The 232,500-nt window shown below is 44.9% G+C and overlaps 3 protein-coding genes across 5 annotated transcripts in view; all 3 read left to right on the forward strand.

Annotated features, from left to right (window-relative positions):
* SPPL2B (signal peptide peptidase like 2B) overlaps positions 1 to 10,531 on the forward strand; it is a 118,267-nt gene extending 107,736 nt beyond the window's left edge. The window contains exons 13-14 of the mRNA XM_068233692.1: positions 1,671 to 1,831; positions 9,671 to 10,531. Coding sequence (XP_068089793.1) covers positions 1,671 to 1,831; positions 9,671 to 9,982 — 473 coding nt within the window. The 3' untranslated portion in view covers positions 9,983 to 10,531. The remainder of the gene's footprint in view (positions 1 to 1,670; positions 1,832 to 9,670) is intronic.
* Positions 10,532 to 64,874: 54,343 nt separating this feature from the next.
* Positions 64,875 to 169,432, forward strand: LONP1 (lon peptidase 1, mitochondrial). 3 transcript variants are annotated; one of them, XM_068233733.1, is made up of 18 exons: positions 64,875 to 64,965; positions 74,999 to 75,087; positions 77,194 to 77,313; positions 78,359 to 78,578; positions 90,488 to 90,549; positions 95,784 to 95,913; positions 114,721 to 114,804; positions 117,214 to 117,434; positions 133,650 to 133,788; positions 134,543 to 134,721; positions 135,006 to 135,093; positions 136,860 to 136,982; positions 141,376 to 141,492; positions 149,749 to 149,889; positions 149,984 to 150,149; positions 151,357 to 151,565; positions 158,777 to 158,941; positions 169,126 to 169,432. In XM_068233733.1, the coding sequence occupies exons 1-18, from the start codon at positions 64,954 to 64,956 to the stop codon at positions 169,273 to 169,275; spliced, it is 2,415 nt and encodes an 804-aa protein (XP_068089834.1). In that variant the 5' UTR covers positions 64,875 to 64,953; the 3' UTR covers positions 169,276 to 169,432. The 3 variants fall into 3 exon arrangements, with proteins under 3 accessions (XP_068089834.1, XP_068089833.1, XP_068089835.1); XM_068233732.1 differs by lacking the exon at positions 64,875 to 64,965 and adding an exon at positions 65,765 to 66,325; XM_068233734.1 differs by lacking the exon at positions 64,875 to 64,965 and adding an exon at positions 65,796 to 65,817.
* A 15,834-nt stretch (positions 169,433 to 185,266) lies between these two features.
* Positions 185,267 to 232,500, forward strand: part of LMNB2 (lamin B2) — an 83,628-nt gene continuing 36,394 nt past the window's right edge. Inside the window, exons 1-3 of the mRNA XM_068233735.1 lie at positions 185,267 to 185,741; positions 201,913 to 202,049; positions 223,876 to 224,032. Of these exons, the coding sequence (XP_068089836.1) occupies positions 185,511 to 185,741; positions 201,913 to 202,049; positions 223,876 to 224,032 (525 nt within the window). The 5' untranslated portion in view covers positions 185,267 to 185,510. The remainder of the gene's footprint in view (positions 185,742 to 201,912; positions 202,050 to 223,875; positions 224,033 to 232,500) is intronic.

Raw genomic sequence — 232,500 nt, forward strand, 5'->3', positions numbered from 1 at the left:
CCTTCTTCCTTCTTTCTTCTTTCTTCTTTCTTCTTCTTCTTCTTTCTTCTTCTTCTTCTTCCTTCTTCTTCTTCTTCCTTCTTCTTCTTCTTCCTTCTTCTTCTTCTTCCTTCTTCTTCTTCCTTCTTCTTCCTTCTTCTTCTTCTTCCTTCTTCTTCTTCTTCTTCTTCCTCCTTCTTCTTCTTCTTCTTCCTTCTTCTTTCTTCTTCTTTCTTCTTTCTTCTTTCTTCTTCTTCTTTCTTCTTCTTCCTTCTTCTTCTTCTTCCTTCTTCTTCTTCCTCCTTCTTCTTCTTCCTCCTTCTTCTTCTTCCTCCTTCTTCTTCTTCCTCCTTCTTCTTCCTTCTTCTTTCTAATACACTGTGCAGGAGGCATCTGTGGCCATGTATGAGTACTGAATTATACATGCCCAGTAAAAGGAAACACCCTAGCATGAGACAAATAAGAAGTGCACAAGCACTTTCTTTCACTGGCATGTGCAAATTGAAATGCACTTATGCCCAGTTCAGATGCGTTTGATTCACAGCCTGGTGACCTTCTGGGGCTCTGTACACAGAAAGATTCCTGGAACAGGGGGCAGAAGGTACCCTGAAGACAACAAGCAGTAGAAGGAGGGTGAGGAGTTACTACTGTGGACACAAAGGTTTATATTTTACTGTTTCTGTACTGTAAAAGGGGGGGGGGGGATAGAGTTGAACTTACCTGGGGCTTCTAACGTACACAGAAAGCTCCCTGGAACAGGGAGCGGAAGGGAACCTGAAGACAACAAGCAGCAGAAGGAGGGTGAGGAGTTAGTGCTGTGGACACAAAGGTTTCTTTTTTACTGTTTCATGTGTTCTTTAAAGGAGTACTGTAAAGGGGGGGGGAGGTGAATTTACCTGTGGCTTCTAACGCCGCCCCGCAGATGTTAGCGAAGACGCACGCAGCCAGGGTCTCACAGGCGCAATGGCCTGCAACATTAAAGTCGCAAAAACCAGGAAGTGAGCCGCGGCAGGGACCGGAGGATCGTTTTGTCCCGGTGTGGACACAGGATGTCTGCGGGGCTAAAGTTAGAACCCCCAGGTAAGTTCAACTCTTCCCCCTCACCCCTTCACAGTACTCCTTTAAGACTTTGTCATTCAGGTGAGACAATAAAAACATTAACCCTACTTCTTTAGTCTTTAAAGAGAACCAGAGATAAAATAAATATTTTATACATACCTGGGGCTTCCTCCAGCCCCATACGCACGGATCGCTCCCACGCCGCCGTCCTCCGCTGCCCGCAGCTATGAGATCCAGCTCCCCGCTCTTCCGTCAGTCGGAGCCAGTCTAGCGTAGGAGAAGTGCGCTCTTTGCGTATCTCTCCAGCAGCCGTTGGAGAGATACGTAGAGGGCGCACTTCTCCTGCGTAGCTTGCTCCGATGACGTCAGTGACAGGAGCCGGTTCTCGTAGTTGCAGGCAGCGGTGGATGGCGGCGTGGGAGCGATCCGTGCGTATGGGGCTAGAGGAAGCCCCAGGTATATATAAAATATTTTCTTTATTTAGTCTCTGGTTCCCTTTAGGCACATAATGAAAAAAGGAGCAAGAGGATAGATACAATTGTTTAGCTCATCCGTTTTATTTTTAGCTCGGGTTTGCTTTACGATCTTTATTGTCTTACCTTTTAATTTTCTTTATTTTTATCTCTTCACAGCCTATGGGATTGGTCTTCTTGTGACTTTCGTGGCACTCTCTTTGATGCAGAAGGGTCAGCCAGCTCTTCTATACCTAGTGCCATGCACACTCTTTACCAGTCTGACAGTGGCCCTTTGTCGCAAAGAGTTTCCTATGTTCTGGACTGGCAGCGGTTTTGTGGTGAATACCTGTTTGATATGAATCTTCAAGAAATACTAATGTTTTAAGCACTCAGTCTGATAAAGTTGAGTAATCCCTTGCACAATTGACAAATGGGATATTTACATTCTGAAATGTCCCTGTTTGTAAATGTTTGTGTCTCATATCGTGATAGTAAACTTGTTTACCAGGAGTGTGTGTCTTTGAGAAAACATGCATGCAAAAAAATGCAGTATGTAGTTAGCAAGGACACACATAAAAGAAAGGGGCCATGCCTATGTTTTCAGATGGGGAAACAGGGTCTCTAAGATAGTCCCCACAGCCTGAATGATCAGCTATGCAGACAGCGTGTGAGTGGTGTGTAGAGGAGTAGGGATGGCTTGGGACTGGCTCACAAGGTGAGTGCTTGGTTTAAATTTAGAGGCACTATTGAGGAAGGTATTCATTGAATCAGTAGGGAATTCCCACATTTCACTGAAACATATCTATTCATTTTACATATGTACTGAAATACTGAAGTAGCCGTCAGCGCCATAAAAACTCCATATCACCCTAACTGCTGCTAGTTTGTGGCAAGGGCGAGAGTGAGGATATAGGTTTATACATAAAATATAGCAAAAGTAGGGTTGTGGAGTAATGGGTGACACCTGAGGGGTGTATACTGTTAGGTTTGAGCCACATCAGTTGTGAATTGGGTACTGCAATCAGAGGTTTGCTGTAGAGACCCATGACATATTATGTCTCTGGTATTGAACGTTAGTAGAAGGAGGATATTGGTGATAGATCCTTTCACCTGGTCAAAAACAGCAGTAATGATTTCTGCTGTGGCTTCACAACACATACGGTAATCACAATTTTTGAGGTTCCTTGAATCACTTAATGATTATATTCTGACTGTTCCTGCGTTTGTTTATAGAACAGAGATTGTACCTTAGTAATTTTATTTCTTGTAACAGCATAGTCTTTTATTGGGTAAGCACTGTACCATCTTATGGACAAAATCTTATCAGATCAGGGCTGGAATCCATACGTCACTGTAGCAAAAATATCACCTAGAATTCCTTCTAGGCTGTCTGATTTAAGAATCCTTCCGTTGCAAGAGAAGTCCAGTCAGACCAAGCTGTATGCGGAATTGTGTTATTTTTAGCAAACTCATATTTTTGATAATATCATTCAGATTAAAAGAAAATATTGTATTTAGTCGATCCACAGCTTTAAAGAGACACTGAAGCGAAAAAAAAATGATATTATGATTTGTATGTGTAGTACAGCTAAGAAAAAAACATTAAGATCAGATGCATCAGTCTAATTGTTTCCAGTACAGGAAGAGTTGAGAAACTCCAGTTGTTATCTCTATGCAAAAAAGCTATTAAGCTCTCCGACTAACTTAGTCGTGGAGAGGGCTGTTATCTGACTTTTATTATCTCAACTGTAAGTGAACAGTTTTCTTTTTCTCTGCCAGAGGAGAGGTCATTAGTTTACAGACTGCTCTGAAAGACTCATTTTGAATGCTGAGTGTTGTGTAATCTGCACATATTATAGAGTGATGCAATGTTAGAAAAAACACTATATACCTGAAAATAAAAATATGAGAATATTTTCTTTGCTGCTAATCTTCTAGTAATTATTCATAGTACACAACCAATTCATTATCATATATTTTTTTTCGCTTCAGTGTCTCTTTAAAGTAAACCTGAGATGGTGGTGGTGGGGGGGGGGGGGAGGATATACATACCTGGGGCTTTCTCCAGCCCCCTCCAGGCGGATCACTTTCTCTTGCTGTCCTTCTGTGCTAAGTGGATTGTCCGCAATTGGCCCCGGTAAGTCCAGTGGATAGTACGCAATTGGCCCTGGTAAGTCCTTAGGTGTGGGACTGAGCATGCGCAGCCCAGCCACGCATGCGCTGAATTATTATTTTTTTTTATCCTGATGCATTATGACTGTAGCCACCATTAAAGAGCAGCTGTCTCACCACAGTGCAAGCAGAATGATGATTGGCCTCCACTGTACCAGCTGAGATAGCAACCACTAATTAGCAGCTGCCACTATGCCAGGAGCAGTAACAACAACTCAGTAGCAGCCGCCACTATGCCAGCATTAGTAGTAGCAGACACTGAATAGCAACTACCACCATGCCAGCAGCAATAACAGCCACTTATTAACAGCCGCCACTAAGCAAGCAGCAACAGCCACTTATTAGCAGCAGCGACTAAAACCCTATCTGCACGATACGATTCTTTGTACGATTCGATTACGATTCTATTTACGATTCGATTAAATCCGACATGTCCGATCGGAGTTCGATTCAATTCGATTTGCCATTGTTTTGCAATGGCAAATCGAATTGAATCGAATCGAACTCCGATCGGACATGTCGGATTTAATCGAATCGTAAATAGAATCGTAATCGAATCGTACAATAATCGTATCGTGTAGATTGGGCTTTAAGGTGCATACACACATCAGACTATAGTCTTTGGAAAATGAAAGATCACAGACCAATCTTAACCCCTTCCATGTAGTATGAGAGCCATGCCTACACAGTCTATTCTATGGAGCTGAACTCCCCTTAAGAAAAAAGTCTTTGCAAGATGCTGCACACACTCAAAAGATCTGTAGCTGCCAAAGATCTGTTCCTGCCAAAAATACATTCCTGCAAATTGCAATGATAGTCTATGAGATCTGCAGATCATCATACACACATGATTTAACTGACATTCATCTGCAGATCAGATCCACCAGGATGGATTTTCAGATCTGCAGATGATTGCTTGATCTGCACATGAATGTCAGTTAAATCATGTGTGTATGATGATCTGCAGATCTCATAGACTATCATTGCAATTTGCAGGAATGGATTTTTGGCAGGAACAGATCTTTTGCAGATACTGATCTTTTGTGTCTGTACAGCATCTGTGTGTGCAGCATCTTGCAAAGATTTTTTTCTGATGTGGAGTTCAGCTCCATAGAAAAGACTGTGTAGAGTATGGCTCTCATACTACATGAAGGGTGGTAAGATTGGTCTGTGATCTTTCATTTTCCAAAGACTATAGTCTGATGTGTGTATGCACCTTAAGCCAGCAACGGCGTGTCATGGAGATGTGAATGTTTTGGCGTGATGATTAATGACTTGAAAAAGATTGGGAACCACTGGGCTATAGTTATTGGATGGGTGCCTGACCAACACATGCAGCTAAGAGCTATAGAAAATTAAGGTTGCTCAGTAGAAAACTTACAACACTTAGCTTTTCTTTTACAGTCTTTTTATTAGATTATGTATAAAGTACAATACAAATTGGAATAAATGATAGTCATCTGCGATATCACAGGTTAGCATCATATGGTATTAATCATATAAAAATGTAACATACAGTAGTATGCTGTAGAATAAACAGTCTATGAATTATGTAAAGTACATAATATACTGTATTTTTTGGACTATAAGACGCTCCTGACCGTAAGACGCACCCAGGTTTAGAGGACAAAAACCAGGAAAAAAAATACACTAAACCTGGTGCATCCATGGTGAAGGGGCATCTTGTGCATTATGCCCCCTTGTACCTCTTGTGTCTCCCTCTGTCCTCCTTGTGTCGTCCTCTATGTCCCTTTGTATCCCCCTGTGTCCTTTTCTGCATGGGCACAGTACAGGGAGTCCACGACATTGCGGTGGGTTGGAGGGTCGTATTGGCAGGCGTTCATAAGTCAGGAGCATTTGGACTATAAGACGCAGTGACTTTTTTTTTTTTTTAAAGATTTATTTGACACAGTGACTTTTTTTTCACCACTTTTGGGGGAGAAAAAGTGAGTCTTATAGTCCAAAAAATACCTTATTTTTCGCCGTATAAGACGCTCTGGAATATAAGACGCACCCAGGTTTTGAGGGAAAAAATCAGTGGAAAAAAAAATCTATACTAAACCTGGTGCGTCTATATTCCAGGAGCGTCTTGTAGGTGTTCTACCCCAATTAATGCCCTCAGGAGTCTCCCATGTGCCCTCAGGTGTCCACCATGTGCCCCCAGTGTCCCCCCCCCCTTAGGTGTCCCGCATGTGTCCTCAGTGTCTCCCATGTGCCCTTAGGTGTCCTCAGTGTAGTCCTCAGGTGTCCCCCATGTGCCCTTGGGTGTTCCCACTGTGGCCCCCATGAGCCCTTAGGTGTTCCCAGTGTTGCCCCCAGGTGTCCCACATGTGCCCTCAGTGTCCCCCATATGCCCTCGGTGTCCCCCATGTGCCCTTGGGTGTTCCCAGTGGGCCCCAAGGTGTCCCCCATGTGCCCTTAGGTAGTCCCAGTGTGGCCCCCATGAGCCCTTAGGTGTTCCCAGTGTGCCCCCCAGTGTCCCTCATGTGCCCTTAGGCATTCCCAGTGTGCCCCCCCTCCCAGTGTCCCCATGTGCCCTTAGGTGTTTCTAGTATGGCCCCCAGTGTCCCCCATGTGCCCTTAGGTGTTCCTATTGTTGACCCCAGGTGTCCCCATGTGCCTTTAGATAACCCCAGCTCCATGTGTGGTCCGCTCCCCCTTCCCTGTGTAAATAGTGTGGCGGGTATGTACCAGAGTGGCCGCCGAGATCACTGCCTGGCTCCCCGCGCGGTCAGCTTGCCCAATATGCGTGCTCACCCCCCGCTGATGTCTGCGCTCACCCCCCGCTGATGTGTCCACTCCCCCCCCCCCCCCCCCCCTCCGGGTGTAAGGCTTAGCATAGCGGCAGTCTTACTTACTCCCTTACTTACAGCTGCTCTCTGGGAATGCAGACCTGGTCTCCTCTCTCGTCGCTCCTCCAATGATGGCTTCATCAATGACGCGTATTACAGAAGCCATCACTAGAGGAGCGACGAGAGAGGAGACCAGGTCTGCATTCCCGGAGAGCGGCTGGAGTAAGTAAGACTGCCGCTATGCTAAGCCTGACTCCCGGGGGGGAGCGCACATATGTGGGGAGGGGAGATTGGGCAAGCTGACCGCCCGTGGAGCCAGGCAGTGATCTCGGCGGCCACTCTGACACATACATGCCTCCTGCCACACTATTTACACAGGGAAGGGGGAGTGGACCACACAGGGAGCTAGTGCAGGGAATCCCCGACGTGGTGGCGGGTCGCGGTTCGTATTGGCGGGCGTTTGTAAGTCGGGGATTCCCTGCATTTGCAGTATAAGACGCAGGGACTCTTTCTCCCCATTTTGGGGGGAGAAAAAGTGTGTCTTATACGGCGGAAAATTCGGAATATTAGATTTGGAAGGTTGTTGATTAAACCTGACAGCTTAGTTGATTAAATCAGCTGGCAGGTCATCGGTAAGGCATGGTTCACACTGCAAGAGTTCTTGAAATGCTTGTGATTTGAAAAGCTCTTGCTAATGCAATGCTATGGGGGATTTTTATAAAATTACATCCCTCAACTGGGATCACACCCATAGCATTACATTAGCAAGAGCTTTTCAAACCACAAATGCTTGGATAAAGCTTTTACAGTGTTAACCAGACCTAAGCTTTCCTAATCTTATCAGCCCTCTTCAAACTTCCAGTTGAGCAACATAAATTCCACTTGCTGTTGAGCAAAACATTTACCTAAAGTCCAAATTCATATTCATCTCTAGTGTTTATTATCAAATAGTCCATGTGTTGCAGTACCAGTTCCTAGCAGAATGTTAAAATGTACTGTATGTGTGCCAGTGGTATGCAAAACATTTTATAGTTACATTTCTCTAATTTGGCTTTAATTCACTAAACACTACTGTATTGCTAAAGCAAAAAACTGCTGATTTTATGGAACATTCTGTGAAATGTCAATTTACAAAGGCTATTACCGAATAGAAAACGAAATTGCTGACTAGTGAGGCAAATTACCGACTTGAGTTAAATCCCTCATTAAATGTCAATTCATAAAGATTAGAGCATGCAGTAAGCATGTGAGATGTTCGGTATTTATCTCCAGCCTGGAGCCGTCTCTTAAGCTCCATCTACACCATACAATATTTTATTTGATTCATCGATTCAATTCAATCTGACATGTCCGATCGAGATTCAATAGTGTGGTCGAATGTCATTGCAAAAAAATGGCAAATCGATCACACTACCGATCAAATTGAATCGAATCCCGATCGGACATGTCGGATTGGATTGAATCGATGAATCGAATAAAAGTGCACAAAAAATTGTATGGTGTAGATGGGGCTTTAGGGCTGGTTCACGCTGCAAGAGCTTTTTCTAAGTTCTTGTGATTTTAAAACCTCTTGCTAATGTAATGCTATGTGCGTGTTCTCACTTGAGCAATGTGAGCAAGAGCTTTTCAAATCACTAGCACTAAAGTTATTGCAGTGTGAACCAGCGCTCATTAACAAACAGCCATTCATTAAGGTTATAGAAGGGAGGAAAATGAGCACAGAAAAGGTAAAAACTAAAATATTTAGGAAAATAGGAAAGTTAATCATAAAAAAACATTTCAATAATTCCAACGATATTATTTGGTAGTAATTAGAAATGGTTAATACAATACTAATGGTTCTAAGCTGATTCAAATGTTATGTTAATTTAATGCAGCTTGGTCTTGGACTTTACGGAATAAATTCATCTTGTGTAGAGCTTTTAAAGTGTACCTGAGACGAAAGGGGAGAAAATTTTTTATAAATAACTGGGGCTTCCTCCAGCCCTCTCCGGGCTTATCGCTCCCTTGCTGATCTCCTCCGCCTCCTGGGTGGTCCCATAGAAGCCCCGTTATCTTCAGCCAGTGGGCTCAGTACGCCCGACTGCCCGAAGATAATGGGGCATCTACGGGACCACCCAGGAGGCGGAGGAGATTGGCGAGGGAGCGATAAGGCCGGAGAGGGCTGGAGGGATGCTATCTCTCTGGTGTAAATCTGGGATAATATTCCTTTTCTGGGTTCCTGTATTGTGGCACAGCCCCTCCAATGCAGCGAACGTATTAGAGAAATCTAGTTTAGATCCTTGTGATCCTCGGAAGTATCTACATTGTAAAAGGCTCCAATTATCTTGGTTGGCTATTGTAAGTTTATTTTTATAAATTGTAGTGTAATTTTGGCCCATGGCCCCATTGTAACCACCATTGTAAGACAGACCCTCAGTGCAAGCACTGTTAAAACAGCGCAGGGCATTTAGGCACAGCCGGCGCCACCATAGGCCGTATAGGAATTACGGCTATAACCGCGCTCAGTGAGTAATTTAGGCGCCATCAAAAGACAGAGCTCAAATTACTTGTAAAACACTTTAATTCGGCCTGCAGCAATAGCTGGAAGCTGAATTACATCTTTCTCCACTATCCACGGCTTCCTGGAGGGGGAATAGTAATTAGCGCCGCCAGGACTTGTAACAAAGTCTTTCTGCCGGAAACACTATGGACTTAGGAAAGCCTGTATTTTTTTATTATTTTTAATTAAAAGGTCTTTTAGGTACCTTTTTAGTCTACTTTACTAGGTAATATGTAAGACCTCTATTCCCCTATTCCTGAAGTCCTACAATTCGGCCAATTAATCCATACCTGGCACTGATGAGAGCCAATGAGCCCGAAACAGCTGTATGCTATGGATTTGTATTGCTCTGTAAAATTGAGTTGTTATAGTCACACTGTAAAACAGTGTCTGTCGAAGTATCTTTGGCCTTTAAGAAACATAAAATAATTTCATGGGAGATCCCTCTTGCTCGCATAGAGAAGAAATAGGCAAATTTATATTTAGTAAATATGCATTTTGCTCTAACCCATTTCTTTTAAGATTTTAGTGTTTTTACTTGTCTTTAACTTTTCTGTTTTACTTTGTATTTTTCTTTCACTTTACTTTTGAAGGCTGTATGAAAGCATATTATGTTGTTTTCTATTCTTTTGGACTATGCGATATTCATGTGCTCTGTTTCTCTTTCACAGCAAAAAGATATTCCAAATCCCCCTTTGGTTCTAGCTCCTTGTCAGTCAGAACAGGGCCTGGAACAAAACCGTGAACAAAAAGAACATGATGTGGACCAGTCTACAGAGGAACATCCTCAAACTGGCACAGATCAGAACAGCACACCAGAAACAACTGAGGAACAGGAGGGCCTGAATACAGATAGGACAGCAGAAGAGTCTGCAGATCCTGAGTGCTCTGAAACTGCAAATTTGGCTGAAGGAAAGTCATCCAAAGAGATGGACAGCCCGGATACATACGGCATGGAACTTACTGAAAAACCAAGTGCTTAGTAAATCAACAAGATACTCTTCTAAACCACATGTTTATCTGAATGCAAACTGGACCTCGTGAAAATGTCAGGCTACAGCTGGCTATATGGCAGGCCTGTTAGCAAATGAATGACAGCTTTATCTTCCAGCTACCTCCACATCGCTCAGTAAGGCATCATCCAGCCAGCCACAGAGTGACCAGCAGTGAGGACATATGAGCAGAGCTCTAGTTTGGCTATGACTAGTTCACATACCAGTTTTACGGTACACATCTCCAGTATTTTTTTTTTAAGATTTTTATTCTATTATACTGCAACTATAACAGATATGCTCCTTGTTGCAAAGATACAGGGGAACAAGTGATTACAAATATTTAGAGAACATGGTACTTTTTTTTTTTTTCTAGTAAACTAGAACATTATATTAAAAACTTTTTTTTTCCATACATATACAGTGTGTATGTGTTTTATACACACTATTAACACTACAGCAATTCTTTTGCATTTATTTTATCTGCTTAGTAGTTAATGTGGAAATGATTGTGAATAAAAAGGTTTGTTTTTTTTTGTTTTTAATGTCCTCTCCCTTTTCTTTGAAAAATATTATGTTTTAAAGAAAGAAAAATGTAGCTGTCACGGCAACTGTTGCCCTGGGACATGAATGTCCTAATTCAGTCCTGGAGGAAATTTCAATGGAATTTGTTCTTAACTATAAAAAACTTTGATACTAATCAAATGATATAAAACATTAAAGGACATCCGAGGTGAAAATAAACTGATGAGAAAAACAATTGTATCTATCACTGGGAGGGAGAAGGCACCCCAAAAAATAACCATGGATGTAATAAATATAAAATGGCTTGCCTCTAAGAAGAAGAAGCAACGCAAATATAAGAAAGACTTTTTAATAACCAGGCACAAAAACAATAACTCATTTTGCGGAGCACAGTCTGCTTCCTCAGATCAAATAAAGCAGTATCTGGGTAGCCAAGGTGCAGCGCTTGGAGCGCCTAAAAGGAGCCTAAAAGCTTTTACATGCTCCAATTATATATTGGTGTTGCCCCTTCTTCTTAGTGGGTAAGCCATTTTATATTTATTACATCTATGGTTATTTTTTGGGGCGCCTTCTCCCTCCGAGTGATATTGTTTACAGCCCCATAGCTACCGTGTTTCCCCGAAAATAAGACCCTGTCTTATATTAATTTTTCCTTAAAAATATGTGCTAGGGCTTATTTTCGGGGGGGGGCCTTATATTTTGTGGTGCTAGCCAGATCCCCCTTCAGTATTTAGCTAGATCTCCCCTAGTATATAGCCAGAAACCCCTAGTGTATACCCACACACCCTCCCCCCCCCCCCCCCCCCCCCCCAGTATATAGCCAAAATCCCCCTATTATGTAGCCAGCGTATATAGGCATATTCCCCCCTCTCCCCGCCCCTGCCGCAGACACTAACACCTCTCCGTGCGAATGCATGGAATGAAACTGACTCCATCAGGACAAAACAGTAAGCTTATGCCTTCTGACAGAGTTGTGCTGCTGCCGCCATCAATTTACCTCCCTGCTGCTGGCCCCCCTCCTCCAGAAAGTCGGATCCCCCTCCGTTGTCGCTGTGCATAATTCAAATATCAGATCAGCGGGGAAAAGCATATAAACTTGTACAGTATCAATGCCGCAGGATACGGGAAATGATCTCTGTTTACTTCCTGTATACGTCAGCGCTGTTACTATACAACTTTAGATGCCTTTCCTCGCTGATCTGAGATCTGCATTATGCACAGCGCACGCCGGAGGGAGATCCGATTTGCTGGAGGAGGGGGGCCAGCAGCAGGGAGGTAAATCGGCAGCACAGCGGCAGAAGGGGGGGTTGGCTCGGCGGCATGGAGGATCGCAGGGGGGGGGGGGGGTGTCTTATTTTCGGGGAATGTCTTATATTTCAAGCATGCTTGAAATATAAGGGATGTCTTATTTTCGGGGGATGTCTTAATTTAGGGGAAAGAGGGTATTAGAGGTTGCTGTCAATTGTTTTGTGTACCCAAACAATCATTTTTTTCTGGAGTGCGACCCAATACATTTGAAGACAAAGAACCCAAGTGGGGACGGGATTTCCTCACAGTTTTTTATACTGTGGTTGCTGGTCTTGCAACCCACCTTTGTGAGTACCTCATCACTTTCTATTTATCCAGAATTTGACATTAATATACAACACCATAAGGGGATCCTGGTCTCTCGCTCTGTTTTCCTGTATCTGTAAGAACTCCTGGGACTCCTCTGGACTACACATCTCCCCAAATTGTATCTATCTTCCTTTTCCTAAAAATTTTTAGACATTTTACAGTTTTATTTTATATTTAAATGTAGTTTTTAAGTTGTTACTGTTTCATTGTCTCTGCTGAATGACACCTTCATTGAAGTATGCTAGAGCTTAAATCTATGAATTATTGACCCTTCTTATCTCTTTCCTGCTCCGGGAAGCCATTTACTGACAGACAAGTATTTTATTATTATTATTTAGTATTTATATAGCGCCGACATATTACGCAGCGCTGTACAGTGTATATATATCTTGTCACTAACTGTCCCTCAAAGGAGCTCACAATCGAATCCCTATCATTGCCATATGTCTATATTATGTAGTGTAAGTACTGTAGTCTAGGGCCAATTTTTTTAGGGGGAGCCAATTAACTTATCCGTATGTTTTTGGAATGCGGGAGGAAACCGGAGTGCCCGGAGGAAACCCACGCAGACACGGAGAGAACATACAAACTCTTTGCAGATAGTGCCCTGGCTGGGATTCGAACCAGGGACCCAGCGCTGCAAGGCGAGAGACCTAACCACTACACCACCGTGCTGCCCATTTTATGGCTGTAATTACTTATCAGTCAGGGTTATTCTATAGTCTGATCCGGTTTCGACCTGGGCAGAAACTGTCACTTGCATATTTGATTTAACTCTTTCAGGCAGGGAAAGAAAAAAAGTAACACAGCCTAGTTATTTGTGTGCTTGGCACATACACATGTCTATCTCATTATGTCACCTTGGTTGTCCTTTAAAGGGAGTTTCGAGTATTTTATTTTTTTTTGTATTTGCTTCAGAGGAAAATCTCTGGGTCCTATAGAGACTTTCCATTCCTCCTACAGTCCCCGTGTTCCACTGCTGGCTCCCGTCGGCAGTCTCCGACCTATGGATGAGCACGGCACATTGTCACGCTCAATGCGCAGTTCGGAGCAACCCGTCTTCGGGATCACTCAAGCTCCTGAAGACTGCCAAAGCCTTGTGCAGTGGAAGAGAAAGCAGTCTCAAACCCATCGGTCGGAGACTGATAACTGGGTAGCCAGTGGTGGTTTTTTTTTTTTTGGGGGGGGGGGGGGTTGTATTCGCTTCCCGCTCATTTTAAGTTCTCACTTTGCTGAAGGTGTCAATCTAAAAAAATGTATGGTTTGCAGCTATCCTTAACCTTTTGGGGACTGCTGCTGGTAAATCCTACGCCGCAGTTGTGGCTGTCTAAGCCTTATGCAGCGTAGGATTTACACCACCTGCCATTTTCGCTCCCAACGTGATCATGCGCACCCGAAAGGGAAGATTAAGCTGTCATAAGCCATCGCGATTGGCTTCTGATCACGTGATCACTAGGATCGCCGGCGGCTCATAGTGATCACTATTAGAGCAGCGGCGGTAGGAGGGGAAGAAGAGGATCCACTCACCTTCCTGATGTTCCCCCGGTGATCTTCGCTCCCCTCCACTCTGGCCGGCATCTTTGCTTGCTCTGACGTAAGTGTCGGGTCACAGGACTAGAGCTGCTCGTCGCTGGAGCCTGGGAGGGTGAGTAAAGGCTGCTGGCAATACGTGGGACACCTGGCCACACCGGGGACACCAGCCAGCTCTACTAGGGATTCAGCTGCCTGACCCCTCCCCCCCCCAAATGGCCCCCCGCATGTAAAATGGCCTGGTCCTTAAGGGGGGTTAGGCAGCCGGTCATCAAAGGGTTAAAGAATCATTATAGCAAGAATGTTGACATTCTGTTACCCCTGTTGTCAGTCATGCAATGACAGCAGATTAACACTGTATTTATCAAGAAATTGCTTACCAATCGTAATTTTCAATTTCTGTCACTGCCTCATGCTAGCTGGGGTGCTGATGGAGACATGGGCCCATATGCAATTCACTTTTTATCCTAAGTTTAATCCTAGGTGATATTTTCATACCTTATTAATAAACCGCCTTTTAAGCCACCAGGAAGCAAGAAAACACTCAGAATAATTTTGACAGTACCTTTTAACCTACCTTTTAGTACTTTTTCAATTGCAGATTGCTGAAAAGTTAGTTAAAACATGATGAAAGATGAAAAAGTATCTACTAGGAGAAAACTCAGGAGAAAAAGTGAATTGCATATGGGCCATGGACATGTATCTTTCCCTTTCGGGTGATGATCATTGTGCTATGGGGAGAAGGGCTGACTTGTACTAAGGGTCACATCTGGCTACTGGAGAGGGGGCTTATACATGAGTCAATCACTGTTTCCTGGTTTCTGAGGGAAAAGTGGGTACTTCGGGCAGCTTGGTGGCGGAGTGGTTAGCGCTCTCGCCTTGCAGCGCTGGGTCCCTGGTTTAAATCCCAGCCAGGTCAACATCTGCAAGGAGTTTGTATGTTCTGTTTCCTCCCACATCCCAAAAACATACAGATAAGTTAATTGGCTTCCCCCTAAATTGGACCTACACAATACATGCTTAGACATATGACTATGCTAGGGACTAGATTGTGAGCCCCTCTGAGGGACAGTTAGTGACAAGACAATATACTCTGTACAGCGCTGCGTAATATGTCGGTGCTATATGAATGCCTAAATAAATAAATTAAGAAAAATGTGAGTATATACAGTATTTTCTTTCTTTAACAAAACAAACGAATTCATCAGACATCTCTAGCAAACTAAAACTCTCCTTACATCTCTTTCTGAAGTATTAGTGCATCTCAATAAATTAGAATATCATCAGTATTTCAATTCAGAAAATTAAGTTCATACACCATATGGATTCATTACACGAGGAGTGATATATTTCAAGCCTTTATTTTAACTGTGATGATTATCGCCTACAGGTAATGAAAACCCAATATTCAGTATTTCAGATAATTAGAATACTGTACTGTGAAAAAGTTCATTGTTATTGTAGAATCGTGGTATTTCATTCCTCTCAGCTACTTAGCCCAAATTATCTGCAGAAGTGTCTTGAGCCTTTAAATGATCTGGTTCAGTAGACCACACAATTATGGGGAAGACTGTTGGCTCAACAGTTGTCCAAAATGAGGTAAGCCACAAAAGGTCATTGCTAAAGAAGTTGGCTGTTTAGAGTGTTGTATACAAGCACATTAAGGCCTGGAACCTACTAGCAGCGCTTTTCTAAGTGCTTGTGATTTGTAAAGCTCTTGCTAATGTAATGCTATGGGGGATTTTTTTAAAAATCACATCCCTCAATTGGGATCACACACATAGCATTACATTAGCAAAAGCTTTTCAAATCACAAGTGCTTAAAAAAGCGCTGCAAGTGGGTCCCAGGCCTAATGGAAAGTTGAGTTGAAGGGAAAAAGCAGCAGAAAAAGATGCTAAAGAACAAGGTTAACTGCAGCCTTGAGAGGCATTGTGAAGCACAGCTCATTCCAGAATTTAGGGGAGTGGGACAGGCTGGTATCCTTAAAATTCCTCCACAGAAGCTATATCACGCCTGTTCGGCTATGGAAGATCGACCCCATGGCATCTGGACAGTGCGGTAGATGTTCTCAGGCTGATGCAGACTTCATACATATTGTATGACTTTGCCTGGGGATCCAAAGGTACTGGTCACTGGTACATGAATAGATACAGGGGTGTGCTGCATAAGTATCCCATTACTGCCAGAGACACTATTATTGGGAACTTGAGCGATGACATACTCTCTACACAAAATTATAGCATTTCAATTGATGATTACGTATGCGCAGAAAATAATTCTAAAATGGAACCCTGCTTAAAAAAGCATGGGCGCAGTATTTTCATATACAGTTGGTTTTGAGTATGTACTAAAAAGAAACGTCAGAAAAAGTTCAAAAACGTCTGGGGATTGGGGGCGCATGCGTGGCGCTGAGCAAGATGGCCGCTTAGACCGGGAGCTCCGCTGAATACCTCACCCATTCTAGTGGCAAACTGGCACTCAGCTCTTCCAAAAGACATCTGTGAGGTGGATTTACATCCCGAAGAGCCAGGGGCAGCCGTGTATGGGACCTAAAAGAAGGAAAAGAGCGGAGAAATCCAAAAATTTGGACACTTACTTCCTGAGGCCTAAGCAACAACCCGACCCGCCCAAGATGGCGTCTCCTAAGTCTCCACGCGGCGAGGACACTACCCAAGCAGCCGAATACATCACAAGGCAAGTGCTGGAGTCATGCCTCGCAGATCTTCATGAGAAGCTCTCTATAACGGTAAAAGAGGCGGTCTCCTCGGCTGTGGCGGACCTACGTTCGGACATAGAAGTAGTCCTGACGCGTACCACATCACTCGAGCAATCGGTCGAGGCCTTAGAAGAACGCTGTTCATACTTGGAGGAGGAGAACTACAGGCTAACGGACACTGTGACTGAACTTCAACGCTCCATTGAAGACCACGAGAATCGAGATCGAAGATCCAATCTCCGGGTAAGAGGGGTGCCCGATACTGTTAAACCTCCAGATATTAAAGCTTACTTAATAGACTTGTGCACGAACATTTCTCCAGACACCCCGCAAGATATGTGGCGCTTTGATAGAGCACACAGAGACATAGGCCCACGTCCAGAAGGGGCCCCTTAACTACGCGACATTATAGCGAAATTCCATTACTATGAGGCCAGGGAGATAATCTCCCTTGCAACGAGAAATACGCCGTCATATACGTTCCGAGATCATGAACTGCAGATCTTTAACGATATATCTCCTATGACTCTGGCAAAAAGAAGAAAACTGCGCCCTGTCACATCATTACTGAGGGAAAAGGGATTTCAATATAGGTGGGGCTATCCCTTTAAGTTGATAGTGGTAAAAGATGGGATATACCATGCGATCTCCTCCCCAGAAGATGCACCAGACCTGCTGAAAGGCCTAGGCCTCCGCATGCCAAAACTTCCACCACCAAGTTCTCCGGCAAAGAAACATCTCAAGAGAGTCCCCACCACCACGACTCTCACCTAAAAGCCCAACATCTTGATTTATTTTATTTTATTTGAAATATTCCTCTACATTCTAATGCCAGTTTCAGTTAACAAATAATAAGCTATGGGTGAGGTTGACGGGGCCCGTGCACTGAGTGGCCGCAAGGTGCCAGTATGTTTCCCCCATATGGATGTGCAGTGGGGCACATCCTAACAAGGATAAAATATGTCCTTGTTCTACTGTTTTATAGTTTTTTTTCTGCTCCCATCCTGGCTTGAAAATATAGGTATGGTATTATTGTTTAAATTGTCCAGGAATGGCTCTTTATTGATACAAGCCGCAGGGGTTCATATCTTTTTCTTTATTCCTTTCTCTTCTTCTTCCTTTCTGCTTGTCCTTCGTAGAGTTGGGCCGAACGGTTCGCCTGCGAACGGTTCCATGCGAACTTCAGTGGTTCGCGTTCGCGTCCCGCAGGCGAACCTTTGCGGAAGTTCGGTTCGCCCCATAATGCACATGGAGGGTCAACTTTGACCCTCTACATCACAGTCAGCAGGCCCAGTGTAGCCAATTAGGCTACACTAGCCCCTGGAGCCCCACCCCCCCTTATATAAGGCAGGCAGCGGCGGCCATTACGGCCACTCGTGTGCCTGCATTAGTCAGAGTAGGGCGAGCTGCTGCAGACTGTCTCTCAGGGAAAGATTAGTTAGGCTTAGCTTGTTCCTGTCTGGCTGCATACCTGTTCTGTGAACCCACCACTGCATACCTGTGCTGTGAACCCACCACTGCATACCTGTGCTGTGAACCCACCACTGCATACCTGTTCTGTTCAGTGGACCCGCCACTGTATACCTGTTCATTGAACCCACCACTGCATACCTGTGCTGTGAACCCACCACTGCATACCTGTGCTGTGAACCCACCACTGCATACCTGTGCTGTGAACCCACCACTGCATACCTGTTCTGTTCAGTGGACCCGCCACTGCATACCTGTTCTGTTTAGTGAACCGCCACTGTATACCTGTTCTGTTTAGTGAACCCGCCACTGCATACCTGTTCTGTTCAGTGGACCCACCGCATCAGTGCGCATACCTGTGCAGTTAAGTGAACCCGCCACTGCATACCTGTTCTGTTCAGTGGACCCGCCACTGCATACCTGTTCTGTTTAGTGAACCCGCCACTGCATACCTGTTCTGTTCAGTGAACCCACCGCATCAGTGCGCATACCTGTGCAGTTAAGTGAACCCGCCACTGCATACCTGTTCTGTTCAGTGGACCCGCCACTGCATACCTGTTCTGTTTAGTGAACCGCCACTGTATACCTGTTCTGTTTAGTGAACCCGCCACTGCATACCTGTTCTGTTCAGTGAACCCACCGCATCAGTGCGCATACCTGTGCAGTTAAGTGAACCCGCCACTGCATACCTGTTCTGTTCAGTGGACCCGCCACTGCATACCTGTTCTGTTTAGTGAACCGCCACTGTATACCTGTTCTGTTTAGTGAACCCGCCACTGCATACCTGTTCTGTTCAGTGAACCCACCGCATCAGTGCGCATACCTGTGCAGTTAAGTGAACCCGCCACTGCATACCTGTTCTGTTCAGTGGACCCGCCACTGCATACCTGTTCTGTTTAGTGAACCGCCACTGTATACCTGTTCTGTTTAGTGAACCCGCCACTGCATACCTGTTCTGTTCAGTAGACCCGCCACTGCATACCTGTTCTGTGAACCCGCCACTGTATACCTGTTCTGTTCAGTGAACCCACCGCATCAGTGCGCATACCTGTGCAGTTAAGTGAACCCACCTACCTACGTGAGTGCACGCAGTGTGATATACCACTCCGTGCATACCCGATATGGACAAAACAGGTAGAGGAAGAGGTAGTGGCAGAGCCAGAGGAAGGCCACCCGGCAGGTCTGCGCGAGGTCGTGTAAATGTAATTTCGTGTGGACCTGGCCCACAGTACAGTGCTCGGAAGAAGGCACGTCCCATCACCTCCCAAGATTGTCAGGACGTGGTTGAGTATTTAGCGACACAGAACACCTCATCTTGCTCAGCCACCAGTGCTACTACTAGCACCACTTCCGCTGCATTTGACACTTCGCAAGAATTATTTAGTGGTGAAATCACTGATGCACAGCCATTGTTGTTACAGCCAGATGAATTTTCACCAGCTCATATGTCTGAGTTACGCGGCAACATTATGGATGTAACGTGTAAGGAGGATGAAGGACCTACTGATGTTGGTGCATGTTTGGATTTGTCTGAGGCAAGCGAAGCTGGGCAGGATGATTACGATGATGACGATGATAGGGATCCTCTGTATGTACCCAATAGAGGAGATGAAGAGGGGGACAGTTCAGAGGGGGAGTCAGAGAGTAGGAGGAGGAGAGAAGTTGCTGAAAGAAGCTGGGGCAGCTCTTCGTCAGAAACAGCTGGTGGCAGTGTCCGGCACCATGTATTGCCACCTATGTACAGCCAGCCAACTTGCCCTTCAGCATCAGCTGCTGAGGTCCCCATAGTGCCCACATCCCAGGGTGGCTCAGCGGTGTGGAAATTTTTTAATGTGTGTGCCTCAGATCGGACCAAAGCCATCTGTTCGCTCTGCCAACAAAAATTGAGCCGTGGAAAGGCCAACACTCACGTAGGGACAAGTGCCTTACGAAGGCACCTGGAGAAAAGGCACAAACAGCAATGGGATGGCCACCTGAGCAAAAGCAGCAGCAGCACACAAAAGAAAAGCCACCCTCCTCCTCCTCTTCCTCCTCCATCAGGTGCATTATCTGCTTCTGCCGCTTTCTCCCTTCCACCTTCCCAGGCACCCTCCTCCACTCCGCCTCTGCCCTTGAGCGGTTCCTGCTCCTCTGCCCACAGCAGCAGTCAGGTGTCCGTGAAGGAAATGTTTGAGCGGAAGAAGCCAATTTCGGCCAGTCACCCCCTTGCCCGGCGTCTGACAGCTGGCGTGGCGGAACTGTTAGCTCGGCAGCTGTTACCATACCGGCTGGTGGACTCTGAGGCCTTCCGTAAATTTGTGGCCATCGGAACACCGCAGTGGAAGATGCCAGGCCGCACTTATTTTTCGAGAAAGGCCATACCCCAACTGCACCGTGAAGTTGAGAGGCAAGTGGTGTCATCTCTTGCGAAGAGCGTTGGGTCAAGGGTACACCTGACCACGGATGCCTGGTCTGCCAAGCACGGGCAGGGCCGCTACATTACCTACACAGCCCATTGGGTGAACCTGGTGGTGAACGATGGCAAGCAGGGCGCAGCGGACCAAATTATGACACCTCCACGGCTTGCAGGCAGGCCTCCTGCCACCTCCTCTCCTCCTGCTACATGCTCTTCGCTGTCCTCCTCCTCCTTGGCTGAGTGGCAGTTCTCCTCTCCAGCTACACAGCCCCAGCTCCGCAGGGCCTATGCTGCATGCCAGGTACGACGGTGTCACGCCATCTTAGACATGGCTTGTCTCAAAGCGGAGAGTCACACTGGAGCAGCTCTCCTGGCTGCTCTTAAGAAACAGGTGGATGAGTGGCTGACCCCGCACCACCTGGAGATAGGCAACGTGGTGTGCGACAACGGCAGCAATCTGCTTGCCGCTTTGCATATGGGGAAGCTGACACACATACCCTGCATGGCACATGTCATGAATCTAGTGGTTCAAAGATTTGTGGCAAAGTACCCTGGCTTAGCGAATGTCCTGAAGCAGGCCAGGAAGTTCTGTGGGCATTTGAGGCGGTCTTACACAGCCATGGCACGCTTTGCGGAAATTCAGCGCAAAAACAACATGCCGGTGAGACGCCTCATTTGCGATAGCCCGACTTGCTGGAACTCGACCCTGCTCATGTTCTCCCGCCTGCTAGAACAGAAGAAAGCCGTGACCCACTACCTCTACAACTACAGTAGAATGAAACAGTCTGGGAAGATGGGGATGTTCTGGCCCGACAACTGGACACTGATGGAGAATGCATGCAGGCTCATGCGGCCGTTTGAGGAGGTGACCAACCTGGTGAGCCGCAGTGAGGGCACCATCAGCGACTTAATTCCCTACGCTTACTTCTTGGAGCGTGCTGTGCGTAGAGTGGCGGATGAAGCTGTGAATGAGCGTGACCAGGAACCGTTACGGCAGGAACAGGCATGGGACCAATTTTCATCAGACCCAGCTGTTTCCTCAACACCTGCGGCAGCACAGAGGGGGGAGGAGGAGGAAGAAGAGAAGTCGTGTGCAGAAGACGAATCAGACTCAGAGGATGAGCAAGGTGTTTCTTTGGGGGAGGAGGAGGAGGAGGAGGAGGGGAGGACAGCGGCAGGAGAACAACCTCAGCAGGCATCGCAAGGGGCTTGTGCTGCTCAACCTTCCCGTGGTATTGTTCGCGGCTGGGGGGAGGAGGTTGACTTACCTGACGTCACTGAGGAAGAGCAAGAGGAGATGGAGGGTACTGGATCCGACTTTGTGCAGATGTCGTCTTTTATGCTGTCCTGCCTGTTGAGGGACCCCCGTATAAAAAACCTCAAGGGGAATGAGCTGTACTGGGTGGCCACACTACTAGACCCTCGGTACAGGCACAAAGTGGCGGACCTGTTACCAACTCACCGGAAGGTGGAAAGGATGCAGCACATGCAGAACCAGCTGTCAACTATGCTTTACAATGCCTTTAAGGGTGATGTGACGGCACAACGCCAGCAAGGTACCACTGCCACTAATCCTCCTCCCGTGTCCACGCAGTCAAAGACAGGACGCTCCAGCGATCTCATGGTGATGTCGGACATGCGGACGTTCTTTAGTCCAACGCCTCGCCGTAGCCCTTCCGGATCCACCCTCCACCAACGCCTGGAACGGCAGGTAGCCGACTACCTGGCCTTAAGTGTGGATGTAGACACTGCTGTGAACAGCGATGAGGAACCCTTGAACTACTGCGTGCGCAGGCTTGACCTGTGGCCAGAGCTGTCCCAATTTGCCATCCAACTTCTCTCCTGCCCTGCCGCAAGCGTCCTCTCAGAAAGGACCTTCAGCGCAGCTGGAGGCATTGTCACAGAGAAGAGAAGTCGCCTAAGTCACAAAAGTGTTAAGTACCTCACCTTTATCAAAATGAATGAGGCATGGATCCCGGAGGGCTGCTGCCCGCCCCAAGACTAAGTCAGTCCCCGCACATACAGCATCTCTGCCTGCACGCCGTGTGACTGGCTGCCTGGCCTGCCCCAAGAAGACTAAGTCGCTCCCAGTCCCTCCACACAGCATGTCTGCCTGCAGGCCGCTTGACTACCTTCTCCGCCACCACCAACAGGGTCCGGGACTCCAGGCGGATTGCTGAATTTTTTAGGCCGCTGCTAGCAGCGGCCGCTGTAATAATCTTTCGGGTGCGTGTACATGACTGCCTAATTTTTCTGGCTGCACTGCGGGCAGCTGCAACAACAAAAGAAAAGGCATGTACATGCGCCCATTCCCCTTCGTGATCATTACCTTGCCGTGGTGAAGGGGCTTGCGTATCACAATGGAGCAATGACCGGCGCCTAGATGAGTGTCTCGGGGGGCACACCCACGATAATAAGGTCGTTGCCTCATTGTGGTCAGACCAAATTTGATCAGCTGGACAGTCACTGTTCTGTCATTCAGCTACATCAGCCAGGTGACCATATGGGCTGTAAAGCCACCAAAACCTGCACTCTCGCCATGGTGCGCACCAGTAAAGCACGGCCGTCACTACACAAACAGCTGTTTGCGGTGCGTTACACGATGAGTTTGGTGTGTCAGTGTGAAGCAGTACCTTAATTACACTACCTGATTGATGTATACACATGCAAGATGTTTGAAAGCACTTTAGGCCTGTCATTTAGCATTCAATGTGATTTCTGCCCTTAAAACGCTGCTTTGCGTCAAATCCAGATTTTTCCCGGGGACTTTTGGCATGTATCCCACTCCGCCATCCCCCCCTCCAGGTGTTAGACCCCTTGAAACATCTTTTCCATCACTTTTGTGGCCAGCATAATTATTTTTTTTTTTTCAAAGTTCGCATCCCCATTGAAGTCTATTGCGGTTCGCGAACTTTAACGCGAACCGAAAATCGGAGGTTCGGCCCAACTCTAGTCCTTAGTTCTTCATTCCTTATTCCTTCTCTTCTCTCTCTCTCTGTACCATCTAAGGTTGCCAGCCCACCCAGTCTTTTCATGTGTTTGTGGGGGAGTCCTTGGGGATTACTGCAGACGGTAAGCTTACTTACACTGAGACCAAAGGATTAAATTAGTCTCTTTAAACACCAAAGGCCTGAACTCAATTCGTAAACGTTATCTTGCATTAAAAGACTTAAACAGATTAATGCTGACATAGTGTTTCTACAGGAGACAAGATTCTCCACTAAAAGTCCTGGCTATCTCAGGAATAAACATTATTCCACCTCCTATACGGCTAATGCACAGGTGAAAAAGGCGGGAGTAGCAATTTTAATTCACAACAGATGTCCTATTGTAATAAAAACAGTCTGCAGTGATCCAGGAGGACTTTATCTCATTCTACAGGGTTCAATTTATGGACTAGATATTATTTTAGCTACTGTGTATGCCCCTAATGACCACCAGTTAAAATTTTTGGAAAAGGTTTTCAAGAAGATTGAAAACCTAGCTTGCCCAAATGTCATATTGGGGGGAGATTTCAACTTGATCTGCTTCCCGACAAGAGATCGCAGATCTGAAGTAACTCCTTCAAATTTTCCCACTATATGCAGAGTATCAAAAGAATTTAGATCCCTTTTAAAAAGTTTTGGGTTATGTGACGCCTGGAGAGCTTTACATGCAGACGAATATGATTTTACTTTTTATTCTCATACATCCTCAACCTATACTAGAATCGATCACTTTTTTCTCTCCCCAGCCTTACTAAATTCAGTCACTTCTTCCGAGATAGGTCCAATATCTTGGTTGGACCATGCTCCTTTGGATATTGTCCTAAATCTAGCTAATAACCCCAGATTACCTTCAGTATGGAAACTAAACGATAGTTTATTAATTAATGAGGAAGTCGCTCAGGATGTACTAGTAAGTATTCAAAATTATTTCGATTGCAATATAGGCTCAGTCCCACGCTTCTCGACTATATGGGAGGCGCATAAGGCCACAATCAGAGGGAAATTTATTGCAATAGCCGCCCATAAGAAAAGGGAATCTTTGAAACAAGTAAATGAGCTTCTTCAACAAATAACCTTACTGGAAGAAACACATAAGATTTCCCCCTCAAAGAAGGGAATAGAACAATTAAATTTATTACGCAAAAATTTATCTGACATCCAATATACTAATGTTGAAAAAGCTATATTCTTTACCAAGCAACTCTTCTACGAAAAAGGCAACAACGCCCATACTATATTGGCTAAAAAATTAAGAGAAACAAAAACACATAATGCAGTTTTCTCGTTGAAAGATAAAAAAGGAATAGTCCAGCATGATCTGACCAAGATATCTACAATATTTAGGGATTATTTCTCGGGGGTTTATAATTCAAACGACACTGCCCCTTCCTCTAGGTTAGAACTAAGAGACTATTTACGTTCCTGCAATCTCCCAACTATTTCCCCAGATCAGTTAAACATTTAAAATGCTCACATACAAGCAGAGGAAATATTTGAGGTTTTGAAACAGGCAAAGCCACATAAAGCACCAGGCCCTGACGGCTTTACTATGGCCTATTATAAAAAATTTAGGGACCTGCTGACACCTAAACTAGTCACTTTATTCAATGGTTTTATGGGTCTTGACCCAATTCCCGATTCAATGCTTAAATCCCATATGGTAGTCACCCCAAAGCCAGAAAAGGATCCCCTAGACGTAAAAAATTATAGGCCTATTTCTTTCTTGAATGTTGACCTAAAAATTTTTACTAAAGTTTTAGCCAATAGATTATCCCCAATTCTCCCCTCACTAATAAATATAGATCAAGTGGGATTTGTGAAAGGGCGTTACGCAGGTGACAACATTCGTCGCACTATAGATTTAGTGGACCATATTAATTACCATAAGATACCCTCAATCCTACTGAGCCTAGACGCGGAAAAGGCCTTTGACAGGCTGAGCTGGCCTTTCCTGTTTCAAACCTTGAGGACGATGGGTTTTGGGGGAATATTTATAGATGTACTTCAGAAACTATATTCAAACCTCAAAGTAGCGCTTAAGATTCCATTTACTGACCCCAACTAATTTTTCACAATATCTAATGGCACACGTCAGGGCTGCCCCTTGTCCCCATTACTGTTTGCGCTCTCTATTGAACCATTGGCAGCTAGGATAAGGGGCAGCCCTGATATACAGGGGGTAAAGGTGGGAAATTCAGAATACAAGCTTTCTCTTTTTGCGGATGACGTGCTATTGTCCATCACTAACCCCCACGTTTCTTTAGCCAATCTGCATGTGGAGCTCTCTAGCTATGGGAGGTTTTCTAATTATAAAATTAACGGAAAAAAAAAATCAGAGGCCCTCCCATTTTATTTAACAGCTCAAACATTGGAGGGGTTGCGATCTAGGTTTCCATATAGGTGGCAAGAGGAGAAACTAAAGTACCTGGGAATATTTATATGTAAAAATTCAGCTAAACTCATACAACACAATATCTCCCCACTAGTTTCCAAAATTATAAAAGACCTAGAGAAATGGAAAGATTACAACATCTCATGGATGGGCCGTATGGCAGCTTTTAAAATGAACTCCTTACCAAAACTAGTATACATTTTCTCCTCCATTCCCCTATGGTTGCCCCGATCGCATCTCCTTCCCTTACAAAAAGCATTGATGCGTTTTATATGGCATAAAAAAGCCTCAAGAATATCTAAATCGGTTCTCACTCTTCAGAGACAGTTCGGTGGTATGTCAGTACCGAATATCTACACTTATTATATAGCTAGCCAAGTCAGACAAATGGTAGCGTGGTACGAAAGAGGTCCTCATGCCCGCTGGACCCAGATTGAATTTTCTATTATACACCCAATCCACCCTAGCGCACTTCTGTGGGGGCCGGGCCTGATCCCTAGGGAAACAACATTGGTGTACTCCTCAATAAGATCTAATTTAAAACTTTGGACTGCTTTAAGCAGATGCTACACATTGTTTCCGGTGGGCTCGGGCCTTGTCCCCATTTTTGGTAACCCTAAATTTATTCCAGGCCTTAACTACCCATCATCCTCAATCTGGGCCCAAAAAAACACAAGATATATCTCTGATCTATTAGACCCTTTTTCAGGGAAAATATATACGTTTGAAGTCTTAAAAGAGAGGGTCTCACTTACAGATTCATATTATCTGCAATACTTGCAAATACGGCATTTTATCCTCACTATATCCCCCTCCCTGGAGTTCCCCAGGAAAACAGAGTTTGAGGCTATTTGGGAGTCAGGCCCCTTGCAACCAGGTTTAATCTCATCTTTATATACTTGGTTCAACTCACCTGAACGAACAGACTCTAACTTTCAGCACAAATACATGAAACATTGGGACATGGCCCTAAATACAACCACAGATTTAAAAACCTGGACAAAAATCTGGCTTAATGCTGCAAAAACGTCAATATGTGTTACCACAAAGGAAAATATATACAAAATTCTTTTCTTATGGTACAACACTCCAGCCAGGCTCCACAAATGGAATCAAGCAATCCCATCAACATGTTGGAGAAACTGTGGCCAAGTCGGTACAATTCAACATCTATTCTGGCTCTGTCCAATTGCTCAACAATTTTGGCTGGAAGTTATCCAATTGATACAACAAATTACGGATATAATCGTTCCTATGGATCCATGGATTTGCATCCTGGCCAAACCCCTACCACATCTGAAGGGACATAAACAAAAGCTCATAAATTATTTTTGACAGCTGCCAGATGTACCATAACTAAACATTGGAAAGACCCACTTGGGCCCTCTATCTTGGAAGTCCGTAACAGAGTGAAATACATCTATAAAATGGAGCATTTAACAGCAATATTGCAAGATAAGATGCATATATTTGATAAGATATGGAATTCTATTGTATTCTATTGTATTGTAATCAATCGCTTTGTCTATAATGATGGAATCAGATGTTATTCAGGGCTGGCAACCACCTTTTCCCTAATCTTTTACCTCTTTTCCTTTTTTTTCCACTCTCTTCTTTCTTCCTTTCTGCTCTTTCTAGTTTCTCTTTATACTCTACTATGATGTGGATGGTTGGGGAAATTCCCCCACCAAAAGTGAGATGCAATATCCAACTCTCTTGAGATCAGTCATTCTCCATATCATCATACAAATAACCGTTAGATCATGGGACACCATTCCAACGGCTTAATTGTAGCAATTTAGATCCCAATTCATGTAACATTATATGCTTCCCCTATAAGGGGTATGTAATTTTATGCAAGTTGTTTTTCTTGTGAAATGTTGGAATTGCTTGTATTGACACTTATTTTGAAAAATAAAAATTTTAAATACAAAAAAAAACGTCTGGGGATTACATTTTACAAACTTGATCTGGAAGACTAACTACTGATTGCAAAATTGATTAAATCATGGGAGCGACTCAGGAGGGATGCAGACAAACCACGGACAGACCAGATTTGGTTTGGGAGGGTTGTTAAAGGGGCACTACAGTGAAAAACTGTAAGGCCCCGTTCACACTTGCGTTTCTCTACCAAACTGACCGGATGACCGGATCGGAACCGTACGGTTCTGATCCGATCCGGTCAGGTTGCATCAGGTGTACATCAGGATGCGATCCGGATCAGTTTGGCAAAAGAGAGTAGAAATAAAAATTTTGGGGTCTGGGAGGTCAGCAGAAGGTGCACCTGTGGAATCAGGTCCTCTGCTGTATAGGCCTCACCTCCACCTCCGACATACTGCCAACAGCTCCAGCACGTTAAGTCACTGCTGCTCCACTCTAAAATGCTTGCCCATGTGTCCCCATCCAAAATCGCCGCTAGAATACGCATAGGAAGTGGGGTAGAACGTCAGGTGTTTGTAGCCAGTGTGTTCTGTGCTTCTGTTTCCCATTGGTTTCTGTGTTCCGGATGGTGCTGTCAGGCTCAGGTCCGGGTGCGTGGGCCCGGATGAGCCGGACCAAAAAATAGCGCATGTTGGAAAAGTGCCCGGAGTCCGGATCCGGTCTGGCTCCGTACTGTACGGAACGGACGCGTGTGAATGTCCGCATAGCCTTAGCATTGCTTTGCGGAACGTACGTTCCGTTTGTACAGTATACGGTCCGGATCCGATCAGGCGGATCCGGACAGGGAACGCTAATGTGAACCGGGCCTAAAATTTAAATATGTGCAAACATATATAAATAAGTACATTTTTTTACATAGTAAAATGAGCCATAAATTGCTTTTCTCCTATAATGCTGTCACTTACAGTAGGCAGTAGAAATCTGACAGAAGTGACAGGTTTTGGACTAGTCCATCTCTTAATAGGGGATTTTCAGCAAGGCTTTTATTCTTTATAAAGATATTCCCTAAAAAGAATTTAAACAATGATGCTGGCCAGCTTCCCTGCTCGCTACACCGGTTTTTTGGCAGTTGGACAGAGCAAATTGCAACTGCCATTCACTAAGTGCTTTTAAAAATATATCCCTGAGAATACCCTATAAAGAGATGGACTAGTCTAAAACCTGTCACTTCTGTCAGATTTCTACTACCTACTGTCGCAAAATAGGAGAAAAGTAATTTATGGCTCATTTTACTGTGAAAAAAATGTACTTTGTATATGTTTGCACATATTTTAAATTTTACAATTTTTCACTGTAGTGCCCCTTTAACTACTGCTGATGCATACTATCACAGTTGGTGTAATCTTATACAATGATATACTGTATGACTGTATGTATGGTAAGCTAATTGCTTGTTGGTACATGGCTAGTGTCAATAGTGTTTTTCAACAAAATAATTTAACCTGCCTGGCGTTCTATTAAGATCGCCAGGCAGGCTGCGGGAGGGTTTTTTTTGAATAAAAAAAAAACTATTTCATGCAGCCAACTGAAAGTTGGCTGCATGAAAGCCCACTAGAGGGCGCTCCGGAGGCGTTCTTCCGATCGCCTCCGGCGCCCAGAATAAACAAGGAAGGCCGCAATGAGCGGCCTTCCTTGTTTTGCTTATATCGTCGCCATAGCGACGAGCGGAGTGACGTCATCGACGTCAGCCGACGTCCTGACGTCAGCCGCCTCCGATCCAGCCCTTAGCGCTGCCCGGAACTTTTTGTTCCGGCTACGCTGGGCTCAGGCGGCTGGGGGGACCCTCTTTCGCCGCTGCTCGCGGCGGATCGCCGCAGAGCGGCGGCGATCAGGCAGCACACGCGGCTGGCAAAGTGCCGGCTGCGTGTGCTGCACTTTATTTGAGCCAAATCGGCCCAGCAGGGCCTGAGCGGCAGGCTCCGGCGGTACTGGACGAGCTGAGCTCGTCCAGACCGCCCAGCAGGTTAAGGGAGATACACAAGGTGTGGACTGCAGCTGGAGTCAGAGCTAGGAATGAGTGATAACGCCTCTGGCAGTCTTGCAACAATGTCCTCGAACTTCGAGTGAACCACTAATTTTTGGCAAATTCCATTAAAGTCAATTAGCCAACTTTAAAGGTTAATAACCGAGCCTCTATACATATTAGAACCCAACAAATTTGCTAGTAAGTACATATTTTTCACCATGTACTCTGGTGATGTTCTTTTCAGTGAGAGGAATGATCCCGTGTCAATCTCTGTGCTGATAACCCAGTGGCCTGCCCAGAGCCGGATTAAGGCTAAATGGGGCCCTAAGCAAAGTAACTGATTTGGGCCCCCCATCATGTTGTAATGGAATCAGAAGATGCAGCTGCACAGCAACATGCCGCACACACCGGGGCAGCCGAACTACTGGTTGCTATGGGCAACAGCCCGCTTTCCTCTGTGGGTGCACAATGCAGGGAATAGCAGCAGCAAAATGCAGAGTGAGAGATGAATGGCTGGGACATTTGCACTCAGGGGCTGGGGCACCCCTGTGAAGAGGGCGCCAGATATCACAGCAGCAGCACTTTCCCCTGCATCTCCAGCCTGGCAATAGCAGAAAGCTCTGGACACCGCCAAACCGGAAGCCATTCCCAAGACAGAATTACATAACCACCTCCACCACCGAACAACCGATTTCATCCCAAACTAGACAGCCACCATGCAGCCTCCATCCCAGTGAATACGATAGTCCAGCAGAGAAGGCAGCCGCAGCGGGGGAGAATGACAGCACCAGATGACTCACATTCATCTATTGCGATCCAAGCAATAGAGGTCCCGTCATCCGGAGCCCATCTGTCTCCTCTAGAGTGCTGCCGCTCTGTTACTACTACTATTACTACTTCCTACTTCCTGTCTGATCTGAGAATCAGGAAGTTCAGAGGGAGCGGCTGCACTGTAGAAGAGACAGATGGGTTTCATATGACTGGATCTCTATCGCTTGGATCATGGATAGGTGAGTGAGCGTTTGCCATCTGCTGCTATCATTCTTGCTGCAGCTGTGGTGCTCTGTTGGAAGGGAGGGAGGAGTGGGCAGCAGCAGAACACACAGTAGCAGGAGGGGGACCTAGGAGGAGAGCCTGGCTCTGAAGACAATCAGCAGCACACGGCATCATTTGACAAGACAAGACAAATAACATTTATATTGCGCTTTTCTCCTGGCGGACTCAAAGCGCCAGAGCTGCAGCCACTAGGACGCGCCCTATAGGCAGTAGCAGTGTTAGAGAGACTTGCCTAAGGTCTCCTACTGAATAGGTGCTGGCTTACTGAACAGGCAGAGCAGAGATTCGAACCCTGGGCTCCTGTGTCAGAGGCAGAGCCCTTAAAGTGACTCCGAGCAGTGCCTGTGGGTATGCCTTTAAGCATACCCACAACTAATTAATTACATCCTCACACCTACCAGCATGATGTTTGTAATTATATCCCCCTGGGTTCCTTATATTTCATTGCATTGTGCTGAATCGAGCTGCCGACTTTGGAGAAAAGTCATCCAGTGTAATACAATGTAACTATGGAAAGATGCATATCATTTTGAAGCTCTCTTTCTCCTCTTTCCAATGATAGATAAACTGCCACCCTATGCCTTTTAGTTTTCTCTATTTTCGCGATCAAAATTGCCATGGCCGAAATTTCGATCGCGAAAATAGCGAAAACTAAAAGGCATAGGGTGACTGTTTATATATCATTGGAAAGAGGAGAAAGAGAGCTTTAAAATGATATGCATCTTTCCATAGTTACTGCACTGCTCAGAGTCCCTTTAACCATTATACCATCCAGCCACCGCTGACAGGATGGCGAGGGCTGGTTTATGTGCTGATGGGGCCCCTTTGACTCTAAATGGGGCCCCAAGCGACTGCTTTTGTTGCCTGGTCGGTAATCCGGCCCTGGGCCTGCCCTTGCAAAATCCTTCTCAGAGGTGTATGTGGTGTCTACATCAATTTGCAAAAAGCCTTCAATGTGTTCAGTAGCAATTATCGCCTAATGTAGAGCTACAACTTGCTTTACACATTCTGGCATCTCCTTTTCCACAGGTGACAAGATTCTGGAAAAATCGCCTAAAATTTGAGGCCCATGTGGATTTTTTGCAACAGCACAGCTGAGATGGCCTGTGTTGAAGCAAAAACCTGCATGGCAAATGGCAGGTCTCTGGGTACAGTGCACAGAGCTGGTGTCATGATCGCTGCTGCAGCAGGTATTGCTGGAAATAGTAGTGCTGCAGCTCAGGCAGTTCTGATCTCTTTCCATGCAAGCTGCATAGCTTTGTCTGCCTTTCCCTGCTGTCAGCTTGTGACTGATTATCATTCACCTGTGTGGGAATCTGCATGTCTGCTCCCATTGGATGACCTCAGTATAAAGATCTGCTTCCTGCAGGACTCCTCGGGTTTTCATAGCTTCAGTTTAAGCCTGTCTTGCTGTTGCTTCAGCCCCAGACCGTGTTTCTTGTTCTAAAGAGACTTTGCTGGTTTTGCATCATATATTGGTTCATTGCCCATATATATGCATACCAGCACGTTTATTATTTTCCTTGTATTCGTGTTACGTTGATACATCAGTGACGCTGATATATACGTACACGAACTGTTTATATCCTGTGTTCAGTTAGTCAGTTCCAGCACGTTTTGGTGGTTGCGCGTATCGTGATCACCCGTGCTGAGCTAGTTATCCTGTTCCTGGTCCTGTTTGTGGATTGCGTTCATCTCTGCGAGGAGATAACGAAACCTTCTGAATCCTGTCCTGTTACCGTTTGTGGATTGCGTTCATCTCTGCGAAGAGATAACGAATCTTTCTGAATCCTGTCCTGTTACCGTTTGTGGATTGCGTTCATCTCTGCGAAGAGATAGCGAATCCTTCTGAGTCCTGTTCCCTGTATCGTTCCAGTCCTAAGTCAGTGTTCCTGCTTATGTCATATATCGGTTCATTGCCGATATATACATATGTTAGTCAGACGTTACAAATAGTTTCATTGATAGCTGTAATCGTAATACGCTAGGAAATCATGCTTATTGTATATTTATCTGTGTTACGTTCATCTATCTTGATCCTGCTATTTCCTGACTATCCTGTCCTGTCTTTGTGAGGCACGCCATCGCCGCAACGCATTGGCTGCCTCATTCCAGTCTGTTTTATTGTGGACGCTTGCTGTCACTAAGTAGTGGCTAGTTAAGCAAACGTTCATTCTGTCTACCTGTCCTGATCTCCTCAGTTCTGGTTTATGCGCTCAGCGCTACTTTGCGCTGAGACGTTATAGCGAAAGTATTGTTTGTGGCTGTCGGATCTGCACTGGCTCTGTGCGCCACAATCTCCTATTGGAGTCAGTCCTCCCCTCCACTATACTAGGGATAGCCTGTTTCCTTGTGCTAGTGTGTGTACCTCCTTCACGTCAGCTCATGCGTTGCATGCTGACTGTGGAGAATACACCACCAAGCCTTACAGCTGGTGCTTGTGCCCATGCTCTCTTCCACCCCTCCCATGCTGTGGAAACTTTTTCTGCAAACCCCTCTATGAATTTCCTGCTGAAATGTCCCCACCCCAGAAATTTCCTTAGTCCTGTCACTGTTGTGGGTCTTGGGAGTGCCAGAATTAATGCTACTCTTTTGTTCTTGGGTTTCTGCCTGTCAAGATTGGCCAAACCGGGCTATTTGATATTGAATTACATGGCCTGATCATCTGCTTGTCTAGGGACTCTTGAATGATTTTACTTACTGGTTCCGCAGTGTCTGGGGGAAGGCAGTATTGTCTAACGGATGGGGGGTCAGGACCAGAGATCTTGACCACCACATTAATTTTCGCAATGTCTGACCAGCCCTCCTCCAGATCCTCTTTAGATACCTTGAAAACATTTTTCAAACTCCTCAAAACCTCCAAAACCATTAAAGTTTAACTGTCATGCATAAAATAAAAAATCAATTCTTTATTTTTATCTGGTAAACAAGTAATAAGGATGCTAACTAGTCAATCCAAAAGTTAAAATCACTATTACTTTTCTTGTTGATAAATGATCATTCCCCAGTTTACCTGACTCTTATTTGGTACACACAAAATTTGGTACACAAAAAGGAAGTTGCAGGGCATGCTGGGTTGATCTTTTTTGCTTCTTTACTTCCCCTCAGACTTAACTAATGCAGCCTGATTGGCCGAAGCCTCTTTCCCTCCTGGTTTCCCCTCCCACACCTCTGATTGGCCAATATTTCTCATGCTGACACACATATGTTATGTAAGTAGAGCAAGTATTTATCTACTTATATATGTGTTCTGAGATATTATGGCTGACACCTCCTCTTTAACTCGTCCTCCATTTCTGTCATCGGCCTATTGTCCTTACAAGTAACCATACAGCATCAAGCTTTCTCAATACATGCTGCAGCTTCCTCCAGGTTTTCCTCTTTCAAGAACTTGAAGGATTCCAGATCACTTGGACCTACAAGTGGAACCCAAAGAGACATTGCAAGATATGCCTTTTCATACACTTAAAAATATGTGAGTTCTGAAATGCACTCAAGTTGGGTTTATGTGGCGTCATTGTTTTAACCAATTTCCCAAGATGCTCTACACATATTGGGGTATACAGAGGTGCTATTGGATGCACTTGGGGTGTCAGAGGTACATTTGGGAACCCTGGCACTTGCAATGGAGGTGTTGTAGGTCCTGCAGGGATCTCAGGAGCTGTAAGAACCTAGGGTGCCTGCAGGAGTGTTGGGATACTGGGTGCAGTAAAATCAGAGAAGTCAGTTGAGTTTTGTACACTAAGGTCCAGAATCAAGAGTGAAACCACCCCCGGGGATGGAGTTCTAGGATATATATCCACAGTTTCCCTGTCTTGCTGCCCTCCATAACTTCCCCCAGTCGTGTCTCCAGGGATTGCCTTGGATTTATGCAGCAGCTGGTTCCTGTCCTTGCCGTCCTCTCCAGAACTCCCTGAACTCGTCCCCTCTTGTGCACCGTTCTCATCTACTCCCCCTCCCCCCCCCCCCCCCCACAACACAATGAACTGATCCTCTTGCGATTCCTGTCCTTCCCAGGGTGGTGCCCCATAGTCCATTGTTCTAGTGGAAACACCTGCTATGTTGTGATCTCCCCTCACTATGGGACCCAAAGCGTTTCTAAGCTGCCGATTCTGTTCTCTAAAATCCAGACAACGCATGTATGGAGCTGACTGCGCCATTCAACAAATTCCCTAAAGTGTCAAGTGTCCTAACTACATTAGCTAATAGCCTGTGTCTTTATACTTCGCTCCCAGGTTAATACATCCTCTTGTTTCGTCCAACGTTTCCCATTCTGCATTAAAGGGGCAGTATGGTGAACTGACTTATTATACGATCATTCAATATAACCTTTTTCTAAGTGGAGCAATGTATTGAGCTTGTATTGTTGTAGAATAAAAGTCAATTACAATAGTGCATTAGCCACAATCGGTGAAGAAGTCGCGTCGGGAGATAAACCTTACTGACTCACAGTTAGCATATACCATTGTGGAGTAGGAGGCAGCCCTGTCAGCTGTTTGTATTTTCGTTATTCTTCCCCCCTTTGATGATCCTGGAGAGGATTGCTCCTACTTGTGCAGTATTACAGCTCATCAGAGCCTCCTCAGGATAGTGATTTACGGCTCTTACCACCTTCCTCCGAAAGCAAAGAATTCACAAAGGAAAAAAAAAACTGTGTGCCTCCGTTTAAAAGGAATGTAAAGAATGCAGGACACCGCTATAGTACTTATGCCTGCTAAAATTAGCCGCTGGGAATCTGCGCAATAGCAGAGAGCTGGTCTCCACAGCGTGGTTTTGCCAGCTTCTCTGAAGGGGGTTTCAGCGGGCAGCATTTTTTTTCATCAGAGCCGTAAATAATTGTCCTGGGACATACAGCGGCTCTGATGAGCTGTAAAACTGCACGAGTGTGCCGTTACAAGCAGGAGCAATCCTCTCTGGGATCATCAAAGGGGGGAAGAATAAGTCAATTCGCCTTACTGCCCCTTTAAGCTGTTCGCACAGTCTTATCACATGCTCTTGCAATAGCCTCCCTCCTCAGAAGGGCAAATGACACTGCACTCTTGATTCTATATCAATATACTGTCTCCATTTCCTTAACAAGCAGACAGAAGGAGAAACACAAGCTTTTCCTGTAACCAAGACACTTTAACCTATGAACAGTGCTACTTCAACAGTTTAAAAACCTAGTCTAATGGTGCCCATACATAGTACATTTTTTTTCATCCTATCTTATCCTTTTTATGTAGTATAAGGGTAAATTAAGTGAATATACTGAAAGGATAATTTAGGCTGTTCCCTTTTTAAAATCACAAACACTGGTCTGCACGACAGCCGGGGGCCCCAGGTCTCTCTCACTAGCTGGGGCCCCCAAACCACCATGCAATACCTAGAGGGAAGTGTGGGCAAGCCCTGGACCTCTCACCTCCAGGGAACTCACCCCACCACCTCTAAACTGAATGCCAACTGCAACAAACACAATTGATAACTTCCAGCTAGAGCAATCTCTTGCCTTTATCTGGTCAGCAGACGCCAGTCAGACAATCAGGTGTACTGTTATACACCCTTTGCCTGCTGTACCAAATCTAGCAGGAATTGCATAAATTAGCATTCAGGTGGGAGGGTTCGGTTGGATGCAATTGGAGATTGCATCGTTTTACAGGGACGCCCCGTGTAGGCACATCTCCCACACGGTCCCCTCCCTAACCACTCACCTGTCAACTGCATCCTGGAAGCTGCAAAAAAGAAATTTAAAATCACAAACTGGTTCGCATGACCCTTATGTTAAAAAGAAATGGTAAGATTGGATGAAAGAAATGGTACCATGTATCGGCACCATAAGACTATATATTATTTACTTGCAACTTTATTGTCATATACTCACACCAAGCGGTTGACTCCTTCGGCTTCTCCCAGACTCTGTCATGACTCTAAGTTTCTCATGTCTGGTCTGTCACTGTATCTCTGGAACTTCTCTTCTCTTCCTCGGGTTCCTTCTCTTCCGCCGGACAGAACTCTCAGAGACAGTTCCTCCCTCTTGCAGGGAGTCTGCCAGCCTAGTGTACATGCAGCGTCAGACATGCAGCTTTGCAGTGTAACAGAACAGCTTAACCATTTCAGCCCGCTGGGATTTTTCACCTTATGTATCAGAGCAATTTTCGCCTCCCATTCATTCGCCAATAACTTTATCACTAATTATCACAATGAATTAATCTATATCTTGTTTTTTCTGCCACCAATTAGGCTTTCTTTGGGTGGTACATTTTGCTAAGAATTCTTTTTTTATAAATGCATTTTAACAGGAATATTAAAGAGAACCCGAGGTGGGTTTGAAGAATATTATCTGCATACAGAGGCTGGATCTGCCTATACAGCCCAGCCTCGGTTGCTATCCCAAACCCCCTAAGGTCCCCCTGCACTCTGCAATCCCTCATAAATCACAGCCACGCTGCTGACAAACAGCTTGTCAGAGCTGGCTGTGTTTATCTCTATAGTGTCAGTCTGCTGCTCTCCCTACCTCCTGCAGAACTCCAGTCCCCACCTGCATCCCTTCCCTCCCTGCTGATTGGAGGGAAGGGACGGGGGCAGGGACCGGAGCTGTGCAGGAGGCGGGGGAGCAGCTGAGACTGACACTACAGATGTAAACACAGCCTCACAGCACGGCTGTGATTTATGAGGGATTGCAGAGTGCAGGGGGACCTTAGTGGGGTTTTGGATAGCAACAGAGGCTGGGCTGTATAGGCAGATCCAGCCTCTGTATGCAGATAACATTCTTTAAACACACCTCGGGTTCTCTTTAAGAAAATAATGGGGGAAAAAAAATCATGATTTATCAGTTTTCAGCTGTTATAGCTTTAAAATAATACATGCTACCATAATTAAAACCTATGTATTTTATTTGCCCATTTGTCCCTTGTTATTACACCATTTAAATTATGTCCCTATCACACAATGTATGGCGCCAATATTTTATTTGGAAAAAAAAGGTGCATTTTTTCAGATTTGCGTCCATCACTATTTACAAGCTTATAATTAAAAAAATGCTTGTAAAATACCCTCTTCACATGCATATATAAAAAGTTCAGACCCTTAGGTAACTATTTGTTTTTTTTTTTTTTTTTTAATTGAAAATGTTATTTGGGTAATTTTTGGTGTGGGAGATAAACAGTTAATTTTCAATTAAAAATTGTATGTAGATGTAGTATTACCACGGTGAGCTTTTTTTTTCGCTTCCAGGATGTACTAGGAGAGAAAGACGGCGGTTTGTGAAAAGAAGCCGTCGGTCTTTCTAGCAGGGACTTAGATCAATGAATGGGAATTCTATTCCCATTCATTGATCTCTGGACTAACGAGGAGCACCACGTGCATGCGCAGGAGCGCGCACCTGCACAGCAGCAGCTGCATCACGTCCAGGCGGCATAATTGGTTAAAGGAGTTCTTTTGCATTTTAAAAATCAAACAAGCTGACACTTACCTGGGACTTCTATCGGCCCCCTGCAGCAGTAATGTCCCACGCCGTCCTCCTACGATGCTCCATTTCCCGCCGCTAGTCCCGATGTAATCACGCGCGTTGCCGTGCGCAGAAGCGAGCAGCGAGGATGCAAAATAACTCCTTTAACCACTTCCCGACTGCCTAACGCACAGGGGCAGCCGGGAAGTGGAGCCCGCAAGGACCAGCTCACCCACAGAGGCGGCGGTCCTTTTAGGGGCATGGGCGGAGCGATCGCGTCATCTGTGACGCGATCCTCCGCCGGCGCCTGTCTCCACTCACCCGCCGGCCATACGGAAGCGCCGGCGGGATGTTAACCCCGCGATCGCCGCATACAAAGTGTATAATACACTTTGTAATGTTTACAAAGTGTATTATACAGGCTGCCTCCTGCCCTGGTGGTCCCAATGTCCGAGGGACCACCAGGGCAGGCTGCAGCCACCCTATGTCGCACCCAAGCACACTGATTTCTCCCCCCCTGCCCCAGATCGCCCACAGCACCCCTCAGACCCCCCCCCTGCCCACCCCCCAGACCCCTGTTTGCAGGGCCGGCCTTAGGTTTCACAGCGCCCTGAGCGTAACCAGATTTTGGTGCCCCCCCCCCCCCCAATTAGTGTATCTAGCAGCATAAGCATATTCCCCCTTTAGCGTAGGGAGGTTGGGGATGGGGAGCCTTACTTTTTGCTGGTCAGTCTTCTCTTCTTACTGTCTGCAGAGCAGTCTGCAGACTTAGTGCCAGTGTAGGTGCCAGGATTCTGGGAGCAGGAGAGGAGAAGGTCTCGTCACTCAGGACATTGTCACAGGGCTGGTGGCACACGTGCTGCGCGCTTCTCTGCAGCAGCGTGGGGCTCAGCGCGCCTCCGTCCATCCTGATTCCTGACATATAGCTATAAGTCCCCCCAGTATAGGTAGCCAGGCATAGGTGACCCAGTAAAGGTAGCCAGCTATTGATCCCCCCAGTATAGGTTAGCCAAGTAGGTGCCCCCAGTATAGGTAGCCAGTGCAGTTGCCCCAGTATAGGTTAGATAGGCATGTGTACCAGATATAGGTTAGATAGGTAGGTGCCCCCAGTACAGGTTAGATAGGTAGCTGCCCCCAGTGTATAGGTTAGATAGGTAGGTACCTGCAATATAGGTTAGATAGGTAGGTACCTGCAATATAGGTTAGATAGGTAGATACCTGCAATATAGGTAAGATAGGTAGGTACCCGCTATATAGGTTAGATAGGTAACTGACCCAGTATAGGTTAGATAGGTAGCTGCCCCCAGTATAGGTTAGATAGGTAGGTACCGCCAGTATAGGCTAGATAGGCAGGATAGGTAGCTGCCCCCAGTATAGGTTAGATAGGTAGGTACCGCCAGTATAGGCTAGATAGGCAGGTACCCCCAGTATAGGCTAAATAGGTAGGTATCCCCAGTATAGGCTAGATAGGTGGGTGTCCCCAGTATAGGTTAGATAGGTAGCTGCCCCCAGTATAGGCTAGATAGGTAGGTACCCCCAGTATAGGTTAGATAGGTAGCTGCCCCCAGTATAGGCTAGATAGGTAGCTGCCCCCAATATAGGTTAGATAGGTAGGTACCCCCAGTATAGGTTAGATAGGTAGCTGCCCCCAGTATAGGTTAGATAGGTAGGTACCCCCAGTATAGGCTAGATAGGTAGGTACCCCCAGTTTGGGTTAGATAGGTAGGTGCCCCCAGTATAGTTTAGATAGGTAGCTGCCCCCAGTATAGGTTAGATAGGTAGCTGCCCCCAGTATAGGTTAGATAGGTAGTTGCCCCCAGTATAGGCTAGATAGGTAGTTGCCCCCAGTATAGGCTAGATAGGTAGGTACCCCCAGTATAGGTTAGATAGGTAGGTACCCCCAGTATAGGCTAGATAGGTAGGTACCCCCAGTATAGGCTAGATAGGTAGGTTCCCTCAGTATAGGCTACTTAGGTAGGTACCCTCCCTCCCCTCATACTAGAGCCGCAGCTGCAGGGAGGGCGGCCCGACCTCTCCCTCCCTTCCTCTCCTGGGCCGCCCTCCGTGCGCCCCCTCCGATACACAGTGCAGAGTGCAGCAGGAAGCATTAAGTAGAGCAACTCACCTCCCTGGATCCGAGCGCCGTTCTCTTGCCGCTGGTCTTCTCCTCTACATAGCCGCTGATACACACTAAACTTCCTGTAAACAGGAAGTTTAGTGTGTATCAGCAGCTATGTACAGGAGGAGACCAGCGGCAAGAGAACGGCGCTCGGATCCAGGAGGTGAGTTGCTCTACTTAATGCTTCCTGCTGCACTCTGCATCGGAGGGGGCGCACGGAGGGCGGCCCAGGAGAGGAAGGGAGGGAGAGGTCGGGCCGCCCTCCCCGCAGCTCCCTCTCCATCACGGAAGCCGCATGGACCTGTTCGCCCCCATCTCCCCCAGCAGCGGCACCAGGGGGCGGAGCGCGACGGACCAGGCCGGGCAGCAGCGAGACAGGCGGCAGGAGCGCCCCCCTAGAAGCCGGCGCCCTGAGCGATCGCTCAGGTCAAAGGCCGGCCCTGCCTGTTTGCACCCAATCACTCCCCTAATCTCCCATCAATCACTCCCTGTCACTATCTGTAAACGCTATTTTTTTTATTCCCCCCCCCCTGCCCCCTCCTGATCACCCCCCCCCCCCACCCCTCAGATTCTCCCCAGACCCCCCCCCCCACCAGACCTCCCCCCCCCCCGTGTACTGTATGCATCTATCCCCCTGATCACCTGTCAATCACCCATCAATCACCCCCTGTCACTGCCACCCATCAATCAGCCCCTAACCTGCCCCTTGCGGGCAATCTGATCACCCACCCACACCAATAGATCGCCCGCAGATCCGACGTCAGATCATCTCCCAAGTGCAGTGTTTACATCTGTTATCTACTCTAAACACCCACTAATTACCCATCAATCACCCCCTATCACCACCTGTCACTGTTACCCATCAGATCAGACCCTAATCTGCCCCTTGCAGGCACCCAATCAACCACCTACACGCTCAGATTGCCCTCAGACCCCCCTCCCCCCTTATCAATTCGCCAGCGCATTAGTTACATCTGCTCTTCCCTGTAATAACCCACTGATCACCTGTCAATCACCCATCAATCACCCCCTGTCACTGTCACCCATCAATCACCCCCTGTCACTGCCACCCATCAATCTGCCCCTAACCTGCCCCTTGCGGGCAATCTGATCACCCACCCACACGAATAGATCGCCCGCAGATCCGACGTCAGATCACCTCCCAAGTGCAGTGTTTACATCTGTTCTCTACCCTAAACACCCACTAATTACCCATCAATCACCCATCAATCACCCCCTATCACTGCCACCCATCAATCAGCCCCTAACCTGCCCCTTGCAGGCAATCTGATCACCCACCCACACCAATAGATCGCCCGCAGATCCGACGTCAGATCATCTCCCAAGTGCAGTGTTTACATCTGTTATCTACTCTAAACACCCACTAATTACCCATCAATCACCCCCTATCACCACCTGTCACTGTTACCCATCAGATCAGACCCTAATCTGCCCCTTGCGGGCACCCAATCAACCGCCTACACGCTCAGATTGCCCTCAGACCCCCCTCCCCCCTTATCAATTCACCAGCGCATTAGTTACATCTGCTCTTCCCTGTAATAACCCACTGATCACCTGTCAATCACCCATCAATCACCCCCTGTCACTGTCACCCATCAATCACCCCCTGGCACTGCCACCCATCAATCTGCCCCTAACCTGCCCCTTGCGGGCAATCTGATCACCCACCCACACCAATAGATCGCCCGCAGATCCGACGTCAGATCACCTCCCAAGTGCAGTGTTTATATCTGTTCTCTACCCTAAACACCCACTAATTACCCATCAATCACCCCCTGTCACTGCTACCTATCAGATTAGACCCCTAGGGCACTCAATCACCCGCCCACACCCTCAGAATGCCCTCAGGCCCCAGCCCTGATCACCTCGCCAGTGCATTGCCTGCATCTATTTCCCCCCTCTAATCACACCTTGAGACACCCATCAATCACCTCCTGTCACCCCCTAGCACACCTACCCATCAGATCAGGCCCTAATTTGCCCCGTGTGGGCTCCTGATCACTCGGCCAAACCCTCAGATCCCCCTCAGACCCCCTTCCAATCACCTCCCCAGTGCATTGATTGCATCTATTTTCCCCTCTAACCACCCCCTGAGACACCCAAAAATCACCTCCTGTCACCCCCCTAGCACTCCTATCCATCAGATCAGGCCCAATACAACCTGTCATCTAAAAGGCCACTCTGCATATGACCGGTTCCACAAAATTCGCCCCCTCATAGACCACCTGTCATCAAAATTTGCAGATGCTTATACCCCTGAACAGTCATTTTGAGACATTTGGTTTCCAGACTACTCACGGTTTTGGGCCCGTAAAATGCCAGGGCGGTATAGGAACCCCACAAACTGACCCCATTTTAGAAAAAAGACACCCCAATGTATTCTGTTAGGTGTATGACGAGTTCATAGAAGATTTTATTTTTGTCAAAAGTTAGCGGAAATTGATTTTTGTTTTTTTTTCACAAAGTGTCATTTTTCACTAACTTGTGACAAAAAATAAAATCTTTTATGAACTCGCCATACACCTAACGGAATACCTTGGGGTGTCATTCTTCTAAAATGGGGTCACTTGTGGGGTTCCTATACTGCCCTGGCATTTTAGGGGCCCTAAACCATTAGGAGTAGTCTAGAAAACAAATGCCTCAAAATAACCTGTGATTAGGACGTTGGGCCCCTTAGCGCACCTAGGCTGCAAAAAAGTGTCACACATGTGGTATCGCCGTACTCAGGAGAAGTAGTATAATGTGTTTTGGGGTGTATTTTTACACATACCCATGCTGGGTGGGAGAAATCTCTCTGTAAATGGACAATTGTGTGTAAAAAAAAAATCAAACAATTTTTTTGTCACAAGTTAGAAGAAATGGAAACTGTGACAAAAAAAAAAAAAAAGTTTCCATTTCTTCTAACTTGTGACAAAAAAAATGAAATCTGCCACGGACTCACCATGCCCCTCACACCTTGAAGTGTCTACTTTCCAAAATGGGGTCATTTGTGGGGTGTGTTTACTGTCCTCACATTTTGGGGGTGCTAATTTGTAAGCACCCCTGTAAAGCCTAAAGGTGCTCATTGGACTTTGGGCCCCTTAGCGCAGTTAGGCTGCAAAAAAGTGCCACACATGTGGTATTGCCGTACTCAGTAGAAGTAGTATAATGTGTTTTGGGGTGTATTTTTACACATACCGATGCTGGGTGGGAGAAATATCTCTGTAAATGACAATTTTTTAATTTTTTTTACACACAATTGTCCATTTACAGAGATCTTTCTCCCACTCAGCATGGGTATGTGTAAAAATACACCCCAAAACACATTATACTACTTCTACTGAGTACGGCAATACCACATGTGTGGCACTTTTTTGCAGCCTAACTGCGCTAAGGGGCCCAAAGTCCAATGAGCACCTTTAGGCTTTACAGGGGTGCTTACAAATTAGCACCCCCCAAAATGTGAGGACAGTAAACACACCCCACAAATGACCCCATTTTGGAAAGTAGACACTTTAAGGTATTCAGAGAGGGGCATGGTGAGTCCGTGGCAGATTTCATTTTTTTTTTGTCACAAGTTAGAAGAAATGGAAACTTTTTTTTATTTTTTTTTTTTTTTTTTGTCACAAAGTGTCATTTTCCGCTTACTTGTGACAAAAATTAATATCTTCTATGAACTCACTATGCCTCTCAGTGAATACTTTGGGATGTCTTCTTTCTAAAATGGGGTCATTTGGGGGGTATTTATACTATCCTGGAATTCTAGCCCCTCATGAAACATGTCAGGTGGTCAGAAAAGTCATAGATGCTTGAAAATGGGAAAATTCACTTTTTGCACCATAGTTTGTAAACGCTATAACTTTTACCCAAACCAATAAATATACACTGAATGGTTTTTTTTTAATCAAAAACATGTTTGTCCACATTTTTCGCGCTGCATGTATACAGAAATTTTACTTTATTTGAAAAATGTCAGCACAGAAAGTAAAAAAAATCATTTTTTGCCAAAATTCATGTCTTTTTTGATGAATATAATAAAAAGTAAAAATCGCAAGAGCAATCAAATAGCACCAAAAGAAAGCTTTATTAGTGACAAGAAAAGGAGCCAAAATTCATTTAGGTGGTAGGTTGTATGAGCGAGCAATAAACTGTGAAAGCTGCAGTGGTCTGAATGGAAAAAAAGTGGCCGGTCCTTAAGGGGGGGGGGGATAAGCCCACGGTCCTCGAGTGGTTAAAGGGAACCTTAACTGAATGGGGGGTAAAGAGTTTCACTTACCTGGGGCTATTACCAGCCCCCTGCAGCAGTCCTGTGCCCTTGGCACCGCTCTGCAATCCTCTGGTCCCCCGCGGTCACTTAGTTTTGTTTTTGACGACTCACCAGTCGCCGGCCGCCATGCGTATTATTGGACGCATTCACCAATGCAATTAGCGCTATTGCGAACCGCAACGCGTACAAAAATACGCGTTGCCGCATTCCACACGCGTAGGTATGCGGCAACGCGTATTTTTGTACGCGTTGCGGTCCGCAATAGCGCTAATTGCATTGGTGAATGCGTCCAATAATACGCATGGCGGCCGGCGACTGGTGAGTCGTCAAAAACGAAACTAAGTGATAGCAGGGGACCAGAGGATTCCAGAGTGGCGCCGAGGGCACAGGACTGCTGCAGGGGGCTGGTAATAGCCCCAGGTAAGTAAAACTCTTTACCCCCGTTCAGTTAAGGTTCCCTTTAAGCTGTTCTGTTACACTGCAAAGCTGCATGTCTGCCGTGGCTGCGCGTATCATCGGAAGCTTACTGCGAAGGTGCAGTACAAGAAAACTTCGTGCTGCACCTGCGCAGTAAGCGCCCGATGACGTGAGCAGGAGCGAGCATTATTCGTCTGTTTAGAAGAATATTAAACCAGGACCGGTAGTGGGAAACAGGGGATCGGAGGAGGACGGCGTGGGACATTACAGCTGCAGGGGGCCAATAGAAGCCCCAGGTAAGTGTCAGCTTGTTTGATTTTTAGAATCCCACAGAACCCCTTTAATGGGTTTTGTCACGGAAGAGCCGTGAGACAAGAAAACGCAATCGGTTTCCTGCACAGATTGTCGTTACCAACCCAGATCCCGATTGTATGTTTAGGGATAGCAGGCTGCGAGCCTGGGGTCTCTGTTTTTCTTTGTAGCTGACAGATCTCTTTTCATGAAGTATGTTTGTTGACCAGTGAAGTTAATGTTTGTGTAGTTAACTTGATCAAAAGAAGGTTCTTCATGGGCCAGTGACACCCAAGTGTGAACATGCCCTTTGAAAGGATACCATTTGGTGATCCCAACCAAAAGCGAGCTTCCCACACAGCAGGGCTCCAGACACGGCAGAGTCTTCCAATCAGCTTTAAACATAAATGTAGTATTTGATTTTAGCTTGTTTAAGGAATACCGTTTATATGAGAGGTATGAAAGTTATATCATTCTGCTGGTCCGGATCTGGTGAACATTTTAATATTAAATTGACATACCCAGAACCCGAGGTATTTCGCTATTTCGTGACAGAACCTGCGACAACAACCATGTTTAACCTCCCTGGCGGTAAGCCCGTGCTGAGCACGGGCTATGCCGCCGGGAGGCACCGCTCAGGCCCCGCTGGGCCGATTTGCATAATTTTTTTTTTGCTGCACGCAGCTAGCACTTTTCTAGCTGCGTGCAGTGCCCGATCGCCGCCGCTACCCGCCGATCCGCCGCTATACGCGTCGCCGCAGCCGCCCCCCCCCAGACCCCGTGTGCTGCCTGGCCAATCAGTGCCAGGCAGCGCTGTGGGGTGGATCGGAGTCCCCTTTGACGTCATGACGTCATCCCGCCCCTTCTTTGAACGGGATCTCCTGATCTCCGATCGCCGCCGGCGATCGGAGGGGCTGGGGGGATGCCACTGAGCAGCGGCTATCATGTAGCGAGACCTCGTCTCGCTACATGAAATTTTTTTTTTTTTTTTTTAAACGTATTTGCTGCCCCCTGGCGGATTTTGACAAACTGCCAGGAGGGTTAATGTCATATTTACTGTCATATTCTGAATCTGTGACTGTTATGTGAGTGTGGGAAGCGTGAGCTGAGATATGGAAAATGTCATATTTGGTGGGCACAAGAAACTCACCCAGAAGGTTAACCGCACCCTGTCCATCCCCTGGGCTGAACCTGAGACCCCACCCAAATATGTGGGTCATTCAAAAGAACTTGACAGGGACTCCTCCCTTGAGTCCTCCAAATTCCATCTCACAAAGGCATGCTGTTGCTCTGAGGACTGAGCAGCGGCCATTTTTGTTTGAACTTTGCGCCGGAAACAAAAGAACTTCACGTGGTTTCCCAGAAAGGACATATTTTCTCCTGGAACTAAGTATTAATGTTTTCTTCCCTTTTTATTTTTATACTGCGCTACTATGGTCTCCATAATTGTTGATTTTAATTATTTTCTGTATCTATTAATTATTTATGTTGCATTTAAAATAAAAGACTTCTATAAATAATTTATTTTTTGGTTAAGCCAACTATTCAGCAATACAAAACGAATCCTAGCCTTCCAAAAAAAGTCGCTACTACTGCTGATAGCTAGATAAAAGAGTGTGTTTTAACAGTTTTATTTGCAGGTATTAGTATCAGTGAGGTTAGGTCTCCTGCCCTTCTGCAGGAGTGGTGGCAGTTCTATACCCTGAAATAGTGTGTAATTTGTGGTACTGTAACTCACAAGCTCCCTTCTAGCCTGTCTCCTGCCAAAATTCCAGTGGTTTCTGTGCACCGATTGCGACCACAGATTGGGTAATCTGTGTGCTGAAACCGATTGGAAGGCATTGTGCGGTCTGGCCACTAGGGGGCTTGTGACAGGTTTAAGGTCTTTTTGCTCCTTTGGTCTGTTATTTATACAGGATCAGATAGGGTTTCGGCACCACTGAGAAAATCTTATTAAGTGGTTGCCCTTGGTAACCACTGGTTGGCACCAGCATTCCAATGACTGCAATTTGTTTCTCACCAATCAAAGTTCAGACAGTATTCCATAGCTTAATACGCATATCACAGATGCTCCAAGTCAACAAGATTTATTGCATGAGCCCGCCTTACATACGCTGCTCAGCCTTGGTTACAGAAGCGAGATACAGGAAACACAAATAAGAATGTACATGGGCTCTAAACAGCTGAGTCAAGCGAATACTATCTCCACTCTAAATTATGGCTACATGTTATATACAGAAAACTCTCCAACTTAACAAGTGTTAAGTAGGCCCACCCTACTACAGGTGGGCTGTGGGCCAGCTGTCCATCACATTAGGAGATTTCTATTGGCTTCTATGAGCATGTGATGGACAGCATACCTACTACGCAGGTCCGAGAACTCCAAGCCATATTTTGGTTTTCTTCTGTATTTCAGGAAAACTTGTGTTGATTCTCCTGCTGTGATTGTTTAACCTTCTAGTCCCTGACAGTACCTAGCTGTCTGTACATTTAAACAGATAAAACGCAATGACCTTCCACAACGCATGATGTACCACTAAAATTATCAGAATTATGTTTCTTAAGGGAGAACTCTGGATATAGTCTAAGCATAGCCTCACGGCTATCTGTGCAGGCCAGACACAGATAGCTTTAAAGGCTATGCTGCAGATTTGCAACTCTGTTTTTTATTTTTCTTGATGTTTCACTTTATGTATTGACACTGGTAGCACCTTGCACTTTTATATTTGCCCCTGATCAAGCCTGATCAAGCCCCTGATCAGTGCCACTTTACCACCAACACTACATGCTGAAGCCATCCTAGCATGTACCATTTATGCTCAATCCATTTATGCTCAAAAATACAATTCCGCGGAAAGCGGCGACCATCCCTACTAGAGAGAGAGAGAGAGAGATTAATCTACCTGGCTATCTGGGGTTTTCTTTGGACAACTGTTGAACACAAAATGCAAGGCCATGCCTGGCTACAAATCCTTAAGCAGTGGCTGGATGGTGTAATGATTAAGGGCTCTGCCTCTGACACAGGAGACCAGGGTTCGAATCTCGGCTCTGTCCAGTAAGCCAGCACCTAGTAGGAGACCTTAGGCAAGTCTTCCTAACACTGCTACTGCCTATAGAGCGTGCCCTAGTGGCTGCAGCTCTGGTGCTTTGAGTCTGCCAGGAGAAAAGCATGATATAAATGTTATTTGTCTTGTCTAATTTTTCTTTTGGATTGAGCATAAATGGTACATGCTAGGCTAGCTTCAGCTAGTAGTTTTGGTGGTATAATGGATATGTTAGTTACCTACCATACACTGAGACCTGGGTTCAATTCCCAGCCACGGTATGTAAGCTGGCTTTTGAAATACTGTAATTCCCTGGCAGATGAGACCCTCCTCCCTCCGGTAGGAGGAAATGGGTAGAAGGGTAGGAGGGTGGAGGGAGGAGTAAGCCTAGAAGAGGCTAATTAAACTCTCCCTAGCAGAGTGTGTGTAGCAGCTGTTTCTTAACTAATTAGTGTAGGCAGATGAGTGAGTCAAATGGCACAAGGACCTTGCCTTTTATAAGGAGGGGGGGGGGGGGGCTCCAGCAGTGAGTGCAGTCTGATTCTGACTGTGATGTAGAGGGTCAAAGTTCTGCTCAATAGAGCATTATGGGGCGAATCGAACTTCCGGGAAAGTTCGCCTTTGGCAGGCGAACGCGAACCACCGAAGTTCGCCGGGGAACCGTTCGGGACATCTCTAATCCCAGGGGATTGAGAGGGTGACAAGTCCTTTAAGGGGAGGGGATTTATAAAGAACCCTGTTGAAACGGGAGGCTTTCTGGATCTGGAAGTTGGGGACACGTTCACCTTCAGGATTACATTTTAAGTTAGACTTAAACATGTTTTACTATACGTGAGTTGGTGATCCATGGCCTGCAGCCATTTCTCTGTGTCTTTTGCTGGACTCTTTGTGCCTCATGGTGGTTGTAGGGTGGCTAACCGGTAGGTTTATATACATTGGGCCTGATTCACAAAGCGGTGCAAACTTTTTTGCGGACTTTTGCGCGCGCAATTTGCAGCGATTCGCGCGATCGCGGACTTTTGTGCGCGCAATTTGCGGCAAATTGCGCGCGCAAAAGTCCGCGATTGTGTGAATCGCGGTAAATTGCGCGTGCAAAAGTCTGCGATCGCGTGAATCGCACGCGCAAAAGTCCGCGATCGCGCGAATCGCAGCAAATTGCGCCCATTGTATGATATAATGATATCCCTTACTAATTGATGATATATGTTTAAAATAACCTCATATATTATTGGATGTAATTGGATACATTTTATATCTCGTGCAGTTTTTCTATGTGTTTTTACAGCTATATTTGATGTTTCATTTTTGTATGCAATACATTGTAGTGGTTCACACTATTTTAATATATGTGTATATCTCTTTAAGATCTAGGGTAAAACCCATGGGTGTGTTCACCTACCTATATAATCTATGCAATACATGTAGTTGGAAGCTATGATTAACCACTTCACCACTGAGGGGTTTTACCCCCTGACCACCAGAGCAATTTTCATCTTTCAGCGCTCCTTCCATTCATTCGTCTATAACTTTATTATTACTTATCCCAATGAAATGAACTATATCTTGTTTTTTTCGCCACCAATTAGGCTTTCTTTAGGTGGGACATTATGCCAAGAATTATTTTATTCTAAATGTGTTTTAATGGGGAAATAGGAAAAAATGTGGGAAAAAATTATTATTTTTCAGTTTTCGGCCATTATAGTTTTTAAATAAAGCATGCTACTGTAATTAAAACCCATGAAATGTATTAACCCATTTGTCCCGGTTATAAAACCATTTAAATTATGTCGCTATCACAATGTTTGGCGACAATATTTTATTTGGAAATAAAGGTGCATTTTTTTCAGTTTTGCATCCATCCCTAATTACAAGCCCGCAGTTTATAAAGTAACAATGTTATACCCTCTTGACATAAATATTTAAAAAGTTCAGTCCCTAAGGTAACTATTTATGTTTTTTTTTTTTTATTGTATTTTTTTTTTTTTTTTAATTACAAAAATAAAAATAAAAATTGGGGAGTGAGGGAGGTAATGAGTTAATTTATTGTGTAAATGTAATGTTTGTATATGTAAAATGCTTTTAGGGTGTAGTTTACTATTTGGCCACAAGATGGCCACAGAGTGTTTGTTTACATGCGACCTGTAAGCATCCAGAAGGACGCTTACAGGAAGCAGTAGGAGGCTGGGAGACTCACAATGATCTCGCTGTTTCTGAAAGAAGCAGCAGATCATTGCGGGGGCTTAGATCAACGAACGGGAATGGATTTTCCCGTTCATTGATCTCCGGGTGAGCGGGCGGCGGCGTGCATGAGCGGCGGGTGCGCGCGCACGAGCGGCGGGTGCACGCGCACGAGCGGCGGGAGCGCGGACAGCGGCGGTAGCGCGGAAGGTACGGATTTCTCCATCCCTGGTTTTTTAGGAGGGAAAAAAGGGGTGGAGAAATCCGTACGCGTGGGGGTAAAGTGGTTAAAGCGGACCTAAACCAAACATTTTTTTTATTCAAAATATTTAGTTGCACCACTCTGACACATACAAAGATAAATAAACACTCCTTCAAGCCTATGAGCATTTCAGTGCATGCTTTTCACCCTTCTCTTTTCATAACTAGGGCTATACAGGTGGCAGCCATTAGCAATTCCTCCTTTGCCAGACACCTCCTTCTCCACCAGTCTGCCAGATTCTGTCCCGGCAATATGAAAGGAAGGGAGAGGTTCCTCCAATAAATGTAAAATATTTTATATTTGTTATCCTGCAGCTGAAAAAAGGCTGCTATTTATTATTATAATTTAGAAAATAGATTATATTTCTGAAATCTTGTATTTTTAATTTGGGTCCACTTTAAGGAGCTATCTCCGCTCCGATACGCGTGAGCTTTTATTTGTATGCTGTGATGTTGGATTAAAGAAAAAAGATTTTCCTATTTTCACCTTATCTGGTGCAGCGGCATTTTCCTTTGTTTACTACTACTGAAGTTTGGCCATGACTTTACTGCTCCCATTTGCCTGGTGAGTGTGAGTGTAGCAGCCTTTTCCTAAATCTTCCCTTACTCAAAATCCAGGCAGACGTCGGTGCAGGCGGCAGGCAGAGAGTAGTCAAAATCCAGGCAGAAGTCAGTGGAGGTGGCAGGCAGAGAGTAGTCAAAATCCAGGCAAAAATCGGTAACAGTAAGGCAGAAGCACTTAGCTCAGAAACAGTTGGGAACCAAATGGCTATATCGTCATCCTGTGCTTTGAAATGAGCTTATCTGCCATGGCAGTCAGGTGACACGGGAGAAATTAAATCACCACTTGTGATTAGAGACAAATGAGTATGAATTAGACAAGGTAAAATATATATATATATATATATATATATATATATATATATATATATATATATATATAGTATGTGTGTGTATATGTATATACAGTGGGTTGCAAAAGTATTCGGCCCCCTTGACGTTTTCCACATTTTGTCACATTACTGCCACAAACATGCATCAATTTTATTGGAATTCCACGTGAAAGACCAATACAAAGTGGTGTACATGTGAGAAGTGGATCGAAAATCATACATCATTCCAAACATTTTTTACAAATAAATAACTGCAAAGTGGGGTATGCGTAATTATTCGGCCCCCTGAGTCAATACTTTGTAGAACCACCTTTTGCTGCAATTACAGCTGCCAGTCTTTTAGGGTATGTCTCTACCAGCTTTGCACATCTAGAGACTAAAATCCTTGCCCATTCTTCTTTTCAAAACAGCTCCAGCTCAGTCAGATTAGATGGACAGCGTTTGTGAACAGCAGTTTTCAGATCTTGCCACAGATTCTCAATTGGATTTAGATCTGGACATTGACTGGGCCATTCTAACACATAGATATGTTTTGTTTTTAACCATCTCATTGTTGCCCTGGCTTTATGTTTAGGGTCATTGTCCTGCTGGAAGGTGAACCTCCACCCCAGTCTCAAGTCTTTTGCAGTCTCCAAGAGGTTTTCTTCCAAGTTTGCCCTGTATTTGGTTCCATCCATCTTCTTATCAACTCTGACCAGCTTCCCTGTCCCTGCTGAAGAGATGCACCCTCCGAGCATCATGCTGCCACCACCATATTTGACAGTGGGGATGGTGTGTTCTGAGTGATGTGCAGTGTTAGTTTTCTGCCACACATAGCGTTTTGCATTTTGGCCAAAAAGTTCAATTTTGGTCTCATCTGACCAGAGCACCTTCTTCCACATGGTTGCTGTGTCCCCCACATGGCTTGTGGCAAACTGCAAACGGGACTTCTTATGCTTTCTGTTAACAATGGATTTCTTCTTGCCACTCTTCCATAAAAGGCCAACTTTGTACAGTGCATGACTAATAGTTGTCCTATGGACAGAGTCTCCCACCTGAGCTGTAGATCTCTGCAGTCACCATGGGTCTCTTGACTGTATTTCTGATCAGCGCTCTCCTTGTTCGGCCTGTGAGGTTAGGTGGACGGCCTTGTCTTAGTAGGTTTACAGTTGTGCCATACTCCTTCCATTTCTGAATGATCACTTGAACAGTTCGCCGTGGGATGTTCAAGGCTTTGGAAATCTTTTTGTAGCCTAAGCCTGCTTTAAATTTCTCAATAACTTGATCCCTGACCTGTCTTGGACCTGTCTTGTGTGTTCTTTGGACTTCACGGTGTTGTTGCTCCCAATATTCTCTTAGACAACCTCTGAGGCCATCACAGAGCAGCTGTATTTGTACTGACATTAGATTACACACAGGTGCACTCTATTTAGTCATTAGCACTCATCAGGCAATGTCTATAGGCAACTGACTGCACTCAGATCAAAGGGGGCTGAATAATTATGCACACACCACTTTGCAGTTATTTATTTGTAAAAAAATGTTTGGAATCATATATGATTTTCGTTCCACTTCTCATGTGCACACCACTTTGTGTTGGTCTTTCATGTGGAATTCCAATACAATTGATTCATGTTTGTGGCAGTAATATGACAAAATGTGTAAAACTTCAAGGGGGCCGAATACTTTTGCAACCCACTATATATACATATATACATACAGTGCTTCCCATGGTTATTCATAACCCTGGCAAATTTTGATTTAAAGTTACTTTTATTCAACCAGCAAGTAATTTGTTGACTGGAAATGACGTAGGTGTCTCCCAATAGATAAGACTATGTACAAGAGGCATTGTGGAAAAAAAATTCTCAGCTTTTATTTACATTTGAGCAAAAAGTGTCCATTTGAGCAAAAAGTTCTATACCATTCCAAATAGTCCAAGCTGTTCTAAAGCATCCTAATTACGCTGATTAATTAGGAACAACTGTTTTAATCAGCACAACAGGTGAAAAACAGCAGCGGCTGCGCACTGTGGCTGCTCACAAGTCAGGAAAGGGCTAAAAGGCTATTTCTAAATGTTTCCAAGTTCCAGTGGCTATAGTGCAAAGTATTATTGAAAAATACAAGATGTTTCACACTGTGGAAAATCTCGGAGGATGTGGTCGGAAGCCAAAAGTGACACCTGTGCTGGCCAGGAGGAAAGTGAGAGAGGTGAAAAAGAATTCAAGGATCACCACCAAGGCCATCCTGGGGAATCTGGGCTCTGCTGGTGGCAATGTCTCAAGGCAGACAATCCAACGGACACTGCACACTGCTGGGTTCCATGGATGCAGACCAAGGAGGATGCCACTTCTCTAGATAAGGTACACAAAAGCTCACTTGGCCTTTGCAAATGCTCATCTGGACAAAGCAGAAGACTTCTGGTCTTCTGTGTTATGGTCAGATAACAAACAAAAATTGAATTGTTTGGTCACAATGATGTTTCCTTCATTTTGGAGTAAAAAAGGAGAAGCCTTTAACCCAAAGAACACCATCCCCACTGTCAAACATGGTGGTAAGAACCTAATGCTTTGGGGGTGTTTTTCAGCCAATGGACCAGGGAACCTAATCACAGTAAGCAGCACCATGAAAAAAGAGCAATACATAAGGATTCTCAACGACAGCATCAGGCAGTCTGCACCAGTGGACATTTCAGCATGACAATGACCCAAAACACACAGCAAAAGTGGTGAAGAAATGGTTAGCAGACAACAACATTAACGTTTTGGAGTGGCCCAGCCAGAGTCCTAACTTCAATCCAATTGAGAATCTGAGGAGGGAGCTAAAGATCAGGGTGATGGCAAGAAGACTCTCCAACCTGAAAGATTTGGAGATTAATGCTAAAGATGAATTGGCAAAAATACCTGTGGAGACATGCAAAAAGCTGGTCTGCAATTATAGGAAGCGTTTGATTGCTGTAATAGCCAATAAAGGCTTTTCTATTGATTATTGAGAAGGATATGAATAATTTTGGACTGGACACTTTTTTGCTCAAATGTAAATAAAAGCTGAGAATTTCTTTCTCCACAATAATGCCTCTTGTACATAGTCTTATTATCTTTTGAGAGACACCTGTGTCATTTCCGTCAAAAAAAGTCGGCTGCAAGGGGCTGGAGAAAGCTCCAGGTGAGTAACGGTGATTTTTTAATTTTTCCCTGATTCCTTTAAAGCAAAATTTGCCATGGATATGAATATTTATGGGCAGATATATATATATATATATATATATATATATATATATATATATATATATATATATATATACACAGTATATACATATACATCGTATTTCTCTGTTTTCCTTCTGTCCTGTGCTGCACTATAGTTCCACTTTAAAAATTGTTACTGCCCCTGATGATGTCACGCCAAACCGCCGACACCGCCACACTGATTGGCCGCCGGGTCCACGGAAGAAGAGCCGGGATATGGGGATCCCGGAGGCCAGAGAAAGCAGAGGACAGCTGGGGTGAGTGGCCAGAGTCCCGCAGCACAGCGCCGACCGTGCTCGAGACTCCATAACATCCATTAAAGCAGGAAATTCACTACCCCGAGCTGAGCTCGGGATTACTGCTCTGGGTCATTTTTTCCTACCCCGAGCTCAGCTCGGGGTTACCGACAGGGAGGTTAAAGGACCACTACCATGAAAAAAGTAGGCAGTTAAAATCTGCCAGAACCGAATGGTTTTGTTCCAGTCCATCTCCTCATGGGGGATTCTCAGGGTTTTCTTTGTTTTCAACAGCATTTCCTGAACAGCAGTTGCAAAGTCTAACTGACAAAATAGTGTGCAAGTGATTAGGGAGGCCGGCTGGTATCTTACTATTTTGGCAGTTAAACTGCTGTTCAGGAAATGCTGTTGAAAACAAAGAAAACCCTGAGAATCCCCCATGAGGAGATGGACTGGAACAAAACCAGTCGGTTCTATCAGATTTTAACTGCCTACTTTTTTCCGCGATAGTGGTCCTTTAAAGAACAACTGTTAGCCATCATATGCCCCCTCACAAAAAAATACATATGTAAGTAGATAAATGCTTGCTCTACTTACACATCAGATGTAATGCACTGTCCATGTTTTGGTTTCTTTTAATTTTCAATTTATATTATTTTCCTGGCAGGAGCCATCTTGTACCCTCCAGGTTAAAGAATCCCCCTCTCCGCATCCCCCTCCTCCCCGCACGGATTCAGAGCACAGCGGGGAGGATAAAGGCAGCAGGCACAGACTCACCTAATAATGTATCCAACTGCTGGCGTTCCCATCTGTTGTATGCACTACCACAAGAGGCAGTGCAGAGAGTATTACGGAAAATTGTTACTTACCTATCGGTAATTTTCCTTTCCTGATGCATCCATGGCAGCACATTGGGTAATGGCCCCGCCCACTTACCCCATAGGACCAGTCAATATTTAAATAAGGCTTTGAGGAGGTGCTCGCTGTCTTTGTAGCTAGGATCCTCACCGAATAGATGGGTGGGATCCATGTGCTGCCATGGATGCATCAGGAAAGGAAAATTACCGATAGGTAAGTAACAATTTTCCGTATTCCTTATGCCTCCATGGCAGCACATTGGGATCTAACTAGTAGAAATAAGGGAGGGAGACAGAATATGCTGCCAAAAAATAACAGAAAATTTTATTCATGAGAACATGCCGCGGAGATTACAGCTCTCCCAAATTCCAAAGAAGTATCAGTAGACACATCAACTTTATAGTGTGAAATAAAAGTATTAATGCTTGACCAATTAGCGGCCTGGCAAATTTTAGAGGCGGAGACGTTGGAGTATGCTGCCCACGAGGAGGAAATCCCTCTGGTAGAGTGCGCCCTGATCGACTCCGGGGGTTGCAAACTGATAGCCCGATATGCCCCCTGTATCGTTTTAATTAACCACGATGCAATTGTTCTTGCGGACGCCATCTGTCCCTTTCTGTACCCCGAAGGAACGACAAATAACCGGTCCGATTTCCTGATAGACTCCGTTGCTTTTAGATAGGCCTTCAATGTTCTAGAGACATCTAAAGTGTGTAGTGCTGAATCTGCTTCATTTTGGAAAGTTGGGAGCGACCAATCCTGATTAATATGAAAGGACCTTACAACTTTTGGCAAGAAGGAATCCACGGGTTTGAGTTGAACTCTGTCGTGGAAAAAGGTCAGATATGGCTCCCTGCATCCTAGAGCACTGAGTTCCGACACCCTGCGGGCGGACGTTATCGCTACCAGAAACACAGACTTGAGTGTTAGATTCCATAATGAACAATTAAGGAGCGGCTCAAACGGACTCCCCGACAGGAATTCCAGTACCAAGGGAAGGTCCCATTGGGAATAGGATATTTTCTTTGGAGGTCTTATCTTCATCACTGCTAACATGAATTGTTTTATTAACGGGTGCAGTGCCCACCTAAAGTCCGATAAGGCCGAAATAGCTGATATTTGGACCCTTATGGCATGATAACTTAGCCCCTTTTCTACTCCCGTCTGCAGAAAGGCCAAGACTTGCTGAGGTAGAGGTTGTAGCGGATTGAAAGATGTCGCCGTAGCGAAGGCTGAGAACCTTTCCCAGATTCTGTGGTATGTTCTATTGGTTGAGGGTTTCCTGGCTTGGAGTAGCGTGTCAATTACTCCAGCTGAGCAACCTAACTGCTCCAGTTTCCCCCTCTCAACCTCCATGCCCATAAATTCAACCGACCCGGATTCGGGTGGAGTAATGGTCCCTGCGACAGTAACATCCTCTTCACTGGGAGCATAAGAGGCTCCTCTGCTTGTAGACTCAATAGTAGGGGGTACCACGGACGTCGAGGCCAGTTGGGTATGACTGCTGTCACTGTTACTGGCTCCTGTTGTAATCTCATTAGCAGGTTGTATATCATTGGAACTGGAGGAAATACATATCCGTTCGTAAAGTTCCAAGGGGCCGTCAAGACGTCGATCGCTTCTGCACCCTTGAACGAGTACCTCGCCATGAATCTTTTGCACTTCGCGTTCAGTCGAGTTGCCATCATGTCTATCTGTGGAGGGCCCCATCTCTTGCAGATTAGTGAAAACGATTCCTGGTCTAATGACCACTCGTTGTTGTCCATCTCTTTGCGGCTCAGAAAATCCGCCTCCGTATTCAGTACTCCTGGTATATATACTGCATGGAGAGATAGTAGGTTGTCCTCCGCCAGTCGGAAGATGCGACTGGCTATCTCTGACAGCGAATGGCTCCGAGTTCCCCCCTGTCTTTCGATGTATGCCACCGCTGTCTTGTTGTCTATTCGAATCAAACAGTTCTTTTTGACTATCCTGGATAGAAATGACTGCAGGGCTTGCAGGACTGCTCTCAGTTCTCGTGCGTTTGATGATTCTAAAGATATTCCTTGACTCCAGAATCCCTGAGCTGCTACCTGGCTGCACGTTGCTCCCCATCCCCTCTTGCTGGCATCTGTTGTTATTACTATTGGGGGGTCCGGCACCAACTGCAAGTGTTGAGTGATTTTGTGGTTCAGTAACCACCAGAGAAGACTGTCCTTCATCACTTTGGACAATAAGATACGTTGGTTGAAATTCACCCTGTTCCATTGATGCAGAAACCCTGCCTGAAAGTCCCGAATGTGCCAATGGGCCCATGGAAGCATAGGGATGGTCGAGGATAAGGTGCCTAATAGGCTGAGGCACACCCTCGCAGATGCCACTGAGTAGGATAACATCTCCCTCACCTTGTTCTGTATGACAGGGATCTTCTCTGGGGGTATTGATATCGAGTTTTGTCGAGTCTGGAACCTGGCCCCCAAAAACACTAGATCCTGTGTTGGAGTTAGCTGGCTCTTCTCCAAGTTCAACAACCATCCAAACTTCATCAAGCTGTTTATTAGGGTATCCCTTTCCTGAAGGATTTCCTCTTGACTGTCGCCTAGCAGTAGGATGTCGTCCAGGTAGTGGTACACACGCAGCTTTTGAACTCTGAGGTTGGCTATGACCGAGACTAAGACCTTCGTGAAGGTACGAGGGGCGGTGGAAATGCCAAAGGGCAGGCACATGAATTGATAATGGTCTTCTCCTACTGCGAATCTCAGGAACTCTTGCAGATCTTCGCGAATGGGGATGTGGAGGTAAGCATCTTGGAGATCTACAGATAACATCCAATCGTTTTTCTTTATCGCTTTCTTTATCGATTGCAGTGACTCCATCTTGAAACTTTCTAAATTTATATGATGATTCAGTCTCTTCAAGTCCAATACTGGACGGAGTTTTCCTGACTTTTTCTGTACAAAAAATAGTGGGGAATAAAATCCCTTCCCTCTTTGTAGTAAAGGAACCGGTGATATTGCCTGTTTGTCCATCAATTCCTGGATGTATGAGTATAAGATGTCCCTCTTTTGTCTCGACTTTGGGATCTTCGTTGGAACAAATGTTTGTTCTGGAACTTGTTTGAACGTCCAGGAGTGGCCTACGGATATCGTCGTGTTTACCCATGTGGAAATTATCTCCTCCTCCCAAACTCTGCTGAAATGTTTTAGTCTGGATCCCACCGGCAACTCCTGGACAGATGAACTGTCAAAAGGACTTCTTTTGTGTGGAAGGATTTGGTGTTGACTTTTGCTTTGTCAGTCTCTGAAGTGCTCCCTGGGAACTTTGCCAATCCTTCCTGAAACTTCTTCCTGGTCTATAAGCTTTAGCGTTCTTATATCTATTTTGCTGTTGTGATGGAGTATAATTTTGTCTGGGAGGTCTCTTGTCCTGGGGTAGTAATCCGGACTTCCCTCCCGTTACTCTGGTGATAGCTGAGTCCATTCTCTCGCCAAACAAGGCTTTCCCATCGAACGGAATCTTGCACCATGCTTGCCTTGAATTAATGTCAGCCGAACAGGATCTGAGCCAAAGAGCCCTCTTTGCTGTTACCGAGTATAGCATAGCGCGGGATGCGCATCTCACCACGTCAAAGGATGCCTCACCAATGAAGTCAGCGGAGAGCTTCAAATCCTTCAAGGCTGTAATGAGTCTTTATCAACTTCCGATTTGATTGCGGCCTCAATATTTTCCGTCCAAGCTCTGATGGCTTTCCCGACCACAGCTAATGTGATAGCCGGTTTGCATGCTCCGCCTGCGGTGGTGTATATTTTCTTAAGGTCCTGGTCGGCCTTCCTTAAAAGTACATCTTTGAAAGAGATACAATCTTCCAGCGGTAGGGTCATGTGTTTTGCTAACCTCATTACTGACGCATCCACTGTGGGCGCATTGTCCAGCGCCTTTACATCATCTTCCGGTAAGGGATAGAGTTTTGCCAAACGGTTCGCCATTGGCGGTTTCTTTTCTATTCTGTGCCATTCATCTTTAATAACTTCCTCTATTTCCGCTAGGTAAGGAAAGGTGTCTTTGGATTTCTGGAGATGTTTATAGTACCTCTTCTTCTCCTTCAGTTTAGTGGATGAATCCCCTATTTCATCCTCAGATTCCCACTCGATAGCTTCCCTTACTGCCCGGATATATGGCGGGACTAGGGCGAAATCGAATCCGCATTCAGCAGAGCTTTCTGTTGTGGGTTCGCTAGATGTAGCGTGAGGGTCAGCAGCCTGGGCGGGAAGGCTCGCAATGTAAGTTTCCATCGATTCCTGTACTGCTTTTTTAATTAATCCAGACACATCAACTGATGACTGTTCAGGTGCTTCAGACCTCTGGGAAAAGCAGTCGGCACAGACTAACTTTCCTGGTATCACGGAGTTTCCGCATGCCCAGCATGCACGCTTGTCCGGACGGTGATGCCGGTAGTCGTGTGAGTGATGTCTCCTAGGTGACTCATAATAGTCTTGATAAGAATAATAATCATCCTGGTAGCGGTCCCTGTAGTCGGTTCTTGGTGGAGAACGGCTCCTAGAGTCGTATCTTCTAGAGCTTGAATAGTAGCGTGGAGGGGACGACTTCTGGGGTGCTTTTCCTCCAGGTCTAGAGTCCCGACTTCTTCTTGGGCTGAAAAACATAGTCATAATTATGACTATTTTGAACTTATGCACTCCCAGGGAAGATAACCTACCTGATAAAACACCTACCTATCATTAGTTTGCTGATCTGTTAGGGGTGCAACCGTGTCCTGAAGTAAGGCTGACAACTGACAGCTGAAAGTGAGAAAGACAGTAGAAACCAAAGTAACTAACGTGTAGCAAGGAACACAGGCAAAATCATTAGTCACAACAATAATCATTCTAACAACTCCACCAACTCCCCCCACACACCACCCCCCACCCCTGACATTAGCCCACAGGCATGCACAGTAGAGGTGAAGCATAATCCATGCCTACCTTTCCACCTCCACCTCCTCCATGTCGCTTTCCTGCTCCTGGAAGGTCGCATCCATGCTGCCCGAATCAGCATCAGCGGCGACCGCTGCCGCCGCTGGTTTAAATCTCTTCCCCCCTTCTGACCAGGGGGCGGACAGCCGGAGCGTGCACGGAGCCGCCGCCCAATCAGAGCGCGGCTCCGACGTCAGAGGCCCACTGGGCGGGGAAGCGCTAGCCGCACAGCCACCCGAGCCGCCAGCCAATCAGAGCGCCGCGGGGAGGAGCCGGCCAGTCCAAGCGTATGCCGGAGAGAGAACCCCCGGCCATTACAGCGCGGCGGCAAATGAGAAAGGCCGACTGCGAGCACGGGGACGGAAGCCACGCCCCCCAAACATCTCCTCCATGCGTTCCAGCTCCGAGGAAAGCTGGAACGCACGCCAAAGAAAGAACAACAGGATAGAAGAACTGCAGGTAGGACACTGGCCCGTAAGGCACATTTAGTACCAATATACCAAAAAGAAATTCCAGCCTATGCTCTGCCAGCACTTTTAGTGCCCATATTTAGCATGCTGTACTTCAACCCCCAAGACCAGCAGAACGGGGTGCCCACCATAGCCCTAATTTATAGGGTTTAACAGGGGGACCTTTACACAGGGAGGCAGATGTGTGGCGACTGCAAGAGACAGTCAGGTAGGTGTAAAAGAAAAATTTTCTGCAGAACGACTGCAGCATCTGATCCTATGAGGTGAGGACAGAGAAAAAAGACAGCGAGCACCTCCTCAAAGCCTTATTTAAATATTGACTGGTCCTATGGGGTAAGTGGGCGGGGCCATTACCCAATGTGCTGCCATGGAGGCATAAGGAAAGAAGGGAACTGCAGCACCTAGAACCATTATTCAGGGAGTCTGTGTGCAGCTCCTTTATCCTTCCCCAATATTCAGCACGCGGAAGAGGGAGAATTCTGCAGGCGGCAGATGCAGCAGAGAAGGAGCCCACATGCCTCTGGAGGAGTGGGGCCGAGGACAGTGACAAGAGACAGCCTCTGGCCCACCTCCCTGCGCACTAATGCGGCTGAAACGTAGAGAGTGAAGCGGAGAGCAGGCATCCAATCACAGCGCAGAGAGGTGAGTGACAGAGGCTTCAGCAATCAGGCTGATACAGCATAGCATGTCACTTCTCTTTTGCGTCTGTGCTAGTCTGCGAACCATCTTAGAGCCTGGGGGCATGGGGAGAGAAGGAGCACAGTAAGATTGATTTTAAAGAGGAGCTGTTAGGTATAAGGTCTCAGAGAAAATAAACACATATATCAGTAGCTAAATATTGGCTGTACTTACATTACATATGCATTTCACTGTCCACGTTTGTACTTCACAGAATTTTTATATAGTATTTGCAGAGAATGATGCTCCTGACAGCTCATGGCAGGTTCCATGTTTGTCTGTCTCCTATGAAGCCAATTGTGATGTCATATCCTCCCTGCTTCCTGATGATTCCACTCACAAAAAAGCTGGTAATGAATAGCACTACTGTGCAGTGAATATTAACTAGCCATGTGGCTAGGAACAATAGCGGACTCCTGCAGTGTACTCTGCCGCAGATTTATCAGTGCTGTGAGCTGGGCTGCATTACATGCTGTTGTAACTTGAGCCTGTAACTTCTCACTAGCAGCCAAGGGGAGGGCCCCAGAATGCTTTGCTGTATGGTATGTGGCCTCTCGTCCTTTTTAAAGAGAACCCGAGGTGTGTTTAAAGAATGTTATCTGCATACAGAGGCTGGATCTTCCTATACAGCCCAGCCTCTGTTGCTATCCCAAACCCCACTAAGGTCCCCCTGCACTCTGCAATCCCTCATAAATCAGAGCCGTGCTGTGAGGCTGTGTTTACATCTGTAGTGTCAGTCTCAGCTGCTCCCCCGCCTCCTGCATAGCTCCGGTCCTTGCCCCCGTCCCTTCCCTCCAATCAGCAGGGAGGGAAGGGATGCAGGCGGGGACTGGAGTTCTGCAGGAGGCGGGGAGAGCAGCAGACTGACACTATAGAGATAAACACAGCCAGCTCTGACAAGCCGTTTGTCAACAGCGTGGCTGTGATTTATGAGGGATTGCAGAGTGCAGGGGGACCTTAGGGGGGTTTGGGATAGCAACAGAGGCTGGGCTGTATAGGCAGATCCAGCCTCTGTATGCGGATAATATTCTTCAAACCCACCTCGGGTTCTCTTTAAGGGCTTGGGAATACAGAGCCTTGCTGTCAGCACACATCAAAAGTAAGGCCTGGGGCACACCAGAAGAGTTTTTCTGAGCGTTTTGAGTTTTTAAATCTGCTGCTAATGTTATCCTATGTGTCTGTGCACACTGGAGCAATGAGGTTTTGTAAAAAACCCCATAGCATTACATTGGGAAGAGCTTTTAGAGGTTTCAAAAGCTCTTCCCAATGTAATGCTATGTTTTTTTTTTACAAAACCTCATTGCTCCAGTGTGCACAGACACATAGGATAACATCAGCAGCAGATTTAAAAACTCAAAACGCTCAGAAAAACTCCTCTGGTGTGCCCCAGGCCTAAGAGAGATTTTTAACTTCAGTATTGCCTTTTTGGCTTCCTTCTAAACTGTTTAACACAGGAGAATAGAGGTTTAAATTAGCTTTTGCAGCCTGACAGTTACTCTTTAAAGTTTGGATTTGCCTGGTTAGCATCCTCCTAACTATTATAACAGCCTGCACTAGAAAATTAATTTTGTATTTAATGCCTAACAGTTACTCTTTAAAGGAAAGGTTCAGGGAAACCTGTAAAAAAATAAAAATCCCTATCCACTTACCTGGGGCTTCCTCCAGCCCGTGGCAGGCAGGAGGTGCCCTCGCCGCCGCTCCAGAGGCTTCCGGTCGTCTTCGGTGGCCGACCCGACCTGGCTCTTCTGCGCTCCAAGGACGGGCTCTTCTGCGTCCCACGCGGGTGCGCTGACATCTTCGGACGTCCTCCGGGCTGTACTGCGCAGGCGCAGTAGTTCTGCGCATGCGCAGTACAGCCCGGAGGACGCCCGATGACGTCAGCGCGCCCGCGTGGGATGCAGAAGAGCCCGTCCTTGGAGCGCAGAAGAGCCCGACCTGGCAGCCGGCCTGGCCAGGTCGGGTCGGCCACCGAAGACGACCGGAAGCCTCTGGAGCGGCGGCGAGGGCACCTCCTGCCTGCCACGGGCTGGAGGAAGCCCCAGGTAAGTGGATAGGGATTTTTATTTTTTTTACAGGTTTCCCTGAACCTTCCCTTTAAGTACAAACTGAAAAGCCACCTGTTGAGTCTGGCATTTATAAACACCTATTTTCTCTGTAGCACAGTCCAGCCTGCAACCCTGTATTGATCTGAGACATATCTACGTGCTTTGGATCCTATGGGTGAAAAGCGCTTTACAAATGTTATTGTATTGTATATTAATGTATGGTCACCTTAAAGCGAACCAGAGGCAAAGCTTGGATTCAAAATCTGCTACTTACTTTTTGAAGAGGGAAGCCTCAGAATCCTACTGAGGCATCCCTCGGTTATAACATGCCCCTGTTGCTGAGCATGCCCCCCTTCACATCAGAGCCCCACATCTCATCCTCCTGCTTTAAGTACGTGCAATGGCCGTGCGAGCCCACCCGTGCACAGTAGCATGGACCCCACGACTCCGTGTCACTGTGCATGCACGGGAGGGCTCAGTCGGCTATTGCGTGCACTTAAACCAGGAAGAGGAGCTGTGCGGCCCCGATGTGATTAGCAATCATGTATTGTTGATATTCTTCCATGGGGCCGCACTCAGCTACAGGGGACCAAGGAAGAGCGAAGGAAGCCTCAATAGGATCCTGCAGCTTCCCTCTCTTAAAGCAATACTGAAGATAGATGAAAAAAAAAGGATTTACTGACCTGGGGCTTTTCCCAGCCCCCTGGAGTCGTCCTGTGCCCACGCCATACTGGAATGATCCTCCGTTCCCCCGCCGTAGCTCACTTTTGCTTCTGCCAGTTGATAGCCACTGCACCTGCGCAGCCCTGGCCGCGTGTGTCCTGATTTGTGCTCCCGTTGCTGAGAGTTACAGTAGAGATTTTCTCGTATTGCGCCTGCGCAGGATGCTCCTGGCTACGGGAGCGCAAAAGAGGATGTGTGCGGCCCTGGACTTTTAAGTTGGTAATGAAGAAACGGAGCCGTGGGGGGGGACGCCGGATCTTTGAAGACCTGCGCACAACAGGATGGCTGCAGGGGTGACTTTTTTTTTCTTTTTGGTATGGTTTCAAAGTGTGTTCCACCATTGTTTCGGTCTGAGTATTCAACCTAATATGGCTTGTGAATGGCTTGCTGCACTCATGAAGGTCACAGAGGACAGCAACCACTGAAACCACAGAGAGACTGCTGCTGACTATAATTTGTGTTGCAGCCAGCCAGTCACCCTTTAAAGAGGAGCTGTTAGGTATAAGGTCTCAGAGAAAATAAACACATATATCAGTAGCTAAAGATTGGCTGTACTTACATTACATATGCATTTCACTGTCCACGTTTGGATTTCACAGAATTTGTATATAGTATATGCAGAGAATGATGCTCCTGACAGCCCATGGCAGGTTCCATGTTTGTGAAGCCAAATGTGTCGTCATGTCCTGCCTGCTTCTGATCACAGAACAGCTCGTACAGAATAACACAGTGTGCAGTGAATATTAATGAGCCATGTGGCTAGGAACAATAGCGGACTCCTGCAGAGTAATCTTCCCGGAGATTTATCTGTGCTGTGAGTTTAGAAGCTGCTGAAACTTGACCCCGTCTTCTCCTTAGCAGCCGAGGGGAGGGCCCCAGAATGCTTTGCAGTATGGAATGCGGCTTGCGTCCTCCTTAGGAGCTTAGCTTTGGTGATAAGCACACATTAAATGTAAGAGAGATTTTTATCTTTAGTAATGTCTTTTGGCTTCTGTCTAAACTGTTTAACACAGGAGAATAGAGGTTTAAATTAGCTTCTGCAGCCTGACAGTTACTCTTTAACTAGCTGTCGAGCAGTATTATTGACGTCATCACTGTGCGTCGGAAGCAGCGTGCTTCTCAGCTGGAAAAAAAGGCTGGCGAAGGTACAGCGGAGAGAATATGACAGCTTATCTGAGGAGGCTATGGAGTCGCAGCTGGCGGCTTGGACAGTGCGGCTTCTCGGGTACAATGCCTGAGCTGATCCCGTGGAGCTCAGTGCTGAGGGGCAGACTGTGCTCAGTAGCCGGGCAGGGTGCTGGCCGCTCTTCTTACACAGCAATTGCATCACCCAGGACTCCAATCACTCGCTGTCTCAGCGCTGCCCCCTCGTTCAGCGCCCATCAGCAGGGCTCCCTACTGCACTGTCGCTTCTTGCATGATTCTGGAAATCGGAGTAGCGGCGGGGCTTTTTCTGATGATGATGGTGCGCCGGCTGGGGAAGGGGGAGAGGAAGGCAGCAGTGGGGACGACGGTGGAAGCGGCGGGGGAGCCTACAGTGCACCAATCGTAACTGCCCTCGCCCCACTCATTGTGCCCGAAGTCTTCCCCAATGTCCCTGTCATAGCAGTGTCCAGAAACCCCGTGTTTCCCAGGTTCGTCAAGATAATTGAGGTAAGCATTCATCTCTACTAACGTCGAACTGTCCCTTTTTGATTGAATGCTTTACCATACCACTGCCAGAAAAATGGAATGCCAAAGTTCTCAGTAAAGTATTTGTACACTTGTTTTGCAGATAAGTTTGTTTCCTTTAGTTTTTTTTTTTTTTTTGAACACCTGTATTTATGCAATGTGTTTTCACACAGATATAATTTGTCAGTGAAAAGCACAGAAAAGGGAATGTGCAGGAAAAGTTGGGGATCAGTGTATTTTTCCATTGGGGGGTGGGGGGGGGGGGAGGAGGGGGAGTAAAAAACAAACAAAAACAAAACAATATGTTGCCAGCCCCCTTGCCCCTATTTTTCATATAGGTTAGTATTGCCCAGAATGTATGAGCCTTTGATTGTGGGTCTTCAACAATACAGAAATCCTTCCCTTGCTTAAGAAGCACCATTGTAAATGATAATGGGGTCATTTCTGATGCTCAGGAGGAGGTGTGGCTGATATTATGGCTATGCTTATGGTGGAATGTAGAACCACCCAAGTAATAAGGGGGTCATAGAACCCCCCCCCCCCTTTCCTGTGGAATGTGTGTTTCGTCACTGTCATCCAGCATCTTTACAGTAAATTCCATAGTCCACGCAGCTGAGGTGGTTTGCCAGAAGCTTTGTTGGGACTATGGGCTGAGTTCCATAGAACTGGTACAGCATTTGAGGAGACCCATGCACCATATGATCAAGTTGTGCCTTCAGCATGCTAGCCTACAAACTCTGCCCCAAACTGTTGCTTGAGGGAGTGAGTCCTGATCACTGCCAGTAGTGATGGGAATTCCGGCTCTTCTTGGAGAATCGGCTCTTCTGAATCGGCTCCCATTAAAGAGCCGGCTCTTACGTCTTTGAATCGGCTCTTCATTAAATATCACTAGACACCACTCAGAATCGGAGTAAAAGCCCCGCCCCCATCTCCGTGACAACTCCAGACTGTTTCTGACTGGGGCAATCCCTCCTGCTACTGCTCTGCTCCGCCCCATACACGCCTACAAGCTGCAAGAGGAGGACTACATCTCCCAGCATGCTTCAGCGCCCTTTATTACACAGCAAATCAGAGCTGTGTGGGGCGGCTGAGGCATCGGCTCTTTCAAAACCGAGAACCGGCTCTTGTCTTTCGCAGCAACGTTTGCGAACGACCCATCACTAACTGCCAGGCGACAACCTTTATATGTGTGAACAAGACTTTGGATTTGTTTGTAGAGCAGTGGAGTTTTTGTAGGGTTGTATGGTTCTGGCAGTTTTCCCTGGTTTCAAGGACCCAGCAAACTTTTACTTAGAGGCAGAAGATGTGCAGGAATGCATCAAAATGGACGCTGATAAATCTTGATGGCGGTTTGAGCCAAAATTATCAAAGCCATTATTTTTTTTAAATAAGTAGCATACACAAAGGTTGCAAGCCACTATCTAAAATAAGAGTGTATACTGAGGTTCAGCATACATATCCACACACAATTGCCAGCCACCCGGAATTGTGGGGAAGACAGATGCAATTGCCCTGAAATTGTTAGCGATTGCATCCCAGTGAGTAACCAACAGGGAAGGGGATTAATAAAGTAGGGAGAATAATCCCAAATGCCTCACTCCACAAGCTGGAAAAAGAGTAAAGGGGTAAAGAGGAGAGAAAGCAGGTGTATAAAGATAAAAGTAAAGCAAAGGAGAATGGCTTGTTCTCTCAATGTTTGCAGGACTGCAATTCTGTTATTGCCAGGTTATCAATGGTGGGAAGTTCAAGTCCTGTCCAGTGCTTCCTTACTTTTCTAAACTTCTTATGAAGTCTGTAATTATGCTACTTAATATTGATTTAAAAATGGTTCATCCAGAATGTGACGTCTGCTTATTCAAATGTTATGCTCTAGTCCTTTTTTTCTAAGAAAAGGCCATTTATTTGGGTGGGGGGTTTACTGGGGCCTTTTATTTTCCCACGGATTAAAGCTTCCCAGGAGTCCCTCTGTATCATCATATGTAACAGGGCATGAAGACTTCCGTAAACCCTGCTCCTTAAATATACTAACTTTGGGCATGTCCACCACATGTTAAGCATATTGCCTGCTGCCTAGCAACCTTGGAAATGCCCCACACTGCAGTCATGTCTGAAACATGCCAGTCTTTACGGAACCAATTATCAATCCACTTGATTGTGTGCAGGTTGATTGAGCGCTTGACTGTTAACTGGCAGACTTCCACTCAGTTTTCTCAGATCCTGTTAACTCCCGAGTCTGTTTTTCATGCTCTGACATATTTATGGGGAGCTTGTGGGTAAGGCCTGGTGAATATGAAGTACAGAAAAGAGATTTGGACCTGAAGAATAATATAGGTAAATGCCCTCAAACTGTTTTGAGTCCAAAGGAGAATCTCTATCTTTGACCCAAGACTTAAGCTAGTATCCAATTTGGGTAGAATGAAAGTGCAGCAGGGATTCAATTTACTTTCTCTTGCCATATGTATATCCCTCTGCTGTGGAGGAATTGCTTAAAGAGAATCTGTATTGTTAAAATCGCACAAAAGTAAACATACCAGTGCGTTAGGGGACATCTCCTATTACCCTCTGTCACAATTTCGCCGATCCTCGCCGCATTAAAAGTGGTTAAAAAACAGTTTTAAAAAGTTTGTTTATAAACAAACAAAATGGCCACCAAAACAGGAAGTAGGTTGATGTACAGTATGTCCACACATAGAAAATACATCCATACACAAGCAGGCTGTATACACCCTTCCTTTTGAATCTCAAGAGAACATTTGTGTGTTTCTTTCCCCCTGCAGCTATCACCCACTGAAGTGTCAGGCTGATTCTTCCAGCAAACAGCTCTGCCTGTGTTTGTAATTCCTCAGTATGTGAAAGCCCAGCCAGCTCAGAGGACGATTTATCCAGCTTGTAAAAGATAAGAGAGAAGCTGCCCTAATCTAAATAATACACAGGCAGTGTGCATAGAGGGGCCTGGAAGGTGGAGTTCATAGCAGAACCACAACACTGAAGAACTTGGCAGCCTTTCAGACACAGCCGACAAGTCTGACAGGGGAAAGATACATTGATTTATTACAGAGACTGTGATAGTAGAAAGTTCTGCAGTAAGCCAGAACACATTAGAATAGCTTTTGGAACTTGTAGGATGATAAACAGGATGCAATTTTTGTTACGGAGTCTCTTTAACAATTTCAACCCGCGGGTATTTTTCACCTTATGCATCAGAGCAATTTTCACCTCCCATTCATTCGCCAATAACTTAATCATTACTTATCACAATGAATTGATCTATATCTTGTTTTTTCAGCCACCAATTAGGCTTTCTTTTGGGTGGTACATTTAGCTAAGAATTATTTTTTTCTAAATGCATTTTCACAGGAATATAAAGAAAAAATGTATTTCTCAGTTTTCGGCCATTATAGCTTTAACCACTTAAGGACCGCCCCCAACCGATGGGCGGCGGCAAAGTCCGGGCTTAAATGACCGCAATACGCCCATCGGCGGGAGCGGCTGCGGGCGTGGTTATGCGACGATCGCGTAATTTGTGACGCGATCAGCCGCCGGCGACTGGCTCCGCCCCCCTCGCGCTGTAACCCGCCGGCCGTTCGGAAGCGCCGGCGGGTTACTAGCACCCGGATCGCCGCATGGATTAGGTATAATAGGCTTTGTAATGTATACAAAGCCTATTATACTGGCTGCCTCCTGCCCTGGTGGTCCCAGTGTCCACCAGGGACCACCAGGGCAGGCTGCAGCCACCCTAGTCTGCACCAAGCACACTGATCCTGCCCCCCCCTTCCCTCTGATCGCCCATCCCACCCCCCAGACCCCTGTTTGCACCCAATCACCCCCCTAATCACCCATCAATCACTCCCTGTCACGATCTATAAACGCTATTTTTTTTTTTTTAAACCCTAATCTGCCCCCTGCTCCCTCCTGATCACCGACCCCCCCCCCCCCCCCCCCTGTGTACTATATGCATCTATCCACCTTGATCACCTGTCAATCACACCCTAATCACCCCCTGTCACTGCCACCCATCAATCAGCCCCTAAACTGCCCCTTGCGGGCAATCTGATCACCCACCCACACCAATAGATCGCCCGCAGATCCGACATCAGATCACCACCCAAGTGCAGTGTTTACATCTGTTCTCTCCTCTAAACGCCCACTAATTACCCATCAATCACCCCCTATCACCACCTGTCACTGTTACCCATCAGAATAGACCCTAATCTGCCCCTTGCGGGCACCCAATCACCCGCCCCACACGCTCAGATTGCCCTCAGACCCCCCTTTATCAATTCGCCAGTGCAATATTTACATCTGTTCTCCTCTGTAATAACCCACTGATCACCTGTCAATCACCCATCAATCACCCCCTGTCACTGCCACCCATTAATCAGCCCCTAACCTGCCCCTTGCGGGCAATCTGATCACCCACCCACACCATCAGATTGCCCCAGACCTACCCTCAGATCACCTCCAAAGTGCATTGTTTACATCTGTTCTGCCATCTAATCACCCACTTATCACCCATCAATCAGCCCCTGTCACTGATACCCATCAGATTAGACCCCTATCTGCCCCTAGGGCACCCAAACACCCGCCCACACCCTCAGAACGCCCTCAGACCCCAGCCAGTGCATTGCTTGCATCTATTTCCCCCCTCTAATCACACCTTGAGACACCCATCAATCACCTCCTGTCACCCCCTAGCACACCTACCCATCAGATCAGGCCCTAATTTGCCCCGTGTGGGCTCTTGATCACTTGGCCAAACCCTCAGACCCCCTTCCGATCACCTCCCCAGTGCATTGATTGCATCTATTTTCCCCTCAAACCACCCCCTGAGACAGCCATCAATCACCTCCTGTCACCCCCCCCCTAGCACTCCTATCGATCAGATCAGGCCCAATACAACCTGTCATCTAAGAGGCCACCCTGCTTATGACCGGTTCCACAAAATTTGCCCCCTCATAGACCACCTGTCATCAAAATTTGCAGATGCTTATACCCCTGAACAGTCATTTTGAGAAATTTGTTTTCCCGACTACTCACGGTTTTGGGCCTGTAAAATGCCAGGGCAGTATAGGAACCCCACAAGTGACCCCATTTTAGAAAAGACACCCCAAGGTATTCTGTTAGGTGTATGACGAGTTCATAGATTTTTATTTTTTGTCAATAGTTAGCGGAAATTGATTTTTATTGTTTTTTTCACAAAGTGTCATTTTTCACTAACTTGTGACAAAAAATAAAATCTTCTATGAACTCACCATACACCTAACGGAATACCTTGGGGTGTCTTCTTTCTAAAATGGGGTCACTTGTGAGGTTCCTATATTGCCCTGGCGTTCTAGGGGCCCTAAACCGTGAGGAGTAGTCTAGAAAACAAATGCCTCAAAATCACCTGTGAATAGGACGTTGGGCCCCTTAGCGCACCTAGGCTGCAAAAAAGGTGTCACATGTGGTATCGCCGTACTCAGAAGTAGTAAAATGTGGTTTGTGGTGTATTTTTACACATACCCATGCTGGGTGGGAGAAATCTCTCTGTAAATGGACAATTGTGTTTAAAAAAAATCAAACAATTGTCATTTACAGAGATATTTCTCGCACCCAGCATGGTTATATGTAAAAATACACCACAAAACACATTATACTACTTCTCCTGAGTACGGCGGTACCACATGTGTGACACTTTTTTGCACCCTAACTGCGCTAAGGGGCCCAAAGTCCAATGAGTACCTTTAGGATTTCAAGGGTCATTTTGCGGCATTTGGTTTCCAGACTACTCCTCACGGTTTAGGGCCCCTAAAATGCCAGGGCAGTATAGGAACTCCACAAATGACCCCATTTTAGAAAGAAGACACCTCAAGGTATTCCGTAAGGAGTATGGTGAGTTCATAGAAGATTTTATTTTTTTGTCACAAATTAGCGGAAAATGACACTTTGTGAAAAACACAATTAAAATCAATTTCCGCTAACTTGTGACAAAAAAAAAAAAATCTTCTATGAACTCACCATACTCCTAACGGAATACCTTGAGGTGTCTTCTTTCTAAAATGGCGTCATTTGTGGAGTTCCTATACTGCCCTGGCATTTTAGGGGCCCTAAACCGTGAGGAGTAGTCTGGAAACCAAATGCCGCAAAATGACCCTTGAAATCCTAAAGGTACTCATTGGACTTTGGGCCCCTTAGCGCAGTTAGGGTGCAAAAAAGTGTCACACATGTGGTACCGCCGTACTCAGGAGAAGTAGTATAATGTGTTTTGTGGTGTATTTTTACATATAACCATGCTGGGTGGGAGAAATATCTCTGTAAATGACAATTGTTTGATTTTTTTTTTAAACACAATTGTCCATTTACAGAGAGATTTCTCCCACCCAGCATGGGTATGTGTAAAATACACCCCAAAACACATACTACTTCTCCTGAGTACAGCAATACCACATGTGGCACTTTTTTGCAGCCTAACTGCGCTAAGGGGCCCAAAGTCCAATGAGCATCTTTAGGCTTTACAGGGGTGCTTACAATTAGGCGCCCCCCAAAATGCCAGGACAGTGAACACACCCCACAAATGACCCCATTTTGCAAAGTAGACACTTCAAGGTATTCAGAGAGGAGCATAGTGAGTCCGTGGCAGATTTCATTTTTTTTTTTGTCGCAAGTTAGAAGAAATGGAAACTTTTTTTTTTTTTTTTTTTGTCACAAAGTGTCATTTTCCGCTAGCTTGTGACAAAAAATAAAATCTTCTATGAACTCACCATGCCTCTCACTGAATACTTTGGGATGTCTTCTTTCCAAAATGGGGTCATTTGGGGGGTATTTATACTATCCTGGAATTCTAGCCCCTCATGAAACATGACAGGGGGTCAGAAAAGTCAGAGATGCTTGAAAATGGGAAAATTCACTTTTGGCACCATAGTTTGTAAACGCTATAACTTTTACCCAATCCAATAAATATACACTGAGGCTACTTGCACACCAAGACGTTGCGTTAGGTGCCACGTTAAGGTCGCATAACGTGCACCTAACACAACGTATGGTGCTGCAAGAGCCGACGGTAGAGTGAGCCGCGTTAGGCCAATCAGCGGCCGCCAGTGCAGTGAATATTAATTAGCCATGTGCGCGGCTACTGTAGCTGGCTCTCCCCGCCTCCTCTCCTCCCCCTACTGCACATGTGTAAACAGTCTAACGCGGCTATAGCCGCTCTAACGCCGTAGCATGCTGTACTTTCCGGGCAACGTGCAGCGTTGCATGTAACGCAACGTGGGCTGTGTGAACAGCCCACTTGAGTTACATTGCTGTGCGTTGGGGGAGCGTTACAGGCGCACTAACTAGTGCGCCTGTAACGTCCCTGTGTGTAAGCAGCCTTAATGTTTGTTTGTTTTTATCAAAGACATGTAGCAGAATAACTTTCGCGCTCAAATGTATAGGAAATTTTACTTTATTTGAAAAATGTCAGCACAGAAAGTTAAAAAAGTCATTTTTTTTTTGACAAAATTCATGTCTTTTTTGATGAATATAATAAAAACTAAAACTCGCAGCAGCAATCAAATAGCACCAAAAGAAAGCTGTATTAGTGACAAGAAAAGGAGGTAAAATTAATTTAGGTGGTAGGTTGTATGACCGAGCAATAAACCGTGAAAGCTGCAGTGGTCTGAATGGAAAAAAAGGCTCTGGTCCTTAAGGGGCAAAAAGACTGTGGTCCTCAAGTGGTTAAAATAATACACTGTACCATGATTAAAATCTATGTGCTGTATTTGTCCAGTTATTACACCATTTAAATTATGTCCCTATCACAATGTAAGGAGCCAATATTTTATTTGGAAATAAAGGTGCATTTTTTCAGTTTTGCGTCCATCACTATTATTTACAAGCTTATAATGTAAAAAAAAAAATCCGTAATATACCGGTACCCTCTTCACATGCCCATAGACCCTTAGGTAACTATTTGTTTGTAAATTTTTCTTTTTCTGAATTTTTTTTTTTTTTCTGTAATTTTTTTTTTTCATTAAAAAATGTATTTGGGTAATTTTTGGTGTGGGAGGTAAACAGTCTTTCTACCAGGAACTTAGATCAATGAATGGGAACTATGTTCCCCATTAATTGATCTCTGGGCTATCGGGGGACAACACGTGCGGAACAGCAGCCGCCTAGACATGACAATCACGTCCAGGCGGCTTAAATAGTTAAATGACAGGTCCTCTACTTGGGGCTTCCTCCAGCCTCTGGCAGCTTATCTATCCCTCACCGCAGCCCCGCTCCCAGCCATTCCCCTCCGTTGCAGATGCTGACCTCGCTAAGTTGGTAGACATTGCACGTGCGTGTGGCTGCCCTGCTCCTGATCAGTGGCTGGAGGAAGCCCCAGGTAAGTAGGTATCATATTTTTTCTTTTTTTTAACATCCTGGATGTGTGTTGTCTATCCACCATTTAAAGACGTTGGTATTAAGCCATCCACCTGGGTTGAATTCAGGGCTGTGGAGTTGGAGTCGGGGCAATTTTGGGCACCCGCAGTCAGAGTCGTGGTTTCATAAACTGAGGAGTTGGAGTCTGAAGATTTTTGTAATTTCAAATATTGAATTAAAAAAGTTTTTTTTTTTTGTTTGGTTTTTTTTTTTTTCATATTCTAAATCTTACATTTAAGAACACATATTAAAAATTTCTGTTTGCTCAAGGTCAAGAACCCACAACTAATGGCGCTGCTGAGACGTAAAATACGACTTGCCCAGCCATATGCTGGAGTCTTTCTCAAGAAAGATGACAGGTATGTATGACATAGCTAAGCTACGTACAGTGGTAGGGGACAGTGAAATGCAAATAATTCCAAGTTGATGCAGGATTATGCAAATTTATGCAACTTCAAAATGTACCAGTCAAATTCCACTTTATAAGGGAGTCCATTGAACCATTTTCAAAGTGCATACATATGCATAATCCTGCTTCAAGTCAGAATTACTGTATGTGTCGCATTGGCCATCGCTAAACGGTAGTGACCACCAGTATAGAGTTTGGAATCCAGTCAATCAAATCTAAGAGTCGTCGTCGTCAACATATTATGTATTTTTTAAGGATCCAGAAAATGTATTAATTTGACTGAAAAAAAGAAAAAAAAGTTTTTAGATATATGGAACACTAACAATGGTTTTGGGATGCCTCAGATTTTTTTTTATTTCTATAGAGAGAATACTACTTTATTTTTAGTTGACCTTTAATGACCCGTTTACTTTCACTGTTCGCAAACATTGACTAATATATCACTAGCATTACTTTTTTCTTTGTCTGAGTAAAGTATCGGTGCATTGTATAGGTAGTCCCTGGTTAATGAACAAGATAGGGGCTGTAGGTTCATTCTTAACCTGAATCCATTCTTAAGTCGTAACACTTCCACTGTCCCCCTCGGTGTAATTTCTATCCTCCCTGCGCTTCTTGTGTTCCCCCAGCCCAGTTCCATTAGCTAAGTATTGCACAGTGAAAGCAACAGTCCTTGTCTCTGCTGCTAAGGTATGCAGCGATGAATAATCTCTGTATGAGTAACTTCTCTCCCTAAGAGTAGTTTCACACTTGTTCTAAAAACGTATCCATGGCTCCATTTTTTTGGCCTGGATCAAAATCGGAGCCACGGATAGCAATATTAAAAATGGCGTCCATCTTCACTAAAAAATAAAAGGGATCCGTGGCCGTTAAGGGGGATCAGTTTTGAAAACCTGAACAGACAGTCTGGATTTGCAGGTTTTTCACAGGCCCCGGGTACATGCAGGGGTAGTGAAAATCAATCCAAAAAGAGATCCCCCTCTACACAGGCATCTTTGGGCACAGAAATGGATCAGTTTTCTGTGTCCCAGCCCTGCCTGTGGGTGGATAGGAGGCCGCCATGCTGGAGGGGGTAGCAGGCAGGAAGGGGGCAGCGGTGGGGAGGGGGGTTGCCCTCCCTCACCTGGGTCCCACTTCCCCTCCAGCTAGTTTTATTGATGAATCATTTAAAATCATTGTATCAATGGCACGCGGGGAACTGACTACTTACTTCCTCTGTACTTCATTGGGCGGCATTGCAGAAAGCGATGGCGAACAGTGGAACGCAAGGAAGTAAGTTCCCCGCTCGCCGCTTACCTTTTCATTGATTCAATGATTTGAATTAATGAAACTAGCTGGAGGGGGACGAGCAGGGATGTGGGGGACCCAGGTGAGGGGGGCGGGGGCGACGTCCCTCTTCCTGCCTGCTACCCCTCCAGCATGGCTGCAAAAAGGCCATTTTCTCTCTCAAATGGAGAGATTTCTTCTTTTTGTAAAAAAAAAAAACAAAAAACAAAAAAAAAAACTGATCCGTTTGAAACGGAGCCGATCTGCAATGAACAAGTGTGGACCTAGCCTCACTGCTTCCTTTAGTGCTGGATTCCCCTGATCGCATCATTATGCTTTACTTCTTTGCAGTAGTGTACATTATGTCTGTTTTTATGTCAATAGTGACCTTTTATCCTATCTTACTTGCATCTTCAGCATGGTCAGTACGGTGGCGTAGTGGTTAGCGCTCTCGCCTTGCAGCGTTGGGGCCCTTGTTGAAATCCCAGCCAGGTCAACATCTGCAAGGAGTTTGTATGTTCTCCCTGTGTCTGTGTGGGTTTCTTTTGGGCACTCCGGTTTCCTCCCCATCCTAAAAACATACGGATAGGTTAATTGGCTTACCCCTAAATTGGCCCTAGACTGCAACACATACACTACACAATACATACATAGACATAGGACTATGTTTGGGAATTAGATTGTGAGCTCCTCTGAGGGATAGTTAGTGACAAGATGATATACTCTGTACAGCGCTGCGGAAGATGGCGCTATATAAATACTAAATAATAATAATCATTTTCTCATCATTTAGTAACGAGTCAGATATGGTAGGAAGCCTGGATGACATTTACCACACTGGGACATTTGTGCAGATCCATGAGATGCAAGACATGGAGGACAAACTTCGCATGATTGTCATGGGTCACAGGAGGTAGGTTGTTTTTGTTCTTTCCAGACTTTAGAGCCTGAAAAAATTATTTTGAGAAGCATAGCTGGAACCTTCATTGAATGGCTTTCAGAATAAACATTGCGTTGGGTAGTATTCTTGTGATTGTATATGACAAAAAGAGCTGTTACAAAATCGGAAGAGGATGAAGCCTTTCTTAGGTGAAGTGTACTCAGGCATCAGTGGCAGAAGCAAGGAAAGTACAGCTTTATATTCCAATGTTTGGAAAAATAGAGTGCATTTGACCTGCACATGCTTTGCATTTATGCACAGTGGCTTTACCACAGTCACAAAAACAGCTCACAATAGGATATAGACAGTGTATAATGTATTCTACAAGCAAATATGCCCAAAATTACACTGCTTCACAAGATCCCATTAAAATGTCCCAATTTCAAAGTTGGATTGAGCGACAACTGGGTGAAAAATCAGTGAATGCTAATCGAGGCTTTTTTCCCCCCCCCAGGTAATTCCTCCTATATTGATTTAGGTCACTCAGCTCACATCTTTAAATTCTGGTATTTCAGAGGGCAATCTCTCAGTAAACTATTGCTTTTAAAGCCTCTGATTCTTGCTTTGCCAAACTAGAGTTTGGTCAGTACAGTTAAATCCCTACTTACAAATACTAAAGTTACAAACCTCTCATACACCGTGGATAGTTTTTAGTGCAGTATTTGATATAGTTGCTGTAAGTTCTTTTAAAGCACATTGAAACAACTCAAAAAAAATGTTCATTCTGTATTCAAATACGGAGTTTTCTGAAATATAAACCTTTATCATCATGCACTGAATTGCAATCTCCCAGAACAGACTTGTTTGCAGGTAGGGAGCCACCTGTCTGTGACAAAGGGTCAGATCAAGCTTCCTTCATATTCTTACTAAACAAGATTTACCTTGCATGTGCAGGGTGGTGATCTGTCTGTTACGCTCTATGGGAACAGGTATTCATGGAACATTTATTTGAAAGAATCGGTCTTCGCAAAGTCTTTTTCTGCAAATGCAACTGATTAATTGTAAGCTTAATATGTAGAATTCGCATCAACAAGCAACTTGATATTGAAGCCGATGAACCAAAACCTGATGAAAAAATTGAAGGGAAGAAAAGACGAAGAAGTCCAGTTAACCGTCACGTAAATGAGGTTGAGAAACGAGAGCAAATAATAGTCGATCCGAGCAGCCCCCCTGGAGTCCTCATGGTTGAAGTGGATAATGTGACTCATGAAGAATTCCAAATTAACGAGGAAGTCAAAGTAAGATAGTCTAGTCTTTTAATAACTAGGTTAGTTGTAGCATAAAGAACTCAGCTTTGCTATACTTAGTTAAAAATCAGATGGTTTTTGTGGGCTTTACGTCCATAATGCTTTCAATTTTTGTTTAATGAGTTGTTCTGCACTTTACTTTCAGTTGATATGCTATTTCATGTGCTTTTGTATGTATTGGGTTTGCATCGGCTGGTAAAAAGCCGTAAATTGGGAATAAGTTTTCAGTTAAAATCAGGGCTGTGGAGTCGCAGTTGGGCAATTTTGGGTGCCTGGAGTCGGAGTCAGGAAGAAATGCTCCGACTCCTAATGAATTTGTAACTGTAATTAAAATAGAAAATATGATAAAATGTTCTATTTCTCAGATAATAGTCATTAAAAATAATGTGTATATATACAGTAATAGCTGTGCTTAGTCCACAAAAATGAAATAAACCAATCAAAATCAGTTACTTGTGCTGCTTCAATAAAGCAGTCCCCGTATATTTAAGGTCAGATATACATATCTGATAGTGACTGTATATATGATGTGTACACAGGAATCTCTTATATATACTAAATAACATCTATGCTGTAAGAATAAAGCCTGATGTGTAGTTGTGTCACTAATAGAGATGGTCAATGAGTTGGAAATAATTCTGCACTGATGCTGATTTATGCAAATGTATGCACTCCCTTTGCTGATGAAATCAAATAATTTGATATGTTGTTAAAATTTGGTTTGGTGACTACAAATTAAAGGGCACCTGAGACGGATGAAAAGTAAAGTTTTATGCATACCTGGGGCTTCCTCCAGCCCCCTTCAGGCTAATCAGTCCCTCGCTGTCCTCCACCACCCGGATCTTCTGCTATGAGTCCTGGTAATTCAGCCAGTCAGCGCTCTCCGGCCGCATGCCGCTCCCACAGCCAATAGTGCTGCACAGGTGTAGTACGCTTGCGGCGGCGGAGTGTGTGCATGCGCACTACGCCTGACTGGCTCAAGTACCTGGACTCGTAGCAGAAGATCCAGGTGGTGGAGGAGGACAACGAGGGACTGATTATCCTGAAGGCGGCTGGAGGAAGCCCCAGGTATGTATAAAACTTTAATTTCATCTGTCTCAGGTTTACTTTGTTACACAGTAGTACTATACTCTACATATGTACTCCCCACAGAGCTGCAGGGAATCCACTGAGAATGCTGTGCACATTGAACACAGAGGTGTTGTCTGTCACCCATAAACCTTGTTCAGATTGTGCATGAAGAATGTGTAATAGAGGAAGAATATCATCATTCCCCTGCAGAGTACCTGCACATCATTCTTACGTGTACCCACACTTACATTTCCTAGGGCCTGATAGATGTTCTTTGTTCCGGTTTGTACCTTTTTACAAGTACTCTTACCAAGGACTAGTTTTAGTCTAAAGGGAATAAATATAGTAGTCTACATATCCTTCTCACTTCAGTTGTCTTGTAAAATTCCTAAGCGTTGGCAGTTAAGAGACGAATTTCATGTTACATACTTTTAATCAACAAAATTGTAATATGCAAATTAGAGGAGTCGGAGTCGAGGAGTCTGAGTCGGTGGAATCCTAAACTGAGGAGTCGGAGTCGGTGGATTTTTGGACCGACTCCACAGCCCTGGTTAAAATGCGTAGATGTAAACATAGAGAAACTCCTTCACCTTTGCTGTGGATCAGTTGTGCATTGCATTAAAGAGAAACCGTGACCAAGAATTGAACTACATCCCAATCAGTAGCTGATACCCCCTTTCCCATGAGAAATCTTTTCCTTTTCACAAACGGATCATCGGGAGCGCTGTATGGCTGATATTGTGGTGAAAACCCTCCCACAGGAAACTGAGGACCATGGTCCTGGCAGTTTCCTGTCTGTGAATCTCTTTGCGTTCTGAGAAATAGCTGTTTACAGCCATTTCCAACTGCCAAAAAAAGCAGGCAGCAGCTACTTCCAGTGACATCACCTGCCAGCAGTAAAAATGTCACCATGTGATGTTAGAATGTAAATCAGGGAGAGGAAAGCTTTTACAATGGGCAAACACTGACTAAATCAATTATACATAATTATTGTAAAAATATAGCACTTTTTTTAAAACATTTTCACTAGAGTTCCTCTTTAAAGCTCACTAGGATGCATTTACTGTAAAGCAGCCCTAAATCCACCAGGGAATTAATCAGTTAAAAAAAAAAAAAAAATAGAACCCCTGAGAAATTCCTGTATCAATAGTAACAAATAATAAGTTGCAGATAAAAGAAACCATCATTACATGGTTTAAAGGGATTGGTAATGATGGCTCCTACAGAACCTTTGTAAGTGTTTTTTAGGTGTTATCATTCATTAGTAGTATACAACACAAGTTCCTCCTTTAAATACCTATAATTATTAGAAATAGGCCTGAACGATTTATCATTTTTCAGATTGAAATTGTGTTGACGGAAACGATGATTCTGTGACCTTCAAAGCAGCAATTTCTGACGATATTCCTCCCTCTGTGCAGCAGTGTAACAGTTCAGCCAGACAGTCCATCTCCCGTTTGCTGCTCTTTGTAAGTAGCGGCGGCTTAGCTCCAGGCTAAGATTCATCACTGCTCCTCCCCCACTTCCTTTACAAGTCTACAAATCACATCAGATCACGCTGACTCGCTGTGTGTGCCTCATCCACTCGCTGTGTGTGCCTCAAACATTCTGTGTGTGCAAGGTAATGTGTGCTCGGCAGTGTGGGCACTGTGCATTGGAGCTGAGATGACTGTGATATTATTCATAAGCCAAATTGTGGTTCCACTCCAGCCAGGCTTGATAACTGGCCAAAGCCTTCCTTGCGAACTCTCACTGAGCTAAGGGAAGGACTCTAAATTGCTGGTGCTGCTCACACAAACCGATCCTTGTGGCCGGGCCTGGGACAGTGCACAGTGGGAGGACTGTCACTGGATTTTTACTGTATGCACACAACGGGAAAGTCCTGTGATATCTTTTTATTATAGCATTTTAAATTAATAGCAATTTGTTTTGATAAATTCACAATACATAATGTAGTAACATTTAGAAACATGACAGAAAATGACATCATACTATCAATTTCATAGTATGTCATTTTCCGTCAGTGCATGTTTGTAAATGTTACTGTGTATATTGAAAATCTAGTGCTAAAGCTTGATTTGAAAAAAAATCGTTAATCAAAATCGCAATTTCTGACAGAAATCATGCAATTCAATCTTTTCCTAAAATCGTTCAGGCCCGATTTGAAAGATGAACCATTCTCCAATGATCAGTCTGCTGCCTGTCTGTAAATTCTTTTCATAGTGCCTATGGAAACATGAGTTTGCAGTAGTCTCTTTAAACATATTGATCAACATCCGCTTAAAAAATAAGTTTGATGGCTAAAGCCAAGTAAATGACTTGAGCCAAATGTCATGCATCTTTAATATTTGCCTATTTTGCTAAGCAAAACTAAAAGACAATTTTTCACTGTTGCACACCTTGTTTTTCTGTTGCCTTGGACAACAATAAGTGCTTAAAGGGAACCCGAGGTGAAATGGAGGCTGACATGTTTGTTTTCTTTTAAATAATGCTCATTGCCTTGCTGTCCTGCTTGATTCTCTGCCTTTTAATACTTTAATCAATAGACGCTCAAGAAGCATGCAGATCAGATGTCTGACAAATTTGACAAATTAGCTGCATGCTTGTTTCGTGTGATTTAGACCCTACTGACCATAAAGATCAGCAGGAGTGCCAACTAGTATTGTTTAAAAGGAAATGCATATTGCAGCTTCCATAGGTCTTACACATCTGGTTCCTTTCAAAGGACACCTGAAGTAAGCAGTGTATGTAGCAGGGCTGTGGAGTCGGAGTCGTGGAGTTGGGCAATTTTGGGTGCCTGGAGTCGGAGTCGGGAAAAAATGCTCCGACTCCTAATGAATTTGTAACTGTAATTAAAATAGAAAATATGATAAAACGTTCTATTTCTCAGATAATAGTCATTAAAAATAATGTGTATATATACAGTAATAGCTGTGCTTAGTCCACAAAAATGAAATAAACCAATCAAAATTAGTTACTTGTGCTGCTTCAATAAAGCAGTCCCCGTATTTTTAAGGTCAGATATACATATCTGATTGAGACTGTATATATGATGTGTACACAGGAATCTCTTATACTAAATAACATCTATGCTGTAAGAATAAAGCCTGAAGTGTAGCTGTGTCACTAATAGAGATGGTCAACGAGATGGAAATAATTCTGCATTGATGCTGATTTATGCAAATGTATGCACTCCCTTTGCTGATGAAATCAAATAATTTGATATGTTGTTAAAATTTGGTTTGGTGACTACAAATTAAAGGGTGACTGAGATGGATGAAAAGTCAAGTTTTATACATACCTTGGGCTTCCTCCAGCCCCCTTCAGGTTAATCAGTCCCTCGCTGTCCTCCACCACCCGGATCTTCTGCTATGAGTCCTGGTAATTCAGCCAGTCAGCGCTGTCCGGCCACGTGCCGCTCCCACAGCCAGGAACATTCTGCACCTGCGCAATAGTGCTGCACAGGTGTAGTATGCTCCTGGCGGCGGAGTGTGTGCATGCGCACTACGCCCGACTTGCTCAAGTACCTGGACTCATAGCAGAAGATCCAGGTGGTGGAGGAGGACAACGAGGGACTGATTATCCTGAAGGCGGCTGGAGGAAGCCCCAGGTATGTATAAAACTTTAATTTCATCTGTCTCAGGTTTACTTTGTTACACAGTAGTACTATACTCTACATATGTACTCCCCACAGAGCTGCAGGTAATCCACTGAGAATGCTGTGCACATTGAACACAGAGGTGTTGTCTGTTTACAATCTCCTTATTCCCCTGCAGAGTACCTGCACATCACTCTTACATGTACCCACAGTTACATTGCCTAGGGCCTGATAGATGTTCTTTGTTCCGGTTTGTACCTTTTTACAAGTACTCTTACCAAGGACTAGTTTTAGTCTAAAGGGAATAAATATAGTAGTCTACATATCCTTCTCACTTCAGTTGTCTTGTAAAATTCCTAAGCGTTGGCAGTTAAGAGACGAATTTCATGTTACATACTTTTAATCAACAAAATTGTAATATGCAAATTAGAGGAGTCGGAGTCGGTGGAATCCTAAACTGAGGAGTCGGAGTCGGTGGATTTTTGGACCGACTCCACAGCCCTGGTATGTAGGCTGCAATATTTATTCCGTTTTTAAACAATACCAGTTGCCTGGCTGTCCTGCTGATCCTCTGCCTCCAATACTGTTACCCATATACACTGAACATGCATGCAGATCAGATTTTTCTGACTTGAAGTCGGACTAGATACGCTACATACTTTTGTTAGGTGTTTTAATCCAGATAATACTGCAGCTAAAGATATCAGCAATATTCCCTACAACTGGTATTGTTTAAAAGGAAATAAATATGCCAGCCTCCATATTCCTCCCACTTGAGGTCTTGTTTAGCAAAAGCCCTTATAGGGAACTCAAGCCAAAAGTCTGGTTCAAAAAGATATCTACCTAAAGAGAGGGATGCCTCAGGATTTTACTGAGGCCTCCCTCCGTGCTCCAATGTCCTCTTTACCCAGCGTTGCCTCTTTCCACATCGGGGCCACGATTCTCTCCTGTTGTGGCTGCGGCCGTACATGTGCAGTACCACTGAGCCGCTCGTACATGAGATGCTCCGGCTTACTGTGTGGGTGTGCTCGCGCAGCTACTGTGTGGCCACACTGATGGAAAAGGAGGTGCGTGGCCCTAATATCTAGGGGGCCCACTCAGTGAGGGGGGACATCAAAGCACCGAGGGATGCCTCAATAGGATCCTGGGGCTTCCCTTTCTTTAGGTAAGTATCTCAATTTGCACTGAGTTTTGGCTTGGGTACATTTTAATTAAGAAAAGAGCTCCAATTAAAATAAGCACAGGTACATAATCATTTGTGTAGAAATGACCATTCATTTGACAAGTCTATTTCTGGAATAAAAACAGAACCCCCCCCCCCCCCCCAACAATTTTAAGAAAACTATAACTGACCTGAGCCCCAGTATCTTTAAGATGTTGAGACCTGCCTGCTCCCACAGTGTAATCTGGGGTGGAAGTTGAACTTTGTGCTACTCTGTCCTCCCAGTTTCCATGGCAGTCATTGTGGCTCTGCCACTCTTCTGTAGTGGCCAACGAAAGAGGCTATTCCTACTACAGGACAGGTAGAGAAAGGTGGTGCTTGAATAGCCTTGTATTAACAGAAGTCAAAGATAGATAAGAATGGTAGTTCAGGAGGGGCAGTCATATAACTACTGGATTTTAATGCGGGGTTGCAGTAAGTAACAATGGACCTGATGCACAAACTGTAAATTTGTGCGATGGTAATGTGAGTTGCGCTCATTGCAGAATGCGCACTATTCCCCTGATGTCAGCACCAATAAAATTGTAATGTGCTGCCTTCGCATGCCAAATTTCCCAACAGTTTGTGCATTAGGCCCAATAGATTTTATCCACTGGGGTTAAAAAATTTGTGAATTTATTTTCCTGGAAATTGATTTTTTTTTTGTTCCCTTAACTACCAACACCAGGTGCAGTATAATTATGGCCTGTAAAACTTCAGCGGCAGGTGGCGGCCGCGCGTTTCCGTCGCTGCCTGTTAGCGGGGAGATGAATGAATGGGAACGCAGTACCCATTCATTCATCTAAGTCCCTGTGTCAATGAACGCTGGCATCTATTAGATGCCTGCATCATTGGAATCCAAGAATTATGGTTGGGACAGCACCCATGTATAAGAGATAGTGTGCCCAGGCAGTCGGCTTTCCACACCACTGGAGCCGTAAGATGCACGAACACAGGTTTCGCAGGCACCACTGTAGTGAATTAAAGCTTCTTTATTGGTCACATCAGACAAGGCAGAGGGTACAACCAGGTTGTACCCTCTGCCTTGTCTGATGTGACCAATAAAGAAGCTTTAATTCACTACAGTGGTGCCTGCGAAACCTGTCTTCATACCTGCATCATTGTATGTTCCTGGAGTTACATTGCCACGCATTACTTCCGATTCGTGTACTTATTTTTGGTTTACTGAGAGGTTTCTGCAGTGCACCCAAGCAGCATTTAACTGGGTGCACAACAGTGCATAGTGTGAATGAGTCGATGTACTCACAGTGTGTAGTGCACAGCATATCATCTCGGATTTGTTGGGAATGCACCTGTTGTGCATTGGCATAGTGGGAACCCAGTTTAAAGCAGGGGATCAATAGAACAAAGGGTACAGTATGTATGTATTTTTTAATAAGCAAGTCAACAATGCATGCCTGCACATCTCTTTAAGAACAGATTTTCTCTCCAGACTGTATAAAATGTTAGTTTATATCTAGTAATCTAAGCTGTTTCCTAATTCTAAACAATATACAGTACCAAGAAAAAGTATGTGAACCCGTTGGAATAATATGGATTTTTGCACAAATTGGTCATAAAGTGTGATCTGATCTTCATCTAAGTCACAACAATAGACAATCACAGACTGCTTAAACTAATACCACACAAATAATTAAATTTCCATATCTTTATTGAACACGCCATGTAAACATTTGCAGTGCATTGAGATTAGAGGTGTTGCTTGCAGCTGCACACACCACTTTTGGGTTTGCTTTTTCCCAAAGCAGCATTGCCTGATGATGTGAATGATGCCTTGCACAAAAGAGCTCTCAGTAGACCTACGATTCAGAATTGTTGACTTGCATAATGCTGGAAAGGGTTATAAAAGTATCTCCAAATGCCTTGCAGTTAATCAGTCCAGGGTAAGCTAACTTGTCTATAAATGGATAGTTCAACACTGCTGCTATTCTCCCTAGGAGTAGCCGTCCTGTAAAGATGACTGCAAGAGCACAGCGCAGAATGCTCAGTGAGATGAAGAAGAATCCAGTGTCAGCTAAAGACCTACAAAAGTATCTGGCATATGCCAACATCCATATTAGCGAATCTATGATATGTAAAACACTAAACAATGGATTTCATGGAAGAATACCACAAAGCAAACCACTGCTGTAAAAAAAAAAAAAACCTAACATTGCTGCACGTTTAAAGTGTGCAAAAGAGCATCTGGATGTTCCACAGCAGTACTGGCAAAATATTCTGTGGACAGATAAAACCAAAGTTAAAGAGAACCTGAGGTGGGGATCATAGAGTTAAATCTATACACAGAGGCTGGGTCTGGCTATAGTGCCCAGCCTCTGTTGCTAGTTGAATATTCCCTAAATCCCCCCTGCGCTCTGCACTAGCCCATAAATTACAGCCGCGCTGGCGACACTGAGCGTGTCGCAGCGGGCTCTGTTTACCATTCTAGTGCCACTCACACCACTCCCCCGCCTCCTGCAGAGCGCCGATCCCCGCCCACGTCCCTTCCCTCGCCGCTGATTAGAGAGAAGGGACTCAGGCAGGGACCAGCGCTCTGCAGGAGGCGGGGGGAGCGGCATGAGTGACACTAGAAAGGTAAACAGAGCCCGACAGCGCGGCTGTAATTTATGGGCTCGTGCAGAGCGCAGGGGGGATTTAGGGAATATTCAACTAGGAACAGAGGCTGGGCACTATAGCCAGACCCAGCCTCTGTGTATAGATTTAACTCTATGATCCCCACCTCGGGTTCTCTTTAAGTTGTTTGGAAGAAGCATAGAACACTGTGTGTGGAGAAAAAGAGGCACAGCACACAAACATCAAAACCTCATCCCAACTGTGAAGTATGGTGGTGGGGGCATCATGGCTTGGGGCTGCTTTGCTGCGTCAGGGTCTGGATGGATTGGTATCATCAAAGGAAAAATGTATTCCAAAGTTTATCAAGACATTTTGCTGGAAAACTTAAGGCCATCTGTCCACCACCTGAAGCACAGCAGAACATGGGTGTTGCAACAGGACAATGACCCAAAGCATAGAAGTAAATCAACAGATTGGCTTAAACAGAAGAAAATACGCCTTTTGGAGTGGCCCAGTCAGAGTTCTGACCTCAACCCTATTGAGATCCTGTGGGATGATCTCAAGAAAGCGATTTATACCAGACATTCCAAGAATAATGCAGAACTGAAACTGTTCCGTAAAGAGAAATGGTCAAACATTTCTGCTGACTAATGTGCACGTCTGATCTGCAACTAAAAGAAACGTTTGGTTAATCACTTCCCCTTTGCCGGGACGAGTAACAACGCCCCTGCAAAATGCCACAACTCTGGGCAGGGGCGTAGCTACTACGTCCCTCCCACTGCCCGCCCTCCCTTTAATTAAAAAAAAAAAAAAATTACAAATAAAAAAAATACATAAAAAGTTACCTTAGGGACTGAACTTTTTTTTTTAAATATGTATCGTATTTTTCGGACTATAAGACGCACTTTTTCTCCCCCGTAAAGTGGGGAAAAAAAGTCCCTGCGTCTTATAGTCCAAATGCAGGGAATCCCAGACTTAAAATCACTGACAAACAGCTGACCCGCCGCATGTCGGGATTCCCTGCACTCCTGTGGTCTTGGATCCTCCTCGATGTCACCCTCAATGTTTGCCAGCATGTCCTTTGTGTCTGCCTGTGTGCCCCTCGCTGCGCCATTGTCATGTACTTAGCGGCAGAAGCCGCTCGTATCAAACAGCAGACTGTCCCCATTGTATACATAATCAGTCCGCCTGTTTGCCCCTCGCTGCGCTGTTATGTAAATCAGAGGCAGAAACCGCTTGTATTAAAGGGCAGACTGTCCCCTGTATACATATTCAGTACACCTGTTTGCCCCTCGCTGCGCTATGTGTTATGTAAATCAGTGGCAGAAGCCGCTAGTATCACTCACCGGACATAGCGTGCCTGTGACGAACAGGGACTCCTCTCTCACTCCTTCCCCCAAGTGCCGGTACTTCATAGTCGCGTCATTATACACGTGTGTAATGGCGCGACTATGAAGTACCGGCACTTGGGGGAAGGAGTGAGCGAGAGAGGAGTCCCTGTTCGTCACAGGCTTGCTATGTCCGGTGAGTGATACTAGCGGCTTCTGCCGCTGATTTACGTTACACATAGTGCAGCGAGGGGCAAACAGGTGTACGGAATATGTATACAGGGGACAGTCTGCCCTTTAACCCTCCTGGCGGTTTGCTTAAAAATTGCCAGGGGGCAGCAAATCTTTTTTTAATTTTTTTTTTTTTTTTTCATGTAGCGAGACAAAGCCATGGCGACGGGGCGGGATGACGTCACCGACGTCAATGACGTCGTGACGTCATAGGGGATTCCGATCCACCCCATAGAGCTGCCTGGCACTGATTGGCCAGGCAGCGCACGGGGTCTGGGGGGGGGCGGCTGCGGCGCGACGGATAGCGGCGGATCGGCGGGTAGGGGCGGCGATCGGGCACTGCACGCAGCTAGCAAAGTGCTAGCTGCGTGCAGCAAAAAAAAAATTATGCAAAACGGCCCAGCGGGGCCTGAGCGGTGCCCAGCGGGGCCTAAGCTCGGGCTTACCGCCAGGAAGGTTAATACGAGCGGCTTCTGCCGCTGATCTACATAACACAGCTGATTATGTATACAATGGGGACAGTCTGCTGTTTGATACGAGCGGCTTCTGCCACTAAGTACATGACAATGGCGCAGCGAGGGGCACACAGGCAGACAATATATGTATACAATGGGGACAGTCTGCTGTTTAATATGATCGGCTTCTGCCGCTGATTTACATGACAATGGCGCAGTGAGGGGCAAACAAGCGGACACAATAAAATGTATACACTGGGGCCAATCTGCAGTTTAATACTTGGGACAGCATGAGGATACTGGGGAACAAAAGGAGGTCACTGGGGGGCAGAAGAAGGAAACTGGGGGGCAGCATGAGGACACTGGAGTAACAGGAGGACACTGGGGGACAGGAGGAGGACATTGGGGCCAAGAGGAAAACACAAGGATGACAGGAACAGGACAGTAATTGGGAGAACATCTACAAGATGCTCCTGGACCATAGACGTACCAGGTTTCGTATATATATATTTTTTTCCTGGTTTTTACCCTCTAAACCTAGGTGCGCCTTATAGTCCGTAGCGTCTTATAGTCTGAAAAATACGGTGTATAAAAACTGTATACTACAATTACTTTATAATTATAGGCTTGTAATTGGGGATAGATGCAAAACTGAAAAAATGCACCTTTATTTCCAAATAAAATATTGGCGCCATACATTGTGCTAGGGAAAAATTTTAAACCTTGCAATAACCGATACGAATGGGCAAATAAAATGTATGGGTTTTAATTACGGTAGCATGTTTTATTTTGAAACTATAATGGCCGAAATCTGAGAAAGCCTAATCGGTGGCGAAAAAAACAAGATATAGATTGTTTCGTTGTGATAAGCAGTAATAAAGTTATAGGTGAATAAATGGAAGGAGCGCTGATGGGTGAAAATTGCTCGTGATAAGCAGTAATAAAGTTATAGGTGAATAAATGGAAGGAGCGCTGATGGGTGAAAATTGCTCTGGTTTTTAAGGGGAAAAACCCTTCAAGTGAAGTGGTTAAAGTTTATTGCTGTCAAGGAGGTTCAACCAGTTATTAAATCCAAGGGTTCACATACTTTATCCACCTGCACTGTGAATGTTTACATGGTGTGTTCAATAAAAACATGGAAACATTTAATTATTTGTGTGGTATTAGTTTAAGCAGACTGTGATTATCTATTGTTGTGATCTGATCTTCATCTAAGTCACATTTTATGACCAATTTGTGCAGAAATCCATATTATTGCAAAGGGTTCACAAACTTTTTGTTGCTACTGTATAAACGATATATTTTTAATTATGCCAGAGTTCGCTAGTTAATGTATGTGGTTATACGAAAAATATGCACTGTATTCTGACAAACAGGTTAAGGTAGTGTTAAATATTATACTACGAATTCATTTCATTTGCCTATTGTCTTTTCCTTACCAGGCCCTAACTGCTGAGATTGTGAAGACCATCCGTGACATTATTGCTTTAAATCCCCTGTACAGGTTAGTCATATGATAATCCTTAGTGTATGTGTGTTTTCAGGCTTTCTTGTGCTTTTTATTAAAGGACCACTATCTCAAAAAAATGTAAACTAAACCTGTATGCATCTTTAAAAAAAAGTATATTTGTCCTATAAATTACAGTTCTCCTATGTTGCTTCCACTTACAGTAAGCAGTAAAAATTTGACATAACTGACATGTTTGTGGCTGTCATCTCCTCATAGGGATTCTTGGGATTATCTTTATTTTCAAAGCGTTTAGTATACAGCAGTTGCTCAGTCCAACTGTCAAAATAGTATGCAAATTGGTAGGCAGGCTCGCCAACATCTCTGTGCAGATCGTTTCCAGGGAATTCTTTTGCAAAGAATGAAAGGAAACCCTGAGAATCCCCTATGAGAAGGTGGACTAGTGCAAAACCTGTCAGATTCAATATAAACTGAAAGATTGCTGTCCTCTGGCTCTTAAAATTGAATGTCAATACAAGTGTGTGTAAAAAAAAAGTGTGAGGGCCTGTTTCCACTACACGCAGATTCTGCATGCAGAAAACTGACTCCAATGAATGCCTATGGGAAATCTGCATCAGAAAAATCGAGTTCAGTGGAAACAGGCCCATAGACTTACATTGAAGTCAGTTTTCTGCATGCAGAATGTGCGTGTAGTGGAAACAGGCCCTGAAAGTTGAGGTTTACGTGGATCACTTATTTATTGTAAATGGTGTAGAAAGTGATAGCTCCAACCTATTTAACCTGCTGAGCGGTCTGGACGAGCTCAGCTCGTCCAGTACCGCCGGAGCCTGCCGCTTAGGCCCTGCTGGGCCGATTTGGCTCAAATAAAAAGCAGCACACGCAGCCGGCACTTTGCCAGCCGTGTGTGCTACCTGATCGCCGCATGCAGCGGCGAAAGAGAGTCCCCCCAGCCGCCTGAGCCCAGTGTAGCCGGAACAAAAAGTTCCGGCCAGCGCTAAGGGCTGGATCGGAGGCGGCTGACGTCAGCGAAACACGGAAATGGCCAATGTGTGTTAAAAACATCAAACAATTGTCATTTACAGAGATATTTCTCCCACTTAGCATGGGTATGTGTAAAAATACACCCCAAAACACATAATACTACTTCTCCTGAGTACGGCGGTACCACATGTGTGGCACTTTTTTACACCCAAAGTACGCTAAAGGCCCAAAGTCCAATGAGTACCTTTAGGATTTCACAGGTCATTTTGCAACATTTGATTTCAAGACTACTCCTCACCGTTTAGGGCCCCTAAAATGCCAGGGCAGTATAGGAACCCCACAAATGACCCCATTTTAGAAAGAAGACACCCCAAGGTATTCCGTTAGTAATATGGCGAGTTCATAGAAGATTTTATTTTTTGTCACAAGTTTGTGAAAAAACACAATTAAAATCAATTTCCGCTAACTTGTGACAAAAAATAAAATCTTCTATGAACTCGCCATACTCCTAACGGAATACCTTGGGGTGTCTTCTTTCTAAAATGGGGTCATTTGTGGGGTTCCTATACTGCCCTGGCATTTTAGGGGCCCTAAACCGTGAGGAGTAGTCTTGAAACGAAATTTCTCAAAATTACCTGTGAAATCCTAAAGGTACTCATTGGACTTTGGGCCCTTTAGCGCAGTTAGGGTGCAAAAAAGTGCCACACATGTGGTATCGCCGTACTCAGGAGAAGTAGTATAATGTGTTTTGGGGTGTATTTTTACACATACCCATGCTGAGTGGGAGAAAGATCTCTGTAAATGGACAATTGTGTGTAAAAAAAAAAAAAATTTACAAATTGTCATTTACAGAGATATTTCTCCCACCCAGCATGGGTATGTGTAAAAATACACCCCAAAACACATTATACTACTTCTCCTGAGTACAGCAATACCACTTGTGTGGAACCTTTTTGCAGCCTAACTGCGCTAAGGGGTCCAAAGTCCAATGAGCACCTTTAGGCTTTACAGGGGTGCTTACAATTTAGCACCCCCCAAAATGTCAGGACAGTAAACACACCCCACAAATGACCCCATTTTGGAAAGTAGACCCTTCAAGGTATTCAGAGAGGGGCATGGTGAGTCCGTGGCAGATTTCATTTTTTTTTGTCGCAAGTTAGAAGAAATGGAAACTTTTTTTTTTTCTCACAAAGTGTCATTTTCCGCTTACTTGTGACAAAAAATAATATCTTCTATGAACTCACTATGCCTCTCAGTGAATACTTTGGGATGTCTTCTTTCCAAAATGGGGTCATTTAGGGGGTATTTATACTATCCTGGAATTCTAGCCCCTCATGAAACATGACAGGGGGTCAGAAAAGTCATAGATGCTTGAAAATGAGAAAATTCACTTTTTGCACCATAGTTTGTAAACGCTATAACTTTTACCCAAACCAATAAATATACACTGAATGGGTTTTTTTTTATCCAAAACATGTTTGTCCACATTTTTCGCGCTGCATGTATACAGAAATTTTACTTTATTTGAAAAATGTCAGCACAAAAAGTAAAAAAAAATCATTTTTTTGCCAAAATTCATGTCTTTTTTGATGAATATAATAAAAAGTAAAAATCGCAGGAGCAATCAAATAGCACCAAAAGAAAGCTTTATTATTGACAAGAAAAGGAGCCAAAATTCATTTAGGTGGTAGGTTGTATGAGCGAGCAATAAACCGTGAAAGCTGCAGTGGTCTGAATGGAAAAAAAGTGGTCGGTCCTTAAGGGGTAGAAAGCCCTAGGTCCTCAAGTGGTTAATACACAAGGCCATTCCTACCCACAACTACTGATAAACAAGAGTCTGATACACTAGGTGGTGAATGCTTATGTAGAGCTGTTATGGAGGAGCAGATTTGGCAGAGATCTTCACATTATAAGTAATTTATACTGTTTCCAGTGAATATGATGTGTATAGTGATTGGCAGATAAATTCAGCTGCCTGCTTTTTCCCTGCAATCTATCAAAGTTCTTAAAGAGAGTCTGAAGCCAGATTAAAAATGGCTTTTTAGCTTCTATTCAGCAGGGGCATGTTTGCCCCTGCTAAAACGCCGCTATCCCGCGGCATAATGAGGGGTCTTTATCCCCCAAATCCCCCCTGCTACCTCCGGGGAGCGCTTCCTTGTGAGGCAGGGCTATGAGCTGCAGCCCTACCTCACACGTGTCTATCAGCGGCGGATCTCCGCCTCTCCCCCGCCCCTCTGTCTTCCTTCACTGAGAGGGGCGGGGGAGAGGCGGAGATCCGCCGCTGACAGACGCGTGTGAGGCAGGGCTGCAGCTCATAGCCCTGCCTCACACGGAAGCGCACAGGGGCAGCAAAATCCACAACCAAGAAAGTTGTGGACTTTGCAGGGGGGATTTGGGGGCTAAAGACCCCTCGTTATGCTGTGGGATAGCAGCGTTTTAGCAGGGGCAAACATGCCCCTGCTGAATATAAGCTACGGTAAAAAGCCATTTTTAATCTGGCTTCAGACTCACTTTAAGGGATGTTTTATATATATGTTACGGCCAAAACCAGAAATCGGCCAATTCTAGAATTGGCCGGCCGTTTCTAGAAGTGGCCGATTTGACGTCGGCCAAAGTCCAAAATGCTGGGAATTTCTGACATTGGCCGGCCAGTTCTAGAAGCGGCCAAAGTCAGTTGGCCAAAGTCCAAAACGCACAGATCCCAGAACATCCTGGGTCCTGTCCAGCACCATGAATGGCACTCGGAACCTCCTCTCTGCTCTGAAAGATACACAACAGCATAATACCCTTCACAGGAAAAAAAAACGTTCTTTGTCACAGCGAATACACAATCCTGCAACAAATCAGCAGCGTGTCTACTTCTTGACGAAAGCAGACAAATTTATCATCCTGCGCTTTAAAATTAGCTGCTCTGCCGCGGCAGTCGAGTGACACGGGAGAGCTCAAATTACAGTGGTGATTAGTGATGGCTGGGTGCGCTTCTCTGGGCGCTTTGCATGGCTGGGGGCTTTTCTGGGTGCTTTGCATGGCTGGGGGGGGGCTTCGCTGGGCGCGTTGCATGGCGGGGGCTTCACTGGGCACTTTGCATTGCTGGGGGTGCTTTGCATGGCTGGGGGGGCTTCGCTGGGTGCGTTGCATGGCGGGGGGGGGCTTCACTGGGCACTTTGCCTTGCTGGGGGTGCTTTGCATGGCTGGGAGGGCTTCAATGCACACTTTGCATGGCTGGGGTGCTTCACTGAGCACTTTACTGCTGCATTGCTGGGGGTGATTTGCATGTAGGGGGGGGGGGGGCTGCGCACTTTGCATGGCTGGGGTGCTTCACTAGGTGCTTTGCATGGCTGGGGGGGCTTCACTGCGCACTTTGTATGGCTGCGGGTGCTTTGTATGGGGGGGGGGGGGGGGCTGCGCACTTTGCATGGCTGGGGGGGGGCTTCACTGCGCACTTTGCATGGCGGCGGGTGCTTTGTATGGGGGGGGGGCTGCGCACTTTGCATGGCTGCGGGTGCTTTGTATGGGGGGGGGGGGCTGCGCACTTTGCATGGCTGCGGGTGCTTTGTATGGGGGGGGGGGGGGGGGCTGCGCACTTTGCATGGCTGCGGGTGCTTTGTATGGGGGGGGGGGGGGCTGCACACTTTTCATGGCTGGGGGTGCTTTGCATGGCTGGAGGTAGGGCGCTTTTTGGCTGAGAGGGGGGGGGCTTTCGTGTGCGCCGGGAGAGTTGCCTGCACTACTCACAGACCTCAGATTACGGCGACCGAAGAGGCGGGGAGAAGCGGAGAGGGGCAGAGCAGCGCGCACGCAACCCGCCCAGACCTGTACACTTCACATGCGGAAGTGCCAAATGACTGGCGCTTCCGCACTGAAGTGTTCACGTCCTGCGGGTAACTTGTGTGCTTTGCCTCCCTCCGCCTCTTCGGTCCGGTCGCCCTGATCTGAGGTTTGATCAGTGCAGGCAGCGGGGGAGAGCCGAGGGAGCAGGACTTCGGGACTTGGCCGGCCACATACAGCCACAACGAGTTCTGGCCGGCCAAAGTCCGAAATGAGGGGACATTTCTCACATTGGCCGCATAAGCCGGCCACTTCTCGTTTTGACCGGCCAGAACCCGAAGTGGCCAGACTTCGGGTTCTGGCCGTAACATATACAGTGAACATTTAGCCCAATCTGGTGACTGATGTCTGTATTCAGCTTAGAACTTTGTGCAACTTATGTAACGTAGGTAAGTAAACCATATATATCGGTACTTTTAATAAAATACTTTTAGTCATCTAGCTTCTTTGTTCTTTAAAAGGGAATCTGTAATGCAGATGATGCAAGCTGGACAAAGGGTGGTTGACAATCCTATTTATCTGAGTGACATGGGTGCAGCACTGACTGGAGCGGATTCCAGTGAACTGCAAGATGTGTTAGAAGAGACAAATGTAAGTAACCTTGATAATAATAGTCATATTAGTGCATTGTAAATAAGGTAGTATGCACAAATAACTGGAAGAGTGTCCTTCCTGGTATCTCTTCACAATGGTGCATTTTTTTTATTTTTTTAATTTTTTTTGGTGTTAAACCCATCAAGTGTGGGGAAGTGGAACTTAGCCAGTCTGACCATACCTCTGCATTGAAAGACAGCCTTCCAGTAGGGAAGCATGGTATTTACTGCTCTAACCTAGTCACTACAAGATGGTACAGTGGCTGTTATCTAGTTCGTAATAAGTAACTTAGATGCAACACCTCCGTAACAAATATTTACCAGAGAAATCTGTCCGGAATTACATTTAAGGAACCAGTTTTAAAGCATACCTGAACTCAGAACTTCATCTCTGCTCTAAAAGATATGCAGCAGCATAATAACCTTTAAAGAAAAGCCGATACAACTCCTGCAATAAATCTGCACTGTTAATGTCCTGTGCTTTCAAATTAGCTTATCTGCTGTGGTAGTCAGATGACATGGGAGAGATCAAATTACAACTTGAATATCTGCACACAAAGGTGTTTATCAAGGGGCAGGACCACATTATATGTAGGACGATGCCCTTATTCAGCCTGTATTTTGGGCAGACCTCATTGTATCCAGGTCTGAAATGCAAGTCTCACCAGGTTAAGAAAAGTCCTATGTATCCCATAAAAATCAGCTGGTCAGGCATTGGAGGCAACATTTTAGTAATCCTGGACAGGACATTATCCCACTCAGCTGTTGTGATCTTGCCAGTGTCCCTTTCTCATACCTCCTTTTTAAGGTTTGCTGAGCAGCAGAGGGGTTGGATCAATGCACCATAAAATGCAGATATGAATTTCTTGGAGTAAGAATCCTTAATTAAATCCAGAATATCAGAATCTGCAAAGTTTGTGGTGAAATTGTTATATTGGCTATATACCACATGCAAGAGCTGGAGAAACTTGTACAATGCTGTATGCGGTAATGACAAATCAGAAGATATCCACCAGGCATCATCCTGCATTTTATTCAGCTCAAGCAAATTGCAGTTCTCCCAAAGGAGTATTATTTCGGGAAATATTTAGGGGGAGCCTCTAATTGAAGCAATTTATGAGAATAGTCCCTATCCTTAAGCATCTGTCTCAGTGTAAGAGCTAATGCCCTATTGTTAGCAGTTCCACTCTGACCTTTCAAAAGGTCTATGTACTGAGCAGACAATTCAGAAAATGAGCATTGCAAAGCATTATGACAATCACTAAGCTCATCATATAAGGCTAGGTCCACACTAGGCACGGTTGCAGGACGGACGCTGCAGTCCGGGATCAGGGGAAGTACCACCAGACCTCAAACTGATCCGTTTTCATAAAAAGTGCATGAGTTTTGCATCAGTTTCTGTTCAATTTTAATCCCCCCCAAAAAAGGAACGGAAAACGTCTCTATCATTAGGAAGTTAGTGGGAGAATTTTTTGGGCCAATAATAAAGCTCAGGCTATCCGTTTTTTTTCGTCCGTTTTTGGTGCTATTTTGCCTGTGGAGATGCAGTTGCGGTTTCCCATTGCCTTTCACTACCCATCCATGTATCCGTGGTCCGTAAAAATGCAGCAATTCCGGACCTTCCGTTCAGGTTTTGAAAACTGGTCCCTGCAAACGCAGACTGATCCATTTTTTTCTTGGGTGAGGACGGCTGCTATTTTTAACATTAGTATCCGGGACTCAGTTTTTTCATCAGGGCTGAAAAACGCAGCCACGAATACGTTTCCGGACCTAGTGTGGACTAGCCCTAAGTGTGAGAGCTGTGCTGCTAAGTGGTAACAGTTGCGAACAGATATCCCTTCTAGATCCTCTGTATTTTGCAGAACCGCTAAAAAAAGTCTGTCTTGTTTTAGCTCATAAAGTGAGTAAGGTGCGCATTAAGGTGTACCTAAGACGAGAAGTGTCTCAGGTTCTATACTTACCTGAGGCTTCCTTAAGCCCCTTTAAGGCCTCTCAATACTTGCTGTCTCCCTGGGTGGCTTCTGTCACTTGCAATTCAGCCTGAAAGCCGGGCCGAGTCACGATTTGTCGCGTATGTGTGTCCAGGCACGCTCCCATGTCTTACTCTCACGGCTGAGAGTGTCCTGTGCTTGCGCAGTACGCTTCCAGTGACGGGAGCACGCCTGGCCGCACATGTGCTATGAAGCGTGACTCAGCCAGGCTTTCGGGCTGAATCGCAAGTGACAGGAGCCACCCGGGGAGATGGTGAGGGACAAGCAGCCTCAAGGGGGCTTAAAGAGACAGAAAAAAATTATATGATATGATATGATATGATTTGATTTGTATGTGTAGTACAGCTAAGAAATAAAGCATTAGGAGCAGAGACATAAGTCTAATATTGTTTCTAGTACAGGAAGAGTTAAGAAACTCCAGTTATCTATGCAAATTGCCATTGAGCTCCACGACTTTCAAAGTTGCAGAGCGCTGTGTATTCTGAAGGTTCTTATCTTAACTGCAATATTTCTTTTGCAGAGAACAGTTCAGGACAGGTCAAAAGTTCACTGTCTGTTCTGTAAAAAAACCATTTAGAATGCTGAGTAGTGTATAAACTGTAAATATTAGAGGATGATGCAATGTTATAAAAAACACTATTACTGAAAATAAAAATGAGAATTTTTTTTGTGCTACTTATGTTCTAGTAATTATCCGTACTACACAACCAATTCATATTATAATTTTTTTTCGCTTGTGTCTCTTTAAAGAGGAGCTGTCAGCTATACTATCACAAAAAACCCACATAAGTACTGTATATACTTGAGTATGAGTCTATAAATTTAGGTCTGACTCGCATAATAAAAGTATAGGGGTTGACTTGTACACGAGTCACTGGCAACACTGCGCACACGGAGTAATGTGTGTACTATTAGTGACATTGCCATTTGCAGCAATTTACCCAGTGGAAAGTGACACTTTCTTGATAAAGGAAATGCCAAGAAAACGCAGGTATGAAAATCCTGGCCACAACAGTTAACAAGGAGAGGAGGGGGGGGGGGCTTCTACTGGGCTGCATAAAGGGGTGTGAATACTTGCTGTACTGGTGGGGTGGCCTGGAGGAGTTATTAATTGGACTGAAGGGACAGGAGGCTGCAATACTTTATGCAGTGCAATCATTAATCCCTCCTGGTCCCCAAGCTCAGCTGTTAATTCTTCCTGGTCCCCAAGTGCAGCCATTAACTTTGCTGGGTAGACTTATTCTTGAGTCATTAAATTCCAACTTGAGGGTCAAATATTGAGTCGACTTATACACGAGGTTGACTTGTATTCGAGTATATACAGTAGATAACGTATGTATTGCATTGTCCACATTTTTATTTCAGTGAGTTTTACATAGGAAATAAAGAAAACTGTTTCAGGCATTTGCCATTTTGGAATCCCTGTGTCTGAAGCCAATCCTGATGTAATTTCCTCCCTTATTCTGGGAGGAGGGTGGCCAGTGCAAACACAGTCAGTCTTCAGACGCTCTCTCCCAGCTCGGCAATAGAAAGTGCATTGTCATTGTGTGACTCTGCAGCTTAAAGGGACTCCGAGCTCAGAAAAAAAAAAGGAAAGTTGTACTCACCAGGGGCTTTTTCCAGCCCAGTGCTGGTCGGGAGGTCCCACGCCGGCGTCCTGGCTCCTCTCCTTCTCCCCGCTCCGGAATGGCTGGCAGGCCGCAGCCCGGGCGACACTCTCCCGAGTGTCGGGCTGCTTCTTCCGCATATGACGCGGATTACGTCACACGCCGGCCGCCTCGCGTTATCACGGCGGCCGGCGTGAAAGTACTGCGCATGCGCGCTTTGTTCGCGCATGCGCAGTACTTTCACGTCGGCCGCCGTGATGACGCGAGGCGGCCGGCGTGTGACGTAATCCGCGTCATATGCGGAAGAAGCAGCCCGACACGCGGGAGAGTGTCGCCCGGGCTGCGGCCTGCCAGCCATTCCGGAGCGGGGAGAAGGAGAGGAGCCAGGACGCCGGCGTGGGACCTCCCGACCAGCACTGGGCTGGAAAAAGCCCCTGGTGAGTACAACGTTCCTTTTTTTTCTGAGCTCGGAGTCCCTTTAAAGTGTACCAGAGCTGAAAATTCTAAAGATTTTATACATTCCTGGGGCTCCCACGCCGCCATCCTCCGCAGCTATGAGAACCAGGTCCCTGCACTTCCGTCAGTCGGAGTCAGTCTATCGGAAGAGAAGTGCGCTGTTTGCTCATCTCCCCAGCAGCCGCTGGAGAGATACATAGAGGGCGCACTTCTTCTCCTGCGTAGGCTGGCTCCGATGACGTCCGTGACGAGACCCGGTTCTCGTAGCTGAGGACGGCGGCATGGGAGCGATCCAGGCGGATGGGGCTGGAGAAAGCCCCAGGTATGTATAAAATCTTTTTTTAATAATAATGTCAGCTCTGAGTCCCTTTTTAAGAAGCATGAGAAATATTGACCAATCAGAGAGAAACAAAGGTGTGGGATGGGAAAACAGGAGGGAAAGAGGTTTCAGCCAATCAGGCTGCATTAGTTAAAGGACAACTGTAGTGAGAGGTATATGGAGGCTGTCATATTTGTTTCCTTTTAAACAATACCTGGCATTCCAGCTGATCTGTTTGGCTTCAGTGGTGTCTGAATCACACCAGGAACAAGCATGCATCTAATCTTGTCAGATGTGATGATCATGTCAGAAACACCTGATCTGCTGCATGATTGTTCAGGGTCTATGGCTATAAGGGATCAGCAAGGTAGCCAGGAAACTGGAATTTAAAGGCAATAAATATGGCAGCCTCCATATTCCTCTCACTACAGTTGTCCTTTAAGTTTAGCATCAACATGGGACAGCAAAGGCCCTAAATTCAGCTTAACAAATTCTGAAAGTGACCTAAAAATTAGAATTCCATAATATTTAAAAATGCTTACTCGTAGTGGGGATAAGTGCTACTGTGCAGCGAGAAATACATCTACTGGTAGAATGAGGTTTCTGCCAATTCACTTTGAGACCAGAGTAGGTGCCATACCCATCAATGACTTGCAGTGCAGCCTCCAAAGAATCTTCCAGATCCGCCAGGTAGGAGTGCATCATATGCAGACTTTTCACAGAAATTACCTTTAACACACCCCGGTATGCGAATGTCTGCCCGGAGCATAGCAACAAGGGGCCCCATAGCCAAATCAAAGAGCAAATAAGACGAGTACCCTTACCGCATAGCTATGAAACTGCTGCTGGGAGATTTGGGCGCAGGGTAAATCGTTTAACGTCTTACCCTGCTCCTGCGCAAGTTACGGTGGCGCTAATTACTAGTATTTCCCCTCCAGGTCGCCATAGGTGGGGGAGGGGGGTAAGACATAATTCAGCTTCCAGCTATTGCTGGCGGCCACATTAGCGTTTTTAGAGTAATTTGTCCTCCGTCTTTTGAGGGCGCCCAAATCACTCACTGAGCGCCGCTATAGCCATAATTCCTATTATGGCCAATTATGGCGCTGGCTGCACCCAAATCTCCTGCAATGTTTTTACAGCGCTCACCCTTACCTAGTAGAACGTTGTAGGGCAAAAGACTGAGATAACCACCCATTTACTTTTTACTTGTGCCACAGGATTAGTATGCAGTAGACATACACAACTTATAAAATAATTCCCAAAGCCGAATTTATGCAAGACTGAAGACAAAAAAAAAAGCCCACTCGACAGTGTCGCATGCTTTTTGGCATCTTTAGAGACGATGGTCTATATGCAATTAACTTTTTATCTTCAGTTTTCTCCTTGGAGATTATTTTTCAACTTCTTTTTTTAAAATGGCTTTACCAGCAGTATTTTCTTGCTTGCTGATGGTTTAAAAGGCCTTTTATGGACATTACAATCAATTCACAAAACATCTCATAAATTACTTATTTTTCTCCTGATTAATCACTTCGCATCCAGATCTCGTTTCCCACTTATGGACCAGAGCAGTTTTGACATTTTAGCTATGTCCCTTTTTAATCAGCAATAATGTTATCCCTACTTATGACACCTAAATTTGTTTTTTCTTCAAGACTGACTAAGCTTTCATTGTGTGGCATTTTTTCCCCTCAAACTATTTTTTGTATTTTATTTTTTTTTTAAAACAAATTTTTATTTTTCTCCCAACAATTGGAAATACAGGGAAAACACAGTGTTTGGAACAGACAGGTCAATTACAAGTTATGCGTTGCTTTAAGCCATTCATTGCAAACAGTTGTATGTTCCTTGAGTTATTCAAAAGCCAAGGTTTTTATCTCCCGTATCTCCCCCCTCCCCTTCCCCTTTATCGCTCCCCTCCCTTCCCTCCCCTCTGTCATCTCAGAGAACCTTCTTTTGATTATACAGTCGCCATGGTTATGTCCAGTCGCCCCAAGGACCCCTGCAAGTGCTCCGTGAGATACCATTTTGTGTACTTGAAGTGTTCCATTAAGTCTCTGATCTCGTTGTCATTAAAGGATGCAAGGATAAAGCTTTTCCATTTTTTGAAAAAACTGGCTGTTTTCTTGTCTTTGTGTATGATTGATTCCAGCTTGTCTTGGTTATAGAGATGTTGGAGTTCTTCCTGTACGTCCCACACAGTGGGAGTACTTGGATAGATCCACTTATTAAAGATGACCTTACGTGCTGCAATAATAGTCAAATGCGCCAGCTTACTCAAGACCGGATTAATTGCTGAGGTAGGATCAGATCCTTTTTTTTCTACATAATTGAACAGGAGCAGAAGCGGGCATAAATTAAGTTGGATGTTGCACACTCGTCTAATGTAAAACAAGACATTTTCCCAAAATATCACTATTGACGGGCAGGACCACAGGCAATGAAACAAATCAGCGTTCTGCAGGGAACACTTGGGACACCTTGGTGAGTAGTGCGCAGGGGGTGACTGATATTTTATGTTAAAGGCATATTTTGCCCTATGGATCAGTTTGAGCTGTGATTCCCTCCAGTTTTCCCCTGGAACCAGTTTATGTACTACCCTGTAACCCTCTATAATTTTCGCTTCTATGTTCTCAACTGGGAGGTCTTTCTTCCACTTGGAGAAGTTGTGATGAGCTTTGTTCTCTATATCTATCTCCTGTAATTTGGCATGTATTTCGGATAGTGACAGTCGAGATCGATGGGGGGATATAAAATTATCGAAAGGGTCCAAGGTTGCTATAGCCTGAATGTCCTTGATTTTACTATGGACATATGACTGTAGTTGGCCGTAGTATAAGAAATGGCCTCTTGGCATTCCATATTTTGCTCTAATCTCTAAAAACGTCAAGAGTCTCCCCCTGCGCAAATCACACATCTGTCCAAGATTTTCAATCCCCTTATCCAACCAGGACAGAAATCCCCCATGAGCAAGACTGGCTGCGAAGCCTGGAAGGCCCCACAGTGGCATGTATTTAGAAATTTGTTGAGGTGCTGCGTAAATTTTCCTGAGAGCTCTCCAGGTCATAACCGTGTCTTTTATAACCCTGCTGTTTTTGAGCTTAGGGGGCATGTCTTTTTGGGGGGTGTGTAGTAAACCAATCAAGGACCATGGCTCAGAAAAGGATGCCTCGAGGGAGTAGTTTGAGTACAGACTAGATTTATTTATCCAGTCTCTCACATGTCTGGTCAAACAGGCCAGGTTATATCGGCGGATATCTGGTATCGCCAAACCTCCCCACATTTTAGGAAGTGTCAGCTTGGTGAGGGCTATTCTTGATTTTTTACCCCTCCACAGAAATCTAGTAAAGGCCCTGTTTAACCACCCTGGCGTTCTGATTAAATCGCCAGGGTGGCTGCGGGAGGGTTTTTTTTAAATAAAAAAAAAACTATTTCATGCAGCCAACTGAAAGTTGGCTGCATGAAAGCCCACTAGAGGGCGCTCCGGAGGCGATCTTCCGATCGCCTCCGGCGCCCAGAATAAACAAGGAAGGCCGCAATGAGCGGCCTTCCTTATTTTGCTTACATCGTCGCCATAGCGACGAGCGGAGTGACGTCATCGACGTCAGCCGACGTCCTGACGTCAGCCGCCTCCGATCCAGCCCTTAGCGCTGGCCGGAACTTTTTGTTCCGGCTACGCTGGGCTCAGGCGGCTGGGGGGACCCTCTTTCGCCGCTGCTCGCGGCGAATCGCCGCAGAGCGGCGGCGATCAGGCAGCACACGCGGCTGGCAAAGTGCCGGCTGCGTGTGCTGCTTTTTATTTCATCAGAATCGGCCCAGCAGGGCCTGAGCGGCAGCCTCTGGCGGTGTTGGACGAGCTGAGCTCGTCCAGACCGCTCAGCAGGTTAATTCTTGTATATCTTTGTGCCTCAATAGCAAGGGGATGGTCTGCAAAGGGTAGAGCAGTCTACCAAACGAGACTGACTTAATTAGAGCCGCCCTTCCTGATAGATTAATTGGCAAGTTTTCCCAGCTAGCTAATTGGCGTATTAGGTCCTTGATTAGTGGACCATAATTAAGAGAGTAAAGCATATTTGAGTCTTTGTGTATTTTTATACCCAGGTAAGTGACCACCGAGCTGACTTTGACTGGAATGTGCGTCTTAGTATGTCTATGAGCGCACGGGGATAGATATAATAGTTCAGACTTAGCTACATTTACCTTAAAGCCACTGAATGACCCAACCTCATTGATCACTTCAAATACTTTATCCAGCTGGGTTTCTGGATCGTCTAAAAATAGCAAAATGTCATCAGCGAACATGGCTTGAGATATCGTTTCTTCCCCTATTTTTATCCCCTTTATCTTTCCATCCAGCATCTGAGTTAAAGGTTCTAGTGCCAGATTGAATAACAAGGGGGACAAAGGGCAACCTTGCCTAGTGCCTTTTTGTAGTAAAAACTCCTCTGAGAGGAATCCCGGGGTATAAACTCTGGCTTTAGGATTAATATGCATCGCTCCGATCAGTTGTCTAAGTCCCCCCTGTATATTCATTTTGTCTAGTATTTTCTCCATCCAGCTCCAGCTGACATTATCGAAGGCCTTTTCGGCATCGATTAACAGAAGAGCATAAGCTTTGCACGACTTTGGGTAGGCTCTGACATGATCTTGGGCTATTAGTACCTTTCGGATATTGGCTATAGCGGAGCGGTTGCGGACAAAGCCTACCTGATTGGGACTCACAAGCTTGGGGAGTAGATCTGCCAGTCTATCGGCCATTATTTTCGAGAGGATCTTGAGATCCTGGTTAATTAGGGAAATAGGGCGATACGAACCTGGCTCCAAGGGATCTTTGCCTTGTTTTGGAATCAGTTTAATGTAAGCCATGTTCGCTGATGATGGGTATTGCCCTCCCCTAAGGATCTTATTAAACAAGGAAACGAGATATGGGGCTAGTTCCTGTTTCAAAATCTTGTAAAATTCAGGGGTGAGCCCATCTGGTCCCGGGGCTTTCCTATTTGACAAAGCTTTAATTGTGGCACATACGTCTTCCGAAGTTATGGGTGCATTTAAGGCCATTAATTCCTCCTCCGATAGAGAAGGGAGAGAAATGCTATCCAACCAGGGTGGGGTTGAAGATTGATGGGATTGCGTACTGGATTGTTCATATAATTTTTTATAGAATTTACCAAACAGAGAGTTTATAGATTTGGGGTCATTTAGGATCTGGCCAGACGGAGATCTGAGACCGGTAATCACCGTGCTCAAATGCGGAGGTTTCGACATTCTTGACAAGAGGTTTCCCATTTTATTCCCATATTTATAAAAGTATAAGTCTCTATATGATTTTAAATATCTCTCTCTAATTTTGTAATCGGTGTCTGATTTCTTTTTTGCTGCCATCCACTTCAGGCGTAATTCTGGGGTAGGATTGCTCAGAAAAGCTTTGTGGGCCGAGCGCAATTCCTCCATAGATGCTATATATGCTTCATGTGATTTTTTTTCTTTTTCCCTGCTACATAACTTATTATTCTCCCCCTGAGTGTCGGCTTGGCCGCTTCCCAAAATAAAAATATGTCTTTTATGTGTGAGGAGTTGTCCTCTTTATACTCCCACCACCACTGTAGCAATAATTGGGCAAAACTTTCATCTTCATATAAGTATGAAGGGAACCGCCAAATGATGTCTGTACCCTTGGGGATCAGTGTAGAGAATGTCAATTGTATGGGAGCGTGGTCAGGGATCACCAGGTCCAGAATCTCCGCCTGGAGTATCTGAGACATCACTGAAGGGGTGACAAGGAAATAATCCAGACGGGACCATACATCATGAGGTATAGAAAAGAAAGAGTATTCCTCGCTGTCTGGGTGCAACGCTCTCCAGCTATCACACAACCTTGTGGATGATATATAATCAGCTAGCATCTGGGATTTAGAAATGATGGACTTACTAGCAGGTGTTTTCCTAGATCTATCTTCTAATATATTTGCCATGGCGTTAAAGTCTCCCCCCTGAATTATTTTGATATCTCCCAGCAGTAGAATCTCCTGTCTGATCTCATCATAAAATCGCTTATCTTCCTCATTAGGTGCATATACATTAAACAATACTAAATCTTCACCAGCCAGGCCTAGCCTGATCCATAGCCACCGACCCTCCCCATCGCATTTGTGGTCAATGACCTGTCCCTGCAAGGATTTATGGAGTAAAGTTATCACCCCAGCTTTGCGTCCCTGAGCTGGAGAACCAAACACTTGTCCCGCCCAGGATTTAGACATAAATTTAAATTGATCTTGTGATAAATGGCACTCTTGAAGCATAGCTATATCAGATTTGAGCTTCTTAAGGTGGCGAAGCACTATAGAGCGCTTACCCGGGGATCTCAGCCCTTTAACATTCCATGAAGTTATCTTCAGTGACATAGGTATAGCGTGTCACGGATCAGGTTAGCTGGCTGGTTACATTTCACACTTACTATATGACATGGCAACTTATATTCACTTCCGAGATGACAGAGCCCTCCCAAACCCCCCCCCCCTTATCCCCCCCCACCCCTCCCCCCAAATGACTTGGAGCGTAACCGGGGAGCTAAACTGCTCCTAGAAACCCCCATAAATATCAACGGCTGAGTCAGTTGGGGATAGAAAAGGTAACTAAAAGTTAAAACGAAACAAAGGTAAACAAAAGCATAGCTACTTGACTCCACTTCTTCCCTGGACGTCTTCCTCCTTCGAGTGGCTCCAAGTCGGTGACCCATCCAGTGTTAAATCCTTAGCTGTGAGTAATAATAAGAAGCTTCATCTCTCATCAGATGCCGTAAAACCATAAAAGCGAGGCTCTGAAAACAAGGATTATCAAACTATAACTGTTAACACTGAGAGATGAGCTAATTTCAATGTGGCAGCGCCCCCTGCCGGCCGATTATATGCAGTGTAAAGAGGGAAACTTTGATTTTCAATCTGGCTCAGTGCTGTTTCTTCGTAGAAATGTGAGGGCCTCAGCTACTGAGTGGAAAACATGTGTTTCATCTGCATCATCTGTGATTCTCATTATTGCAGGATATTGCAGCACAAATTTCCACTTTTTTTCAATGCATAATGCACAAGCTGGGTTGAATGCCTGACGCTTCTTAGATACTTCAGCTGAGTAGTCATTAAAGATTCGAATCTGCGTATTTTGATGCTCCAGCGGGTGATCTAAGTCTCTATATGCCCGCAGTAGCTCATTTTTCTCTGCGAAATCTAAATATCTGGCTAGGACCAGGCGCGGGGGGCGTTTATCAGAAGGGGGTCGCGGGGGACCCACTCTGTGGGCTCGTTCCACCTTGCAGCCTCTCTTGAACCCCAGCATCTTGGGGAGTGTGGACGCACTGAAGTCCCGCAAGGCTTGAGTAGTCATAGTTTCAGGAAGGCCCACCACCCTTAGGTTATTGCGCCGTGATCTGTTTTCTAGGTCTTGCAGCTTTTCTTGCATTAATTTATGCTCAGCTCTCATTTTTTTATCCTCTTTTGCTTCTTTGACCCTTTCGTCTTCTATCTTTTGTATGCGTTCCTCTGCCTGATCTAGGCGTTGGTCATGAGCCTGGACTTTAAATTTTATTTCCTTAAGTGAATGATCTATGGCGGCCTGAATTGCTGATTGTAACTCGGGTGCCAGCTTCTCTACTACTGCCGCGGCCAGGATCTGGTAATCTATGCCCCCACTCCCTCCTTCACCTGGATTTGAAGTGTAGGTGTCCTGGGAGAGGGCTCCCGCTGGTGAGCAGGGATGATCTGGCTCTCGCGCCGCGGCTTGTGGCTGTGGAGAAGAAGGTGCGGCGGCCATATTGGGCACGGCTTCCTCCGCGCTGGATGATTGTTTCGCCGTGGACCGCGTCAGATACCGGTCCATGAGGCAGGCGATTGGCGTCCGCGGGGTCTGGCCGTCTCGATCGGCAAGTGGCAGCGAGCGGGGGCGCTTTTGGTGGTCTGCGGATCACTGGAGGGAGACACGGCTAGCGGAGCTCTGCCTTCAACCTCCTTCCATCCAGGCGCCGGAACCGGAAGTTCATTTTTTGTATTTTAATAGGAAAAAGAGGGGAAGAAAATAGAAAAAATGAATTTCTCAGATTTACCAGTTCCAGTTTAAAAATAAAAAGTGCTGTTTATCACAAAACTTAAATTACGTTCCTGTCATAATTTATGGGGAAGTTAGTTCATTCTGAAACAATGCTACAGTATGTATTTTTCACTATGAACTGAAAAAATAAAAGTATTTTTAATGGTAAAAATCAATCTTAATGGCTCATGGGAACATGTATTCGCTTTCACCAATTAGTGCTGCAGCTGATAGTGCCAGAGGTTTTGCACAAGAGCATACCCAATCATGCACAGCTGTGCTTCAGCTACACGACTTATATCTACGTCCTCGTGGCTTAGATGAAGTCAGAGGATGTAGATATACTGTAGTGGTGGAAAACGTGTTTAATAAAATAACCTTTAAAGCCAATGGGTACTGGTAAAAAAAAGAAAAAATCATATACTCACCTAAGGAGAGGGAAGGCTCGGTCCTAATGAGCCTTCCCTCTCCTCTCCCGGTGCCCTCGGTGCTGCACTGGCTCACCCATTCGTGTCCGCCGCAGGGACTTCAGAGGTCTTCGGGAGCACTCGGGCTTCCGAAGACGGGCCGCTCCATACGCGCGAGCGCGTCATAGAGGGCGCTCGGGCATGCGTAGTATGGAGCGGCCGCGTCATCGGGAGCCCGAATGCTCCCGAAGGCTTCCGAAAGCTCCCTTCGGCATGTGGAAGTGGCAGTATTTGACCGAACTGGTCGAATACTGCCATGGGGGATCCTGCGCGGGACCGGGCACCGGGAGAGGAGAGGGAAGGCTCATTAGGACCGAGCCTTCCCTCTCCTTAGGTGAGTATCTGACTTTTTCTTTTTTTTACCGGTAAACATTCACTTTAAGCACATTTTACAACCAAAATAATCACTCAAAGTAAGTTGTTTCTGATTACCGCATTTTTTTGGACTATATGATGCTCCTGACCATAAGATGCACAATACTAAACCTGGTGCATCCATGGTACAGGGGCGTCTTGTGGGGGTCGGTCTCTCCCTCTCTCTCTCTCTCTCTCTCCCTCTCTCTCTCTCTCTCTCTCTCTCTCTCTCTCTCTCTCGTCGGAAGATTTTTGTACCGACTCCACAGCCCTGCATGACGGCAGCAGATCTAGGCTGTGTATGTTGGCTGGTATGTGGTGGTGGAACTGGTGAGCTTGCTGCAGGATGCCAACAAGGTCCACACTGTACATGTGGAATGGTGGTTACAGTAAATGGACTTGAACAGGACAGAAGGAAAACATAAAGAAATGCACCCTGTATGTATTTAGAGTTTAGCCTGCCTAATTCCCCCTAATCACAAGTTGTAATATGATCTCTCCCTGGGTCAGCTGACTGCCATGGCAGATACGCTCATTAGAAAGCACAGGATGTTAACAATATGTCTGCTTCCATGAAATCAGGAAGTAGAAACACTGCAGAGTTTTGTATCGGCTACAACAAAGAAATGTCGGCTACAACAAAGTGCAAATATTTGAATCAGCTACAACAAAGAAATGTATTTTCTTATAGGTTATTATGCTGTGGTGTATCTTTTAGAGCAGAGTGGTAATTCTGAGTTAAAGTCCGCTTGAGACAACTGAGCTTGTTTTCAACTGTTCAGCGCTGAGCTCAGATGTAGTGGGGATGCACAAGGAGCCAAGGAGAGAGGAAGCAAGGAAATGACACTGCCCAAAGGCTGCAGGCATAGAGCAATAGGATTTATGGCAACAAGCTGAGTGACCCAGAGCCGTCTCAGCTGAAGTGTCTGCTTTTCAGACATTGGAGGAAAAGGAGGTGAAGCATGACCAGACATAAAGCAAAGACCAGCAGTGCGACAGCGGTGAGTGACATGCAGCCCTCGCTGCTTCAAACAGCCCTCTGATACTTGTGTCCAACCACAGAGAGAGAGAGAGAGAGAGAGGCTGAGACGGCTCTGGATCAGCCCCTGTTGCCACGAGTCCTGTGCTCTCTGCCCACAGCCTTTGGACAATTCCCTGCCTCGTCTCTCACAGTGGAAGTGGGGGGTTAGTGACATGCAGCGATTCAGCACATCTGTGAGGTGCGCACTTTGAGGAAGAGCTTGTAATTTTAAAATGCTTTTATTTGACTGGACCCGATGGTCTCGGAGGCGGGACCATAGCTCTGTCATTGGGCCAATCACATGTAACATAGATAAGGCGAAAAAGCTTTGTGAATCATGCCCAATGTGGGATGTCACCCAGGAGAAACACAGAACAAGTGAATTTCATGTGGGCCAAGCACTCGAGTAGCGGTGTTGTCATTTTTAGTCTACAGATTTACAAAAAGGCTTCTCAGGTTTAAAGCCATGGAAGATCAGGCACAAAGCCAGATTCATTTATGTGCGCTAGCGCCCGAAGCCCAAGAATAAGCCTATGTGCCAGAAGCTTGGCTAAAATCTTTGCAGAAGACTGCAGGAGGGAAATGGGGCGACAAACTTCTCACCGTACTGGCGACTTATCTGGATTTAAAATATGGGAAATGGCAGCTTCTCACATCATAATAGGAAACTTGCCCCAGGAAAGGCAGATATAGCATCCAGCATTGACACACAGGGGCTCATCTAGTTTTAGAGACTGAGCTATCCCAGAAAAAAAATTGTAGCAGATCATTGAAACGGTTAAACGGCACCTTGTCCTGCCATTCAGCTTGAAATCCACTTCCAGACTGGAGATAACAGTATCTTTGTTTGCATTACAATGTTACATTTATGTGTAAAAAAATGAAAACAGAGAAGCTCTCTGTGCTTTAACCACTTCCGGATTCTCGGAGCGTATATACACGCCCCTGAATCCTGAAGTGTATTCCATGGAAACGTCCCATGTCAGTTCCCGGAGGGTGTCTCCGTGAACACCCTGCGAGCCGATCGGCGGCTCGCAGGGTAAATGTAAACACACGGGGAAGACCTTCCCCGGTGTTTACATGTATACGGCGCTGCTGCGCAGCAGCGCCGTAGAGGAGATCGGTGATCCCCGGCCTCTGATTGGCCGGGGATCACCGGCATCTGATAGGCTAAAGCCTATCCCATCAGGCGCAGGACGGAAATCCGTCCTGCGCCGCTCACAGGGGGAGGGAGAGGGAGGGAAGGGGAAGGAGGCCAGGAAGCGCTGCGGAGGGGGGCTTTGAAGAGCCCCCCCGCAAGCGCAAGCAGCCGGCGGCGATCAGACCCCCCCAGCAGGACATCCCCCTAGTGGGGAAAAAAGGGGGGGGAAGTCTGATCGGCCTGGCTGCAACCTGATCTGTGCTGTGGGCTGGAGAGCCCACGCAGCACAGATCAGCACAAAATAGCGTGGTAGGGAAGTGGTTAAGCATACATACAGTTCAGAACAGCTCAGTAGAAGATTTTAATATATAATAAAAAGCAGCTGGAATAAATCGCAATGGCAGCTTTCAGGGCATAAGCTACACTTTGGAAACTTGTAATTTGTAGATAGACAATAATACTTGTGCACAAAAACAAATATAACTATGCGTAATAAGTAGGAAAACACCTTTTTATTGAATGTTGTGTCAGAGTTTCAGACCACTTTGACTCTTAAATGTGTCACTGTGACTTACAGTATTGATGGAATAAGGAATCCTCTTCAATTCACTATTTATATTTTTGTCTTATCACTGATATAAACTTTAATGACACATACTGAAAGCTCAGTTGCTTGAGATGACTTTGCAGGGTGTGGTCTAAGTCAGAAGATGTGCATTTCTCCATTATGCACAATTGTAATGCAAAGCTAAGGAACCTAGACGTTATAAGTGCATACTAGATTTTTTATTATTATTATTATTATTATTATTATTCTTGAGTTTGTGTGCATACATATGTGCGTATGTGTTGGATAGATTTGTTAGATCAATTAACCTTTTTTAAAGTGTACTAAAGCTAAAATATAAAAAAAAAAATAAAATAAAAAAAAAAAGATTTATACATACTTGGGGCTTCCCCCAGCCCCATTCGCACGGATCGCTCCCACACCCGCCATTCTCCGCTGTCTGCAGCTTCGGGAACGGAGTTCCGTCACTGCCGTCAGTCGGCTCCAGTCTACGCACAAGTGCGCCCTCTACGTATCTCTCCAGCGGCTGTTTTTTGTTTATATTTCAGCTCTGAGTCTCTTTTTTTTAATTCATTTTTTTTCTATAGCAAAGCTATGCAATTCAGAAAGTATTTATTTGAAGATTGATGATTTTCAAAGTAGACCTTAACCATTTCCGCCGCCCGGACAAGAAGCTCACGTCCGGGCGGCAGCTCTGCAGCGCTCCCGCGGTTGGGCGCGCTCCCGCCCGCGATCGCGGGCGCGCCCTCACAACCCCGCTGTGCCGCCCGGTAGCCCTGGGATCAGTGAAAGGGAACATGGTTCCCGATCACCGATCCCTTTCCCCCGCAGAAAAACCGAAGCGCTCACCTGTGAGGCTTCAGTTCTTCTGCCCGGAGAGAGTTCCGCATCGCCCTTGTACTTCCGCTTAGCAGGAAGTACAAGGATGGGAAAAAAAAATGAAGGTGGCCATCTTGTGGCCAAATAGTAAAACTACAGCTACACATATTTTACATCACAATTTACACAGATAACATTAAAAATTAACTGTTTATGCCCCACACCAAAATATTCCCCAAATAAAAATTTTAATGGAAAAAAAACAAAAACATTACAATAAAAAAAAAAAGACATAAATAGTTACCAAAGGGTCTGAACTTTTTAAATATGCATTTGAAGGGGGTATACTACAAACATTTTTTAAATTATAAGCTTGTAAATAGCGATGAACGGAAACAATGCACCTTTATTTCCAAATAAAATATTGTCGCCATACATTGTGATAGGGACAAAATTTAAATGGTATAATACCCGAGACATACGAGCAAATAAAATACATAGGTTTTAATTATGGTAGCGTGGATTATTTTAAAGCTATAAAGGCCGAAAACTGAGAAATAATGAATTTTTTCCATTTTTTTCTTATTAATCCTGTTAAAATGCATTTACGGTAAAGTGGCTCTTAGCAAAATTTACCACCCACAGAAAGCCTAATTAGTGGCGGAAAAAACAAGATATAGATCAATAAATTGTGATAAGTAGTGATAAAGTTATTAGCGAATGAATGGGAGGTGAAAATTGCTCCGATGCATAAGGTGAAAAATCCCCGCGGGCTGAAATGGTTAAAGGACACCAGAAGTTAAAATAAACGAATGCAATAAACAATTGAATTTATCTTCCTTCTCCTAAAAATGAATTTTTAAGATATTCCACGGTTTTATTTTATGTTTAAATCTACTTTTTAAGCTTTAACTGTTTTTATTGTTTTGCTCAATGACACATTCATTAAGGTATGCCAGAGGCAAAATCTATAAACTATTGCCCATTTTTATCTCTTTCCTGCTGTCAGAAGCCATTTTCTGCTAGGAAAGTGGTTTATAGTTGGAATTTCTTATCAGTGAGGGTCACACAGTAAGTCACTTCCTGTCTGAGTCAGGACTGAGTCAGCCACTTAAGGTGCGTACACACGCTCTATTTTCAGGAACGACGGGACCGCCTGTCCCTCCCGCTGGGCGGGCGTTCTAGCGATAGTAGAGCGTGTGTACAGTCTGTCTGTAGACTGATAAGGCTGTTTCTGAGCGATCCGCTGAGCTCTACTATCGCTGGAACGCCCGCCCAGCGGGAGGGTCTGACGGACCCGTCGTTCCTGAAAATAGAGCATGTGTATGCACCTTTACATACCTGATATTTAACTCTTTCAGGCAGAGAAAGAAAAAAAGGAACACAACATAGTTAGTTAGTTATTTGTGTGCTAGTCACTGTACATATACAGTGTCTATCTCATACCCATGTCTATCTAATCATGTCACATGTCACTTCGGGTATACCTTAAGCTCTCTTGTCAGTGTAAAAACTTGGTTTTTAGACCACTACAAAGGAAATACGTAATTTACAGTGTAATTTACTCTGGAGTAAATGTACACCTTCTACCCTATATGTATCTGTATGCATGCATTTGCAGTTCTAAGGTCTTCTGTCGTCGTAGTGGTGGTCCTTTTAATGTGTTTCATCTGGCCTAAGTCCCCACTCACTACATATACACCAGCATATATATTTGGACAAATAAGTTTGCACTTAAAAGGATGCTGCACCAAAGCCATGAACTCACACATGTCTGACACATGGCACACACGTGTCTGTGTGCACCACACCACAAATAAAAGATGGTGATCTTCAGCATGCATGCCACCACCAGGATCACAAGGGCAAAACAATTCATGGAAATGAAAAGTCCAGTGAAATGCAGGCCATATGAGTTCAACTTGCTTATAATAAATGTTTTCCTATTTGGCACCCTTTGATGTTTAATTTTTTTCTCCTTTACAGATCCCAAAACGTTTGTACAAATCTCTTTCATTGTTAAAGAAAGAATATGAATTGAGTAAACTTCAACAGAGATTAGGAAGAGAGGTAATTCTGTTAATTATAGTGAAATGTATGTTCTCTTGTTACTCTTGTTCTGATGGAAAGTTTGATGCCCATATATTAACCAACCACTTCTAATCCCTCATAAAGATGGTTAAATAATATGGTCCTGTTCTTCCAGCTGAGTGAGATAGGCAAAGTAAAGAGATGCTGTAACATAAATAACAGTTTGTACTGCTACTAGGGCAGCATACTTCCTCTAGTAGCAAAGTAATTTATGATCCAGCTCTCTTAAAATGAGCCAGATTTAACTATTCTCCCTGGTTAGCGCTCTCGCCTGCTCAGTACACTACACACCACGTGCGAGTGATTGACAGTGGCGCTCATGCAGGAGCAGTGGTGTATCTAGGGAAGATGGTGCCCATGGCAAGCACTGAAATTGCACTTCTTTCGGCAATGGGGGGGGGGGGGGGGGGGGGGATGGCGTGACGCACTTGTTCCTGGACAAAAGGCTAAAAAAAAAATTGTAGACACCTAATCTGTTTTACAGCCAGGGTAGAGTATAGGGTAAACGCCTGGAAAACCGCTCTGATCTAGCGTTTTTTAGAGCGGTTTTCCACTTTCCTATACTATAACATTGAGGCAGAAATGCCTCAGAAATCTAAAAAAATGCTGCAGCCCCCGAGTTTGCGTTACTACTATGTTTTCAATGCCTATGTCTGTTCTTCAATGCATGTGTATTGCACTACTATGTTTTAATGCTGTTCTTGCACTATGCTCCATGCCGATGTGTACCACAAACCATTCCGGGTGTGGCATCTGCCGCACTTGGCGAAATAAATATGATTCTGATGCTGAAAAAGGATTTTCACAGCAAGAGTATATGTTAGGTAAATAAAGTAAAACATTTTTATTTTTTTTTAAGTAAAATGTATGTACTAGAGAAACATTTTTTGGGGTGCCTCCTATTACGCTACAGTTCCTGTCTTTGACCCTCGTTGCATTGTGGATAACATTTCCAACTGCCAAGCAAACAGTATTTCCCTTTGCGGAATGTTCGTTTCCTGAGAGTTCCATGCATAGAGATCATCTGGCAGGACTAAAGATGTCACCACCTGTGATAAATTTCATAATGTAAACCAGGGTGAGGAAATATTTTACAATTAGGAAATTCTAAAACTTTCATAAATCAATATTGTAAATAAATAAACCATTTTATTCATTTCTTTAAACTCTCTCCTCAACTTAGACCAGCAGATTAACTCCCTTTTGTATATCTTCAGTTAACCAGTTCGGCCTTTCTGGACGAACATACTCGTCCAGATATGCTCTGCTGCTGCCGCCGCGTGGTGTGCGCAATCAGGCGCGCTCCCGCCGCTAGCCCCCCGACCAGTGAATGGGAATATAATTCCCATTTCCTGATCTAAGTCCCCCGGAGAAATACCGACTCTTTCTATTCAGAGAGCGTGGTATTTCTGCCCCCAGGAAACTTCACCTTCCTATTTTTAGTTCCTGGATGCAAGATCGTTGGCATCCAGGACTTTTTTTGACTGTGGCCATCTTGTGGCCAAATAGTAAACTGCACCCAGATACATTTTTTTTATTAAACAATTAAATTATTTTACATGTAAAATTAGCTGTTTCCCTCCCACACCAAAAATTACTCAAATACATTTTTTTATTAAAAAAAAATACAATTAAAAAAAACAAAAACATAAATAGTTACCCAAGGGTCTGAACTTTTTAAATATGCATGTCAAGAGAGTATGTTATTATATTAAATTATAAGCTTATAAATAGTGATGGACGCAAATTGAAAAAATGCACCTTTACATCTAAATAAAATATCGGCGCCATAAATTGTGATAGGGACATCATTTAAACGGTGTAATAACCTGGACAGATGGGCAAATAAAATACATGTTTTAATTACGGTTGCGTATATTAATTTCAAACTATAATTGCCAAAAACTGAGAAATAATTAATTTTTTTTCATTTCTTTCTTAATCTTCCTGTTAAAATGTATTTAGAAAAAAATAATTCTTAGCAAAATGTGCTACCCAAACAAAGCATAATTAGTGGCGGAAAAAACAAAATACAGATCAATTAATTGTGATAAGTTGCAATAAAGTTATTGGCGAATGAATGGGAGGTGAACGTTGCTCGGATGCATGAGGTTTTCGACACTGTGGTGCTGAACCGGTAAAGTCATTCTGGTATTCCGATCCCCAGCTTGTCAACGCAAAGAAGCACAGACAGTAGTTCTAATGGTGCCATTATTGTGTAAAACAAATAAGGGGGGAGGGGGGGGGGAATGTACATAGAAGGGTATATTGTCTATAATATGTTCCTTACACATTTTACAATGGAAAAATAGTGCTATGGACTCTGTATTTTGTTAAATACCGTATATTTCTATCTTCTAATACAATTATGTCTTTATTGTCCTGCAGGTTGAGGAGAAGATCAAACAAACACACAGGAAGTATCTTCTACAAGAGCAATTAAAGATCATCAAGAAAGAGCTCGGCCTTGAGAAAGAAGACAAGGATGCAATTGAGGAGAAGTTTCGGGAGCGCTTAAAGGAACTCACAGTTCCTAAACATGTCATGGAGGTCATTGATGAAGAGCTTGGCAAACTGGGACTACTAGACAACCATTCCTCTGAATTCAGGTAAAATACAGATATAATTTGATACTGTACATCAGATTTTTTTTTTTTTTATCTTCACCAATCCTTAGAACCTAAAGCCTGGTAAAAATATACATATGTAGCTGGACTATTAACACATAATCTGACTACAGAGGGGTGTTTCTTTAAAAGATCACTGTATAAACATAGTTCTCAGTTCAACAACATATTCATGTCCATTGGAAGGGTTATTATAACCAAAGACTTAGCGCTTCCAAAATGTCTATGCCTATGAAATTCAAAAGTTTGCTTTCATAAAACAGAAAGGATTTGCAATTATTCAGTTTATATATATATATATATATATATATATATATATATATATATATATATATATATATATATATATATATATATATATATATATATATATATATATATATATATATATATATATAATTTATTGAAGAAGTAAGAATATTTCCAATTCTCATATCCATTCTAATACAACAGATCATCATATTATCTTCTCCAGTTTTCAAAAATTACATAATACAAAATAAACAAATCCCATAAAGAAAACCCACCCTCTACTCTCCCCAATCTTCAAATCCATAATCTCATAAAGAATCCAACATTATTAGACTTTTCTTTTTAAAAGATCCCCTCCACCAATTACCATCCAAAATACTTACAAAAGTAAAAAAAAAATATCTATTTTAATTTACAAGAAGCTCCTTCCTCTACATCTCCACCATATCTCCATACTCCTTAGTATCTTGAAATTCACTCCATTTTTCCCTATGTTACATTAAATGCTTCTAATCTATCCTGCTGCAAAGCAGTCTGATTCTCCATACTCTTCATCATATTAAAGAAACCCTGTACTGAAAAAAAGTTCCCCTGGGGGGTACTCACCTCAGTAGGGGGAACCCTCTGGACCCTATTGAGGCTTCCCCCGTCCTCCTGATGTGACAAATCTGACAGCCTGTTCAATATTTACCTTTCCAAACTCCAGCGGGGGCGCTGTTGTGGCTCTTCCCACGGAGATAGGCGAAAATAGCCGATCCCTGTCAGGTCCGCTCTACTGCGCAGGTGCGGGAGACTTGCGCCTGCGCAGTAGAGTGGCCCGACGGAGCCGGAGAGGTAAATATTTACATCGCTGCCGCTCCGGGAGGATTTTCGCCGCCGCTGTGGGACCGAGGACGACGGGGGAAGCCTCAATAGGATTCGGAGGCTTCCCCCACCCGAGGTGAGTAACCCCCAGGGGAGGTATTTTCATTACTGATTATCTTTAAACCTCTCAACCCATTCTTTCATAGTTGAACCCTGGCATCTCCACCTAACTGGGATTAAACTTTTAGCCGCAATCAGGAGCTGGGGAACAAAAGATCTCTTATATTTACCTATAGACATAGTTGTTCCATGCAGCAATACCTTTACTGGGTCCCAATCTATACAATCGTCCCATAATTTCCCAATGCAATCCAACACACCCTTCCGAACACCCGATATTACTGGGCAATCCCACACTAAATGCATTAGTCCCCTTTGCTCCACACCCCCTCCAGCATCTATCACTCACCCCCTGGAACATTATTGCCAATCTATCCGGTGTTCTATACCATCTTGTCAATAATTTAAAATTTTAATTTCCTTTATTCTAGAACTAACTGATGTAGCATGGGCCAAAATACATATTTTCCTTTTCAACCCATCATCTAAAGAGATGCCAGCGTCCTCCTCCCATCTACTTAAATATTTAGGAAATTCTCCCTCCCTCAATTTATTCAACTCTTTATATAAACATGTCAGATGTATGGGAGGAGCCTCCTTCACAAATTTCTCAAATTCTGATAATTCAGTACAAATGGAAAGATTTCTCCCCTTCTCTGCCAAAAAGTGTTTTGAGTATGCCTCCAAAAATCAAATGGAAATTGGCTATATTCCTCATACAACCGGATTAAAGTTTTAATTTCTCCATTATTCACAATATCTCTTAAGATTACACCTCCCCTTTCACCCCATGATCCCAAAAAAAACTAAAACCTTTCTTTACCTGGCAGAAAAAAGGAGAATCCCCCAAAGGAGTCATCAAGGAAATTCCTACAGACCAACCCCCCTTTTTTATTAACAACATCCCACACCATAATACATTTTTAATCCACAAGGGTGTCCATCTTGGTAGATCTCTAAATTTTCCCGGGAGCCAAAAAACTTTTGCCAGATCCAATCCAACCAATTCCTTTTCAATATCTAGCCACCTCTTTCCTCCACCTCCATACGTCCAATCGAAACCATTACACAAGCTCTAAAATAAAGCTTAAAGTGAACCTCCAGACTAAAAATCTACTCAGCAGAACTGAAAAGGCTTGGTGTTTCTTTAACCGTTTCATAGCATCAGAACTTTGTTTTTCTTACCAAAACATCATTTTTAGCTGAATTTTTAGCTAAGCTCCACCCATCAAAGAAAACTGCCCGGGCTTTTTTTCCCTGATGCTGTGCAGAGCGTAATGGGTTTTCCTATGTTGTTCATGTTGCCTAGCAACTGGGAGGGGTGATCAGGACACAGGACAGTTGGAACTGTCTCATGCTCCCTGTCAACTCCTTTCAACCAAAAAGATTGCTGCCATCATGAAATCAAACATTTGGCTGTTCTTTTAAAACAGTGGGGGTAAGAGATTATATTACCTATCTATTTTAATTAACATAACTAATGTAACTTAATACAGTATGTTTGTTTAGGCTGACGTTCCTCTTTAAGATCCGGAAGCCCTAACTAGAGATGTCACAAACCTCCGATTTTAGGTTCGCGAACACCGTTCGCGAACTTCCACGGAAGGTTCGGTTTGCGTAAAAGTTCGCGAACCGCAATAGACTTCAATGGGGAGGCGAACTTTGAAAAATAGAAAAAATTATGCTGGCTACAAAAGTGATGGAAAAGATGTTTCAAGGGGTCTAACACCTGGAGGGGGGCATGGCGGAGTGGAATACATGCCCAAAGTCCCGGGGAAAAATCTGGATTTGACGCAAAGCAGCGTTTTTAGGGCAGAAATCACATTGAATGCTAAATTGCAGGCCTAAAGTGCTTTAAAACATCTTGCATGGGTATACATCAATCAGGGAGTGTAATTAGAGTTCTGCTTCACACTGACACACCAAACTCACTGTGTAACGCACCGCAAACAGCTGTTTGCGTAGTGACGGCCGTGCTGGACTGGTGCGCACCGTGGCGAGAGTGTAGGCCGTGGCGGTTTTCAAGCCCATATGGTCGCCGGGCTGTGGTAGCTCAATGATAGAACAGTGACTGTCCAGCTGATCAAATTTGGTCTGACCACAATGAAGCAACGACCTTATTATCTTTTGTGTCCCACCCCCACCCGAAACACTCAAATAGCCGGCGGTCATTGCTTCATTGTGATACGCAAGCCCCTTCACCGCTGCAAGGTAATGATCACGAAGGGGGATGGGCACATGTACATGCCTTTTTGTTTTTTTGTTGCAGCCGCCCGCAGTGCAGCCAGAAAAGTTAGGCAGGCATGTACACGCACCAGAAAAATTAGTGTAGCGGCCTTAAAAATTCAGGAATCCGCCTAGAGTCCTGGACCCTGTTGGTGGTGGCGGAGAAGGCAAGTGGCCTGCAGGCAGAGATGCTGTGTGTGGGGACTGACTTAGTCTTCGGTCGTGCAGTAGCCCTCCGTGATCCATTTCTCATTCATTTTGATAAAGGTCAGGTACTAAACACTGTCGTGACTTAGGCGACTTCTCTTCTCAGTAACTATGCCTCCAGCTGCACTGAAGGTCCTTTCTGACAGGATGCTTGCGGCAGGGCAAGAGAGAAGTTGTATGGCAAATTGGGACAGCACTGGCCCCAGGGTAAGCCTGCGCAACCAGTAGTCCAAGGGTTCATCGTCGCTGCTCGCAGTGTCTACATCCACACTCCAGGCCAGTTAGCCGGCTACCTGCCGGTCCAGGCGTTGGTTAAGGGTGGATCCGAAAGGACTATGGCGAGGAGTTGGACTAAAGCATGTCCGCATGTCCAACATCACCCTGAGATCGCTGGAGCGTCCTGTCCTTGCCTGCTTGGACTTGGGGGGAGGAGGGTTACTGCCAGTGATACCTTGATTGCGTTGTGCAGCCACATCACCCTTAAACACATTGTAAAGCATCATCAACAGCTTGTTCTGCAAGTGCTGCATCCTTTCCGCCTTCTGTTGAGTTGGTAACAGGTCCGCCACTTTGTGCCTGTACCGAGGGTGTAGTACCGTGTCCACCCAGTACAGGTCATTCACCTTGAGTTTTTTGATACGGGGGTCCCTCAACAGGCTGGACAACATGAAAGAGGCCATCTGCACAAAGCTGGATGCAGACGTACTCTCCATCTCCTCTTGCTCTTCCTCAGTGACGGGACGCAACTCCTCTTCCTCCCCCCAGCCACGAACAATACCACGGGAACGTGGAGCAGCAGAAGCCCCCTGTGACTGCTGCCGCGGTTGTTCTTCTTCCGCCGCCTCTTCTTCCTCCACAGAAACGCCTTCCTCATCACCATCATCAGAGTCTGACTCCTCTCCTTCCCCACACTACTCCTCTTCTTCCTCCCCCCTCTGTGCTGCCGCAGGTGTTGTGGAAACATCGGGTTCGGATGTAAATCGCTCCTACGACTCCTGCTGCCGTAACTGTTCTCATTTACGCTCCTCCACAGCTGTATCCACCACTCTACGCATGGCGCGCTCCAGGAAGTAGGCGTAGGGGATCAAATCTGGTGAGTCGCGCTGAGGGCACTCACCAGTTTGGTCACCTCCTCAAAGGGCTCCATGACCCTGCATGCATTTCGCATCAGTGTCCAGTTGTTGGGCCACAACATCCCCATCCTCCCAGATTGTGTCCTTGTACTGTAATTAATTATACAGGTACTGGGTGATGGCTTTCTCCTGGTCTAGCAGGCGAAAGAACATCAGCAGGGTGGGATTCCAGCGAGTCGGGCTATCGCAAATCAGGCGTCTCACCGGCAAGTTGTTTCTACGCTGAATGTCCGCAAAGCGTGCCATGGCCGTGTAAGAGCGCCTGAAATGCCCACACAACTTCCTGGCCTGCTTCAGGACGTCCTCTAAGCCTGGGTACTTGGACACAAATCTTTGCACGACCAGATTCAGCACATGTGCCATGCAGGGTACGTGTGTCAGCTTTCCCAAATTCAACGCAGAAATGAGATTGCTGCCGTTGTCACACACCACGTTGCCGATCTCAAGCTTGTGCGGGGTCAGCCATTGCTCCACCTGTTTGTTAAGAGCAGCCAGGAGAGCTGCTCCAGTGTGACTCTCCGCTTTCAGGCAAGACATGTCTTACACTGCGTGACACCGTCGTACCTGGCATGCAGCATAGGCCCTGGGGTGCGGGGGCTGTGTAGCTGGAGAGGAGATCGTGGCACCAGCCAAGGAGGATGACGACAGCGAAGAGGTGGTAGCAGGCGGAGAGGAGGTGGCTGGAGGCATGCCTGCAAGCCGTGGAGGTGTGACAAGTCGGTCCGCTGCGCAGCCACGTACTCCCTGCTTGCTGCCATCGGTCACCAGGTTGACCCAATGGGCTGTGTATGTAATGTAGCGGCCCTGCCCGTGCTTTGCAGACCAGGCATCCGTGGTCAGGTGGACCCTTGACCCAACACTCTTCGCAATAGATGACACCACTTGCCTCTCAACTGCACGGTACAGTTTGGGTATGGCCTTTTGTGAAAAATAATTGCGGCCTGGTATCTTACACTGCGGTGTACCAATGGCCACAAACTTACGGAAAGCCTCCGATTCCACCAGCTTGTATGGTAATAGCTGGCGAGCTAATAGTTCCACCACGCCAGCTGTCAGACGTCGGGCAAGACAGTGACTGGCAGACATTTGCTTCTTACGCTCAAATACTTCCTTCATGGACAGCTGGGTTCTGCTGTGGGCAGAGGAGAAGGAACCGCTGAAGGGAAGAGGCGGTGTGGAGGAGGGTGGCTGTGAAGGTGCAAGGGAGAAAGCGAATGAGGACGATGCACCTGAAGGAGTAAGAGGAGAAGGAGGGTGGCTTGTCTTTTGGGTGCTGCTTTTCCTCAGGTGTTCTTGCCATAGCTGTTTGTGCCTTCTCTCCCAGGTGCCTTCGTAAGGCACTTGTCCCTACGTGAGAGTTGGCCTTTCCACGGCTCAATTTTTGCTGGCAGAGACAACAGATGGCTTTGCTCCGATCTGAGAGACACATGTTAAAAAATTTCCAAACCGCTGAGCCCCCCTGGGGTGATGGCGCAGCAGCTGACGTTGTAGGGCATGTTGGCTGGCTGGCCATAGCTGGCGATACATGGCGCCGGACACTGCCTCCAGCTGTTTCTGAGGATGAGCTCCCTCTGCTTCTATCATGGAGTAGTCTCCTCCTACTCCTCTCTGACTCCCCCTCTGAACTGTCCCACTGGTCATCTCCTCTACTGGGAACATACGTGGCATCCGTATAATCGTCGTCATAATCCTCCTGCCCAGCTTTGCTTTCCTCAGACACCTCATCATCTGCACCAACTTCAGGTGGTTCATCATCCCTCTCCTCACACGTTACGTCCATACTATCGCCACCTAACTCAGACGTATGAGGTGGTGTACCTGCGCCTTCTTCTTGTTGTTGCAGTAGTGGCTGGGAATCAGTGATTTCACCACCACCACCAAATAACTCCTGCGAAGTGTCAAATGCAATGTATGTGGTGCTTGTTGTAGCGCTGGTGGTTGCGGGAGATGAGGTATTCTGTGTTAGTTAAGCACGTCCTGATCTTGGGAAGTGATGGCACGTGCCTTTTTCTGAGCACTGTATTTTGGGCCAGGTCCGCACGAAATCACAGCAACACCACCTCGCACAGACCTGCCGGTGCCTGGTGGCCTTCCTCTGGGTCTGCCTCTACCTCTTCCTCTACCTGGTTTGTCCATTTTGTCCATCTCGGGGGGGGGGGGGGGGGGATGCTAGGTATATGCAGTGAGCTGGGTTCACTCAACACAACAGGTAGTTATATGCAGTGAGGTGGGTTCACTGAACAGTAAAGGTAGTTAGATGCAGTGAGGTGGGTTCACTGAACAGTAAAGGTACTTAGATGCAGTGAGGTGGGTTCACTCAACACAACAGGTAGTTAGATGCAGTGAGCTGGGTTCACTGAACAGTAAAGGTACTTAGATGCAGTGAGGTGGGTTCACTCAACACAACAGGTAGTTAGATGCAGTGAGGTGGGTTCACTGAACAGTAAAGGTACTTAGATGCAGTGAGGTGGGTTCACTCAACACAACAGGTAGTTAGGTGCAGTGAGGTGGGTTCACTGAACAGTAAAGTTACTTAGATGCAGTGAGGTGGGTTCACTCAACACAACAGGTAGTTAGGTGCAGTGAGGTGGGTTCACTGAACAGTAAAGGTACTTAGATGCAGTGAGGTGGGTTCACTCAACACAACAGGTAGTTAGGTGCAGTGAGGTGGGTTCACTGAACAGTAAAGGTACTTAGATGCAGTGAGGTGGGTTCACTCAACACAACAGGTAGTTAGATGCAGTGAGCTGGGTTCACTCAACACAAAGCTAGGTATATGCAGTGATGAGGTGGGTTAGGTAAACACAACAGGTACTGGGTATATGCAGTACTGAGAAGTACAATGTGCAGCTCCCTGTCACACACACAGGTAGTCACTGAATGTGCTGGGCTGCTGGCAGTGGCACACACACTATCAATTAGCAAGGCTGTGCATGCAACAAAAGTGCCAGTTTGACACACAGAAAAAAAAATATGTACAGGATGAGCTCTGAAAAGAGCTGTTGCTGGGTGCTATAAAAGCAATAATCAGCCAGGAGCAAGCTAAGCAGCCAATAACTTAACTAATCTGTCCCTAGAAGAACAAGTCTGCAGCAGCTGTCCCTAGTCTGTCTCTAGCAGGCACACGAGTGAGGCTAATGGCCGCCGGAGCCTGCCTTATATAAGGGGGGGGGGGGGGGGCACTCCAGGGCTTAGTGTAGCCTGAATGGCTACAATGTGCCTGCTGACTGTGATACAGAGGGTCAAAGTTGACCCTCATAGTGCATTATGGGGCGAATCGAACTTCCGCAAAAGTTCGCCTGGTGCAGGCGAACGCGAACCACCAAAGTTCGCCTGGAACCGTTCGCAGGCGAACCGTTCGCGACATCTCTAGCCCTAACCCCCCCTTTTCTTTAGGACGTACCAAAATCTCATACGCTAATCTAGGGGGCTTCTTCTGCCAAACAAACCTAATAAGTATTGATTTAAGAGATCTGAAAAAAGCTGCAGGCACACAAATTGGAATCGTAGACATGCAAAACACCAGCCTAGGCAAAATATTCATTTTAACAATATCTATACACCCAAACCATGAAAAACCTTTTCCATTCCATCCCTCCAAATCTTTTTTTTTTATTGATCCTAATAATGGAAGATAATTCAGAGTATAACTTCGATAAATCACTAGGTAACATTATTCCTAAATATTTCATTGCCTCTTTTTTTTTCTAAAAGGAAATGAGAAATTACTTTCTACCAATTTCAAAACCCATGGTGCCAACGACACATTCAGTGCTTCCGATTGATTCATATTCATCTTAAAATTTGAAAAAATACCATATCTCTCAATTTCCTTAACCAAATTTGGCAGAGACACCAGAGGCTCTGAAATATAAAACAAAATATCATCTGCAAACGCCGATATCTTATGCTCCACATCTCCAACTCTAACCCCATGTATATTCCCAGACCTCCTAACTGTGCATAAAAAAAACTTCCAAGGTCAAAATAAAAATAACCAGTGACAAGGGACATCCCTGTCTCGTTCCATTCGACAAGGGGAAGGCATTCGACAGGCTCCATTCACTCCAACCCTTGCAGTTGGGCCCGAATAAAGTACACCCACCCATTTCAACATGTTCTTTCCTAATCCCACATATCTTAAAGAGGAACTCCAGTGAAAATAATGTAGTAAAAAAAGTGCTTCATTTTTTACCATAATTATGTATAAATGATTTAGTCAAGGTTTGCTCATTGTAAAATCTTTCCTCTCCCCGATTTACATTCTGACATTTATTACATGGTGTTACTGACATTGTTACTGTGGGCAGGTTTATGTAGCTGCTCCTAGCTGTTTTGGCTGTTAGAGACAGCTGTAAACAGCTATTTCCTGTCTGTAAACCTTGCTACATTGTAACAAACTGCCAAAAGTACCGAGGTCCCACAGCTTCTTGTGGGAGGGGTTTCAGCACAAAATCAGTCATACAGCGCCCCCTGATGGTCTGTTTGTGAAAAGCATTATATTTCTCATGTAAAAGGGGGTATCAGCTACTGATTGGGATAAAGTTAAATTCTAGGTTGGAGTTTCTCTTTAAAGCAGACATAATAAAATCCCAATTCACCCTGTCGAATGCCTTCTCCGCATCAGTCGATAGTACCGTCATAGGAACCTTCTTCATCAAAGACCACTTAAATAATTCCATCGCCTTTGCTACTTTATCCCTCCCTTCCCTCCCTGGCACAAAACCTACCTGATCTCCCTTAACTACTAATCCCAACCATGGCTTAATTCTCTCAACTAAAATTTTTGCAAAAATTTTTATATTTAAGTTCAATAGTGATATAGGCCTATCATTTTGACATAAAGCCGGATCTTTTCCACTCTTATGTATGACTGTTATATGGGCTTCTAACACATCTCTGGGCACTACTTTACCCTCTTTAAGGGAATTAAAAAATCTACACTTAGGAGGCACTAACACATTACTGAAATTGGTAAAATATTGCTTTGAAAACCCATCGGGACCTGGTGACTTACCTACCTTCATAGCCTTTAACATAGCTAACACCTCCTCCTCACTTATCTCTTTTTCCATTTTCCTGTGATATTTTGACCATTCCAGATTCCTCTAAATATTTTAACATCCCCTTATAAAAATCCTTAGATCTATTTTTTGGAAGACCATACAATGAAGAATAATGTTCTTTAAAAAGATTCGCTATTTTGTGTGTCTGCAGCTCAACAACCCCCGCATTATTCTTAATCTTTGGAATATACGCACTTTTCCTTTGTCCTTTTAATGCCCTTGCCAACCATTTCTCAATCTTATTAGCATGTTCAAACCATTTGGCAGAATAAATTCTATTTTTCTCCCTCAGTCTGCCCTCCATTAATTCTGACAATTTATTTCTTCCACTATTCAGATCTAGGGCCTTCTCATGTCCCCTTATGTGCTAATTCCAATTTTCCTATTTTCGATAACCATTCCATAATTTTACCATTTATATTCTTTTTTTTTTTTTTTTTTTTCTTGGCTCCCAAGGAAATATAGCCCCCCCCCCCCCCTTATTACTGCCTTATGGGCCGACCATACTATGCCCTTGTCCATACCATCCAATTCATTATCCTCAAAATACGCCACTATTTTTTTTTTTTTTTTTACCTTATCTTTAACTTCTACATCATCTAGAAGATTGCAATTAAGTCAAATGCCAGTCACACCTATTTCTAACCATCAAATCCAAATCAAGCCACACAGGAGCATGATCTGAAATAGTTATATTCCCTATTCCCGCCCCTTTTACTCTATCCAAAAAATATTGGTCCAAAAACAGAATACCTATCCTTGTATATATTTTATGAACATGCAAAAAAAATGAATAGTCCTTGACAGAAGGAAAAAGTGCTCTCCGTACAACTATAAGATGAGCATCCTGAAAATGTTTTTTTTTTTTTTTTTAATATAGATTTATTAGCTACTGCCATAATGCTCCTATAACCCGATGACACATCCATTTTAGCCTCAGAGACCCAATTACAATCTCCTCCAAAAACCATACATCCCTCCCTGAACCCCTCAAGTTGTTCAAGTACTAATCTAAAGAAAGTAGCCTGTGATTCATTAGGAGCATATATATTAACAAAAGTATAAACCTGACTCTTCAAAAAAAAAAAAAAAAAAATCTACCCAACTCATCCTTTTTATCCAAGAATACAAACGGACATGACTTACTCACTGCTGTCGCAACCCCTTTAGCTTTTTTTAATCAGAGGATTCGAGAAAAACCACCTATCAAATATGGACAAGGGCATACCAGGCATCTTATCTACACAAAAATAAGTTTCCAGCAAAAAAAAGGATCTGGGGTTTAAATCTCTGCAACTCCCATGCACAATTGTCCCCTCTTAACCACTTAACGACCAGCTAAAGCCGATAGGCGGCGCCTGGTCGTTTGTGGTTTTGCATGGAGGCCTTTCCATGCCAGTTCACGGAGGGTGTGTCCGTGAACAGTGTGCGAGCCGCCGATCGCGGCTTGCACACGTAATGTAAGCATGCGGGGAAGAAATCTCTGCTGATTACATCAATACGGCGCTGCTACGCAGCAGCGCCATGACTGAGATCGGCGATCCCCGGCCTCTGATTGGCCAGGGATCACCGTCATTTGATAGGCTGAAGCCTATCCTATCCGGCGCAGGACGGATATCCGTCCTGCGCCTCACATAGGGGAAGGGAGACAGAGGTAAGGGGAGGGAGCGCACAATATCGCTGCAGAGGGGGGCTTTGAGGAGCACCCCCCTGCAAATCACAGGCAGCCGGCGGCTGCAGGACATCCCCCTAGTGGGGAAAAAAGGGGGGGGGGTTAATCTGATCGCCCTGCCTTTTACCTGATCGGTGCTGCGGGCTGGAGAGCCCGCGCAGCACCGATCATTTAAAAACCACGTGGTCCTTAATTGGTTAACTGGAGATCCGACACCCTTAACATTATAAGAGAGGACCCTCCGTGTCATCCTTCTGAGACATCTGAGGCCCCGTTTCCACTATCGCGAATCCGCATGCGTCTTGCGTATGCGGATTCGCATAGACAATATAAGGGAATGGGTCTGTTTCCACTTATGCGTCTGCGGGAGCGTTTTATTGTGCAGAGAAAATCTGCACGGAACACCCTGCAGAATTCGCCTGCGTGTGGAATGCAGGCGAATCGCACACCATGTATTTAATAGGGAAATGCGTTTTCCCCATGCGTTTTTTGCCGCGAATTTGCATGCGAATTCGCATAGGTACCAGTGTAAATTCACACAGGCAGTGACATGGTTAAAATCGCATATACCCTCACCTATGCGAATTCGCGGCAAAAACGCATGCGGAATCGCATCCGCATGCGATTTCATCAGCGGTGGAATCCAGGCGATTCCAAACCACAATGTGGAAACGAGCCCTGACACATTTCTTTAATTGCTTAGAGGAGACCAGAGGGTAAAAAAGGAAAAAAAAAATAACATAATACAAAAAAAACCAAAAAAACAATCGCCCACTCAGGACACCCCCCACCAGAGAACCCCATTCTCTTTATCTCCATCCCCTTAGAGATCCCTCTGGGAGATTTGAAAAGGCTCAGCATCACCCCCACCAGGAAAAACTACTTTCTAATTACCCCTACTCTGATTTAAACAACCCTCATCAATCAACTATATTACTAATCATTTAATATTTCTTCTGCCATCTATCCTGCTGAGAAAAGGTTATATTAAAGCCAGAACATCTCCAATCCTCAAAATCCACTGATGGAATCCCCAAAGTTTCACAGAACTTTTTTACATCATCTTTAGATTTCAAAATTGCAGATTTTCCATTCAAACTTGCAATGAGACTAAAAGGGAACCCCCACTTATATTTTGCTCCTGCTTTCCTTAATTCCTCTAATAAAGGTTTTACTGTCCTCATGATCGATTAAGTTCTCCAAGACAAATCCGGATATAAATCCATTATGCTTCCATCAAAATCCATTGAACCCTTTTCTCCAGCTTTAATCATGATTTCTTCTTTGTCAGCAAAACACAAAAATCTGCATATCACATCTCTTGAATTCTTATGATCAGTCTTTTTTTTTTTTTTTTTTTTTGAGGACCCATCGATCTAGACACTCTCAATCTCAATAGATCTATCATTATCCAAAAGAATATGGAAAATCTTCAGCACTGACTCTTTCAAGTCAGCTGCATTGACGTTCTCAGAAAGCCCTTTTATTCTGATATTCTGCCTACGATTCCGATTCTCGTAATCGTCTAATTGGGACATCTCATCAAACTTTTTGTTATGCAGATTAATCTGAGAAGAAACTTCAGACACAGTTTGTTCCACCTTTTCTGCCCTACTCTCCACAGCTGCTACTCTATGACCAATATTCATCACCTCATTTTTAATCTCCATCATTTGCATATGGAACGATTTTCCTAAACGTTCAATCAAACCCTCCATATCTGATAAAGTTGGCAGAGACCTCATCCGATCCCTCCAAATTTCCTCTTCCTCATCCAACTCCGCACCAGACAGTTTTCCTCTTCCTTGCAGGACTTTTGGCTTATATACACTTATTTCCAGATCCAACCTCTTCCCAATGGGATTTACTAGGAGCCTCCTCCATTCTTTCTTTACTTCCATCAGCTTTTTTAGATTTCACCTCCATAAAACTCTGTATGTCATCTGTGAGCAACTGTCTTTCCTTTCTGTTTTCCACGTGTCATAATAGCAAAAAGTTCTGGCCAATCGCACCAGGATATACGCACAGGCTGTTATTGCCGATTCCTTTTTACCACCACTATATAGCTACTTGCAGCATGTATCAAAAACTTCTGGCCAATCGCACCAGGATACACACACACAGTCTGCTGCTATAAATTTCAGGCAACCACCAATATGCATCAATTTGTAACACTTGTTTTATAAAACAAATCTTCTAGCCAATCGCACCAGGATACACACATATTCTGTTGCTATTACCGTATTTTTCGGTATATAAGACGCTCCGGACTATAAGACGCACCTAGATTTAGAGGGCAAAAACCAGGAAAACAAAAAAAAAAACTAAATCTAGGTACATCCATGGTCCAGGAGTGTCCTATAGACCTTTAAACTCCCTCCAAGGTGTCTCTATCTAAGTTAAACTGCCCAACTATGCGAAACTCTGATGCCCCCAACTACACTACACTACACTACTCTAACCCCTGAGGCCCCCAACTACACTACACTACACTAACCACTGATGTCCTCCCCCACCCAGCTACACAACATTACACAAACCTCTGCTTCCCTACCCCCCAAGCTAGCTACACTAACCACTGCAATTAAATTAAGGTCTCACCCATCATGAGAGGTTCCTGGGAGGGCTGCAGCAGAGTGATGTGGTGTTCCTGTGTGGCATAGCAGCAACCGCTGCAATGATCTATAATGCCTGTGTGAATCTTCCAGCTTGTCCCCGATCAGTGTTACCATCTCCCCAGGCCGATAGCAGCAGCCGCTGCAATGTCCATCTTTTAGCTTGTCCCCCGGCAGCAGCGCCATCAGTTTTAACATCTCCCCGGGTGGCATGGCAGTAGTCAATGTAAGATCGGTAATGCAGGTCCGCTCTGGCCCTTGCATCAGCCCCGTGTCAGCTATTCCGGGCAGAGGGGTACATCTTTAGCCACGATGGTCGCAGTGTCCATCAGAGGCCACCATACTGCCTTGCTTATTGGCACCCTCTCACGTGCGCCGGGGTCATAGGATGAACCAATAAGCAAGGCAGTATGGTGGCCTCTGATGGACACTGCGACCATCGTGGCTAAAGATGTTCCTCTCTGCCCGGAATAGCTGACACGGGGCTGATGCAGGGACTAGCCACATCTGCTGCAAGCAGACCTCACGTAAAGAAGAAGTAACAACCCTGGTCTTCTCTGCACGAAACGGCTCTTGCGTAACCAGACGGTTTACACTGCACACTATTGGCCGTCTACTACACACTGGCTGTAACTGGCTGCGTGCATGTCCCCCGGCTGTCACTTGCCTTTCCTGTTGCCGCTGCACCTTTCCCATTACAATTGTGCTGATTGGCCGCTAACGGCATGCGCTTATTCTATGAAAACTGACCGCTGTTCTCGTGAGGAGAGGCAAGTGACGCCGGAGATGAGCGCAGCCAATACACAGTTGACGGTCAATAGAATGGGACGTGGGACAGTGTTAACCAGCTGGCTCATGCATGGAAGACCAGGCTCGTTACGTCTTATTCGTGCATCGGGCAAGCTGCCTCGTTACGTCTTATTCACGCGGGAGGCATTGAAAACTGGCTGGAAACTCCAGATCTGTGCGGGGAGACCGGGCTCATTACATCCTATTCAAGTGAGTTACGCTATTAATCCTTGAGCTGAGGTGGCCAGATCTCAAGCAGTGGATGTATTGGTACATGTGGCAGCAGTAGGTTAAGCGAAAAACAAAAAAAAGGCAAAATACCATACATTCGGACTATAAGACGCAGGGGCTTTTTCTCCCCACTTTTGGGGGAGAAAAAGTGCGTCTTATAGTCCGAAAAATATGGTAATTTCAGACGACCAGCAATATGTATCAGCTTGTAGCACTTGTCACATAAAGCAAGTCTTCTGGCCGATTGCACCAGGCTACAAACACCGTTTGCTACTATAAATTTCAAACATCCACCAATGTGTAGCAAATCTTCTTCTGGCCAATCGCACCAGGATATTAACACAGTCTACTGCTCTCAATTTTTTGGTGACCACCAAAATGCTGGCACTTGCAGGCTCACCACCTCCACGCTGCATCCATCTAGATTAGGCACCCCATACAGCTTGAATCCTTCCTTCGGTAGGCAATCCACCCTGCGCCTCAGGGCCTCTCCTCTCTTTTCAGCAGTCCGGTAGCCAGACGTGCACGTATTGTGTCCGGCTTCCACGCTACCACCGCATCACACGCGGCTCCCTTTGCATTGCTTCCTGGTGAGGGTCAAGTCACGCACCTCAGCGCGTCAATGCGCTGCCTCCGCCCTGCTCAACACTCCTGTCTCCCTATAAGCTAACCACACCTCCACAACCACTGGAATGCAATAATGTGTAAGCTTGTTAAATATACAGAACCACAATAATCAAACTTCCATACTGTTTCGGATTGGTTGATCCTCATCAGTGCATGGAATGGATTAATGCAGCTCTATGGGTTAGGACTTGAAACGCCCAGAGTTACGGAGTACCCAGCTAGCTCATGGTGAACCAGAACTTCTCAGTTTGTTAGGGGCTACAATGAACCAAAAATCCCTCTTACTTAAAATGCTGTGGAAAACAAAAGTTTGCTTTGTTAAAACAAAAAGTATTTGCAATTATTCAGGTTGGAGTGAGCTCTGAGATATCTCCCAGTGCATCACTGCTGAATATGCAAATTATCCATTGTTGGCCCTGTAAGCTAACAACACCGGTTTTCCTTCCTGCATCCAGTGTAACAAGGAACTACCTTGATTGGTTAACTTCCATTCCTTGGGGAAAATACAGTCAAGAGAATTTAGATCTACGGAGAGCAGAAGAAGTTCTGGAGGAAGATCATTATGGAATGGAAGATGTCAAGAAGAGAATCCTTGTAAGATTTTATTTAATTTGTCATTTTAACAAAACCTACAAATATCAGTGTAGTTTGTAAGTTTAATTGGGTTTAATCTGCATCTGGGGATGTTCAAATGCATCCTCCAATTACTTTTTTGTTTGTAAAACAACCTGTTCTAACCTTATTGAATCTCATATCCATACTACAAAGGATATGGTAAAAAGCTGATTAGTATCGCAAGTTATTTAACACATCAATTAGCATTCACAGGGATACTTAATCAAGTTAATTATATAAATGGAAGCTAGACAAACGGCAGTGTTCAGTTAAAAAGTATCATTTATTTAATCATAATTTAAACTTACAACATGGGTGTCTATCTACAAGTCTGATCCCAGTAGTACATAATGGCCCATATGCAATTCCCTATTCCTCCTGAGTTTTCTCCTAGGTGGGTGGGGGAGAACAGTGGTGTGTAGTGACTCTTGTATAAGCAGAAACTCCCACTTTTGGGCTACTTTTTTGGACGAGTATACACGGTAACGCTTAAAATAAAAACAAAAAAAGGGGGGTCAGCCTGGTGGTCAATCTCAGCCAAAGGCATTGTTCTCCTACTCACCCTGCCTTCTCTCTGCCACTTTGTCATGTGCCATGCTGTACACACACACACTCTCTCTCTCTCTCTCTCTCTCTCTCTCTCTCTCTCTCTCTCTCTCTCTCTCTCTCTCTCTCTCTCTTTTATTACTAGCAATTGCAGACTACCCATTGTTGCATAATTTTGTGTGTACAGGAGTTCATAGCTGTGAGCCAACTGCGAGGAAGCACCCAGGGAAAGATTCTGTGCTTTTATGGTCCACCCGGAGTGGGTAAAACAAGCATCGCACGTTCCATTGCACGGGCGCTAAATAGAGAATACTTTCGTTTTAGTGTTGGAGGGATGACTGACGTGGCTGAGATAAAAGGTCACAGGTATGGAATTCTTGAATAAGTCCTTTAGGGAAAAATGTTCATTCTTAGATTCATATCATTTTTTTATTGGATATAACTCTGTGGATTAGAAAAATAACTTAAGCAGCAGCTTTTGTTGAAGCATACTGTACAGTACAGCCTCCCCCATAATTCAACTAACATTATTCAGTCTATTTAAACACACATTTTGGGTGAAACCGTATTTGTAAAGAAAAGTGTGTGTGTGTCCGCGCGCACGTGATTCATAAACTTATTGAAACAATATATTTGATTTCCCTTTACAGGAGGACTTACGTTGGAGCCATGCCTGGAAAAATTATTCAGTGCCTGAAGAAGACAAAGACCGAAAACCCTCTTATTCTTATTGATGAGGTATGCAATTTGGGTTTAAGTACCGTATATACTCGGATACAAGTCGACCTCATGTATAAGTCGACCCCAATATTTGACCTTCGTAAACAGGAATTTATTAATAATTCAAATATAAGTCTGTGCAGCAAAGTTAAGGGCTGTATGGCCCTTCTAGCAGTGTGGCCCCTCTAGTAGTGTGTCCTCTGTGTCCCACTGGCTGTGTGGCTTATGCTGTGTGGCCCCGGTTTCCCCTGGCTGTGTGGCTTCTGCTGTGTGGCCCCTGTTTCCCCTGGCTGTGTGGCTTCTGTGTCCCCCTGGCTGTGTGGCTTCTGCTGTGTGGCTTCTGTGTCCCCCTGGCTGTGTGGCTCATGTTGGGTGACCCCTGTGTCCTGCTGGCTGTGTGGCTCCTGCTGTGAGGCCCCTGTGCCCCCCTGCCTGTGCAGTCACTGGTGGGCAATAGCTATCCCCTGTCTCCCCTTCCCAGCAGTGTTAGCAGACAGCTTGCTAAAAAGCCCCCTCCCACCACCATGCAAAGAGGCCTCTTCTCTCTACCTTTCCCCCCTCTGTGTGATCACTGAAGCCAGCAATCACTCACTGAGCTATCCGGTGTTCTGACGTGATAACTGCAGGGAGAAGAGAGCTGTGCTCGGATGGATTAGTGAGTGAGAAGCTTCCACTTTAGCGATTACACAGGGGGGAGAGATAGACAAGAGGCTCCTTTGCATAGTGGTGGGAGGGAGGGGGATTTTCAATAAACTGTCTGCTTTGCATTACAGGAAGGGGGAGAGAAAGAGGTGCCTCCCCTATTCCTAGCTATAAGTGGGGAAATTTTGGGCTATCTCGAGTATAAGGCGACCCCCCCCCCCCCACTTTTATACTTTGTCAGTCCAAAATTTCTCGACTTATAGCAGAGTATATACGGCACATCTTGAATCTGTGTTTGAAGGGGCAATGAAGCCATGCTGCATGCCAATCATCAGCCATTCTCAGCCGGGGTGCTGGCAGAATCCTAGGGTTCCGTGAGAACCCCACAGGGGTTTCGCAACATTTTGCCACTTCTACGGGACACTTCTAGGGTTCCATTCCAGTTTCCTTTTTTCATGAGACAAAATAGTCCCACTCTTCCACTGATGCGACAAATGGATTGATTAAATCCGCGGTACATCACCCTGCTTTCTTATTGGCCACTTTATGCGCACTTCTTGTTTGAAAAGAGCAAGTAAGGAACTAGCGTGGAGGACGCGGGGAGTATGCGAGGCAGCAATAGAGGAGAGGCGGCATTGAGGCAATTCATTAAGTTAAAACGTTAACTGTTTACTATTTGCAGTCTGTTTACCTGTAAAAATGTTTAAATATGTAATTTGGTTGGCGTGTACAAGCATTTTTTTTATCAAGGTGTACGTCTCTTTATATAATTTGCCTTTGTCTCTGCGTCCTGTTTTGTCCCTGTGTCAGTGCTTTTTTGCACTGTGCATGTGCAGGGAGGGACGCAGAGACACTCAAGCTGGGGGGAATGACGGGCGGCAGAGGAGGATAGGTCCCGAAGGGGGGCGGGCCTGTGTGCGCGCGGTGTGCATGGGAGGGTTTGCGAGGCGAGCGCTGTATGTGCACGGCTAAGCTAAAAACTAGGCCTAGTTATATAATAAACTTTTTATTCTGAACCGATGAATCATTTTTATGTATAGACAAGCTAGCAGCTTGGATGTGTTTTTCTTTATCCTGAGTTCAGTATATCTAGCAAAGTATGATTTGGATTAAGAATTTTTCCTTTTACTCCCTCTTTACAGGTGGATAAACTTGGGCGTGGATATCAGGGTGACCCGTCCTCCGCTCTCCTTGAACTTCTGGACCCAGAGCAAAATGCGAACTTCCTCGATCATTACCTGGATGTACCTGTCGACCTGTCAAAGGTACTATGGCTTCTGCTCTTTGACAGTATCGTACATTGCTGTGCTTGTTAACCATCCTGGCGTTATGGACGAGCTGAGCCCAGCTCCTTCCTCTGATGCAGATCATGCGTCCCCTGCTGGCCGGCGCATGATTTACATCACAAAATGACATCATTCCCCAAGCACAGTAATCCAATCAGTTTACAGTAATTCAAAGTTGTTAGCAAAACACCTGTACACAGTATAAAAAGGCTGGGATGTTACATTTTCTTCCTCTTTCAGAGTCGCCAGTGTCCAATTGCTAGTCTGCTTGTCAGCTAACTCTTTCTGTGATTTCTGTGCTTTGATAGTGATTTTCTGCCTTTGCTTCATACAGTGTTACGGTATAGTTTTTATAGAGACTGCTGTAATCTGTGTGTTTGTATTTGCTGCAGATTTTTTTTTTTGTCGCTGACCACTCACCTTTGGCCGACCCCGTATCTTGCTTAGGGTCATGGCCTCCCGGAGGTGTCTGACCAGGAGCTCTTGGACATCTTGGAGGATAGCGGCAGTGATGTCGAGTCTGTGGCTGAGGAATCTGACAGTGACGTTCCTGGGGACTTATCAGAGACTGAGGCCACAAGTGACAGCGATACAGAGGAGCCAGTTGTTGTGCGCACGTGGTGTGAGCTGGAGAGTCTGGTGCAAGCTCTGCCATCCAGGTTCCCTTTCACTGGGGTACCTGGGCAGAAGTGCGACTGTGACCACAACCCGCTGGCCTACCTGGAGCTCTTCCTGACAGAGGATGTCATCCAGAGGATTGTAGAGGAGACCAACCGCTACGCAGCGCAGCAGCAGGGTGCTCCTCTAAGCAGGTTATCCAGGAGCAGGTGGTGGGAACCTGTCACCAGGGATGACATCTGGTTCCTGGGCCTCTTCCTACAGGGAGTGTAGAGGAAAACACTGCAGAAGTGGTACTGGCCTACAAACCGGACGACTGCCACTCCGTTCTTTGGGTGTGTGATGCCGGAGTACCGCTACACCCTTATCATGAAGTATCTGCATTTCGCCAACAACGAGGACTTCAGTGAGGCCACCCATCCTGCACGCAAGCTGAAAATCTGGTACATCTACCAGCTGATTGTCTGCAAATTCCGGGGTGCCTACATACCAGATCGAGACGTCACCGTGAACAAAAGTCTCATGGCTTACAAGGGAAGACTCAGCAAAGGCAAAGTCCGGGTACATCTGGAATTCCATTGTGTACACTGGCAAAGGCACAAAGTTTGGTCCACAGTACAGTGAGTATGGGTTGGATACCTCATCCGTGCTCGCTCTCATCAAGCTGTTGCTGGATCAGGGGTATTGTCTTACCACGGACAACTTTTATACCTCCCCAGAACTGTACGACCACCTGATCTAGCACAAGACTGATGCTTATGGCATGGTGAAGGCCAACAGACGCCAAATGCCACCGGCCCTCTCTGCCAGGAAGCTAAAGAAAGGTGAGGTTGTTGCCTGGCAGAAGGGAAAATGATGGCTCTGCGGTGGAAGGACAAATGGGACGCGTGCATCCTCAGCACCGTGCACAACGCTGCTACTGTGCACACCACCACCAGAGGTAGCAGGGAGGTGGACAAGCCTCAAGCAGTGTTGGACTATAATCACACAATGGGAGGTGTGGACAGGGCTGACCTTTTATCCAGCTGTCTGCAAACAGCAAAAAAAATATTAAAGGAAAATTTTCAGGCACCTCCTTGAACAATGGAATTCATATGTCCTCTTCAAAATAACAGTGACAGGGCTGTTGTTCATCATGATTTTGTGTGGTAGTTATGCGAAAAAAATCTATCTGAAACACCCCCTACCAGAGTCAAGTAGATTGGGGCACAGAGCGTCCTATATTGTGAATCCAGAGAGACTGACTGGACACCACTTTGTGGAATATTTGCCACCGACCGCAAACCAACTACAACCTACAAAAAGGTGTGCGGTCTGCTGCGCCAAAACAAGGCCCTGACGGGGAAAAAAATGTGCAAGGAGACCCGCACTTATTGCCCGGACTGCGATGTGGCACTTTGTGCAATCCCTTGCTACAAAGTGCACCACACAAAGGAGGTGTTTTAGGGGTAAACCTCTGTACTGGTTTTTTTTTTCTGCCTTCAAATATTTATTTCTGCATATTTCTGCATTGATTAAAATGCAAGCTATTTCTGTTTGTCATTAATACATTTTATTATTTTTTTTGACAAGAATTTGTGTTTGACACTCTTATTATTCTCATAATGTATACTAAACTCTTGCTTGACTCATTTTGGTAAGTTACAGGAAAAGAAGTTCTGAAAATTAATTGTACCAGTTTTTGCACGGAAATCCTGGGGAAATAGAATGCCAGGGTGGTTAAGATTAAAGTAAACCTAAGCCAAAGCTCAGGTCATTAAAGGAAATACTAAGAAGAGGGAAGCTTCTGCATTTTGTAGAGCTTTCCGGGGTTTCCTTGCTCCTGTCACTGCTTACCAAGACCCTCTCTAACATCGGGCCGTTGCTCCTCTTCAGGCACTGCACCAGTGTGAGCACTAGCAGCTCCAGCTTACTGCTCAGATACGGTGCGGCTGTGATCGTGCTTGAAGAGGAGCACAACTCCGATCAGATTTCTGACAAGCCCTTGTCAGAAATCTACAGGATCCTGAGGCTATCCTCCTCTTCTAGGGTAAGTATTATCTCTTTGACCCGAGCTTCAGCTCAGATAAAGTATTTAAGATGTTCAGTCAGGCTTTTTTCAATGTGTAGGTTCATAAGTATTAAGTTTTATTTTCAGCTGCATTTTATACCATGGTATTTATTATTATCATTATTATTATTATTATTATTATTATATTTCCATATTTTGTATAGCTCTTTTCTCCTGTCGGAATCAAAGTGCTTGTGAGGTATCTACTAGAGCGCACTCAGTGGGCAGTAGCAGGTTTAGGGAGTCTCGCCCAAGAACTCCTTACTGAATTGGTGCTGGCTTACTGAATTAGGAAGAGCTGAGACATCTCCTATGTAAGAGGCAGAGCCCTTAAACACTATTATTGGTACTTCAAGGACCATTATTAAAAACCTTTTTAAAAAATAAAATGCAGCAAAAAAAAAAATCACATCACACATGCAAATCCATATGGCTGTGCATGGCACAGCTAGAGGGATTTGGATGTGTTCTCGCATCACCCCAAGTGCCTGGCGTGCATCTCAACAGACATGTGACGGCACAGTGAAAACTTTCTCACTTTAAACATCTTAAAACAAATATCCAATTAACTTGAGATATTTTCAAACCTTACCAATAACATAGCTTTAAAGAGAACCCGAGGCAGCATATTGAAATCCTAATAGGACCCAAAGGCATGCCATGTGCACAGTGACATGCCTCTTTGTCATTCTATCACCGCTGCCAGCCCCCCTGCGCTCTGCTGTCCCCCCTTAAAAGATCGCCAGGCTAGCAGCAATCTGCTTATTGCTAGCCTGCTGTGTTTATGTGAAGCTTATCAATTAGCCTCCTCAGAATCGTCCCCTTAATAACATGCTCCCCCCATCCCACCACTCTCCGCCCTGTTAGCTTCCTCCAATAGGAAGCCAAGCCGCATCCAAGGAGTACATTTTAGACATTTATATAGAAAAAGGTTCTTTACAGTAAGTGATTAAGATGTGGAATGCATTGCCACAGGAAGTAGTTATTCTATATCTGCATTTAAAGGGGGCTTAGATGCTTTCCTTGCGTAAAAGACATCCATGGCTATAATTACTAGGTAATGCCCAGTGATGTTGATCCAGGGATTTTATCTGATTGCCATCTGGAGTTGGGAAGGAATTTTTGGCGTCTGCCAAAATCATGTAATCTTTTGTGGGGCAGAGATGATAAATGAGATGCAAATCGTTCTGGGTTCATACAGGTTTATGCAAATTCTGTATGAAAATGCATGTAGCTTGAAAACCGATCAATCGAATCCCATCCAGGTGGAATTTGATTGGTCCATGTTCAGGCTGCATAAATGCAATATTTGCATAATGCTGGATGAACGTTTATATAACTCCTTTAGGAACTTTGAAAAAATTGCATCTCATTGACCGTCCCTTATGCTGGGCATACATGGCTCGTTTATGAGCCATTAAGATGGCTCGATAGATCATTTCCGACATGTCCGGTCTCCAGCCCGATCACTTCACCGCTCGATTCCGGATTGCAGTGAATGGAAAAAGATGAGAAAAACAAGCGGAAGATAAGAGAATGGACTGTGGAAACGAGTGGCGAAATGATCGAATAGGAGAATCGAGTGGCAAAAACGAGCCATGTATGCCCAGCATACAGTGGATTAATAGAGTATCTTCATGATAGTTGTCCTTTGACATGGTTTAGATTTAGCGGTTTAAGTGACCACATTATCCATGTTTCCAGGTCTTATTCATCTGCACAGCTAATGTTACAGAAACCATTCCAGAGCCTCTTAGAGATCGTATGGAGATGATCAATATTTCTGGCTACGTAGCTCAGGAAAAGTTAGCCATAGCAGAGGTAAGATATATCCTGTTTTCTTTTATATTCATTGTTCTATAACGGAAGAAAAAAATTAAAACTTTTATAAGCAATTAAACTGTTGCCAGCTGCACAGCTCTTGCCCTTTAAAGAGACACTGAAGCGAAAAAAAAATTATATTATGATTTGTATGTGTAGTACAGCTAAGAAATAAAACATTAAGATCAGATACATCAGTGTAATTGTTTCCAGTACAGGAAGAGTTGAGAAACTCCAGTTGTTATCTCTATGCAAACAAGCCATTAAGCTCTCCGACTAAGTTAGTCGTGGAGAAGGCTGTTATCTGACTTTTATTATCTCAAGTGTTATTGGACTATTTACTTTTCCTCTGGCAGAGGAGAGGTCATTAGTTTACAGACTGCTCTGAAAGACTCATTTTGAATGCTGCGTGTTGTGTAATCTGCACATATTATAGAATGATGAAATGTTAGAAAAAACACTATATACCTGAAAATAAAAGTATGAGAATATTTTCTTTGCTGCTAATCTTCTAGTAATTATTCATAGTACACAACCAATTCATTATATCATTTTTTTTTTTCGCTTCAGTGTCTCTTTAAACCCTTCAGTGCCAGGGGTCTGTGGCCCCTTAAGAACCAGAGACTGCTGGTACCCAAAAAAACTGCGCACCCATTGCCTCAGCCCACCCACTCTGCCGTCTCTATGATGGCAGAGCTCAGTGAGCCTGTCAGGCGCTGATTTCATTGGCTCCAAACTAGAGTTGGGCGAACAGTTCGGCTGTGTTAGCCGAACTGCAGCCGAACTGTTCGGCTGCCCAAGCTGTCATTTATCTGTGGCTCTTACTACTTCCGGGTCGCAATGACCCGGAGTAGTACATCTGCGCTGGCCCGGCGGAGCGCGTCCTAGATCGCGCTCCCGTTGCCGGGCACTCTCTGCGCATGTGTGTGACGTCATGAGTGACGTCACACACATGCGTAGAGAGTGCCCGGCAACGGGAGCGCGATCTAGGACGCGCTCCGCCGGGCCAGCGCAGACGTACTACTCCGGGTCATTGCGACCCGGAAGTAGTAAGAGCCACAGATAAATGACAGCTTGGGCAGCCGAACAGTTCGGCTGCAGTTCGGCTAACACAGCCGAACTGTTCACCCAACTCTACTCCAAACCCTGTGATCAATGTGAGCCAATGAGATTGGCTCACATTAATCACAGGGTCAGGAGCCAATGAAATAGGCTCCTGACCGGCTCACGGAGCTCTGCTGTCATACCAACAGCAGGGCGAGTGAGCTGCAACAGGGAGATGGTGAGGAGATTGGCGGGAGCTCGCGTCGGCGGTGAGTGACATCTACGGAAAATGGTAGTGAGGGGAATTAATAAATATATACATTGCAAAGTGAGAAGTAAAACAAAATCAAATTATATTTGCCATGTAATTTGTTCATGTTATTTGATCCTCATTGAGTCTGCTAGTCATCATTTTTACTACTGGCAGACGAGAAAAAAACTAGACTGCACCAACTGCCATTACTCACCATGTGATAGGCTAAAAGGTTGTTTATATGCACAGAGGGAGATACTGCTTGATTGGCAGTGGGGGTTCATAGACAGAAAACTGTCATAACATCACACTGTGGGAGTGGTTTCACCACATTATCAGCCACACAGACACCCCCCTTCCTCCCCCCCCCCCCCCCCCCCCCCCCCAATGATCTATTTGAAAAAAATGTTTGCAGATGCAAACTATTCACTTGTTTAACTGTTAACCTGGGTCCCTTTCAGGGCTGTGGAGTTGGTACAAAAATCATCCGGCTCCTCAATTTATGAAACCACCAGCTCCAGGTACCCAAAATGACTCCTCGACTCCAACTCCTTAGTCTAATACTTACCAGGGCTGTAGATTTTGTACAAACATCATCCGAATCCTCAGTTTATAGTTTATGAAACCTCCAACTCCGACTCCAGCTACCCAAAATTGCTTCAACTCCAACTCCACAGCCCTAGTCCCTTTTTCACCTTTTGGTCATTGAAACACCTTGCAGTTGGAGTTAACTTTTATTGGTCGACCAGTTCTGGGCGAGTCTAAAATCCTTAAAGATGGTCATCACTATATAATTACTAAGTAATAGTCTTGTAACCTTCAGACATCAGCAATTCTTTTTTTTCTGAGCTACTTGAACACTTCCTTTGTTCAAGGCATTATAAACATCAAAAAATGTGGTGTTTTTGAGCAAGCTTTTCTGGATAAGGCTCAGTCCACACTTGTGCGGATGCTGAACAGAAAAGACTCGCATCTGCGCGGCAAATACAATGCATTCATTTTGTGTCTGCAGTGTCGCTTTGTCGGCCTGTACCACTCACCTCACCTGAATTTTGTAAGAGAAGGATTGCTTTTCCAGGAAGGTCAGCGGTGTCTAGTCTTTGATAGTGACAACCTTGTTATATTTTCCCTTCTTAGTGAAGGACACCTCTCATTTACTTACCATACCACAATCTTTTACTAGCTGCAGCAGGGCTGTGGTGTCAGTACAAAAATCATCCGACTCAAACTCCGACGACTCTGACTCCAGGTACCCAAAATGGCTCAGACTCCACACCCCTGAGCTGCAGTTCTTGTTTTTCTGTATGTGTACTCCAGTATCCTATATTGCTATCACTTGACAAAGAGCAGTTAGCCGCTCAAAGTGGCGACAGTCTGTTGTGAGCAGACCTGGCTGCAGCGTGGACATAGCTTCTTTCGCTGAGTGTGTCCTCTAATTGCTGCCTGCAGCAAGAGCTATACATACTACTCAGAGCTGTAATTACATCCTGTATTGTGGCTGGATGGCTGATCACATTGTGCAAGTGAATAAATCTACAGTTGGAACTACTTTGTGCTGGTCATCTCTGCTTCTGGATTCGATAAGTCTGTGGCAGCCACGCAGACTAGAAGTGCACTATCAAGGCGAGTGAGGTGTGCTGTCTGAGGAGAACTAAATGTTATTGGGGCTATTCCTATCCCTTCTTAGATCTTGTATATAATGGACTCGCATGGATAGGATTTTATTCACTTTAATTCCCTTCTACAGACTACAAGCACCCATCCCAGTATTCCCAGAGTTCAGTACTTCAGATTATGGAGAAACTGTTCAAAATATAAGGACTGTTTTTATCGTTAAAATATAAGTACTGTAAGAGGGAAGCGATCTCTGTCGTCATTATTTTATATGGCAGGAAACTGACCTGATGCTATTAATTTTGAATGAGATATTCCCAATGTCCAAATTGATTTTAACTACTTCATGCCATGGGCTAAAGGTATAAATGGATGTATTTGCCCTAAAGGTGTGCAAATAGGATGTTTATAAATGTCCATTTTGCTGGAAGTTGTTAAAGTGAACCAAAAGGGAAAATAAACTTATGAGATAATAATGTATGTGCAGTATGGATGATAAAAAGAACATTAGTAGTATAGGAAATGGTCTCCTATTTTTGTTTTCAGTTTCTAGGTTTATTTAGGTTTGGCAAATTAATGGGGATAGAATTTACTCGATCGCTGGGAAATTACTATAATTGGTAAACCGTGTCAACTGACTTTTTTTTTTCCTTCAGTAGCGACAGTTTGTTCTGAGTACATCTTCCACTGGTGTGTGACGATACAAGGCCTCAGTCCGGCCAACATTTCTACATGCAGTGGACAAATGATTTATGCTCTGCTTCATTTGGGCCTCTGTGGCAACAGTGATTGCGAAGTCATCTGCGAACAGGAAGTTACACAGAGAACTCTTTAAAGGACAACTGAAGCAAGAGGAATATGGAGGCTGCCATATTTATTTCCTTTTAAGCAATACCAGTTGCTTGGCTAGCCTGCTGATCCTCTACCTCTAATACTTTTAGCCTTAGACCCTGAACAAGCATGCAGCAGATCAGGTGTTTCTGACATTGTCACATCTTGCAAGATTAGCTGCATGCTTGTTTCTGGTGGTGTTCAGACACTACTGCAGCCAAATAGATCAGCAGGGCTGCTGGGCAACTGGTATAGTTTAAAAGGATATAAATATGGTAGCCTCCGTGTTGTTCTCACTTCAGTTCCCTTTTAACCTTGGTTTTGGCAGATAGCCTTAGAAGGCTAAGAAAGTCTGTCATGAGTTCTATATCTGATCTTGATGCTGGTGTTTTCGTCATTGCAGAAAGTATCTGATAGCATGACCGAGAACATCATGCTGGACAATGTACTTGCCAGTACACAGCCTTGCTGGGTTGCGTCGTTGACTGGGAAGCCATCAAAGGAGTATCCATCATCCAGTACTCGGGCATATACATGCCATCATGAAACTTATGTACCATACTGATGAATTTATCAGGGCAACTAAACTTTTCCATGATCCACCAGAGCCCCTCTCTGTGTCAAAAGCATTGGTCAAGTCTACAAATATTGTGTAGAGGTCTCTGTTTTAATCTTGGCACTTTTCCTGTAGTTGTCATGGTGCAAATATGTCCACTGTCCCCTGCCCTCTCTAACAAGTCCTGGACCCTCTTCTTTGTAAATTTCCGTTAGGATGGAATCGGAGCCTGGTGATTTACCGTTGGGAGAGAAGATTAATTTGTACCTGTTCACCCACTTCCAGGTCTTACCAAAGTTCATCTCTGCCCATTCTTTGAAAAACTCCCCACATTTTTGGGAGGTCTGTCCTTTTTGGGCTTACAGAAGCCCCCAGCCATTGTAGCAGCCAGGGCTGTGGAGTCAGTCAGAGCAATTTTGGGTACCTGGAGTCAGTGGTTTCAATAAACTGAGGAGTTGGGTGATTATTGTACCAACTCCACATCCCTGGTAAGAATTAGACGTTGGAGCAAATGTGGGGCCCTAGAGTCAGACCCGGCAGTTTCATAAAGGTCAGAGTTGGAGTCTGATGATTTTTGTACCGACTCCACATCACATCACTGGTAGCAGCCACCTACCTTTCCCAGAAAGGATAGCAAGGGCTAATGCTTAATCATGCAGTTTCACTAGAAAATCTGCTTCCCAAGCATTACAGTCAAGATTCTCAATAATTTTGTAAGTTGTGTTTTTTTCAACAAGTCTGTATACCCACTTGCATGCTTGAAATAGTGGTGTGCATGTAACCTAGTAACATAGTTAGATTAGCTGAAAAAAGACATCCGTCCAAGTTCAATCAGAAGACCATTAAAAAAAAAAAAAAGTCTTGAACCCGCACATATCCCATGTTTTAACTTGTTCAAATAAATTCATATTCTTGGATTTTGGTTCATGCCATAATAAGGACTTTTAAGCTGGACTGTAGTTCTTCTCCCTCCTGGATTGTAAAACAACCTATTTGAATTTGAAAATTATGATTATATTTAATAGGCAATTGACTTTTGAGCAAATTTGAATTGGGCACTGTGTGTGAAAATGGCTACAAGTCCTAAACATTTAATGTAATATTTCTGTTAACCTCATTGGATTAAAACAAAAGTTACCACTTCAGACACATCTTGATTACTTCATTTCAAATCCATTGTGCCTTTAGAGTCAAAAGATTAAATCTCTGGCCCATATACAATTAACTTTTTCTCCTAGGAGAAAAATGTTCATATTCAATTTAGAATACATTTTCTGCATTTTGCAATGGAAAACGTTTCAAAATGTAGGTAAAAAGTCCTATCAAAATTGCTGAGTATCTTTTTTGCTTACTAGTGGTTTAAAGGGACCTTGGGCGCTAAGTAAAATCGAAATCAGGACTTACCTGGGGGTTTCTCCATCCCCCCCCTGTAGCCCGCGTTGTACCCCGATATCTTCCTGGTTTCTTCCGTGGTCCGGCTGTCTGGTCCGTTAAACTGGCGACTTCCAAACAAGTTGCCTGTGCGCTCCTGAAGCTTCATCACATCTGGTGCTGTCAGCCTCCTGCGCATGCACAATTCAGTGTTTAGAGGACAGAGCATGCGCAGGAGGCTGGCGGTGCCCAGTGTGATGACACTTCGGGAGTGCGCACGGACGACTTGCTTGGAAGTCGCCGGATTAATGGACCAGACAGTATGACCACGGAAGAGGCCAGGAAGCTGCCGGGGGGCCTCATGGGCTAGCCGGCTGGAGGAAGCCCCAGGTAAGTCCTGATTTTGATTTTAAAGGATTTTGATTTTAAAGGGGAACTTCAGCCTAAACAAACATACTGTCATTAAAAAGGAACTCCAGTGAAAATAATGTAGTAAAAAAAGTGCTTAATTTTTACCATAATTATGTATAAATGATTTAGTCAGTGTTTGCTCATTGTAAAATCTTTCCTCTCCCTAATTTACATTCTGACATTTATTACATGGTGACATTTTTACTGTGGGTAGGTTATGTAGCTGCTCCTAGCTGTTTTGGCTGTTAGAGACAGCTGTAAACAGCTAATTCCAGTCTGTGAACATTGTTACATTGTGGCAGTTTGCCCAGAGTACCGCGGTACTCAGCGCTTCTTGTGGGACGGGTTTCAGCACAAAATCAGTCATACAGCGCCCCCTGATGGTCTGTTTGTGAAAAGCATTATATTTCTCATGTAAAAGGGGGTATCAGCTACTGATTGGGATAAAGTTCAATTCTAGGTTGGAGTTTCTCTTCAAGTTACATTAGTTATGTTAATTAAAATATGTAATATAATCTCGTACCCACCCTGTTTTAAAAGAACAGGCAAATGTTTGTGATTTCATGGGGGCAGCCATCTTTTTGGTTGAAAGGAGGTGACAGGGAGCATGAGACACAGTTCCAACTGTCCTGTGTCCTGATCACTCCTCCCAGCTGCACGCGCTAGGCTTCAAATCTCAAGTTCAAAATTTAAAAAAACAAATTTGCACCAAACAGCAGAAGGATAACAACATCAGAAATCCCATCATGCTTTGCAAAGCATCAGGGAAAAAATGCCCAGGCAGTTTTGTTCTGTGCAGCTAAAGGGTACAATGGTTAATTTGCATATATTCAGCAGTGGTTCCTGGGAGACATCTCGAGCTCACTCCAACCTGAATTATCGCAAATTCTTTCTGTTTTAGGAAAGCAAACTTTTGTTTTTCTTAACATCTTAGTAAGGGGGCTTTTAGGACCATTGTAGTCCCTTACACACCCCAATGAGTTCTGGGTCACCATGAGCTTGCTGGTTAGTCTGTGCCTCTCGGATTTACAAGCCCTACTCCATAGAGCCAAATTAATCCATGCCATGCACTGATGAGGATCAAACAATCCGAAACAGTCTGTATGCATGTTGGATTATTATGGCTCTGTACATATTAACAAGCGGACACATCATTGCATTCCAGCGGTTCTGGAGGTGTGTTTAGCTTCTAAGGGTACAATGGTTAATTTGCATATATTCAGCAGTGGTGCCTGGGAGACATCTCGAGCTCACTCCAACCTGAATTATCGCAAATTCTTTCTGTTTTAGGAAAGCAAACTTTTGTTTCAGCTAAAAATTAGACTTGGGTAAGGAAAACAAAGTTCTGATATGTGAAACTGTTAAAGAGAGTCTGAAGCGAGAATAGATCTCGCTTCAGACCTCATAGCTAGCAGGGGCATGCGTGCCCCTGCTAAAACGCCGCTATAGCGCGGCTTAACGGGGGTCCCTGTCCCCCCAAACCTCCTCCGTGCAGCGGGGGAGCGCTTCCTGGTTTGGGCAGGGCTAACCGCCGCAGCCCTGCCCCATGCGCGTCTGTCAGACGCGTATCTCCGCCTCTCCCCCGCCCCTCTCAGTCTTCCTTCACTGAGAGGGGCGGGGGAGAGGCGGCGATGCGCGTCTGATAGACGCGCTGGGAGGCAGGGCTGCAGCCGTTAGCCCTGCCTCCAGGAAGAGAGACAGCCAGCGACCATTTTCCGACCATCTTTTGCGGGGGGTGGGTTGGGGGTGAAGGGACCCCCGTTAAGCCGCGGGATAGCGGCGTTTTAGCAGGGGCACACGTGCCCCTGCTATATATAAGACCTGAAGCGAGATTTAGTCTCGCTTCAGTGTCTCTTTAAAGAAACACCTTTTCAGTGCTGCGGAGTAGATTTTTAGTCTGGAGGTTCACTTTAAGTACAGCTCAAGGTCCCTTTTTTTAAAAAGCATTTTATTGATCATTTTGAAAATAATCGCACAAAAGAGAACACTCAGTAGAAAAAGTTAGTTAATTGCATATGGGCAATTGTCTCCAATATAACTTTTATTACCACTAAATCTAGCAATATATGCTGAAAGTAACTGTGATACGAAAATGTTTCAAAATGTACAATGGCTACATAATCCAAACTGTGTCCTTCTTCTTTTTTTTTTTTTTTTTCTTTTTTTTTTTATATAGAGGTATCTGGTGCCACAGGCTTTGGCTTTATGTGGATTGGATAAGGAAAAAGCACGGATCACATCTGAGGCTCTTACTGTATTGATCAGACAGTATTGCAGGGAGAGTGGTGTAAGAAATTTACAGAAGCAGGTAGAAAAGGTGGGTGAAAGACATAACTGTAAACAAACCTACATCCTGCCTGATGAAGAAGCAATGGTAAATACATTTTATGTCAAACTGTCCTTTCATCTAGGTTTTGCGAAAGTCTGCATACAAAATTGTGAATGGTGAGGCTCAAAGTGTTGACATAACACCATCTAATCTCCAGGACTTTGTTGGAAAACCTATATTCACTGTTGACAGGATGTATGAGTTCACACCGCCTGGGGTTGTGATGGGCCTAGCTTGGACTGCCATGGGTGAGGAAAAGAGCTGGTTTACATCATGTCTTTTAAAACAGCAATTATTTGATTGATCTCCAGTATTGCCCATATAGGGTTCATTGAATTCTATTTACAGTAACAGTACTTTGATGCATGTGTAACATGCATCAGCATTAAAGGGAAGGTTCAGGGAGGGTAGCTAAAAAATAAAAATCAATTTCCACTTACCTGGGGCTTCCTCCAGCCCGTGGCAGGCAGGAGGTGCCCTCGCCGCCACTCTGCAGGCTCCCGGTGGCCGACCCGACTTGGCCAGGCCGGCTGCCAGGTCGGGCTCTTCTGCGCTCCAAGGCCCGCACTTCTGCGTCCCACGCCGGCGCGCTGACGTCCGCCGAGCTGTACTGCGCCTGCATTGCCGTGTCCTTGCTCCTGCTGATGGCACCAGGAGCATACTGCGCAGACCAAAGACCATACTGGACTTGTGCAATACACTCCTGGTGACATCAGCGGGAGCGAGGATGCAGCTGCGCAGGCGCAGTGGTTTTCAGACTTTAAAGTCTGAAATTCCAGAAGTGAACCGGAGGCGGGGCCGGAGCATCGGTGAGTGGCTGCGTGGGTACAGGATGTCTGCGGGGGGCCATTAGAAGCCCTGGGTAAGTTCAACTCATTTTCCCCCGACCCCCCTACAGTATCCCTTTAAATGCGTTAAGCGGAATTACTTGTGTAAAGTCTTATGCACGATGAGTAGAGCGTATTGCACGTAATGTATTGCATTCTGCTCTACGCTTTGTGCGGTAAGGCTTGGCTCACACACAAATCTGTACATTTCCAGTCCTGTCAGTTTTGTATCAGTTTTACCTGACTGGACCAGAAATGTACACCTTTTATGCGTGGACACAGTCATAAAAACGCATACAAAACTGACGGGCCAGACTGTTCCGGTAATGTACAGATTTATGTGTGAACAGGTCCATAGACCGCATACAAAACTGATGCCAACTGTCAAAAGCTGACAGGATATGTTTGTGTGAACTAAGACTTAATACACATTATTCTGCTAAACACAGTTTAGTGCATATTCCCCATAGTGAGCCATTAGAATCCTTATATAGAAAACATCCCTCTTTATGCACGATGCCTTGTTTTCACTGTTTACTCTTAGTGACATCTGTAGACTGCTATGTGCCCGGTAATTGTTGAATATGGAATTATCTAAATTTACGGTATACCATTGTGAACTTTTCAGGTGGATCCACCTTATTTATCGAGACCTCACTTCGTCGTCCGTTGGACAAAGAAAGTAAAGATGGCACTCTGGAGGTAACAGGCCAGCTTGGTGATGTGATGAAAGAGAGCGCAAAGATTGCATACACATTTGCTCGTGCCTTACTGATGAAGAAACAGGCAGATAATAACTTCCTTGTAACCTCACACATTCATCTCCATGTCCCAGAGGTAGGAATTATATATTTTTTTAATCCTTACCATTCACAGGTACATTAATAGATTTATCTCTTGACATTGGCAAGTGACAAGTGTGGCACAGATTGTTTCAGGGCAACTGCACAATGCAATTCCAGGTGAAAGTAAGAATATTAACCCCCTTGGCGTTATGATTCTTTCTGGATTTTTTATGGTCTAAAAGCGGTGCAGGTTTTTTTTTTTTGCATGCTTTTAGATCCTAAAACCTGGGAAAAAATCATGCTGCTAGGGAGCTCTGCAGCAGCCCAGCGCTCACTCACCTCCCTGGGATCCAGTGCTGCAGTTTTCCCTCTGTCCTCCGGGTGGTGCTGTAACCCTATAGTAAGATTCGGTTGTCGTCATAACAGACCGCACTCTCACAAGGGGGAAGCAGAGCCTTGGAGGAGAGGAAGAAAAATGGCGGCTAACTTCGGAATCCCCTGGTAGGTGAGTTAAAATGCCTGCTGCACGCGCATTGCTCTGCATAGACCTTCCAGCGGCTACCACAAGTTCAGCTCGGGGTTATCGCTCCTGGCTTGTTTTTTTTTTTTTCCACCCCGAGCTGATCTTGCGATTACCGTTAAGGAGATTAACTGTATCAGCTCCTTTTATTTTTAAGACTGTGTTCCTAGAAGTCATGGTGGTGTCAAATGTCTGATGCTATATCTACTTTAAAGTGGACCTGAACTCTTGCCCAGGACAGAAGGAAAACAGAGAAATTCACCCTGTATGTATTTAGAGAGTTTAGCCTGTCTAATTCTCCCTCAGTTGTCTAATCAAAAAGTTGTAATTTGATCTCTCCCTGTGTCACCTGACTGCCATGGCAGATAAGGCATATAACAGAAGGAAATGGCAGCGCTTCCAAACAGACGCTGCACCTGAATTGACTACCTGCACAGGTATGCAGAGCTCAAATAAAGGGCAGGTTACACACCTTGCATTCAAAACAGGTACAGTAAAGGGGGGCGTTAGCTTCAGCATAAGTTGTGCACAAATTATCCCTAATAGACTCTCCAACGGCGGTGACGTGCCCCATAGGAGAGAAACTAACCACTAATCTAGCAGTGAAACATATAAAAAAGTGAAGCATGTTCAAACAATGAAAATTGTCCAAAAAAAAGAAAAAAAAGGTTAAAACCTCAAACTAATGTAACAGTGAAACATATTCAACAGTGAAACATATCCAACAGTGAACCCTAGCTAGTCTAAAATTAAAATCATAATCCTTACCTGGTGCAGCTAGCCATAAATGGTATACACATTTGTTCAGAAGACAGCAAGCAATGGGCAGCGCTCACAGGCTGCAAGTGAAGTGAAAGCTCCAGAGATATGCCCAGCCCCTTGGGGCTAAATACACACCTTGAATACAAATCAGATGCAAATTATGTGCTAACACTAATCTAAATTCTAAAATTTTGAATGCAAGCTGACACCCCTGGAGGCAGCTAGCCTGAAGTATACTTAAGTTTTGTACAGCAGAAGGAAATGGCAGCGCTTCCAAACAGACGCTGCACCTGAATTGACTACCTGCACAGGTATGCAGAGCTCAAATAAAGGGCAGGTTACACACCTTGCATTCAAAACAGGTACAGTAAAGGGGGGCGTTAGCTTCAGCATAAGTTGTGCACAAATTATCCCTAATAGACTCTCCAACGGCGGTGACGTGCCCCATAGGAGAGAAACTAACCACTAATCTAGCAGTGAAACCTATAAAAAAGTGAAGCATGTTCAAACAATGAAAATTGTCCAAAAAAAAGAAAAAAAAGGTTAAAACCTCAAACTAATGTAACAGTGAAACATATTCAACAGTGAAACATATCCAACAGTGAACCCTAGCTAGTCTAAAATTAAAATCATAATCCTTACCTGGTGTAGCTAGCCATAAATGGTATACACATTTGTTCAGAAGACAGCAAGCAATGGGCAGCGCTCACAGGCTGCAAGTGAAGTGAAAGCTCCAGAGATATGCCCAGCCCCTTGGGGCTAAATACACACCTTGAATACAAATCAGATGCAAATTATGTGCTAACACTAATCTAAATTCTAAAATTTTGAATGCAAGCTGACACCCCTGGAGGCAGCTAGCCTGAAGTATACTTAAGTTTTGTACAGCAGAAGGAAATGGCAGCGCTTCCAAACAGACGCTGCACCTGAATTGACTACCTGCACAGGTATGCAGAGCTCAAATAAAGGGCAGGTTACACACAGCACATAATTTGCATCTGATTTGTATTCAAGGTGTGTATTTAGCCCCAAGGGGCTGGGCATATCTCTGGAGCTTTCACTTCACTTGCAGCCTGTGAGCGCTGCCCATTGCTTGCTAGATAAGGCATATAAACTCATTTGAAAGAACAGGATGTTAACAATATGTCTGCTTCCATGAAAGCAGGAAGTAGAAACACTGCAGATTTATTTTAGGAATTGTATCGGCTGCAACAAAGAAATGTTTTTCTTTAAAGGTTGCATATCTTTTAGAGCCGAGAGGAATTTCTGAGTTGAGATCCACTTTAACATAGGAAGAGCTAAGTCTCCAGACTTGATGATTGCTAGGACATATTGTAAAATATGGAGCTATCTTCTCTTGATTATCAGCCAAATGAGGACCTTCTTGATCTTGCAATAGAAATTTTACATGTTCATTTGGGATATTTCATATTTTTTAAAAGATATACCGGTAGTTATAAAAGCTAAAAATGGCATATTCAGCATTTTGCCTGTTTTACTTTGTCGCTCTCTATGGACTGGGCTCATTTTATGCATGCTTTGTCAGGTAAGGTGCCACATACAGTACATTACTGGACATTTTATGTGTAACATGCTTGGCCCATACAGAGATACATGGACAGTGGGATGCTGTACCCATTTTTCTGTGCACATTAGTGCTATGAGTGCAGTACACTGCAAAACACATTGTTAGAACGCAGCCTTTTGGGGCTAGAAGATTCTGTAGAGATTTTAAAGATACAGTTAAAGGAACTGTATCGAAGAATGTATTTTTGTGGCAACATTGGTAACGGATGTAAAAGCATTATAAATAAAGGACTCTACATATATTTTTGTCATGTAATGCTTTTTTTGTCAAGAAACCTGTTTTACAGTTTCCTATAGACAGCAGTGGACAGAGGAATAGCCCACTTTTGTAGGTGCCGACACTGCTGGGTAAAAATGTGTTAAATCTTCCCCCCCACACACACTCACACATTGCAACTCATGTGGCCGCAGTAGAATTTACTCATATGCTATACAATGTAACAGGAGCTGAGAGCTTCTCTCCCCTTCTTGCACTCCTGTCTTGTGTATTTCTGCTAATATGCCCGTCAATAGGATGTAACAGGAGCAAGAGCGTCTCCCCTCTTATCTCGCTCCTGTCATAAATTACTCTGAACACACTGTGCCCACCGCGTCATTGGAGGTATGCGGTTGCTATGCAATGGCAAACTAGGCAAAGGGGAGCAGAAACATTCCATTCTGCAGAGCAATTTGAACATGTTTTAGTACAGATGATGCGCTGCAGAATGGGACACTTCTGCCCTCCTTTGCATTAGTTTGCTTTTGCATATCAACCACAACACACAATGACGGGGCAGACTCAGTGCGTGCACAGAAGGTACAGGGCTGGAGCGAGAGAAGGGAGATAGCTCTCCCTCCTCTTACATACTATTGCCGGGCATAATAGCAATTTCTGCAGCGGCCATCTCAATTAAAACTTACATTGAGGAGGGGTGGGCTGCATAATAGGAGAGAAGTTGTCTCTCGTTCCTCAAACCTAACTGCATGTTGGGAGAGGGGGCGGAGCCAGGATATACACTGCCGCTCAGATTTTACATCAGCGGCATCCCCTATGAATGTGGACTGTTCCTCTGTCCCGACACCGTCAGTTAATTCAGAGTACCCTGACGTGCAGGTACCTGGGTTATATGACAAAAAAATATGCTGAGTCCTTTATTAAAAATGCTTTTACATCCATTACTAATGTTAGCACAAAAATGATTTCTTTGATACTATTCCTTTAAGGATTCGATTGGCATAGAATTTGAAATGTGGATTATGGTATAGGACAATTGAAGAATAAGAGGTAAAAGTGAACTTAAACCGGCTGGCCCTAGGTTTCACAGTGCCCTGAGCATAACCAGATTTTGGTGCCCCCTTATTCATAGTCTTTGCGCGAGCACACACACGCCCATGTGCAAGATCCCCTTTAGTGTATATAAACAGACCCCCCCCCCCCCTTTTTTAGTGTATATAGGCAGATACCCCCTTTAGTGTGTATATATAGGCAGATCCCCTTTAGTGTATATAGGCAGATCCCCCCCCCCCCCCCTTTTTAAGTGTCTAAAGGCAGATACCCCCTTTAGTGTACGTGTGTGTGTGTATATATGTGTAATAAATATATATATATATATATATATATATATATATATAGATATATATAGTGGCAGAGGAGAAAACAAACAGAGGAAACCGGCACTGCAAAATAGCTGATGATTTAATCTTCAAACGTGTATGGTGGCTCATACAAAAACGTACAAAACATAGCTGTCTGGCACAGTGGATCAAATTGAATAGAGGTGGGGTACCTGGTGGTGCGGTGGGTGTTGGTGGTTTAAGCCTATATATATAGGCAGATCCCCCTTTAATATATATAGATATATAGGCAGATCCCCCTTTAATATATATATATATAGATATATAGGCAGATCCCCCTTTAATATATATAGGCAGATCCCCCTTTAATATATATAGATATATAGGCAGATCCCCCTTTAATATATATTAGATATATAGGCAGATCCCCCTTTAATATATATAGGCAGATCCCCATTTAGTGTATATAGGCACTTTAATATCTCTCTCTATATCTATCTATCTCTATCTACCGTATATTCTCGCAAGCAAGCCGACCCGCATATAAGATGACCTACCCCCCCCTCCCTAACTTTTACCTGAAAAGCCAGGAAAAAATGATTAACCCTTATATAAGCTGGGGGTAGGAAATGCTGTCCGTGTGATTCCCCCCAGTATGTCCCAGTATAGCTAGTATAGTGCCCAGTATGGGTAGGTGGTGCCTCAGTATAGCTAGTAAAGTGCCCAGTATAGGTAGGTAGTGCCCCAGTATAGCTAGTATAGTGGCCAGTATAGCTAGTAAAGTGCCTAGTATAGCTAGCATAGTGCCCAGTATGGGTAGATAGTATGGGTAGGTAGTGCCCCAGTATAGTTATAGTGCCCAGTATAGCAAGTATAGTGCCCACTATAGGTAGGTAGTGCTATTACCTTAGCTCGGCGCCGCTTCTATTCCCATCCTGCTCGTATAATCCACAGCAGCGCGCCCCACGGCGGCTGCTGTGATGAGGGAGGAAGCCGTAGAGAGAGACGCTTCCTGTAGCGGCGATGTGTATCGCCGTTACTATGGGAACCGCTCTCTCTATCTTTTCTGACACACTCGCAAGCAAGCCCACCCCCCAACTTTTGTCCCACTTTTTGGGGGTAAAAAATTTGGCTTGCTTGCGAGTATATACGAGATAGATTCTATATCTATCCCCTTTTTAGTGCAGTGTTCTCCCCAGGCTCTTTTAGCCGGGTGCTCCACCCGTCTAGTTTTGGTGAGCACCCGGCTCACCTCCACCTATTCTGTAAGCAGAGTTGTACAGAGAAGCGCCGGCCCTGCATTCTCTCATCACGCCCCACCCGGCTGCTAGTTCATGCCACCCGTCTGGGAAAATTTCTGCGGAGAACACTGTAGTGTATACAATAGAAGCAGATTTCCCCCCCCCCCCCCTTTAGTGTATGTAGGCAGATCTTCCCTTTAGTGTATATATAGGCAGATCCCCCCCTTTAGTACATATAGGCAGATCCACGCTTTAGTGTATATAGGCAAATCCCTTTTGGTGTATATAGGCAGATCCCCTCCCCCTCCCAGTACATATAGGCAGATTACCCCCCCCCCCCCCCCCCTTAGTATATATAGGCAGATCCTTTTTGGTGTAAATGGGCAGATCCCCCTTTTAGTGTATATAGCTAGGCAGATAGTGTATAGTATACAAGCAGATCCCCCTTTAGTGTATATAGCCCCCCCCCACACACACACGCGCACACACACACACACTTCCCCAACTGGGAGGCAGTTGGGGAATCTTGCTTTTATGCTTGTAACTGGGGACAGAAGATGGCCAGCAGTCAGGAGTGATGAGCAGGTCTCTCTCTAAAGCTGGCCACTAATGATCCAATCTTTTTCATCCAATCTTACCAATTCTATGTAGTATAAGGTGAAATTGAGTGAAAATACTGAATGGATACTTCAGGCAGTTACCTTATATTACATAGAAATGGTAAGATTGGATGAAAAAGATTGGATCATTAGTGGCCACCTTTAGACATCGCCTGTGAGCAAGGGGCGGCGCTACTGGCACGCACGGCTCACACAGACTAAGCAAGAGGCAGCAGCAGGTTCCTGGAGTGTTCGCCCCCCCATCCCCCACAGAGGCACCAGGGGGCCACTCGCAGCAGCCACATACGAACCCGGAGCCCGCAGCCTGCAGGTAAAAAATTCGTCCAGGGCCAGTTGAATGCACATCACGTGCGCCCCCCTGGAAGCCGGCGCCCTGAGTGACCGCTCTGGTCGCTCAGGTCAAAGGCTGGCCATGTTAAACGACCTGTAAAGAACAATTTTCACTTACCTGGGGCTTCTACCTGCCCCCTGCAGCCGTATTATCTAGTACGTCCACTATCAGTGTACATTGTGGTTAGCCACAAGTTTTAAAAGGTAAAACTGTGTCTGCTTCATTCTGAGATATTTTCTATTGGACTTTTAATGCTCTTTTAGCAAAATAATGATCATGCTAAAATTTTGCAAATAATGTTCTGTAGATTATCTACAGTCTGAGAATTAGCAGGTGTTCCTTCTGTGTCCATGAAAATTATAGGCTAAAAAGTAAGGGGGTAATTGTTTTGGTGGGAATTACCATTAATGGACCCTCTCCTGATAACCACCTATTAGATGGATTCCATATGGAACCAAAATATCCACAGTGCAAATAAATGTCCTTTCCATGTAATGGTTTTCTGTCACTTTTATTGTAGTATAGATGGTTTTATATATAATTTTTATAGTTCTAGTATCTGTCACTAAGTGCTATCGGGTAATTATAAAACGGTTACTTAGTAGCGAGTGTCAACAAATGATTCTTATCTGACTTCTCGTTCCTTAGGGTGCCACACCAAAGGATGGTCCGAGTGCAGGCTGCACTATAGTCACTGCTCTGCTTTCCCTAGCTCTGGGACGTCCTGCCCGACAAAATGTGGCAATGACTGGAGAAGTATCTTTAACAGGGAAGATACTGCCTGTGGGGGGCATTAAAGAGAAAACAATAGCTGTAAGTATATCAGTTCAAAAAGTATTTCAGACTTACCGTATTTGTTGGACCATAAGACGCACTTTTTCTGCCCCAAAAGTGGGGGGAAAAGTGCCTGTGTCTTATGGTCCGAATGTAGTAATTTACACACTGAAAGAAAAAAGCGTTCCTTACTGTGCGGACTCTGTACGTTCTCTCTTGTTCCTGCCTCCATGCCCAGTGTCCCTGCTGCATGCCAGTCATACCCCCGCTGCAGCCATGTGACCAGCTCTTTTGTGGCCAATCACCCCTGCTCCTCGCTCTGCCGCCAATCATGCTGCTGCTGCAGCCATGTGATCTGATGTGGGCAATTACCCCCAATCTTCGATTGTTTGGTGCCACCGCTGCAGCCATGCCTCTTTGTCCGGTGTGCCCAATACAACTGAAACCGGCAACTCAGCGGCCAGTCACCCCTGCTGCACGCCGTTGCCAATCTGCTTTGCTCCTTGCCTCTGGAATTACCTCCTTGCAGTAAGAATTCCGCAACAACAGCCCAGCTTGATGCGACCAATCCTTTGCTTCCATGCATGGTGTTCATAAGCACACTGTTAAATTGTAACATCAACCACTTGAGCCATAGGGAAACATGGACATTACATTGCACATTCAGTTGTAACTGACAGCTGCTGATATATAACGGACAGCAACTGGTATATTTCAGTTCTGACAAAATATTGTCAGAACTGGAAGAGATCACTGTAAGAAGAAAATTGTGAGCTTCTGAGAGGAACTGACGGCGAGGTTAGTATGTAATATTCATTTGCAGCTACAGCATGTGTTTATTTTAAATAATTTTACTCGCTTCAGGTTCCCTTTAAAGGAAAATAATAAACTATCATTCATAATGCAGGAATGCTGTGTCTTAAGCATTCATTTATCCTCTTCCTTTCATGTAATCTCTTTCAAGAGCATTGGATCAATTAATTATAATTGGATATTCTGCAATAACGCACTCCTTACAGTTATATATGCCTCGGTTATTGGTCATAGAGTGCTGCAAGTGTGGCTTACTTTTTTTTTAAACGAGATTTTTTTTATTGAAAAATTTTGTCATAAGAACATACATGACAGTAACTTTAAAAAAAAAAAAAAAAAAGGTACAATCCGGTTACACTTATTGTTGAAGTATCAACACTTTTTTTTTTTTTAACCACTTGAGGACCTAGGGCCTTCTACCCCTTAAGGACCGGCCACTTTTTTTCCATTCAGACCACTGCAGCTTTCACGGTTTATTGCTCGCTCATACAACCTACCACCTAAATGAATTTTGGCTCCTTTTCTTGTCACTAATAAAGCTTTCTTTTGGTGCTATTTGATTGCTCCTGCGACTTTTACTTTTTATTATATTCATCAAAAAAGACATGAATTTTGGCAAAAAAAAAATGATTTTTTTAACTTTCTGTGCTGACAGTTTTCAAATAAAGTAAAAATTCTGTATACATGCAGCGCGAAAAATGTGGACAAACATGTTTTTGATAAAAAAAAAACCATTCAGCGTATATTTATTGGTTTGGGTAAAAGTTATAGCGTTTACAAACTATGGTGCAAAAAGTGAATTTTCACATTTTCAAGCATCTCTGACTTTTCTGACCCCCTGTCATGTTTCATGAGGGGCTAGAATTCAAGGATAGTATAAATACCCCCCAAATGACCCCATTTTGGAAAGAAGACATCCCAAAGTATTCACTGAGAGGCATAGTGAGTTCATAGAAATTAATTTTTGTCACAAGTAAGCGGAAAATGACACGTTGTGACAAAAAAAAAAAAAAGTTTCCATTTCTTCTAACTTGCGACAAAAAAAAATGAAATCTGCCACGGACTCACCATGCCCCTCTCTGAATACCTTGAAGGGTCTACTTTCCAAAATGGGGTCATTTGTGGGGTGTGTTTACTGTCCTGACATTTTGGGGGGTGCTAAATTGTAAGCACCCCTGTAAAGCCTAAAGGTGCTCATTAGACTTTGGACCCCTTAGCGCAGTTAGGCTGCAAAAAAGTGCCACACATGTGGTATTGCCGTACTCAGGAGAAGTAGTATAATGTGTTTTGGGGTGTATTTTTACACATACCCATGCTGGGTGGGAGAAATATCTCTGTAAATGACAATTTGTTAATTTTTTTTACACACAATTGTCCATTTACAGAGATCTTTCTCCCACTCAGCATGGGTATGTGTAAAAATACACCCCAAAACACATTATACTACTTCTCCTGAGTACGGCGATACCACATGTGTGCTAAGGGGCGCCTAGGTGCGCTAAGGGGCCCAACGTCCTAATTACAGGTCATTTTGAGGCATTTGTTTTCTAGACTACTCCTCACGGTTTAGGGCCCCTAAAATGCCAGGGCAGTATAGGAACCCCACAAGTGACCCCATTTTAGAAAGAAGACACCCCAAGGTATTCCGTTAGGTGTATGGCGAGTTCATAGAAGATTTTATTTTTTGTCACAAGTTAGTGAAAAATGACACTTTGTGAAAAAAAAACAAAAATCAATTTCCGCTAACTTTTGACAAAAAATAAAATCTTCTATGAACTCGTCATACACCTAACGGAATACATTGGGGTGTCTTTTTTCTAAAATGGGGTCCGTTTCTGGGGTTCCTATACCGCCCTGGCATTTTACGGGCCCAAAACCGTGAGTAGTCTGGAAACCAAATGTCTCAAAATGACTGTTCAGGGGTATAAGCATCTGCAAATTTTGATGACAGGTGGTCTATGAGGGGGCGAATTTTGTGGAACCGGTCATATGCAGGGTGGCCTTTTAGATGACAGGTTGTATTGGGCCTGATCTGATGGATAGGAGTGCTAGGGGGGTGACAGGAGGTGATTGATGGGTGTCTCAGGGGGTGGTTAGAGGGGAAAATAGATGCAATCAATGCACTGGGGAGGTGATCGGAAGGGGGTCTGAGGGGGATCTGAGGGTTTGGCCGAGTGATCAGGAGCCCACATGGGGCAAATTAGGGCCTGATCTGATGGGTAGGTGTGCTGGGGGTGACAGGAGGTGATTGATGGGTGTCTCAAGGTGTGATTAGAGGGGGGAATAGATGCAAGCAATGCACTGGCGAGGTGATCAGGGCTGGGGCCTGAGGGCATTCTGAGGGTGTGGGCGGGTGATTGAGTGCCCTAGGGGCAGATAGGGGTCTAATCTGATAGGTAGCAGTGACAGGGGGTGATTGATGGGTAATTAGTGGGTGTTTAGGGTAGAGAACAGATATAAACACTGCCCTTGGGAGGTGATCTGACGTCGGATCTGCGGGCGAACTATTGGTGTGGGTGGGTGATCAGATTGCCCGCAAGGGGCAGGTTAGGGGCTGATTGATGGGTGGCAGTGACAGCGGGTGATTGATGGGTGGCAGTGCCAGGGGGTGATTGATGGGTGGCAGTGACGGGGTGATTGATGGGTGATTGACAGGTGATCAGTGGGTTATTACAGGGAAGAACAGATGTAACTAATGCACTGGCGAATTGATAAGGGGGGGGGTCTGAGGGCAATCTGAGCGTGTAGGCGGGTGATTGGGTGCCCGCAAGGGGCAGATTAGGGTCTGATCTGATGGGTAACAGTGACAGGTGGTGATAGGTGGTGATAGGGGGTGATTGATGGGTGATTGATGGGTAATTAGTGGGTGTTTAGAGCAGAGAATAGATGTAAACACTGCGTTTGGGTGGTGATCTGATGTCGGATCTGCGGGCGATCTATTGGTGTGGGTGGGTGATCAGATTGCCCGCAAGGGGCAGGTTAGGGGCTGATTGATGGGTGGCAGTGACAGGGGGTGATTGATGGGTGATTGACAGGTGATTGACAGGTGATCAGGGGGGATAGATGCATACAGTACACAGGGGGGGGGGGGGTCTGGGGAGAATCTGAGGGGTGGGGGGTGATCAGGAGGGGGCAGTGGGCAGGGGGGGGGGATAAAAAAAAAAATAGCGTTGACAGATAGTGACAGGGAGTGATTGATGGGTGATTAGGGGGGTGATTGGGTGCAAACGGGTCTGGGGGGTGGGCAGGGGGGGGTCTGAGGGGTGCTGTGGGCGATCTGGGGCAGGGGAGGGAGAAATCAGTGTGCTTGGGTGCAGACTAGGGTGGCTGCAGCCTGCCCTGGTGGTCCCTCGGACACTGGGACCACCAGGGCAGGAGGCAGCCTGTATAATACACTTTGTAAACATTACAAAGTGTATTATACACTTTGTATGCGGCGATCGCGGGGTTAACATCCCGCCGGCGCTTCCGTATAGCCGGCGGGATGTTGCGGCGGGCGAGCGGTGACAGGCGCCGGCGGAGGATCGCGCCACGGATGACGCGATCGCTCCGCCCATGCCCTTAAATGGACCGCCGCCTCTGTGGGTGAGCCGGTCCTTCAGGGCTCCACTTCCCGCCCGCCTCTGTGCGTTAGGCGGTCGGGAAGTGGTTAAAGAGAGTCTGAAGCGAGAATAAATCTCGCTTCAGACCTCATAGATGTGCCCCTGCTAAACCGCCGCTATCCCGCGGCTTAACGGGGGTCCCTGTTCCCCCAAATACCCTCCGTAATGCGGGGGAGCGCTTCCTGGTTGGGGCAGGGCTAACCGCCGCAGCCCTGCCCCACGCGCGTCTGTCAGCGCGTATCTCCGCCTCTCCCCCGCCCCTCTCAGTCTTCCTTCACTGAGAGGGGCAGGGGAGAGGCGGCGATGCGCCGCTGACAGACGCGACTGGAGGCAGGGCTGCAGCCGTTAGCCCTGCCTCCATCAGCGACCAAGTCTGCGACCAAGTGTCGCAGTGGGGGGTTTGGGGGTGAAGGGGCCCCCGTTCAGCGGCGCTATAGCGGCGGTTTAGCAGGGGCACACGTGCCCCTGCTAACTATGAGCTCTAAAGCGAGATTTATTCTTCAGAGTCTCTTTAACGCAGTCACACAAAAAAAACGTCCACTATACCGACATGATCTTGCTTGCCGATCTATTTATTCTAAACAGTGAGAGTTAACGAAGCGTGAGGGAAAAAAAAAACCTAATTGCCCCCAATTCTTATACCTGGTGAAGGTCCTGTATAGCTACAGTTATATCAAGATGAGGAATTGTGGTTTCCGAGGTATCTACCCACTTATACCATACTTTATCAAACTTCTTGGGCTGGTTGCGTGCTTGATAGGTTAGCTTATATAATGGTAACGCCATATTGACCAATTTTATCCAGTCTAACAGGGAGTAAAGGGAAGATAATTTCCATTTTAGCATTAAAGGGACACTTAAGTCAAACAAAAAAAAAAAAGAGTTTTACTCACCTAGCGCTTCCAATAGCCCCCTGCAGCTGTCCGGTGCCCTCGCCGTCTCCCTCCGATCCTCCTGGCCCCGCCAGCAGCCACTTCCTGTTTCGGTGACAGGAGCTGACAGGCTGGGGACGCGAGTGATTCTTTGCGTTCCCAGACACATTAGCACCCTCTATGCTGCTATATAGTATATGATATATGCTATAGCAGCATAGATGGCGCTATTGTGGCCAGGAACGCGAAGAATCACTTGCGTCCCCAGCCTGTCAGCTCCTGTTACCGAAACAGGAAGTGGCTGCCGGCGGGGCCAGGAGGATCGGAGGGAGATGGCGAGGGCACCGGACAGCTGCAGGGGGCTATTGGAAGCCCTAGGTGAGTAAAACTCATTTTTTTTGTTTGACTTAAGTGTCCCTTTAATGCTTTTTTAGCATAATGTAATAAAATTCTTAACAGCAATAATTGGTGTTTTAGATATCGGAATGTCTTCCACTATTCCCAGCATACATATCCTAAGTTCCAAAGTGCCGGACTGGAGAATCTGCGGTTGCCACATATGATGGGGGGAGCTCAAAAAACATCCACAGCTGCATCCCCACCGTATGCAGCGACCGCATGAAAGCAGCAACATGCCTTTTTCACCTGTCTGGCGTGCCCTTGTATCCCATTACCTTACCTCCGTCTCTGCCCCTCAGATCTTACTCCTGAGGACTGCAGTGAAGCTGCTCAGGCGCGCATGTGCGAGATCTGAGAGGCAGAGGAGGAGGTAGAGAAGGAGGTAATAGTATACAAGGACGGGCCAGATGGGTGTAATAGGCATGTTTGCGCTACCGCTCTGATAGTCTTGGAGACCAGGATAGCTGTCCAAGCAGGCTTTGTATACAAAAAACAACCAATCGCCGGTAAGGTACATTGCTTGCCGTGATTGGCTAGTTGTATACTGGGTACCACATACAGTACAGCACCAGTATCTGTACCTGTTTATACAGTATAGCACCAGTACAGTATACAAATGTCCAAGAGTCAAGAGGAGTAGTCTTATAGGACGAGTATATCCTAAAATGTATATTTTAACTGGAAAAGTTGGCGTTCGTCTTATATGCCCTGTCGTCTTAGATCTGCTTGAGCGTCAACCGCGAGCATTGTCCTCCCCACTCACCCGGCTTCCACATGATGCCGTTCTGTCGGCCCATTGCCCCCCACCCCACGTAGTAACAGAACTCACAGCCTGAAGTCTATCGGCTTGTCTGTATATGGTTGCCGGAGTTATAAGTACTGATCGCTGCTAGGCAACAAGCTTTGTACGTGCAACACAACAGATTTTTTTTCCTTAAACAGGACCTATCAAATGCAGTTGCAGCAGATTTTGATTGGTCCAATTTCAATATCGCCACTAGGAAACCCTGAAATAAATTTGCTTAGGCCCCGTTCACAGTGGTGCATTGCGGTGCAGTGTAACGTCGGCATTGTAACGCACTGCAATGCACCACTTAAATGCGCAATCCACCATTAAACGCTCGTGTTAACAGTAAGAGTGAAGGTTATGATTTTGCAGGTGAGACCTATGTTTCTCTTATTCCGCAATAGAAGAGAAAAGGTTGGTACTGCTAGAAAAATCAGCGTCACGGTGAAAGAATAAAGTATTTTGCTAGCAGTGATGACCTTTTCTCTTCTATTTCCCGTTAACACAAAACTCGGTCTCGCCTGCAAAATCATTCTTTACTGTAAAAACAGTTCTCCGCTCCTGCGGTACCAGCCTTCATCCAGCTGCAGAGTGGTGCAAAGCAGGGCAGGCTCAGTTACTGCAGCAGAATAGTTTACAGCAATGAAACTTCTACCCAGCAATCATACTAGAATGAAAGTTACGTTTACCAGAAAGATGATTTGGTAGGTAAGATCATATTTAGTGTTTATAGTTTTATTAGAGGGCCAGACAGGAATTCAAGGGTTTATATTACATAGGCGTCAAATCAATGTTTGATGTAGTATCCTTCTAGGGATGACCTATATTTTATAGTGGACAGTTTGGAGCATTGTAACTGTCTGAAGCCAAAATAATTTGCTTTTTTTTATTGCTCACTTACCGTATATACTCGCATATAAGCAGTTTTTTAAAGGAAAAGTGGGTACCTCGGCTTATATGTGGGTCGCATATAAGCCGAGGTACCCACTTTTCCTTTAAAAAACTGGATAAAGTGATTGACTCTCATATAATCCCCCTCCCTCAGTATAGCCCCCTCCACAGTATCAATGGAAAGGAAATCCTGAGTTCAGTATCATTCCAACCCTTCATATGATTAAAATGAGGGTCTGGCTAGCAGGAAAGGACAACATGTGGGCTTGTATGGCTGGACTGGCAGGCTTGTATGGCTGGACTGGTTGGCTGGTATGGAAGGGCCAACAATAAGAAGTGTGGACTGGAGTGTCTGGCTAGCAGGATAGGGATAAGGAACAACATGTTGACTGGACTGACTGGCAGGCTGGCATGACATGTGTAACCACCAGCACAAGGGGGACTGACTTGTATAAGGGATCGTGCAATGATCCCACACTCATGTGCTGCTCCTCCCTCTCATGTCCCTTCACCCCTGCGGCAACATAGTGTAACCCAGCACTACAACTGACCTGTGGCACCTGATAAGTTGTAGCAGAGTTTGAAACAAATTTGCCACTTCCTCTAGGGCTCCAGGCTGTGCCCATTTCAGTGGTAGCTCAGAAGCAGTGCATGTATCAGTCTTGTGCAGCTCTGGGAATTTCCTTGCCTCTCTGTCTTTTCCTGTGTCTCATATGACGCCATCTAGTGGCGCCTTGAGAAACGGAGCTGGGCAGAGAGACAAGGGAATCCCCAGAGCTGCACGTGACTCTGATACACGCACTGCTTCTAAGCTACCACAGAAATTGACACAGTGGGGAGCCCTGGAGGAAGTGGCAACTTCATTTTAAACTGTGTGTCCGTGGATCAGTGGCAATGTCTCTCTCTGCTACAGTTTATCAGGGGACACAGGTCAGTTGTAATGCTGGATTACACACTGTTGCCGCGGGTGTGCAGGGACGTAAAAGGCAGCCGGGGATGCAGTACATGAGTGTGGGATCATTGCACAATCCCTTACACTCCTCAGTGACTAGTTGGGAGGGCACCCGGGGGGCAGTTACTAGCATATAAGCCGGGGGGGGGGGGGGGGGGGACGACTTTTGAGCATGTTTTTGTGCTCAAAAATGTGGCTTATATGCGAGTATATACGGTATGTTAAGCAGTAAAATCAAAGCTACAGCGCAAAGCTCTGCCTCCCCCGGGCAGCAAAATGCACGACCTGGAAAGTCATGGAATTTTGCCCCGGGATAAATACCTCGTTATGCCACGCTGTTGCGGTAAATCAGCTTTGATTTTAACCACTTGAGGACCCACCCTTTACCCCCCCTTAAGGACCAGCGCTGTTTTAGGTGATCTGTGCTGGGTGGGCTCTGCAGCCCCCAGCACAGATCAAAGGGCACTCAGAGCGATCAGATCGCCCCCCTTTTTTCCCCACTAGGGGGATGATGTGCAGGGGGGGTCTGATCGCTCCTCCTGGCTGGCATTTTGCGGGGGGGGGGGCACCTCAAAGCCCCCCTCCGCGGCGAAATCCTCCCCCTCCCTCTCCTACCTGCCACCCCCGGGAGATCTGGGCTGCACAGGACGCTATCCGTCCTGTGCAGCCAGTGACAGGACGTCCCCTGTCACATGGCGGCGATCCCCGGCCGCTGATTGGCCGGGGATCGCCGATCTGCCTTACGGCGCTGCTGCGCAGCAGCGCCGTACAAATGTAAACAAAGCGGATTATTTCCGCTTGTGTTTACATTTAGCCTGCGAGCCGCCATCGGCGGCCTGCAGGCTATTCACGGAGCCCCCCGCCGTGAATTGACAGGAGCGGCTGCTTCCTGATTAATTAGGCTGCAGCTGGCGACGCAATACTGCGTCGCTGGTCCTGCAGCTGCCACTTTGCCGACGCACGGTATAAGCGTGCGGTCGGCAAGTGGTTAAGTGAAGCCAAAATATTTTTTTTTATTGCTCAGACTGTAGCATTGCCACGGTTAGTACTCATGAGACCTAGTTCTTTAGTTAGCAATTGGGCAAGGAAGTAGTGATAAAATAAGATGGACTATACATATTTTTTTTTATATATGGTAATGGTTTTTTATATACAGTACACAGATTATCCACATTTAGGGCCCATTTCCACTGGGTGTTACATCAGTTTCTGAATTGGACATGGCACCCATGCAGATACAAAGCTGCAGCCAGATTACTGTAGCCAGAAAACTGCAGCATGCTGTCCAGAATTGCACTGGCATGCGATATGTGATTTGGACGGCATGCTGTTGATGAAATAGGCAGCGTTTACCTGTTCAACTCGCATGTGGGGAAACGTAGCATATTTTGCTGTAGTGGAAACAGGCCCTGACCACAATTGGAGGTGCGGAATATTGATTATCTTGTTTGCAATGGCACATATGAAGGGGTGGGCTTTACTAGACAGCAATTGAACATCCAGTTCTGTTCGGTATCATGGGTATCCAAAGTGTGTTGATACATTTTAGAAGGGGAGTCTAGGCTGTCTGTTCTTATCTAACAGAAGATTTTCTGTAACACAAAAATGTAATGTTTTTCATGAGGAAAAGGTGTCATAACAATGCACCACAGTTTGCAGCATATGGTACGGTATAGGGGCAGATTCATTACAAAACTCATGCTGATCTCTTTCCACTTTCAAAAGTGCCTTCACTGGGCATGTGAGTATCAGAACTAGACCATGAAACATTAGACAAAAGCTAGTCTAGTATCGTTAATTGCTTTTTTCTTACCTTAATTATATTATATTTTTGCTCTGTGGGAGCTTAAAAGACAGATAATGTGAAAAAGCTTTGTGAATCATGCCCAATGTGTTTTTCTTTACAGGCTAAAAGAGCTGGTGTTACCTGTATAATTCTCCCATCAGAAAATAAGAAAGATTACTATGATCTGGCTGAATTCATCACTGAGGGGCTGGAAGAGCATTTTGTTGAACATTATGAAGAGATTTATGACATCGTGTTTCCATCAATTTAATACAACCTCTTTTCCAGAATTCTTTGTTTCAGTGTCGGCACTGGAATTGCATGCTTGTTATTGCTGCTACGCAGCCCTAATTAATTCATTGTGGCGATTTGTCTTAATATATTTGATAACGTAGTAAATAATTATTAAAAAAGGATTTTAGCTATAACTTTGTGCTGTGGTGCTTAGTTCTTTGTAACAATATGTGGAAAGACCAGTTGACACACACACACACACACACACACACACACACACACACACACACACACACACACACACACACACACACACACACACACACACACACACACACACACACACACACACACACACACACACACACACACACACACACACACACACACACACACACACACACACACACACACACACACACACTTTTTTCTCAAGGTCCAGTCCTTGACTCTGTACTGTTTTCTCTTTACATCTTCTTTTACAACCAGCATCATAAACCTCTCCTTCCACCCATGCATCCTCACCAAAATACGACTAATGTGTTGTCTTTTTATATTTCTACATTTTATCATAAATGCCCAGGCTAAACTTATCTATGCTTTTCACTACCCCTCATCTGTAAATGTCTTTACATTTAATCTCAGAATTGAGAACAAACTCTTACATTAGGATTTGCATTCCAAGAAAATGGAGCCTTTAAAGTTGTGGCTGTGACAGGGGCGTTAACTAGCGTTTGTCAACACCTATAGACGTTGCATTTAATCACTGTCCACATCACTCCAATACTTCCTCCTTCTGGGTTTAAAGGAGGAAGTACTGGAGAGATGGAACAAGATGTGGACTGCATCGGCTATAGGCGGCGACATGGGTGAGTTAGCCCACCACCAGTTTTTAAAGGCTCTGCCTACTTTGAATTCCGTTCAAGCTACATTGTTTTTCACGTCACTGTCCTTTTCCCAGCTATATCCCTGACTTTGTACAAAAATACGAGCCACACAGGTCTTGCTTCTATGTAACTTCTTCCTATACAAAGCTCGAACATCTCTGCAGGGCTGCTCCCACTCGCTAGTATTCCCATTCTTGTTGAATGTTTTAATTAAAGCAGTCCATAAATAACTGGGACCAAATGTTTTTTCTGTACTCATGGTTAACCCATTCGCGTTCCGTCGTTTTCACTTGAGCAATGTTCCCCTCCCATTGATTAGCCTATAACTTTATCACTGCTTATCACAATGAACTGATCTATATCTTGTTTTTCCCGCCACCAATTAGGCTTTCTTTGGGGGCTACATTTTGCTAAGAGCCACTTTACTGTAAATGCATTTTAACAGGAAGAATAAGAAAAAAACGGAAAAAATTCATTATTTCTAAGTTTTCAGCCATTATAGTTTTAAAATAATACATGCCTCCATAATTAAAACTCACGTATTGTATTTGCCCATATGTCCCGGTTATTACACCGTTAAAATTATGTCCCTATCACAATGTATGGCGACAATATTTTATTTGGAAATAAAGGTGCATTTTTTCCGTTTTGCATCTATCACTATTTACAAGTTTAAAATAAAAAAAATTGGAAATATTTCATCTTTACATTGATATTTAACCACTTTACCCCCTCGCGTACGTATTTCTCCGCCCCTTTTTCCATCCTTTGACAACCAGGGACGGAGAAATACGTACTTTCCGCGTTCCCGACGCTGTCCGCGCTCCCGCTCGTAAACACGCCGCCCGCCGCTAGTAAACACGCCGCCGCCCGCTCGCCCGGAGATCAATGAACGGGAAAATCCATTCCCGTTCGTTGATCTAAGCCCCACAATGACCCGCTGCTCTCCTATGGGCAGCGCGATCATTGTGAGAAGAAACTCACGTGTCCAGCCTCCTTATTCTTCCTCCAAGCTTCCGGAAGGAGGCTTGGAGGTCGCAATAAAGCAAAAAGTTACTGTGGCCATCTTGTGGCCAAATAGTAAACTACACCCTACACATTTTTCACATACAAATAAATGACTTTTACACAAAAAATTAACTCATTACCTCCCACACTCCCCATTTTTTTTTTTTTTTGTAATTAAAAAAAAATTCAAAAATTTACAATTAAAAAAAATACATAATTAGTTACCTTAGGGACTGAACTTTTTAAATATTTAAGTCAAGAGGGTATAACACTGTTACTTTATAAACTATGGGCTTGTAATTAGGGATGGACGCAAAACTGAAAAAAATGCACCTTTATTTCCAAATGAAATATTGGCGCCAAACATTGTGATAGGGACATAATTTAAACGGTTTTATAACCGGGACAAAAGGGCACATAAATTTCATGGGTTTTAATTACAGTAGCATGCATTATTTAAAAACTATAATGGCCGAAAACTGAAAAATAATTTTTTTTCCCCACATTTTTCCTATTTTCCCATTAAAACACATTTAGAAAAAAATAATTCTTGGCATAATGTCCCACCTAAAGAAAGCCTAATTGGTGGCGGAAAAAACAAGATATAGTTCATTTCATTGCGATAAGTAATGATAAAGTTATAGACGAATGAATGGAAGGAGCGCTGAAAGGTGAAAATTGCTCTGGTGGTCAGGGGGTAAAACCCCTCAGTGGTGAAGTGGTTAAAAAGTTTAGACCCTTAGGTAAATATTTACATGTTTTTTGTTTTTTTATTGTAATTTTTTGTTTTTTTTATATTTGGGTATTTTTGGGAGGGTGGGATGTAAACAATAGTTTTATAATGTAAATGTGTCTTGAGTTTTATTTTTTTTACTTGTAGTTTTACTTTTTGGCCACAAGATGGCGGCCATGATTTTGTTTACATGACGTCACTCAAAGCGTAACATACGCTTAGACAGACGCATGGGGGAGGGGCAACAGCCAGAAAAAGCTAAGCTTCCGAGAGAAGCTGTCGCTTTTTCAGCGGGGGAGAGGAATCAGTGATCGGGCACCATAGCTCGATTCACTGATTGCCTGGCTAACGAACCGCAGGCCGGGAGCGCGCGTGATCGGCCGCAGGAGCGCGCATGGTTCCTGGACGTAGTTTCTACATCCAGGAACTAAAATAGGTTAAGGATTCTAAAGATGCCAACCCCTATTTAAATCTGTTGAGCTGCAGGTTTGATTGGATCTCTGGAGCTGGAGAACCCAATCAGCTCTGACCACTGGAGCAAACATTGGATTGTTAAAGGACAACTAAAGCTAGAGGGATATGGAGGCTGCCATATTTGTTTCCTTTTAGGAAATACCAGTTGCCTGGTTGTCCTGCTAATCCTCTGCCTCTAATACTTTTAGTCATAGCACCTGAACAAGCATGCAGCATATGAGGTATTTCTGACATTAATGTCAGATCTGACAAGATTAGCTGCATGCTCGTTACTGGTGTTACTCAGACATACTGCAGCCAAATAGACCAGCAGGGCTGCCAGGCAACCAGTATTGTTTAAAATGAAACAAATATGGCAGCCTCCATGTTCTTCTCACTTCAGTTGTCCTTTAAATATAGATAGATGGGTCCTGGTTATGTAGTGAGTTGGGTTCAGAGATTTCTTTTTCTCAGTTTGGTAGTACTGGGTACACACACTGTGTTTTTTCGGTTGATTTTTCGTCTGATCGATTTCCAATTCGATTCTCTTATCTTTTCTTATCCATTTCCATTCACTTCTATGAGAAATCGATCAGAAAAATTATCGAAATTAAGATTGGACATGTTGGAAATTATCTATCAATCACAAAATTGTATGGTATGTACCTAGCATAGAAAATGTTTTTATCAAAGCTTAGTGTGGTCTGTGGAGGGGAATCAAAGACACCTAAGTCAAGACATAGGTGAAAATGCAGAAAATGGGCAATTAAATCTAATTACTGCTCAACTTAAACACTCAGATAGCAATAAGCAAGCTTCCCCTCTGGCACTTGGGCTATACCTATGTCATTTCCTATGAGCCTTCTCACATCACAGGGCTCTCTTTGCTTGCTTGCTGCACAATGGTCTGCATGAGAGAGGTTCAGGTGTGGTGTCCAACAGGGCCTTATCGTTCTAGGCTGTACTTCACCATGTGCAGGCTTGAACAGTTGTTCTGGAGACATGCACACCAACCAATTTTTTTATCAGCTTCTGCTAGTCCCATTTTAAATGTGCATGCCCAGAACCCAGGCAGCTTGGGTAATGCTGCCCAGAGCTTTGGGCATGTGCATTGAAGGGGTGAAAGTCCTTCCCTTTTCCCACTTCCCTTTGCCATTTATACATATGTGTAATTGCTCTACCAAGCTTTCTCGGATGGTCGATTAGCGTTGCATGTGTGCCTGTGTGCACACGCGTCCCTACACACACACACGTGTGTGTGGACGTGGGTGTGCGCATAGCTGATCCATTAATCTTTGTATGTCAAGGGTTACATCCTTTTTCTAACACTGGGTTTCCCTGAATGGCTCTTGCAAACTATGATCTCGTAGTGCCACTTGTTTAGGGGAGATATATCTATATATCTATCTATCTCGCAGCTTTTAGAAGCATTATGGCCTTGTATCCCCTCCCATGCAAGGCTGATTGGCCAATCCTTAGTTGTGCATGTATGTGGATTGTATATAATGATTTGTGTAAACCTAAATGCTAATGATTGACTTGAAAAAGTGGAGGGAGTTCCTCTGTGAAACACGTTATCACTGTTAATAAATTTATACTTGTATATTGTAATTTATATCCCTTCATTGCCCAGCGTGGCAACTCCCTTTGCTCCATACGCCACTTTGTATGTCATTCCAGGCGCCGCTCGCTGTGCTCTAATTGGTTCCAGCAGAGCGGGCGTCTTGGTTGCTTTGACGATATACACGAGGAGGACCCTGGGAGCGCTGTTGTCATCTCCGCCCGTAGATCGTAGAGAGCCCGGTCCCCGGCTGTAAGCGGGACAGAAGCGCACCAGGGCTTAGTACGCTGTGCTAGCCACTATCCAAACAGGTGAGACCTGTCTGTTGGGAGTGTGGATTAACTTATTACGGAAACTCAGAGCGCCCCTTCTTTCTGTATGAATTTGTAAACCGCAGTGTGATTTATTTTTTAACTAATTCTTAACCCTTTACTATACCTTTTACTAGCTTTCTCTTCGGTATAAATGATTTTTAGTTTTATATTTTTTTATAAATTTTGCAATTAATCGGAGAGCTCAGAGAAGCTCTTTTGCAAAGATAACAATTGAAGTTTCTTAACTCTTCCTGTACTGGAAACAGTTTGAAACTACACATACAAATCATGATATCATACGTTTATTTTCACTTCAGATTCCCTTTAACTAGTAGGTACAGAGCACCACTGACTGCTTCTTACCTCACCAGACCAGACCCTAAGAACTCAAACCCACTAGTAGCCTTTTCTAAGCACTAGTGATTTGAAAAGCTTTTGCTAATGCAATGCTACCGAGGATTTTTACAAAATCACACCCATAGCATTACATTAGCAAGAGCTTTTCAAATCACAACTGCTTAGTAACGGACTGCTTGTGGGTTCCAGGCCAAAAGGCTCAGACACACACTATAAGCGCTTTTGAGTGCTTTCAGGTCATCGCTTTCTGAACGCTTTAAAAAACTAATCTCTCATTCACTTGCATTAAAATCCCGCTGAAATCGTGTAAATCGCAACGGTCATGTAAAATTTGATGCGTTTGCAATTTTACGTGATTTTACTGCAAGTGAACGGAAGGTATTTTTTAAAAGCGCTCAGAAAGCGCTGATGACCTGAAAGCGCTCACAACAGCGATTTATAGTGTGTCTGAGCCCTGAAGCTTGGTAAACACGTTTAGATTAAAATTGTTGAAAATGAAAGGTCATTTGTTGTGCATAGATTTGCCTAGCAATGATGAATGGTTGTTCTGAAGATCTTGTACATACAGTAGTCTTGGTTTTCCAGCGCCGACAGGGATGGGCTGATGTCAGAGAAGTGTTCTTTCTGGTTAATTGAGACTCAGTGTTAGAAATAGGCCTAGCTAATACAGTGCTATACCCCACTCTCTATACACGTGTGTATATATACCATGAACTCTGTATTAAATGATAATATACAGTAACTGAAAGCATATTGGGGGAGCCGTGAACCCAGCCTTTAAAGAACAAGCGAGGTGACAAAATAAATCTATCTTTACTTACCTCGGGCTTCTTCCAGCCTCTTCAAATCATGCGTGTCCCTTGTTGCACCTCCGGTCTTCTCTCGTCTCCCGCTGGCAGCCTCTGAAGATCGCTGACGCCAATGGGTCATCGTCTTCTGTGCAGGCGCGGTCAAACGCGCCCAAGTCACCGGGAGCGTATTTCCGATGACATGCATTTGCAGATGCCAACCCATCGAGGGTCGGCGAAACTTCAGAGGCTGCAAGCGGGAGACTGGAGAAGGCTGGAGCTGCGTTGAGGGACACGCGTGACTTGAAGATGCTGGAAGAAGCCCCAGGTAAGTAAAGGTAGATTTTGTCACCTCGCTTGCCATTTAAAGCAGTGTTCCCCAACTCTGTCATCAAGGCCCACCAACAGTGAATGTTTTGTGTAAATACACAGAGGTAGTTAATAAGCTCTGCTGAGACACTTATTACCTCACCTGTGCATGTTTGTGGTTTTCTGCAAAACTTTTACTGTTGATGGGCCTTGAGGATAGGGTTAGGGAACGGTGCTTTAAAGAGAACCTCAAAGGACACCTGAGGCAAAAATAAGCCAATGAAATAAACAATTGCATCTATCTTCCTTCTCCTAAAAATGACTTAAGATATTCCACGGTTTTATTTTATGCTTAAATATACTTTTTTAAAGAGACACTGAAGCGAAAAAAAAAATATGATATAGTGAATTGGTTGTGTACTATGAATAATTACTAGAAGATTAGCAGCAAAGAAAATATTCTCATACTTTTATTTTCAGGTATATAGTGTTTTTTCTAACATTGCATCATTCTATAATATGTGCAAATTACACAACACTCAGCATTCAAAATGAGTCTTTCAGAGCAGTCTGTGAAGTAATGACCTCTCCTCTAGCAGAGAAAAAGTAAACAGTTCACTTACAGTTGAGATAATAAAAGTCAGATAACAGCCCTCTGCACGACTAACTTAGTCGGAGAGCTGAATGGCTTGTTTGCATAGATCTAACAACTGGAGTTTCTCAACTCTTCCTGTACTGGAAACAATTAGACTGATGTATCTGATCTTAATGTTTTATTTCTTAGCTGTACTACACATACAAATCATAATATCATATATTTTTTTTCGCTTCAGTGTCTCTAAGTTTTAACTGTTTTATTGTTTTTGCTCAGTGACACATTCGTTGAAGTATGCCAGAGCTAAAAGTTATGAACTATTGATCTTTTTTATCATTTTCCTGCTCTCAGATAGAGTTGGGCGAACTGATAGCGCAACTGCAGCCGAACTGTTCGGCTGCCCAACCTGTCATGTGGCTGTGGCTCTTACTACTTCCGGGTCGCAATGACCCGGAGTAGTACGTCTGCGCTGGCCCGGCGGAGCGTGTCCTAGATCGCGCTCCCGTTGCCGGGCACTCTCTGCGCATGTGTGTGACGTCATGAGTGACGTCACACACGCGCAGAGAGTGCCCGGCAACGGGAGCGCGATCTAGGACGCGCTCCGCCGGGCCAGCGCAGACGTACTACTCCGGCTCATTGCGACCCGGAAGTAGTAAGAGCCACAGCCACATGACAGGTTGGGCAGCCGAACAGTTCGGCTGCAGTTGCGCTATCAGTTCGCCCAACTCTACTCTCAGAAGCCATTTTCTGCTAGGAAGTTTTATACTTGGAATTTCTTATCAGTGAGGGCCACACTGTAGTCACTTCCTGTCTGAATCAGGACTGAGTCAGCCATTTACATACCTGATATTTAACTCTTTCAAGCAAAGAAAAATAGGAACACAGCATAGTTATGTGTGCTAGGCACTAGGCCTTAACGATAAACTGTTCCAGGATCTAAATCTCGATCACGGAAGCTGCTATACCGTGATCGTCATAGTGGCGATTTTTATCCTCTGCGGGCAGTATAGGAGTCTCCTCTTCCGCTGTGCACAACTCGCCGCTCCGTGCGGCGGCTCAGCGGGCGTTACTTGCGGCGATGGAGGGGAGACTGCTCACTCTCTCCCCCTGTGCACTGCAGCCTATCAACTTAGCTAGCAGCAGACTCCACCCGCAGGCTCTCAATCTCATGCAGCTCACGCCTCCACAAGCACATCACTAGCTGGGCGGGCGGCAGACTCCGCCCGCACGCCTGTCAATTGTAGTATCACAGACAGCAGACTCTGCCCATACTCCTGTCAATTAAAGCTTGTATTGCCTCCAGCTCCTTTGCACAGTGTGTCAGCATGATACTGCTGACTGTGCTGTGGTGTGACTGATCTGGCTCCACTACTTCAGGGACCTCTACAAAGACATCCCTGGAACAGAAACAAGTAGCCGCAAAACTGAAGGACATGGAGGATACAATCAAAGACTTTCAAATCCCTCTGGATACACCAATCACGGTGCAGGAAATAAGAGAAAGAACAAAGCTGATAAAATGTAAGAAGGCCAGCGGTACTGATGGCATCCTACCAGAGATGATCAAATACATCCCCCCAGACATACATGAGCCACTTGCAAGACTATTCAACCTCATCCTGAGTGCAGGCTCCTTTCCTCAGGCCTGGAGTGAAGGCCTCATAACACCCATCTACAAGAATGGGGACAGATATGATCCAGCAAACTACAGGGGAATCTGTGTCCGCAGCACGCTGGGGAAACTGTTTAACAGCATCATCAATAAAAGGATCCTCTCCTTCCTCACACAGCAGGACGTACTCAGCAAAAGCCAAGCTGGGTTCATGCCAAACCACCGCACAACCGACCACATCTACACACTGCACAGCCTCATCAAGACCCAGCTCGCATGGCAAAATACACGCTTGCTTTGTGGATTTTAAGAAGGCGTTTGACTCGGTGCGACACCCAAGCTGTTTCCTAAAACTCCTAGAGAGTGGAATAGGAGGCAGAAACTATGATGTCATCAAGAGTTCATATACCAATGCAGTGTGAAAGTGGATGGGAAGAGAAGCGCGTTCTTCAAGCAGGGACTAGGAGTCAGGCAGGGCTGCAGTCTGAGCCCAACACTCTTTATCATATACATTAACCAACTGGCTATAGCCCTGGAATCCTCCCCAGCACCAGGCCTCCTCCTGCATGACCGCGAGGTTAGGTTCCTGCTGTATGCAGATGATCTGCTGCTCTCCCCAACAGAAAGGGGCCTACAGGATAGCCTGGCAGTACTGGAGAGTTTCTGCACCACATGGGCACTGCCCATCAACCCAAAGAAGACAAAAATAATGGTGTTACAGCTGAAAAATGTAAATAAAACGCCCACCTCATTTATATTAACCTTCCTGGCGGTAACCCCGAACCTAGTTCGGGGTGAGCCGCGCAGGAGGTTTTCTCAGGCCCTGCTCGGCGGATTTTCATAATTTTTTTTTTTTTGATAGCTGCGCCAGCACACCGATCGCCGCCGCCCCGCGCCCGATCGCCGCTATCCGGCACGGCGCGCCCCCCCCAGACCCCGTGTGCTGCCTGGCCAATCAGTGCCAGGCAGCGCCGAGGGGTGGATCGGGACTCCCAATGACGTCACGACGTCGGTGACGTCATCCCGCCCTGTCGGGGGAAGCCCTCCAGGAAATCCCGTTCTTTGAACGGGATTTCCTGATCGCCTATCGCCGGAGGCGATCGAAGAGGGCGGGGGGGATGCCGCTGAGCAGCGGCTATCATGTAGCGAGCCCTGGGCTCGCTACATGATATAAGAAAAAAAAACAAACTGCTGCGCTGCCTCCTGGCGGAATTTTTCATATCGCCAGGAGGGTTAAATGGCTGGCCACTGGTGACCACTAACAGTTACACCTACCTGGGGCTGGCAATTAACCAAACAGGGAGCTTTAAACATGCAGTAGAGGCCCTGAAGGAAAAAGCCTGCAGAACGTTTTATGCCATCAGAATGCAACTTTACCACCTAAAACCACAGGTGAGAGTCTGGGTAAAGATATTCGACAGCATCATCACCCCAATCCTGCTCTAGCAGTGAGGTATGGGGCCCGGTCACCTACCCTGACCAATCAAAATTGAACTCCAGCCCAACAGAAATCTTCCATCCAGAGTTCTGCAAGTATCTTCAAGTCCATCGCAGCACTTCTAACTTAGCTTGCCGGGCAGAACTAGGCCGATTCCCTCTATGGCTGACTATCCAGCAGAGGGTGCTCTCATACTAGGCGCATATACAGAGCAGCAGACCCAACACTTACCACCATAAAGCCTCACTGAGCCAGGGGGGCGAGGCCATACCATGCGTTTTGAAACAAAGTGTCAGCAGTCAGCCCAGCCAAGACCACGAACACAGGCTGACAAAAGCCCAAATAAAAGGGATGATGGCAAGCTGCAAGGACCGATACCTAGAGGAATGGAGAAGTGACATAAAGAAATCCCAGAAACTCACCTTCTACCAATCACTGCAGAGAGAGTACACAATGGCCCCGTATCTGGAGAGGCTACACCACCACAAAGACAGACAGACTTTGAGCCTGTACCGTCTGAGCGCCCACAACCTGGAGGTAGAGACAGGGCGACACAGACAGACATGGAAGCTCCGGGAGAAGAGACTGTGCAGGCAATGTGACCAGGGGTCCTGGAGGATGAGGCCCACTTCCTGCTACACTGCAGCAAATATACACCGCTGAGGACCGCCCACTTCCTGAGACTCTCCGCCCACACCCCAGATTTCACCTCCACAGAAGAGGAGCGAAAACTACATCCTACTGGGGGAAGAGGAAAAAAACTGTGCAAATAGCAGCCCGATCTATCACTGGCTGCCACCAACTGAGAGGATCATGATACTAAATGGACTGTATAACCCCAAACTCCCCTCCCCTATGGACTGTATATCTATACCCCCCTTCCCTATGACTATATATCTCACCCATACCATCCCTTACATCCTCCACACTCCTATGGACCGTATACCTATATCCTTCCCTTATTCCCACAACTTCACCCCCCCCCCATGTTAATGTTTTGTTTTGGCAATGCTAAATGTATTTGGTCCTGCCAATACAGCTTTTTGGATTTGGATCTGTGGCCACCTATTCTGCAAAGCTGTTGTCTGGGGCACTGTGAAATTGTGGCATTTCAATCTGTTCTGCATAGCTGTTGTCTGCTGCAGTGGGGCACAGTGAATATGTGCAAAATGTCATTTTCTGTCAGGGCTGGTGCACACCGAGCGGCTTTTTGGGCGTTTTCAGATCCGCTTGCGGCTGCGGATCTGCTTGGTCAATGTATCTCAATGGGGTGGTGCACACCAGAGCGGCAGGCGTTTTGCAGAAACGAAAAATGCCTGGGTGAGGCATTTTTTGGATTGCGGGTGCGTTTCTGCCTCAATGTTAAGTATAGGAAAAACGCAAACCGCTCTGAAAAACGCCTGTTCAGAGCGGTTTTGCAGGCGTTTTTGTTACAGAAACTGTTAAGTAACAACTTTACTGTAACAATATATGAAATCTACTATACTGAAATCCGCTGCAGCAATCCGCAAAACGCTAGCAAAACGCCTCATAAAAATAAAAAAAAGCGTTTAAAAATCTGCTAGCGTTTTGCGGATCTGCTAGCGGGTTTTGGTGTGCACCAGCCCTCAGTGCATGTTTGCAATTGTTACTGTGCACATTGAGAAATTAGCGATTTAAAGCTTGATTTGAAGAAACCGGGAATCGAATTGAAATCGCAATTTCTGACAGAAATCGTGCAATTCAGTATTTTCCTAAAATCGTTCAGGCCTACTAGGTAGGCACTGTACATACACGTCTCATGTCACCTCGGGCATCCTTTAACTCAACTGTAAAAAAAAAAAAAAAAAAAAAAAAAGTTTATTTTACCTGGGGCAGCCCCCTGCAGCCATCCTGTGCCCTCGACTTACTGGAACGATGCCCCTGCAGCGGCTAAATTTCATTTCTGGCGTGCTGCTGTCCATGGAACTGATCAGATGTTTGTTTTGTGAAGAATCAACTGTTGTTGTACCTGACACTAGAATTTTCTGTGGGAGAAATACAGAGCTGGCGCTGGTCAACGGCCTGCTACACAAGAACCATAATTGCAGTTGCAAAATTGCAGTTCCCTTTATTTACATTTTTTTCTCATGCATGCGCTTTGGATACAAGTGATTCCAAAATATCTGACGATCCTGTACATAAGTTATTAAAACAACAATTATTGTCAGAACCAGTCTGAAGGGATGGATCAGGCAAAGGCATATAATGACCATTATTTGTCATTTCTTGCCAGTAGACATCAATTTACACAATTATCTCACAATTCATCGTCGATTGTGTGTTCATAACATACCTCCAAACATTTTCAGATAAGCAAGAGAGACACCTTGAGGCCTCTTTCACAGTAGGGCGTTGGGGTTTGATGCAACGTTAAAGTTGCAACGCAAATTACAACGCAACGCCCCAAAAAAAGATGCACCGCAACTTCATGCCCCGTTATCGTTGCATACAGGCAATGAAAAGTATGCTTTCAAGTCATTACTGAGCATGTGCAAACAGTCAAACGCAGCTAATAACGTGTATAACGCATAGCATACAGCACTTTCTAATAACGCTACACACAAACGCAACGTGTGCACTGTGAATGTCGCAGAGACTTAGTATTGCTGTGTGTTAGTCTGCGTTGAAATATTTTCTAACGTGCGACTTTAACGTCACACTGTGAAAAAGGCCTTAAGATACGCCCACTGTGACCCCAGTCAGGCATACCAAAATAATTCATAAGCAATAGATGTAATTTTATAACTCAAGCCACACTGATCCTTTTTCATCAATAATTTTCCTTCATATTAACATTTGAAATTTAAGAAATACATCAGGGCTCGTTTCCACTATTGCGGTGCAGAATCGCCTGGATTCCACCGCTGATGAAATAGCATGCGGATGCGAATATTTTCGCGGTTTTTGCTGCGAATTCGCATAGGTGAGGGTATATGCGAATTTAACCATGTCACTGCCTGTTTGAAGTTACATTGGTACCTATGCGATTTCGCATTAAAATTCGCATACCATAGCCACAGGCGAATTCCCTATTAAATACATTAGCGGCGATTCGCATGCATTCCAATTCTGTGGCTCTTTTGTGCGTTTTTTCACCGCTGAAAAAAACGCACCTCAACAACGCTACAGTGGAAACAGGCCCATCCACTTGCATTAGATGTGCGAATCTGCATGCGTTGGAGGCATGCAGATTCGCGATAGTGGAAACGAGCCCTCAATTTTAAAATACAAAAATAAACTTTAGCGTCAAATACAGTTTTCAGTAGAAAAATACATGTATTTATATAAATCTTTACATCAGTACTGAAAGAGGGACAAATGAGGAAGAAAGAGGGATAGGGTTCCAGAAGAGGGACGGTTGGGAACTTTGATAATAAAATTAATTGTATGTACCATATGCTTGCATAATGCAATTTCCTATCTGATTGACTGGTACGAGAAGTTGTAGCGTGTGCACATGTCCAAACTGCTCCCGAACGATAAGGGATTGATTTTCCAATTGTATCTTTGCAAAACTGATCCCTTTATCGATCAGAAACAGATTGTACAGGACAGAAATAATAATCTGAATCTTGTTGATTGGACTAGAAATTGCATTGGGCTCTATTCAGAATCATTTTCTGCATGCGGTAAACTACTTGTGAGAAATTTGCGACCAAAACTAAGACCATGTTGTCATTCACAAAACTTTCTGCATGTTTTTTCTCGCATGCGGTAAAAGTGTGCAAAGGATGCTGAAAATTACCGCAAAGGTAATTTCCGCAAAAGATCCAAATTCACAATGAAAACTAGATGCATTATTTCTGCCTTAAAGAGACTCTGAAGCGAGAATAAATCTCGCTTCAGAGCTCATAGTTAGCAGGAGTATGTGTGCCCCTGCTAAACCGCCGCTATCGTGCTGCTAAACGGGGGTCCCTTAACCCACCCCCGCAAACGTTAGCCGTAGAATTGGTCGTTCCTGGAGGCAGGGCTAACGGCTGCAGCCCTGCCTCCAGTCGTGTCTATCAGCGGCGCATTGCCGCCTCTCCCCCGCTCCTCTCAGTGAAGGAAGACTGAGAGGGGTGGGGGAGAGGCGGAGATACGCGCTGACAGACGCGCGTGGGGCAGGGCTGCGACGGTTAGCCCTGCCCCAACCAGGAAGAGATCCCCCGTTGCACCGAGGGGATTTGGGGGTGAAGGGACCCCAGTTTAGCCGCGGGATAGCGGCGGTTTAGCAGGGGCACACATGCCCCTGCTATCTATGAGGTCTGAAGCGAGATTTATTCTCGCTTCAGACTTTCTTTAAGTACCGATTTTTTATTTTTTTTTAATCACCTACAAATAGCAGGTGATACATTTCGCTACCCATTGACTTAAATGGAGTCTGGAGGCTTAAAGTGGATCCGAGATAAACTTTTACTCATTGCATAATTGTTTTCCTTTCATATAGTTTATAGGACATTCCTCAAGCCAAATACTTTTCTTGTTTTGTTTTAATACTCTAATTCCCTAAAAACTAAACAAATCTCGCCCACAGCTTTTCACAGTGCCTTGGCATTTTCAGACAGTAGCAGGGGCTCGTGGGAGTTCAGTCTGGGCAGGAGGAGGGTGAGGTGTTACTAGCCAGAGATTTCAGAGGCAGAGGGGAGGGGACTGAATTCACACACAGGCAAACTGATAACATCTCCAGCTCTCAGCATGTGACAAACAGAACATGGCTGCCCTCATTGTATCACAGGAATAAATAATCATAAACTGTTGAAGCTGTTTGCAGATAGATATGCTGTGTAAAGTATCTAATCTTTAGATAACATATAGACAAGTTACTTGTTTTAGTTAGTTTTTCATCTCGGATCTGCTTTAAGTGCTGCGTTTGCAGGACTTAGAAAATTTTTGGAGGTCAATTTTTTTAATGCTACTTTTTTTCTGCGTGTTTATTGCCAGTTTACACCTGTTACCACACTTTTTTTCTGCAAAATACCCGCATGCGGAAAACGTGAAAAATTTTAGAGAATGTGGAAAAAATGTGGAGATTACCGCTGGCGGTACTTTAGCGGTAAAAAATCCTACCTGATTGTGAATAGAGCCCAATGTGTGTTTCCAGCATTACATGTTAATAAAACTGCAGTTTAAGTATTGTTCTCATATAATAAATGTTTGTAAAAGAGGCAAAACCTGGGCTTCAGTGTGTTAAAAAAAAATAAAATACAGCACCTGCATAGCTCCCAACTGTCCCTGTCTTTCTCATTTGTCCCTCTCTCAGGGCTAATGATCTATATAAACATGTTTGTTTTTTTTCTACAGAAAAATGTGTTTGACTCTAAACTTGATTCCCATCCTTTAATTTCTATGTGGTCAGAATGATAAAAAAAAAAAAACATTTTTCTTATGAAATTTTGAGAGACTAAGGATGTGTTAGTCACTTTTAGTTATCTCAAAACGTTGGGAATTATGCACCTGCAAGTTGCAACTATCACAGCTTTTACAATACAAATACCAGCAAAAATAAAAAAAAACATTAGTTGCAGCAACCAAGCCTGACACTTTAAGTGCAACCAGTGCATAAATAAAAGCAATAAATAGCGATGAGCAGCAGGGAGGCATTAACTATTTGCTGCAAGTGCAGGAATACCGGTATGTTTCGGGGGCTGGCAGACTACACACAGCATACACCCGCATGGGGAGCAGGTGCAGTTGCCCTATCTATACAGACATCGCTAGCCACTGTAGCCAGCACGTTTGCGCTCTTGTGACCTTCACGCAAAATACACCAGCGTAATAAGCAAACGTAAAATGTGCTCTGTACGCCATATCTCGTAGAATAAATATTTTAATAAGCGACTTCACTGATAAGTTTTAAAATGGCCGCACGCAAACCCAGTCAAATAATACGGTACGTCTAGTTTTTGCACACTGCCCACATGCGCTAAAGGCGCCATCTTTATATAGGGTACAGCCTCTAGAGTCTACTGGAGTAAAACCACTCGCCCAGATTCCCTAGCAACTTCAGCAAGGGAACGATAGAGTTGACCCCAATAGCTATGGCCGCCCCGGAGTAACGCATGGCCGTGACGTCACGAGCGTCTATTGGCTGGGATTGGATGGCAGGAATCACTCCCGCCATTGAATGAAAAAGTGACCGTTGCCTGAAGAATAAGGAGCTGCGAGGCTTTGTGTGAGTGGTACAGTTGGTTGGCGGGAACCCCAGTGTACGAATATGGCTACGTCTACCCCAACTCGCCAGGCACCCCCGATAGGCCAGTCCCCGGCTCGGGGAGCCGCTACCCCGCTGTCCCCCACTCGCATCAGCCGCCTGCAGGAGAAAGAAGAGCTCCGGCATCTCAATGACCGCCTGGCTGTCTACATAGACCGCGTCCGCTCACTGGAGCTAGAGAATGACCGGCTCATGGTGAAGATCTCTGAGAAGGAGGAGGTCTCTACTCGGGAGGTAATGCCCTGTGCAGCGGGTGTGCGGGGAGGAGGGAGCGCTGCGTGCATTGCTGCTTGTGGCACATCACGTTCCCCGGCCGCCGGAGCTCGCATCATGTGCAGGCCAGGCAGGCAGCTCATTCATTCAGTAGCCGGGGCTCGGGGGAGGGTCGCTCCGCGCTGGGATTTACATGGTCTGTGTGTAGATGGGTTCGGCCTCCGTCTGGCATCATTGGGAGGGGTTTACGGCGTCTGCTTTTCAAACTATCTTATCGGGACATGTCGTTGTGGCTGCTGGCGTCCTGCACCGTCCACGGCCACAAACAATGGGATTTCATTTCGCACCTGATCGATTTCCCGCTGTGTCATTTCTCAAGTCATTCTCTTTATTTTATTTTTTTTTAATGCTGATTTTTACACATGTGGCTATCTGATATCTCGTTGCTTTATGTCTCTAGTGTTAGAGTTCCTTGGTGCTGATGGTTGTGCATATTGGTGCGAATATAACTGGAGGAACCCGGTTGGCTTTGCTAGTTTTTCTTATATTTAGTTGTAGTTTATTTAATACGATTCTTTGGACGACTGATTCAGTAACATCGATCCATTTTTCGGATTGCACCCATGAATTTGAGAGCAGCTTACTTGAGTTTTGTGCATGGGTACAGATGCAATATCCCACCAGATTAACCTGTCAAATTAATTTCCGACAGGTTCGATCTGATGTCCAGTTGTTTTTCTGATCTTGTATAGAAGCATACCTCCCAATATTTTGAAATTAGAAAGTGGGACACTTAGGCCACACCCCCTGGCACACCCTAGTTACGCATACATTTCATATGATTTTTTTTTTCCAAATTAAAACCGCAATGCGCCTTTAAATTTAGAAAAATATAGCAAATATACCCTGCCTGTGGGTAGGGAGGAGAGTGAGGGTGCTCGTGGGTGGGGAGGAGGGTGCCTTCATTGACAGCAATGATATGAGGTACTTGTCAGGAACCGACTCCACGGCACGCCTGCAAATACGGTTCCCGACTGTGGGTTTGACCAGATCGCGAGGGGAAGCAGCCTTATTCAAGCTAACACAAGGCTGTCACCCCTCAAAACACTTCTCACTGCCACCACTAGCTGCTTGCTAGACACTTAAAGGAGTCATCAGGCAAAAAATAAAGTTTCACTTACCTAGGGCTTCTACCAGCCCCATGCAGCTATCCTGTGCCTTCGTAGTCACTCACTGCTGCTCTGGTCCCGCTCCGTCAGCTCGTTTAGTTTTTGCCGTCCTCGAGGTCGGCGGGCCGCATTGCGTACATTTTTACGCATTCCCGCTGGGGCAGAACCATTAACGCATACATTTTTACGCATTAATGGTTCAACGTGTAAAATTTTTCGCGTTGAACCTCTAACGCATAAAAATGTATGCGTTAATGTTCCTGCACCAGCGGGAATGCGTGAAAATGTACGCAATGCGGCCCGCCGACCCCGGGGTCGGCAAAAACTGAACGAGCTGACGGAGGGGGACCAGAGCAGCAGTGAGTAACTACGAGGGTACAGGATGGCTGCATGGGGCTGGTAGAAGCCCCAGGTAAGTGAAATTTTATTTATTTATTTTTTGCCTGACGACTCCTTTTAAAGGGAAGGTTCTAGCAAAATAAAAGTTTCACTTACCTGGAGCTTCTACCAGCCCCATGCAGCCATCCTGTGCCCTCGTAGTCACTCACTGCTGCTTCAGTCCCCCGCTGGCAGCTTGCCGACCTCGGAGGTCGGCGGGCCGCATTGCGTACATTTTTACGCATTCCCGCTAGTGCAGGAACATTAACACATACATTTTTACACATTACTGGTTCAATGCGTACATTTTTATGCATTGAACCAGTAATGCGTAAAAAATGTATGTGTTAACCACTTAAGGACCGGGCTCACTTTGCAGTATCTGTGCTGCGTGGGCTCTCCAGCCCACAGCACAGATCATGAATACAGCAGGGCGATCAGACTCCCCCCCCCCCCCCCTTTTTCCCCACTAGGGGGATGACCTGCTGGGGGGGGTCTGATCGCCGCTCCGTGTGGCCGGGGGGGGGCTCCTTAAAGCCCCCCTCCGCAGCGATATTGCGCGCTCCCTCCCCTTACCTCCCTCTGTCTTCCCCTCTGAGCGGCGCAGGACGGATATCTGTCCTGCGCCTGATGGGATAGGCTTCTGCCTATCAGATGCCGGCGATCCCCAGCCAATCAGAGGCAGCAGCGCCGTATTGATGTAAACAGCGGGGATTTCTTCCCCGCGTGTTTACATTATGCGTGCGAGCTGCAATCGGCGGCTCGCACATTGTTCACGGAGACACCCTCCGTGAAGTGGCATGGAAAGGCCGCTCGTCCATGCAAAACCACAAATGGCCAGCTGGTTGTTAAATGTTCCTGCACTAGTGGGAATGTGTAAAAAATGTACGCAATGTGGCCCGCCGACCTCCGAGGTCGGCAAGCTGCCCGCGGGGGACTGGAGCAGCAGTGGGTGACTACGAGGGCACATGATGGCTGCATGGGGCTGGTAGAAGCCCCGGGTAAGTGAAACTCATTTTTTTATTTTGCTTGAACCTTCCCTTTAAGCCAGTGGTCCTCAAACTAAGGCCCGCGGGACGAATGTAGCCCCCTGAGGCTATTTTACTGGCCCCCACACACACATTTTTACTTATAGATGCGGTCAGCTACATCTTTAAATATTGGTGGTCCGCATATAAAATAGCACCCATCCACATGGCAGACAGAAAGCAGTAATTTGCTGGTTTCCAATCAAATTACACATCAATTGGACTGCAGGTTGTCACCTGGGTATGTTTCACTGTCTGGCCCGCAAAGACTTCTACATCATTTTATGTATACTCCGGCCCCCCAGCAGTCTGAAGTTCGTCGACCCAGCCCTTGACCCAAAATGTTTGGGGACCCCTGCTTTAAGCAATTCCCACTCTGCTGTTGAGTGGTCTGCACTCAGCCCAGCACTCACGTATTTGGGTCAGCTTTGTGCTTTAGGCCAGAATACGAGAACGCCACACACACCATTAGGGTTGCAACGGTATGAAAATTCACGGTATGATAACTGTCAAAAAAAATACCACGGTATGACGGTATTACGGTATACGGTATTGCGCAATTATTCTCATTACAATTACCCTTATAAAAATGAGAAAAGGTCAACGTTGAACAAACTCTTCTTTATTAAACCATTAATGGTTAGGGTCCTCCTGTCATGCTTGAAATATTTACTCTTCTAAATGTAAAAAAAAAAAATACCAAAAGTAAATCTCATTCTCCCGTGTCACATGACTGCCTATGGCAGAGAGGGCAGATAATAAGGCCATTTGAAAGCACAGTAGGTTAATATGTCTGCTTCCATGAATCAGGAAGTAGAAACTGTGCAGATTTATTTTAGGATTTGTATCAGCTGTAACAAAGAAAGAAATTGCTGTTGCATATCTTTGAGCAGAGGAGGGCGTTTTGAGTTCAGGTCCACTTTAAAAATGCTGGTGGTACACTTTACTATACACCTTAAAGTGTACCAGAGATGAAGCATAGTGAAAGTTTTATATATATACCTGCGGCTTCCTCCAGCCCCATCATGCGCACAGATCCCTCCCACGCCGCCATCCTCAGCTTTTTCTATCGCTGGTATTGAGTCCGGTAACTTGAGCCAGTCGTGGCCAGTCTGAGCATGTGCAGTGCGTTCTCTACAGCGGAGAATAATACTACGCAGGCGTAGTACTATTTTCTGCAAGAGATGGAGGGAGCGCACTGCGCATGCGTAAAATGGGCCGCGACTGGCCGAAGTTACTGGACTCAATACCAGCAATAGAAAAGGCTGAGGATGGCGGCGTGGGAGGGATCTGTGCGCATGATGGGGCTGGAGGAAGCCCCAGGTATGTATATAAAACTTTCACTATGCTGCGTCTCTGGTTTCCTTTAAATGATACCAGAGCTGAAAAATGAAATGCAAATGGGTGGAGCGGATATGAATTAGGTGAAGTCCTGTGCTAAGCCACTGCGGACGATTTCTTTAAAAAGTAGGGGGACAGAGTAGAACAGGGGGGAGCGGTGGGCATGAGGACACGTGACCTCACACAAACGAACGTACATCAGGCAGACATCACACAAAACACACACACACCAATCCGGCAGGCAGACATCCATCCATCCGGCAGACATCACACACACATGCCATACATATACACACTAGCTGCATTCATACAAACACAGCACCTCTCACACAGCAACACTGCTTATCTGGTGTCATAAGCTTCAGCTCCTCAAGTGCATTGCGTCTCTCACTCCTTCTCCCGGGCGGGCGGCATACTCATTTTCATGGGGGAGGAGAGCTGGACATTCCTTTGAACACTGATCTGTATCAGTGTTTATGTCAGCTCTGCAGTCGGGGGAGGCAGGGGGCTGCGTGCATCTAGCAGAAGGGAGAACGGGCTGTAGCCTTTTCTCATTTGCCGTATTTATTTAGCAGGAATGACCTGGTGACTCCCCCTCTGCCTTTGTGGTACAGTCCACAATAAAAAGAAACCACAAGCAGATACATTGCCGGGGAAATAGATCTCCGTGTGCGCTCCAGCCGTGGCCGCGTCATTACAGGACGCGCATCACCACCCAGCTCCTGCACTCATGTCGGCAAGCCTCCCGCAATCAGAAACTAGCTTTGGGAGCTTGCCTTCGTTACAAAGGGAGACACAGAGCAGGACAATGCCGGAGCAGTGGCGAGATGCGGAAATACAGCAAAAACCGGTATTTCCCAAAAGTGATTACCGTGCTTCGTAAAACCGTGGTATACCGTAATACCGGTAAATCGCGGCAACCCTACACACCATACAATCGTACAGTAGCAAGGCACAATCAGGCACTGAACTTGTAACGCAAATTACACTGCAGTCTCTTTCTAGGCTATGAGCGGTTAGTACATCAGAAGTCAGGCTTATTAAATATTTAATATTCTAAAAAGAGGAATAGTGCAAACATGAATACATACAAAAAAAATTTACAAAAACAAAGTAAAAATTACAAAGATACACAGGAAACAAAGATACACAAGACAGTTTGCATAAAAATAAAAACTGGAGTAAACGTTACCAGTACGAGGTTTAACTTGGTCGTAGGAAGACACAAATTTCTGATTCGATCAGGATCATCTCTAGCTATGCGCTACCTCCAAGAGATGATTTTGTGGCGCTTATAGGCCGGTTTGTTGCCCGGGGCAATTGATGTTCAGCCCCACAACTAATGCAATTTTCCCCAAAGTGTGACATCACCGTCTGCCGAGCCCCCTGTCACATCTAGGCTAACTGTGACATGCAAATTCCAAGGCTTTCCTGACCCACTTTGAACTTTGCAGACTCAATTAGTCCGATTTGTATTTTGAGAACACGTATCCTGTTTACCAGAACTATGGAATCGGTACAAAAATCCACCGACTCCTCAGTTTAGGATTCCTCCGACTCCTCTAATTTGCATATTACAATCTTGTTGATTGAAAGTATGTACCATGAAATTCGTCTCTTAACTGCCAACGCTTAGGAATTTTAAAAGACAACTGAAGTGACAAGAAAGAAGTTTTAAATCAGCATGATACCATTTATTGGCTAACTACAAATGAATAAGAATAAACAAGCTTTCGGCATTGCAGCCTTCGTCGGGTTTACATCCTGTTAATTTGCAGGCTGATGGTACAGACAGCTTTATACATGCAACATCAAAAGGGAAAACAGATTTTTTTTTTTAATAATAATAATGGCAGTATTTGTATAGCGCCTTTCTCCTGTCAGACTCAAAGCGCTTTTGAAGCATAAATACATGTCATTGAGATGCCCTATGTAAAACAGAACATCTTAATGGGGTTGGAGGTTGTTGGCTAAGGATCCTTGTTTACTCCATGCTCACAGACCTGGGAGTTGAACTGACACAGAGGTATCATAAATTCTGAGTTCACAAGTTCAGCTATATAGGCTGAGTGAGTTTAAATATCGTCAGCCTCACACCAATATAAAAAGTTTTTGTCCTTATTCAAGCCCTTGTCCACAGCTTTGAACCAGGGTTGTGGAGTCGGAGTCGTGCAGTCGGGCAATTTTGGGTGCCTGGAGTCGGAGTCGGGGAAAAAATGCTCCGACTCCTACTGAATTTGTAACTGTAATTAAAATAGAAAATATGATAAAATGTTCTATTTAACAAGTACAACACGTTCCATGTAGGACTCAACCCTCCAAGGATGTGATATCCAATATTAAATTTTTATTCCATTATTGCGGATATAAAAAGTATACAAAAATAGCACGACGTTTCGGGCAGTGGCCCTTTCTCAAGCGCTTGAGAAAGGGCCACTGCCCGAAACGTCGTGCTATTTTTGTATACTTTTTATATCCGCAATAATGGAATAAAAATTTAATATTGGATATCACATCCTTGGAGGGTTGAGTCCTACATGGAACGTGTTGTACTTGTGGGACTGTATTTGAGAGGTGTGATGGACCTCTCACCCTAGTGGGACTCCCCGAAATAATTTGAATCACATTCTGAGGCCGGTGGACCATTGTTTACTCAGAAAATGTTCTATTTCTCAGATAATAGTCATTAAAAAAAATGTGTATATATACAGTAATAGCTGTGCTTAGTCCACAAAAATTAAATAAACCAATCAAAATTAGTTACTTGTGCTGCTTCAATAAAGCAGTCCCCGTATTTTTAAGGTCAGATATACATATCTGATTGTGACTGTATATATGATGTGTACACAGGAATCTCTTATATATACTAAATAACATCTATGCTGTAAGAATAAAGCCTGATGTGTAGCTGTGTCAATAATAGAGATGGTCAACGAGATGGAAATAATTCTGCACTGATGCTGATTTATGCAAATGTATGCACTTCCTTTGCTGATGAAATCAAATAATTTGATATGTTGTTAAAATTTGGTTTGGTGATTACAAATTAAAGGGTACCTGAGACGGATGAAAAGTAAAGTTTTATACATACCTGGGGCTTCTTCCACCCCCCTTCAGGCTAATCAGTCCCTCGCTGTCCACCACCCGGATCTTCTGCTATGAGTCCTGGTAATTCAGCCAGTCAGCGCTGTCCGGCCGCATGCCGCTCCCACAACCAGGAACATTCTGCACCTGCGCAATAGTGCTGCGCAGGTGTAGTACGCTCCTGGCGGCGGAGTGTGTGCATGCGCACTATGCCCGACTGGCTCAAGTACCTGGACTCATAGCAGAAGATCCAGGTGGCAGAGGAGGACAGCGAGGGACTGATTAGACTGAAGGGGGCTGGAGGAAGCCCCATGTATGTATAAAACTTTAATTTCATCTGTCTCAGGTTTACTTTGTTACACAGTAGTACTATACATATGCACTCCCCACAGAGCTGCAGGGAATCCACTGAGAATGCTGTGCACATTGAACACAGAGGTGTTGCCTGTCACCCATAAACCTTGTTCAGATTGTGCATGAAGAATGTGTAATAGAGGAAGAATCTCCTCATTCCCCTGCAGAGTACCTGCACATAATTCTTACATGTACCCACAGTTACCGTATTTTCCGGACTATAAGACGCACTTTTTTCCCCCCAGAAGTGGGGGGAAAAAGTCAATGCGTCTTATAGTCCGAAGGTGTCCCCCACCAATATATACTATATATACTGCAGCCAAATATCACTGCCGCCTGCTGCCCTGCATGTTAACAGAACGCACAACATGAGGAAACAAGGAAAAAACATCCCCCACTGCTCTATGTGCAGCCGATAGTCTTGAGGGCGGGACCACAGCTCCTTCACTGGGCCAATCACTGCCCTTATTCAGTACCAGTGACCTATCAGATGTCAGTGATCTAATACGTCACTGCTACTGAGTCAGTGCAGTGATTGGTCCAAAGAAGGAGCCGTCTTCCTGCCCTCTAGACCATCCGTAAACAATCAGAGCAGTGGGAGCGCTTTAATCTGCTGTGCTGCGGTCCGGTGTTATTTATCCCTACCTTTGTTTATTCCTTGTGTGCTGACTGTGGTCACCATCCTCACTTAAAGCTTTATAGACCGAGGCAAACAGCATGTGAGTAATCTGATTCCTGCACAGCTGAACATCGTGTGTCTCTCTCTCTCTGCAGTTCAGCGCTGCGATCCTGAACTTTCTCGGTGTCTCTCAGCCTTTTACTTCCTGCCTGTCATGTGAGCTCACAGGCAGGAAGATAGATGAGGCTGAGAGAGACAGAGAAAGTTCAGGATCGCAGCGCTGAACTGCAGAGAGAGAGAGAGACACACGATGGTCAGCTGTGCAGGAATCAGATTACTCACATGCCGTTTGCCTGGGTCTAAAGCTTTAATTGAAGATGGTGACCACAGTCAGCACACAAGGAAGACTGGGGCTGAGAGACACGGGGAAAGAGTAGGATTGCAGCGCTGGGCAGCAGACAGCAGAGAGAGACGATGTCCTGCTGTGCAGGAGTCAGATTACTCACTTGCCGTTTGCCTGGCTCTGAAGGTTTAAGTGAGGATGACCACAGCACACATGGAATAAACATTGTTAGGAGAAATAACACAGGACCACAGCACCCACTGAATAAAGCATGGTAGGAAGAAATAACTGAACTAGACATAAAATTGCACTGTAGGCAGAAAACAGTAGTATAACTCATGTGTACCATATAAAGAGCACCTCATTTCAATGTGCTCTAACAAGTCTTTGCATTAAAAATCTCACATGCAAATATACCTTTTCATGTCCTGCACAGGCACTACAATACAGATTGCACACACTTCCAAGCCATCTCCTTATATATACACCTATTATGAGGTGCTGAACATCTACACTGTGTTCTGGTGGTTGGATGTGTTGCCTGGTTTAGTGACAGCTTATGTAATGCTGCAGCATTCCACTTAATAATAATAATAATAATAATAATCCGAACATTTGTATAGCGCTTTTCTCCTGTCGGACTCAAAGCGCTCAAGAGCTGCAGCCACTGGGACGCGCTCAGGAGGCCACCCTGCAGTGTTAGGGAGTCTTGCCTTGAACTCCTTACTGAATAGGTACTTGACCTAGCCAGGATTCGAACCCTGGTCTCCCATGTCAAAGGCGGAACCCTTAACCAGTACACTATCCAGCCACTACCACTTACAGGGCCCTAACCATTTCTTGACAGACTCTGCCACCCATTTTGCTGCAATAATTGTCAATCCTTGTTATCCTCCTAATTGCAGCAGCTTCCACAATGTCCAGGCAGCATATATAGTATGTATACACAGCCATTGCTGTAACTGGGAGAAGCTTTATAAGACTCCCCTGGACCATGGATGCACCTGGTTTAGTATATATTCTTTTTTCCCTGTTTTTTGTCCTCTAAACCTAGGTGCGTCTTATGGTCCGGAGCGTCTTATAGTCTGAAAAATACGGTACATTGCCTAGGGCCTGATAGATGTTCTTTGTTCCGGTCTGTACCTTTTTTACAAGTACTCTTACCAAGGACTAGTTTTGGTCTAAAGGGAATAAATATAGTAGTCTACATATCCTTCTCACTTCAGTTGTCTTGTAAAATTCCTAAGCGTTGGCAGTTAAGAGACGAATTTCATGTTACATACTTTTAGTCAACAAAATTGTAATATGCAAATTAGAGGAGTCGGAGTCGGTGGAATCCTAAACTGAGGAGTCGGAGTCGGTGGATTTTTGGACCGACTCCACAGCCCTGCTTTGAACCAATTTATTAATAAATTTTGTTTCTGCTATTAATCGATCATTTGACGTTTTTGAAGCCACCCTTCAGGGCAGTGACACAAAGATCATACATGCTGTGTCCGTTGGACCGAAAGAGTGTAGCAACTGGGAGTTCAAATCGGTATCGTTAATAGTGTGCCTGTGTCCATTTATACGTTTGCGCAGAGTTTGTCCAGTTTCTCCCAGGTACATAACATTGGGGCATTTAGCACACATGATCAGATATACCAGATTGGTGGAACCGCAGGAAAATGTGCCTTGTACTCTGTACTCCTGTTGTGAACCTGGTATCGTTACCCTGTCAGTGGAGTAAATGTGTCTGCAGGTCCCACTTTTTTTTTTTTTTTTTTTTTTTTTGTCGGCAGGGTGATGTTTTGTTGAGGCCTATTCAAAGAACTCCTGATAATCATCTGTTTTAGATTGTGTGGTTGCCGATATGTCAAGAGGGGAGGTATAGTGAATATCTTTCTCAGTCTGTGATCCTTGTGTAAAATGGAATGAAGTACCTTAGCAATCCTCCTTAAGATTTCCAGGTGTGGGTTGTAGGTGACAACCAAAGGAACACAGTCCTCCTTTCTGCTTTTGCTTATATTTCAGGAGTTCAGTCCTGGGGATGATGCTGGCTATCCTGATTTGGGCCTCAGCCATAGGAGGACTGTAACCTTGTTTAATGAAAGTGTTCTTAAAGGGATACTGTAGGGGGGTCGGGGGAAAATGAGTTGAACTTAGCCGGGGCTTCTAATGGTCCCCCGCAGACATCCTGTGCCCATGCAGCCACTCACCGATGCTCCGGCCCCACCTCCGGTTCACTTCTGTAATTTCAGACTTTAAAGTCTGAAAACCACTGCGCCTGCGTTGCCGTGTCCTCGCTCCCTCTGATGTCACCAGGAGCGTACTGCTCAGACACAGACCATACTGGGCATGCGCAGTACATTCCTGGTGACATCAGCGGGAGTGAATTTCAGTCTGAAATTCCAGAAGTGAACTGGAGGCGGGGCTGGAGCATGGGTGACCAGCTGCGCTGGCACAGGATGTCTGCGGGGGATCATTAGAAGCCCCGGGTAAGTTCAACTCATTTTCGCCCGCCCCCCCCCCCCTACAGTATCCCTTTAAAAGGAAGGCTCAAGCAAAATAAAAAAATGAGTTTCACTTACCTGGGGCTTCTACCAGCCCTGTGCAGCCATCTTGTGTCCTCGTAGTCCCTCACTGCTGCTCCAGCCCCCCGCTGGCAGCTTGCCGACCTCGGCGGGCCGCATTGCGTACATTTTTACGCATTCCCGCTAGTGCAAGTACATTAACACATACATTTTACGTGTTACTGGTTCAATGCGTAAATTTTTACGCATTGAACCAGTAATGCGTAAAAATGTATGTGTTGATGTTCCTGCACTAGTGGGAATACGTAAAAACGTACGCAATGCGGCCCACCGACCTCCGAGGTCGGAAAGCTGCCAGCGGGGGACTGGAGCAGCAGTGAGTGACTGAGGGCACAGGATGGCTGCATGGGGCTGGTAGAAGCCCCAGGTAAGTGAAACTCATTTTTTTGTTTTGCTTGGACCTTCCCTTTAAGGCGATCCAGGTGCTTTTCTCTGTCCATCCTGTCAGAACAAATCCGGTTGTACTTTATAGCTTGACTGTAAATTATAGAGTTCTTAAAGGACTTACGAGCCCAAATGAGTAAAAAAAGGTCTGTACCTGTATGAAGTTTGAAGGCACGGAGGACGACATCCGTGCCCTCCATGCAGTTCCGCCGGGTCCCCGCAGCTTATCCTGCCCCCGGCCGGACACCGACCCCACAGCCCGGGTCGGGCTCTCCTGCCTCCTCAAATATGTCCGCCGGAGGTGTCCGCGGCTGCGCAGTCCGCACCGACGCAAGTGCGGTTGCCCAGCCCTAGTGCCTCCCTCCCCGATCCACGCTCACTTGCGGACCACATGATTAAGATATCAACAATGAAGCGGAAGTAGGCCATGGGTTTTATGCGACCTGCATGGAGGTATTCCTCTTCGATTTTGGCAAGGATATGGAGACTGCCATATTTATTCCCTTTAATCATAGACTAAAACTAGTCCTTGGTAAGCCTACTTGTAAAAGGTACAGGCCGGAACAAAGAACCTCTATCAGGCTCTAGGCAATGTAACTGGGTATATGTAAGAGTGATGTGCAGGTACTCTGCAGGAGAATAAGCAGATTCTTCCTCTATTACACATTCTTCATGCACAATCTGAACAAGGTTTATGGGTGACAGACAACGCCTCTGTGTTCAATGTGCACAGCATTCTCAGTGGATTCCCTGCAGCTCTGTGGGGAGTGCATATGTAGAGTATAGTACTACTGTGTAAAAGTAAACCTGAGACAGATGAAATTAAAGTTTTATACATACCTGGGGCTTCCTCCAGCCCCCTTCAGGCTAATCAATCCCTCGCTGTCCTCCTCCACCACCTGGATCTTCTGCTATGAGTCCCGGTAATTCAGCCAGTCAGAGCAGTCTGGCTAAGTGCCGCTTCCACAGCAAGGAGCATTCTGCACCTGCGCAATAGTGCTCCGCAGGTGTAGTACGCTCCCGGTGGCGGAGTGTGTGCATGCGCACTACACCAGACTGGCTCAAGTACCTGGACTCATAGCAGAAGATCTAGGTGGCGGAGGAGGACAGCAAGGGACTGATTAGCCTGAAGGGGGCTGGAGGAAGACCCAGGTATGTATAAAACTTTAATTTCATCTGTCTCAGGTTTACTTTTACACAGTAGTACTATACTCTACATATGCACTCCCCACAGAGCTGCAGGGAATCCACTGAGAATGCTGTGCACATTGAACACAGAGGTGTTGTCTGTCACCCATAAACCTTGTTCAGATTGTGCATGAAGAATGTGTAATAGAGGAAGAATCTCCTCATTCCCCTGCAGAGTACCTGCACATCATTCTTACATGTGCCCACAGTTACATTGCCTAGGGCCTGATAGATGTTCTTTGTTCCGGTTTGTACCTTTTTACAAGTACGCTTACCAAGGACTAGTTTTAGTCTAAAGGGATTAAATATAGTAGTCTACATATCCTTCTCATTTCAGTCGTCTTGTAAAATTCCTAAGCGTTGGCAGTTAAGAGACGAATTTCACGTTACATACTGTTAATCAACAAAATTGCAATATGCAAATTAGAGGAGGAGTCGTCGGCGGAATCCTAAACTGAGGCGTCTGAGTCGGTGGATTTTTGGACCGACTCCACGGCCCTGAATATTACCCCAGACGTTGGCGTTTCGGATTAGATCCTTTCTCAATGGGTTTAAAGGATACCCGAACTGAAATGTGACATAATGAGATAGACATGTGTATGTACAGTGCCTAGCACACAAATAACTATGCTGTGTTCCTTTTTTTTTCTTTCTCTATCTGAAAAAGTTAAATATCAGATATGTAAGTGGCTGACTCAGTCCTAACTCAGACAGGAAGTGACTACAGTGTGACCATCACTGATAAGAAATTCCCCTTTTTTGTCTCTTTCTCGCTCTCAGAAGCCATTTTCTGCTAGGAAAGTGTTTTTATAGTTGGAATTTCTTATCAGTGAGGGTCACCTTGTAGTCACTTCCTGTCTGAGTCAGGACTGAGTCAGCCACTTACATATCTGATATTTAACTCTTTCAGACAGAGAAAGAAAAAAAGGAACACAGCATAGTTATTTGTGTGCTAGGCACTGTACATACACTGTATCTCATTATGTCACATTTCAGTTCGGGTATCCTTTAAAGAGAACCCAAGGTGTGTTTAAAGAATGGTATCTGCGTACAGAGGCTGGATCTGCCTATACAGCCCAGCCTCTGTTGCTATCCCAAACCCCACTAAGGTCCCCCTGCACTCTGCAATCCCTCATAAATCACAGCCGTGCTGTGCGGCTGTGTTTACATCTGTAGTGTCAGTCTCAGCTGCTCCCCTGCCTCCTGCACAGCTCCGGTCCCTGCCCACGTCCCTTCCCTCCAATCAGCGGGGAGGGAAGGTTTGCAGGAGGCGGGGAGAGCAGCAGACTGACAATATAGAGATAAACACAGCCAGCTCTGACAAGCTGTTTGTCAGCAGCGTGGCTGTGATTTATGAGGGATTGCAGAGTGCAGGGGGACCTTAGGGGGGTTTGGGATAGCAACAGAGACTGGGCTGTATAGGCAGATCCAGCCTCTGTATGCAGATAACATTCTTCAAACCCACCTCGGGTTCTCTTTAAGCAGATCTGCAAGAGACATACAGCTGAAGCACAAGCGTGGAGGTAGAGAGGCAGCCTCCATATGCCTCTCGCTTCAGTTGTCCTTTAAACAGCCTGCCAGCCGCAATCGGAGTCATCAGGCTATGAAAAAAAGGGCCAAAATTACATGTGCAGCGCTGCGATCTAGTGCAGGGTTGTGCAGGGGACAGCTCTGTCACTGAGCTGTCCTCAGGAGTGGCTGGCAAAGCGATCCCTCTCATAGGCTGATGCCCATGAGAGGCGATCGCACTGACTGGATCTCAGGAGGAAGGGATAATTTAAAGGAAATGGATATATATGGATATATGGATATATATATATATATATATATATATATATATATATTTTTTTTTTTATTTTTTATATATATATATTTTTATATATATTTTTATATATATATATATATATATATATATATATATATATATATATATATATATATATATATATATATATATATATATATATATATATATATATATATATATATATATATATATATATATATATATATATATATATATATATATATATATATATATATATATATATATATTTTTATATATATATATATATATATATATAATTTTCAGCAGCAGAAAGTAGGCACGATTGATTTGTGTGCTAAGTTGTATGGCCAAGCACTACACTGTTAAAGCTGCAGTGTTCTGAATTGTAAAAAATGGCCTGGTCACTAGGGGTGGGGGGGGGGGGGGTGTAAGCCTGTGGTCCCCAAACAATTAAAATACTGAGTTTTTAATTTGATGTGTAGTATATCACATTGACTATAAAATATACTGTATGTACAGCAGGGCTGTGGAATCGGGCAATTTTGGGTGCCTGGAGTCGGGGGAAAAATGCACCGACTCCTAATGAATTTGTAACTGTAATTAAAATAGAAAATATGATAAAATGTTCTATTTCTCAGATAATAGTCATTAAAAATAATGTATATATACAGTAATAGCTGTGCTTAGTCCACAAAATTGAAATAAACCAATCAAAATTAGTTACTTGTGCTGCTTCAATAAAGCAGTCCCTGTATTTTTAAGGTCAGATATACATTTCTGATTGTGACTGTATATATGATGTGTACACAGGAATCTCTTATATACTAAATAACATCTATGCTGTAAGAATAAAGCCTGATGTGTAGCCGTGTCACTAATGCCATGGTCAACGAGATGGAAATAATTCTGCGTCAATTCTGATTTATGCAAATGTATGCACTCCCTTTGCTGATAATCAAATAATGTGATATGTTATTAAAATTTGGTTTGGTGACTACAAATTAAAGGGTAACTGAGACGGATGAAAAGTAAAGTTTTATACATACCTGGGGCTTCCTCCAGCCCCCTTCTGGCTTTTCAGTCCCTCGCTGTCCTCCACTACCCGGATCTTCTGCTATGAGTCCTGGTAATTCAGCCAGTCAGCGCTGTCCGGCCGCATGCCGCTCCCACAGCCAGGAACATTCTGCACCTGCGCAATAGTGCTGCACAGGTGTAGTATGCTCCTGGCGGCGGAGTGTGTGCATGCGCACTACGCCTGACTGGCTCAAGTACCTGGACTCATAGCAGAAGATCCAGGTGGTGGAGGAGGACAACGAGGGACTGATTATCCTGAAGGCGGCTGGAGGAAGCCCCAGGTATGTATAAAACTTTAATTTCATCTGTCTCAGGTTTACTTTGTTACACAGTAGTACTATACTCTAGATATGCACTCCCCACAGAGCTGCAGGGAATCCACTGAGAATGCTGTGCACATTGAACACAGAGGTGTTGTCTGTTTACAATCTCCTCATTCCCCTGCAGAGTACCTGCACATTATTCCTACATGTGCCCACAGTTACATTGCCTAGGGCCTGATAGATGTTCTTTGTTCCGGTTTGTACCTGTTTACAAGTACTCTTACCAAGGACTAGTTTTAGTCTAAAGGGAATAAATATAGTAGTCTACATATCCTTCTCACTTCAGTTGTCTTGTAAAATTCCTGAGCGTTGGCAGTTAAGAGACGAATTTCATGTTACATACTTTTAATCAACAAAATTGTAATATGCAAATTAGAGGGGTCGGAGTCGTGGAGTCGGTGGAATCCTAAACTGAGGAGTCTGAGTCGGTGGATTTTTGGACCGACTCCACAGCCCTGATGTGCAGGAGCTCTTTTGATTTTTTTTTGTATTTTTTTTTTTGTATTTTACATAGCTGCATAATTAACACATCACAATCTTTTTAGGTGAATGTAATAAAAGATCTGTATGAATCTGAGCTTGCTGATGCTCGAAAAGTTCTGGATGAAACAGCAAAACACAGAGCCAAATTGCAGATCGAACTGGGAAAATATCGGTCAGACCTTGATGAACTAACCAAAAAGTGAGTGCTACTCGTACGTTAATGTAAAGCAAAATATTTGGTATAAAAATTTACTTTATGAGCTTTATATTCGCCTTTGTCAAACATGGCAGTTGTATCCTTTGTCCAGTTTCTGTTTCTTATGGAGAAATGATATAGTAACTTTAAATGTCAGATATTAATAGATCTTTCACTAAAAGGACCACTATCGCAAAAAACTTTAGAGACCCTGTACTTGCCTCAGGAGGGGGAAGCCTTAGGGTCCCAATAAGGCTTCCCCCACACCGGTGGCTGCACACAATCCGGCGCTGGCTCCCCCAAAGTTTCCCGCAATCCTGGCTCGGCAAGCCTGACGAGCTAGATTTATTTACCTTCCCTGGCTCCAGCGGGGGGGATGGGGGTTGCGGCTCTCAGCATAATAGCTGGTCTCTGTCAGGTCCACTCTTAATACGCAAGAGCAGGAGACTTGTGCCTGCGCAGTAGAGTGGACCTACAGTGATCGCCTATTTCCTCCGAGCGGAGAACCAATACTGAGCTGGAGCCAGGGAAGGTAAATATTTACATCTCCGCTGTTCGGAGGGGCACAGTAAGACCGCCATGGGACACAGGAGGATGGGGGAAGCCTAGATAGGATCCGGAGGCTCCCCCCCCCCCCCCCCCTCCTCAGGGGATCTTTTTCTCGTTACATGTTTTCTTTAAAGAACTTGTGTATGCATACATATCAAATGTATATCTGTTCCAGAGCACGATGCACTGTCAATAGGTTATAAAAATGTCAGAATTAAAAGCTTTTGGATTAGTGTAGTGTTTCTCAAACCTTTCCTTGTGACTACCCACTGGTGCATGTTTTGCAGGCAACCTCACTTATGCACAGGAGGGGTAATTAGTGTCTAAGCTACATGGAATCCACCGGAGTTGCCTGCAAAACATTCACCAATGGGGAAGCACGAGGACAGGTTTGAGAAATACTGAACTAGTCCTTATGTGGGATTCTTAGGGCTGGTTCACACTCGGGTGATTCTTCAGCGCTTTCCATTCATCGCAAATGTGCTGCATTTTTCAGGGCGATTGCTATAGTTTTAAAATAAAACGTAAAACTGTGGATAAAAGCCACACATTTTATTTGCCTATTTGCACCGGTTATTGCAACGTTTAAATTACATCCCTAGTACAATGTATGGTGACAATATTTTATTTGGAAATAAAGGTGCATTTTTCCGTTTTATCCATCACTAATTACAATCCCATAATTTAACCATTTATGCCGCCTGGACGTAATCCTCATGTCCAGACGGCTGCTGTTGCTGAAGCGCGCTTCGGCTGGCGCATGCCCCCGTGCCGCCCCACCAGTATCCCGGAGATCGATTAACGGGAACATGGTTCCCGTTCATTGATCCAAGTCCCCAGCAGAAAAACCGGTCCTCTTTCTGAAGGGGGGGGGGGATTCCCTGTCCCCTTCCCCTTCTTCTTGCTTCCTGGAAGCAGGAAGAACCAAAAAAAAATCTTGTGGCCAACTAAAACTGTATCTACATACATTTTTCAATATAATAAACACACTTTATTACATTTAAAATTAACTGTTTCCAACACCAAAAATTAACCAAATAAAATTTTTAATGGGAAAAAAAAATAGTTACCTAAGGGTCTGAACTTTTTAAATATGCATGTGAAGAGGGTATATTAAGAACATATTTTTTTTTTTTTTTATTATAAGCTTGTAAATAGTGATGGATGCAAAGCTGAAAAATGCACCTTTATTTCCAAATAAAATATTGGCGCCATACATAGTGATAGGGACAAAATTTAAATGGTGTAATAACCAAGAAAAATGGGCAAATGCAAATAAAATACATCACTGACAAAAACTCTTTGTCCCCAGGCGTTCAAAACCCTAGCTACGCCTCTGCTTCTGTCACCTGCCACGAATCCCCCCCCCCCCCCCCCCCCTCTCCCCACTGTCGCCAGGACCATTGCGATCACGGGTTTCCGCCTTCACAATTGTGTGCACGGCCTTCCAGACTGCACAGACGGGAGTCTCGCGTCCCTGCGGCTACAGCAGCACTAGCTGCGGACATGAAACATTTATCCGCGCGACTGAAATAGTTAAACAGAACCGCAGTGCTAGCGACACACAGCGCGTCACCAGCACAATGTTTACCTATGCCGTGTCTGTTAGCGCTGCTCCCCCGCCTCCTCTGTATCGGCGCTACCCGCCCGCGTCCCTTCCCTCCTGCTGATTGGAGGGAAGGGACGCGGGCGGGTAGCGCCGATACAGAGGAGGCGGGGGAGCGGCGCTGACTGACATGGCATAGGTAAATATTGTGCTGGCGACACGCTGTGTGTCGCTAGCACTGCGGAGGGTATAGCAGCGTGCAGGGAGATCCTGGAGGCACACCATGGGGCAACAGAGGCTGGTGTTAGTGTGCACAACCAGCCTCTGTGCCCCACTAACATAATTAAATCCCACCTCGGGTTCTCTTTAATGCTGGGTACACACTATGAGATTTTCGTGTCGATTTACTGTCAGATCGATTATTTCCAACATGTTCGATTTGCTTTCCGAGCATTTTCCGATCGATTTCCTATTAAAGTGCACGGAAATCGATCGGAAAATGCTCGGAAGTCGATCGAAAAGCAAATTGGACATGTTGGAAATAATCGATCTGACAGTAAATCGACCAGAAAATCTCAGTGTGTACCCAGCATAAGACCTTTACCTATTTCATACTGTGGCTCAAAGCAATCATGGGGTCAGAAGCAATGAAGTTGGCTCCTGACTGAGATCTGGACTGTCAACGTGACAGCAGTGCCAGGGTGTGCAGTGACCTGAGAGATGAGACAGCAGGGCTGATTGAAATCTACGCCCTGGCAGGAATAAGCGGCCACAAACTGCATAGCTTTTACTAAGCCCAGTCCGGAAGCGGTTAAAAAGTGTTCCCAACTAATAGTGATTGTTTTTATATTTTTAAAATCCCCTACCTGGAACATGTACTGACATTACAGGATACTCCTCTTGAAGCACAGAGCTATGAAAAACTATGCAGTCCCACCAGAGATGTTTGAAATATCAGAAGTTGCTGTTCATGACCAGGGATTAGTTCCGGATCAAATCCGAATGAGTTTAATTCGGATTTCATCCTCCTAATTAGTGCAGCTGAGCGGGTGTTGGAGGAAGCGTAGTAGTCAAGTGACGTGGCTTGAAACGCCGCGTGGGACGGATTAAAGAAGGCTGCTGGGTAAGTTTAACCACCTCCGGCACATACCTGCTCAGCTACACTAATTAGGAGGATGAAATCCGAATGGAACTCATTCGGATTTGATACGGAGCTCATCACTGTTTGACTGTGGGTGCATACTTGTGGCAGTGGATGTTTCTATCAGAGGCCTTAAAAATATTCCTACACCTCTAATAAAATCTTTACTCTAGAGCATATATGTCAAACTCTGGCCCTCGGGCCAAATCTGGCCCTCAGCCATTAAAGAGACTCTGAAGCGAGAATAAATCTCGCTTCAGAGCTGATAGTTAGCAGTGTGTGCCCCTGCTAAACCGCTGCTATCGCGCCGCTAAACAGGGGTCCCTTCACCCCCCAACCCACCCCGCTATCGTTGGTTGTAGACTTGGTCGTAAATCTTATTTTCCTGGAGGCAGGGCTAACGGCTGCAGCCCTGCCTCCAGTCGCGTCTATCAGCGGCGCATCGCCGCAGCTCCCCCGCTCCTCTCAGTGAAGGAAGACTGAGAGGGGCGGGGGAGAGGCGGAGATGTGCGCTGACAGACGCGCGTGGGGCAGGGCTGCGGCGGTTAGCCCTGCCCCAACCAGGAAGCGCTCCCCCGCTGCACTGAGGGGATTTGGGGGTGAAGGGACTCCGTTAAGCCGCGGGATAGCGGCGTTTTAGCAGGGGCACACATGCCCTTGCTATCTATGAGGTCTGAAGCGAGATTTATTCTCGCTTCAGACTCTCTTTGAATTTGGCCCTCAAGTGGTTTCCCCACTTTACATTAACTTTGGCCCACTCTAGACAACCAGGGAAGCTATATTTTAGGTGAAGCCCTAGAATAGCATATTCTATGGGGGAGGTAGGGGGAATGCACTAAACAGTAAGGAAGTGTATAGGGGTAGGTGGGGCCCCCAGGGAACTGGTATAGGGGCTGGAGGGGGACATTAGACACCTGGGAACTTTATAATGGAGGACGGTGGCCAGTAGACATTGAGTTTGGCCCTCGACTTGGTCCCAATGTACAATTTCCTCCCACTTTGTATTTTACCCTAACGGACCAGAGCAATTTTCACCTGTCAATGCTCTTCCCTTTCATTTGCTAGTAACTTTTTCAATACTTATCACAACAAAATTATCTATACCTTTTTTTTTTCCCCCCACAGATAAGGCTTTTTGGGAGTGATATTTGTGTTCAATAATTACTTTACTTTCTATGCATTTTAAAGGGGAAAAAAACAAGTAAAAAAAAAAAAGAGAAAATACACAATTTCTCCAATTCCATGCCCTATAGTTTTAAAATAAACAATGCTACCATACATAAAACCGTCACATTTTATCTGCCTATTTGTTCTGGTTATCACAAGGCTTGAATTATGTCCCTAGTACAAATTATAGTGACAATATATTATTTGGAAATAAAGGTGTATTTTTTTTTCTGTGTTGTGGTTTTCGTTTTCTCATTGCACACTACCAATGATTACAAGCCTTTATTAGCAAAATAAGAGTAAATACACCCTCATGGCGTACATATTTAAAACATTGAGGCCCTAAAGTAACTATTTATGCATTCTCTTTTCAATTCTGTCACTTTTTGTTTTTTTTACAAGTGTTTTATTTTGGTACAAGAAATATGAAAATAACAACTTTATTGCTTATCATTCAGTTTGCTGCTAAAAAAAATTCAAATGTAATAGGCCTCAGATCTCAAACACCCCACATTCTATTCTTTTGCTTGTCATGATTAAAATGATACCCTATATCAGGCTTTCTCAACCAGGGTTCCCTGGATCCCCAGGGTTCCTTGAGGACTCTGCAGGAGTTCCTTGGCATTTTAACCCATCATGAGGGAAATAGAGAACATTATAATAGGTGGTACTGTAAAAAGAAGCACTAAATTGGGGGTCAGAATAATAATGAGCACATTTTAATGAGTGGCAGTGTAATAGTAGGTAGTGAAATTAACAGCCTAACCTACTTTTAAAGACCATGCCTTCAGAAAAATAAATGCAGGGGTTCCTCGAGATCAAAAACTAATTTGCAGGGTTCCTCCAGTGTAAAAAGGTTGAGAAAGGCTGCCCTATATACATAATGGCCTAGTGCACACCAGTGCGGTTCGGCTGCGGTTTGCGATCCGCTTGCGGGTGCAGATCCGTTTGGGTAATGTATTGGGTTGGTGCACACCAGAGCTGGTGGCATTTTGCAGAAACTCATACTCCCGGGCTGCTGCAGATTTTGGATTGCGGAGGCGTTTCTGCTTCAATGTTAAGTATAGGAAAAAACGCAAACCGCTCTGAAAAACGGCACTTCAGAGCGGTTTGCCAGGCGCTTTTTGTTACAGTAGCTGTTCAGTAACAGCTTTATACAATACATGAAATCTACTACACCAAAAACGCTTCACAAAACCGCAAAGTGCTAGCTGAAACGCTACAGAAAAATAGGAAAAAGCGTTTCAAAATCTGCTAGCATTTTGCGGATCTGCTAGCGGTTTTTGGTGTGCACCAGGCCAATCAGATAGCTTTTTGGCCACGCAATACACACTTAGCCATAAGCAGCACCAATTGAATTTTGCAGACCATGGTTTGCACCAAAATAAATGCTTTCTTAGAAAAGCCTATTGAGTGTCTGAACAGTCAAGAAAAGCCATAAATGTCACCATTCTGAAAACTAGAGAATTTTTTTTTTCTTGTTTGGCACACAAAAAAATTAGAATGGCTTAGGCCTCAGCTCTCAAACACCCCAAATTGTATTATCTCGCTTGTCACTGTTAAAATGATACCCTATGTACACAATACGATAGCTTTTTGGCCACGCAGTACACTATTAATCATGAGCAGCACCAATTGATTTTTCAAGGCCATTTTTTTGCACCAAAAGTAATGTAGTTATTTCTTAGCAAAGCCCATGGAGTGTCTAAACAGTCAAGAAAAGCCATAAATGTCACCATTCTGAAAACTAGAGGCTCAGGCCTACTGAGATATACATATTTTTCAACATTTGTACTTATGCGGTTTTGTTGCAATTGTACCATAACTTTGAAAATGGTATTTTATTTTTTATTTTTACAGTTTTTTTTCCACATTGACAATTTTTTTTTTTTTAAATAGGCCTCCTCTCAAACACCCCAAATTCTATTCTCTAACTTGTCATGGCTAAAATCATAACCTACATACATAATCAGTTAGGTTTTTGGGCACATGGTAGACTGTAAACTACCACTAGCACTAAGGGCCCTTTTCCATTAGCAATCACTAGCGTTTGCTGAATCGCAATTGCTAGCGTTTAGCGCAAAGTCCTAATTTTTCCCAGCAATTGCGATCGCAATTTTGCTATGCACAGCATAGCAAAATCTCAGCAAAAATCGTTCCGCGGCGTGATCGCGCTTTAGTAAAACACTAATCGCGGTAGTGGAAATTGCCTACCGCGATTCTTATGTTGTGTAGCAAACTCTAGTGATTTTAAAATCGCTAGCGATTTGTGATTCAGCATCGCATTTGCCTCTAGTGGAAAAGGGCCCTAAAGGCCCTTTTTTCACCAAATGTAACAATGTTGTTCATTCTTATCAATGTCCCTGGAGGGACAGGTCATTAATGTTACTATTTTGAAAACTAGAATGGGATCATCCCCCGGGAGCGTTCTGTGCATGCACAGTACAATATTTTCCCCAACTGCGCATGTGCAATACACTCACGGAGGCGGGAGCATGATCAAGGACGTGCGCAGCCAGGGCCGTGCAGGCGCAGTCACCGGCGAGTGGCTCTGTCGCTGGAATTGAAACGAAGCCACTGCGGGGACCAGAGAATCTTTCAAGGATGTCACGGGTACCGTGCGGCTGCAGGGGGCTGGTAGAAGCCCCAGGTAAGTGAAACTTTATTTATTTTTTTGTGTACCCTGCCTTAAAGTGTAACTGTCGGGCATAAAATCAAAAATCAATTCTTTATTTTTATCTGGTAAACAAGTAAGAAGGATGCTAATCAGGCAATCCAAAAGTTAAAAAATAAATGATCATTCCCCAGTTTACCTGACTCTTATTTGGTACGTTGCCACAAAAAGGAAGTTGGAGGGCATGCTGGGTGGTCCTTTTTTGCTTCTGTACATTAGTTAAGTCTGAGGGAAAATAAAGAAGCAAAAAAAGACAACCCAGCATGCCCTGCAACTTCCTTTGTGCGGCAACGTACCAAATAAGAGTCAGGTAAACTGGGGAATAATCCTTTATAAACAAGAAAAGTAATAGAGATTTTAACTTTTGGATTGCCTGATTAGCATCTTTCTTACTTGTTTACCAGATAAAAATAAAGAATTGATTTTTGATTTTATGCCCGACAGTTACACTTTAACCTCCCTGGCTTTCTATTAAAGAAAACCTGAACTGAAAATTAGAAGTAAAAATAAGCATACACAAGTCATACTTACCTTCCATGTAGTCTACTCCTCAGTGTCTTTCTCCTCTCCCGCATCCTGTTTCTTCACTGTGATCAAGGGAATTTTCCGTCCTCCATTTTGAAAATGGCCATTACCCATAACAGCTTTCTGGTCAGCACACCGTTAAACTGTAACATCGCCCACTTGAGCCATAGGGAAACATAGACATTACCTGGTACATCAGTTCTCCTTTCAGCTGTAACTGACAGCAACTGATATTGGCTTCAATTCATCAAGCATTACCGCATTCGGTAATGCTGAAAACAGCTGACTTAACGAAGCACTTTAGAAAATGTTAATTCATCAAAGCTGTTACCGAATGAGAAGCTGAAATGACAGAGCAATGAGATAAATTACCGAATTGTGCTCAACACATGTCAGCAAATGTCAGTAAATGTTAATTCATCAAGGTTACCACATTCGCTAGCACATTCGGTGTTTATCTCAAGCTCTCCCCTGTCGTTACAGGCTTCGAAAGCCTTCTGTGTGAATGTTTTCATGATTAGCAGGAGCAGGCAGCCAATAGAAACAGCCCCTGTTCTCCTGCAAGTGCCGCTGATAGGTCACACAGGCTTCTCCACACAAGCTTTCAGACCCCCCAAGCAGTGAGCAGAGAGAACGGGTCAAAATATATCCCCAGATTCCCTTCGGTGGTGTAACCCTTTCAGGCCCTGTTTGATAATGCAAAGATGCTGGTGGTGAAATCACCAAGCATGGCATTTGTAATGTCTCCAGGAAGTTCATCTACGTTGTGGCAAATAAATAAAATGTTAAGAAAGGCTGATCGACAGATTCAGAGCAGCAGAGGCAGTATAAATAACAGTAACTATAACACCTTTACATCTAAAGGGATGTCTGGATGCCTTCTATTGTTATCAGCTTGTAACAACACAGGGACATTCCAAGCTGTTCTGCACCACTCTGCTGTTATCGAACAGCCTTTGATGAATTGAAGCCTAGTAGTTCGGTAACTTAACGAACCTCTACCACACATGGGAAAATATTGATGAATTAGCACAGTGAAGTGTAAAATACCGAATGCGGTATTTTAAGGACTGGGGTTTTGTTATCGAACACCCTTTGATGAATTGAAGCCATTGTATTGACAGCAACTGATATATTTCAGATCTGACAAAATATTGTCAGAACTGGAAGGGATCATTGTCCGAAGAAAATGGTGAGCTTCTGAGAGGAACTGATGGCAAGATAACTATGTAATGTTCGTTTGAAGTTACCTCATGTGTTTATTTTAAATATTTTTAGTCAGTACAGGTTCTCTTTAAGATCGCCAGGGAGGCTGCGCAGCAGTATTTTTTTTTTTCCCTCTAGCTAGCCTAGCGCTAGCTACATGATAGCCGCTGTGCAGTGGCATCCCCCCGCCCCAATTTACTTTAGGGCTTCCCCCATCTGTTACGCATCAGGTAGCGGCGGATCGGCGGCGATCGCGTACAACACGCAGCTAGCAAAGTGCTAGCTGCGTGTATTAAAAAAAATTGCACAGCGGCAAGCTGAGCTGAGCTCGTCCATACTGCCAAGGAGGTTAAAGAGGTGCGAGGTGAAAAAAAAAATCTATTTACTTTGGGCTTCCTCCTACCCCTGGCTACCTCGCCGCAGTTCTGCCTCTGTTGCAGATGCTGACCTCGTCAGGTCGGTATCCTTTGCGTGAGCACTTGGCCATGATGCTTTGCTCATGTGGCCTGGAGCATATTGCACAGGCGCAGGAGTACTGTGAAGAACGCCCCAGGCCACATGAGTTAGTGTGATCGCAAGCAGCATGGCCATGCGTTCGCGCAGACACAGAAGATGCTGACCTGGCAAGGACGCATCTGCATCGAGGGGATCCCGGAACGCTAGATCTGCGGCAAGGGACAGATAGGCTGAAAGAAGGATTTTACTTTAACGTTGATAGCAAAGCCCCCATACATGCTACAATCACCAAAAGTGCATGGGTTATAAAGGGGATCAGTGGCTACAACTTAATTTTTTTTTTTTTTCAAAAAGCCCTAATAGTTTGAGAAAATCGATTTTGTAAAATTTCAAATGAAAAAAGCAGCCGACTTTAGCGGTTCATAGCAAAGCCCCCTTACATTTTATATATACACCAAATGTTCAGGGTATATTAAGTAGACCATTGAGAACCAGGTGAAAACATTTTTCAAAAAGACCTTATAGTTTTTGAGGAAATTGATTAATAAACCCTGCACGTTTTAAAATGTCCATTAAAAGGGTCGAATTTGACGTTTTTTTTTATACTATTGGTGTGGTTGAAGTGGATCCGAGATAAACTTTTACTCATTGCATAATTGTGTTCTTTTCATATAGTTTATAGGGCATTCCTCAAGCCAAATACTTTGTTTTAATACTCCCTATAAACTAAACAAGCCTCACCCACAGCTTATTTTGTGCCTTGGCACTGTAGCAAGGGCTTATGGGAACTGGTTTGGGTAGGAGGAGGAAGAGGTTACTAGCCATTGATTTCATAGGCAGAGGGGAGGAGGAGAGGGGACTGAATTTACACACAGGCAAGCTGATAGCATCTCCAGCCCTCAGCCTGTGACAATGTGACAAACAGAACCTGGCTGCCTTCATTGTATTACAGGAATCATATTCTATTGAAGCTGTTTGCAGCTAGATATGTTGTGTAAACTATCTAAACTTTAGATAAGATATATAGACAAGTTACATGTTCTAGTTAGTTTTTCATCTCGGATCCACTTTAAGCACTTCTGTGTTCACTGTCAGATTCTTGTCCCTGCATACCACAGCAACCTGCCACATAACGAGCCCTCAATGTGTGAACAGACTGTAAGGCCGCATTTCCACTAGCCGCTGTGCGTCCTACGAGAATACGTTCCTCAGTATTGGGAAGCCTCTGGATGGTCCACAGGCTTCCCCAGATCCTCCTCCAGCCTGTTGCCACGTAGGACTCTCTTCTTGCAGCCAGGCTCCCATCTTAGTACGAGGTTCTCTGCACTGGGCATCCATGGGCAAGGTATGCGCATGCCTGGTAGACCTAGGTTCTCGTGTATGTGCAGTTTAGTTCTGGCCATACATGAACCTTTATGCCTAGTTTGGAGAAGCTTGTACATGGATGGTAGCAGTCACAGGAAGAATGTTCATCAACTTTTGAATATTCTTAAAGGATCCAAGCATTTGAAAAGGGGGGGGGGGGGGGGGTGTAAGGAAGATCAGGGAAGCCTCTGGAATAACCAGAGAATTCCCACTACTGAGATGTCAATTTTATTTCTATTTTTGATTCATGTACATGTTAACCACTTCAGGACCACAGTCTTTCTACCCCTTAAGGACCAGGCACTTTTTTTCCATTCAGACCACTGCAGCTTTCACGGTTTATTGCTCGCTCATACAACCTACCACCTAAATGAATTTTACCTCCTTTTCTTGTCACTAATAAAGCTTTCTTTTGGTGCTATTTGATTGCTCCTGCGATTTTTACTTTTTATTATATTCATCAAAAAAGACATGAATTTTGGCAAAAAAATGATTTTTTTAACTTTCTGTGCTGACATTTTTCAAATAAAGTAAAATTTCTGTATACATGCAGCGCGAAAAATGTGGCCAAACATGTTTTTGATTAAAAAAAACCCATTCAGTGTATATTTATTGGTTTGGGTAAAAGTTATAGCGTTTACAAACTATGGTGCCAAAAGTGAATTTTCCCATTTTTCAAGCATCTCTGACTTTTCTGCGCACCTGTCAGGTTTCATGAGGGGCTAAAATTCCAGGATAGTACAAATACCCCCCAAATGACCCCATTTTGGAAAGAAGACATCCCAAAGTATTCAGTGAGAGGCATGGTGAGTTCATAGAAGATTTTATTTTTTGTCACAAGTTAGCGGAAAATGACATTTTCTGACAAAAAAAAGAAAAAAAAAAGTTTCCATTTCTTCTAACTTGCGACAAAAAAAAATGAAATCTGCCACGGACTCACTATGCTCCTCTCTGAATTCCTTGAAGTGTCTACTTTCCAAAATGGGGTCATTTGTGGGGTGTGTTCACTGTCCTGGCATTTTGGGGGGTGCCTAATTGTAAGCACCCCTGTAAAGCCTAAAGATGCTCATTGGACTTTTGGCCCCTTAGCGCAGTTAGGCTACAAAAAAGTGCCACACATGTGGTATTGCCGTACTCAGGAGAAGTAGTATAATGTGTTTTGGGGTGTATTTTTACACATACCCATGCTGGGTGGGAGAAATATCTCCATAAATGACAATTGTTTTATTTTTTTTACACACAATTGTCAATTTATAGAGATATTTCTCCCACTCAGCATGGGTATGTGGAAAAATACACCCCAAAACACATTATACTACTTCTCCTGAGTACGGCGATACCACATGTGTGGCACTTTTTTGCACCCTAACTGCGCTAAGGGGCCCAAAGTTCAATGAGTACCTTTAGGATTTCACAGGTCATTTTGAGAAATTTCGTTTCAAGACTACTCCTCACGGTTTAGGGCCCCTAAAATGCCAGGACAGTATAGGAACCCCACAAATTACCCCATTTTAGAAAGAAGACACCCCAAGGTATTCCGTTAGGAGGATGGTGAGTTCATAGAAGATTTTTTTTTTTTTTTTGTCACAAGTTAGCGGAAATTGATTTTAATTGTTTTTTTTCACAAAGTGTCATTTTCCGCTAACTTGTGACAAAAAATAAAATCTTCTATGAACTCACCATACTCCTAACGGAATACCTTGGGGTGTCTTCTTTCTAAAATGGGGTCATTTGTGGGGTTCCTATACTGCCCTGGCATTTTAGGGGCCCTAAACCGTGAGGAGTAGTCTTGAAACCAAATGTCGCAAAATGACCTGTGAAATCCTAAAGGTACTCATTGGACTTTGGGCCTCTTAGCGCACTTAGGGTGCAAAAAAGTGCCACACATGTGGTACCGCCGTACTCAGGAGAAGTAGTATAATGTGTTTTGGGGTGTATTTTTACACATACCCATGCTGGGTGGGAGAAATATCTCTAAATGACAATTGTTTGATTTTTTTTTTACACACAATTGTCCTTTTACAGAGATATTTCTCCCACCCAGCATGGGTATGTGTAAAAATACACCCCAAAACACAATATACTACTTCTTCTGAGTACGGCGATACCACATGTGTGACACTTTTTTGCAACCTAGGTGCGCTAAGGGGCCTAACGTCCTATTCACAGGTCATTTTGAGGCCTTTGGATTCTAGACTACTGCTCACGGTTTAGGGCCCCTAAAATGCCAGGGCAGTATAGGAACCCCACAAGTGACCCCATTTTAGAAAGAAGACACCCCAAGGTATTCTGTTAGGAGTATGGTGAGTTCATAGAAGATTTTTTTTTTTGTCACAAGTTAGCGGAAAATGACACTTTGTGAAAAAAAAAACAATACATATCAATTTCCGCTAACTTGTGACAAAAAATAAAATCTTCTATGAACTCATCATACACCTAACAGAATACCTTGGGGTGTCTTCTTTCTAAAATGGGGTCACTTGTGGGGTTCCTATACTGCCCTGGCATTTTAGGGGCCCTAAACCGTGAGGAGTAGTCTTGAACCCAAATGTCTCAAAATGACCTGTGAAATCCTAAAGGTACTCATTGGACTTTGGGCCCCTTAGCACAGTTAGGCTGCAAAAAAGTGTCACACGTGGTATCGCCGTACTCAGAAGAAGTAGTATAATGTGTTTTGTGGTGTATTTTTACATATAACCATGCTGGGTGGGAGAAATATCTCTGTAAATGACACATTTTTGATTTTTTTTTTGCACACAATTGTCCATTTACAGAGAGATTTCTCCCACCCAGCATGGGCATGTGTAAAAATACACCACAAAACACATTATACTACTTCTCCTGAGTATGGCGATACCACATGTGTGACACTTTTTTGCAGCCTAGGTGCGCTAAGGGGCCCAACGTCCTATTCACAGGTCATTTTGAGGCATTTGTTTTCTAGACTACTCCTCACGGTTTAGGGCCCCTAAAATGCCAGGGCAGTATAGGAACCCCACAAGTGACCCCATTTTAGAAAGAAGACACCCCAAGGTATTCCGTTAGGGGTATGGTGAGTTCATAGAATTTATTTTTTGTCACAAGTTAGTGAAAAATGACACTTTGTGAAAAAAAAAACAATACATATCAATTTCCGCTAACTTGTGACAAAAAATAAAATCTTCTATGAACTCATCATACACCTAACAGAATACCTTGGGGTGTCTTCTTTCTAAAATGGGGTCACTTGTGGGGTTCCTATACTGCCCTGGCATTTTACGGGCCCAAAACTGTGAGTAGTCTGGAAACCAAATGTCTCAAAATGACTGTTCAGGGGTATAAGCATCTGCAAATTTTGATGACAGGTGGTCTATGAGGAGGCAAATTTTGTGGAACCGGTCATAAGCAGGGTGGCCTCTTAGATGACAGGATGTTTTGGGCCTGATCTGATGGATAGGAGTGCTAGGGGGTGACAGGAGGTGATTGATGGGTGTCTCAGGGGGCGGTTAGAGGGGAAAATAGATGCAATCAATGCACTGGGGAGGTGATCGGAAGGGGGTCTGAGGGGGACCTGAGGGTTTGGCCGAGTGATCAGGAGCCCACACGGGGGAAATTAGGGCCTGATCTGATGGGTAGGTGTGCTAGGGGGTGACAGGAGGTGATTGATGGGTGTCTCAAGGTGTGATTAGAGGGGGGAAATAGATGCAGGCAATGCACTAGCGAGGTGATCAGGGCTGGGGTCTGAGGACGTTCTGAGGTGTGGGCGGGTGATTGGGTGCCCGCAAGGGGCAGATTAGGGTCTAATCTGATGGGTAACCGTGACAGGTGGTGATAGGGGGTGGGTGATGGGTAATTAGTGGGTGTTTAGAGGAGAGAAGAGATGTAAACACTGCACTTGGGAGGTGATCTGATGTCGGATCTGCGGGCGATCTATTGGTGTGGGTGGGTGATCAGATTGCCCGCAAGGGGCAGGTTAGGGGCTGATGGGTGGCAGTGACAGGGGGTGATTGATAGGTTATTGACAGGTGATCAGTGGGTTATTACAGGGAATAACAGATGTAAATATTGCACTGGCGAATTGATAAAGGGGGGTCTGAGGGCAATCTGAGCGTGTGGGGGCGGGTGATTGGGTGCCCGCAAGGGGTAGATTAGGGTCTAATCTGATGGGTAACAGTGACAGGTGGTGATAGGGGGTGATTGATGGGTAATTAGTGGGTGTTTAGAGGAGAGAATAGATGTAAACAATGGATTTGGGAGGTGATCTAATGTCGGATCTGCGGGCGATCTATTGGTGTGGGTGGGTGATCAGATTGCCCGCAAGGGGCAGGTTAGGGGCTGATTGATGGGTAGCAGTGACAGGGGGTGATTGACTGGTGATTGACTGGTGATTGACTGGTGATTGACGGGTGATCAGGGGGGATAGATGCATACAGTACACGGGGGGGGGGGGGGTCTGGGGAGAATCTGAGGGGTGGGGGGTGATCAGGAGGGGGCAGGGGGGGATAAAAAAAAAATAGCGTTGACAGATAGTGACAGGGAGTGATTGATGGGTGATTAGGGGGGTGACTGGGTGCAAACAGTGGTCTGGGGGGTGGGCAGGGGGGGGGGGTCTGAGGGGTGCTGTGGGCGATCAGGGGGCGGGGGGGGGGGAAATCAGTGTGCTTGGGTGCAGACTAGGTTGGCTGCAGCCTGCCCTGGTGGTCCCTCGGACACTGGGACCACCAGGGCAGGAGGCAGCCAGTATAATAGGCTTTGTATACATTACAAAGCCTATTATACAATGTAAATGCGGCGATCCGGGTGCTAGTAACCCGCCGGCGCTTCCGAACGGCCGGCGGGTTACTACGAGCGGTGGGCGGAGCCAGTCCCCGGCGGCTGATCGCGTCACGAATGACGCGATCGCCGCATAACCACTCCCGCAGCCGCCCCCGCCGATGGGCGTATTGCGGTCGTTTGGGCCCGGACTTTGCCGCCGCCCATCGGCTGTGGGCGGTCCTTAAGTGGTTAAAGCAGTGACAAAATAGCCACCTTTACCCTTTTGAAGACTTAAAAGAATACCTACTGAATCCCAATATGATTACTTGTTTGTCTGAACTATTCTTGAACCGAACAAAGACAACGTGCACCTGAGGAAGGGCTTTGCCCAACACATGTGGTGCATTTCCTGACTTGCTACAATACAGAAGTTGCTGAAACTTTGTGTGCCCTCCTTTCTTTTTTGATTATCCGGTTGGTATTGCAAGGGTTGGTGTCTGGAGACTGAGCACTAGGCCTGCACGATTCTAAGAAAAAAAAATTTTTATTGCTTCCCCCTCGCAAAAATTGCGATTTTGATATTTTTTCACGATTTTCTTCAAATCAAGCTCTAGCAATAAATTTACAATGTACAGTGACATTTACAAACATGTATTGACAGAAAATGACATCATACTATCAAATTGATAGTATGTCATTTTCTGTTATGTTTATACATTTTACTGCATTGTGAATGTATCAAAACAAATAGCAGCTATTAATAAATGCAGAGCTGAGTACCACAGCAGCAGATCCTGGGCAGTGGTAGTGATCCAAGTGTTTTTGCTCGACAGTATACTGGAGACGCAACAGATCCTGGGCAGTGAGCAGTACACAGTGAGACGGTGCAGAACAAGAGTGCCTGATGTGCAGATCCTCCTACACAAGCAACGTGCTGGCCGCATTACACTACTCACTGCGCTCTGACTTCTTCCGCCTGGAAGGAGGAAGCGTGCTGCGCGGCCAACACAAACAATTTTACGCATTGCACGCTTAAGTAGTACGCGTAAAAAGCCTGCATACTTAAAATTGTACGCATTAAAAAAAATCGCCACTTTGACCGATAGGAAATAGTCTTGCCGCAATTTGCGATATCTATTTTAAAACGATATATCGTGCAGCCCTACTGAGCACCAATCAAAAGACCAGGTTAATAACCAGAGGTGGGCTAGTGAATATTGTCTGCAAGTTTCGTGTGACCAACCTGCTGATTATATTGGTTTCATATGATTTACATGCCAGATAAATGTAGTTTTCTTTTCTCATGTTGATAAACTCGTTCCTATGTATTTTAAGTGTTTTTTTTTTTTTTTTTTTTTTTTCTTTTTCTTGGTAGTCTGGTTTTACAGGCCGGAAAACATTATCTGATGTGGCGAGACCATGGTTAGAGGTTTTCTTGACATCTTCTGACAAATTCAGTGTTGAAGTTGTCTTCACACATCACCCTTGTTAGATTGAATTTGACAACTGGCTGTCTGTGTTCTATACCTAATACATAGCTGCTGGTAAATTGATAATCCTCATGGACTGCATTCTTGCAGCTGTTATGTGACATAAGCTAGCAAATGTTGCTCACAAAAGCAGCTTTCTGTTAAGGACAAAGATTCATTCTCATCCAAACACTACAAACAACTGGAAAGTCCTGACAAGCCTTGCTAGAATTAATAGTATCCATTTTTTATTTGTAGATGTGAAAACATTGCTCTGTATATAATGAAAAGTGCCATATGTACAGTGCAATTGTTAATTAAAAAAAACAAACCAACAAAAAACTGTACGCAGTGGTTTAAACCTGATGTATTCAAAGTGGATAATGGTGTTCAGCCAGTAGTTATAGATTTGTAAGTTTTTAAAACAGGGGTAGGGAACCTATGGCTCGGGAGCCAGATGTGGCTCTTTTGTTGGCTATATCTGGCTCACAAACAAATCGGTAGAGGTTGATTCACTAAGCTACACTGCTCAAGAAGCACAGCGCAAGTAACATTTGCAGAGTAGGCATGCTACTGCTGTAGCATGCACTACTAACTTGCGCTCCCCCCCAAAACGAACGGCCACTCCAATTGTCCCACTCTGGACCCTGTCAGGTCCAGTGACTTTGTAGGACGGGACCTCCGCACTTTGGCCCAATAGGCTGCCTCTCACTTGACAGGCAGCCTATTAGGCCAAAGTGTGGGGATCTTGTCCTACAAAGTGAATCATCCCCCAAGTCAGCTAGCTAATTGTACAAGCTATTAGTTGGTATTTCTCCTGTCTGGCTCTCGGGGAAATTGCTGATGTTGCTGAAACCCAAGAGAAGCTGAAGACGTGTCTGACACTTCCCGGCGGATCAACTGTATACACATCACCATGGCAACAGGGACATGAGCCCTCTGCTGCGCATGCGCACTTTCCCAGTATGAAACATATTGTATGGCTCTCATGGAAATGCATTTTAAAATGTGTGGTGTTTATGGCTCTCAGCCAAAAATGTTCCTGACCCATGTTTTTAAAGATACCTGAACAGAGGCAAAGCTATCAGTTAAGCACAGAGGCATTCATGCTGGATCCACATACCTGTGGATATGTGCATTGTCTGTTCTCCCTGTTGTTCCCTGTAAAATTTTTGGCTAAAGTTGCATTTTTTTTTTCAGACATGTGTCCCTTCTTTATTTCTCTCTGCTTCAAACACAATAGGGGAATGATAGCTTAGTGAGTTGTGTGCCCTGAGGTTGGAGCATCTTGCCTTGGCCCGGCCCTGGTACATACTGTATAGTCTGGTGCCTTATTTGTACAGTTTCACTATTTCTTAAGTTTATTTATAAATGTAATTATTTCAGCAATTTTGTGTTAGTCTTTTTATACACAGGATGTCTACCAGGCTTTTATTCTGATATATTTTGGTGAATTAAGACTTGAGTGTTGGAGGCCTAAAATTCTTGAAAAAATGTACCGCTTTTAGACCCATAAATCCAGAGAGAAATGCACCACCAGGGTGGTTAAGAGCAGGTCTGTGGAGTTGGTACAAAAATTACCGGACGCCTAAGTTTATAAAACCTCCGACTCCAGGTTGCTTTGACTCGACTCCACAGCCCTGCTTAACCTTTAAACAACTGAAGTAAGAAGAATATGGAGGCTGCCATATTAATTTCCTTTTAAACAATACTAGTTGCCTGGCAGTCCTGCCAATATATTTGGCTGTGATAATGTCTGAATAACACCAGAAACAAGCTTGCAGCTGATGTTGTCAATTCTGACAATGTCTAACACCTGATCTGCATATGCTTGTTCAGGGTCTATGGCTAAAGTATTACGCTGGGTCTACACGCGGCGATGTGGCTTATTAATCGAGCCGCTAATGCGGCTCGATAAGATCCGACAGGTCCGATCTCGCCGCCGCCGATTCCCTGCTCGTTCCCCACGAGCGGACAATGGCAGGGAATCAAGCGGAAGATAAGCGGGTATCAAATCCGACGGGCGAGCGGGTACGCACGGGGATGCGGAAGAGGCGATCCGGCGGCTAATCGAGCCGCCGGATCGCTGCGTGTAGATTCAGCTTTAGAGGCAGAGGATCAGGACAGCCAGGCAACTGATATTGCTTAAAAGGAAATAAATATGGCAGCTTACATATACCTCTTATTACAGTTGTCCTTTAAAAGGGTATTTATCTTAATAAAAACTAATTTAATGTGAAATACAGTGGTACTGCTCTTCACCATAGTTTCAGTAATTTAAATCTTATTCTTGTTGCAGTCCACTTTGCACTTCCCGCTTGCAATCAATCCTCCCTGAGATTCCCTCAGGAAAAAAAGAATAAAAGTGCAACATAGTGTGATATTGTTTATGAACTTCTTCCTCAGTGCCAACATAAAGCTGTTTAGATGCTCCTCCTTATTCATACAGTTGACTCAGACTCTTAACGGGAACCAGAGACGAATGGCCAGCTAAAATAGGAAAAGCTTCTTCCAGCCCCATAAGCCGGGATTGCTCCCACGCCGCCATCCTCCGCTTCCTGTATCGGCGGTACCGGGTCCCGTCACTTCCGGCGGACGCGGCCAATTGTCCGCATACACAGGGGCTCCCTCCATACCCGTACGCATGCGGCTGCGCAGTATGCAGCCGCACGTGTAGATATATGGAGGGAGCCCCTGTGATGCGGACAATTGGCCGCGTCCAGTCGGCCGACTCGCAGTAATGACGGGACCCGGTACCGGCGGATCCAGGCAGCGGAGGACGGCGGCATGGGAGCGATCCGTGCGTATGGGGCTGGAGGAAGCAGCAGATATGTATAAACCTTTCCTTCATTTCATATCTGGTTCTCTTTAATGGCTTTATGTACTTCTGCTTGCCAGATTTCAGTCACTGCTTCTTTCAGGTGTTTCATAGGCATGTTCATAGCTTCACAAATGTTCTCTGTCATTATTAGCCTCTGTCTCCTCCCCCTACTTCTTCTTCTTCCCTCAATTTTTCCAAGCATCAAGGATTTCTCCAAAGAATTCTCATTATGTGAGTTTAATTAGTAGTATCAGCCCTTCTTGTACACACTCTAGTCTTATGCCTAGTACACACCATACAATTTTCTGTTAGATTATTTTCTGTAGAGACTGGTTATCTCTGGTGCATTGTCTTCTGGTTATTTCCTGCTGAGTAGAACAATGCCTAATTGCTAGGCAAATAGATGTTTAGATAGATCATTTCCAACATGTTGGAAATGATCTATCTGGCAGGTAAATCTTACAGAAAATCTAACAGAAAATTGTATGGTGTGTACCTAGCATGATGTAAGTATTGGCTGGTTAGATCTTCTAGCAGTCCATGGAACTCTTAGTAGTGTTCTCCACACCTACAATTCAAAAGCATACATTTTTCTACGTATGACTTTATTTACTAGCTAATGGCCTGGCATTGCCCAGTTATGCATTTGGCTGATGTTGGCTGTGCCCACTTTTTTCTAACACTCAATTACTTAATGGCCAAGTTTGTGAGCTTTGCGGTCTTTGGCATCAATTTTCATTGAAATGAAACAAATCTGGCTGTCCACCCCCTTTTCTGAATTTGAACCCCAGTCACCCAATGACCAACTGTACCAGGTTTGAGGCTTGTGCCATTAACAGTGAAAAAATGGCAGCAATTACATATTCCCCTTGAAAATCAATAGGTGGCTTTTGATTGGCTTTTGTAGGTCCCACCCACTTTTCTGAATATTAATCCCAGTCACCAACTGTGAAAAGTTTGAGAACCCTACCATTTGTAAGAATGGCTGCAGTTTACATTTTCCCAGTGAAATTTGTATTTGTCTCCGCCCACTTTTTGGTTATAGGGATAAAAAGTATCCTATATGTTGTTCCAGGTAATGTACTATGTGTGTGCCAAATGTCATTAAAATCCATTCAGCCATTGTTGCGTGATTGCGTAACAAACATCCAAACATTCGCATTTATAATATTAGTGAAATAGTCCAACAGCTATGTTATTACTGGAAAGGCCATGGCTCGAACTATCCTGATCTTTGTTGGTAAAGTGACATCCTTAAAGAGGAACTCCAGTGAAAATAATGTAATAAAAAAGTGCTTCATTTTTACAATAATTATGTATAAATGATTTAGTCAGTGTTTGCCCATTGTAAAATCTTTTAAATCCCTGATTTACATTCTGACATTTATTACATGGTGACATTTTTACTGTTGGCAGATGATGTAGCTGCTGCATGCTTTTTTCGGCAGTTGGAAACCGCTGTAAACGGCCATTTCCCACAATGCAGCAAGGTTCACAGACAGGAAACTGCCAGGAGTACGTACTCTGATATTGTGGTGAAACCCCTCCCACAAGAAACTGTCATACAGCGCCCCCTGATGGTCTGTTGGTGAAAAGGAATGATTTCTCATGTAAAAAGGGGGTATCAGCTACTGATTGGGATAAAGTTTGTTTCTTGGTTGGCGTTTCTCTTTAAAGAGGAACTGTCGTCAAAATCTTAACATTTAAAACATACAAATAAGTACTTTTTTCTCCCAGAGTAAAATGAGCCATAAATTACTTCTCTCCTATGTTCCTGTCACCTACAATAAGTAGAAATCTGTCATTGCCTACAGATTTTGGACTAGCCCATCTTCTCATAGGGGTTCCCAGGGTTTTCTTTATTTTTAAAAGCACTTAGTTAATGGAAATTGCTTTTTGTTCTTCAAATCACAGCTTTCACTAAAAGAAACCTTTCAATGTGAGAAACTTGAATTGAAAGAAACTTACCTCACCATTGTTAAAAAAAAAAAAAAAAAAGTAACATTTTCCTCCTCAATCCATTATGATCTACTGACTATTTTTGCTTTATAAAATCTCTAACAAAGTAAGCAATTTTGATCCATCGTCTATATTTTTCCATGTATTTTTATGTCTGTCTATTGGCTGGAAAACACTGTTTGGTTCCAAAGCAATATTTATTTATTCTCTCTTTCAGCTTCAAGAAGAAGGATGCCGACTTTGTTACAGCACAGCATCGCATTAAAGACCTGGAGGCCTTGCATTTCAGGAGTGAAGCAGAACTTACTGCCACTGTTGAAGAGAAGAGAAAGCTAGAGGCTGAGCTGGCTGATTTGCGTTCTCAACTTGCCAAGGTAACTGCTCTGTGATTTGTATAGCTGCTGAAAGACTTTGTAGAAATCACTAGTGCTCCAGAAATCGCTCCTTGCATACCTTTTTTTCCTCTGGGATCTTTAATGTGTAGCAGTGCCGACTGCCGAGCAATGCACACTACTCTGCGTCACTGCTACTGACCAATGCTACCCAAACTAATGGAGCTAATGGTCCCTGGCTTGCAGTCTATATATCCTATACAAAAAAGTCCAAGTGTCGCTGCGTCCAACAGTTTTGCAGCGTCCCTGTGTCCCTGGTATTGTTTTACTGTGCGTGTGCGCAGTAACGGGCTGCTGGAGAGACCAGGGAGCGAGGTGGGTGGGTGGGCAGTTGCAGGCGGGTGAATGCGCAGTGACTGGGGGCGGCGGTAAAGGACTTCCGATGCCAAATAAAATAAATAAAATACCTGCATCATATTTTAACGCACGGAGGACGCCGTCCGTGCCGTTCTGCCGGGTCCCCGCTGCTCAATAGCGCCAAGGGCCGGCTCACGGCCCGGGTCGGGCTATCCTGCCTCTACAAACATGACCGCATGAGCTGACCGCGGCTGCGCAGTCCGCATAGCCCCCCCCCCCTCCCCCGATCCTCGCTGCATGGATTGGGGGGTTGGCCCTAGAGCTGCGCAGGCGCACTTGCGGCTATGCGGACTGCGCAGCCGCGGCCAGCTCATGTGGCCATATTTGTGGAGGCAGGAGAGCCCGACCTGGGCCGTGAGGTCTGGAGGCGGCTGGGGGGCTATTGAGCAGCAGGGACCCAGCGGAACAGCACGGAGGGTGTTTTACTTTTTTTTTTTTTTTTTTTATTTGGCCTCGGAAGTCCACTTCACAACTGAGGGGTTTTACCGCTGAAACACCAGCACGATTTTTGCCTTGCAGCGCTGCTTCCATTCATTTTTTTCTGTAATATGATTGGTTATTGGGGACTGGGGTCCCCATAACCAATCATTGGACTGCAGAGCGGGGGGGTGTGTGCGCTGCACGTTTGTTTACTTTAGGTTGTTATGAATGAAGACTGCTTCTGTTTGAAGCAGTCTTCATTCTATTCGCAATCGGCGAGTTTAATTGGATTTAGGAACGCTTGTTCCTAACGTCCAATTAGTCACCTGCTGTGCTGGCTGGCTGGAGTGTGCGCACGAGTTCCCCGCCCACTCCCAGCCAGTAAACAAACAAGTGCGCCTTTCTCCGTCACTGGGGGTGAAGCGGTGCGCAGAAGGACGGAGAAATTAGGCACTGCGGGGGTGAAGTGGTTAAAAGACCTAGAGCTTGGGTCTACTAGTGTGTGTGTGTGTGTGTGTGTGTATATTTATATACAGTGGCTTGCAAAAGTATTCGGCCCCCTTCAAGTTTTCCACATTTTGTCACATTACTGCCACAAACATGAATTAATTTTATTGTAATTCCACGTGAAGGACCAATACAAAGTGCTGTACATGTGAGAAGTGGAACGAAAATCATACATGATTCCAAACATTTTTTTTACAAATAAATAACTGCAAAGAGGGGTGTGCGTAATTATTCAGCCCCCCTGAGTCAATACTTTGTAGAACCACCTTTTGCTGCAATTACAGCTGCCAGTGTTTTAGGGTATTTCTCTACCAGCTTTGCACATCTAGAGACTGAAATCCTTGCCCATTCTTCTTTGCAAAACAGCTCCAGCTCAGTCAGATTAGATGGACAGCGTTTGTGAACAGCAGTTTTCAGATCTTGCTACAGATTTTCGATTGGATTTAGATCTGGATTTTGACTGGGCCATTCTAACACATGGATATGTTTTGTTTTAAACCATTCCATTGTTGCCCTGTTTTTATGTTTAGGATCTTTGTCCTACTGGAAGGTGAACCTCCGCCCCAGTCTCAAGTCTTTTGCAGACTCCAAGAGGTTTTCTTCCAAGATTGCTCTGTATTTGGCTCCATCCATCTTCCCACCAACTGACCAGCTTCCCTGTCCCTGCTGAAGAGAAGCACACCCAGAGCATGATGCTGCCACCACCATATTTGACAGTGGGGATGGTGTGTTCAGAGTGATGTGCAGTGTTAGTTTTCTGCCACACATAGCGTTTTGCATTTTGGCCAAAAAGTTCCATTTTGGTCTCCTCTGATCAGAGCACCTTCTTCCACATGTTTGCTGTGTCCCCCACATGGCTTATGGCAAACTGCAAACGGGACTTCTTATGCTTTTCTGCTAACAATGGCTTACTTCTTTCCACTCTTCCATAAAGGCCAACTTAGTGCAGTGCACGACTAATAGTTGTCCTATGGACAGATTCCCCCACCTGAGCTGTAGATCTCTGCAGCTCGTCCAGAGTCACCATGGGCCTCTTGACTGCATTTTTGATCAGCGCTCTCCTTGTTCGGCCTGTGAGTTTAGGTGGACGGCCTTGTCTTGGTAGGTTTACAATTGTGCCATACTCCTTCCATTTCTGAATGATCGTTTGAACAGTGCTCCATGGGATGTTCAAGGCTTTGGAAATCTTTTTATAGCCTAAAGATGGCCACACACGATACAATAAAATGATCCGATTTTACAGCAATTCGATGAAAACGATCGTATCTCTCGAAAAAATCAAAAGCTTTTTCTCTAGCCGTCATACGGGACACTGGAGATGTAGCTCCGCCCATCCAATTAGTGGAAACCACCTGAAAGAGTAAAGAGTATTAATAGCCCCCACCCTCCCCTGGCTCCTCAGTTTAATTTGGTTTCCGTCCCGGAAACACCGAAGAGGAGTAGCTCCCTTAATTTTTATTATTTTTTAGCTTCACTAGGTGGTGAGGCCAAGAGAAGACCGGGTGGCTTGGGTGATCGTTGTGAACGCTAAGTGGCGTCTCTTTATGCACCCGGTTTTCTGCCGAACGCGGTGTTCGGATGTCGATCCCTCTGCCCTCCGTATGCATTTGTGCGGGCAAGGATCGTGGGACTCTCCCCCAGCTGCTTGGCATGGCAGCACTGCGCATGCATGAAATCCCTGGGCCACAAGCGATGGTTGGGAAGCTGGCGCTGGTGGGGGAGTCTAATATAGGAGAACTAGGCAGCATAAGAAATGGAACTGCTCCTGTTGTTCTCCCCCATGCTGGAAAGATGGGATCACAGGCAAGAGGCTTCCCAGTCTGTTCCAGCAGCAGAGGTGACTGCATTGACCATACTGGAGAGATGGGATCACAGGCAAGAGGCTTCCCAGTCTGTTCCAGCAGCAGAGGTGAGTGCATTAACCATGCTGGAGAGATGGGATCACAGGCAAGAGGCTTCCCAGTCTGTTCCAGCAGCAGAGGTGAGTGCATTGACCATGCTGGAGAGATGGGATATCAGGCATGAGGCTTCCTAGTCTGTTCCAGCAGATGAGGTGTGTGCACTGATAGTGTTTTTTTGCAGGGATATACACTCATATTATGCAGTTTAGAGTGTGATTTCACCTGTGTTTTATCCTTTCCCGCTATCTATATCATAGCAAGCTGAAAGTAAAAGCGGGGGAGGTATAGGATAATGTGTGGAGAAGCCAAGAACTAAAAGGGTTGCTATTGCAACATTAAGCTTCCCCAGTATTATAACGAGATAATTTGTCAAGCCTGCACTAGATCTATGAGAGCTGTAGTGATTGACAATTTATACAAAGAGGTAATGGAGTCTTTCAGGGTAAGGAAAGCCCTGAGCAGTCTTAAGGAGTCATTTGTTCCCTATGCTAGATGCAGAAACTAACATTTTGCAGGGATGTGCACTCATATGTTTAAGATTAGAGAGTTTTTCCCTGTATCTATTTTTTTCTTTTCTCCTATCCTCTGTGTCCATGTGATCTAGCTGTGAATGTTAAGCAGCAGGTGGGGTGAAGGTGAATTGTTGCCATTGCAGCAATTGGCTTCCCCAATATTAGAACATGATGATTTGTCAAACCTGCACTGAAGCGATGGTGATTGACAATTAAGGGGTAATGGAAACTTTCAAGAAATGAATCTCTGGTTAGTTTTCAGGGAGTCCCTTGTTTCGAATTTGACTTCGAATCTGTTTCGATTACGACTTTCAGTCGGTTTCGATTATGACTTCGAGTCTTTCGCAGTATGTTGCGATTATGACTGTCTGTTGCGATTATGACTTTGTCTGTTGCGATTATGACTTTGTCTGTTGCGATTATGACTTTGTCTGATGCGATTATGACTTTGAGTCTTTCGATTATGACTTCGAGTCTTTCGATTATGACTTCGAGTCTTTCGATTATGACTTCGAGTCTTTCGATTATGACTTCGAGTCTGTTTCGATTATGACTTCGAGTCTGTTTCGATTATGACTTCGAGTCTGTTTCGATTATGACTTCGAGTCTGTTTCGATTATGACTTCGAGTCTTTTTCGATTATGACTTCGAGTCTGTTTCGATTATGACTTCGAGTCTGTTTCGATTATGACTTCGAGTCTTTCGATTATGACTTCGAGTCTTTCGATTATGACTTCGAGTCTTTCGATTATGACTTCGAGTCTTTCGATTATGACTTCGAGTCTTTCGATTATGACTTTCAGTCTTTCGATTATGACTTTCAGTCTTTCGATTTTGACTTTCAGTCTTTCGATTTTGACTTTCAGTCTTTCGATTTTGACTTTCAGTCTTTCGATTATGACTTTCAGTCTTTCGATTATGACTTTCAGTCTTTCGATTTTGACTTTCAGTCTTTCGATTATGACTTTCAGTCTTTCGATTATGACTTTCAGTCTTTCGATTATGACTTTCAGTCTTTCGATTATGACTTCGAGTCTTTCGATTTTGACTTCGAGTCTTTCGATTTTGACTTCGAGTCTTTCGATTATGACTTCGAGTCTTTCGATTATGACTTCGAGTCTTTCGATTATGACTTTGAGTCTTTCGATTATGACTTTGAGTCTTTCGATTATGACTTTGAGTCTTTCGATTATGACTTTGAGTCTTTCGATTTTGACTTTCAGTCTTTCGATTTTGACTTTCAGTCTTTCGATTTTGACTTTCAGTCTTTCGATTATGACTTCGAGTCTGTTTCGATTTTGACTTCGAGTCTGTTTCGATTTTGACTTTCAGTCTTTCGATTTTGACTTTCAGTCTTTCGATTATGACTTTCAGTCTTTCGATTATGACTTTCAGTCTTTCGATTATGACTTTCAGTCTTTCGATTATGACTTTCAGTCTTTCGATTATGACTTTCAGTCTTTCGATTATGACTTTCAGTCTTTCGATTATGACTTTCAGTCTTTCGATTATGACTTTCAGTCTTTCGATTATGACTTTCAGTCTTTCGATTATGACTTTCAGTCTTTCGATTATGACTTTCAGTCTTTCGATTATGACTTTCAGTCTTTCGATTATGACTTTCAGTCTTTCGATTATGACTTTCAGTCTTTCGATTATGACTTTCAGTCTTTCGATTATGACTTTCAGTCTTTCGATTATGACTTTCAGTCTTTCGATTATGACTTTCAGTCTTTCGATTATGACTTTCAGTCTTTCGATTATGACTTTCGATTATGACTTTCAGTCTTTCGATTATGACTTTCGATTATGACTTTCAGTCTTTCGATTATGACTTTCGATTATGACTTTCAGTCTTTCGATTATGACTTTCGATTATGACTTTCAGTCTTTCGATTATGACTTTCAGTCTTGCGATTTTGGCTTTCAGTCTTGCGATTATGACTTTCAGTCTTGCGATTTTGGCTTTCAGTCTTGCGATTATGACTTTCGATTATGACTTTCAGTCTTGCGATTATGACTTTCAGTCTTGCGATTTTGGCTTTCAGTCTTGCGATTGACTTTCAGTCTTGCGATTATGACTTTCTTTCGGTTTTGACTTTGTCTGTTTTTGATTTTGACTTCGAGCCTCTTTCGAATTGGTCTGCAAACCTGTTTCGAATTGGTCTGATATACAGGCCGGCACTTTACCTATGCTGGCTGTGGAGATTGAAAATCTTGTATAGAGGATATAAGTGGATGCAGAGCAGAGGGTTTCGAGATGCTGGAATCTTAGAAATGTATGCAGTAAGATTATAATGGATATTGACAATCCTGCTCTGAGGGCCAGTGCGGTTGTGTGGCAGAATTGTTCTGCATGGGAATTTACTGCCCATACGGTTCTGTGGACCTATGCATAGTACGGTGTCGTTTTGGCAGAGTAGTGCTCCAGGGTTGTGGCCCTCCCTAGTTATGTCTTTTCAGACTACTTGTTTATCTCTCCAGTGTCCCGTATGACGGCTAGAGAATGTTACAGTTAGACTTACCGGTAACTGTATTTCTAGACGTCATACGGGACACCGACCCACCTCTATTCCTGTCGCACTCTCTTACGGCTATTGGATTGGGGGTTTATGGGTTACACTTCTTTTGAGGTGTCTTTTATTTCCTCTCCTCTTCTCTGTGTTTTAGTTGGAAGTTACTTTCATTACACTGAGGAGCCAGGGGAGGGTGGGGGCTATTAATACTCTTTTTACTCTTTCAGGTGGTTTCCACTAATTGGATGGGCGGAGCCACATCTCCAGTGTCCCGTATGACGTCTAGAAATACAGTTACCGGTAAGTCTAACTGTAACATTTTTTTTCATTCGACTGAAAAATCCGATCGGAATTCCCGTTTTTTTCGATTTAAATCGATCCGGAATGCCAGATATTTTTGTTCAATTTCTCTAAAGATTGTATGGTGTGTGTTGGATTGTAAGTTTATGAATATACATACCCTAGCAATTTTCTCAGTTTCCAATCATTTTTATCATAATTGGGGAAAAATTTTACATAGGTGTGTGGTACATTGGTCATATTTTTTAATTTGTCACAATCAGTCAGAAAAATTGATTGCAATTCTTAAAAATTTAACAGATATTTAAAAAATTGTATGGTGTGTGGCCACCTTAAGCCTGATTTAAATTTCTCAGTAACTTTATCCCTGACCGGTCTGGCGTGTTCTTTGGACTTCATGATGGTGGTGCTCCCAATATTCTCTTAGACAACCTCTGAGGCCATCACAGAGCAGCTGTATTTGTACTGACATTAGATTACACACAGGTGCACTCTATTTAGTCATTAGCACTCATCAGGAAATGTCTACGGGCAACTGACTGCACTCAGACCAAAGGGGGCTGAATAATTACACACACCCCATTTTGCAGTTATTGATTTGTAAAAAATGTTTGGAATCGTGTATGATTTTTGTTCCACTTCTCACGTGTACACCACTTTGTATTGGTCTTTCGTGTGGAATTTCAATAAAATTGATTCACGTTTGTGGCAGTAATATGACAAAATGTGGAAAACTTCAAGGGGGCTGAATACTTTTGTGTGTGTGTGTGTGTGTGTGTGTGTGTGTGTGTGTGTGTGTGTGTGTGTGTGTGTGTGTGTGTGTGTGTGTGCATACACACACCGTATTTGTTGCCGTATAAAACGCACTTTCTCCCCCAAAAATGGGGAGAAAAAGTCCCTGCGTCTTATACGGCAAAGGCAGGGAATCCCCAACTTAATAACGCCCGCCGTTCCGACCCGCCGCCATGTTGGTGATTCCCTGCCTGCCTTCCCCATGCCTGTCCGAGTTTCCTGCCCCCCCCCCCCCCCCCCCCCCCCCGGATGGAAGTGTCAATAGCGGCGGCAACTTACCTTTGGCAGGCTCCTGCACTGATCCTAGATCATTGCGCTGCCCCCCGCTAGCCTCCCCCCCCCCCCCCCCCCCCCTGCGCGTCCTCAGTTCAAGCCGGTCACTAGAGCGAGATGTGCCTGGAAGACTGACGTCTGCAGTCATCGCGGGCGCACTGCGGAGGTAAGCTACCGCTACTTATTCCTTCACCCGGGGGGCCAGATAAGCAGGGGGGAGGCGCAATGATCTAGGATCAGCGCAGGAGCCTGCCAAAGGTAAGTTGCCGCCGCTATTGACACTTCCATCCGGGGGGGGGGGGGAGGCAAAGGAGGACACATGGGGGGCACAGGAGGACCTATGGGCGGCACAGTAGCACACATATGGGGGCACATTAGGGCACAGGAGGACATATAGGGGCACAGGAGCACACATGAGGACACACGGGGAGGGCACATGAGAACACACAGGACACATGGGGGGCACAGGGCATGTGGGGGGGGGGCACATGGGGGCACAGGACACATGGGGGCACAGGAGGACATATAGGTGCACAGGATTACACATGAGGACACACGGGGGGGGGGGGGGGGGGGACAGAAGTACACATGGGGGCACATGCGAACACACAGGAGGACACATGGGGAGCACAGGACACATGGGGGGCACATTAGGACACACAGGAGGACACGTGGGAGGCACAGGAGGACACATGGGGGCACAGGAGGACACATGAGGATATGGGGGACACAGGAGCACACATGAGGACACACAGAAGGACATGTACAAAACGCTCCTGGAATATGGACGCACCAAGTTTAGGGCCTGTTTCCACTACACGCAGATTCCGCATGCAGAAAACTGACTCCAATGAATGCCTATGGGCCTGTTT

This window comes from Hyperolius riggenbachi, chromosome 1 (genome assembly GCF_040937935.1).
Source record: "Hyperolius riggenbachi isolate aHypRig1 chromosome 1, aHypRig1.pri, whole genome shotgun sequence".
Taxonomy (NCBI): domain Eukaryota; kingdom Metazoa; phylum Chordata; class Amphibia; order Anura; family Hyperoliidae; genus Hyperolius; species Hyperolius riggenbachi.

Bases quoted from the DNA above. Each gene is read 5' to 3' on its own strand.
- LONP1 (XM_068233732.1), top strand. From the start codon at position 65,834: ATGACAGCTTATCTGAGGAGGCTATGGAGTCGCAGCTGGCGGCTTGGA. The intron at 95,914-114,720 runs GTAAGTAACCTT...TCTCCTTTACAG, and splicing joins ATGTGTTAGAAGAGACAAAT to ATCCCAAAACGTTTGTACAA. The intron at 114,805-117,213 runs GTAATTCTGTTA...ATTGTCCTGCAG, and splicing joins AACAGAGATTAGGAAGAGAG to GTTGAGGAGAAGATCAAACA.